The 242,019-nt window shown below is 48.7% G+C and overlaps 8 protein-coding genes across 15 annotated transcripts; 2 read left to right on the forward strand and 6 right to left on the reverse strand.

The window, feature by feature from the left end:
* Positions 1-4,427: 4,427 nt before the first annotated feature.
* LOC122367658 lies at positions 4,428-7,431 on the forward strand. The gene is made up of 4 exons (XM_043341013.1): positions 4,428-4,739; positions 5,195-5,461; positions 5,838-5,991; positions 6,282-7,431. Exons 1-4 carry the CDS (start codon positions 4,737-4,739, stop codon positions 7,331-7,333), a joined length of 1,476 nt encoding a protein of 491 aa, XP_043196948.1. The 5' UTR covers positions 4,428-4,736; the 3' UTR covers positions 7,334-7,431.
* A 2,042-nt stretch (positions 7,432-9,473) lies between these two features.
* Positions 9,474-30,153, reverse strand: LOC122367734. Its single transcript, XM_043341130.1, has 5 exons — positions 29,857-30,153; positions 18,734-18,851; positions 14,272-14,433; positions 12,020-12,124; positions 9,474-10,985 (listed from the first exon to the last, which is right to left on the reverse strand). Exons 1-5 carry the CDS (start codon positions 29,888-29,890, stop codon positions 10,592-10,594), a joined length of 813 nt encoding a protein of 270 aa, XP_043197065.1. The 5' UTR covers positions 29,891-30,153; the 3' UTR covers positions 9,474-10,591.
* A 2,108-nt stretch (positions 30,154-32,261) lies between these two features.
* On the forward strand, positions 32,262-143,828 carry LOC122367801 (plectin-like). Of its 3 annotated transcripts, XM_043341340.1 has the most exons (26): positions 32,262-32,786; positions 33,173-33,396; positions 33,709-33,837; positions 38,911-39,049; positions 48,272-48,385; positions 78,103-78,216; positions 83,786-83,932; positions 91,546-91,689; positions 92,744-92,806; positions 100,990-101,103; positions 101,497-101,652; positions 103,449-103,670; positions 105,503-105,595; positions 133,360-133,506; positions 135,611-136,365; positions 136,751-138,227; positions 138,408-138,709; positions 138,960-139,182; positions 139,431-139,529; positions 139,682-139,918; positions 140,128-140,204; positions 140,359-140,405; positions 141,035-141,555; positions 141,800-141,931; positions 142,315-142,590; positions 142,924-143,828. In XM_043341340.1, exons 1-26 carry the CDS (start codon positions 32,592-32,594, stop codon positions 143,143-143,145), a joined length of 6,369 nt encoding a protein of 2,122 aa, XP_043197275.1. In that variant the 5' UTR covers positions 32,262-32,591; the 3' UTR covers positions 143,146-143,828. The 3 variants fall into 3 exon arrangements, with proteins under 3 accessions (XP_043197275.1, XP_043197192.1, XP_043197361.1); XM_043341257.1 differs by lacking the exon at positions 140,359-140,405 and having other exon boundaries at positions 140,128-140,251; XM_043341426.1 differs by lacking the exons at positions 32,262-32,786; positions 33,173-33,396; positions 33,709-33,837; ... (1 more) ...; positions 48,272-48,385; positions 140,359-140,405 and adding an exon at positions 60,184-60,305 and having other exon boundaries at positions 140,128-140,251.
* Positions 143,829-162,119: 18,291 nt separating this feature from the next.
* LOC122367943 lies at positions 162,120-186,195 on the reverse strand. The gene is made up of 13 exons (XM_043341538.1): positions 185,960-186,195; positions 180,173-180,387; positions 179,597-179,709; positions 177,839-177,977; positions 177,508-177,689; positions 176,947-177,119; positions 174,271-176,778; positions 173,647-173,879; positions 173,052-173,261; positions 172,182-172,406; positions 171,030-171,607; positions 170,550-170,748; positions 162,120-169,668 (listed from the first exon to the last, which is right to left on the reverse strand). The coding sequence occupies exons 1-13, from the start codon at positions 186,009-186,011 to the stop codon at positions 162,481-162,483; spliced, it is 12,015 nt and encodes a 4,004-aa protein (XP_043197473.1). The 5' UTR covers positions 186,012-186,195; the 3' UTR covers positions 162,120-162,480.
* Positions 186,186-194,624, reverse strand: LOC122368024. Its single transcript, XM_043341658.1, has 5 exons — positions 194,425-194,624; positions 190,790-191,685; positions 189,650-190,487; positions 188,742-188,963; positions 186,186-188,396 (listed from the first exon to the last, which is right to left on the reverse strand). Exons 1-5 carry the CDS (start codon positions 194,437-194,439, stop codon positions 187,437-187,439), a joined length of 2,931 nt encoding a protein of 976 aa, XP_043197593.1. The 5' UTR covers positions 194,440-194,624; the 3' UTR covers positions 186,186-187,436.
* A 1,163-nt stretch (positions 194,625-195,787) lies between these two features.
* LOC122368096 lies at positions 195,788-203,085 on the reverse strand. Of its 4 annotated transcripts, none has more exons than XM_043341772.1 (5): positions 202,926-203,085; positions 199,221-199,702; positions 198,137-198,938; positions 197,548-197,772; positions 195,788-197,186 (listed from the first exon to the last, which is right to left on the reverse strand). In XM_043341772.1, the coding sequence occupies exons 1-5, from the start codon at positions 202,926-202,928 to the stop codon at positions 196,200-196,202; spliced, it is 2,499 nt and encodes an 832-aa protein (XP_043197707.1). In that variant the 5' UTR covers positions 202,929-203,085; the 3' UTR covers positions 195,788-196,199. The 4 variants fall into 4 exon arrangements, with proteins under 4 accessions (XP_043197707.1, XP_043197950.1, XP_043197869.1 ...); XM_043342015.1 differs by having other exon boundaries at positions 197,551-197,772; positions 199,217-199,702; positions 202,926-203,043; XM_043341934.1 differs by having other exon boundaries at positions 199,217-199,702; positions 202,926-203,043.
* A 296-nt stretch (positions 203,086-203,381) lies between these two features.
* Positions 203,382-216,927, reverse strand: LOC122368293. Of its 2 annotated transcripts, XM_043342139.1 has the most exons (17): positions 216,497-216,927; positions 215,572-215,930; positions 215,195-215,333; positions 214,674-214,867; positions 214,256-214,412; positions 213,922-214,067; positions 212,204-212,330; positions 211,515-211,705; positions 211,223-211,307; positions 210,697-210,819; positions 210,477-210,530; positions 210,126-210,179; positions 208,778-208,831; positions 208,134-208,466; positions 206,355-206,561; positions 204,353-204,483; positions 203,382-204,147 (listed from the first exon to the last, which is right to left on the reverse strand). In XM_043342139.1, exons 1-17 carry the CDS (start codon positions 216,528-216,530, stop codon positions 203,806-203,808), a joined length of 2,730 nt encoding a protein of 909 aa, XP_043198074.1. In that variant the 5' UTR covers positions 216,531-216,927; the 3' UTR covers positions 203,382-203,805. The 2 variants fall into 2 exon arrangements, with proteins under 2 accessions (XP_043198074.1, XP_043198153.1); XM_043342218.1 differs by lacking the exon at positions 210,477-210,530 and having other exon boundaries at positions 216,497-216,746.
* A 417-nt stretch (positions 216,928-217,344) lies between these two features.
* LOC122368398 (neprilysin-11-like) lies at positions 217,345-239,420 on the reverse strand. 2 transcript variants are annotated; one of them, XM_043342338.1, is made up of 4 exons: positions 239,356-239,420; positions 238,841-239,010; positions 222,592-222,632; positions 217,345-220,204 (listed from the first exon to the last, which is right to left on the reverse strand). In XM_043342338.1, the coding sequence occupies exons 2-4, from the start codon at positions 238,877-238,879 to the stop codon at positions 217,708-217,710; spliced, it is 2,577 nt and encodes an 858-aa protein (XP_043198273.1). In that variant the 5' UTR covers positions 238,880-239,010; positions 239,356-239,420; the 3' UTR covers positions 217,345-217,707. The 2 variants fall into 2 exon arrangements, with proteins under 2 accessions (XP_043198273.1, XP_043198353.1); XM_043342418.1 differs by lacking the exon at positions 222,592-222,632 and having other exon boundaries at positions 239,356-239,414.
* Positions 239,421-242,019: the final 2,599 nt, after the last annotated feature.

Below are 242,019 nucleotides of genomic sequence, written 5' to 3' on the forward strand. Positions count from 1 at the left end.
GTACGTACTTTTGGCATACGTACTTTATGCACTACGTACTTTTTCATACGTACTTTTGCGTACGAACATTTGCGTACGTACTTTTGACATACGTACTTTATGCACTACGTACTTTTGCATACGTACTTTTACGTACGAACATTTGCGTACGCACTTTTGGCATACGAACTTTAGCGCCTACGTATATTTGCGTACGAACATTTGCATACGTACTTTTGTCCTACGTACTTTAGCGATACGTACTTTAGTCCTAAAATCGTTATCCCCGGCCCGGCCGGCGCGTTGCGTCCAAAGCATACCGTGCTGCCACCTGGCGAGACTTTTCGGAACTCTTAGCGCGAACATCCCCATTCCCCATACATACTCAAAAATGTATACAGTATATTCTTTCGTATAGTGAAGATAAAAAGACGTGAAGATATCGTTGCGTGATAATGTTTTCGTTGAATTTTTGGCTTCATGATGCATTTCCACACGGCTCAAAATTCACCGCAAAATACCGTTTGCCTGAGACACTTTTACTATGGAACTTGAATGCTTGACTACGATGACTATGTATTTCCATTCTCGTACATAGAGTTTGGGATATCACTAATCAGCAATCATTCATATCAGAAAGTGTACACAAGCAAGCATGTCTTGACTCTGTCTTTCAAGGTCACGCGCGGTTGCGTGATGTTGATGCATGAAAACGGCGTTTGCCGCGAGAGTAATGAATGGCCCACTCCAATTTTTTCACAGATGGTTAGGAACATTGTGACGGACATAATATGTAAAAATTACCCGAATCGAAGGTGACGTGTTTTTTGCTATTTAAATTTTTCTGTTTTAATTCAAGGTCAAATGCATTTCAAGGTCACTTCAATTTCATTTTATAATTGAAAATCAAAGCCTTATCAATTCCCTACAAGACCCTGTTAATATCATTTTGATACCAGAAAAGGAACCAGAGTTATAGACATATAAAAAATTGATGTGTGGCATTTTTTGCTATATTCGATGACCTATATCTCAGCGATACTTTATCAAATTTCGAAAATATTATACGTAACTCAGTTTTGAACCATGCCCAGTCTGCCTACAAATTTTCAGAAAAATCGAAGGGGATGACGGATTTCGGTGTTTGATTTGACGTGGAATGCCCCTGAGTGAAACGAAATCGCCAAATGTTAACAATGCGGTGAAATCCGTTAGCACTCTATCTGTTGTCTTTTTGCGAATAACACCACATCCAAATTCAATTTTATTGCATAAAAGTTTAAACAGAAGCACAGAGTAGAACAGATACACGCGTCCTAGCATCCGCTGTTCATCCCAGCAGGTGCTCAACGCGAGCTCCGTGGGCCGTCACGCAGGCCTGCAGTTGCTTGGGGACAGCTCCGACTGCGCGGACCAGCAGTCTCTGGGACAACTGGTCCCAGCAGGCCGTCAGCCTCAGTCAGCCTTTCCTTTCCTTACAATAGCACGTGAATGAGCTACTTTTATTCATGAACCTTCAACAAGCGACATGGTCAGAACAGCAAACCGTCAATCACTGATTTGCGCATTATGTTCAAAACCGTTTCACTGAGTTTCGTGACACAAATTTTATAGGCATATGTCTATGGCAATATTTATAATAATAATTAAGTTCAATCAGCTTGGTTTCATAGAGAATTGAGCGCTCTTTCTAATGGTGTTTGCAATTTGTCAATAAAGTGAAAATTTTCTGACTTACATACATTTTAACCCGCGAGTTGCTGGGGGGGGGGGGGGAGGGGCGTTAAACGCCCCCACTTTTTTTGCCGGGCCATAGCATAAAAAACGGCGCGGCGCAGGCGCGCCAAATTTTGGGTACCTGTAGGGAATTGATTGAAGTTTATTGTGACAAAGTTTCAAAAAAATCAGTTCGAAAATTTTGAGATATCGAGGTTTTAGTGACGTCATGATTTCTGAGTTTTCGACCAAAAACGGCATATGTTCAAAAAATCATATAAAATCACAGAATTAATATACAGACATGCCGTAAACGCCATTAGACTGCCAATACCATGAGCAATCAAATGGCTATCCTCGATTATTGATTATTGCTCCGCATTTTCCGAAATCTTGAACTGAATCTTGGCAATTTCTCGTGACTTCTTCACAACCATGATACATGCATTTCTTAAATTGAACTTTTTGAGCCAAACTAGTACACATGTGAGAAAAGGAATGTCACCATCGTGTTCTACGCTCCAAATTACCCATAAAACATGTGTCACAGGCTGCGAATATCAGTTTTGATTTTCGGGGATATGTGCCTACCCGGTTGACCTGACCTTGACCCTGACCTATGCTTGACTGACCCCTACATGGAGCTGACACTCTTGTAGGCCTTATATTATGGATTGTGCACCGTTTTGACAGAGTTTATGACGAGAGGCGCCCATTGCGAAGTCCTGAAGTCCATGCTACTGAAAACCCGATTTCCGGTGTTTGACCTGACCTTGACCTGACCTGTGACCTCAAAATTCAACTTTGAAGTACTCATCTGAAGCGTCTCGTCGCGCTCTTTCGTTTGCCGCCTCGTGCGTTTCGCTGCGCCTATTGGTTCTCGAGTTATCGACGGGGGGCGTTTAACGCCCACCCCCCCCCCCCCCCCAGCAAACGGTGGGTGGCGAAATACCCCAGCAACTGCCGGGTTAAGTTAGGGGTTCCATTTTTTTTTGGATCACCCTGTATATATTTATGAATTATGAATGAATGAATGAATGAATTGAATGAATGAATAATGAATAATGAATTAATTAATTATGAATTATGAATTAATAAAATATATTTATGAATATATTTATAATTATTTATGAATTAATTAATTACTTAATAAATATATTTCTATGAATTATCAATAAGGCTCTACAATATAGGCTCTTCTTCCCCCTAGTAGAAAGATATAGGTAAGACATACATAGGATTCCTCATGGCTCACTCGTGGAAATCGGATAGGTATCTTTTCCTCGCGTGTTCCACAAAAAGCTCGCTCCTTCGTCGCTCGATTTTTCAGTAACCCGCTTGGAAAAGATATCCTCATCTTCCACTCGGATCCATGACGAGTCCTCTATATCTTTCCATGTAAAACTTTATTCTTAATTAATTTAATATGATATTCAAAGGTATTCATCTAGACAAAAACAGAACTAGAGTAATTTGTTTTTAATTCATAGGCTTCATACACAAACAACCATTAACCCGCGCTCCGTTGGGGCTGCCGAGCAACGCACCCTGTTGGGGGGGGGGGCAATTTGCCCCCCCCCCCTAAGATCTCGAGAACCACACAACATAGCGACAAGCAGCAAACGGTGTTGGATAGCCCCAACGGGAAACTACCTTGTGACCCAATTTTATTGACCTAGGTCAAACCAATGACGTCACAGGTCAGGTCAAATGGCGAATTTTTACCGTTTACAGGCATTTCAAGAAATGCGTTATAAAATCGAGTAAAATGCATTTCATTGAAATTCCCCCCCCCCCCAACGGGGCGAAGTGGTTTGGTTATTGGTGCATCATCACTTCAACGCTTGATTTTTGGCTATGAACCCTCGAGACTTTATCTCTGCATCTCAGAGGAATGCAAAGATAACAATTTGTATCCCTGCATGAAAAGTGCAATATAGAAATATATCTGCACTGTAGACCCAATGGCAAACAAACATCTTATAGAAAGATAAAAATTTGTTATCTTAGCATCCCTCTGAGATGCAAAGCTAAAGCCTCGATGTTTCAAGCGTTTCAAGCAAAAATCAAGCGTTCATGTGATATGATGCGTCAATAATCGAGCCATTTTTATTGGTTGTTTGTATATGAAACTTATGAATTCAAACAACTCTAAATCTATTTTTCCATAGATGAATACATTTAAATATAGCATTTAAGTGATTAAGAATAAACCTCAACATAGAAAGATACAGGATTCTTCATGGCTTACTCGTAGAAGATCAGATATCTTTTCCTCCCGTGAAACAATAATACCTCAAAGATATCCTTATCTTCCACTCGGAGCCATAAAAAATCCTCCATATTTTCTACACGGAACCATGAAGAATCCTCTGCATCTCAAACTGGGGCGAAAAGGTGAAAGTGATCGCACCAATCCTGTCGGGTTTAGTCTGCACGCACATCTCATAGCTGCTGGCTCCTCGTTGCTGGTTTTGTCCAACATATTTGCACGTAGTTGGTACAAATGTCTGACCGAATTTGAACGCAACCTTCACTTTTTACATTTACATTACCTCTGCCGTTTAAGTGCCAACAGTGAATGCCCGTCCACAATTTATGTTCTCAGCGTAGTGTCAGCGTCCCCCCGGTGGCTAACTTTCAAGAGAATATCATGGATTGAATTCACCGACTCATGAGTCCTTCACCTATGTATACCAGGCTGCGGACTTTGGTATCTTTGCATATGTCTCATCCTGTCAACACGCGGAGCAAGACGCCGAATGTGTTCATACGCGCCGACGGCAGGGGCTCACGCCGCCTCAGTGAGCAAACGTTGACGTGTCAATGTCAGACGGCTGCGTCTGCCGTCCCCATACAGTCAATAGGGCGTGCTAACAGGAGCCGTGCCGCGGGGCCGGAGCCCTTCTACAAATACACAGGATTCATTCGCAGCGGGGTATAAAACGACGCAGCGGAATACATCATGGACAATCACTGCTCAAGGGTTGTGTGGTGCCAGCGCTGTACGAAGAGCGCTTTGTGAAACAGACGCCTGTAATATGGTAAGTGAACGCCGCACCTGGTATACCTATAACCATACCGCTCCATGTCCTACAACCATAGACCCATAGAGATCTTATGCACAAGATCTTATATCTAAGAACTATGTAAGATCTTATATCCAAGATCTATATAAGAGCTTATATATAAGATATCTATCCTATAACCATCCTATGCCAATTACCACAGACTACTCTGTAATACAGTCATACATGTTGTATCTTTATGGGCCTAAAACCGTCTCTTCTGGTATGTGGTTGCAAAAATTAGGTTTTTATCCTTTAAAGATACCCATTTTAGTAAATATTCTACGAACTGCTAGAAGGTTTCCGAAGATAATGGGAAAAGACGATTTTGTTAACCAATTCTCTACAAATGTTGATTGGGGTTGATCCTGTCTAGTATTTGCGACGAAAAAAATGAGCTCTATTTGTCTCACTACTGTTCTGTGCGGCAGCTGCTGCGGTGCGTGCTGCCGCTGCTGACGGCTGCTGCAGCTGCTGGTCAGCAGCTGGACTCCCAGCCGGCCGCTGTGCCGCTGTCCAGCGCGCCGGACCCGGCCGCCGCCTCGCTACGTCTGGCCGACGGCTGGGAGGGCGTACTGGCCCGTCAGCTCGACCCCGCCTTCTCCTGCCAGGGCCGCCGCTACGGCTACTTCGCCGACGTGTTCAACGACTGCCAGCTCTTCCATGTCTGCATGCCGGTGGTGGACAGCGAGGGGAACGTAAGCGATGAAGGGAACCGTCACCTATTGTCAGTGACGCTGCCGATTGGTTTGGAGACGTTAGCTGAACTAAGTTATGTTCCTCGTCACTCTATTTTTATTTTATTTAACAACTATAATTTTGTCTTTTCGTATGGGGGTCGTCATTTCAATACCGGTAAATTAGCTGAAACGACACCACTACCTAAAGATAAAAACATTTCTATATACATAGGTAATGATTTTCATACTATGCAGATCGAGTGTAAAATCTCCACTAAAATCACTCTATCGTCTGTTTCAGGGAGCGCACTGATCTGGCTCCCAATGTATGCAATGACTGCATTAATGCACTACCATTATCGCACTATTAGCCGATTTGTATTATTCTCGGCAGACGTTGGTGGCGCAGTACAGCTTCTTCTGCGGCAACCAGACCATGTTCGACCAGGCCAGTTTGACCTGCACCCACCCGGACAGCGCTGTCGCCTGCCAGGAGGCTGAGGCCTTCTACGAAATCTCCAATGACGAGTTCTTCAAAACGGATGAAGGTATGCTGTGTCCCTTCGCATGTGCAACAGCTGCAGTCAGTACCTTTTGAATATGGCAGTTCAAATCAGGCGATTATTTGAACTGTTTGAACTCATGTTACGTCTTTATATAAAGCGGTATGTTTCTATGCATAATGGTTCGATGGGGCCTTTAACCAATTTATTCCACGGCAATTGATCATGTTAAATTTGTTCAATAACAGCAATATTTAACATTATATAACATTGTATACGAAGGATCATGAGGTACGAAATGTTACCATGACTTGCACTGTTTTTTTCTTCTTCAGGTAGCAGCGGCGGCTCGGGCTCCGGATTCTCTGGTGGCGCTGGCTCCGGGGGGTCCGGATCCGGGTTCGGCGGAGTCGGTGCCTCTGCCAGCGTTGTCCGACCTCAGGTCGTGGCACCCGGTCCAGAGAGGCCTCTGCTGGGGGCCACCAGAGCCCCTCTAGATGAGGAGGGCAACCCCATCTCAGACCCTGAATCTACACGCAGAACTGATGGTCTCCTTGGAGCAACAAGAGCCCCTCTAGATGAGGAGGGTAACCCCATCCTGAAATCAGAGGCTACTCCCAGAACTGATGGTCTCCTGGGGGCTACACGAGCCCCTCTAGATGAGGAGGGTAACCCCATCCTGAAACCAGAGGCTACTCCCAGAACTGATGGTCTCTTGGGGGCTACACGAGCCCCTCTAGATGAGGAGGGTAACCCCATCCTGAAACCAGAGGCTACTCCCAGAACTGATGGTCTCTTGGGGGCTACACGAGCCCCTCTAGATGAGGAGGGTAACCCCATCCTGAAACTAGAGGCTATCCCCAGAACTGATGGTCTATTGGGGGCTACACGAGCCCCTCTAGATGAGGAGGGTAACCCCATCCTGAAACTAGAGGCTGCCCCCAGAACTGATGGTCTATTGGGGGCTACACGAGCCCCTCTAGATAAGGAGGGTAACCCCATCCTGGAACCAGAGGCTACTCCCAGAACTGATGGTCTATTGGGGGCTACACGAGCCCCTCTAGATGAGGAGGGTAACCCTATCCTGAAACCAGAGGCTACTCCTAGAACTGATGGTCTCCTTGGAGCCACCAGAGCCCCTCTAGATGAGGAGGGTAATCCCATCCTGAAACCAGAGGCTACTCCCAGAACTGATGGTCTATTGGGGGCCACACGAGCCCCTCTAGATGAGGAGGGTAACCCCATCCTGAAACCAGAGGCTACTCCCAGAACTGATGGTCTATTGGGGGCCACACGAGCCCCTCTAGATGAGGAGGGTAACCCCATCCTGAAACCAGAGGCTACTCCCGGAACGGATGGTCTCAGAGGCACTGCTAAAGAAGAGTGAATCGAATTTTGCTATATGCGTTTTCCGAAGATTTTTTTTTATATTTTAATTCCATTGTAATTTATTAGTCCTTCGCTTAATATACATGTATGCGTTTACTTCTGTGTTATTTGAGCGATATTGACATTGTTTCTGTGAAGTACTGGAACTTAGCGCTAGAAGACTGCTGCTCAGGTCGGATGTAAACTATCATGGAACCACTTTTAATTTTCAGAGGCATACACTCGTGACTGTGGGAACTGCAACTGCTGCTATTTCCCGATGTGTAGACTGTCTTATTTGTCCAAAATGGTATAGCTAATTAAAGCAAACATATTTATTAGAATCTTTATTGTCCTTAGAGGAAATGCGCTGTAGAAATACGAAAGGGTCCTTTCGCTGGTACTATATTCATCACTGTTATTTAATCACCTAACATTGATAATAACTTATGGAACTATTTGAATATATCAACATTTTAGGCTAAAAGAGTTCAGCAATCTATTACTTCTGGTAAGAGTTATACTGCTGTCTGCTTCGACCTGCCACGTGGTACGATTTTACTGGTCTTTGATCTGTTTTTTGATGTTGTAAGTCATTAGTCTACAAAGGCAAAATTAGTTTATGTACTGAATCAAGTAAGGCGCTTTTTTCCAGCGTTTATTTTTCCTCGTTCACTCCGACTGCAGTGTGCTCAGTGCTCTAATCCATGAATGATGAACATGCTTCATGCTCGCAACGAAATAATCACGGATTAATACTGATATATGGCCACACATATCACAGAGGCTTGCTGGTCTGACGTTTCAATGTCGTTACCGTGAGATTCGTTCCCACTTCCCGCAGATCCGTTCAGTGTTTGAAGCGGGTCACAACCGGCTTAGGGCCAGTGGATCAGCAGTAGGTTCCACGTCTGACTATCTTTTCTACCATACCGGCGACGTGGTGTCGGGTATCAGCGCTGCAGCACAGTGCTCGTTTTTACGTCATGTGTGCTCCCCTGCGGCTCTGAAAAAGCCACAGCTGCTCAAAATCCACGGCCAGCAATTTATTACAATGATTGACTTCTTTTGAGGTATGGTAACAGTCTGTTTTCATGTATGCCAGCCAGTAGTTCTTCTCGGACGCGATAATGGAGTACGGCATCATAGAAAAAATATGGTTGATCAAGATTTAGCTAAAATGTATACAAAAATACTTTTAGGTGTCTTGGCTTGCTAGGAAATTCCTTGCGACTAATTTGTTGCCATTGGGGAGCCGGGAGGGAGATTAGAGTTGGAAATTGAAATACCGTGCAGCTTGTCAATCGTCAGCACTGCCGTATGAAATAAACCAGCTGTTTTGAAATAAGCGGAGACGGGTAGCCTCTAGCAGCGTAAAAAATCATCTAACACCCGCCGCTGTCACACGAGTCGTCGGAGCCGGTTTCAGTTGCGCCACCCTTTCCTCCCTCGCTGCTCTCCGGACTTCCTTGGTCGGCGCTCGCGGCACTAGAGATGAGCGTTGCGCGTTACCACATCGCCGCTCAGTTAACCCCCCCCCCCCCCGGGGGCGGTGGTGAGCCTCGTCTAGGGCCCGCGGCGGGTGGTGCAATGTGCAATACTGCAAACACGCGGGCTGAGGCCTGAGAGGATGGTCCGTTGCGGGCGGGGCGCAGCGGACGCGAGCTAACAGAGGAGGTTCAGATTGCAGCGTGACTTTTTTATATCGCACTTACCTACATTCATATTGCTTAAAGTGCATGATGTAGGTAACTACTGCCCGAGCACAACAGGATGCTGGGTTATTTGCGCGCTATTGTGGCGTTCGGCGTCTATTCTGTAGGCACACTGCTCTCATATTATGTTTTTAGTGGCTGTCAGTGTCGTAAATAAACATAGGTCACATGTTAGGCGGTTACCAGCAATCAGCATGCAATCCATATTTTGTCAAACCAGCAAGTCACACTCGGTCATCGTCCTTGTTACTAGAACCTTGAGGCATCAAAGACCAAAGAAAGAAAATCATATCACGCACTCACCTCACATCAGACATCAGCTAATCAACTATATACCTAATATAGCATTTCGCTAGGAGCGTTTAGAAAGCGATTACATTCGGCGTCCGATTACCTACGTGTAGTTCGCTTTCCGATACCAGCCACGGAATGCCTGGATAAACCTTGTTCATGTGTAGCATTGTATTTGATATTGACATAGACATGAGCATAGACCTCTAACCTCGGTATACAGATGTATGTGACATGAGGTTTGCAGCGATAACATGAAGCGTTATGACACGCACGAAGTACATACACACAGACAAGATTGGTGGTTATGGGGTCGATCATATGCTCCGATTCGGTATCATTTCGGTTAGCATTTGTGTAAAGTGCTCTGCAAATTCTGGATGTTTTAGGTATATTCTTCCATGTAAAGACACACATCGATTTCATTAGTTTTTTCTTCTTTTGGATTGCGGTGCTGCTAAAAAGTAAACAAATTGTCCAAATAGCAAACGTGACGACATGAAAGAACACATGATCATGCAGTTCAATAAGACACACAATAACGGTGTACAATCACATACAAAAACTCATGTGCTCATATAATGCGCTCCTTGACACAGCACACAATCCTCAGCAGTCAGCATATCATTATCCAAGCACCCACAGAACCATCACTTTTGAACACGCACTGTTGGTAACTAAGTAGTGGAAGTCTCAACCATTGAAAGGATCAACCGAATGGGCTTCCATGTGGTAACTGTACAACCACTTCACGTGGCAACTGGACAACATTCCCTGTGGTAACTAGACCAACTATTTCAGGTGGTAACTGGACAAACTGTCGGTAAATGGACTGGACGGTAACATTAATCTAAATCTACAAGCTTCTGAGTACAGTTGTGATGGCTGCTGTCAGCGTCACAAGGTCACATACGATATCCTGAATCTTTCGACTTTCGATGGATACCTTTGCTAACCCAATAGCTGCCTTTTTCCGGAAACACGAATGAAATTTGATTGTCTGCTCTGTAAAATGTGTTGATTGGGCCCTTCCTAATATTTCATTTTTTCAAATATCTTGAGGTCGGAAGCACGCCCTTAGTGATTCCAAAAAAAACTCATTTCTCCTGGCGAAACGTCTTATGCTTAAAACGCTTAAAACAGACTCGGGAGTCCTCTTGATCACGACTAACCACCGCCTGAATGCTTCGAGGTGGTTATTTGACATCCCCTATTACACCCGCGATACTCAAGAGGCACGACAAACCAAACCACTGCCCTTCTCTCTGACCTCACAGACTCGGCAGTCCGATCCTCAGGTCGAGCAGGCCCGCCCCATCTGTGTTGAGCGCGCCACTACCGGCCGAGTTTTCCAGCTCGGTCAGCGGAACTTCCACGGTCTCCCGCCCTCCTGCTGTCTGGGCATCAACCCCAGACTGCAGCGCGTCCACCGGAACACCTCCTGTGACCCCGATGAGGACCACCTGGCCGTCGTCAGTCGGCGGGCTCACTTCTTGCACGGGAACCGGAGGCGAGGCGCCGGCGTTGAAGCCGACGTCGCGGAAGAACTGCGAGTTGCTGGACTCGTAGAACTGTCGGGCGCCGGAGCACGCCGACCGGTCCAGGGACTCGTGGACGCACGTCAGCAGCTGCTGGTCAAACTCGGTGCCCACGTTGCAGAAGAAGCTGTCGTCAAAAGAGTGGGAGGGGTGCTGGTTAGGGCTTGGTGAGGGGTGGGTTGGCTGGGTCATATCAATGAGGCCAAAAGTGGTTAGTTTAACAAATCGTTTTTATCTAACAACATGCAAGCAAACTGCACTCTTGTCTCGCCTCTGCAAAGACATGTTCACTGGTACCAAACCTGTCCGGTTGCAGACACATGCTGCGAGTAATACGATTATCCTGCTCATCCCCACTGCTGTTCTCTACAAACTCGTCTTGCAACTGGTTTCTGGGTCATCAGATGTATCCCGTGGCATAATCACGTCGCGGGGACATATCTCACCGTTCACATAAGCCGATGCGACCAAATGCTGCAACTTGTGCTTACCCCCCCCCCCCCCCCACATGACTCGGCTACCATAAACTGGGTTGCATGAATTAGTTGTTTGAATGACCGCATAGTGTTAGCAGTCTGTCATGTGAATTTGGATGTGTTACCTTACTAAATACTTTGTTCTGATCAGCTTATTTCCCCTTGTCACATCTGACAGATTTAGCACACCTTAGATTTAACTCTGACTTCTTGTTAGTCGTTTACGGCGCTTCACTAACTTGCAGGCTCTGTTTGGTCGTTGTTTCACATTCGAAAGGCATGCTTGAACGCCTTCACTGACCTGAACTGACTGGTCTAAGTGCTCTGTCACCGAAATGTTTGGTGGGTCTTAGTACAGGTCTGGGTGCCTGCTCACCTGAATTGGTTGGCCTGAGTGCCCTGAGTACCCTGAGTACCCTCCCACATCTACACTGGCTGGTGTGAGTGTCATCATAAACCTAAACTGGTTGGGAGTGCCCTGAGCGCCCTGCGTGCTCTCACTCACCTAACTGGCTGGTCTGAGTATCCTGAGAGCCTTGAGTGGCCTCGCTCACCTGGTCTGAGTGCCCTGCGTGCCCCGAGTGTCCTCACTCACCTGGTCTGACTGTCCTGACTGCCCTGAGTGCTCTCACTCACCTAACTGGTTGGTCTGAGTGCCCTGTGTGCCCCGAGTGGCCTCACTCACCTGAACTGGTTGGTCTGAGTGCCGCTCCGGCCCGGATCACAGACGTGGTACACCCGACAGTCGTTGCTGGAGTCGGCGTAGTAGCCATACGGGAGGCCCTCGCAGCTGTAAAGTGAACAGGGTGGCAAATGGAGTTAAATAAAAAATAAAACAATCGGACTAAGTACCTATAAATATAACTAGCTTTTATAACTAACTTTTTATAACTTTTTAAATTCTAGGATATCAATTTTATCAGATTAGTATAAATGCAATTGGTCATGGCCCAGTTATGCTTTTAAAAGGCTCATCCATGTTGCGTTTCAAAATCATTACCCGATTAATTCCAGTCTTTCTGGCGTTGATCTGAAATATTTTCGAGAACATTTTGGATGTGATCGTTTTTCGACGCAGCGTTATTTATTGCTGCTTCGTTTTTCTGTCTTCGAAACATATTATTTTAAATGAAAAATATAATAGCAATTTCGTTGTCAGCAGTTCTAGCATTCAGTTGAGCTCTGAGATCCATGGTGTCTGACCCGTTTTAGATCAAGTTAGTTATGCAACGGTATTATAGGCATTTTTGAGATAATTAGATGGCAGCATCAGCTGAATAACTGACTTGTTCTTATTGGATCTGGTATGGTGCAATTAACGAACGAGTGATAAAGGAACAGCATTTACACATTTCACTGTTCAAACACATCAACTCCTGGACAGGTCAAGTTCAGACAAGGAGCATCTTGTGCTCTGCGTGTTATAAAATGGGCTGACGGACAGCGGTGGCGGTGTGCGAGTTTCGTCCTCCGTTAGGCGTCCTCGGCCTATAGCTGGAACACGTTGCCCAACTCGTAATCCGGCTACAGTCTGGAGTGTCGGCCCGGGCCGCACCGTGTCACCGCTCGTCTGAGCCGCCACTCGTCATCAGTCCGGTGTCTAAAGGTCTGTGAAGTTTTTAAAAACACACGTATCATCGCTGGTGAGAAATGGTTTGTCAAACGTCCCTGTACATATGTTGTCGTTGAATAGTCGTCTGTCTGGACAGCGTAACCTGCCTGGTAGTCGATGAATACAAAGTCAACGGAGGTCATATATTATGTTTGCTCCTGCAGCAACATATACTCCAACTGATCCTACCGATCATGCATGCTTCCAATCTTTGCAACGATCTGTCAAAATAACGTTTTGGCAGTCTTTTTATTTCAATGTCTTTTTGCTGCTGGAAAGGATGGGTTCTATGAAATGCGGAGGACTTGTCTCACATATTTTTGTTGTAAATTCTCAACTGGGTGCGGGCGCTTGTTCATCAGGGGGCATTAGTGATATCACTGTAAAGTAATGCAAAATCTAAATGCCCATGGTATACGCAGAAGACCATGAAACTCTACATGAAATTTACAGAGGATAATCGTATAGCCAGCCAAAATTACATGAGTGAATGTGTGCCAGAAAAACAATAACAGCCATGTGATTTTTGGTCCTCAAAATAAAATTGTTTTTTTATGGAAAAAGGCGATGCCTCCGGATTAGTCATTCTACAACGGGTAACGGCAAAAGTGTGCTGAACAAAAGGAATATGTAATTATGTTAAGTAATTTACTAGGTGGCGGAGAAAACTAACAACAGATGTCATTCAGAAACTAATGCTTATTCCATTAAAACACAGTCGGGACTCAATCAATGCTAAAGCTCTCTCTCTCTCTCTCTCTCTCTCTCTCTCTCTCTCTCTCTCTCTCTCTCTCTCTCTCTCTCTCTCTCTCTCTCTCTCTCTCTCTCTCTCTCTCTCTCTCTCTCTCTCTCTCTCTCTCTCTCTCTCTCTCTCTCTCTCTCTCTCTCTCTCTCTCTCTCTCTCTCTCTCTCTCTCTCTCTCTCTCTCTCTCTCTCTCTCTCTCTCTCTCTCTCTCTCTCTCTCTTTCACTCTTCCACTCTCTCTCTCCCTCCCTCTTTCTCTTCCTAAGTGATCAAAGCCGGACGAGATGTGAGAAGCATCGTTACAAACCATTCATGATTCCTGGATACACTATCTTCCTTATACCTAATACCGACCAATGTGAGCTAGCTGGCCACGTTTTGACGTTTAACCTACGACCTACACACATCATTAACGTCTACATGTACATCCTCAGGCTCCATCACGTTCCAGTATGCACTTAAACGAAAACGAAAACGCCACTAATAAAACGGCACACTCGTCTGCCAATTTTCCTACTGACCCGACCTTGTTGCTGACCTTGTGACCCCGTCTGACCCGAATAGGTGACCTCGCCGCTGACCTGAAGCTCTCATCGATCCTGCCGAGCAGCTCGGTGGCTCCGGATGACAGTCCGAGTGGTTCGTTTGACGATCCGGCGGTGGGAACCCTGGGTGCCGCCGGGTTACTGCTCCGCACCAGGCCGCTGTCAACAGCCGCTGACGGGTTCTCCTGCTTGAACCGTCTGTGGGGAGAGCCATAGGTCAGAGAGCGAGAGCGAGAGAGAGGGGGCAGAGAAAGAGAGAGAGAGAGAGAGAGAGAGAGAGAGAGAGAGAGAGAGAGAGAGAGAGAGAGAGAGAGAGAGAGAGAGGTTGACAGGAAGAGAGAGACATGCAAACGCACAGTCAGACATGTGCACGGATAAAAAATGAATCTGAGATCTGATCCCAGGATCCTGATCTCGTATCCAATGGGATGAGACATCCGAATCTAGAGATCTGGTAAAATCTTTCGTATGTTTTGTCGACATAGATATGTTTAACCCTCGCCGGACCTATTGGTTTTCTACATACGCGCCGACCGAGGGGGGTGGGGGTATATGACACCCCCCCTCGCCATTTCGCCCGTAATGAAAATAGAGCGTCGCGTAAGCAAGGGCGTGTGCGCCGTTCAGTGATGCAACGATTGGTACCCGATGATTTTAAGGTCTCGAGCCGCGATTTTGACGGCATCGTGTTTGCCTTGCTCAGGCGCGTCGAATGGTATATTTTTTTGGATGAGGTCAACTTTAGGCGCTGACCTCGGGTCACGGTCAGGTCAGAGCCCCTCAGGTCACGAACTTGGTCGAAGAAGAAGAAGTCGCATATCATCCGATTTGGCAGGTCTTCCCGAGTCCATTGATGGCTTTCCCGACTCGCCCTGATTTAATGAGGCCCTGATTTAACATTGTCAAGAGATAGGGCACGACATCAACCAACGACCGTGTTTTAACCCTCGCCGGCCGAGGGGGGGGGGGGCGGGTGCCGCCCCCCATAGGGTTTTTTCGCGATAGCTCCGAATGCGCTGGCGATAGAGAGCTGAAACTTGGCATACCTGACCTTTGATCCAAGCCGCATCTTTTGACACCAATCGCATTTTTGGGTCAGGTCAGGTCACTGACCTATGACGTCATAAGTGAACCTCTGCACGGTATTCAGATGTCGCAACTTCGCAACGCCCTCACTGCCAGAGGAGATGTCAGAGGGAAATGAAACTTGCAGGATCTAGTATCCATTATGAGTCTCACAACTTGTATATCTCGGATTTTTCCTAAAGGTCATATGAGGTCAGGTCATTTTCGTGACCTCACCATTATAAGTCAATGGGGAAAAATGAAAACTGCTATTCTGGCGCCGGGAACGATCTCCAACTATCTCAAGCACACAGAATCGTGATTTGATGCACTCCTTGCAAGGTTAGATGCGTCACTTTTGCAATGTTGACCTTGCGTGACGTCATGTATGACGTCATCAAGGTCATATTAGTTTTTCGTCAATAACTCCCGATCAAATTGAGCTAGCGAGTCGAGAAAGCCACCAATGGACTCAGGAAGACCTGCCGAATCGAATGATATGCAACATGACCTCTTTCGACCAACTTCGTGACCTGGGGGTGCTGACCTGACCTTGACCTGAGGTCAACACCCCAAGTTGACCTGACCCGAACAAAAAATATATCATTCGATGCGCCTGAGCGAGGCGAACACGATGCTGCCAAAATCGCGGCTCTGCGGCCGTTTTTTGCGAAGTTATTCACCAAAAACGGAACCGTACCCTGGGGCACTTGACCTGACCTCAGAGGTCACCGGTTGACCTAGGACCTTAAAATCGGGTACCAATCTCTGCGTCTCGTAACGGCGCACACGCTCGTTTTTTTTTCCGCGACGCGCTAGCTCCACCAGGGGCGCAACGGCGAGGGGGGGGGGGTCGTACCCGCCCCCCCCCCCCTCGGCCGGCGCGTATGTAGAAAACCAATAGGTCCGGCGAGGGTTAAATGACAGATGTCAATAAGCCGATCATATGTCATTTGGCAACTGACTGCTGTCAAACTCTGACGGCTGACTTGACATACGACATACGACTACAGTAAGTAAGCGAGCAAAACCTCCTGATAACGTAACTTGTTGGATGCTTGGCTAGGGGACATGAAAAATGATCCTATGGACTACTTGGGTCCATAGGATCTGGGTACTCGTAGTCCATAGGATCATTTTTTATATTCCCTAGCCAAGCATCCAACAAGTTATGTTATCAGAAGGTCTTGCTCGCTTACTTACTGGCTCTCAGTGACATGTAAACAAACGGAAACAAACATGGTTGACAAATAAGCATTTGATGTATGAGCTTAGTTTTAGGTATCCTCAACCACCCATTCTTCGGGATTCTTCGAAAACTTTTTGCCGCAATCTATTTCCACGGAAGTTAAAGAAACTACGAGTTGTGCTTGACAATGGATATCCATTGTCATTCCAAGCATTCTAGCGTCCAGCAATGCAGAGCTTGTCAAACGTCTGTTTGAAGCTCACTCTGAGGTCCTTTGTGATTCATAAACCGCACAACTCGTCCCATTCATTCCTCCGACTGCCTTACTCTATGTAAAGAGCACATCGTTTCGCTACTTCCTATCTTCCGAGCACGTCAATCAGGTCAATGATATTGTTTTTGAGCTGTCTCACTACACAACTGTAATACGGCCACGACTAATGACATTCTCAGCATGTAGCGACGATATGTTAGCCGTCGCCTGCTGACTGGGATACTGACTAAGTGACTAGTAATTCCTCAATCCTCATGCACAGACACATCGCGCGTGTGTCACTCACTGCTAGTGCTAGTTGACAAGTACCCGTTAAAGTGTGGCACTCATAAGCGGAATGCAGGGTTTGCAGACCTGCCGCGGAATGCAGTACGTGCAAGTGGAAGGCGTGGGCCAAAACAGACCGTTCCACACTCGCTGTTTGTTCGCCACAGAGCCGTGGTGATGACTGTCGCTGACAACACACTAGCGAGGGGTGAGCGGCAGAGACCGGACATGGCTTCAAGCGGAAGGACTCTCATCGGTTCGGGAAAGTCAAGCAGCCTTTTTATGGAGGCTGATGAATGTTCACATATCTTTTTTTCCATATCGAGCAGCTATTTTTTCACAATACTCAATCGGTTGTTCATTATTCCACAGCTTGGGTTGCACACAGCAATCCACACCGGCGCGTTGTTGTCCCAAAATGACTGGTAATCGACGAAGCCTTTTTCCGGCTCGTCGCTCTGGCTCCGACCCACACCATTTCACTGCATGGTCCAATCACCACGGCCCTTGCCCTAATGGACGAAAAAACAATCAGCGCGTGAGGTCACTACACAGTGTTCGTGCTCCACTCAGCAACGTGATAGCAGCCGATGTCTTATCCATCAGTGAATTTATCATTAATGTATGTGACTGGCGCGGCACATTGCTTCCCCAGAGGAACGCCAATCATCCATGGAGGAAGTGGCGACTCACTGCTCGCTAGATTTTTATCACCGGTTGTTTCGCCATGGAGACGTTCTCGCCGTCGTTGAACATCTTCCCGTGTGGTGGGATCTATTTGCCACAATCGGTTGCGCAAGACAACACGCAAACTGATGCTGCAACAGGCAGCGGAATCGCACATCTCTGACAACTTTCGCGCAGGGGATAAGACATCAGAGGCGTAACCGCAACCAGGAATGCTGCCCAATCAGCTGACTGCACGCGGCAAACGTGGCGCGTCTGTTCGTCACGTCACCTTCCTCTCATGACGTCATTTAGTCACTGTGTCATCTGTGGCCCTTCCCGGCGCACTCTGAATGTGTGAGCTGGTAGCTGATTACACATCGAAGTAAGACAAACAAAAACACGGCTTCTGCCCTCGGCCGGCAGTCGGCTGCGGTCGAAGAGGACGAGCGACGCGTCAGGTTCTTACACGGCTACCTGACGAAAGTAGCAGGTGAAGAAGGCTGAGACGAGCGCTGGTGACGGGGGGAAAGGGAAGCCGTGGGATCGATTGGTGACAGGGGAGCGGGTGGAGATAGATGGGCTGTCGCCGTTCAGTGCGGCTGGATAGGGAAGTCAGGTTTGGGAAAGATGGATTTTTGCAAGTGATGTGAGTGTCAGAGCGTGTCCTTGTCGCTTAGATTCAACGATTTGTCGGGATCGCGAACGACCCGCATGAAACTGTAACCGTCTATTGAGGAATACTAGAAATGCAGACCATTTGGGTCAGATGCTAGGAAGATGTGGAAGAGGAGTCGTTGAAATGCAGATAATCTGGCTCGCAGCCTAGGAAACAATGGAAACCATGCACTTTCAACCATTCAATAAAATTTTACGTTTGTTTAAGTCGGCTACCTGCGAGTAGAGTTAAAAGAATATTTTTATTTGTGCAATAACTCCTCATAGAGCGTAGTGCGAACTTTCCTCAAGCAATGAATTGTTGTTTTCCCTCGGTTCTAAACAGACATTTTACCTTCCACACTATCCAGAGGACTTACCTTTTGAACTGGTCGAACGTTTCTCCCGGCTGGAGCTCCCCGACCACGAAGAAGTTCTGGTCCACCACGCTGGTGCCCACCAGCTGTAGCTGGGCGTGTGCCGTGGCGAGCACAGCCGCTGCAACACCGGACACACATGGTCACACGTGGTCTTACACTGCGGCCTGCGCCGACCGCAGAGCCGCCCCTGTCCCATATCCCTCGGCTGATACCATGGGGCATCCGGATTGATGGTAGGTCAGAGGTGGGCTGCTTTCAGGATGTTTGGTGTTGAAATGACATAAGAACGGAGACTGACCGGGATTATAATGTCAGCATCCCTGCTACATATTGACAGCGACAGTCTTGGCGGCAGCTATTAGTCAAAATGCCTAGTTATAAGTACAGCCACACATTCTGTTCCCCATACCAAAATGAAAGCGGGAGTCAGGCCTATTTGGCTCATCTGAGAGAAGCCTAGCGCACGAATTTCTAAGACATTTCGTTTTTTAACCATTAAACAAGTACCTAACAACCAACAGCAAGCAAACATCTATCATATTGTTGCAATGTGACTGAAAGAAAGCCGGTTAGATTATTTCATCTATGAGTGGGAATTCCAATCGGTCGTTCAGGTTTTAGTGGTTTAGTGATTGCAATAAATAGCAATGGTTTGCTAATGTGCTCTTCCACCGTTTTAGCAATCTATACTACTATTTGAACAGGATCCGTCTGTTTGTTTGTTTGTTTGTCCGCCACGCCGTGTAGTGGGTTCAATTTAGCCGGCCTACAGGGCAGACGGTATATCGTAGGGGGTTGAAATTTGCACACCTTCTAGGTGACAGAGCGGGTCAGCGCCTTTTCTGGGTTTCGGCTCGCTGGGGTGCACGGTTCGCGCGTGGGGCGCGCTGGAAGAACGCCAATGAAATTTTGATCGGTTCGTAGATCTTCATTGAGAGCCGGGGTCGACAAACTTTGTGAACTAAATGCATGCCGATCGGTGGCGGGTGCCTCGCATTGGCGGATGGGCAGGTTTTAATTTGAATGAAAAGTGGCGAAAAAATGTGTTGATTGTCGCTTAATGGGTACAGTTTGTGATAGGAATTTACAAATGCACCGCGTTTGCCGCAATGCGTCACATTGGTCACAAGGCGCCATTTTTGCCGCAGCTCGCACAGTTTTGTCAAATATGACCCGATAAGGGTACAATTTAATGCCAAGATGCATGCTCAATCGCCGGGTGAAAATGCGCCGCGTTTGTCGCAATGCGCCACATATGCCACAAAGCGCCATTTCCGACAAATTCGATTAAGCGTAATGGAATGGCACGAATAGGGGCAGGGCTGGGAACACTTAAAGTCTGATATTTTAGTACTGATTGGATCCAATTATTCTGTGACCTGACATGACCCAGCGGTGTTGGTAGGGGTAGGGGTAGGGGTAGGGGTAGGGGTAGGGGTAGGGGTAGGGGTAGTGGTAGGAGTGGTAGTAGGGGTAGGGGTAGTGGTAGGGATAGTAGTAGTGGTAGGGGTAGTAGTAGGGGTAGTAGTAGGGGTAGTGGTATGGGAAGTGGTAGGGGTAGGAGTATGGGTGGTAGTAGTGGTAGGGGTAGATGTAGTGGTAGGGGTAGGGGTAGGGGTAGTGGTAGTGGTAGGGGTAGTGGTAGGGGTAGTGGTAGGGGTAGTGGTAGTGGTAGGGGTAGTGGTAGGGGTAGTGGTAGGGGTAGTGGTAGAGGTAGGGGTAGTGGTAGTGGTAGGGGTAGGGGTAGTGGTGGAGGCAAAAGTAGAACAGTGGCCCGGGCTGATCCCATCGGACGAGAGGTGACCTATGTGACCTGGCCTGACCCAAAGTGACCGAAGCTGACACCTTTGACCCGTCTTGACCCTGTATCACCCAAATTTCATCCAACAAGGCCCCCAGAACAGCTCTTTTTTAATTCTCTTCACATTTCCGTCTATATCTATGCTTCTAGACGACACATCGATTTGAAACGAACACCATTCGAAAGCAAATTGGCTGGTGCCGCAATTTTTTTCCTACCACGCAGCAAAGCAAGTGGCGCAGCCGCTTGTCTAACTTACTATTCAAACAGAATCCGTCTGTGAGTCTGTGAGTCTGTGTGTCCGCACATCGTGTAGTGGGTTCAATTAACCTCGCCTACAAGGCAGACGGTATGTCGTAGGAAGTTGAAAGTTGCACACCTTATAGGTGACAGAGCGGGTCAGCGCCTTTTCTAGGTTTCGGCTCGCTGGGGTGCACGGTTCGCGCGTGGGGCGCGCTGGAAGAACGCCAATGAAATTTTGATCGGTTCGTAGATCTTCATTGAGAGCCGGGGTCGACAAACTTTGTGGACTAAATGCATGCCGATCGGTGGCGGGTGCCTCGCATTGGCGGATGGGCAAGTTTTTAATTTGAATGAAAAGTGGCGAGATAATGTATAGATTATAAAAATGCACCGTGAAAGGTGACCAAGTATAAAAATGCACCGTGTTTGCCGCAATGCGTCACATTGGTGACAAGGCGTCATTTTTGCCGCAAATCGCACAGTTTTGTCAAATATGGTCCGATAAGGGTACAATTTGTTGCCAGGATACATGCTCAGCCAACAGGTTCAGATGCGCCGCGTTTGTCGCAATGCGCCACATATGCCACAAAGCGCCATTTCCGACAAATACGATTAAGCGTAATGGAATGGCACGAATAGGGGCAGGGCTGGGAACACTTTAAGTCTGATATTTAAGTACTGATTGGATCCAATTATTCTGTGACCTGACATGACCCGGCGGTGTTGGTAGGGGGGTAGGGGTAGGGGTAGGGGTAGGGGTAGGGGTAGTGGTAGGGGTAGGGGTAGGGGTAGTAGTAGGGGTAGTAGTAGGGGTAGTGGTAGGGGTAGTGGTAGTGGTAGTGGTAGATGTAGTGGTAGGGGTAGGGGTAGGGGTAGTAGTAGGGGTAGTGGTAGGGGTAGTGGTAGGGGTAGTGGTAGAGGTAGGAGTAGTGGTAGGGGTAGGGGTAGGGGTAGTGGTGGAGGCAAAAGTAGAACAGTGGCCCGGGCTGATCCGATCGGACGAGAGGCGACCTATGTGACCTGGCCTGACCTAAAGTGACCGGGGCTGACCCCTTTGGCCCATCTTGACCCCGTATCAGCGAAATTTCATCCAACAAAGCCCCCAGAACAGCTCTTTTTTCTCTTCACATTTCCGTCCATATCTACAGGGTGTCCGGAAAGTCCTGGCGCTTTTCAACATTGTTAAGATAAATGCCTTTGGTCCATAGATACTCAACAATAGAACGAAACAATGACCAGGAACACCAAGCCACATCCTTCTGCTAAGTGCCCATTCATTGTAACCACCGTCTGTGCCGACGACGGCCTCGACGCAAGGGCGGAAACGCCTGCGGGTTTTGACGGTGCAGGACATTTCCTGTCCTCCCATGCTGTCATGATGCGAGTGTTCAGGGACTCCAGGCTGGGATGAGAGGTGGCCTAGAGCTTATTCTGCAAAACGCGTAGCATGCCTTAGTCGAGCGGGTTAAGGCTGGGATAATAAGGTGGCCTAATCTCATTTCACCACGGTGATCTGGTCCGCCGAGCTCCTCTGTCAGTTTCGTTTGGACGGCAGCGGCGTTGTTGGGGGGCGCTCCGTGCTGTTGAAGTGCGACATGACCCTTAGGGCAAGTCGCCTTGATTGTCGTGTCCAGGAACCCCTCGTGGACCAGCCTATCAGTCATTTATTTGACCTTGACGAAGATGATGGGACATTTGTGTCCATCAGACCCAAGATTTTCTTCGATTGCCGCTGAAATGCTGGTTCAGTCTCAGCAGCTTTGGCATACCGTGGTTGTAGCTGAGTGAGAATATTTTCTAAGACATTTCCGATCTGGAGTGCACCTTTGCCTGCTCAACCGTTCGCCGGGAAACGCCGCATCGCGTTGCAACTCGCGCCTCGTTCAAGCCGCACCGGGCCCCCGCGCGCGGGCTCTCAGCGACAAGGCGCATCTTCGCCCATATACCTAGCACTGAAAACGGTTTCAAGGTCATATTTACGCGACCCCTAGCTGAGCGGTGAACGAGGGGTCATATCTGCGGTGATTGGTTGAAAGTCCAATAATCACAGCGCGCGTTAGACGACGTCCAAAAGAGGCGCCAGAACTTTCCGGACACCCTGTATGCTTCTAGCCAACATATCGATTTGAAACGAACACCATTCGAAAGCAAATTGGCTGGTGCCGCAATTTTCTCCTACCACGCAGCAAAGCAAGTGGCGCAGCCGCTTGTCTATATTACTATTTGAACAGGATCCATCTGTCTGTTTGTTTGTCCGCCACGCCGTGTAGTGGGTTCAATTTAGCCGGCCTACAGGGCAGACGGTATATCGTAGGGGGTTGAAAGTTGCACACCTTCTAGGTGACAGAGCGGGTCAGCGCCTTTTCTAGGTTTCGGCTCGCTGGGGTGCACGGTTCGCGCGTGGGGCGCGCCGGAAGAACGCCAATGAAATTTTGATCGGTTCTTATATCTTCATTGAGAGCCGGGGTCGACAAACTTTGCGGACTAAATGCATGCCGATCGGCGGCGAGTGCCTCGCATTGGCGGATCGGCAAGTTATTAATTTGAATGAAAAGTGGCGAGAGATTGTGTAGATTTTCGTTGAATGGCAACAGTTTGTGATAGGATTTTACAAATGCACCGCGTTTGCCGCAAGGCGTCACATTGGCCACAGGGCGTCATTTTTGCCGCAAATCGCACAGTTTTGTCAAATATGGTCTGATAAGAGTACAATTTGGTGCCAGGATGCATGCTCAATCGCCGGGTGAAAATGCGCCGCGTTTGTCGCAATGCGCCACATTTGTCACAAAGCACCATTTCCGACAAAATCGAGTAAGGGCAATGGAATGGCACGAATTATTCTGTGATCTGACATGACCCAGCGGTGTTGGTAGGGGTAGGGGTAGGGGTAGGGGTAGTGGTAGGGGTAGTGTAGTGGTAGGGGTAGGGGTAGGGGTAGGGGTAGGGGTAGGAGTAGTAGTAGGGGTAGGGGTAGTGGTAGGAGTAGTAGTAGGGGTAGTAGTAGGGGTAGGGTAGTGGTAGGGGTAGTGGTAGGGGTAGGAGTATGGGTAGTAGTAGTGGTAGGGGTAGGGGTAGTAGTAGGGGTAGTGGTAGGGGTAGGGGTAGTGGTAGGGGTAGTGGTAGGGGTAGGGGTAGGGGTAGTGGTAGGGGTAGTGGTAGTGGTAGGGGTAGTGGTGGAGGCAAAAGCAGAACAGTGGCCCGGGCTGATCCCAGCGGACGAGAGGTGACCATGTGACCTGGCCTGACCCAAAGCGACCGGGGCTAACCCCTTTGACCCGTCTTGACCCCGTATCACCCAAATTTCATCTAACAACGCCCTCAGAACAGTTCTTTTTTAAATTCTCTTCACATTTCCGTCCATATCTATGCTTCTAGACAACGCATCGACATGAATCAAACACCATTCGAAAGCAAACTGACTGGTGCCGCAATTTTCTCCTACCACGCAGCAAAGCAAGTGGCGCAGCCGCTTGTCTAACTTACTATTCCAACAGAATCCGTCTGTCTGTGAGTCTGTGTGTCCGCACATCGTGTAGTGGGTTCAATTTGTTACGGCTACAGGGCAGATGGTACGACGTAGGGGGCTGAAATTTGCACACCTTATAGGTGACAGAACGGGTCAGCGCCTTTTCTAGGTTTCGACTCGATGGGGTGCACGGTTGGCACGTGGGGCGCGCTGGAAGAACGCCAATGAAATTTTGATCGGTTCGTAGATCTTCATTGAGAGCCGGGGTCGACAAACTTTGTGAGCTAAATGCATGCCGATCGGTGGCGGGTGCCTCGCATTGGCGGATGGGCAAGTTTTTAATTTGAATAAAAAGTGGCGAGAGAATGTGTAGATTTTCGTTGAATGGCAACAGTTTGTGATAGGAATTTACAAATGCACCGCGTTTGTCGCATTGCGTCACATTTGTCCCAAGGCTCCATCTTCGTCGCAAATCGCACAGTTTTGTCAAATATAGTCCGATATGGGTACAATTTGGTGCCAAGATACATGCTCAATCGCCGGGTGAAAATGCGCCGCGTTTGTCGCAATGCGCCACATATGCCACAAAACACCATTTCCGACAAATACGATTAAGCGTAATGGAATGGCACGAATAGGGGCAGGGCTGGGAACACTTTAAGTCTGATATTTTAGTACTGATTGGATCCAATTATTCTGTGATCTGACATGACCCAGCGGTGTTGGTAGGGGTAGGGGTAGGGGTAGGGGTAGGGGTAGGGGTAGGGGTAGGGGTAGGGGTAGGGGTAGTGGTAGGAGTAGTAGTAGGAGTAGGGGTAGTAGTAGGGGTAGTGGTAGGGGTAGTGGTAGGGGTAGTGTAGTGGTAGGGGTAGGGATAGTGGTAGGAGTAGTAGTAGGGGTAGGGGTAGTAGTAGGGGTAGTAGTAAGGGTAGTGGTAGGGGTAGTGGTAGGGGTAGTGGTAGGGGTAGTGGTAGGGGTAGGAGTATGGGTAGTAGTAGTGGTAGGGGTAGGGGTAGGGGTAGTGGTAGGAGTAGTGGTAGGGGTAGTGGTAGGGGTAGTGGTAGGGGTAGGGGTAGTGGTAGGGGTAGTGGTGGAGGCAAAAGTAGACCAGTGGCCCGGGCTGATCCCATCGGACGAGAGGTGACCTATGTGACCTGGCCTGACCCAAAGTGACCGGGACTGACCCCTTTGACCCGTATTGACCCCGTATCACCCAAATTGCATCCAACAACGCCCTCAGAACAGTTATTTTTTACATGCTCTTCACATTTCCGTCCATATCTACGCTTCTAGACAACGCATCGACATGAATCAAACACCATTCGAAAGCAAACTGACTGGTGCCGCAATTTTCTCCTACCACGCAGCAAAGCAAGTGGCGCAGCCGCTTGTCTAACTTACTATTCAAACAGAATCCGTCTGTCTGTGAGTCTGTGTGTCCGCACATCGTGTAGTGGGTTCAATTTGTTACGCCTACAGGGCAGACGGTATGCCGTAAGAGGTTGAAATTTGCACACCTTATAGGTGACAGAGCGGGTCAGCGCCTTTTCTAGGTTCCGACTCGCTGGGGTGCACGGTTCGGGCGTGGGGCGCGCTGGAAGAACGCCAATGAAATTTTGATCGGTTCGTAGATCTTCATTGAGAGCCGGGGTCGACAAACTTTGTGAGCTAAATGCATGCCGATCGGTGACGGGTGCCTCGCATTGGCGGATGGGCAAGTTTTAATTTGAATAAATGGTGGCGAGAGAATGTGTTGATTTTCATTCAATGGGAACAATTTGTGATACGATTATACAAATGCACCGCGTTTGCCGCTATGCGCCACATATGTCCGAAGGCTTCATTTACGTCGCAAATTGCACAACTTTGTCAAATATGGTCCGATATGGGTGCAATTTGGTGCAAAGATACATGCTCATTCACCGGGTGAAAATGCACCGCGTTTGCCGTGACACGCCACATTTGTCACAAAGCGCCATTTCCGACAAAATCGATTAAGGGTAATGGAATGGCACGAATAGGAGCGGGGCTAGAAGATGTTTTAAATTCTGATTTTTTAAAAACATTTATTGGATCCAATTAGTATGTGACCTGACATGACCCAGTGGAAGGTAGTGGGAGTGGTAGGGGTAGTGGTAGTGGTAGGAGGTAGGGGTAGTGCTAGGGGTAGGGGTAGGGGTAGGGGTAGTGGTAGGAGTAGTAGTAGGGGTAGGGGTAGGGGTAGTGGTAGGAGTAGTAGTAGGGGTAGTGGTAGGGGTAGTAGTAGTGGTAGGGGTAGTAGTAGGGGTAGTAGTAGGGGTAGTAGTAGGGGTAGTAGTAGGGGTAGTGGTAGGGGTAGTGGTAGGGGTAGGAGTATGGGTAGAAGTAGTGGTAGGGGTAGGGGTAGTGGTAGTGGTAGTGGTAGAGGTAGTGGTAGTGGTAGTGGTAGTGGTAGGGGTAGTGGTAGGGGTAGGGGTAGTGGTGGAGGCAAAAGCAGAACAGTGGCCCGGGCTGATCCCAGCGGACGAGAGGTGACCTATGTGACTTGGCCTGACCCAAAGTACCGGGGCTGACCCCTTTGACCCGTCTTGACCCCGTATCACCCAAATTTCATCCAAAAACGCCCTCAGAACAGTTCTTTTTTAAATTCTCTTCACATTTCCGTCCATATCTATGCTTCTAGACGACACATCGACATGAATCAAACACCATTCGAAAGCAAATTGGCTGGTGCCGCAATTTTTTCCTATCACGCAGCAAAGCAAGTGGCGCAGCCGCTTGTCTATATTACTATTTGAGGAGGGCGTAGTTTCTGTCTATTACGAAGGTCGCGACATGGTGCTACGTAGCGCGGGTTACAGATCACACCGTTGCACCTACCGCGCTGAAATTTGCGCAAGTTATAGAACAAGGATGGACAACGTGCCTTTGAGCGGTCTCGGCTCGATCGGATCGATAGCGAGCGCGTGGCGCGTGCCCAAAAAGTGCAAATTCGCGTCATAGACTTTACATGTATAAATCGGCTGGCAAAAACGGGCGAAAATGGCTAAATTTGCCCGACACGGGTCCGTTCCCCGTGCAATATCTCGGTAGCCGTGCGCCCGATCGGCACGGGGAAAACAGCATCGTGTAGAGAATCGAACGGGCAATCGAATAGTGTGCGGTGCAGGGGTGGCACGCGCCACGTGCAAGTGTGAGGGCAATTTCATTTCAAAAAGTGCCATTTCAAACGGATTTTGGATTTTATTTTATTTTCCCTTGACCATCAGACTGAGAGAGTTGAAACAAAGTCAATTGCCAAGAGAAATGTACCGCCTCTCATGGAAAAATTGTGGACAGCTAATTGATCAAAAACAATGTGGAAAAATCGCTGAATTAAAATGGTATTTGTCCATAATGTGCCACTAAAAAGATACACGGGATTTGCTGCTTAACCTGATACGCTTGACAATTGAAAATGCTATCATTAGAAAGAGCATTCAATTCTCTCCAAGATCCAATCATCACGTTTGCATGACAAGCAACAGTATTCTTAAAAATATAAATGTTTTAAACCTCTGCAAAACGATTTTTAGCGAAAATTATCTACGCCTTTCATTTGTCTTAAAACTACGCACCTCAATTATAAAGCACATTTGACAGATTTTGAAGTAAAAAGCATGCTTATCAGACACGGGCACCTCGATGCGATGGATATTCTTTCCAAACTAAATCATTTAGCCATCAAAAAGCAATCGACCGAAATGGATAGATAACCAAACCGACACAAGAACAACCAAACATCCGTCAATCGAAAATACCCCTTTTCGCGTTGCGGAGCACGCGGGTCACCCTAGTTAGTAGCCATTTTAACGTTGAGTTATCAGGCGAAGGCACATAACTTGACCGAATCTAACTATTTACAGCGAGTGTCTTCATGACCTGACTTTATTTTAACGTTTTATTTAATCGAGTATGATTTCTGATAATATGACAAATAGGGAATAGCTATTACTTATTAGCAACTTAGTTATTGGCAACTAAGCTGAAAACTACTGAGGGTTAGCTAAGAATCTAATTTGACGAAGTCGTACAAAAAGTGACCAAATATGTGCCCGATGACCGTCATGAAGACGGCGTATTTATTTGCAGCACACACGAGCTAAAGCCAAAATAACTGAAGCTGTAATTACTGAATAAATGCATCAGTTGACGTTCAAAGAGTCTGTTTGAAGTCATGTACTCTAAATAAAATGATTATTTTTCCTTTTAATAACCATTGTGAATATGTTCATTGCTCATCAACGTGCAACATTTCATCGGTGACAATTCGTCCTCAAAGCGTGTCAGATCCATGCACAATGGCCATTTTGGCCGCTTTCGTTACTGGTTAGCATTTATCCATATCATCTCCTAAACACTTTGAATAGTGCTAAAGTAGCATGCTTCAATCTAATGCAAACCCTTCCAAGCATTGATATTTTCACTGCATGCTTCTCACTGAAAAGAACACTCCGGAGCTACATAGCTGCCGCAGTTGCTGGTACGAAGCTGTCAGCTGCTGCTCTCCACTGGAGCTGCAATTCGAAGACGATCCATTATGATAAGTAGCATTAGTAGCATGCAAAGGCCATCGATGACTCACAAGAGATATACTTCCCGCCACATTCAAGGTCTGGATTGACTAAAATCTTTAAATACTGAGGCAGTGAAAAGTCAATCGAAATGATATTTTCATTCTTTTGTCAGATACTGGAAATAAAGCCTGTCTCGTAGCTTAGTTGGTAGAGCATTGGACTCCCGGTAGTGAGAGCCCGGGTTCGAGACGCTCCGGCGCTCGATATTTGAGACTCCTGACGGGGATGGTCTGCGGTTGGTGGGAGCAGAGCAGCCGCAGCCGGTAGAAGTCAGTTGAGTGGGACAGGCCGTGTCCGGCTTTGAAGGGCAGTTTAACTTTGGCATCTAAATTCTCCCGTTACCCAGAATTGCGCCATCGGACGGTAGGGGTCGGGGTCTATGCAACAAGCTCTGCTTAGCGTGGGCTCCGCCTCTGTCAATCCGTCCATTCAAACATTCGAGCTAAATTTATAAGGAAAAAAGATACATCTGCCGTAGCTGATCGATGTCAAAATAAATAAATTGTCGAGTTTGCCAAAAAAGAAGTGATTTTTATGTTTTAAGTTACGAAGAAAGAAGTCTAGAAGTTATGCGCATCGTAAGAAATAGAAGAATTACAGGCTGAAAGGCAAATTATAAAAGACGAAAATGGTACAACCTACAAATATTTGTCCTGTATGGTCTAATGGGCAAATGTTGGCATGCATTTACCTACAGTGCCATCAACAGTTATTAGTTATTCATACAGTTTTTATTGACCATTCAATACCATTAATTTGTGTGTGATTATCCAACTATGCCGGCCATGTAATAGTTATTTGAGTTTGTTGCAAATATAATTATTTCATTTGATTGTTTTGAATGACCTCCTTACAAATTTCATCCAAAACAAACAATGTATGGATGTAAAAAGTTTCATTTTGTTAGCAGGTCATTCAAAACAATCAAATAACTGAAACGCCTTACAGTCAACAAGCAGTCACCGATATACCTTATCTCGTTATAAGGGACTCAGTAATACTCGTCTTCGGACCTCACCTGTCAGACAGATCCAGCAGACGAGTCGCTCCATGGCAGCGATCACAGAGTGCACCGTTCGACGCGAATGGCACGAGAGCACTGACGCGCTGACCTCTTCACACTGGAGGTCACTGATGACCGACGTTCACTTTAGCGGCGTGACCCTGACGGCTGGCTTACCGAGTCGACCGGGCGGGCGGCGGTGACGGGTAACCGTGCAGTGAGGCACCGGGGAGGCGCCGAGATAGAATCGCCGCAGGGCAGGAGGGACGATGTCCTCATGGGGTTGCAGGCTGTCATGTCCGTTGAGTGTGCAGAGTGGAGCGCAACTGGTTCGCAAGTCTACTTCGGTGGGGTGTCACAATGTTATTGACAGTGTCGGTGACATGTAGGGGAAGTTGGGGCAATGCCGGAGTTGGGGCAAAGCCGAAATTCGAGATATTTCTAAAACCGTACGACATGGATGCCACGTCTCAGTGATGCTCTGAAGCTTAAGTGACTACAATTATCGCATGTTTGTTACGAGCCGTCATTTGGAATACTTCGGCTGTGAGGGCGCCAAAAGCGTTTTCAAGGTACGTTTCCCTTGTACTACGTGCGCCTTTGAAGCTGCATTTCTTACTCATTATGCTACCGTTTGTCTGGCCAATTCGGTCAAGTAATCTTCAGCATGTCCTTGCATAAGTGTGCTGCCTATTTGAAATTCATACAGCACTTTTAAAAGTTATGGGCCTGCAAATGAAAGTATGGCTGGCTGGGGTAATGCCGAAAACGTGCAATTACGCACGTTAAAGCACGCTACGTGGACTTTACTGCTGAAGAATAGCAACGCGTATTTTTAGTCAAACAAATTACACTTTCAGCCGGCACAACGGCCTGCTACCTATAAGGTATGATTTACCTGGCATTTTCTTATTATATCACACAATTATAACTTCCAGTGTGCACCAAACGTCCTCAAGCTCTTAAAACGCGTGTCAGCTTTGATGAATTTTGGATAAAGTTTGAGATAAATTGGCAAAACATCAATGTCGGCATTCCTCGTAGATCATTTATTCCATTTTCGGCTTTCCCCGCAGTCCGGGGCAACGCCGAAAAAGTAAGTTCTTTGATATTTTTAGTTTTTGCGCTTAACGGTATGCGAATTCATCAAATGCGCCTGGTATGTTTGAAAGACAAAAGACTGGCCTCTCGAATGACGCCAACAAGAATAGCTTATGTTGTCTACCTTGCGTGCTACGGGCGTCAGAAAAAAAGTATTCGGCGTTCCCCCAACTTCCCCTATGTCATTGAGCGGTGTCTTCAATGTGGGGATTTTCGAGTTGTGAAATCAGCTGCAGTGGTGCTGAGCCGGTGCGGGTGAATTGCTATCTGTGTTGAGGGCGTGTTTCCATTGTCCATGACTCGAGCGACAATGAGTTGTTTATAAATGACAGGTGGTACTGAATATTTAGAGGATGTGACCTAAAAAGCCTAAGACGGTGGATCTGGTTGCAGAGCATTCACCGGTGAAAGTATTATGGTAATAGGCGCTTGGATCTCATGCTGTCCTATCTATACAAAGTGTATTGGAGCAATTTGCTTTTATCATTGGCATATCACATACACGTAAACAGTCCACATTGTCATTGGTAGAAGGATTTGAAATATTCACCGAACCGACGTCGCTCTCAGATGAGACGATGAATTCACAAACATTGTCGATAATCATCTGTATTATCATTACCAAAGCACAATGATGTATGACAGTTCGTCCAACAAAGGATGTCAATTGCATATCAAACACACAAGGAAGGCTCTTATATGCGTTGCAAATCGCGATTGTACTGCAATCCTCACACAGAATATTATACATCTGACTGAGACTCGTTGCAATTCGAATATCGCTCACTCTTATTGTGCGTTGCATTGGCTACTCTCGTCTCTAAGCAGAACATACCTATTCCAAAAATAAGAAAAATAACCATTCATCCATCTAAGTTTACTCTGATGTTCAAGTGTTTATTATTATACGTTCATTTTGAGATTATGCGATTATAGGAAGTGCAGTGCAGATCAGTCATATTGCTGCACCAATACAATTATATCTATCCCTCAATCCTGCAATGGAAATCCAGTTGTGCGACCTCTAGCCCTAATCCTTACTCGTGCAACAGCAGATGCCTCCTTTCTGTCCCACTCTCCCTCTTGTTCTTATCTGTCACAGTATTCTGCCTGTTCTGCACATACGTACCGTATCTAACGCTCTCTGTTCTCCCACGCTTCCTAGCTCCACAATAATCCCAGCCTCACGCGCTAGGGAAGTGCACCTCTGGATTTCGTTTTTGCGCGATACCTCTCGTAAAGGTGGCTGCATCTGTTTATAATTCTGCTGCAACGGCGGCCGGCTGGCATATTTATGGCTGTGCCTCACATGGCCCGGCATCCAACGGCCTACCGTTGGCACCCGTTCCAGTTCCATAAACAGTGCACGCCCGCCAGGCCCGCGCGGCGCCGCCGGGACCGCAGGCTGCGGCGGTGCAAACCGCCACGAGCGGAGGGCACATCAGCGCAGGGTGTCTGGCTCACTCGCCAGTGGCCAGAGGCGCACTCAGCCCCCCGGTCTGGCCAGCTTCCGCCCTCTGCCCTCCGCAGGAACGAGATGATGAGAAAACGGAGCTGCACCGTAAGCCCGCGCGTCGACTCTGCAGCTGCTGCGCTCACGCACTCTGCACCTGCGCAGATCTGTGCAAAGCGCTCACTCCGACGATCCGATGGTCGGATTTAGCTGTCGGCTCCCCCCTGCGCCCCTCCCCCTCTCCTGCCGACGCGCCTGCGGCCGACGCCCCGAGCAGCCGCCCGCCGCCCGTGGGGGCGCCGCCGGCAGCGCGCGCCAGTCGAGCGTCGGCATCGTCGCCGGACGGGGAGGGTGGAGGGACCGGCAAAGTCGGCCGACGCCGCTCACTCAGGTGGGTGTGGCCCTCCGGCGCTGCCGACGGTGCAGGTGCCGCGTGCGGGCCGAGCGCGACGTCTAGCGTCCCCGGACTTCCCCGTCGCGTTGGGCGTCTTTGTCCGCTAATTTTGGCGCCGGCTGTGGTGGTCCCGTCGCGAACAACGCACAGCCCGCGTGGCCACCACCGACGGCGACAAATGTTTGCGCTGGAGCGACGTGAGTGGCGCGGTGTCGCGTGCCAGTGCCGGCGCCGCGCGGCGCTACGCCGGACCCATCTGTCAGAGTTGTCGGTCGCGACTGTCCGGCCCGCCGCGTCTGTCTCGTCGGCGGCGACTGACTGCGACGTTCGCTCCGCCGGCGTCGGGTGCGTCGGTGATCTCTGACGATCCCGCTGTGTTTCAGCTCCCGGCTGATGTGACGACGACTCAACGACGACCTGACGACCCCGACCGCCTCCGACCGACCATGAGCGCCCCCGGCAGTGACCCCAGTGACCCGAGCGGATCGGCGGCCGCCCGGCCCGACCGCAGGTCACTCAAGGCCCGCACCTCCGACCTCAGCTCCGCAGAGGCAGCCGCCCTCGAGCGAGAGCGATGGATGAGACGTATCCAAAAAGTGAAGGAGAGGTGAGTCCGAGTGTTTTTATCCGTCCGATCCACAGCCAGCTTGTACGGCCCATGAATATTATCTGTTCTTATCCCACAGCCGCATCTTCATCGATGATTGGCTCACTTTCCGTTTGATTTTCGAGGCGAACACTTTCACAATGACTTTTTCAAGAGGCAGCCTTATCGCCTCAACATTCAACAGGACCCCCATAAAAACACACTCATTTTGATTATATTTTCCGGACGTCGCGTGACAGTAAACCAAACTGTGACGGTGGATCGTGCTACCGTGACAGCGAGCAATGACCGTGATCACGACTGTTCCTTCAGGAACGAGGCGGAGCACCAGCGGACACTGCGGGACCAGCGAGAGCAGCTCATTCGACTCCACGATGTGCAGCTGCGGCGCATGCGCCGTGACCACGAGGATGACCTGCGCCGGGTCAGGATGGAAGCCAGGTGGGTCACCGCCCCAGGCGGCGTGGGCGGCGGAAGCGTCTTTGGCGGCGTCCTGTGATGTTTTATTCGTGTATAAACGGTGCCTGACATGGCGGGCAGGTGCACGCGGGACTCGGGGAGGGGAGGGAGGTAATTTGTCCTTCCGGTCTGCCGACTGATCCTGGCTGAGAGTAATGGTGGACGGAGTCTGCCAGAGCTTAGACCAATTCGTCTTTGAGGTTGGCATGGTTAATACGGGCACTGAAATGACTGACGAATAGTTGGGTAAATGTGATTAAATATATCGATGGTTTTTTCAAAGTGGAGAGAGTCTTCGTCTCTGTTCCACGTCCCAAATTTCAAGGTCTGTCTATCTGGCTGGTTTGGCTTCTTGTTTACTTTTTCGACCTGCTACGTAGTAGTACGGTTTGTTTGGTCTTGGCCCGGTAACTGTTTGGTTTTGTAGCTCTGTATTCAGGTCAGTCGTCCAAGGAATCGATGCATCGGTGTTTGGACGAGTTTTGGATGCAAATTAAAGTAGCGTCACTTTTGCTATACTTTATGGACAGTTCAGCACTCTTTTCATTGTAAAATACTCTTCTCACGTAAGACCCCGACTTTGTAATTTGCCTGGGTCTGGCACGCCGCTAAATTAAGATCTAGCCACGTTTATAACTTTTCAGGAAACGAAAATAAATCATTGAGATGACCGCGCCCGTCTTCAGGTGTTTATTTTGATTGGCTCCCAAATCTTCCGACATCTGGAGCTTTGATTCGGACTTCCGGGTTCTCATCTCTGTGTACCAAACTTGTCACGATTCACGTCAGCAGAGAGCATTAATAGCAGTATTTCTTTCCTTATGGTGAACAGAGCCTTCTTTAGGCCGCCATGTAAACTGCAACACAAAGGCGCCCGTCTTGGCGCCGCTCCAAGCCCCGGGAAGCGGCTATATCTGAACCAGGTGCCAACTCCGCGGGGAACAACTTTGCTGCCCTGCAGGGCCGCAGCTTTCCCAAACCAAATGAAACGCACTGCAACCAATGACTATCACGACCTTTCCTAACATAAAAATCGCAGCTTGTCACCTGTCAGTACACCTGTCAACTATCAAAGCACCACTGTCACCTCCCATACAACCAGCACAGTCAGGACCATTGACATCTGGGTCTGTGTCGGCGCTAAGTTGCCAAACGTACATCTGTCACATGGATGTCACGCGGCTGTCAGCCGAGGTGAAGGGCCAGGAGTCAACGCCCTTCGCTGATGAGACCGGTCACAGGGGGATGGACGAAGGCGCTCACGAATATACCTGAGAGAGTCTTGAGAGCCGGGCGCTCGGGAAACTGGCCGATGCAGATCACTGCGGGAACGAAGCACGGAGATGGAAGACACAACCCCTCGGATAGGAGAACGTATGTGCTAAGGGAAGCTGAGAGGGACGTTAAGGGGAGGGTTGGAGAATGCATGAGCACCACTGGAATACCGTACAAAAGGTGAGAAGGGCCTGGTTAGAAGGACCTGGTTAGAATAGGAAAGGACATCATGGTTCCTTAGGTCGAGAGCTCCCCAGGTCGTAAGGGATAAGTGCGCCTATGGGACGGACGGACAAATGCGTCCTGGGAGCGAATATGAGGGAGGTGCTCCGAGACCGAATATGAGGGAGCCCTGGGACGGAATATGAGGGCGCCCAGAGACGGAATATGAGGGCGCCCTAGGACGGAATATGAGGGGCGCGCTCCGAGACGGAATATGGGGGCGCCCTGGGACGGGATATGAGGGCGCCCAGAATCTGATGGACGAGGGTGCGCACTGCGTGCCGTCGGATGCCAGAGCGCGTGTTTTGATTGGATGATTGCCGAGAAAATAGCTGCTGGAGGACGGCTGCGGACGGCTGGGTGAGGACAAGGACGGATTGTAGCGCCAGAGGGTGCTAATGGAAACAAACGGAACGGGGAATAACATGCTAAATGTGGCAGAACCGCCCAGAAATTATTCGATTAATACAAACATCTTGATTCATTGCAAGCCACAGATGAGAAAGACGAATCAAGATAGCTAGCAAGCTTGATCCAATTACATCAAAATGAATAAGCACGAGACAAAAAGAAGCAGACGTTAGAGCTGATGAAAAGAGCACTAGTGAGCAGCGGCAACGCAGGTGCTTCCAACAACAGTTTGTTGCAATCCGCTCTGTTTAATGCAGCGGACTAGGCACTGGGCGGTCAGAACCCTGGTCAAGCTCCAACCATGCAGTGGCACGCTCATAATATCAGAGTCCGTGTCACGGCTAGGATTGACAGCGGCGCTGAGTGCTGAGTCTGGAATGTTTCTGAGATGACCCCACACCGTATGACTCATTATGTGACTCATAATTTTCCCCTATGTCGTGGGGAGCCAGGACTGACAAAGTGACAAGTGACTCGCAACAGGTTACAACAGTTGACAAGCATATAGACAGCATAATCAAGTTATCTGGGGAGGCTTGCACCATTCAGATGTTGAAAAAACTGTTTGCTTTTTTAGACTGCCAAAAGTAAAATGATACTTATTTGAGTGGCCTTTTTCACGGGCCCACGGGGCTTTTTCGTGCATATCCGAGCAAGAAATTCGTAACATTTTCTGAACCCAAACGTAGCTGTCCAGTCTGAGTGAGTGTCCACTTGCATTAGGTAGCGGCTTCACTACAAGCACTGAACTAATAAACAGACTAATTTGAGTTTGAATTTGGGCGCCAAGTGCTGGTGGCGGTTGTGAGATAAATAAAGTGTGGTCTGGTCTGTTGGCGTGTAGCGAGGAACCGATGGGAAGAGTGCCAGAGCCAAGCACATTCAATAACTGAAAAACTTAATCCTAGCATTGCTTGCCTCGCCGCGCGTTATAGTTAGTAAATCCGTTTCAAACGCAAGTTTATACGGTTTCAACGTGATAGCTCATGACCCGCATGGACGCGCCAACGTCAGTTGCCATGCATTTGAACAGCGCACGCCCCTCGGCTCTATAACATGACCCAGCACACCATACGAGATCATGTTCTGATTCCACTGCCCAGTCTCGGGTGTCAGATTCAAACTGACTCAGACGGGCTCGAAATTCGAGCCGTCACTAGAGCTAGCTAGCCCTTCTAATTAGCCACGTGTCGTATCGCCATCTCTCACAAGGTCAAGTGTCCCGATGCGTGTGAACAATTCGCGGCGTGATGTGTCTGCAAGCACAGAGAAATGATGAGCTGAGCGGAACAGCCAAACACATCCTCCCCAGGACACATTCAAGCTGCGCGCAGCTCCGTTCGCCGCTCCAGCCGTTAGCCTGGTTGCAGATGCTATTTCAAACGGTCGCTCTCACAGGATCGTCACCTTGTGCAGAGCAGTGGACCGTATAGAGACGGGGAGGGTCAGAGGGCAGAGGGCGAGGCGAGATGACAAGGAAGAGGGGTGCGGGGAGAGGTGGATTACGATCTGCAGCTCGCGCGTCAGTTGATTGTTTATGTAGCGCGCCGAAGGCGGAGCAGTTGACGGATGGATTGCACGGACTGCACAGTGAGAAGGGGAAGGAGGGATAAAGGGAGAGAGGGAGACGAGACGAGAGAGAAGCGACAGAAGAGTGGCCTGATGACGATAGCAGCGGTGATGATGGTAGTGGTGAGGACATGCTGATGATGGCACAATGATAGCGGCAGGCCTGTGACGCCATTGTTGTTGATGTGCGTTGTTTATGCCTTGCTTGATGGCGGAGCCATAGAACGATGCATTTATTTTGCCGCACAATGCACATCCGCACTGACACCACTAAAATGGGCGGCGGTCATCACAAAAGATAATAGAGCAAGTCATTTTTTCGTGCTCTTCCATTGGTCTCAAACATACCTATGAAACCAGCATTGAATGCGTATGCAGATGCACCATGCTTTATCTAAAATGAATGTAATACCTTTTTGTTTGCTTGCCCAGCAAGCTAGCTTAGCGCACGGCACATACGAGTTCTGCTTCTAGCCACACATGGTTGTAGTTCCATAGGCCTAGTCTACCATGCATGTCGGGGGTTTACCTTTCCCAATAAGCGGTCCTTACCTCAGCAATAAATGAGATAAACGCCCGTCTTCATGAGAGAGGCTTGGCACGATGATGGCATATTGTGTCGTGGCTCTCCCTTATCAATAATCAATTTCATCTCATGGACCAAGTCATTACCTTAACAACCACGACTTGCCGGCATGCACCAGCGTACTATGTTCAGAAAGAATGCAGTTCAAATGCTCGTATATCGGGGGTGATCTGGCGTGACGTATGGCTATATGGGTGTTTGTTCAGCACATTGGACCAAGGCTACTCATGAATTTAATCCGAACATCAAATAAGCATCACAAGAAACAATAATAATTATTGGATGCAACTAGTTATGTAAATTAAACCAGATGCACAGCACTCTTCAAGTCTTCACCTGTCTAGCAAGAGAAAACAGAGCTCGACGGGTGTGATTCAATGTCGTACAGATCTAATTATTTCCATATTTATACCATGGCATCATCAGTGCCATTTCGACATTGCGGCCACACGATTCAAGGATTCAAATATTCACCCCTCTTGTACCACTCCCTATTCTAGCTAACCTCAGCACCCCTGTGTACTCCTGTTTGATTTGGTGGCCCTGACTCACGGGGCTCCTTGCGAGTCACTTGCTTGTAACTGCCATAAATGTTTACCGCTCGAGCACTGGATAGTTTCGAAACTGGTGCTCTGACCGTCGCGTTCCTTTTACTCATTGGCATACGATGTGACCGTGCCCTGGTACAGATGGAGCAAATCAATGTCATGATAAAGGACTATTGCACCGCTGCTTTAATCAATTCGCATCAATGATACATTAGCCGAGTTGTTTGGTTCTTACATATTGCTAAACAAACGCTTTGCGTTGCTTTTGTCGGTTATCGGGCTTCGAATCTCATGTCGCAAGTTTTGCTGTAACAGGTACTCAGTCTTTTATTCCTATGTAAGTTTTGACGTCAGTTGCAACTCGCCCAGATATTATTCAGTGCGTGCTACCAAACAGCCTCATTACCTTATCACCTCACTGACGAGCTGCTGCTGACCTGGCAGGTCCAGCGTGGACCAGCTGCGCGCGCAGCTGGCGGACCTGCAGCGGCTGACCTGCCATCGCAGTGGAGAGCTCGCCCAGCCGACCTCCGAGCTGGTGCAGCTCCGGAGCGATAAACAACGGCTGGAGCGGCAGCTGCAGGTCGGAGAGGGAGAGGAAGAGGGAGAGGGAGAGGGAGAGGGAGAGGGAGAGGGAGAGGGAGAGGGAGAGGGAGAGGGAGGGGGAGGGGGAGAGGGAGAGGGAGGGGGAGGGAGAGGGGGAGGGAGAGGGGGAGGGGGAGGGAGAGGGGGAGGGAGAGGGAGAGGGAGAGGGAGAGGGAGAGGGAGGGGGAGGGAAGGGGGAGAGGGAGAGGGAGGGAGGGGAGAGTGATAGGGAGAGGGAGAGGGAGGGGGCCGAGAGGGCCGAGTGGGAGAGGGAAGGTAGGGGAGGGGGAGAGGGGAGGGGAGAGGAGAGGAGAGGAGAGGAGAGGAGAGGAGAGGAGAGGAGAGGAGAGGAGAGGAGAGGAGAGGAGAGGAGAGGAGAGGATAGGAGAGGAGAGGAGAGGAGGGGAGGGGAGGGGATGTGAGGGGAGGGGAGGGGAGGGGATGTGAGGGGAGAGGGAGAGGGAAAGGGAGAGGGAGAGGGAGAGGGAGAGGGAGAGGGAGAGGGCCGAGTAGGGAGGGAGAGGGAGAGGGAGTGGATGGGGAGGGGAGGGGAGGGAAGGGAAGGGGAGGGGAGGGGAGGGGAGGGGAGGGAGGGGAGGGGGAGGGAGGGAGAAGGACATTTCTGGCTGCAGCATTAAGTGAGAAAGCAGACGGATTATTGACCATTCCATGTATCTACCAAAATGCTGGGCGATTTTGTATCAATGGACGTTACGTATGTACTTTCATACCTATGACGTAGTAAGAAAGACCACGACTTATGTTTACCTATCCCAATATTGTACATTCAATGCTCAACGTACAATGCACCAACGACTCTATGAGTCATGAACATTCGTCCGCTAATTTGCACCAGCCCTGCACGGGTTATCTGAAGTCATCTCGTTGGAGCACGGGCACCCGATCCCGTCGGCCCTGAACCATCCTTGCACCTTGCTGAGCAGGGGAACCCTCGGTGGACCATAATGTGTTCCTCGTAACTGACTTTGATCTAATCGGTCAGTCGTGTAGGGGTGATCAGACAGGCTCGCAGCGTTGCTGATCTGGTTCGCTCTCCAAAGAAATCAGACATGTATATAGTTAGGTATCGTGTATTATGTGCGCTATCAGAAAAAAAGCTGCAGCCGGCGCTGATTGTTGATGCAATGTATGTTGCTACTCACCATTTGCACTGCTCCATATTCATTTGAGAATTTAAGACTTTTATTAATTAATTTAAAGATAATGTTAAGGTTGTCATTTTTTTACGCAACCTTCTCACGTTCGATTGTTACAATAAATAATTTATCTTAACTTGACTGTCCATCGATGATGGCCAAAGAATACAAAACGCAAATAGTTACATAGCATGGGAATGGTTTAATTCTTGCTCTGCTACTCCCTGTCTGTGGTGATTTCTTTTTAACAGAGTTTAGAAGTTGAACTTGAACGTTCATTGTGACAATTATGACTAGATAAGTGAAACTTTTTTAAATATAAAGGTACTGTATTATAGAAAGCCTTCGCAAACGCGTTTCGATTATATCATCTTCAGTGCTAGCTTCCCATAATACAAAAAGAAAATGGTACAAAAGTTCACAACATATCGCAAATACACACGCTGCAATTTTTTCTCACAATATCACGGGTAGAATGTTTTTATATACTTCTGGAATGCAAGACCGCAAATCGCCCCTCCTAAGGTGTAAAAGCCCCCCTTATGGTTCGTACATGGCACACTTTGAATTAATGCCGACTCAAGAATTTTTCTGTGCGATCTCTTCAGACCTGATTTCACCGCACTGGCTTTATCCCACTTAGGTAGGTGACCCTCTGTTTCGGCATGTAACGTAATTGAGTTAGACAAATTATGATTTATCAAATCACGCTTGTGTTCAGTTACTCTGGTTTTAAGCCCTCTGTAAGTTTCACCGATATATACTTTTGGGCAGCCCCCACAAGGAATTTGGTAGACTACGCTGTTCGCCCTTCGCTGTCCTTCAGTTCCTCCCTTAATCATGTCACCTATTTTTGTTCCAGATTTTTCTATCAGCCTAACACCTGCTTGATTTAACCCTTTTGCTAAGGATTGCACTTGTTCAGAGTGTGGCACAACAATGACTCGTTTGCTTTTCTGTTGTCTTTCTTCATTTTGGTTCCTTGTATTTGCTTGTTCTTTCTTCTTTCTTATGCGTTTGGCACTGTTCTTGCATCTAATGAGAAAAGCTCTTGGGTATTTGAGCCGTTCAAATACCTCGAAAATGTGTTTGATCTCATCTGCGATGTACTCTTCGCTGCAAATACGGTATGCGCGCAGGAAAAAGCCAATGACGACCCCTGACTTTGTTCTCATGCTATGTGCAGAATAAAAATGAATATAATCCTCCTTACTTGTTGGCTTTCTATAGACCGCAAACTTTACACTAACATCTTCCCTGATAATCTTAACGTCTAAGAAGTTAAGTGTTTGGTCTCTTTCTTCTTCTAGTGTAAATTGAATGCTCCCATGTACTTGATTCAGCTCTTGTACCTTCACGTTTAGATCCATTTCCTCTGGCGCAATGACCAAAATGTCATCCACATAACGATACCATTTTGTATCATTTCCCATCACCTTGCTGAATTCCTCCTCCTCTAACATTTCCATAAATAGGCACGCAGCAACCATGCGCTGAGAGGTGAGCCCATGGCAAGCCCCTCGTTTTGTGCATATTCTTCTTTGTTGAAGATGAACGGATGAAAGTTGAGGCAGAGCTTTACTAAAGACAGATAATCCTCTTTTGGTAATGGTAATGAATCTTCAGTTAGGCCGTTGCGCTTTTTCAATCGCCTTTATAGCGCCGTCGATAGGGACGTTTGTAAATAGCGCCTTGACGTCAAAGCTCGCTAGTTTTTTCCCGTTAAATTGCGTTTGTTTTAACCGCTCAATGAGGTCCCCTGAATTCCTTAAGTGAGCGTCACTTAAGCTTCCCAGAGTCATTGTCAACGGTTTGGCTAGTATCTTAGCTAACCTATGGGGCGCACTTGCAATGCCTGACGTAATAGGGCGCATCGGTATGCCCTGTTTGTGAATCTTTGGGAGCCCTCTCATTTTAGGTGGCAAAGGATCTTGTTCCAATGTGTAAAGTAGTTGTTTCTTGGTTTAAAGTTCATATGGTTTAAAGTTCGACTCGGGCAAAGACCAAGTATCATTAGTTGAACACGTTGCTAAAAATTACAAAAATAACGATACTAATGTTGACAAGGGCTTTGTTCAGGGAGTAGTGACATGTTGCAAGATTTTGGCTGACAAAGAGAACAGCAGCCTACCAAGAAGATATCATGAGGCACTAGATTCACTAGCCAAGGACGATTCTATTATCATTACTTCAGCAGACAAAGGTGGGGGTATCATCGTCATGGACAAGAATGATTACTTAGAGAAAATGAATGAACTTTTGAAGGATAAGGTATATGAAAAGAAAAAGACAGGTTATGCAAAAGCTGAAGGAGAAAAATTCAATAAAGAGGCTCGAAAAATTCTTAAAAAGTCTGAACAAGGAAAACAACTACTTTACACATTGGAACAAGATCCTTTGCCACCTAAAATGAGAGGGCTCCCAAAGATTCACAAACAGGGCATACCGCAGAGGTCGATAAAATCTCTGACCATCTGACCCTAGTCAGAGAAAAATAAGCGAGCGAAAATCATATAAAGAAGAAAATATCATGGAAGAAATTCTAAGATTAGCAAAGCCAGCATTGTTACATCCATACACCTATGTCATCGACTAACAACAGCACGAGTAACAATTTAGTGATGACAGTTTTCTACAATTTCTCCACTTTCTCCCTAGTCAGACCTGGTCTGATCCGGTCAGAAGCAGCTCTGTGCCTATAAGGTCGGTTTCCCTACCAATTCATAACCAAATATCGCTCTTATTGGCAGTCGGAGAAAGTGGTGTTTTTGTCGACCGCTTTGTTTTCTTCAGCTGCCAAACGCTTGAGACAAGAGAAAAATAGTTGAGATTTATCAATAATAGTCGCTAATTCTTGCGATGTTTATTGCGAATCTGAAGGAATTTCTTCAAATACAAGGAAAAGTCTCAATAACGGGAAATAGCCACCTTAGCGGCAAAGACGCTAAGGCAGGGGTCGGCAACCTCTTTTTGGATGGGGGCCTTATATGTGATTTGGAAGCAACCGGCGGGCCGGAGCATGGTCACAATTTGTTACAATCACGCGCAGGAGCAACGGACCGGAACACAATGTTAGTTACTGATGCCAGCCGCGGGCCGGATCCGGCCCGCGGGCCGTAGGTTGCCGACCCCTGCTAAGGGCCCGACAGCGACGCGCGGTGAGGGAGGGAGGGAGTGGGTAGGGGGACTAGGAAAAAGGGGAGATGAGACGCGGGGCAGGAGGGCAGGAGGCCGGCGCTGGCTGCGGGGAGGGTAGGGGTTGGGGGGGGGGACTCGCAGGAGCAAAAGACACCCGGGTTTCAGTCGGCAGAGGACTGCGTGCGCGTATTGTATTGTATTGTATTTTACATCATTGGCACTTATCTGTGGCGAACAGTCGGCGATACCTTGGCAACAAGTCGGCGCACGCAGCGATATGTAGCCGCCGACTCGGCGACTGTTTGGTGATTATATTCGTTTATCACAAGTTCGGAGAACGGCCACGAAATTTTCATTTTTCATGAAAAATTTGTGGCGGTCGTGACGAGCCGTAAAAGTCGCGCGGTGGACACCGAATGGTCTGCGAAATGCCAAGACCGGGGAAGAAAGATCCCGAATCGGTCCGCGACATAGGATGACCTGCATAGTCGTGCACATTCGTGTACCAAAATTTGGCAGTGTAACAAGAGCTTATGACTGCCGTATACCAGTGTTTTGGGTTGCGTGGATAGGTATCCAAATTCATCATTTCTCACAATCGCGAAGAAAAGCCTGGAGAAAATTGGCAGGTAGTCGGAGGAACTCCATGAATTTTGTCGACCTCTGGCATACCGATGCGCCCTATTACGTCAGGCATTGCAAGTGCGCCCCATAGGTTAGCTAAGATACTAGCCAAACCGTTGACAATGACTCTGGGAAGCTTAAGTGACGCTCACTTAAGGAATTCAGGGGACCTCATTGAGCGGTTAAAACAAACGCAATTTAACGGGAAAAAACTAGCGAGCTTTGACGTCAAGGCGCTATTTACAAACGTCCCTATCGACGGCGCTATAAAGGCGATTGAAAAAGCGCTGAACGGCCTAACTGAAGATTCATTACCATTACCAAAAGAGGATTATCTGTCTTTAGTAAAGCTCTGCCTCAACTTTCATCCGTTCATCTTCAACAAAGAAGAATATGCACAAAACGAGGGGCTTGCCATGGGCTCACCTCTCAGCGCAGTTGCTGCGTGCCTATTTATGGAAATGTTAGAGGAGGAGGAATTCAGCAAGGTGATGGGAAATGATACAAAATGGTATCGTTATGTGGATGACATTTTGGTCATTGCGCCAGAGGAAATGGATCTAAACGTGAAGCTACAAGAGCTGAATCAAGTACATGGGAGCATTCAATTTACACTAGAAGAAGAAAGAGACCAAACACTTAACTTCTTAGACGTTAAGATTATCAGGGAAGATGTTAGTGTAAAGTTTGCGGTCTATAGAAAGCCAACAAGTAAGGAGGATTATATTCATTTTTATTCTGCACATAGCATGAGAACAAAGTCAGGGGTCGTCATTGGCTTTTTCCTGCGCGCATACCGTATTTGCAGCGAAGAGTACATCGCAGATGAGATCAAACACATTTTCGAGGTATTTGAACGGCTCAAATACCCAAGAGCTTTTCTCATTAGATGCAAGAACAGTGCCAAACGCATAAGAAAGAAGAAAGAACAAGCAAATACAAGGAACCAAAATGAAGAAAGACAACAGAAAAGCAAACGAGTCATTGTTGTGCCACACTCTGAACAAGTGCAATCCTTAGCAAAAGGGTTAAATCAAGCAGGTGTTAGGCTGATAGAAAAATCTGGAACAAAAATAGGTGACATGATTAAGGGAGGAACTGAAGGACAGCGAAGGGCGAACAGCGTAGTCTACCAAATTCCTTGTGGGGGCTGCCCAAAAGTATATATCGGTGAAACTTACAGAGGGCTTAAAACCAGAGTAACTGAACACAAGCGTGATTTGATAAATCATAATTTGTCTAACTCAATTACGTTACATGCCGAAACAGAGGGTCACCTACCTAAGTGGGATAAAGCCAGTGCGGTGAAATCAGGTCTGAAGAGATCGCACAGAAAAATTCTTGAGTCGGCATTAATTCAAAGTGTGCCATGTACGAACCATAAGGGGGGTTTTTACACCTTAGGAGGGGCGATTTGCGGTCTTGCATTCCAGAAGTATATAAAAACATTCTACCCGTGATATTGTGAGAAAAAATTGCAGCGTGTGTATTTGCGATATGTTGTGAACTTTTGTACCATTTTCTTTTTGTATTATGGGAAGCTAGCACTGAAGATGATATAATCGAAACGCGTTTGCGAAGGCTTTCTATAATACAGTACCTTTATATTTAAAAAAGTTTCACTTATCTAGTCATAAGAGTTTAGAAGCTCGGGGCTTGCGGGTGTGTGATGTGCGTCTTCATAATGTCGACATGTTCTCACGTCACGCTGACCTTTTTATATCATGATGGGTGTCCAGTAGTTCAAGGCCAACAGCTAATGCATCCTTGCCCCCTTTTTGTGCGTTGAGATATTCGAACACCGCGTCATTAGTCTCTTTGTCACATTTCAGGCACAGTTAACTGTTGTTATTGAAGTCGTTATCTCTAGCTTCATGGCCTATAAAACAGTTACGATAATGGAAGCTTGAATGACAATGAGCATTTGCGTGACATTACGAACATGTTTCATCGGTTTTGGTTGTTACAAAAACTTTGAAGCTGCTTACAGAAAAAAATATTGGATCTCGTTCGCATGCCTCTTAATATGTCTTGCAGTAACCACAAAGACTGTCATACTCGATGCAGTGGCTTTCTCTCTTGGCGTGTCGCGTCGAGTATTGGGCATCCCGTTGATTTCTTCACCTGGCTGAGCTTCCTGACGACACCAGGATGTGACTGGCCGATGCCAAAGCCGCTGATACTACGTGTACATACGTACCCCTATGTCGCCACCCTCGGCTTCCCTCCCCTTCGCGTGACCACAGCCGGGGAGGCGGGGCCGATCCCGTGGGAGGCTCTGATCCAGGCAGCGTAAAGTGGGAGATTGCGGGGTTACCTCCCTGGCTCAGCGGGGTCAGCACAGGGTCACGGGGTCAAATAGGAAGAGTGCAGAAACGTGACTCATTTGTGCAGGCTCACGCGAAACTCGCGGAGCCCTAGAAACTTAATAGGATTGAGGTCAGACTGGGACATTAAGTTCGTTCTGATTATCCATGGTTGTCATAACGGTGTAAAAAATACTGCGTCCATAAATATTATTTCAGTCGCGCAATAGCAAAAAATGTTCCTACTTTATGAATAACTATATTCAAAGCAGGAGTTGACTGTTTAGCTTTTTTAAGGATTCGTTGGTACATACCTTGAAAATGTCATTAATCATGTGCTTTGCTGATTCTGCACTTCAGAATTGTCATTATTCATCTACGCAAGAAAACAACTTTTCGTCACGTTGGCATAATTTGACGTAGTGAGTGATGGATTGGAAATTACGTAGATGATAAATAGTTCAAAATGTGCATCGACATTTCATACCTTAACCCGCGCGGGGCTGGGGTCTCCAGCCGAACGCGCGGGGCTGGGGGGGGGGGGGTAAATTTTACCCCCCCCCCCCTGTTATCTCCCGAACTAATGGTCCGATTTGGAAAATTCAAACGCCAATCGAAAGATCTCATCACGAACAACTAAAAACATGTACTTAATTTTAAGTTTGAGGTCAAGGTCAAGGTCAGGTCAAGGGTACAAATTGCAAGTTCCTACAGTATCGGCCTTGCACCGTAGTTGCCGAAGAATGGAGTCATGGACTGAGACTGATCGCCCAAAACGTGTTCTTAGGCTACCAAGACAATATTCGTTGCATACAATATCATTCAGAGGTCAAGGTCAAGGTCAGGTCAGGTCAGGTCAGGTCACCAAAAACAAAATATAGAAAAGGGCATGTGCGACACATGTTTTATGGGTCATTTTACTCATAGAATTCAATAGGCACACTCAATAAGTGATATGGACCACCTTTGGATGAATTTCAGGTCGAGGTCAGGTCAAGGTCAGGTCAAGTGAGGTCAAATTTTGAAGTTGGTTGTTAAGGCCTAAAAAGGTGTCTATCTGATGCAGTTTTTCACGGTGAATCGAATGGTGCTACTTTTGTCTCCGTACGAGGTCTAGAACTTCCAAAAAAGTCATTTCTCAAAATTTTTGTGTGTCGTGACGTCATACAATTTTGAATAACTCCCACATTTTTGAACCGATTCTTCTAAAACTTGGTATGTAGGTGCACATAGACCACTTCTCTGACATATATTCCGGTTTTTTCGGTACACTCAAAATTTTGGATTTTATAGCGATTTTCCCAAAAAAGTCAGTTTTTTGAAAAAATTTGGGCCAAAATCCAAAATTTTCAAAAAACCGAGATAGCCATTTGATAGACAAAGTAAAATTACGTATATCCTTTTTTGTTACGTCTTGATTCCTTTAAAAATGAAGATGTTACCGGCGTTTGAACTTTTGCCGTTTTTGAGGCGAAAATGGCGAACATGACGTCACTAAAACGTCAATTTCTCAAAAATTTTCCGACGAATTTCGCTCAAATTTTCAGGGAACGTGTCAAATTGATGTAAGAAAGGGTACTGAAAGTTTGGCGGCGCTGCGCGCCGCCGTTTTTGAGATATTGCAAAAATTCGCGAGGGGGGGTAAAATTTACCCCCCCCCCCAGCCCCGCGCGGGTTAAAGTACTTATTTTGCTGTGTCCTCGCTACTATAAAGCAGAAGTCCCCATTTCTGTCAAGTTTTAACAACGGCCTAGAGGAATGTAAATTCATCAGTAATCGGTCAGCCTTCTGGAACAAAGTAAGACGAATCCCTTCTTTACACATTTTGATTAGTAATTGCACAGTTTTGCCCTTTTCTGTGCTGTTGTTTGAAATGAAATTTTCTCTACACTGTTACTGTAGAAGTAGGCACTATGCGCAATGCGCATTGCGTATCCTGCCGTTCCTTGATTTTGTTACTTGGGTGTACTTAAATTCTCATTGTTTTGTTTACAGGCGGTTGTTGAGAGCGGTCGCAGAGACGGCGACTTTGATCGCAAGACAGACGACAACTACGAAAACGAACCACGAAAAAACGAAAAACACAATAAAAATAATACAGCCGAAACGGTAAGTGGCCGGACCAGGGCCGGATTGAAAATCCAGTCTTACAGCTTTCACTGCAGATTAGTTCATTTTGTTGACACTTCCATCCGATCCCACTTCCCAGTGAAAGTCAATAAATGCACTAAGCTGCCAACCCGAGTAGAATTTCAATTGATCAACAAGCCGGTTTTTAGGCACAATCTCCGCCAGGATTAATTGCCTGGAAATATGGTGACAAACTCGTTTAATGACTCAACTCATGCGTTGATTTGCAACTAACGTCAAATGACAGCCCACAAAGCGTCAATCGTGTTCAATAGCGATTTTACAGTTTCAACCAGGATTCCTAACTTATCTTTTCTAATGGCCCGTCCAATCCTGCGAGCATTCAAGGGAGGCGAAGGGTAGTGGGTTTAGGGAGGGAGGGGAGGGTTTGGATCTCCAGACAGGAAATGCCAACAACGCCCGACGTTTGGCACGAGACTTGTGATTGCATGCAAGGATTGCACGTATCTCAAATGACATTTACCTTTATCATGGTTATTAAGTGACGCGATCACCACACACCAGCCACTGGGCCGAAGCAAGCGTATTACGACATGCATAAATCGTTACTTTCATCAATTAGCTCGCTTAGCTCGGTATCCCTTTTCGGTGAGGAGCTGACTGCTTCGGTTATGACTAGGCTCTGTCCCTCTTCAATAATGCAAGCTTTGCATGCGCTTATTACCACTAACCCCTGGATCACTGTCTCCTTCTCACTATTTTCTTTGGGAATGGTGTAGCGGCCAGTCAAGCTACATTTAGTCTTGACTTCTTTGCCTCTTCTTATGACAATTTACTAACTTGCCAAGTATTGTATTAAGCCTTGTTTTTGTTTGCTTTCCTTTTTCTTAGCAGGGAGTGTCGCGACTTGCATCATATTTTTGTCTTGGGAGGTATTAACGTAAGGTTCTGTTGTCGCGTGGGTCAGTGGGTGGGCACTCCTGGTCGTCTGATCTAAGGCGGCGGCTTAGAAAAAAAAATAAGTCATTAATCATGTCACTCTCGGTAGAAATTACTCAAATTAACCCGCGCCCTGCTGGGGGGTGTTTGAACACCCCCCCCCTTGTGGTTTTTTGCGAAGCGCCGCCGTTTTTGGTACACCTTATCATACATCAATTCTACACATGTTGTGAAAATTTCAGACCAAGGTCATTCAAGGTCAGGTCACCAGGTCACTTGAAGTGACCTCACCTCATAAAATGTTTCAATGTCTGTCATAGCTACACCGAGTGACCGATCGCTTTGAAACTTTCAGCGATTGCTAAGAGCAATAGCATGTACAAATTGTATATCTCAGAATTTTGATATCCATGACCTAAGGTCAGGTCAATTTTGCGACCTCCCCATTATAAGTCAATGGGAGAAAATTGAAATGCGCCTCTTTTGGACGAAAAGCATTATATACACTCCCAAACACTGAATTACAAGTGGTTTAGACACACTGAACATGAAAATGGTGTCCGTGACCCCTGTTTATGCCCTGAGGTCATCTTAGGTCACGAATGGTATCTGACAGTTTTTCGCAAATAACTTTTGATAGAGGCATGCTAGAGCGATGAAAACGCCTTATATGTGTTCAGCTCGACGATACGGATCGACTGATATGCAACATGACCCTTTCCGGTCAGGTTGGGTCATCACCTTGACCTGAGGTCAAATTTTCAAGTTGATCTTTCAAGGTCAAGTTATAGTTCATTCGATGCGTCTTGACGAGAGGAACACGATGCCGGTTAAAGTAAGCTCGTACAAGGCTTGGGTCAAAAGTTATTGCAGAAAAACTGTTTCCGAAAAAATCGGCTATTTTTGCAGTTTTTGCCCCCTGCAGGCAAAACCGTTGACGTTAGGTCAAATCTGAGAGAATTCCCCAGAAAGGGCGTTAATAGGGCTATCGAATGCGCTTTTCCGTGGCGCTGTAGCTCTATTGGTTCCCGAGTTATGCGTTGGCTCCTTGGAAATTGTCGACATTCGACCTGGAAATCGGCGAAATTTTGCCTTCAATGACCTCTGGTGACCTGACCTTTGACCTGACCAAAAAATTGACCGAAGTGATTTCCTCATTGTTTTTGACGCTCTTTCGAACGCCGCCTTCCGCGTATCGCTACGTGGCCCAGGAGCCGAGTTAGAAGGGCCCATGGACTGTATGGACAATGGACATGGACTGTAAACATACAGTCCATGTTCAAACACCCCCCCCCCCAGCAGGGCGTGGAAATCCAGGACCCCCAGCCGGGCGCGGGTTAAAACAAAATATAGGCATCGAATCAAATCGTCAATCGTCATCACGTCCAAATATGCCTTTATGAACCACATTTAGCAGGGGTTACCGTCCTTCAGTCGTCGATCTTCCAGTCCTCTCAAAAGGCGTTGGCACGGCGCCTGAGGCGTCGGCTGCGGCGCCGCGCCGGTCCGCCGCTCCAGTCGCCGGCTTGTTTACATTGGCCGTGCTGATGACGTCACCTATGAGACTCGCCGCCCCGTCACTGCTGGCTCCCCTCCCCTCCCCCTACACCAACCCCCTCGCGCCACGAGAAACATACAGTCCATTGGCATCGGCTGCCGAGCTAATGGAAATGCGATAATTTGAGTAGCAATTTGTCGTGTCATAGAAGTTAAAGTGACATTTAATTCCAGAATGAATTAGATTTTATTAAAATTAACACAGTGTGTTCTTGATATTTTGAGTCACTTCTTCCACGAATGATTTTTGTTTTGTTGGGTTAGGCCCTTTCGGTCGACAAGACCATTGCAGAGCCGGAAGGATGATAGGAATTAGGGGGAGACATTGGTCTGGGCAGGCATCCTAGAGAGTCGCCGGGGCTGAGCCCGTCCATAGGACAGGCCGACCAGCCCCCCAAGTACTCTCTGCACCCGGCTACGGGGTGCAGCTCCCTCGGGAGCAGCGGTGCCGCTCCAAGGGAGCAGCCCGCATGAGATAAAGATGCCTGTCCAGCCCGGAAGGGGGTTGTGGCGTGGAGGAGAAGGATTTCAGTATCCTGAGGATAGAAGCACGGATAGGTGTCCACGAATGACTCAAAAACAAACGTTTGTAGGTCTGGTTGAAGGTCTTTGTAGGTCTCAAAACCTCTGGCTACATGACACTGCTACAGGCTACTGTTAATCATTGCTGCACTGGGATGGTAGCGAGCAGCCTTACGCTGCAGCGTCCAGGTGGCGCTCGCTGCGCCATACAGATGTCGCTAGTATGCAGGAGCTCAGTGCCACAGCAGCTGAAGGTCGAATCAATCAGCAGCGTGTCCGTGAGAGCTGTCGAAGAGCGCACTAGAAAAATCAGTCCTTGCTATCCTCAGGACAAACCCATCCGCATTCCGCCTCACGCCTCCCCTTCCGGTGGTGAGAGAATACCCACACCAGGGCCACTTCCTCTCCGGGATGGCCGTTTGAGCGGCAGGGTGGGCTGTCCCACTCCCATCGGGACATGCCCCTCCCACCCACCGGGACAGTCTCTGCCCCGCAGTGCACCGTTGGTGGTCCGCACATTCAAATGTCTACATCTTATCCTATAGAGTCTGATATGAGTGAGATGGCTGATATGCGAGTAATCTCCTACGAAGAAAACAAGCAAAACAAAAACAAAAATGCTACCGATTTTATGCATAAATCAATACCTTTTTCTCTCTCCAAGCAGTTTCATACCTACTTATACATATTTCGGATAGTTCGGATTATAACTTTCTCATCTGGTTGAGTGGCCGGTTTTGTGCGCCTCGTACCTGTCTCGACTATGACAGAGCCTAGCAATTTATGATATTGCTATAATAGCTCTTTCGTGAATGTCTTCCAACTTATTGCAAGCGACTCATAAATAAGTAGGTATATTTCGACTTGTATGTTTCCGTGCTCTATAGATCATGGAAATCCGTCGCACAGACAAATCGTCGTAAGGCACCACACAATTCACATCAGGCACTCATTCACGATCACGAGAACAGTGTCCACCAAGCTGCGATCAGTTGCGACCAGAGATATGCACTACGGTCTACGGCACTAAACTATGAAGAAGCATGTTCCCAGTTCCACATTCTCATCATGACTCACTGGCTAGCGAAACAGACCTTCCCTCAAATCGACCAGGGACTGGAATCGAGCGGGTTTTGGTATGAAAAAGCGAGAGTTTTCTCTCTTTTTTTTTGCGAAGGAATGTTGGACAGAAGCACTGGCGGATCCAGACTTGCGTTTTTTTTTTGGGGGGGGGGCCAACTCCTGCAAGTAACCAAACCTAGGGTACCCCCAAATCCTGTTTTCTCATCGGATTTAGGCCACTTATTTTTTCGTCACAGCCCTGAAACGATATTTTTTTAAACTAAAAATAAAAAAAAATAGAAATGGTAGCCCACCCAACCCGAGCCTAAATATTACTTTGAAAACACTTCAAATTGCTTTTGTCGACCAATTAGCCCGCTCCGGGTCGGTGCGTGGCGCAGCCTTCGCGGGCTGGGAGGTGTCGGTTGGACCCCCTGCCGTTCGGCCCCTGATTAAGCTAGAGCTCGCGGAAAAAAAAAACAGGCGTGTTGCCCGTTAGTGACGAGACGAAGCCGATGATACCCGATTTTAAGGTCCTTGGTCATTGGTTGACCTTCCAGGGCGGTGTTTCACGGTCGTGCTGACAGCCGCTGACAGCGCATTCCGCGAGCTAAGGTCAGCCTTCGGTAGTGTTGTGGGTATAGGCTTGTTGATGTCTCCATTGAAACCAAAAGTGCCATCAGCGCTGGCAGCGGCTGGCAGCGTGCCGTGAAACACCGCCCAGGTCAGGTCACAGACCCAAAAGACGGGAAAATCAGGACCTGTCAGAACCTCCTAAAGTGAGGCTGTAATACGTTTTTTTTTGTGCTGATCACAAATTTCATGTTAGTTTGGATCATAGATAATGTCTTCATGCGTTTAGACCATGTCGGGGCAGGTCAGGTCAGATCAACCAGTAGGAGTACTTATGGGCGTCCGTATAGCAGGTGTCCACTACCACTGGCAGCTACGTAACATGATACGAAGGCATCAAAACTACTTCGTAAATGTTCAAATGGCTGCAAAATGCTAAATTCAAAATCAGCTAAACGAAACTATCCTAGAAGCATGTTAAACTCGGAAAAGTGCACCGAGGTCATCAAAGGTCAATGACCTGACTTGACCGTAAGGTGACATTGGCATCCGCCCTAATGCGTGGGAGCAACATCATATCACATGTTTGAGCGTTTTAAACCACAAAAAGACTATAAAAGCGCGGATAATGTGAGCCGACATACGCCGAATCGCTATTCCGGCCAAACATGGCCTCCAACATGGCCAAACAGTCTCGAGAAATAGGCCACAAGTCAAAGTTCACTTGGGTCAGGGTCATGAAATTTTCAGACTTTGTCACCATGAGGGTACTAAAGTTTCGTCGCGATCGGCTTCATGATACCTTACAAGTTACACGATAACGTCGATCGAGAGTTAAAGCATGGATGAAGGAGAACCAGGGGATGAAGGTTCTTTCATCCATGGTTAAAGTGTGCAATAAGAACTTCTTGGGTGAAGACAAGACCAACACTTTTATCAAGCTCACAGATTTTTAATGATACGGTATTTTCTCTCTACCTACTACGCCCTTCTCACATTCATTTTTCTTAAGTGTTTTTGGGGACAAAAAATATATGTTGTTCCCCTTTCAGGCTTGGGGGCATGACCCCGTGGCCCCCCTGGATCCACTAGGCCGAAACTAACTAGGTTGTTTTCAAACGGTCTGATATTTCAGGTCATAGTTTGCAAACGGCCGGTGTTTTCAGGTAATTTCATATGGCCTGACTGGGCCAGGCCGTTTGCAAACGGACCGAATTTTCATACGGCCTGTAACATATATTCAGATTTCGACATCTGTCGTAGCATCAAATGCTGATGTGGCGCACTCAAAAGCCGGAATTGGTCCTTGGATGCCGTAAGGACCCTTTTAACCCGCGCCCTGCTGGGGGTCCTGGATTTCCACGCCCTGCTGGGGGGGGGGGTGTTTGAACACCCCCTTGTAACTCGGCTCCTGGGCCACGTAGCGATACGCGGAAGGCGGCGTTCGAAAGAGCGTCAAAAATAATGACGAAATCACTTCGGTCAATTTTTTGGTCAGGTCAAAGGTCAGGTCACCAGAGGTCATTGAAGGCAAAATTTCGCCGATTCCCAGGTCGAATGTCGAAAATTTCCAAGAAGCCAACGCATAACTCGGGAACCAATAGAGCTACAGCGCCGCGGAAAAGCGCATTCGATAGCCCTATTAACACCCTTTCTGAGTAATTCTCTCAGATTTGACCTAACGTCAACGGTTTTGCCTGCAGGGGGCAAAAACTGCAAAAATAGCCGATTTTTTCGAAAACAGTTTTTCTGCAATAACTTTTGACCCAAGCCTTGTACGAGCTTACTTTTACCGGCATCGTGTTCCTCTCGTCAAGACGCATCGAATGAACTATGACTTGACCTTGAAAGGTCAACTTGAAAATTTGACCTCAAGTCAAGGTCATGACCTGACCGGAAAGGGTCATGTTGCATATCAGTCGATCCGTATCGTCGAGCTGAACACATCTAAGGCGTTTTCAGCGCTCTAGCATGCCTCTATCAAAAGTTATTTGCGAAAAACTGTTAGATACCATTCGTGACCTAAGATGACCTCAGGGCATAAACAAGGGTCACGGACACCATTTTCAAGTTCAGTGTGTCTAAACCACTTGTAATTCGGTGTTTGGGAGTGTTTATAATGTCTTTCATCCAAAAGAGGCGCATTTCAATTTTCTCCCATTGACTTATAATGGGGAGGTCGCAAAATTGACCTGACCTTAGGTCATCGATATCAAAATTCTGAGATATACATTTTGTACATGCTATTGCTCTTAGCAATCGCTGAAAGTTTCAAAGCGATCGGTCACTCGGTGTAGCTATGACAGACATTGAAAGTTTTTATGAGGTGAGGTCACTTCAAGTGACCTGGTGACCTGACCTTGAATGACCTTGGTCTGAAATTTTCACAACATGTGTAGAATTGATGTATGATAAGGTGTACCAAAAACGGCGGCGCTCCGCGCCGCCGTTTTTGAGATATTCGCGAAAAACCACAAGGGGGGGGGGGGGTGTTCAAACACCCCCCCCCCAGCAGGGCGCGGGTTAAGAAATAAGTGACCCGACTGACCCTTAGAGATTGGCCTGAGCTGTGACCGAAATAAGTCTTTTACCGTTTCGCAGGAAGGGACAAAAAGGTCCCTCATATGCTTCTTGTACAATTACGAAACAAAACAAGTTTTTTTTTTCAACGAAAACTCAGTGAGTTTTCCTAAAAAATTTATTGCGCATATTCCGTGAATGAAAAGTTGCCGGGTCATGTCAGGTCAGGCTGCCACAGCAAGTTTGTTAACTTGACAGCTCAATCGATATTTATGCAATAAGACCTTCTCGGGTGACGATAAGACATGACAACACTTTATGAAGGAAGCTAGTAAACCCGGTAGTTTCTCCATAGGCGCGGGAACCGGGGGGAGGGGGCAGTGGTGGCAGCTTGCCCCCCCCCCCCCCAACTCTGGGGCCGTGCGGGCGGTGCCCCCACAACTTTCAGACAGAATACCGCTCCTTTTTGCAAATGTTTTTTTTTTTAAGCCAAGGGATGAAAAATAAGTGGCCTAAAACCGGCGAGAAAACTATATTTGGGGGATCCTAGGTTGATCTCTATCATGGTGTGACCTCCCCCCCCCCCCGTCTAAAAGTAGTTCCCGCGCCCCTGGGTTTCTCTACGCTATTGAATCACGCTGCTGATTCTAGTAAGTATCTACTACACAACCTTCTCACATTAATTTTTCTTCGAGCGTTTTGGGGGCCAAAAGATATGTTGGCCCCCTCTTTCAGGCTTTTTGGGCCCATGGCCCCGGTGGCCCCCTTGAATCCGCCAGTGGGGGCGGTGCCCCCACAACTTTCAAACGGAATACCGTCCTTTTTTGCAACTGTTTCTTTTTTTGTTGAAAAAGCCAAGGGATGAAAAATAAGTGGCCTAAAACCGGTGAGAAAACTAGATTTGGGGGGACCCTAGGTTGATCTCTATTATGGTGTGCTCCCCCAGTCTGAAAGTAGTTCCCGCGCCCCTGACTTTCTCTACGCTATTGAATCACGCTGCTGATTCTAGTAGGTATCTACTACGCAACCTTCTCACATTAATTTTTCTCCAAGCGTTTTGGGGGGGGGCCAAAAGATATGTTGGCCCCCCTTTCAGGCTTTTGGGGGGGCCATGGCCCCGGTGGCCCCCCCCCCCCCCTGGATCCGCCAGTGGACAGAAGACATCACACCTCTGTTGAGAAGCGTGCACACAGTGCACCGAATTGTTTGTGGCGCGGTACAGTAGAAATATACAGAGGCTTTTAACAACCTTGGTCATAGGATCGTCTTGACGTGCAAGTTTTGTTGGTTTTTGGACTTATGGCCTCGGCGGTAGGCGAGTCATTTCAAGCGCCTGAAATTGGCCGTTTTCACCACGGCCATCTGGTACACATTTGGCGCATATCAGGTGCAGATTTGGTGCAGATTTGGACGATTTGGTCAAATTAGGTTTATTTTGTTTCGAAAAAGTTATCAGTTTGGGTTGCACAGATGCTTTTACGAGTGTACCTCATTTTTCAAACTATCATACCTTATTTTCGATTAACGCACTGAAATGAAATCATGATTTGAGGATATTTGTTGCAAGAGAGATTTGGTGCAGATTTGGTCAAATTAGGTACATTCGCCATATAGCCCGTCGTGAAAACGGCTATTATTTTCGATTAAAACACTGAAATAAAATCATGATTTGAGGATATTTGTTGCAAGAGAGATTTGGTGCAGATTTGGTCAAATAAGGTACATTCGCCATATATCCCGTCGTAAAAACGGCTATCATCCCGGCAGTTGCTGGGGTATTTCGCCACCCACCGTTTGCTGGGGGGGGGGGGGGGGGGCGTTAAACGCCCCCAGCCGATAACTCGAGAACCAATAGGCGCAGCGAAACGCACGAGGCGGCAAACGAAAGAACGCGACGAGACGCTTCAGATGAGTACTTAAAAGTTGAATTTTGAGGTCACAAGTCAGGTCAAGGTCAGGTCAAACACCTGAAATCGGGCTTTCAGTAGCATGGACTTCAGGACTTCGCAATGGGCGCCTCTCGTCATAAACTCTGTCAAAACGGTGCACAATCCACCATATAAGGCCTACAAGAGTGTCAGCTCCATGCAGGGGTCAGTCAAGCATAGGTCAGGGTCAAGGTCAGGTCAACCGGGCAGGCACATATCCCCGAAAATAAAAACTGATATTCGCAGCCTGTGACACATGTTTTATGGGTAATTTGGGGCGTAGAACACGATGGTGACATTCATTGTATCATATGTGTACGTATTTGGCTAAAAAAGTTCAATTTAAGAAATCCATGCATCATGGTCGTGAAGTAGTCACGAGAAATTGCCAAGATTCAGTTCAAGATTTTGGAAAATTCGGAACAATAATCAATAATCAAAGATAGCCATTTGATTGTTCATGGTATTGGCAGTCTAATGGCGTTTACGGCATGTCTGTATGTCTATTCTGTGATTTTATATGATTTTTTGAACATATGCCGTTTTTGGTCGAAAACTCAGAAATCATGACGTCACTAAAACCTCGATATCTCAAAAATTTTCCGACCGATTTTTTAAAACTTTGTCACAATAAACTTCAATCAATTCCCTACAGGTACCCAAAATTTGGCGCGCCGCAGGCGCGCCGTTTTTATGCTATGGCCCGGCGAAAAAAGTGGGGGCGTTTAACGCCCCCCCCCCCAGCAACTCGCGGGTTATCGATCTGTGTCTAATTTCGATCAAAACCATATCAGCATTATGCTAGACATTATTCCGATCAATCCACGATTATTCATTTAATGTTTGTTTCTCTCAGTAGGCAAACTAGGCATCATGTGTCTTTCGCGTGGAGACTGCATCCGTTTTGGTGTTAGAAGCATACTAATTACTGGTAGACTGTGCCGCATGGCACGAAAGTACTGCGGCACAGCCTAACGAACGTCTTTGCTCGAACATCAAGTTGTACCCTTTGCCCTCAATAATAAATGATTTTATGGCTATAATAATCTATATGGTTTCAAATTGAAGCTGTTAAGCTATAAGCCCAGCTTGAATCATGTAATGGCATGAAAACTAGAGCGAAAAACAGTGGTGCAGCCAACTAATATGCGTACATTCATCCTGATTGGAAGCTTCTGGACAATACCTTCATATCGTAAAACATTGTGTTGTGTTTTATCATGTGTTTTAGCTCAGTTTCTGTTTGGGCTGGCTTTCATTAATTTCTTTTCTAACGTCATAAGTCAGTGCCTACGTATGTACTCGTATGTACATTGCACAATTTTCATGTAACGCTCGGGTTGCATCAAGTGCATCATTTAGCCATATTGTGGACCCCTTCCCAGCTATGCATGGTACTATGAGTATGGGATGACATTACCAAACATAAGTAGCAGATCACAGCCGGGAAGTTTTCACTAGCCGACCACGGCCAACTCATACTGCACCGATTACTCACTCAGAAAACCACAAAACCACACAACAAAACCAACGGAACCACGCGCGGTCGCGCAGTTTCTCCGCGACTCCCACCCAAACTTTTTCTCGGATGTGGAGACCCACTCAGAGTGTCTTCTCCCACCTAGCCGGGTGGCGAGCGTGGCGAATTTTGTCGGCAAATGTGCGACTTCCGGCCAACTGTAGGATGAACTCTGACCCCATCCGAGGAAGGTTCTCAAAGAGAGAAGGCACGAGAGAATCATCGTCACGGCCAGTCGACAAGTGACGCACTTCTGGCGTCATTATTGTCCCCCTGCGTCATTAGTGTCCCCCCTGCGTCATCATACGTCTCCGGTGTGCCGGGGTGGATGGAGCGACCGTGACCCGGACAGGGTGTGCGAATCTGCGCCGGAAGAGGATCGTCTTCCGCGGAGCGACCCACGGACCCAGGCAATCGCCGGCGGATGTTACGTGTGGGCGACCTTGGCGGGATGGCGTGTAATTGAGATGCCAGCTATTAGGATAAGTGCGCTCGGTGGGCACGCTGGTGGTCGTTGAAATTGGGCTGATGGGCTAATTGTGTGTGACCTATGGGTTAATAAATCGGTGCGCGATCGGTAATCACCGTACAAATACACGACGGGACAAAAAATGAGGAAGTGGCGCCATGAAAAAATAACAATTGGGTCAACGACGTTTTTAGAGGGCATTCGGGGTTTATCTTCACGCCTGTGGAGAAAAAAAGAGCATTTCTGGCCAAGGCAACTTTAGCCAAAAAGAAACTTTCTGTTAATTTTCCAGCCTAAAATTCGCGTTAGACAAAGAGGGCGCTTACGGATTTAAGTTCACAAACGATGCAAAATGCGAGTTTGATTATGGCGCTTAGGTGCCTACTTTCGTTTGATTGTTTTGCCAATAAGTGCAACAAATGATTTTTAGAACTGGATGAAGATTGAAGTCTAGACAGCAAGCACTTGTGCTGGGAGTCATTTATAATAATAATCTTATCTGCCGGCTGCTGCTGAGGTTTTTCACTGTTCGGCGGCCTGCACGGCACCAGACGGACCTCGGCATTTATGTGACCACAGCGCCCTCTGCTCAGCCCAGTCTCTAGTTCCGGCTCTGGCCGCTAGATGTCCGGCCGGCGGCCCGCCCTCAGCGTTTGACTCGTGCCCCACTGAGGCGTTCGGCGGTGACCCGTTGGATCTCTCCCCGCGCGTGGAGGGCAGCCAGTGGCCGGTGCGGAAGGGTCGCGGTCGGTTCGGTGGCGCGCTATGCTGCGGTGCGGTGGGGAGACGGCGAGCGTGCACGTGGGATAGGTGACAGGAGATAGGAGGGAGCCGGTGAACCGAACCCAGGTCAGTCCAGCGGGAGAGGAGGTGGTGGGTGGGAATCCGGTGAAGGATGGACTTGTCTTTTTTAGACTGGTGTTGTTGTTTTTTGTTTTTATGCCAATTGCTTTGGACCGCGAACATTGTCCTAAACATTTCTGGAGAATCAATATGAAGCATATGAAATCGTGCGACCACTAATCAATTCCAAAATAACAAATTTGATAAATAATTTATTTGTTATGGCACACATGAGGTATAAGCTGATATTTGTTGAGTATCCATGACAGGTTGGATGATGATGTAAATAATAAACCAAATTATTACAAATGCATCCAAATATATTCAAAAAGACACACAAAGCTTTCGGTTCATGGAACCTTGATCACTGTGCAAATGAGTATGAGTATCACTGTGCAAATGAGATACTCATTTGCACAGTGATCAAGGTTCCATGAACCGAAAGCTTTGTGTGTCTTTTTGAATATATTTGAAATTTGAATGCATTTGTAATAATTTGGTTTATTATTTACATCATAATCTTGCGGTCCCTGAATCGAGGTCAGTAGTGCCAAATACTCACCAATCAATAAGTGATTGAAGCTTTGCGTGATATCCCTGTACTACAATCTCCCATGGCCATGCTCGTTGCTCGTTCACGATAGCCCAACCAGAGACTGGATGAGTAAAGTCTAGCCTGGCACGGAGTCTATATGCGTGCATTTGCAAGCGCATTGCCTGAAAACTGGGTTTACGAGTAGGTAGTTACTAGTTGTGCTATATGTGACAAATATTACCCTTTTGCCTACTTCCTTCTGAGCTAGTTAAGTGTGCTAATGTTCTCAAAAGTAGATCGCCCACCTCCACCTGGCAGTACCAGTGCACATACTCACTGCACACTCGGCTCAAATTGCATGTGCACGTGCAAGACGCATCAAACATCAAACAGAGATGATTAACGATCTCGTCTCATCACCGCGATCTGATCGCTCTGTAACAAACTGCCTCTTTTCCCGGCTCCGGTATCGGCGAGCTGCTCACAACGGGTGGTCACCGGGGCACCTCACCGTGTGTTACCGATCCACCCTCTGTAGGTGGTCAGTCGGTGGTGTTCTATTGATTCAGCGCCCCGTGACCCGGTTAGATCCGCTCAGGGATTCCTGAAGAAGGACTAAAAAACAACACGGGCCGATGGGGTTTAGGGAAGGGAAATTATAGGCCCACGTGCTGTCAATTATTTAGAATCTAAGTGATTGCCTGGTGTTTAGTTCTGAGCACCTCATTATTAGAACGCGGCTAGATGTTTTTTTTTTTCTTAGGAATGGTTAACTGTTGTAACTCTTGTTAGCCCTTTTGCCTGGTGTAAGGTGTTTTACAAAACCGTACCATTTATATAGTTCCAGCGTTTTTGGCATTTGCACGTATAATCGGGCCCTTTACAACGCAAATGGCATAAATAATAATGCAAATATATCAATATTGATATTACTGTTCATTGCTCTGGTAAAGATTAACAAAAAGACGTATAGACATGTTAGTGTGGAGAGCAAATAGATATTATAGGATTAAATTGGACTTACTCCACAAGAGAATCGTTTTCGTTCGGAGCTTTCGACATGTATTACATGTCCTCTTCAGCGAAGGTCGGTAAGAAGGTGCGATTCGATTCGACCCGAACGTTTTATTTTCGCCCCGATTACCGACCTTCGCTGAAGAGGACATGTAATACATGTCGAAAGCTCCGACCGAAAACGATTCTCTTGTGGAGTAAGTCCAATTTAATCCTATAATAAAAAGACGTATATTGAGGCACAGAGCAGCATATTTTAATAAATCCAACCGGTTTCAAAGACCTCTCGTCTTCGTCATCAGGGATTGAAATATACAGAAAGGAGAAAGGTTACATATTTAAGCGCTGAAGAGAATGTTACAAGTTACATATTTACGCTTAAATATGTAACCTTTCAGCGCTTTTTCTCTTCAGCGCTTAAATAGGTAACCTTTCTCCTTTCTGTATATTTCAATCCCTGATGACGAAGACGAGAGGTCTTTGAAACCGGTTGGATTTATTAAAATATGCTGCTCTGTGCCTCAATATACGTCTTTTTGTCAAATATATCAACTTCTTCAACCTTTAACTATTCGAGAAAAAAAAACCGTAAGTTTATGCAAAGAAACGCCAAGAAGTGATATTTGCATCCCATATGTGCTATATGTAGGTCTAGATTACAAAACCACGATAAATAACTAGAGCTATATGAATGCATTTCGATCGATGCCAACGCCCAACTCATTTCAAAACAAGCTTATCATGCTAGTAAAAGTTCACTGTATGGCCTTATCTCATGTGTATGCAAAATCGTTGCGATCTAGGTACCGCTCCCCTTTGCATAGTGAATGCTTGATTGCAACCTTGCAAATAGCACGACAAATGTAATGGCAGTTAGGCAACGACGGTGACCCAGTGTAGCTTGGCACGATTAGAGGGACGAGTATTGCGAATAAAGCTCTGCTGGCATCTGATAATTTTAAGTTGTTTCTGTAAGGATATTGTTGTTAAGAAGTGAATGCACTTCAGAATAGGTCTTTACAACATCGGTTTCTCTCAAAAGTCTAGTTCCTTTTTAAGTTTTATTTTAGAACCAATCTTCTTGAACCCGGCCGGGCCCGGGGGGTAATCCCAACCACCGCAGCCCGGGGGGGGCGTTTTACGCCCCCCCCTGTCTAACTCCGTAAATAAGGGAGCTACGGAAACAAAAGCGATACCAAACGAAAGGTCCTTACGAGACAATTCTAAAGCACCTAACATTGTTTTACCTCAGGTCAATTTTCAAGGTCAGAGGTCAAGGTCAAAGGCAAAAACCGGCAAATGTGTAGTGATCTCAATTCTCAAAGTAAGCCTTCTAGAGGACGGCAGACTGCATCAAACCGGCAAAATTGGGTGTCAAACGAAAGAAAAGAATCTGAGGATTCCTAAACTGTGCTCAAAATCAAAGGTCAAGGTCAAGGTCACGCTCAAAATTGACCTCAAACTTGGCACTTTTTCGCACATCTTGCGTGCTAACTTCCAAGATGTTTTGAAGTGTTTTGAAGCTTATCAGTTCCCTATTTGTGGTTCATCTTACGATACAAGGCTGCTCAAAGGTCAAGGTCACAGAAGAGTATCCCTGCTAGAGGCTATTTCACTAATTCAAGTTAGTAATAATAAATTAGACAATTTTGCCATCCGGAAGCTCTAAATGAAGGCTTAGAGGAAAATAAATGCCAGATTCGTGATCAGCGGGTACAAATCCATCATAAACGACCTTTCATGTGTCAAGGTCAACCAGAGGTCATTCGAGGTCACATGAGGCCAACATAAAACGTGACCTTTTCCGAACAAAATATATATCATTCGACGCGGCTTGACAAGGCGAATGCGTTGGTACCACTGCCGTAGCTCTAGGACCATTTTTGTCGAAGTTATTTTCCAAAAAGTAAAACCACATTTCGGGGTCGTTGACCTGACCTCTGACCTCAGGTCACCAAAACTTTTTTTATTTTTGCCTAGATCAAACGCTACACAACCGTGCTCGTAATTTGTCTTTACCTCTAAAACTATTTTTAGCAGCTATTTGAAGTTTGCGTCTGTGACGCCGAAGTTTGCCGTGCAGGGGTCTAGAAAAATTGACCTTGTGACGTCATCAAGGGGGCTAGGTCCAAATTCTTTACACCAGAAGATGTCAAATTGATGGGAGAAAAGGTACTGAAAGTTTCGCTTTCCTATCCCTAAGCGTTCGGGAGCTATCACAAATATTCGCCAGGGGGGGGGGCGAAAAACGCCCCCCCCCCGGGCCCGCGAGGGTTAATCTTTAGGATTATTTAGAGGAGGAAAATGAAAGAAAAACCATATAGCTCATGCAATTTCAAGCTTGAAGCTGGAGGATTTTTATGTGATAACTGTCATTCGTCAACAACCTCGCTACAACCACCTCGCTCCAACCACCTCTTACTGTTGTGGCCTGCAGGATTTACTCTGCACTGTTTTACATATCTACCTCGATGCACAGACGAGTGCGTTTCCCGTTACTTAGTAGCGCTAAAAGTAGCTCGCTTTATGCATCCTAACCACAACCGCGAACGCCAAATAGTGAGAACCACCCGTGAGTGCGCAGCCCTGGCTCACGGCCGACTGTCTTCGTTTGACCATTATCCGGTCAGCATGTGGTCTGGCTGGCCATCGCGTCTCATCATCCGCTACCACTGCAGTGGCGGTCGGAGCCCTCAGGGACCTGCTGAAGGCTCGCAGGTCTCACCTTTCCGCCGCCACGCCCCCGGCCGTAAAAAGGTTACAGGCGCGGTCGGCGCAGGTGTTTGAACCCGGCGCCCGGCCGTACAAACACCAAATGACGCTTAATTGGTGGAAAACCGCCGACATGGCGGGCCCGTTTGTTTTTGCTTCCTGACTCCAATTATTTGGGCGCCGCAGGGTTCGACAGCACGTTTTATGAGAGTTAAACGATAGCTATGAGGCCAAATCAACAGCTCTGTGGTTTAGCTGGGCACGTCTCCTTAAACGTTTTGAAACGGAGATGAGATGAGTTGGCGTGCTTGGGATATTAAATGCCGCATCGTAGTAAAAGAAGCCGCATTGCATAAGTTATTACCCACACACTGTTCACCTTTATGTGAATCTCATCGTGAAGAACTTCCGTTGAACACACGAATGCACCCACATCTCTGCTCGAGATTGACACCATAAAAGTGCCGGCGGAGTAACTGTATTGAGCGAAGCATTGAAGGCCATTGGTCGTTTGACGTCATCATCTTCTCCTGTTCTGTGCCAAATTGTCGATTTGCAACTCCGGTACACGCGAGCTTCATTTGGGTCGGATGGTTTTGGTAGTTGGAAAATGTACCGGCTCAGTGTCAAAGCTCATCCCGCTAGGTCAATCGCTTCTTACTGTGCAGAATCGCTGTGTCCGCACCAAAGACGGTCGCGGCTGATGGAAATTGGCTGGGGAGCAAGACACGAGACGCTCGGATAGTGCTTTTTGGATTACAGGATCAGAATGAACACGGGCAAAAGGTCACCGCTTGTAATGAAATGTAGGAGGCTGTAAGGTAGATTGATATGCATTGTACATTTTCTCTTAAGGATAATGAGATTCTTATTTGCTTTGCTTGTATGTAAGGACTGTCTAAAGCCACTTTTATTTAAGATAACCACCAGGGCTGTCTGAAGGAAGGGATGAGGCCTATATTGCAAGGAAATTTCAAAATCCAGCAAAATGTATGTTTAAACTGTATATGAAGGTGTTGGAGTAAATAATCAGTTGTTTTGTATGACCACTGTGACTATCAGACGGTAACCCTTGTATGTATTGTATTGTATGTATTTACGATCATGGGCGATCCACACATGGCGTGGCGATTACTGCCCTTGAAATAAGCCCTTTCTTTATCTACATCACCTCAATCTTATCATTCCTCGCCACTTGTTCTCATATCTTGCACAACATCCGCTATCAACATGCTGTGCTGCTTAGAGTCGCACCGTCTATACTGAGTGCATTAAAGGCCCTCTCACACTACCGCAAAACCGGTCAATGTCAAGGTACTGTTTGAAACCCCACACCGCACTATATTCACGAGGCCAGCGACACCCTCGCGATTAGCACAAATCCTGGCCTTGTGCAATAGTGCACCACAAGCTGAGTTGGGACAGGAGCAATTAATATATGTCCTGGCCTACCGTCGCCATGATACTCCCTCTCTCTATCCCACAACACTGCTCTCTCCTCTCTCCTTCTCTGCACTGCAACCCTAAACCCAGTTCGTACTCGCTCACTTCACCTTCACTATAGACTGGCCTTGATTACGGCATCTGCCATGCCATCGGATCTACTCCTCCCCTCCATCCCTCTCTCTCCCTCCAGCCCCCTCTGGGCGGCTCCTGACACCACTCTGCCCCCCCCCTCACTGAAGCGCCGCCACCCTGACCTCGTCATTGCGGGGTCACCGTGACGTCCCCCCTCGTCTGCGTCGCGTCGCAGGTTAAAGGTCAACGAGCCGTGGTTGGTCTAATGAATGGCGACAAGGCCCCCGAATGGCTCACTCGTGGCTTATCATATAGATATGATAGGGGTGGCGGCGAATGTTTGATGGCGCAGCGTGGAGAGCGAAAGGGATGGAGTTGGGTAGAGCGCTGGGATAGGTTGTTTAGGACGGATACGTTTCAGATCAGCTTATTGCATAGACTGAGAATACTTGGACTTGGAAGGCTGAAGGCAATTTTCAACTAAGCATCTCTGATCTCATTAAGCAGTTCTCTTGCTCAATTAAACAAATAAAGCGGCTTTTGTAACCGTTCTACCTTTTAATCATTTCTGGTCATCGTCTGCCTCTTCCACTTTTTGCTTTAACCGTTTATCATTCCGTTTTGAAAGATGGCCGGTACTTAGCAGACAGAATTGTGATAAATCCACTCGCTTTGCAAGTTACCACTTTCTGTTTTAATCCGATGACTCTAATCCCTGGCTCAGTGAGACAGGGGTCATCGCACCAGTTACAGCAATATTACCAGAAAATCATCCTCGATGCCTTGCAGATGACGTTCACGGACAAGCAGAACAGTTGCTCGCCCCGTGTCCCCTCCTGTCCGCCTTTTCAGCTCAGTCTCGGTTTAAATGTCCCATAACGGTGTCCCAGTCAAACTAGATTGGATCGGTGGCGTCAAGAATGTGACACAGGCCACGTCAGAAATGTGTGACCGTGGACTTATGGGAATCAGCACCAGTTGTTAGAGTTCCCGTAAGAATCGCTACGTGAGGTGCTTATGTGAACCACCGCCGCGGCTCCTGCTTTTCAATAATGCCATAGACATGAGCTGGGACAATGAGATCCAAACCAGAGCGGTCCCGTCTCAGAAAAATGCTCTGCCGTGCGAGATACGAGAGTGAGTATGTGGGGCATCTCGTGTCGCTGACCTGGTCGTCGGCAGATGTGGCGCACCTGTGCGCTGCGTTCGCCGCGCTGGCCTCGTCACGCGCGCCGCATTCGTATCACAATCACGGGGGCTATGTGTCGGCCATAAACACCTCTGCCGGGCCGCCGGCCGCGTTACGGAGATCGTTCGGACCCCGCGCAGTAATGGAGAGCCGTGTTGTGGTCGCGTCGGCCAGTCGTCTCGGCTGTCAGACCGTGTTCTCGCATGGTCTCCGCATGAGTGACAGCCGTGCAGAGCACACGTATTGGATCAGTCTGGAGTCGAACATCACCTCAGAGTTTGACCCGCGTCTGAAGGCGAAAACGTTAATCTCCAGACAGGTTGAGAGTTTGAGACGGACAGGCCGCAGCCCGCCCACCGCGCGGTCCGTGACGGGTCGGGTGGACGTGTGACGGGCCAGCCGGCGCCGTGACAGGTCAGATGACAGTGTGACAGGTCAGATGACGGTGTGACAGGTCGGCCCTCCCCCGGCTGTCAGCGGCGCCGGGCCGTGACAGGTGGGCCCGCCGTGTGCCGTGAAAGTGGCCGCCTCGGCTGGTCACCACAGGTAGTTACGCGTGTCACACCAGCTGGTGTCCAAACGACGCGAGCGCGCTGTCTGCGATGACGAAAATAGGGCTGGCTTCCTCCTCCGTCGCGGTCGGGAGCTCTACTTCTCAGGCGCGGAGAGAAGGCGGTCTTCGATCACTTCCGATTCGGTTTCGTGTGCTCTGACCTGATCTCATTCAGGCATGATTGGCTGGTGTATTTCATTCACTTTTCAAATCAGTGGCATTTCGATTTCGTCCTATTCCCTTAATTAAAGACCTCGGCTCGGGTCATATGCTGACATTCCTGGAATGTTTATGTCTCATGTAGCTTACTTCTCCGTGTTTAAATCACCGTGCTCACGGATTAGTCATGCGTTATTTTCTTAGCTCTCCGCCTACTTTATCACCATTCCATCTTCTCTGGCTTGCCCTCCCATGGGTCCACCTTTCACCCCTTCAGAAAAGAGGCGATGTCGCTCAATGCGTGCGTGAAATATCTCCCCATATATCCCGGCTCCTAACATCCATGAAAGGCGAACGCAGCTCCAACGCACTCCCATTGAGGCAAAGTGGCGTAAGCACCGCCACACCTCACCTAGGCGCCGTCTCACCCGCTGCCAGCCGAGAGGCGCCCTCCGCCCTCTTAGCACCTCCCTCGGCCTCCCGCGTCGCTCCCCGACTTGCCTCCCGCTCCTGACGCCCTCGGCAGCCGGGCCAGTTACGGCGATTGTGTCGATTGTGGCACTTGCCCTGCTTGTTGTGTCTAACCGTGGCGCTATCCCGGCCCCGAAACGACATATTTGTGTGACTTCTGCGACCCGACGCGACTTTCTCTCACGGAGAGGTGCCATTGAAGAGAGGAGCCCGAGGCGGCGAGGCCCATTCGTCCCTGATCAAACGATTGAACGGGGCTCTGTGGGGTGGTATGTCATCGCCCCATTCACTCTATAGAAGAGAGGGCGAGGCTTTGAACAAACACCTGCTATTGTCCATTTACTGCGAGAGGATAAATGACCAACCCCAAACTGTTGACCAAGCGAAAACTGACGAAGAATCCACACTCATTACGCACAGCGACTGAGCACATTCGGTGACCGATCTGTGACAAATATTCCCTTCAACCCTCTCCGGTCAGCGACCGGGACCACCCCAGCTAGCCGCACGTGAGTCCCGGTGATGGCGCCGGCCGGTCTGGTGACCGGTCGAGACAACTCGGGTCGCTATGCGGTCAGGAAATGGGTCACTGTCGCACGACGGCGCCGCCACATTCCTGTTTGACCGGTAGCCCGGACAGCGCGAGCGACTTTATGACTGTCGGGTGGCCGAGCTCGCTTCTCGGTTGCTGCGTTAGAGCAAAACCGGTCAGCTTGGTGGGGAGCTGCGGCGACCGGGGGAGGTGACGCTGACGGTGGCACTGTTACTGACGTTGAGGAATACAGAAACGGACAGGAGAGAGGCAGCGCGGCCAGCCGAGCGTGTCTATTACGGTCCATTGTGACGGGCTCGTAGTACCCACCGGCGCCGTTTGACTTTCAAATGAGCGTCACACTGAAATCGCCGCCTGTTTGAAGAGGAAATGATGCGAGTGTGTCGGCGTGGGACTCAAACTGACCACTCCACACCTTTTTAGAGAAGATGACTGGGGTAATCTCGACGGCGCAATAGGGAGGTTCTCTCTCTCTGGCGTGACCTCACCGACCTCCCCGGTCAAAGATGGCCTCATGAACGGTGTGTTGTCAGAAGTCACTAATTTGTTGGTACTGGGAAGTTCTTAGGGAGACGTTACAGCTAGCGGAGACGGCTTTGAGTCGCTGCTGACGTCAGGTGTGTCCTCGGTCTCTGTGGTCGACGGTTTCTTGCTATAACGTAGGCTTACTAACCATGAAAAACGTCATCTTTCGGCAGCTACTTATTGGCTTTTCCACGGCCTCAGTCTCTCACAGCATAGCGCCACAATATAACGCCACAGTGCAGCGCCACCTTACCGTGAAGTTGTCTCCGCCATCCATCCCGCCCCAAATTCTTATCCCCACCGCCAGGCCACCCTGCGGTGCCGCGGCGAGAAAATAACGCAATTATCTCGCACGAAGTGGACCACAAGCAGGTCTGCGCCTCCGCCGGTCTGCGTGTTATCTGAGCTCCCTCTTGACTGGTCCCGCGAAGTCATCCGGTAGTGCCCCGGGGTCTGTCGGTCGCTACCGCCGCCCCATTCGTACTCGCTGGAATCCTTGCGGTTGACTGGCCTGGTATGCCGTGTCATTCCTCCTTTTTGTTACGCCCGCGACTTGCTGCGTGCTTCTGGAGACGCGTTCGACCGCGACCACCTCACCGCCGCCACCGCCGCCGCCGGTCGGCTAGTCGGGATGGTTTCAGACGTCAAAGGAACGCGTCGTTTTTACGAGCGGCCCAGAGCTCGGCGGCGTGTTTGCGCCAGCGGCGGCGGTGGTGGCGGCGGCGGCAGGGATGATCCACGCTGTCGACCGGAAGGGTCAACACTCGGCGCGCAGGTATGTCGAGCCTCGCCGCCCTGCAGCCGCCGCATCCAGCCGAGTTCACGCACATCAGCACGCATTAGCATAGCGCGATCGGGCACCCCGCTGAGCGGGAGGAGCTGGGTGGAGCAAAACGGCTCAGATTGACCCGGCGCGGCCGATCGGCGGCGGGGGTCGGCGTCTGGCGCGGGTTTGACGGGATTGGCGAGGCGGGCTGCCTTACGCTCCGTCGGGGGCGGTGCTGAGCTAATTCGTTTCGGCAGGGCGGCGGTCGGTGGGGGAGGGGCGCCGGTGTCTTATGATCCGTAGGGGAGCCGCACGGATCCGCCCGGATCCATCGGCCCGCCCCGGATCCGGGAGTCGGGGCCGCCCGCTGCCTGCCCGACCGCCAGTCATGCGCCGCGATTGTTGGACGCGTGCTCCGGTGTGCAAGGTGATCCGAGTCACGCCGCTTATCCGACCGCCGCTCACGACGGCAATAAATCGGAGAGCCATTCAGCGCCGTGCCGCATCGTGCCATCTACAGACGATCAGCGCTTGTTCCACACTTGGTGAACACGTCTGGGCGGAGCGGCCCCGCCTCGGCGCCACGAAATCCCACGACAAATCGCACCGAGCGCCGACGTCACCGCTACGGGTTCCGCTCGAGTGTCTGGTGCTGGTCCATCTGTGACTCCATCGGGGTCCGAACACGGCGTTCTGGCGTTTTTCTCAGACTGAGTGACGCCCGAAACCGACTCGGACCAGCCGCGAACACTGATGCGACCATGTATCATGACGGTGGACGCGGCGCTGAACGCGGACGTGACGATTCCCCGTCCAGTCACGGTTTCGGCGACACGGCACCGTTATAACCCGCTCGGCGTCACCGATCGTGTGCCGGCGCCGGCGCGGCGGCGTCTGTCATGCAGCGCTCTGCAGTGCGCCGAATAGCAATCAGCCTGCCGTCGACCGGCCTCCGGGGAAGGCAGGGAGAGCGGCTGAGCCCACACTAAATGTGTCAGCAGAGGCTCGGAGGAGAGGGCTATGTGGCGCCGCGCTGACCGTCACGGGTGTGCTGAACGGTCCCCGAACGGAGTGGGTATCCTCTGACCAATGACCGACGTGACCTGACCGACCCGAGCGACTGACCGACCGGCCGACCGGTTCGCGCCGGCAGCATCAGGGTCATTGCAGGGCTGGGGCCGGTGGTCCGGTTCGAAAATGTCCCTGGCAGTTAGGGGGCACGGTTCAGACCGGTACGGAACTGTATGGTCCACCCGACAGGTCCGGCACACCCTCTGAAGGCCAGGGAGGAGGGTCGGTGAGGGGGAGCAAAGGGATGCCAGCAGAGGAGGAGAACCAGCGGGGAGTCCATGGAAAGGCTGCTGTCGAGGCCACCGAGCGGTGTCTGGTTTTCAAACGGTGATCAGCGCCAGGTGAAGAGGAAAGTGCTCATTGTTGCACGAGGCCATGTGCCATTGTTCAGGCGCCCCGGAGATAAAACTCAGCAAATAATGAGCTTTGATAGAAACAAAAGCGGATTATCGTGAAAGTTTAAACTTACCCAATATTAAAGGGACACTCCCACCTTAACATTAGTTTTGAGTTGAGATAGCCAAATTGGTGGCCATGGTCTGCAAATACCGGTTTGGGCACTCACAACATCGACAAATGCTTTGATTCGGAGATATGGAATTTCAAACTTGCAGTTTTCGGATTCTAAGGGGCTAGTGCATTGGTATGCCCCCTTAGAATTTGTGACGTCAGCGGAGATCTAACGATTTTTAAATCTTTTACTAAAACGTTTGGTAGCACGCGGTGGTATATGCTGCTTTGCGCGCAACAAATGCCGCACTTTCAAATAAAGTCGCTAGGAACAGTGGAGATCCCAAAAAGTAAACAAAAGTAAAAGTCTAATATCTTGAAAACCGATGAATATTTTTCGATGAAATTTGGTAGATATTCGTTTTCGCTCTTTCTGAACCGAGCGACATCACTTTCGTGCCAATTCATTAACTTTTTTGTAGGTGGGAGGGCCCCTTTAAATGCAGTTCGACATCAGTATATTTGATGGAATGAAAATTTAGACTTAGATCGCGTGATAATCCTTTTATTTATATATGTTTTGTTAATTCACTATGATGAAACTTCTCAATAAAAAAAACACTTTTTGTATGATGAGCTGATATATACCGAAACTTTTTCTGCTTTTCATATGCTAAAATTTCCAGCTGCACTCACGCATAAGGCAATTTTTATTCAAAACACATCAAGTGTAAGGTGTTTACTATTATTTCTCAAAGCTCCATCTGCGAAGTATTCGGCAGATCCACAGGCCACGTCTTATTCTCGATCTCGTATTTACCGTGCTGGAAATCCTGTGTATCCGCTCCTGTTTGCTCCACCAGAGGCGCAGATTAGCTCGACCAGTGCTATAAACCGGCGGCTTTTCGCCCATTTCAGGCCGACATGAGTCGTAAATTCCAGCCAGTAATCGCCGGTTCGCTCGACTTTGAGCAGGATCATTAACTAGGATTTTTTACTCTGCCAAAACCAAACCGGTAGGCATTGCGGGGTTTCTTGCGATGATCAGAAGTTATACGGACAACGCTTCGTGAAACAAGGATAGGCGTATTGCATAGAAAGTCCAGTTTTCTGGCATAAATTTTGCCGTGACAAGCATTCTTCTGGACCCGTGGGAATTCAACGGAGATTCACCCAGTGAAAAGTTCCCAAGCCAGTCTGTTATGTCACCGAGAAAGCTGTATGCGCACGAACTTGAAGCACGAGCATTGGACAGCCGTCAGTATCAGCCCAAAAGAATCCCCCGGATTCCCACCACAATGGATCTTCCTCTCTCTCCTCCCGCTGTCTTCCATGCTCCATATCCATCGGCCTGTGCTCACGCCGCCGTCTTTTTACCAGCTCTCCGGTTACGGTCGGGCTCTGTAATCGATTCCATCTCCGGCCGGCATCGGGCCATTGGCTGGCCGGCTCGTGTCCGATCGGGCGCCGCACCGCGACCCCCGCGGGCTCTGCGGGCGACCCACTGCAGCGCGCGGCTCTGACCCACTTTGACCGCCGGCCGACCGGCCTAGACCGGCGCTCAGCGGCCGCCCCGTGCCGGATCCAGTGCGGCAATACACCGCGCTGATGTTCACCTGGCCGCCAGCGCTTCTGTGCGTGTGCGAGAGGCACAGCGAGGGAGCGCGAACATCCGTGCATCTGCTCCAATCCCACATAGGCACACGTGAACCCACTCATACGTGCTATAGATGTGCCCAGTGCGCTGCAATGTAGTCACCTGACGGTCAGGCTGTAACCCTCGGACTACGCACATTCCCGGCAAACACGTCTCCCGCACGTGACTTCTGTTGTGCCCGCGTCGCGGCGGCGCGGCGGCGGCGGTGCGGCGGTGCGGTTGACAGGCAGTGACTCACGGGGCCAGACAGGTGTGTTTACGCCGTGTGCCACACCGCCGGACCGTGACCGAATCAGACGACAGAGTCGGACGCTAGAGTCGGATAGACTCTTACTCGGGCGCGTGGCGAGTTAGATGACAGTATAGGCAGCAGACTAGTGATGTCAATTTCAGAAATTTTGGAAACCAATACCAAACCGATACCGACCAAAACCACTGAGAGTATACCAAAACCGAACCGATTTTCAGAAACAGGGGGAAATACAGACTAGATACCGAAATCAGGGAATTATCAAACAAATGCTTCAAACTTTCTCAAGACATATGATAAGCCTTGAAAGGTACCTAATACTTTGAAATAAGGTAACAAAAACAAATCAGGCAATCTCTTAATCATTTGCATTGCCAAAAAAACATTCATAACTTATTTTGTAACTATTAACAAATATTCAGGTCAGTTATTTTACTGGAATGTGGATTCAAGTCAACTGCATGAGGTGTTAGGAAAATAACTTGAACCCTGAACCTTGTCCATGCCTGAACCATCAAACCTTCTTTCAATTCAAGTCATTCATTTCGAGTCCGGTCAAGACTAGAGCACTTCACGGATAGGCTTTTTAGGATCCGGCCCGGCCCATATCCGGCAAGTCATATCCAGATCCGCCCATTATCCCCCTTTCTTTGAATATCAGAATCCGGCCCACCCATGGCCCGTATTGCAGCCAAACTTCCAAAAAATATCCGTAATAATCCGTTTCACCAATAACTGGTTTCACCCAAAACTGGACTAACAAATTCAATCTAAGGGACCAGACAGCCATACAAGTCTTGTGACAAGTGAGTGTCATAAAATGATGCCTATTACTTTAATCAAACCTCTGCTGCCGCTTAACACATTAGGCTAATTTTTAACTTCAATGTTGAATGTTAAAATTTTGATCCGTTTTGATCCGGGTTCAACCTTCAGTTCCCAAATCCGGCCCGCCCATATCCGTTCTTTTTTAACAAATTTAGAATCCAATCCTATCCGGTCCGCGGATTTATCCGTGGATAACGGATTTATCCGGCCCATGAAGTGCTCTAGTCAAGACAGGGTTAAGTGTGTATCATGATCCAAAAGTGGTGACCCAATTGACAATGATGGGCTACACCTTGGGCTGGCTACACCATTAATGTAAACAAAGCCCATGATACCTACAGTTAAACCCAAGTAGCATGGTGATTGGTGACGATACTGACGCAGCCAATTTTTCTTCATAAACAAATGTGTAACACAACAAAACTTGATAAATAATTACTTACGAGACACACTGATAGATAGCAGACACCACTGTAATGATATCGCGATGAAATCTAAGTAAAATGTCCATAATTTTACGGAAGCATTGACACACGTCACGTGTCATCTCTTCCATAATGGCGGCCTTACAGGCGGCGGCCATTTGCATTAATGATTAAACTGTATAAAATAAAGTTTTTCTTTTCTTTTTTGCTTAAGTCCACTAAAATCAAAATTCCTTGTATAAATTTTGACATCTTAAAATTAATTCAAGAAAGTTGTAGGCCTCTTTTGCTGAAAAATGAAGTACCAGAAAAACAGAGTTGTTCAATTATTTTCAATTAGTTTTTGAGCTATATCGGTTCCTCAACCTGGCGCAGCTGCGACATTGAAATGTTTTTAGATGTGTTCAGTTTTGAAACTGCTGTGTGCGAGTCAAGCCAAAAGCCAATTATATTTTATAATTGCTCATGATTAAATTGCTAGCGATCTGTATCTGTTGAGAGAGCAGGAAAGAGAACACTAATTGAAGAAAATAAATTATCCACAGGATCATGACAGCATCGCTTACTACAAGGCTTTTTGAAGTTGAGCGAAGTTGAAGATTTGTGGGGTGATGCGGGTGATGATGAAGTGACAAATGCTGCCTTAAATATTAGATGATAATGGTGAAGCTAGTGCTGTATTAAACAGGGTTTTGGATAATGTAATTGCATTGCAGTAAAATGGAGAGGAAGACAAGGTCAAGATCAATCACAGACTCCTCAAAACAAGTCAAATTTGTTGCTAATAAATGCTTTGGAAATTTTGAGAAAGGTAGTTTAAGCATGTTTTCCAGCATACAGTGAGTTCAACATTAATTCATGTTTATGTCTTGCACATTGGCTTTCTTTGTAGGATAATTATCCTCATGGTATTGGAATTTGCTAACACTGATAAGTTGCCATTTAACATTGGTAGACTGATGTATTTGATATTACAGTTGATGTGTTTGCCCATTTGTTAGGACATCATGCATTTGGGAGAAATGTGTCATGATTGCCATTTTTCTTCATCCAGTGTCATTTAGCAAAATCAAATTTGAGTTCAGAAGGTTTATCAAAAATGCTTTCAAATATTTTATGACAGTAGTTGATTTTCATGATACCGACAAAATACCAAATGCTTTTGGTATATAATACCGAATACCGAATCGGTATTGGTTCGGTATCGGTATACCGAAATTTTGGTAACCGATTGACACCACTACAGCAGACTGAGTCAAGGAAGAGCCGGGCGATGGACTTACAATACAGTATCGACAATGACTCAGACGACAGAGTCAGGCATCAGAGTCGAGTAGCGAGTCCGACGGTAGAGTCGAGCATTGGAGTCAGATGGAGAGTGAGTTGGCGAGTCAGACGGCAGAGCCGCTCGTTAGAGTCGGTTGGCGACTCGGCCGCCAATTTAACCAAACGACGCGGGTAGGGTGAGGGGTGAGTCACAGTCTGGTTGACGGTGACCAACGCTGGCCTTCTTGCTGTTGCTGCGATATTCTGGGTTCAAAAGTCACGCTACCTAGCATACCAAGTTGGTTTGAGTTCGGCCATCGTAGTACCGGAAAAGCTGTCTTAAGACACCGTGACGGCGAATGCGGAAATGACGTGACGTGACGTCTGGTAGCGTGACGTGACGTTACAACGCTGTGACGTGACGTTGACGGCCTGGCAGCCACAGCGTGGTGGAGTGATAACCCTCTACTGATAGCAAAGTTCACCGTCTTTTTATTCTAAAAGTAGAATGACAAGTTCCGTCGGTGTGGTTATTCTGCACTTCATGTAATTGACCCGGATTTGTGTCAAAACGATTAAACTCAGATTTGTTTTTCAATAGAAAAACACAATTCTAAAGAATAGTGTTTTAACTATTGACAACAAACCTTCGGTTACGTTCTCAACATTGACAATATTTTGAACTATAAAACTCCTTCGTTCTCACCCCAGTCTTCATCAGTGCTCAGAGATCCCTCTCTCAGCTTTGATCAGTTCTCGCGTAAAACTAACCAAGGCGGTGCGCCACTTTTGAGCTCGTCCACGGCACACGCGGTGCGCTCATTTGTTACAATCGTGTTCTTTCAATGCATGAATTTCCAGTAAAGCCCCACGACATGTAATAGATTTCTCCGTGTGAGGGTGTTTCTCCTCGCCTCCATAGCGGCTGTGCTGTGCGGCCGGACGATAGCTAATGAAGGGGCCGCCTCAGCCGGGTCCGGTCCGGCACGGTTTATGGTCGCTTGAATATGCAGCTCTCCAGCTGGTGATTAGGGGAATCTGCCGCTTTTACTCGAGGGATGGTTTCCGAGAGACGGACGATGTGCAACTGGCTCTTGCAATCTGTTGAACAATTTACCGGTACATGCTGCATAATCATTCCAATTTATTTTAGCTGATGTAATTCATCGGTACATTTTATCGTAAACATGGTTTCAAAGTCACTTTCCCGAAGTCTTTGTACCTGAATTCTGTACTCGGCATTAATTTTTCGTCGTGAGCGTTTTCTAGACCTTACATATCACCTCATTCTTTTTTCGCGCGTTTTAATATCGTTATGCTCTGTTCCCATGGCGATCACAATCAAGATCACTTGACCTTTTTATCTGAGTGCAATTAGCAGTGGGAGATTGTCGAGGCGTGACTTTTCCACCGCGGCCCCTAATGAGAGAATCGCGTGGTGTTAGTGCCCTGTGCTGGAGACCGGGTCACCGGCACAGGACACTAACACCATCCGTCACAAGACACTAACACCACCCGACCGCCGCGCTCCACGGCGTGACGAGGTGTCACGTTCAGTCGCGAGGAACTACCACACGTCCTCTCTGGAGGTCACCCTGTCCCCTTCCTCACTTCACAGCACACCCTCCGCGGGTGTTTTCGTGTTGTGGCGCCGCTCATTGTTTCTGTGCCTGTTCCACCGCTCTATAACTCAGTCGAGTCACCCCGTGACCGACTGCCTCAGGGTCGGGGGACGCGCACCCCCTTCCCCATTCTTCACCATCGACCTAGCGTTGATGTCGTGTCCCCGACGCGGCCCATCTCGTCGGCCACTCCCCGGTCGGCAGAGCCCGACTGACTGTTGTTTTCCGTGTGTCCCCAGGTGCAGAGAGCAGGCCCGGCGCAGCGTGAGGCGCTCCTGGAGCGGCAGGTGCGTGATCTACAGTCGGCCGTCAAGGCGCTGCTCACGGCCCGCTCCCGAAAACGACGACGACTGGTGAGTGGTGCTGGGTGACGACTGACGTTTGTCACGCCCGGGTGACGTTTGTGGCGCGCGGGAGACGTTTGTGACCAAGGGAGGTGGTTAGATTCGGGGAGAGATGTTAACTATGGATCTTTTTGAACAGTTATGAGAAAAAGTGGTTGGATGGTACGCATGATATTATAGTCACGTCCACCGATATCTACGTTAGAGTATGAGTATCTACTATAGTAGCGCACTAAAAGCAAAGCGGCGCATAGAGACAATAGCGGTGCCTTAGCGACAGAAGCGGCGTGACCTCCGGCGGCGGCTAGGACGGCACGGTGGAGACAGGTCAGCGAGGTCATCCCACCAAACAACAGGCCGCTGTCACGAGCGGCGCCCCGCGCTGTCCGCCGCCCGTCCCCTGCGACCCCATCAGTACTTCTTGTGCCTGATGGGAGATTAATTGTGGAGAAATTAAAGCTCGTCCCCTTGACCTTGTGCCAGATGCAGTCGACGCCGTCTTTGGAGGATGCACAGGGCAAAAACGGGGAAGCGGCAGGACGTGCCGTACCCCATTCTCGGTCGGAGGATTAGATTAGTCTTATGGTGTGTAAAAATACAGCATGTGATAAACCTGGCGCTATGAAGGTCACCACCACATTCCAAAGCGGGGGGACGAATAGTTACTGTTACTACGCACCGGTTCATCAAAGACACCGCACAGTGTGTTGTGTAACACAATCAGGGAGGGGTCCGAAAACAAAGACACGCCAGTATGGACCCAGGATTCTCGTTCCGACAAACATGAAGTAATCAGGCCCGTGGGTGGGCTTGTCGACCCACCTCCCGGGTGCCGCACATTATCATACGAATCGCGGCCGCGGACAAGCGCGCTCATCGAAAACGGCCACTCTAATTGGCGCTTGAGTTCGAACTGCAGACAAAGCGGCCACTCCATCACAGGTCGATCGTGGCCACAATGCAGACTGCCGGCACCGTTAGCGCTTCAATGGCCGATCTGGAGCGCCCCGCCGTCACTGAACGCTGCGCGGCAGTGACGAGGGTCGCGGAAGAGGCGTCGGTGGTCGCGACGATGGCGCCGGGGGTGGCATGGTGACGGTGACGATGACGATGACGATGACGATGACGATGGCCGTAGCGGCGGAGGAGGTGGGTGGGAGCGGTGCAGACCTCGGCAGGTGGAGCTGGCACGACTCAGTGAGAAGTGGTCCATGAACACCCTTGGGCGGGCTCGCTCTGTACTGCTCAGCACGGTAGCTTCACGCACGGAGGCGTTGCTGACTCCAGATGGCAGAATGAGGCTTCAGAACGCCATAGCTCCAGATGGCAAAATGGGGCGTCAGAATAGCATAGCACGCCACCACAATGGTCTCCGATTCACCACGGTCTCCTCTGCTCTGCAATTTTCTCTCCCGCGGCCTCCTACTCGGCGGCTAGCAGTATGTACCACAGATGGTATGCATCTCACTCTGGCCTCTATTTTCTCGCCCGACAGCCTCTTCGTTTAGCCGTCTATCTGTGGATCTGGCCCAGCGGTGGGCCGGTGTGTTGAAATGGGGGCAGAGGACGCGCGGGGGCGGATGGGTTACCGGACCCCGCATACTACGCAATCACCTGGGTAAATGGATGCCGGGTCCGGTCGGTGTGACTTCAGTTCGTGCCAGGAGACACTGAGGAGGAGGCTGCATCGCTGGCAGTAAAAAGATTCCCCACCCGTCCGCAAGAGCCTGCATTGCGACAGACACTTTGTATGCAAATGCATCATTTCGACCCGGGCTTTATAGAAAACGGGTCAACTGGTGGATTTGTCTGTGGCCTCCCAACCAATCATCCTAAAGCGATTGTTGATTGGGATTTTCTGTTGAGACGCGGCGCTGTGACCCGCGGGGTCGGCCTTTCGTTCACGGAGCCCGTCACTTGTATCGCCAGTCGCCGCCTCTCGGAGGTTTACCGGGCCGTTTGTTAGCACCGGAACCATGGCGGCGAGCGGCCGCCTTTCAACGCCACGCCACTATTCACCACAAGGTGTGGAAAGGTTGCCGAGGTCAGGCCGCCACGCGCCCTGCGACCTGAGCTCGCGCCGGCTCGCTGCGACTCGCTCCGACCGGCCCTAACCCACGCTTGAAACACTGGCCATCGGCGCCAAATCTCACATTGTCCCGTCTTCTGGCCGACTCTGACCACACGATTGGGAAATGACCGCCACGTCGTCGCCGAGACCACACAGGCTTATCCATCAAACATCCGAATCGGGAGTGTGCGGGCCGCCGCGCCGGCTCAGCTGGGGAGGTGGGCGCGGCGGAACGCGTGTTTTCGTTTCGCAAGTGCGACAACCCTCGGGCGCGTGAGGGCGTCGCCGAGAAGCCGGGGTCACCTCTCTCCTGTCCCATGGCGGCAACCCACCGGGATGCCGACACCCACTTTGGACCCACTCTCCTCGCCTGTCCACCCACCTGTCCACCGCGCGTGGCGACGCTCCGCAATTCCACGCCACGCTATCGCCTCGCTTCGTCGACCTGTCCCCGGCGCATCCTGAAAGTATCGGTCTGTTATGTCAGGCGGCACGGCACGCCTTCTCGCTGTCCGTGACTGTTCGTGAATACCGTGACCGGTTACGGCTGGTCACGAAAATGTAAGGCTGACTACCACAGTATGACAGATCCATGGCGCACTTATTTCTCAGAGCCGGCAGCGGGCCGATCGTTACTTGCCGATCTCCACGGGTGAAATCAGTGATCAGCTGCCCTTAGCTCCCGGCGTACCTCGATGGTAATTGATGGCACGAGTAATTGGCTACAAGTGGCTTTACGGCCGTTCCAGCTGCCGCGCGACCCGCCGCGCCGAGTCGAAATGGAGTTGGAGATGCACCCCGGCGGCCTCGGCTGCCACCCATTGTTTGCGGGCTCTGAGCTGCAGACGATGAACAGGAGAGTCATCTGTCGTACTCGCCGGCGCTGAGTCCGGTGATTAATTTGACCAGGTATGCAACTTGCAAGCCACACTCTCCCGATGGCTCGTGCTGACCGAGATAGCGCACAAAGGGCTTTCATGACACGCCACCCGCAGAGGACTTTCAGACCTTTGGACGGCGCACACACAAGTGTGACCATACGCCAGCTTTGGTTGTAAAATGCTCCCACGTTTTACTCCTAGAAACTCGCTCTTTTGGCGTGGCGTGGCGTAGCGGCGCGACCAAGCGTTCCGCCGCGCACTTCACTGATTAGTCATAGCTCGCGCGCGGTCCGTCGCCAGTCTGTCCGCTTTCTCCGCGCGCGGCCGATGCTCGGGGCAGTGCGGAACCGTGCAGCGGAACGGTCGCACCCCGGGGGCGAGGCATATAGTATGTTCCGGAGGGTTTATGAGCCCCGTGTCCGAGTGGCTGGGTGTCGATCGGGTAACGATAGGGGCATTCCACGTCAAATCGAACAAAAATCGGCTGTTTTGCACCTTACCATCAGCGATTTCATTATAAATTTGTGAGCGAGTTCCTGTGTGGCCCCGGACATTATATTGATGTTTTTTGCACATTCTGACCACAGGTCTTCTAAATATAGGGCATCAAATTTTTACAAAATGTTGCATCTTTATATTTTTGAACGACCATAACTTTGGTTGTACTTGTTTGATTTGAATGAAATAACCCTTACTGTTTAGGTAATTTCTTAAGCATTTGTTTAGAATTGCACCTACTTAAATATATGACCTTGAAATTTGCTTAACTCTGTTCTTAAGCACAAATATCGAAATAGCAAAAAACACGTCACCTTCGATTTGGCTCATTTTCATATATTTTATTGCCTACCATATTCTTAACAACCTGTGAAAAAATTAGAGTGGGCCATTCATAAGTTTTGAAGAAAATTGCACATATGCAAACATATGTTAGCACGCGCAGTGGAGGAGGAAGAGCGAATTTCGCCCACCCCTCCTGTTTTTCTCCAATATCTCATAAGATTAATGCGAAATTAATTATGGCTACCTGTCAAGAATTGAATTGGACATCTCATCGTGCAAGCAATAAGAAAATCGGTTCACAACTGTTCTAGTAATAGCGGTGTAAAGTGAACATCCTGTCGCCGCAGCGACGCGGCGACTCGGCAGCCGGCGCCGACCGCTACGCGCCGCCTGAATTGTAGACTGTGCCGGGACGGAACGGAGCGGTTCCGTCTTTACATCGCGCTCCTTACCGCTGATTACGTTCGATTCGCGTCCAATTTTGTGAGAAGACTAAGAAATGTACAGGCAATCTTATGGTGAAAGAATTTTGAAAATCGGTTGGTAAACAATTGAAATATGAACGTATAAACAGAAAATTGTGATTGCTGCATTTCCCGCATCGGCCGAGCCCGCCTTGCAGCCGGCGACATGTTACTCTTAGCAGGCCTTTAACTGCCATATTTATTATTGGATTAACTAGAAATTCCCCATACATACTATAAAATGTATGTTCTTTCGTATAGTGAAGATCAAAAGACGTGAAGTAATCGTTGCGTGATAATGTTTTCGTTGAATTTACTTCATGATGCATTTCCACACGGCTCAAAATTCACCGCAAAATACCGTTTGCCTGAGACACTTTTACTATGGAACGTGAATGGTTGACTACGATGACTATGCATTTCCATTCTCGCAGAGTTTAGGATATCACTAATCAGCAATCATTCATTTCAGAAAGTGTACACAAGCAAGCATGTCTTGACTCTGTCTTTCAAGGTCACGCGCTGTTGCGTGATGTTGATGCATGAAAACGGCGTTTGCCGCGAAAGTTATGAATGGCCCACTCCAATTTTTTCACAGAATGTTAGGAACATTGTAACGGACATAATATGTAAAAATTAGCCAAATCGAAGGTGACGTGTTTTTTGCTATTTAAATTTTACTGTTTTAATTCAAGGTCAAAAGCATTTCAAGGTCACTTCAAATTAATTTTATAATTAAAAATCAAAGCCTTATCAATTGCCTATAAGACCCTGTTAATATCATTTTGATACCAGAAAAGGAACCAGAGTTATAGCCATTTAAAAAATTGATGTGTGGCATTTTTCGCTATATTCGATGACCTATATCTCAGCGATACGTTATCAAATTTCGAAAATATTATACGTAACTCAGTTTTGAACCATGCCCAGTCTGCCTACAAAGTTTCAGAAAAATCGAAGGGGATGACGGATTTCGGTGTTTGATTTGACGTGGAATGCCCCGATAGGCACGGCGCGATGTCCGGAGCGATGGCGTCGAACAAGGGTGGTCAGACGGGCACACAAGGAAACGCTGGTTATTGATGGAGCCGGCCTGTTATCAGACAAGACAATAGCCGTTGTCCTTACACGAACATTTGAATAGTACAGGCTGTATGGTGTAGTTGCATCTTATCTTGTGCACCGTTTTGATGTTCTTTGTTCTTATTTTGTTTCAATACTCGTTTAGTGATAACAAAATTGGGAAAATCCTTTCCGGGTTCCCGTAAAAGTAAAACTAACGTTACGCTCGGCATTTCCGTTAGGTACCTCTTTCAACTTTTTATCTTGAAGTGCTTCAGCCATTTACGGCTTTCTAATTCGATTGATGTTTTTCACAGGAGAAGAAAATCAGAAAAATGGAGGCCGAGCAGAAGCCGTCGCGACTGCGCGCCAAACGCAGTGTGGCTCGTCTCCTCCAGACCAGATCTCGGGACTCCAAGACTGCGGAGAAACCCGCGTCTCCTGCCGGCGAAACTCACCGAACGGTAAGAACGTGGGAGCTTCCATGCAACGACCGTTCGACGCATCACGACGGGCGCTCACGGTTTCCCCGAGCGTCAATTCGCGAGTCGGCTGCCTGCCTCTCAGGCCTTTTCACGATCGTAACGGAACGCGTGGGGGCATTTGTGGTCACAATTTCCACTTGGGGAAGCTGCGCTAGGGCAAATTATTTCATTTCTCATACGCATGGTTATGTCCAGCTGGGAGAGTGCTGAATATTTGGCATGAAACGTCCAGTGGCGTATCGCGTGATGTAATCACTGCAAAGTTACCACGCAAATTTCACTCTCGGGCAATTCAAACCCTTTCCATAGCAGCCGTGCCGCTAAATCGGACCACTTATCCGCTCGCTCTGTGTTATCACACACGCATGCAGATAATTATCGGCCAATTAGCTCGCTAATGACGGCTACACGGCGCTAGGAGCGCGAGCGAGCGTCGGGGCGGTCTGCTCCCATGACCTCACGGCGGGTGCGATACGGGACGAGCCTCCGCGACCCTGGTCTGTGCGAAAACCGTCCAAACCGCAAACACTTCCGGGCCATTATTGTTGTATTGTTACCGGACATCGTGAGCGATGCGCTGATTGTTCTGCGCCCTGGCTCGCACAGACAGGGAAGACGCATAATGCCCGCGCTCGGCCGGGCATGCCAGCTATGCTGATGGCTGGCTGCCAGGAACGCCGAACGGGTTGTGGGCTGTGCGCTACTGGAATGTGGCGAGTTTGAGCTATCTGTAACGGGGACCACCGGCTGGAACTTATGAGGTCTGCGATGCGAGTAGATATCCCTACAAACCGGAAGGAGACAGTTAATTTGCTTGATTATGTTTAATTTGGTAGGTATCGTGCTAGTATGCCATGGAACTTTACAGTCACCACAGCTTTTGCGATGGTTTATAGATTGTATCATGAATACGAGTAGTTTTCACCTAGTAGTGATGGACAGATTACGGCGTAAAGCCGATTACCATGCTATCAAATTATTTACATATGTTGTGAAGTTCTCTACAGTATCATTCAAAATTCGAGTTATCATGAGGACGGAAGCAAAGTCAAACGTTTCCATTCAGCGTTCTCATAAGAACAAAGGGACACACTTGTTGCGGTCGGCGCGCTATTCGGGTTAGCTGAGCCACTCACTCGAACACCGTGAATGGAACGTGCGAACCCATTCCGCCAAAGACCGTCACCACGGCCGACGGCGGCTTCGCTTTGACCGTGAGAAGCCCCACATCTTCCACAAAGGCATGTCCGTCCGTCGACTATAGTGGTTTCTCAAAGCGACAAAGGATTTCACCTCGCATCTGGACGAGACTCGCACATTTCCGTTTGTCACAGGTCTAAAAGATCTGCGTAACTCACCCTGTCGACCCTGAGAGGAACATCACACTGAGTCACCCACTTGTCCAGCTCAACCTGAGCGTGTTAGTCACTGATCCTCGCTTGGATTGTGACGACATTCACCAACATTCTCCGCGCCCAAGACGGCACCTGGCAACACACGACAAACTGGGGAAACACATGGACGACAAATGGGCGCCACGAGTGGGAAGTGAGTGGCAAGCGAATGTACGTCGGTGGGAACTGCTGCCCCGCTGCTGGCGACAAGTAGGGCGCGCCATGGATCGTCGCGCGCCGCCGTCACCGCCGCTGGCGACGGGTCCACGCCTGCGCCGATGCCCGCGGCTGGGACATCGGGCCAGTGTGTCGGTGGGTCGGACCGCCGCGGCGACGGTGGGCTCCTGTTCGAGTGGCCAGTCGGAACGAGTGGTGTGTGTGGTAGGGTGAGCAGCGGTGGGTGCTGACTGGAGGAGTGTCGGATGTGAGAGGAAGCGTGTTTTGTTGGTGTGGGTGCCAGGAGAGTGTCATGGGAGTGCTCTTCACGTCGGAGGTGACTCGGTGAGTGTCCGGTGGAGTGTTGAGGGAGTTCTGAGTGGCGGGATGAGTGGAGCGAGAGGCGCCGTCGCTGGAGATTTGAGTGAACGGATACAACCTATCGTCCCGAGCGAGCGTGGCTAGCGATCAGGGGCTGTGACATGGAAGTAGCCAGTTAAGGATTTTCTTGTATTAGTCGATGGTCGCCTTGTGCCAAGGATCCTTTTTCTCAAAAAGCAGGTCCATTATGGCAGAATAACAGATAAGTCATTTTATATGAAATCAGTTTTTCACGCTTTTCTTTACCGTCCCGGTTTTCTGCATAAATTTCTCACATAATTTTAATTGTCGTGACATGAAATGATTAAAAGATAACATAGGCGTTAGTCAACAGGTATGCCAAATTTATTGCATCATATGTAAGCTCACGGTATTGCCTCGTCATCGTCTATCGGTGTATCCCGTTACGTGATTGACTATCCCTCGATCATCAATCGCGTTCGCAAAGAAGCCGCTGTTCGCACATTGTTCTGCGACTTTCTCTTCCACCTGCATCGAAAGGTGATACGCCAAATGATGTATGCAGCTACTCATACCAGCTACTCATATCTCCCTCTTCAATACTTGTCAGTATTACTGACAGTATCATCCGCAGAATCGCCCTTACTATCACTCACTGCTTCTGTCCATGATTCCTCATCAACGAAGAGCACCGTTTGGCGTTCGTGACTATGTCCGAGACGTGACGGTGGGTGCGTCACGTCACGCTAGCATGGACGGGTCTCATGTCCCGTCACGCTGTGACGCCTGAGAGCTCCGCAAAAGACGCCGTTAGATCCGTCATTGGTCGCGGGAGATGCTCCCGGTCCATAGATCTTCTTGGTGTCGTCATCAATTGTTCCGTCACGGATAGTCACGTCGATAGAGATGGACAATGGACGGCGTTACGTGGGAGGGGAAACTTCGGTCACTCGGGGGGAAACATTTCACATCTGTATACAATAAACAGAAACTCCGTTCCGTTCCATGGTCTTCAATCTTCAGAATTGTCATTTACAAGCGATGGTCATTGGGTGACGGTCATGTGATTTTCTTTGCATCTTGAATATGATAAGATGCTGTTTTATCAGACCTTGCTTTGCCGCCCGTTACTGGGGCCCGCCAACTGCGCCGTGACTAGGTTCGTGAGACCTGACGTGGCACTCACAGACGTGAGCTGACGTCATGACTGAAAGGGTGCGTTGGGAGAATGTGTTGCAGCGCAACCGGCAACCGCTACAGCAAGTCGTGACCCTTCATATTAGGAGGCGGCCGGTATCAAACCAAGGGTCAAAGGTCTGCTCCCACACCCAGCGTAAAGTCAGTCTGGAATAGCTCTGATTGAGGGTTCAAATGACGTCAATGGTAGTCATAAATAAAGCGTTCACCTTTGACGTTGCACCTTTGAGAATGCATTACCACAAATTGAATTCATTTCATTTAGGCTCTCAAAGTGTTACTCGATCCGGCATGAATTACACTAAAACACGGGTGAAGAAACGAAGCCATATACTCGTATGTAGTTCCATAAGTTATTTAGGGAATGTGGACGCGCTCAGACAATGTTTTTTAACCAGATTTCTCCACCGCTCTCCGTAATAACCACCACCCTGACCCGGTACTAGACTGCTCCTAGTCCCCGGACGCACCCCATCTGTTTGCCCCCGCTAACTGCTGTCCCAGCAGACAGTCCCATCTGTCCCCTGCTCCCCTCGGGGACAGGCAATGGCCTAAAGGGGAAAGAGTAGCATCCGCTCCCGAATACCGGTGCTAGGTGGTCAGTGTGGTCAGAACTCAGAATATGTAGCTGTCTAGAAAGATGTGGGTAATTGTTTGAATCGGCCCTAAAGCATGGTCTGTGTTTATTTGCGATATTCGGTTGTCGTTGGTATACGAGGGCTTGTGAACATTTGCGACTATTCGGCTCGCTTTTCTCCACTCCAGCAGCTATGCTGATATCCAAATCAGCATGTTGAAATAATGACTTGTATTTCAGAGTGCGTTGGTAACGCAAGACAGAGACAGGCCTAGAGAAGAAAACTGATGAAGCTAAATATTTTCATATAATGATCGTCACCCTGAGTTGTGGGGAGTTCCGAGTTAGAACAGAGGATCAACTGACAAGGACGAAGTGAAACCTGCGCTAGCCTGCCACCGCAGTGCGCGCTCCTGCAAGATGTAGTAATGCATTACTGTGGTAGTCGGTCAGATGTCCGAATCAAATCGACTGAGTCCATCATGTGTCTCTACTGTACGATTGCTGTCACTTTGACAAACTTTCTTCCGGGTAACGGCGAAATATTCCCATCCCTCCCATTTGTACTAAACCGAAAATAATTACTCCGTTTAGTAAACCAGCATTTCTTCACATCATATAACTGACGTGCGTCCTTAAACCACGATCATCATCATTAATACGAGTGAGATCGGGCCAGTTCCGGTCGGTCGCGTCACTGGAAACTTACCGGACGCAGAACCTGCTTCTTCACCGCGATTCCTGCGGTCTCTGCCGTCACGTGCCTCCGTCGCGGACTGAACCCGACCTGTTTCATTGTCCGGATCACAGCGGGGTGTGACTGAGGTTCGCAGCAGATACCGAGTGATAACGCAGAACCGCTCCCAGCCACGCAAAGCTAGCCAGTGACCTGTGGTTCACTTTGTTGAAACAACGGGACGATGTTTGTCGGGGGTTAGATGCTGTTCGGCTGAGAATCTGAGCTCTGCGTAGTCCAGACGACCACCAGTGAGTCTTAGCGATCTAGCCTTCTGTCTGACTCGTCTGGATGCCGATGTGTGTGGCGCGCCTCCACGCCCCGGCGGCGGCTCGAGGAATTCCGAGTCGGCCCACCCGTCCTGGGAGAATGAATGGCTCGTCAGTCACGTGGCCAGGTATACGACCGGAACTGGCCTCCGTCCGTCCGACGGCACGGACTGTCAGCGTGGGGCCGGTCACAGTGGACGGACTTAGGGACTCGTGGAAGGACTGAGGAGATATGTTCAGAACCTGAAGGATCGATTGCCTGTGAGTCACCCATGTCATCATGGGTGGTCACTGGTCAGGGACTCAGGCGAATGCTCCTTTGTCTTTGACAACGAGGACCCTCGTCGTGATAGGGCGGCATGGTCATTTGGCGGCAGCCCTTTTAGCGCGTGTGTTCTTCCACCCCTATCGGTGAATCATCGACGCCCTCCAGCCATAGAGCTTGCGATATGACGTGTATGTATAAGCTTATCTGACAAGACAGCCATGCATAACATTCACTGTAAAAAAATGTCACGAGCCAATTCTATGACAAGGAGTGGGTTACACGGTCGTCCATTGTACCTTGCTGTTATATATAGGGACATTATCAGCCTGAGAGTTGTTAGTTAAAGAGTGGCCTCGTGAAACAATTGGTTACAAACGGTAACCTAATAACTTAAATGCTTCCCTAACACCCCTTCCTGCTTATCAACAGATTTCGCGCTGTGTCGGAAAACTACGCATAGTCTCATAAGTAAATCCGCCAGAAGCTTGTTGCATGCTAGTTACATGCGTGTTTCATTATCGTGTCATATCATTATTATGTCGGCTAATGAGGCAACGCCCTGCACGTGCTTTAAATATAATCCTGCGCACACGCCACCTAGTCGGAAACTCATCATCGGACTAGTCCTGGTAGGGTTTTCGTGTTGCCGAATGAGGCGAAACGACTTTGATTCGGTAGTGCCTCATAAATTCCTGCTACGGTGAGCAGCGACGAGTCTGAGACTGCTTCTAAAACGCGTCCTTCACTTCCGGCGCGGGGCCGTCATTTCCGGCCGCCATTGTTCAGTTCTGCGGCTGCCGGCGGTTGGTGCGGTTGTGTTGTGGCACGGTGCGTTGTGAAGTTCTCGGACTGGGATATTTCGAAGGTACGTTATATTGTATGATATTTACGTAGCAATGGGCGACATTTTATTTATTTTGTAATATTCTGAACACATGTTGCGTCATAGAATTCATCCCTTGACCGTTGTGGGCCACTGTTTGGTTTGAATTCCGACTATTGGAAGACGGACTTTCTTTCAGGTGCTGTCTAGCCTTTTTTCCAAATGTGTAAGCTACACATATTGCCTCACATTGGTTTATCTTATACAAAAGTCAGTTGATGTAGATAATGAAGCCATCCTCACTGATATTTTAAAATCAGCAGTTAATTTTCTTTTCTGTTTGCAGAGCTGCTTAAAGTTGTGGGAGACTGAGGCATGAAGGTATACCGGAAGCCAGCGATATTTCTGTTGGTAAGCCTCGCCCAGAAAAAATACTTGCTTGAATCTGCGAAGTATGGCAAATATTTGATGGACTGCACAGTGCACAATGTACCTGACATGGCAGGATCAACTTGCTCACTCGCCTGTTGTAAGTGCCGTTGCGTCAGAGCCCGTGGAAGTGCCCGATCGTGTCTCATGCAACCGTATTATTTTGTGAATGTTATTGGTGGTGACTCGAATCAGCTTTTGCACCACTCCACTATGATATTGTAATATGTATATTTTAGATATTTTGTATCGTATGCTAATAAGTAATAAACGTTATTTTTGTGTATGTTTTTTTTTTGTAACGTGGCTGGCACGCTGTCGTGGCTGTCGGAGGGGCGGCTGGGGAGAAGGGGGGGGGGGTGACGCAATTGAGCTAGTATTACTACTGGGCAGCAATAGCAGGCGCTAGCTGGTTGGGTTACCAGGCGAGTCCTGCTAAGGAGCCTGATCGGCGTACCGATCTGCTGGTTTTGCCCTCGTTTTCAAACGAGGTACCGAATAACGAAACGAGGGGCTGACAAGGGGGTGCTCGGTTTATGAGGCGTGGGCTTGTCAGTTACTAACGGAACAAGCTTGTACCCTCTTACTAGCTAAATATGAGGCGATTTTTACACGTCGCTGCATGCTCATTTTTGCGCCAGCGGTTTTCCTACAAGGGGCTTGTAAGATTTTTTTACAGTGTTTGTCTCTTTTTTGGCTTAATCTGCTATCGGCGGCGTCTGTGTGTGAAGACTGTAGAAATCCGGAAGTAAGTAGCCGCTGCTCGAAGCGACTGTGGTAGCTCATGCGGCGCCGCCACTGTGGCATGACGAGCCTACATCTCGGATAGGCAGAGCCGGTCCTGCTTTTTACGCCAGCGGTGGCCGGGAAAGCCAGTCTCAATCGATGGAGAACTATCACGCGATGAACGATTCTAGTCGTTTGATGTTGACTGGCTATTTCGGGCATTTTACCGAAGCATGCAATCATTGCGATGATGTCTGCAATGAAAGTTGTGACTTAGAAACATTTGATAAGCAATGCTAAGTGCACCCAGTGCACCATCTGACCAACAACTTTTTATACACCCTCTTGTGATTCGATCGCTTGAAAAGGATCAACTTAACGACAGTTTCGCTCCATGATTTATATCGCTGGTTTTCCGTAACATCCAAATAAGAAATCCATCTTATGCCTTTAATGCAATACATATACTTATATATATTTAAAGATTATATTTTTAAATTTTTAATTTTAAATAAAAATTTAAAGATTATATATTTTATATTTTATATATTTCAATATTTAAAGATTTTACATTTAACAATTTATACATATAAGCACTAAACCTACAATAAACATTTGACCATAACACAATACACGCTGAGGTTTACAATTCCAACTTATCCTGCGGTGTTTCAGAAGCCGGCTGTGGCCCGCACGCCGCCGTCGGTGAAGCGTCGTAAGGCGTCGGGTCCGACGTCCGACTCTGCCGAGGTGATTCAGCTCAAACGAAAGGTCGAGGAGCTGCAAAAATGCATCGAGCAGCTGCGCGAAACGACACAGGTGAGGGTCGGCGACTGCTGACGGTGGGTCCGGGTCTATAGGTGGCTGGCTGCATTCTTTGTTCCAACTCACTGTACAAGAGAACATTGATTGCAGCCGACAGTTATAAATGTTTTCGTCGCTTTGCTTTTGTTTTCAAGCTCTTGGTTTTAAATCATTGTTCTTGTATCCAGATACAAGTAAAAGATATAAATAATTTGTGAAAATTAATGTGGCATGTAACATTTAGGATTTTATTTTATCAGAGTATTCTCCAGTCCTAGCTTATCCCTTTGTCCTTATCTTATTTAAGCTCGTCCAAAAATAGGCCGTTCGTTCTGAGCCACCGCGCCGTGCGGTGTGTCCCGGAATTTCCTGGCCCAATAACAATCGATCTGTGCCATGTTTGCAGTCTGTCTGTGGCCCGGCCCAGTCGCGAATTGACACATCACTGTTTGGCTTCGCCCAGCCTGGGAGTGGTTCCGAGTGCACTCGATAATCGAACGAAGCGCCGGGACATTTCCCACAGTCATCCTCGTTTTCGGCCCATCCCAAAGATGTTTTCGTTTTCCGACCGCTATAAGTTCTCTTATTTGTTACGATAAGTGCTGAAATAGCAATGTGATCTAAACTAAACAGGATTACACAGCTAGTTGGTTGCCATGTTATGCCAACAATTCAGCAACATTGATCTTCTGTTGAATCAATCATCGTTGTATGTCCCTTCGCATTATCAGCGCAGGCCTTTCCAATCTACCCGCGAGACGCGTCATGGTCGCATATTTGTACGCCATGGATTCCACATCAGCACCAAGCCATGACCCCGATTGTTGCCTTATCAGGCCTTGCCATGCCAAGCCAACCGCCAACAGGTGTGCAGACCCCACCCCCTCCCGTGCACACCGACTATCGCCGCAACACCGGTGCCGCGCCGCTGCGTCGGTCGCGACGTTGTGCCGCCGGCATCGATGGTCGTCGGTGCAGTGTCGACCCTGCCGCCGCTGACGGTAGCGCCGCCCCTGTGGGGCTCCGATATACAGACAAAGTGCTGACGCCGACGTGGGTTCGTTTTCAGATTAGAGCCAATCGACTGGGGACGCTGCACAGCCCACGGCCACATCGACTTCTGCAGGGAAAGGTCAGTAACGACTTCCTGGAAGTTCTATTCTGCCGTGCCGAGATGCTTCCCTTGACCCTCTTCTCTCTCTCTCTCTCTCTCTCTCTCTCTCTCTCTCTCTCTCTCTCTCTCTCTCTCTCTCTCTCTCTCTCTCTCTCTCTCTCTCTCTCTCTCTCTCTCTCTCTCTCTCTCTCTCTCTCTCTCTCTCTCTCTCTCTCTCTCTCTCTCTCTCTCTCTCTCTCTCTCTCTCTTTCCCTCTCTCCTCTCTCCTCTCTCTCTCTTTCCCTCTCTCCTCTCCTCTCTCTCTCTCTCTCTTTCTTTCTTTCTTCCTCTCCTTCCCTCCCTCCCTCCCTCCATCCTCTCTCTCTCCCTCTTCCCCTCTCTCTTCTCTCTCTCTCTCTCTCTCTCTCTCTCTCTCTCTCTCTCTCTCTCTCTCTCTCTCTCTCTCTCTCTCTCTCTCTCTCTCCGGTTTTTTGGATGTGTCATAAATCATTGCAGTTGCAGATTCAAGTCGGAAACCTGGGCAGTAAGCACTGAGCAACAGCGGATGATGCATGGAACTTCCCCAGTGCTATGCAACATTGTCGCCAGATGTGTTTGATAGTTCTCAAATCTCATTGCATGATTCATGCCTTTATTTTTATCTCTTGCAGGAGATTAACAGGAGAAACAACTCAACATGCTTGCCACAATACCGTATAATTTACTTATTACATGTGTTCTTTTCTATCTTATTTGCGCTTTTTGAGAGAGCACAAGAAACGTATCATGACCAATGACCATGTCCTTGTGAAACATAACAGTTACATATGTACAAAATTTCACCACTATGCATTATTCACTCCAAACCGCATCATTTAATCCATACCCACATCGGCCATCTCCGGCCCTATCTATTCACCCATCGCCGGTTTTCCAAACCCGCCCAAAATCTGCCGAGTAATCGGTGCCGGCCGCTCTGGGTCTGAAGTTAACGACCCACCGTAGCCCAGTAAGGGAGCACCCGGGGCGCCGATTAACTGACCCGCCCGAGACGACCGCCCTCCGGAGCCGGCAGCTTCCGATGCTCCACTTCGATTAGCAGCGCGCCGCATTACGGCTCGGCGGGGTTCGCGACGGATTAACCGGGCAGAGATGGCGAGGAGGTTTCTGTATGTGTCTGTTTGAGACCAAACTGTATCAGCCTGATGCATGCATACCATGCCACACGTGAGTGGACGCGTTCCCGCTGGGAACTTCGACACCGACCCTAGAAACTCAGAATATTTCTTATTTACCCGTTATCTTCGTTCCTAACTTGGCTATCGGCGTATTCCATCTTATTCCTACTTGGCTTGCCCTTAAGGTTCGCCCAGAGGCTGATCCACTAACCTCCACCCCCACCACGCCTCCAACATGTTCGGCCCACGTCTCTGTTAGGCTTAGCCCCGCGTGTCCACTCCACTAAGCTCAGCTCAGCAGTCCCCAGCCTCGGCCTCGCAACTCCGCCAATATCGACCTCACGTGTCGCTCAGAGCTCGCATGTTCGATTAATCGACCGGTGGCTGGCGGTACGAACTCTGCCTTATTGCTCTGCTCACGGCGGGTGTCCCAGCCTCTCCCTGTCGAGTATCGCCTCCCCCTGTCGAGTATCGCCTCCCACTGTCGAGTATCGCCTCCCCCTGTCGAGTATCGCCTCCCCCTCCCCCTGTCGAGTATCGCCTCCCACTGTCGAGTATCGCCTCCCCCTGTCGAGTATCGCCTCCCCCTGTCGAGTATCGCCTCCCCCTGTCGAGTATCGCCTCCCCTGTCGAGTATCGCCTCCCCCTCCCCCTGTCGAGTATCGCCTTCCCCCTGGCGAGTATCGCCTCCCTTGTCCCTGTGTCCACCGTGTCGGCCTGGCCCAAATCGTGATCACTCGACCGGTAATGGTGCCAGGAGGTGACCGGTGGCCTGCTCCGGCCGGCCCCGACCAGTAACCTAGACAGCCGAGGCGAGACATGGCAGGGCAAGACAAGACATGAGGCAACCGGCTTTGAGATTGCTAACTCAAGAGAGCGGAGAGCGAGACAGATCTCAAAAGGGAAATCGATGAGATGAGAGACATTGCCGGATTAGCACCTCTCAGCTCGTCTACAGGCGCCTGTCATGGAGAGAGGACCCCTGTAGGTGTCATGAGCGTTTCTCGCGCGCCGCTTCGGTCGGGTTCGATACTCCACCTGACCGTCCCGCATGACTTGCAATCGAGTCACTTTCGCCAGTGCCGTGTCTCGAGCCGGTTTATACGCACGAAACAATGGCCTCGGTGTTGGAGCCGGAGCGTATCTTCAACTACGGTAGTTTCAGTCCGGTGCGCTCCAATAGTCCACTCACTAAAGAGTGGACTATCTACTTACTACTATAGAGTACTAGAGTGGAGTCTGTACTACTTTGCATGCGGCTGTTCAATGTGCACCAGCTCTGTTCACTATCGCTGCCTTCGACGGTAACTTTTGCAGTGGACAAACAGAAGACACGGGCTGCTGGAACAAATTGGCGATAAGTCTGATTGCCAAATTTTCCTTTCGATAAGCCTTGCAAAATTTCGTGACCACCGAATTGCAGTTCCAGATAAATATGTTTGGATCCATACAGAAATATGAACGCGCTTTTGATTATTTTTGACTCACTGTTTGGGTGCATAATCTGACCTTTTGTTGTACCCATGTGTACCCCGGCCTCGGGACCGCGCCCGACGCCACGCCCTCTGGCCCTGTCTCGTGACCGCCATCAGTGCGGTTCGTGTCTGTAGCGGCCGGCCAGCTCGTCATGAACGGCCCAGCTCATTACCTAATGTCGGCCTGACCGAGCCGCGGTCGTCTGGTATCGATCTGGCAGCTCGCAGGGTCGCCACAGGTGGTGGCTCGCTGTCGGGAATGGAGGAGGGGACAGGGGGGGCACAGTCACCTGTTTTGACTCGCCGCCTGAGGTCGACTGAGTGCTGCGCCGCATCACAGACAGATTAACCGTTTTTGTGACGATGCCGAGCGGGGATCAGAGTCTATGTGCCAAGGTCCGGCGTGACGGAAGGGTTAATGGTCCCGAAAAACGGCCGACCCAGTGATGAAACCCCGTCAGCAGTGCTTTCCGTCGTCCCACGCGGGATCATTCGAAGATGATGGGCCATTGTGACGTCTTCTCGCGCGGATGAGGTCTCCTCGGGGCAAATTTGCCCGACAGAGCCCTCCCAGGCGCCGCTCGCGAGGGAGGGGATTGTTTCGCGACGTCCTCCGTCACTTTCTGTGTCGTTCCCGGCGGTTGCGTTACAAAACGTGACAATGGGTGGGGTCGGGCGTGGGAGGTGACGGTTCGGTCGTGGTTCGAGGCTCGTACCGCTGCTGCTGAGTCGATGGCGGAGTCAGTGGTGACCGTGGCAGTGCGAGCTACCCAGGGGCGTGGTGCGCGGTATGTATTCCATCGATCGCGTGCCCCCGTCTCTGTGTACGGTCTGAACGGTTGCCCGTGACCTGAATTCGTTTGATCGATTCAGCCGTAGCTAATGCACCTGAGGACGGTGTTTGCTTACGTGTCACACAAGCTGGAAGAGCCTGGACGACAACTTCACATGGTAAAGGGGAGAAACTTTGCGTGTTACCTGGCGATGAGAATACAGTGGGAGGAAGACGACGTGGTCTCACGCAGGAAACCGAGGCTGTTAGAGAGGACGGTCCGATCCGGCTTTCGTTCCACGGAATGGGCTGTTCTTTTTCCGCCCACGCGCGGCCTATCACGGTACTCGGGAAGGAGGGTTTGCTGGTGTTCGTCCTCTGGGCTTGAAACTCTGAGCTCTTTGAGGTCAGATGGACACAGCACTCACGATTTTTGCCGTGCAGCTTTTATTTTATGACTTTTTGCCCTTACCCTCAGTTTTTGCGTGGATGATTTATCTAATTAGTTTTGGTGGTTAAGCGGATAATCATTAGTTATGCATATGCCTAGTCATTTTTATTCATTGATAATGGCATCGGTATTCTGGTATGCTAAAAATCGAACCACCTGGCATGCCCACGATCACTTTCTTTCCAATTGCTAAACCCAGCCCTCCACCCCATTACCTCACGTAGCCTCTCCACTCAACCCTATTCAGCCTCCCTCTCTCGAACCGATTCCCTTTGTCCGATGACGTCATCCATCGCGCCACCCGGCGTGACAGTAGCACGCATCGATGAAGCAGTCTCCTCACCGCCCAATGAAGTATCACGCCATTTAACCCGGCAGTTGCTGGGGTATTTCGCCACCCACCGTTTGCTGGGGGGGGGGGGCGTTAAACGCCCCCAGCCGATAACTCGAGAACCAATAGGCGCAGCGAAACGCACGAGGCGGCAAACGAAAGAGCGCGACGAGACGCTTCAGATGAGTACTTTAAAGTTGAATTTTGAGGTCACAGGTCGGGTCAAGGTCAGGTCAAACACCTGAAATCGAGCTTTCAGTAGCATGGACTTCAGGGCTTCGCAATGGGCGCCTCTCGTCATAAACGTTGTCAAAACGGTGCACAATCCATCATATAAGACCTACAAGAGTGTCAGCTCCATGAAGGGGTCAGTCAAGCATAGGTCAGGGTCAAGGTCAGGTCAACCGGGTAGGCACATATCCCCGAAAATCAAAACTGATATTCGCAGCTTGCGACACATGTTTTATGGGTAATTTGGGGCGTAGAACCCGATGGTGACATTCATTTTATCGTATGTGTACGTGTTTGGCTCAAAAAGTTCAATTTAAGAAATGTATGTATCATGGTCGTGAAGTAGTCGCGAGAAATTGCCAAGATTCAGTTCATGATTTTGGAAAATGCAGAACGATAATCAATAATCGAAGATAGCCATTTGAATGTCCATGGTATTGGCAGTCTAATGGCGTTTACGGCATGTCTGTATGTCTATTCTGTGATTTTATATGATTTTTTGAACATATGCCGTTTTTGGTCGAAAACTCAGAAATCATGACGTCACTAAAACCTCGATATCTCAAAAATTTTCCGACCGATTTTTTTTGAAACTTTGTCACAATAAACTTCAATCAATTCCCTACAGGTACCCAAATTTTGGCGCGCCTGCGGCGCGCCATTTTTATGCTATGGCCCGGCGAAAAAAGTGGGGGCGTTTAACGCCCCCCCCCAGCAACTCGCGGGTTAACGAGTCGACTCCCGCTCCGCCCCCTTTCGCCGGTTAGTGTGTCAGCAAGCGCTAAACATTGCGTCGTTGTGTGTCAAACACTGTGTCACGGCGTGTCAGGCATTGTGTCATGACGTGTCGGACAGTGTCAGTGTCATGCAGGGGCGGGGCCGGTGCGGTGGGCGTGACGGTGTCTGCGCGGACCGCGGCACACTGACCATTTCGTGACCAGTGGTCGGAGTGGTGGCCGTGAACGGGACGAGATAAAGTGAGAGGAAACACCGGGTCTGCTGCACCGACCTGCAGTGGACCGTGAAAGACAGAGAGAGGAAGGGAGCTCTGACCTGGTCACGGGGCTCATGTGACCCATGGTGACTGATGTTCGTAGCTAATGATGCTGGAAGACCAAACCCCGATTGCCGAATGTTTCATTGACCCTGCATGGACACTGAAGAATGGCGGTGATCAGTGACGCCTTATTCGAACGAGTCGATCTTATGTAGGGTCTAGGTTAATTCCTGATGACCATCCACGTCACTGGTCACCGTGTATGGTCGCCGCTTACGTATACTGACTGATGCCGACTTCTGCTGACCGTTCGCATCCTGCCGGCGCGGTGCCGGGCGGTGCTGACCGCTGCTGACCGATTGACCGCTGACGAGGTTCACTGGTCAGCTCGTGGCCGCCCGGTGAGACGATAGCCGCCGTCGCGTGGGAGTGCTAGCCGTGGTCCGCCCTGCCCGACCGGCCGGCCGGAGCCGACGGGGCTAGTTTATGCATGAATCGGTGACTGTAGCAACGGTGGTCGGCCGTGTGGCCCACTTCTTGGCCGTTCAGTTTATAGCGCGGTGTCGGCGGTGGCCGGTTGCCGCCCCGTTCAGCCCCATTGGGCTACCATTGGTAGCCGGCGGTATACCTATGTGGCGGAATGGTGACGGGCTGGGCCACCGTGCCATGAATAAGGTTACTTAAACCGTCAACGGGACTAAGAAATAGTCAGGAGGTCCATGTGACTTGAGGTCTGGCATGGAGTAACTTCACTCTTGCAGGCTGGACTGGGAAACAGCCTGCGGTCGATTGGCCTTAGGTCTGATAAGCGATGTTAAAAGAAGCAGTATCCTTGGAACATTTGTCCAGTTATGAATATCTCATGTTTGCGGTCGCCGTATGTCAGAGTCGGTTCACCGCGGCTTGTTGACAGAGGCTCAGACCTTCCTGTCGGCTGACTCAGCGGGATGTGTCGCTCGGACGTCATGTCCTGCAGTGGCCTGTGCAACACGATCTCGGTTCCCTGTCTGAGGAGCTCACGGTCGCCAAGAGAGCCAGGCGCGGCGGATGCCTTTGAACGCTCCAACGATTTGTAATACATCAGACATTAAAGCGAATGCGAGCCGTCGTAAGCCACCGCGCCCGACTTTGGGACAGAAAGCTGCTGTCTCAGTGTTAAGTCGCCTGTGGTGTTGAGGTGTGGTGTTTCTCTGGTCATCTACATGAAGGGACGTGTAAGCTGGTCTGTTTTGGGAACGGTGACTAAGTGAACGGTACAGGAGTCAATGGCCTCTCAAAGAATCGTACCACGCTTCGAGAGCCGGATATAAGTATGACGTTGTGCATAACAACATGCAGCAGCTTCAGGTTAGTACGTTCAGAGCGGCTGGCGACGAACGCAGCCATTCATGTGCCGCTAAAAGCCGTTTTCTCGACGGGCTATCTGGCGAGTGCACCTTATTTGACCAAATCTGCACTAAATCTCTTTTACAATCTCTTTTAAATCTAAATCTCTTTTATCTTCGTACCATGAATTTATTTCAGTATTTTAATCGAAAATAATGTCTGATAATTTAAAAAATGAGAAACCCATATAAGCATCTGTGCAGCCCAATCTGATAACTTTCAAGAAACACTACACTGCACCTAATGTGACCAAATCTGCACCTAATCTGCAATAAATGTGTACCAGATGGCCGTCGTGAGGCTGATGTGGATTTTGCTTGAACGTTGATAGCCCCAACTGACTGACGTGACTGATCAGCGTGAATTGATCACTGATCATCAGTGTCGTATTGATGATTTGATCAGCTGTCCAACTCACTGAGTCCGGACGGTCGATGGTTGACCGGAAATGACAAAATGGCATCACGCGATCGGCAGATTCTGCGGTATTTTCGGAGCAGTCGCTGTCCTAGTCACCAAAGCAGGCGAAAGTGTCCAAGAGGGGGTTTGCAACTGGATGCTTGCCCCGTTGATAAATACGCGAAGTTTGATAACAATGCAACGTTTTTTATCGTTTTCAGGACATCGAAACAATAAAATACGTGATACGTCTTTATCTATTGGATGATCATTGCTCAATCTATTTTTACTTTTCTTGTAAAAACCTTGGAGTTCTGGGTATCTTGAAAGATAAGACCTCGTTATACTGTATACACATTGCACATATGCACATGCATTAGCTCATATGCCTATTGGCTGCTTTGTCATTCCCAAGTCATAGACGTCAGTATCAGCAGCTGCTCTCCATGGTTCTCCCATGCTACTTCATCGGCAGTAATACTAACTTCTACGGTGCGATGCGCTATCAAAGTCCCTATTGATGTTATATCATCGAGGTTTTCCCATCTTTTCTGTGTCAAGGTTCGGATGCCAAGCTCAGTGCATTTCATTGTGGCATTACTGTTTCTTCAGAAAACATCAGAGCCGACCTCGAAGAGGGATTTCGGAAACGTCAGATTTAAACCAACACTCCCACAGTTATCATAAGTCTCTGCACTGGAGTACGGATCAATTCAGGCCTAATCGATTTCGACACGTGACCTTCGAACAAATACAATGGAAGCCCAATCACCAGCCATTTTGCAATAGCTCCTCTATCAGCTCTTAGTTTGATCGAGTGCAGGCCTTAGTACCTACAGTGTTTATTGACTGGGACAAATGGTTTGAAGGTCGGATGCGGTTATTCATCTTCCTCACTTACTGTTAGATTTATCCCCACACGAATTACTCGTAGGTACCCTAAGGAGTCGGAAATGATTGCCACTCGTCAAAACCTGACCTAACATCACCTCTCATTCACAGATGAGTGAACTGCCAACGCTCAGGGAGGATGAGAGGCTCGATTCTCTGGAGGAAACGACTGCGGATGAGCAAAGTTCCGACATCTCCGACATCAAGCCCTCCGACCTGGCACAGGTAAGTTCTCGGCTGCTCGAACGATTATCACGATGCCTGTGCAACTGCGTGCGGTAACTGACGGTCATTGTTAGATGCAGATTGTCTGAAGCTGGGCAGTGCATGCGTTTAAACAAGTCCGCTTTTAGACCCCTGTATCCGAGGGCTCCTTCCGTGCCTGCCGAGCCCAGCAGCTGGATTACCACAGCCCAGCTCTAATGAGCATGCCGACACTATTCGATTCGCCGCCCGTCGCCGCTCATTAAGCCATAAATCAGCTGATCGGACGTTAATGCCTGATTGATCACGCGGATTCCGTTCGATTTTCGTGATTCGATCTCGCGCTCAGCGTGACGCGGATGCCTCTGTTCGGTGGACTGGGTTCTGACGCTGCCTCTGTGTGCGCTGCGGCAGCTCAGCCGCGAGGAGCTGCGACAGCTCTGCTGCGAGCTGCAGAGAGCTCACCATCAGCTGCGCCAGGCGCACGAGCTGATGGTAGCCAAGGTGCGCGAGACGGGACGGTCCGGCCGCGCCAGGTCACGCGTCGAGAACGAACTGCTCGCGTCTCAGGTGAGTCCCGTGCCTGCGTCCCTCGGAATCCGGCAGTCACTCGGGCTGGGTCAAAAGCCCCGGCCCGTCCCGCCCCACCCGGACCCGTCTGGATGACCTGTGTGACCCGGCCCTAACGAGCTGTTTTCAGGGTAATGAGCTGAGCGCTGTGACTGGGTGTGTGTTCCAGACTGTCCCGCGGACCCTGCGGATGGTTCCAGAAACTGACTGAATAGGATGGTCTCGTGCGGTGTCTGTGGGGGAGCCGGCGATGGAGTGATCCCGTAATAGAGCGAGTTGACGCCTCATCAGCGAGCTTTCAGGCGGTGATTGATTATGCCGCTATTCTTAGACACGTCATCTGCGGAACATGCATAAAGCACCGTGTCTGGGTTTCAGGGAATGCAAATCTACCTGTCGAAGAGGCATTGTCTATGTTCTTTTTGATATTGTCGTATTCAATAATGGGCTTGTCACTTTAACAATGAACTTCGTGATGTCATCATTAAGCCCTGTCCTTAAATGCGTCCAGGCTCGATCTTTGCATCTTTGCGACTCATTCAAATGTGCCCACGGCGTCCCATCACAAAAGCGTTGATTTATCTCTCGTGTGTGTGAGAAAAACACATGTCTCGCCTCTCGCCCCCGCCAGTCATTTAACGTCCAAACGAAGGTGAGGGTCACAACATCAAAAACATACCCTCGACCCCGAGGTATGACAGGGAAGGAGGCTGTTACGAGCGCTGGCATTACAGCTGAACATGACACAGCGCAAGTGAACCTGGTGCCCTTCGCGTCACTATCGTCAGCATCAGGGTGTGCCGCTGGTAATCTCCATTGTCCCTTTGGATGACCTATGTCTCTGAGAGTAAGAGTAAAACGCTTTCTCACAGGAGTCAGTGGATATGGGATTCTGGGATAGCAGACAGGAGACCATCGACTCGTCCTCACATTCACCACTTTCGGTCCCAGAAGTAAATGCAGCTTCCCCGGGTGGTAGTCAATTATAGATCATCGCTCCCAGGCAGACGGACGCGACAAATGCTGTGTTTTAATTAAAATTTTAGAGCTATATAGCCACCATGCTATGACAGAGGAGTGAGGCTATACGTGTGAGCTGATTATTGCACTTATTTGTCATGCTTTGTCGCTCAACCATGATATGATTCTTCATGCTTTCAAGAGCCGTGAAAACGATAAAGTGAACGTTACCTGGCCGCCCGATTCGTATGCATGCTGTGCCAAGATCATCCGCTTGGATTCTGACGGGAGCTGCATTTGATGAGATTAGGTTAAACCCAAATATCCAATGCCATTTTTACTTTCTCTTCGCTTATGCCGTTGCCGCGATTGTATCTCATTATTGTGTTGTGTCAACATTTGAAAAGTGCAGTGGCTAATAATCAATCGTCTATTATTAACTCTTGTTGTTCAGCGAGGTAAAGCGACGCCATTCACTGCTGAATTGCTCTTACACTTCGGTACATTGAACATCAATGGCAACCTTGTTTGTATACAGTGTTGCTAAGAGATGATTGTTAAAGCATTACTTGTGTATGCTTTCCTTTTTGAACTATGCCCTAAACAAACATCAAATAACATTTGGGTTCGGATTGACAGTGGTAAAGAGATTGAAGGAAGGACCAGTATATTCTGGACCAGGGCCAGTATCTGACTGAACAGTGACTAATTTAAGACGAACAACATCTGACTGAAATATTTTTTCATTCATGTTACCAATTTGAGGTCGGGATAACTGACTGACTGGTGCCTGATTTGATAGCCTACCGGTCTGACTGATTTGTGCCTGATTTTAGTCACTGGTGCGTGACCTGGAGGCCGCCCTGGCCACTAAGGGCGTCGACCCGTCCGCGCTGCAGGAGAAAAGCGTCCTTACGGCTCAGAACCTGTGTCTAACGCAGAAGCTGCGTGACCTCCGTGCCCGGGAGGTCAAGGTCAAGAACGAACTGCAGGAGCTTCGCGACCTCAACGAACTGATGGAGTTTCGAATTCTCGAGCTGGAGGGATGTCAAGAAAAGGTGAGACAGGACCACGCGCCGTCTTCCGCTTTGTAGAATAATGAGGCAGGTTTTAGCTCAGACATACAAATGAGACGGCATACAGGTTAATTGTTGCAACCATGCACATTTCGCCATTTTTCTGGCATGGCGAGGGAACGAAATGGACGTTTTCTCATGCTTCATTGCGCCAAGCGTGCGAACCCCTGTCGGCGCACTCATATGTAACGCTGGTTTAACGGCTCATTTATGCGTCCAGAGAAGGAACAAATGCATAATTAGTTGCTCATTTTCTGCTTCATTTCACACGAAACTGTTCTTACGCGACAGAGGCGTTGCATAAGTTTGTAATGCTAACGATGGTGAGCTGGTGAAAGGACCGAGTACCTACAGCCTTGAACCTTTTTGATTGTGGTAACAGTAAGCTCAGTATAAGTGTTTCAGTATCTCATTTGTGATGTCGATTCGCTGGTACTTTAGCTTACATCTGTATGCCTATAGGTAGGTATGTGACAGTTTACCAAACTGCTCCTATCCCTTCACTATCACTAGTTTCATCTCAGCTGTGTGCTCCTAATGATTCAGACATGCATCATAGTCCGACAAGAGGAACTTCACGCTTTCGTCCAAGGTGCTCACTCACTGGTAATCGGCAGATTGGGAGAGGAAACGAGAAAGATCGTGACCTCTCGGGGCATCATTACCGTCGTCTCATGTTTAAACAGGTCTGTCTTGGCTTGTTACGCAGCAGAAGAACACCAAAACAGACTAGAGTACACAGAAAATAGGGCGATGCATCCTACGCGTAGATTTATCACCGTAACACACATTCTGTGTGAAAACACATTTGTATCGTACCTACTTGTATTTCCCCTCCGTGAGGTATCACTAGGGCCATCTATCGGCCGCTGCGCGAACTACGGCGCCTGCGCTGAGGTCAATGGAAAACCAGTTTTGCCGCTGCAATGGGGGCAGTGTGACGACCCAGCCGTATTGGCCGTGGCCGAACCGGGTGCGCCCCGGTGCCGGCGGCAGTCGCGCCGTTAGTTAGCCACCGTTTGTCGCGGGCGCGCCGGGATTGTATGCTAATACCGGGCTCCTCTGTCCGGTACGACGGCGCTCAGTGTCGCGCCGGCCGTGCTCGTGCCGTGCTCGCGCCGTGCTCGTGCCGTACCGTTCGCCGTATTGGGCTGTGGGGGCGTAGTGGGTCGACTGGGCCGTCCCAGGTCAGCTGTGTCAGTCTCGGACTGTGGAGTCTGATCCAGGTGGGTGGTAGGAGAACAGGGCCTCACGGGTAGCCTACGTTGAGTTATGACGAGGCCCGAGAGCCTCGGTATTTGGAAGGTTTGGAAAAGAGGCTGTTTTACAAGTGTCTTTGTTGCAATAGTTTGCATTTTATGGCAACCTTACATGCGTAGAACCATTTGATCAACATGAAAATCTATTGTGCCGGTCGTCGAGTTATTTGTACATAAATCATGATCATGATTTAACCAACATCGAGAAGCATTTGACACTTGACAGAACGCATTATCCCTAGCTCACTTTGAATTCCACCGTGCACTATTGCCCATGTGCCCCTTATTTTTTAGGCTGATGAGTTTTGGTCCTATACAGGCTACAAGTTGGACCATCAGAGCACTTTATCTTACACTCGTGTCAGCTGCTCATAGTGCAGAAGCATGGTTATACCCTGGTGCCTCTTTTCTACAGCCCACTGCCCAGCTCCGCAAATCTCACAACTGTGTACCCGGCCTTCCCACAGTCGCCGGTGTCCAGTCATGACCCCATAGTTTTTTGTCTTGCTTGCTTACTTGTTGCTCGTCTCTCACCCATGTGATCCCTGTTCACAGTCTGGAGACCGGTCATCGCCAGTGCCCACTCTGGACCAGACTAGGACAGACTCATCACAACAACAGGACGAGACGGCACCAGCCAGCAGCCAGGTCAGTCCCGCCGGGTCGATTTAGAGGCTGTAATTGGTTGTGTTCATTTATCCGATCATCTGTCCATAGAACTCTGCACCCTAAGGTATAAAAAGGTCTTTCCTGTCCCAGCGCAGCCAAGAAGCAATTCCGTTCGTCGAAGTGCTTCTTTTTACACCTAGCAGTTTCCCTGACACGTGTTTTCCTGGCTTTGTTTCCTTTTTTTATTCAGTTAGTATATTGGTGACAGTGAAAACATTGGGGGACTATACTCTGATGAGTGATTGAGTAGGCTTGCATATCCGTTATGCTAGCGCCCTTGAAAGTGCAGACAACAGTACGGCATGGCTGTTGTGGTTTGGGCTGTAGCATAGGGTTCCCAGTCTATCTTGTGGCGCCACCTGGCTCAGAGCACCTGTTCCTGGCGCCCTCTGTCGTCGAAAGGCAGCGATGTTCGTACGCGCCCTACATCAGCGCCACCTGTCGTGTGGGCTTATGTTGACGAAAGGCCTCAGCGCCATCTGCCTTACTTATAGCAGCCGCCCTCTCATGGGAAATAGTGTTGTCATTTGCGGAGAGGAGATGTGCTGTATCGTAAATCCACATAGAAAGTGAACCACCCTGTTTTTTCATCGACAAATTCATCACATTCTCAATCATTTGTTTGATGTTGGCTGATTGACTTTCGTTGGACGTTGGCTGTCGTCATTGCCATCGCATGTGATAGACAATGCGTGAGCTGACTCATGGGTCGAAAATGATCTGGTCCGTAGCCAAATCAAAAGACACCAAGCACCTAGCCGGTGTAACCATAGCAAGTCCGTGTTCCACACGAACTTCACAACACTGTTGGGTTATCGGTTTTGCGCAACACTCAACAATCCAGCCTGTTTATCAAACATTGTTAAACATAGAGTCATCGTTACAGTTTTAACGCTCCTGAACCCCTTCATCCATCCAGGTCGGCCACTTTAGGATGTCAGATGTGAACTCTCGTAGTGGATTCTGAATGATTTCACTAATGGGCATTTCTCAATTTAAGCATTACCTACCCTCTAATGACCTAGTATTCGACTACATATTTTCCCAGCTTAATTCTTAAACTCCCGCCCATTGTCGGGTACATACATAAAACAATTTTCATTGGCTCAAGTTACTCCATTTTAGGAATACCTTCGTTACGGGATAAATGTTCGGTAAGCTCATTGACGTGCTGTGTGGTCACTGGTCATTTGACACGTCTGTTATTTCCTCTGCATTGTTTTCCTCCGAGGCGTTATGAAAAACCGTCTTTGTCTGTCGGGAGATGGAAACACAGTTCTCATAAAAGGTGACAGTTTTAATGCTAAATATGCAACAATTCGAACTCGTTATTGAATAAACACATGAATAACGCCTATCAGACTGCTTATGGGTTATGTGTGTTGACCGGTGACGTTTTCAACTTCAATAAAAATGTGAAATTCGAGGAGTATTTGGAAGTCAGAAAATCTTTTTGGGAGTGCTGGCCTCCCCTTCGGCCCATACCAACTCTCTGGAAGTGCGCCAAAGATTCTACGCATTGTCGGACAGCTATCTAAAGCTGTATACAGAACACAGATGCCTTTACCATTAGCATTCCAATTATCTCCCGATAATCTGATCTCAGTTGATATTTACCATCTCGTCTTTCCAAAGCTCCGAACTCGGCTAAATGTTTACATGACGGCACCCGGTAGCCACTTTTAACCCGCGCCCCGCTGGGCTATTCAGCCATACGCGCCCTGCTGGGGGGGGGGGGGGGGCAGATTCTGCCCCCCCCCCCTGTCTAACTTCCGAACCGATGGTCGTAGAAAGACGGGGAAAACGGCAATCGAAAGCTCTCAACAAGGCGGATCTAAAGAGCCCAAATTTTTTTGCTTAAGTAGGTCACAGGTCAGGTCAAGGTCAGGTCAAGGGTACAAAATGCAAGTTTCTACAGTATCGGCCTTGCACCGTAGTTGCCGAAGAATGGACTGAGACTGATTGCCCAAAACGTGTTCTTAGACTACCAAGGCAATATTCGTTGCATGCAATGTCATTCAAAGGTCAAGGTCAAGGTCAGGTCAGGTCAGGTCAGGTCACCAAAAACAAAATATAGAAAAGGGCATGTGCGACACATGTTTTATGGGTCATTTTACTCATAGAATTCAATAGGCACACTCAATAAGTGATATGGACCACCTCTGGATGAATTTCAGGTCAAGGTCAGGTCAAGGTCAGGTCAAGTGAGGTCAAATTTTGAAGTTGGTTGTTAAGGCCTAAAAAGGTGTCTATCCGATGCAGTTTTTCACGGCGAATCGAATGGTGCTATTTTTGTTTCCGTACGAGGTCTAGAACTTCCAAAAAAATCATTTTTCAAAATTTGTGTGTGTCGTGACGTCATAAAATTTTGAATAACTCCCACATCTTTGAACCGATTCTTCTAAAAATTGGTATGTAGGTGCACATAGACTACTTCTCTGACATATATTCCGGTTTTTTCGATACACCCAAAATTTTGGATTTTATCATTATGTTCCCCAAAAAATCAGTTTTTGAAAAAATTTGGGCCACAATCCAAAATTTTCAAAAAACCGAGATAGCCATTTGATAGACAAAGTAGAATCACGTATAACCTTTTTTGTTACGTCTTGATTCCTTTAAAAATGAAGATGTTAGCGGCGTTTGAAATTTTGCCGTTTTTGAGGCGAAAATGGCGAACATGACGTCACAAAAACGTCAATTTCTCAAAAATTTCCCGACGGATTTCGCTCAAATTTTCAGGGAACGTGTCAAAGTGATGTATGATAAGGTACTGAAAGTTTGACGTCGCTGGCGTAACGCGTTCAGAAGTTATTGGCGAAAAACGGGAGGGGGGCAGATTCTGCCCCCCCCCCCAGCGGGGCGCGGGTTAACCACCGCTTCAAATAATCCATCATCGCTGATCTCTTTCTCGTTAGCACAGCCCATGGCCACGGCTATTGGCTCTTGTGTATCCTGGTCAAGGCCCATGGTCGGCCAGCTCTCATTAAACGTAATCAAACTCGACACTTACACGTCTATCAAGCGCGAAAACCATCGCAATCATCTCTCGACGCACGGAAGGCCGTCTTCGAGTTTTACTAACCAAGCAGTGACTCTTCCAAAGCACTATCGTTGAGGTCTCTCCATGGACAGTCCTTTGCCCCTCCGTTCAGTGTCCACTGCACCACCCGTCACATCTTATGTCCGTCCAGGCCGTACCTACTGGGACAGAGGTACGGCTATGGTCTGGGTGTGGCTGACCTCGTTAGTGGTGAGTGTTTTGCTGCGGCGCCAGCCCTCCCACATGGGCGGTGAGGTGACCCGTCGCGTGACGGCAGCTCTCTGACTCGCCATTTCACACCGTCCGAGCTTTGGCCAGACAGTCTCAGGGTCTGCAGTCTGGATTATCATCGCATGGAAAAGCTAGACTGCCCTCGGACTCTATAAGACGTGTTTGTTTCTGTATTATATCTTCTGCGGGTCAACTTTCTTCGCAATTACACGCCCTCCATTTTGCGGGTTAGGCACGGCCGCACCCGTCGCCTATTGTTTTGAATTCCGCACCTCTGCGAAGGCGGACGGTTGTGGGTCAGCTCGTGACGGGTCTTCTCCGACCCAGCTACGGCAGCACGTCGGCCGCGCTACGACCTCCCGCGGCCGTGCCGCGTTCTGCAGACACATTAATCGGCCGCTTCCCCGGATCGGCCGACGCCTGCGGGTGTCGCCTGCTCGGCTGCGTTCCGACCCCGCCTGGTGGAGATAGCTGCAACATTGCAGCAGTGCAATGGTGCAGGTCCGGCTGCATGAGCAGAGGTGATCGTTAGAGCGGCACTGGATTCTTCAGAGTCTCGACTCACGCAGTGGGCTGACTCGGTGGAACCCAAGGCCCGCCGTGCTGGCTAGTGGCTAGCCCCCTGTGGTTCCGCCCCTGACCTGGGCGGCTATGCGGGGCTGATAAAGACCCTAGTGACGTCATTGTGTTGTCATTAGACACCAGTGACGTCATCAAGTCAGGCGGGAGACCGTTTTGAAACTCCTGTAAGTGACTCTGACCCTCTGTGAGAGACCCACAAGGTCGGGAACGGGGTCGCGTTTGTTGGTCGTCCGCCGGCGCGCATATTGCCGGTCGTTTATGGTTACAAATGGGCCATCTTGCGACATGGGACCCATGAATGGGACTGTGGGCTGCTGGCTCAGCTCAGGTCGTGACCGACCACGCTAGAAATGCTCGCCATCTATGGCAATTGGGGCGATGTTTGGACCGTGGAACTCGGCTCTCAGCTCTAATTATAAGGAGCTCTTGTAGTGACCTGTTTAGCTCGATGGCCTTGCTAGAATCGCAGACTCGAAAGGACAGCCTGCTGCTTTAGTTTGATGACGACTCACGTGATTTGGTTGTCAGCGGTGACTAAAGCGAAAGTGCTACTGCTCTACCGTGACCTCAAGGGCGTTCCTTGGGCCGACCTCTCGTGACCTCACTGACCTCAGTGGTCAGGGCGCGCGAGGTCTGTGGTTCGGTGTGACCTGAACTGACCCCGAGTGTCGCTAGAGAGAAAAGCACTGTAACACGGTAAGGCGTGTCTGTTCGGAGCTAATTTATGGCTTCACGGTCTGGAGACTAAGGACTTAGTCTTAAGAGCTTGTGAAAACAAGCTCTTAACCCGCGCCCCAGTGGCGGTCTCAGCCAACTTCGCCCTAGTGAGGGGGGGCATATGTTACCACCCACCTCTAACTCAAAAACTAAGAGGGCTAGAAAGACGCAGTAAAAAGCAGTCGATAGCTCTCAATGCGTACGTTTGAAAGTATTTCGGCCATTTTTCACCTTAGAGCAATATTGGGGTCACCAGAGGTCATCAAAGGTCAAAATTTGCCAATTGTCATTATATTTTTCAGAAAACATGCCGCTATCTCAGGAACTATGGTAGCTAGAAAAACGCACGGAACAGCAAACGATAGCTTTTGAACTCTTCTTTTGAAAAGGTCATTATCAATATTGACCTCAGGTCAACGGTTTAGCTTCCAGAGGGCAAAAACTCCAAAAATAGCTGTTTTTACGAAAAGTGTTTTTCGACAATAACTTTCGACTCCAAAAAGCCACGACATTTCTATTGCCAGAATCGTGTTCCCCTCGCCGAGACGCGTCGAATGAACTATAATTTGACCTTGAAAGGTCAACTTGAAAATTTGACCTCAGGTCAAGGTCATGACCTGACCGGAAAAGGTCATGTTGCATATCAGTCGATGCGTCTCAACAAGACAAACACAATGAGACCATCCCCAGCGTTCTATCTCTTTCCAATCGCGAGTTATTGGCAAAAAACTGTTTGTAGCCTCAAGTGACCTCGGATGACCTGTCTAGAGGCTATCAGCAAAAATGACACCTTGGTCATCACGAGTGGACTAAATCATTGTGATTCTGAAATATTTGGACTGTTCCGATGCGTACACACGGATCTAGAGGCATTTTCATTTTTCTTCATTGACTTGTAATGGAAAGGTCACGCCAATGAGCTGACCTTAGGTCACGGATATAAAAAATCCGAGATATACAAATTGTAGGCGCCCATAACAGCATGCAATCCACCAAGTTTGAAACCTTTCTGACAAACACTGCAGGCTGGACATGATTGCAAACTTTTTTAGGCTTGGTCAGTTAACTTGACCTGGTGACCTGACCTGACATGACCTGGGGTCAAAAATTTCATACATTGTCCAAAATTGATGATGTACCAAAAGCTACCTCAAGCGGCGCGGCGCTACGCGCCGCGGTTTTTTATTCACACGCAAAAAACGCGACAGGGTGGTAACATATGCCCCCCCCCCCCCCCACTGGGGCGAAGGTTAAGACTCTCCGTTTTGTCGCTGAGGGTCTTCCCTCGCCCTGGAACAGCTTCACGGTCTTGGTCAGTCAGTGTTGGTTCGAACAGGCTCGCAGGGTCGATAATACCTTATTTTAGCTTTAATCCCTCCGCAGACCGTACTTTGGAGATTTTGCCAATGCATATTTTGAAACAGTGGTCAAAATTGTACCGTTTTGGGCACAAACATAACTGTTTATTGTCTTAAAATGCATGCTCATATAGAGACGGTAAAATTAGTAATTAAGTATTAACCAGCATAAATCATGCGAAATTTTACAGAGTAAGCATCGCTCCTTGACAAATTAAGTCTGACAAAAGTGCTCCGAATCCCGAGATTCACTCACTCGCCATGTATTTGCATTTTGGCGTCCCAGTTTATCAGCACCCGATCCCCTCCGCTGTCCCTCGGCCGGGGCTGGGGCGGGTGCCGGGCTGAGCCGATGGGCGTACTTTCTCCGGCCGCCCGGCCGCCCGGCCGCCCGCTGCTGGCGCCGGCTGGCTAGGGAGGGCAGCGTGAGCGGTGGCACCATACGCGGCTCGCGGCCGGTCAGAGCACCAGTGAAGCGAGCAGTGCCGGTGACGGAGGTGACGGGCAGTCGCTTGGAGCTGGGTGCTCAGATAGACTGTGATCGGACAGGGTTTGTGTTGGTTCGAGGTGTGAGGGTGAGGTGTTAAGAGTGAGTGGAAATGTTGGTAACCGTGTGATACTGAAGATATCACCATGAGGAATTTCTTGTACGGCGTTTTTGGAGGAAAGAAGGAGAAGGTAGGTCTGATTGAAGAGCTAGTGATGAATTTTCGCTGTTGTTAGCCGATCATTTCCAACCGTGTCAGAGGAGCTGATTGGTGTTACGTGCGGCGGTGACGTGTTGCTGAAATGGGAAGCTCGACTTGCGAGCGATAGTGAAAGGGTGTTTGTAATCGCTGGCCAATTACTGTTTCCCGTCAGTGACGAGAAGTGCGTGACCACCATATTCGTCACGCAATGGCAGGCAAACGCACGGCAGCGGGCTAGACGTCAGCTCGTCTAGCTGGCTCTTCCGAATTATTGCCGATGCGTAATAATGACCAATTTTTTGTACCTATTGTATCTGAATAGCTATGTTGTATAGATACATCTTTCGGTAGTTCATAACGCATATTCGCTTTAAAGATCCATTTAACAAATAGCCAGATAAGTGGTGTTATAAGTCTTAACCACAAATAATTAAATTTGCGATGGTGAACATGGTAAAATTGTGTTATCGCCGGCAATTAAGCGAATTATGTAAATGTGACAAACCATCACTTTCTCATGGATTATTTATGGACTCCGATAACGCATGGATCTGGAACAGCGCTCCGGTTCCGATCCTTCACAACCTCAGACCACATCGTACGCTGACCTTCCATGACCCCGCCTGACCCTTATCATCCCGTCTTTTCGGCACATCTCCAACGTCCTACCAACTGTGACTTACCCATAGAACTCTGGTTTTGCCCTGTGACTGAGCCACAAACACACTGGACTGTTGACTGATAACGCGCCCGACGGATCCGCAATTGTCCGGGTCAGTGGCGGCGCAAGCCCCTCGTGACCGGTTAGGCACTCTGTCATGGCCAGGTGGGAGTCGAGGTACCCCAAGGAGTTATCACCAAGCTTAATTTGCCCCTAATTTGGCCAGCAGAGCAGGCGTGGCGCTCCCTCTCCCGGTGCCGTCAGCCACTCGCGCTTCTCGTAGAACTCCGGGTTGAATCTCCGCTTGGTTTCCCATACTGCATACAACAAGGAAGGGGTAGAACGCCTTTTTAGGCAAGGCAGATCTTCACTCCCAGCTTCAAATGGGAAAAATCATGCACAACCACAATCATACCACCACTACCACCATACCCATCACCACCATCACCACCATCACCATCACCACTACTACCACCACCACCACCACATCTCATGCTTCAGCACCACCACTACCACCATCTGCATTCAAAGGAAAGACCTTTCCCAGGTGTCTTTTTAAGTGCATCAAGTGTCAAACTTTAAATAAGGTCATTGCCCATAATTTAAAGCCCATTTCCAACCCATATTAAAAACAACAGGAAGTACATTTTCATATAGCAAAGGTGTGTAGTGTACAATCTACAAGAGCACAAATAGTATGCATGGTGCTAATTCATAAATAGTATAAACTCATAAATAGTATAAAGCAGTACCAACTGCAAAAATCATGTACAAATTAAGGATACAAGCTTCAAGATAGCCACATTTAGGTACTGGTCCTAGCAAAGATGTACCTAATTAGCTATATGGGCTGCAAGCACCAATCTAATCCAATGCAATCATATGTACATTTTATGACAAATGCAAATGGAACCATCATCTCAGCATGATGCTGAATCAGAGAAAGGTTCAGTTGGCATGGTAAAGATTGCACTTTGCAGTGCAATATTAAAAGCCAAATTTAAAAAACAGCCCATACAGCCAAACACTGACCATGAAACAACAACGTGATTCGTTTTCAAGCATAAACACTGGATTCACCTTTCTATGTTTTTTTCCAACATTAAACATTGAGTGTGTTAATATGGTCTATTAGGTAGGTACATTGAAAATCATTAGATATGGACCATCTTGAACTGATACATGTACAGTTCCTGGAAAGTGGAATATCCCACTTGTGCCTTGTCAACAACATTCAATTAAAGTTTGATGACTAGATTTCACTTCCTGCACACCCATTCTAATCATGGGTGAAGCAGAACAATTATTATAAATGACTATCAAAATCAGCACATCAGCTTCAGCATATCCACAAAAAACAGCCTAGACATGTTCCATGCATTTCACTCTGACACCAGTCTACATAATTCAGGATAGCATAACTAGTCAAGTCATAGGTAACTGAATGATTTCCACATTCCACAAATCACTCAAAACAACCAAACAAGTAATTAGCAAAATGAAACAAATGACACCAATTTTGATTCAAGTACATTCATCAAAATACACTATTAAAACAGCCAATGCAGCAATTCAGCACAACAATTTAAATCAAAATTAAACAACACAACAAGAGGTGAAACTGAAATGTCAAATGAATATGTATGCCTCGTCTGTCAATGCAGTTTCAGTTTAATACAAATTTGAAGTATACAAAATATGATACCCTCACTATAAAATTAAAACCTTTGGGAGGAGGGCCATGACCCCAATGGACCACTAGGATCCACCTAGATCCACCTGTGATTCCGCATTGCTATTTTTGTGATGCCATTGTGTTTTTAATTTGCAATGTATGCCTTTTTTTGTTCAATAGATCAGCCACAGTCAAGGGAAGGTATGGTGAATGAATACTCTGGTGTCTTGACCACTCCACTTACCTGAGCTTCCCACTTAAGATCTGGTTTCGGCCGCCCATCCTGAACAATTTTCACCTTCTCAACATACCTAGCTTCTACTAGCAAAACTATTCCTTAGCAGCTCATCAACGATGCTTGGGCCAGACATGTCTTCCTTTCATTTAAAAGTACCTATTAAAATGTTGAAACCAACATGAAACAAACATGCTAGGACAGGAACAACCACAAGTAAAATAACATAGCAATCCCACCAACTATCACGTGGCATAAACAGATCGCACAACAAAAACGTTCAGAAACGAGACGATGCCAGTCTAACCGCCAAGAACTAGCCAAATTTCTTGGCAGGTCTTGTTCGAATCTTGTCCTTTCTCAATGATAATCGCCAAGAAAGGCAGGTTAGGCGTGCCTGATAGCCCAACATTTCTGGAGTTGCCAGCCCATGTAAATTGAATGCAGGAATCTGGACATGAGGCAGCTAAATTATTGCACACTAGGCTGCATTAAAATTTTAGCGAATAATACGTGCATGAGTTGAATGTTGGGCTTAGTAGGGTAACTATATGTTATCAAACCACTAAAATCATTGGGGAAAAAATATTTTTAATTTAAAAAACAAAACAAAAAAGCAGAAATCTAACCCAGAAAATTCTGGTTAGGCACTGCCTGAGTTGCCTTAATGGGCGAACCGCCACTGGTCCGGGTATAATCGCTCGGCTAAGTCGACGGAGGGACATTCCTGCACGTCTGTGGCGCGTACCTGGTCGTCACGTTCCCATGCACGGTCGCCCTCTGTGCGCGCCGGTGACGGCCGTTAGCATTCAATAGGCCACTGATCATGGCGATTGACGGGTACGGCTGCGTTCAAACGGCCGCCGTTGGTCCAGGACTGCGTTCAAATCTGATATCGTCAGCGGTGGTTTCCAGTAGAGCGTCCAAGGAGCTTATCGTTCTTGTGGATTAGTGGTGAGGATAGGAAATCTTTTTACTTCTATAGTCACGTTGTCGTGGAGTATACACCTTGTGTACCGATTATGCCTGAAATGAAGCCATTCTCATAGGAATTGCATGCCATTTCCCTTATCAAAGTCAGTTTCGAGAACTTTTAAGAAGGTTTATGTTTCAGAGACTTGCATATGACTATCCAAAAACAAACTATGTCATTCATTCAGAACTGCAATCCCCACCTGCTCAAGGGATCACCTAAGGCACCGCCCGGAATGACCGTGCAAGCCTGGAGCACCATTCATGAGATTATCATAAATAAACAGCGCGGCAAACATGACGGACAGTTTCGCTATGACGGTTTGGCCTCGCCCTAGCCTTCTAACGGGCCATTCATTGTAATGCAGAGAAGGATGGAGGGTCGTGTTTGCTGTGTGAGAGGACAGCAGAGACGTTAGGCGTCACAAGCCCTCGGAATTTCAGAGACACTTGGGAAACGTTGCAGCTGTTGTGTCGGTTGATAAATGGGTACTTTGCGGCTGCTTTCTTAACAAAGGATTGTCTTTAGCCTTTGTGGCATCGGACTTGCTTGAGGCTCAACGTGTAATTGAACAACTGCAGACATTAAATGTCGTCATAATCGCACTGTGTTGCGGTAAGGCATTAAACTCACAAGGCAAGTTCCTCAATGTTTCCAATTAAAATGCCTGTTATCAGGTGAGCTTTCCTTACCTCGTCGAGGAAACGACTAGAAATGTGGCCATCATCGGAAATCGTTCGCATTTATATTCTTCTAAAAGTAAGCCTGCTTCACTCGACCTTATTAAAATGTGCATGCGTCATGGGTGGCCATGACTTGCGACAGCCCTGCCTTGTTCGGAGCCTCCTCACAGACATACTGTCCGCTGTTCTATCCAGTCTTCCCGCTAAACAATGCTCCTGCACAGTCACCAATTTAACCCGGGCCAAGGTCATGGCTCTGCGGCCGCCGCCTTGGTGTGGGTGGGATGACCGCGGGTGACCTGGCTTCTGTAGGTCTGCCGAGGTCACCCCACCTGTGTAGGTCGTGGGTAGTCGGGCGAGCTCTCCCATCGCCACCCAACCGCTGCCTCTCGCGCCACTCCCCTGCCGTGTCGGTGGCTGATGTCTCTTCACAGAAGTCAGGTTTCTCCCGCTCTCTACGTGTCAATCTTTTCCCGCTCTCTAGTCTACATGTCAATCAGTCGAGCTTTGCCGACTCTCCAGCCTCCACCGGTTTGTCTGCAGGGCGAGCTGAGCTTCGACAGCTGCAGATAGGTCATCGCCGGCCTGTTCCGGTAGCCCAAGTGAAAGGGACTTGGATCACGAAACGATTGCGATGGGACTTCCAATGTGCCACCGCCCTTGTATCCGCCTCCGTTCCGACTACGGGCGGCTATAGACATCCCGACTATAGGCTTAGGTAGGCGCTTTACTCGACTAGCCTATCTAACCGATATCTCTCGTGGACTAAAACCGCACGCAGCTCCCGCCGACCGAAGTCGGACGTGGCTGGACTCGTGAGGCGCTCTTCCCAGCCCGGTCAGAGGTGACCAGTACTGCGCTGCGGGTCTGTGCATCGACCTCGGCCACTGCAGGTCCCAGAGCCGGTTCGCTGTGACCTGGCCCTTATACGGAGGGACGGCGCATGAGCGGGTGGCGAGCTGGCCGGGCCGGGGTGAACCGGTCAGCTGACGGAGTGAATAGTCAGCTGACGGAGTGAATAGTCAGCTGACGGAGTGAATAGTCAGCTGAGAGAACGCTGTGTCAATTTACCTGTGCTCAGCCACGATCCATCCGTCCCGATGTAGTGACCTCGCTGACCCTCGAATCACTTCCGGCTCAATGTGCAATTGAATCGAACGTGAAAACAAGCCATGTAGCTGTGACTCATCTCGTCTCAGGTCCGTGACGTATCGCCAGAGACCGACGGGGCGGCGCCGGGGCCACCTGATTGCCCTGACTCACAGCCGCGAAATTCCGGTGTCCGGTGGGGCTCGCGCCGTGCTGCTGTCTATCCGGCATCTGCGTGGGGACCTTCGCACCAAGGCCAGCTCGGTGGCGGCGGTGATCGGTTGGGCACGCCCTGCCGCCTCCAGCTGCGAGCTCCAGCCACAGACAGGAACACAATGACGCCCTGTGGTCAGTTCTGCTCTGCTGCCTTCAACCGGCACGGGCCGCGTGTCGGCTCTGGTCACGGACTGAACGCCTCGCTTGGAGCGTGGGTTAGTCGTCATTGAACGGCCAGCTTCCGTGTTTCTATTGATTTGGAGAATCACTCTGAATGAAATCGTGTCAGAATATTCTCATGAGATCGCCGTTTTTTTATGTAGGAATAACGTCCGAAAATTACCTCATGAAAGCATCACGCAATAGCGGTGTGGGAACGGTGATGCTTTCATGAGTTGGCTCGTTTCTGTGAGTTTCCATGTGGGGCCTGGGCTCCTACCGCCGCGGGCGGCATGCGTCGACGCGTCTGTTCACAGCCAGGTACCCGGTGATTGATGACAGAAAGGTGTTGTCGACGCCGGCGGGGCGGCGGGGCGCCGTTTTCGGCCGTTCCAGAGTCATTAGGAGATACCCGCGTGACACGCGGAGGACGTTAACGTGGGCGTGAGTGTCGGAGCTCAGGTGCTAAACCAGCTGATAAGCTGCGGACTAATTGAACTTTCACACGGGTGTCGTTTCATTTTAAATTTTACCGAGATCTGGTTGTTTCGAGGGTGAACTAATGCTGTAATGGATTCCGTCAAATGCTCACACGGGGTTGCACGTTGATGTGAGGAACACAATGACATTTGTCGCGGACCTGCATTGTAAGAAAACAAATCCCAATACAGCTGAGATCGGGTGTGACGCTTATTGTTAACGGTACTATGTTTTCTTTGGCTGATCCCCACGTAAGTTTTACATTGTTCTAAAATATTTTTGATGGTGCAAATAGGTATATTGACCTATTCAGGTCTATTAGATTTTTATGCCTGCAGTCTGAGAATTCGTTCCCACTATATTATCAGCTCCTCTAATGTGCTTTTTGTCATGCCTTGAACACTGAGTTCGGTCCTTTACTGTAGTCAGTTTATGATCGTTCTTGCGGTGTCACCGAAGTAGAAAATGGGATGACTTCACAAGTAAAAACCCACTCTGGAATGGCACCCGAGGTCACCTCCTGCCTACCGGGAACACCTGTGAATTGGTGCGCAGTGAATGACAGGTGTTCCTCAACAACCGAAATCTGTGCTCCCATAACCGAACCCCTGTTCCTCCTTTATCGAAGCCTGTGTTCCTCTATAAACGACTCTTGTGTTACCCATAAACGAGCCCTGTGTTCCCCATAACTGAACCCCCATGCTCCTCCCTAACCGCCCCCCTTGTTTCATGAGCCCCGTTGGTGTCTTGCACAGTGTGCGCAATGCGCATATGGTTCGATGGCGTGATCAGCCCGCGTCAGACCCGTGAGCAACGCCGGTTCCGTGCGGACACCCACGATGTCGTGGTGATCAGACTGAAAGCAGGAAACAGCTTTCATGCAGCGTCTGGGCTTAACGACGCACGAGGGCGGGGCACGATTGGGCGATGACCTGTGACCTGCATTTGCATATTTTCTGTCGCTTTCTTCGGGATACCGCATCCAGAAGCAGTTGGCGCATCCGTTCAGGCTTGTTGAGTATGGCCGAAATCAGAGCCTGTGTGTAATTATGTCACATTCTAGTATAAGGTGGTCTAGTACTAGAGATCTGACAGCTGTCTCCTCCCTGGTTAGGGCTTATCTTGACGGCCACTGTTCTTTCAAATGCCTGCCTCGCCACCTCTGCTGACACTCCTCCTTCAGCTTTCCATCTATGTAAATTTCTGACCCTCTCACAATGCCCAGCCTCACCTGGCCGCCCTCCCGGCCCTCCTGATTCCCCTTGTTCCACCTGAAGCTCCCTGGCCTTCCTTATAGTCATTTTGAGACGCTCGGCCCTCCTGACACTCCTGACACACCTGGGCCTTCCTGACACTCCCGGGCCCTCCTCCCTGTCCCCGTCCCGGCCGAGTGCGTTTCGGTTCCGCTCCGTTCCGACCGAAGCGGTCGCCGGGAGTGCCGTGTTTTTGCCTCCTCCGTCCGTCCGGGCCGTCCGGGAGGAGTGTTTACTGCCCGACCGGGTCGGCGCCGGTGAGCGATCTCCACATAGCGGCGATTGTATCGTTCCGCGCTGCCGACCGACCTCCCGTGACCTGCGGTGACCTGGATCGTTCAGCTAGCGGTCTATAGAGGATTTTTGGAGCGGTCATTCATATGGAAACTAGGTATGGAGGCTGAGCGCTGCTGGAGATGAGACAAGACAAGTCCCGGCACACTTTGACCTGTGACCATCACAGACCTGCATTTCACATACGAGATCACATACGAGCTCTTGGTTGGTTTATCCGCGCAAACATTTCGATGTGGATGAAATGACATCGTTGGAAATAGTTTCATAGACTGAGCAGGCACGGCGCCACGTTCCACTGAGTCAACACTGCTCACGCACTGAGCTGCTCAACACCGTGACCTGAGCTGCTCTGAAGACGCCGGGACCAGCCCGGTTCTTCAGGAAGTTTTGGTTATCTAACGGTACGGGCCTCCGGTGGAAGTGCTCCGGCAGTAACTCTGACCATAGTACGGTATCCAATGGCCAGGAGATGGTGCGCGATTACCCGGCAGATGAAGTACGGCGATTGAGGTGATGACGCTGTTAATATGCATGCCACGGCTGCCCCGGTATCCGCCCAATGTTGAGCTGTTTGTCACCCACAGCCGGGAGGGCAATGGCTTGGCGCGGGACCCGGAAATGTGAACAGTACCGGGACTCGCGTCATTCATGACATTCAGCGGGCCGATTTACGGGACTGGCCTCAAAGTGCGGAGGACAGATAACCGGAAAGTGGGAGACATAATGGCTGAATGCTGGACTTCTGCGCCATTAGCATGGCTTTTGTCGCCGAGTAATTGACAGAGACGAAAATGGGCTGGTAGTTGGGACTGCAGGAGTGAATTATTGCATTTTTAATTGATTCTTCTCACTCTTTTTGCCATGCGTTTGCAGAAAACTATGAAGCATATTTGTTTACAATGATCTATCTCTCCACTGTCTTTCGCTTACGTCAATACAGTGCCAGATTTGGCCTGGACCCTTCGAAAAAGCTGGCTGCACGGTATCACAAAGGGTAGTGGGTACTTGTTCATTTAGGAATTTAGGTCGCGCCGCCTTGGTTAATAAAGAACATTCATCAGCTAGCTGTTCATGAGGAAGTAAACGGGACGCCACCCTTCAGGCAGGTATGCGCGAAAATCAGTAAAATAGGACAACCGCACTAAAAACACATGCAATTAAACATATGGCCTAATGGTTATTTACCTTGACACTAACAGCCGTACGGAGACACACAAATTTGCCTACCATATGTCATGCTCAGACCAAACACGGTCCTATCACTCATTCTGAAGACATTTGACGTCGATTGGCTGTCCGGCCTATCACATATTGGGGTAATTTTCCAATTTAGTCGTCCCGTTCCCACGCGCCGCCTAAGTAAGGCCGTTAGGGCCGGCAGGCCCGGGGCGTCCGGACGCACGCCTCCCGGCCCACAAGGTTCTTTGCGTCTGTTGTCCTCTGTTCGCCTGCCCCGTCAAGGTCAGGTGTGGGAGGACTGATTGTGGTGACTCTGAAATCAGAGACGGTCGATCTGTCGGACCAATTATTATCCGGATACGAATATGGCGTTGGTGTTTCAGTGATACCACGCAGGCTGGGGGCACGTCGGTGATCGGATCATATCGATTGTGTTTACGTTTTGGATGCGAATGGATATGAATGTCTGAATTCAATCGGTTAGGACGCCTGCTGTGAGATTTAATACAGATCAGCGGGATGAACAATTTGAAGAGGAGCGGATAATCATCAGCAAACTCGAAGCAGTGATTGACGCGCTCTGAAACTCTTCAGGAAGATACCTAACATGAGAGGAACAGACTTTATTCTTATTCCCAGTTTTTACAGCCTATCGCAAGAATGTTGCAAAAAAAATCCAGCCCAAGAGAGTGCTGTGCTTCCATATCGCTACGTTATTACTGAACATCATGACAGGTGCATTGGCTCACGATGTTCCTGAATTTTGATCGTGGATCACGATGAACTGATCGCGGGGGTCACCGGGAACTGATCGCGGGGTCACAGGGAACGGCCGACTTCCGCTCATACCTCCTCGCCCCTGTTCCGCCGCGGCCAGCTGGCGAAACTCTGCTTGGTTGAGAGGCTGCCGGCCGGCGTGCTTGGGGCGCGGCTCTCCCAGCCGCTTGTCCCCATTCCTGAACTGAACGGTAGAGTGGAGCCGGATCTACCGGAGCCGGTGAGCCCGCCTCTGCGCAGTGCAGTGAGGCACGGGAGAGGCCCACAGGGGTGAGACGGGTCGGGGCACGGCGCAGTGGGCCGACATGTTGCATGGGTCTCATGTCGCGTGCACCGGCGGGTCGGTGATGGCTGTCCTGATGAGTCCGTAACAGGAGGCCAGCTTCATAAATATCGCAATGGGACAGGATCACGTCGGTATCTTTGTATTGAAAAGTGACAGAGTGGGTGCTCTGAGCCCGTTTTAGCGCGATCGCGGTGGGCTGAACGTGACTAATAAGGTGCTGATAGAAAACCACCTACAGAGATGTCGAAACATTAGTTTGTTTACTGACAATCTGCCGTAAAAGAACCTTAGGCGCTGTTTGGCAAGAGCCGCATGCCGGTTCTGAGTTGCTTCAATGGCATCCAAGGGCGGCGGCAGCATAAGGGCTTTAGTAGCTGGATAATCTATTGTGCGGGTTTCGCCTGGGAAATATTTTGCCATCGCGGCGCTTGTTGGCTTATTGCACATCGTTAGGATTACGAGCAATGTCTGGGAAACTCGGGAGATTTATGTACCCATATATCTCGGCTATTTAGTGAAGTGTCATGGGTCTTTTGTAACTCGCTCCTCGATATACCTTATTATCCTATACGCTTAGCCCCACACGGGCTTTTTTGTAACAAACAATATTCTAAAGTCTATTTTATATTGGGTAAATGTTTTATGTAGCTGAATCTCGACTAGCAGTGGGAAACTGGGTACCTTCATGCACAGCAGCTCCAAGGTGAAGACTCGACCCTGTCTGTTCTAAATTCCGCTTTTGCAAGTCTATCCTGTCAGCAAGCTGTGCAGTGTGTATCTGGATCCTTCTACATTCGGAGTGAGAAATGGTAACTAGCCAGCGGAGCAGCGATGTAATGTGACGTACGGCCTTGAATGACGAGATCTAGCGAACCAAATCTAGCTTCAACAGATAGTGCGTCCATCGGAGGAGCTCCTTATTTGGTGGTAGCCTTCTCTCGGTCGTCGCAGTCTCCCCTCTCGGGCCCGTGTCTGTCCTAGTTAGATAGGTAATGGCCCTGTTTATTCCAGCGCACCCTCCTTCCAACTGTAACCCATTTACCTTTTGACATCGCAATCTCCATATCGGAGGTATACGCCTCTCCTTACCAATCACTGGGACCCTCGGTCTTGGACTATCTTCCCATCGGAGAGTGGGGTGAAAAGGTAGAAGTGCGCGCTGATGTATCTATCTGTCCGCGCACGACGCGGGACACTGATCAGGTTTGATGGCGTCTGTCTCGGGGCAGCGTGCAGAAAGGCAAGCCCCCCATGCTGCTGCCTCTCTTCCTTTCCGTCTTGGGTATATGAGGGAAAACTAACTATACATGATATAGCTATGATGAATTAGCTCCAGCGACTGTGATGCGTCAGAAATTAGAGTGGCGCAACAGCGAAATGACTTGAACGGTACCGTGATAACGAAGAGTGACGCGATGAATTAGCGACACGGTGTTACGGTGATGGAATGATGCAGCGATTCCCCGAGCAACTGGAAAGCGATTCAGAAGAACACAGTCTCGCCACCTAGTCCATTGACTGCGCTCCGCCAACGGCGGGGAACTGACGTGACCGAAGAACTGACGTGACTGACGTGTATAGAGCGATCGCTGGGTAAACAGCTGTTGCTCGGGGCGGTGACCGTGACGGCGGCTCACGCCTGGCCGACTCGTGTGACGTGACGGCTCGTGACGCTCGTGACGGTACGCGGCTGAGCGCGCGGGCTGTTGTGGGGACCGGAACACCGGCCGGAGTGGCGCCGGTTAGAGTCGGGGAGAGACAGTGCCGAGCGGGGTTTGGGTGACAGCAGAGGCTGAGAGAGAGAGAGAGAGAGAGAGAGAGAGAGAGAGAGAGAGAGAGAGAGAGAGAGAGAGAGAGAGAGAGAGAGAGAGAGAGAGAGAGAGAGAGAGAGAGAGAGAGAGAGCTGAGAGGAGATTTACCGACGTGCTGAAGCGGTGTTGGAAGATGTGGTGACGAGCGTTGTTGGAGCTGTTATTGGTGAAGGTGTGAATATTGATAACCTGACGTTGTTTGAGAGAAGTGAAACGTGGAACGCTCCCATAAACAAGGTTTGAAGAAGTCAGAGTGAAGTAAGCTGTGAACAGTGAAGTAAGCTGTGAACGTGATCAAGAGTCAGTGACTCTTTGACCAACGACAACATTGAAACACAACACTGGGAAAGTCACATAACCCCTGGCCACCAAACAGTCAATTTATGCGCGCCCTGACAGGGGTCGACTCATGTAACGCCGTCCGAAACCCGCTCGGCCTGTGACCGGCGCCACGGGCTGTCTGGCCAATTTGCATACCGGCCCACCCCCGCCGACACACCCTCTGTTTTCCCCACTCCAACCCATTCCGCCGTGTGCCCGACTGACCCCGGCTCGGCGCCGTGCGTGCGCTGCGTGAGGCCGGTCTCTCACGAGAGCTCTCGCGCGGCGGCGGCGGCGGCCGGCGCGGCGCGGCGGCGCGGTGGTTCGGTTCGGTTCGGTTCGGTTCGCTGGCTTCGCCGGCAGCCAGCCAGTGAGAGTGGCGGCGCGCAGCGGTGCGCCGGAGCTCAGTCGCACGGGCTGAGTCCGGTGGGAGTTTACCGAGAGCCGCCGTGGTGCGAGGTCCAGCCGCGGGCCGGGTGACGCCGGACCATGGGACGATGAAGGAGTGACGATGAAGTGATTGTGAAGTAGAAGCGGGAGTGAAAGGTGTGACAATCAAGGATTGGCGAAGACTACCTGACTGTGATACTTCTCTGGTGTTTGTGACTGCAGGATTCCTGATTTTTTAGCCATTATCGAGGCTTCATTGTTCAATCTAGGTGGGAAGAGCCTAGTGAGACTGACGCGCTAAAACTTTTACACAAGCCTACGTGTGATCTGTGAGTTTGGACTGCTTCGCGTTTGCGGCGAGTTTGAAGAAAATGGCTGCGTAGCATCCCATTGATAAATGAATCTACAAGAAAAGGTCATGTCTGGAAGTGTGATATTCAAGATCCAGCCGGAAACATGGCTTCACAATCTGGATCTCACACTAGAAATTCGTCTGCTACAATGGGCGACGTTTGAAGTCGTAAGTAAACACTTTCAGTCCTTTTTTAAGATATATTATCATGTCCTACTATTAAGTGTCCTTTGCATGCAGTCTCAGTTCAGAGATCATTTTCTCGGTAATTTCTATTATCTTCCCGTAGTGAAACTGATTTCAGTCGTGCCGGCCCCGCCTGTGAGTGACTGGAGCGAGATGACGTCAATGCCTGTTGAATGAGTCACCTGCGTGGCTCACCGCTCCCTCCCCGTGCTCTCGCCGTGCTCGGCACCGTTTCACACACGGGAGGGGCGCCACGGGGCTCGCTTTAGTGCATGCAGGCCACCCTTCATAGGAGGTCCTATCCTTTACAGGAGTTAGTGGGAGTACAACAAACACGAGAACACGATCGATATATGGAGTGAGGTGCGCAATTATAAAACTTATAGACGATGTGCATAACTAACTCAATGTAGGTTTGACGACTCTATAATACGACCTACAACAGACACGCTACATTCATTTCACGTGACATGCACTGGCGACAAGACGTCGTGCGAGTTCTAGATGACTGCATCCGGCACGATTCTTTCAGTAGCAGTGGCCTTGGTCTAAATTAGTCTGTCTCTCAAGGTTCTTGATAAGGCTTTCCAGCTGTTTGTAATAAAGGTTATCCATGATCTAACATGCTTCGGTGCACACAGCATGACATTGTTAACCTCGGCGAATATTGACGTAATCTCACTGATAACTTTAGACAGGTATAGCTTATTAATAGTCCACTGATATTTCGCAAAAAAAGAAAACATTAAGTTACGCCATCAATTTGTGCCAAGTCAAACGGTCCATCCGTTTTTATTCACACCTCGTTTGGGCCTGTTTCAAAAATCCTGTTCCAATCATATTCCGTGTAAGCTGCTTTACGTCTGAGTCATATATTCTCAGACCCCGTCCAGATTACAATAGCACGACTCGTCTCCTCTCGAATCGAGCCCACCTCGCCGTAGATAGCGGTCGAGTAAAGCGATTAGCCAATGAAGCAAAACCGGTGTGTCCGCGATATTCAGTGTGGCGTGACACGACCTGGAGGAGAGAAGGGCCTCGATGCGGAGGATGTAGGCTCAGTGCCTGCAGAGTACTGATATATGGCCTCGGTGCGAGATGGGACTCAGTGAACCGTGTCCTCCGGTGAGGCTGCTTAGGTCACGCTTCTTCGAGCATGGCCTCGGATGAGGTGAATGGTACTTTTTAGGGGTTTGGTGTGAGTTAACCCTATTAGTGGCAGGGGGGCTTGTTTTCATCCACCCCTCAGGTTTTTCGGGAATATCTCCGAAACCGCTGAAGCTACGATGCTGAAATTTCTGACTTTTCCTAAAACTAAATTGGGCACATTCCCTGAAAATTTCAAGTTCATAACTTTACCAGGGGCGGCTCCAGAGCACTGGGAATTGGGGGTCCTATTCGTGAAGCGAGTCATTTGGGCGAAGATCACGATGCTGATGTATTATAACTGTACGCACCAGTTTTACGAACAGTGAATGAAAGGTATCATGTGATAACATATACAAAGTTATTGTGCATCCTCTTTTGACACGTTTTTGCTATAATAGGCGGATCCAGGCGTCCAAAAAGGGGGGGTTATGTTTTACCTCCCAACATAGGTGCCCTGACACCGCCTATGCATGACCAATACAATTGTAGTCGTTCTCTCATAAGAAAATTGTAACATAACAAGACCATTACCACCCTTTTTAGAAACAGTACCCAACAAAAACCTTATTTACTATACTTTTTGTGTACCCCAATCTCAATGATCTGTATCCGCCTATGATTTTTGAAAATGCATATTTTTAGGATTCATGTGAATTCCTGGTTCATTCTCTATCGATCGGCAAAAGTTGCGTTAAGATTGGTTCAGAAACCGGGCCGTGATAAACAGTCTAAAATGTATCTGCAATTTGCCCGTTTTTGCCCCCCTCTACCCCCTATAGACATTTTACAATTTTTATTTTTTAGAAATGTAGATCACGTTGAGCGAAATCGAATGCCGTTTGAATTTTGAAAATCGGCCCGTTAGATCTCGAGATATCAAGGGGGGTCGTAAACAGCCCCCCCCCCCTGCCACTAATAGGGGTAGCCAGGAGCCTGCCACTAATAGGGTTAACGCTTACATGGTAAACTTTTTGTCCACTCGCAACACGCTTCCAAAACTTTGTGTATCTCACATGGAAGCAATAATCTAGGTGTCTAAGTGCTCTCGCAGTTATGACGCCTCTATACTCGTACGTAGCTCTTCCCCAATCAGTTGCAAGCCACTGGTGTCCGCTCTGAAGGTAACCACTGACCACTGACCACTGGCCACCGGAAACCGGCCATGCAGTCACGGAATAATCACCTCCTCTACCGTGGGAACGCCACGGGAGGCGACCGCCACTTTCCCGGGAGTGGCCGTCGCCGTCACCGCCGCGCCGTCCCGCCGCCGTCGGCTCTCCAAACCCTCGCCATAGGCGGCTGCGCGGAAACAACGTGGGAGCGACGGTGATTTTAGGCGAGACCGGTGGTCAGCGGTGTCCGTGAGCCCGCACTGTGGTCTCAGATGGTCTGCGATGGTCCCTAGTGGTCCACTGTGGTCTGCGATGGTCCAGGATGGTTGCCGTGGGTTGGCGTTGTATTGGACGTTTCTAAATTCTGTGGAAGCCTTAGAAGCTGCATCATAAGCCCAGTGATGCGCTGTAAACTGTGGCAAGATGCACGACGTCGTGATCGGACATATGGCAGTTATTTGGTGATCCACCGCCGTCGTTTATAATGGCGGTCTCTGGTTACCTGTGATGGGCTACCGCGGCTCGGGGTAACGGATACGTTTCCACAAAACCCGTCACCAGCTGTGGTCAATCCCATACGAACCGCAATGTCTGCGCTGTCCGTTCTGCCATCCGCACAGCCGTTCGTGCCGTTACCCGTACCATCGTCTGTATCACCATCCGTAAGGCTATCCGTATGGCTATCCGTAGTGCTGTCCGTATCGCCCTTCGCACAGCCACCCGTATCTCCGTGTCAGTAATGCCGTCCGTGCTGCCAGTGCCGTCATCCGTACTGCTATGGCCATCCGTACGCCAGTCCATACTCCGCAGTCCTTACACCGCAATAGACAGTCAAGTGCCGTTCTCACTATTATTAATCGGCCGCACCGTTAGCCATATTCAGGATGGGCCGACGGACGGCCTGGCGGCGACGAATTGTCCGCGGCCCTCGGACAGGATGGGAAATTAATGCACCGTACGCCTGCGGAATACACTCAGCGGGCCGGCGTATTCTACGCACTCCCCGCGGCGCAGTGGCCGACAGAGGTGTGCGAGAGGGAGTGAGTTTCTGACTGACCTGGCTCTTCCTGACTAATCTGACCCCGAATATGTAGCGCATGTGCTATGATACTGATGCATCTCATGTATAAGCTGCTTTATCTGTCCCGTTCCTTTGTGATCCTTGCAGATCATCATCACACACCGGGTGACCTGGTGTGATTTTCCTAACGAAATGACCGTAACCTCACACACCCAGCCTGCCTGGCGTGACCTGACCCTGTTTGTCGAATATCAGACGGGCTATCTGAGATTGCATCCGCATTCACGTCACGCCACCGGCCACCGTTGGCCTCACAGCCTAGAAACGGTCCGGTCGAGGCACTCTGACAGCTCCGGCGTCCAGAGACGTGCAGCGCCGCACCCCGGGCAGCGGGCTGTCGTTAACCGTCTTCACTGGCCGGTGGTAGTGCCATCAGTTATCACTCCGATCTCTGGGGTATCAAAGCAAGGGAACTGTGCCGGCGTCGGGATGGTTTGCCGTCGGGAAAATGATCGTTTATGCGTTGTTTTATGAGGAAGTCGGTCACACATGTCTGGGGTTAATTTCGAGAGGTGTAATTAACCAGAACTAGAAGTTAGTAGTTATTTTTATGGTTGCCTTCTAACGTTTTAATCCTCGATTTCATTGTGAAGTGAAGGTTTGATTGCGTATTTTCACACCGGTAGGTACCAATTATTACGTCTAGTGCTGTCACCACCAAGTGAATGCTTGCCCCTCGATTAGTTGCCCTGTCTCTTCAAATCATTTCTGGATGGCTGGATTTATAAAATCACCGAGCGATCGAATATTACCAGTAAAACGCCTTTTGGGCGAAGAACGAGCGAGCGAGATAGTGAGCCCTGCACGTGCGGAAGGGCGAGAGGGTGCTTCCAACGGGCTTGCGCAAAGCACCCTTCTAACCGGTCGCTAGCGGTGTGCCAAATTTGAACGCAATCGGCCCAGCCGTTCCTGAGATCTGGAAGCGGCATTCTGCACGTGCGCACGTGCAAACGGGGTCCAAAATGACTTTTGCACGGCACCCTACTAACTGGTCCCCAACCGTGTACCAAATTTGAGCGCAATCGGCCCAGCCGTTCTCGAGATCTGGAAACGCCCCCTGCACGTGCGCACGTGCAGTAGCACCCTAACCGCAACACATGGGAATGCATTGCCTGGTGGGTGCCTACCTGTATGCCAAGTTTCAGCGAAATCGCCCCAGTAATTACCGAGTTACTGAAATGGGAACAAATTTGGCACCTCTTATTGTTGTATTTTGCACGTGCACTGGGGGTGACCCACATGCATCGAGAGTATCCTATTTTGGGTAGAAGGGATGCTGCTACCCTACAAAAATTACCGCAAGTCAATAGCCCAAGCGGCTGCTGAGATATGAGGCTCTCAAAATCACTACTTTTGCAAAACAGCTTGAACACCCTTGACTTTTCACGTGGCACGTGCCACGACCGTCACTGAGATGTATCAAAAGTAGTCAATTACGGGGTAGAAGGGATGGGGCTACCCAACAAAAAAGACCGCAGGCCAATCGGTCCAGCGGTTGCTGAGATATAAGCCTCTCAAAAACGTTACAGGCCGGGCCGGGCCGGGCCGGGCCGGGCCGCTCATACTGAGATTTTTCCGTTATATTGAAAAGACTCACTTCGCTCGCTGCGCTCGCTCGCTCGTAACAACCATTCATCACCTTCTTACAACTCGTTATTATGAGCTCAACAGTCCTCGAACATGCCTGAAACCAGCAGCCATTTATCATCGACATCCGTTCAATAATCATGTCATTTGTACTGATTTCCTAAGCCTCCAAAGCTGTCAGGTTTGACACTCCGCAGACAGCGGCTCTGAGGTGAGACGTGCGGCTTTGTTTCTGATCACCCCGTGCTGCTGGAAGGCAAAGACGAGAAAGTGTGCTCGTTCTGCCGTGATTGAGGTGTCTGCCGACGCTCGGCACGGCTGCGCGCTGCACCGTGACGACTGCAGACGAAACTTTCCGACTCCCTTGCCCTCCCGCGGGCCCACACAGCCCACCCACCGTAACAGCAGCTCAGGATGTCTCCTTCGGTCGGAGCGGAGGGCAGTCAGGCTGCACGCTCAAACGGTGGGGAAACCTGTCCGAGATTTCTAACGCTGTTCCCCGATGGAAAACACCGCATAAAACTATCACTCGTGTACCCGCGTTCACGGGTTATGAAGCTCGGAATCTCCCGGCGTTTCACGGAGGCTGTGCTGTTTTTGTTGTGCTCTGCCGCTCTCATCCCTCCCGGCCCGGTTGGGGCTCACGGGCCGTGACCGAGTAACCGGATTGGTTCCGTTGTGTTCTTCTCGCCTCATTACGGGCCCGGCATCTTCACCGTTACCTTCAGCGGGCGCCAATCACTTCCTCTGTCACCCTCCAGGCGCGGCTGAACCTGCACTGTTCCTCCCCTCCCGCCCCCCGCCGTTCGTGTGACCACCTTTTGTTTGCCGGCTGTCTGCCTCATCTGCGAACTCCGACCGGGTTTACAAAGTGACGTCTGTTGTACCGTTTTCCGGAACTAAATGCTAATGCAGCGTGTGCGGGTGGTAAACAAATGTTACGGACTGTAAGTGTAGCTGGGTCAATGAATTTTAAAGTTGAACCCTAAATGAATTCGAGGCGAATAGTTTAAGGACGCCATTTAATTGCGTCCCAGAAAAGCTATTTCTGGCACCTAAAAGCTGACTCGCCCCAAAATTGGTCCTCAGCACCTATTTGGTGGATACCAGCACCAATCATGGAAAATGACCTTAATTAGCTGTTTCTGGCACCTATTCATCGGTACGCCTTACTCTTTTTTCTGAATCTGGCACCTAAATGCTGAGCGTAGCACCAATCTAGGAGAAAAATGAACTACTGGCTGGTAGAATCATGTTGTTCTGGTATAATGACCCATGGAGTCTAGCCTAAAGGTTGCCAGTGCAGCTACACTCTAAGACAGCCCCGTAGTGATCTCAGCATTGTATATGACGTTTAAGTAAGCAAATAATATTAATTTGTTTGAAAAAACAATGTCATTTAAATATTTAAAAGTATTTATTTGTAATGCTTAAAGAGAAACATTTTTGTGAGTAATTGTCTCGATTTTGACCATTAAAACGGGTATTGTATTTTTTGACGTCATCAAATAGCTCCAAAAAAGAAATGTAATGTTTTCATTCCGTTCAAGGCCGCTGAAGAAACGCGGGATCTTGCGTGGGACATTGTCCGTTGCTTGCCGCGCAGAGTTGTGCCGTGGTTGTGCCTTTTTCATCCGTTTCTTACGTATGGCATATGTGTGCATGAAGCTTTGATTTTGTTTTTGGTTATTGTGTGGCCGATCAGTCAAACGCTCCTGTAGAAGCCGGATGCTGCGTTTGATCGAGATGGAGTCAGACGATGATTGCAGAAAGCTAATAATATTGAAAAGAGGGCCGGTTGCGTGGCATGTCTGTTCAGAGTTGACATTTTGCTTTACTCCAGTTTATGACCTGAGAGCCTGGCTGGAAGTGACGGATCCAAACTTTTCACGTTAAAATGGCTGAGGGTGCAATAATCTCTAAGACATAGCGGGCTGGTATAGGAGCGTCTTGCTATGCTGCACCATAGCTGGCTAGTGATTCTCTTTTGGCTAGAAATGGCATTAATCATTATCTCCACTGGCGAAAATGGCACTTGACATCTCCGAATGCAACGTTCATGTTGTTAGGATACATAAAATCAGGAAGATTACGCGAATTAGGTAGGCAAACGTGGAATAAAATAGGTGCTGGATGTTTTGGTTTTGGTGCTGAATCAGCAAACAGCAAATACGGAGTTCAACTAGACGATCTGGCAACTTTAGGCTGTGTGGAAGCAATTAGGTGCCAGATTCAGATATTAGGGTCGAATAAGCATTTTGGGGCTGATCAGCAATTAGGTGCCAGAAACAGCTTTTTAGGGACCAGAAACAAATATTCCCCATAGTTTAATGTTACTAACAAATGAAACAAATAAAACGGCCATTTTCTTTTACTTTGTCTCTCTCTCAATCCATTTCGTCTCTTCGTATCAGACATTGCAGGCTACAGCCCTGCGGTTGGTCTGAAGTACGACTGGGCCCGGGGCCGAGTGCCCACCCACGCACCACCCTCACCCAGTGCCATCCATCACTGCCGTGCCACTTCCGAGTCCCTTGTCTCTCGTGTCTCCCGTGCGTCTCCTGGTCTCTCTTGTCTCCTGTGAGACCCGCGCCGTGACTGTCGGCCGCTCCCACAACATCGTCATCTCCCGTCGCGCCTTTGTTCAGACCTTGTTTCTGCCCAGGCTCCCGTGGACGGTTGTTTAGTCCGTTGTGGTCTCTAGCTTGTCATTTCTGTGTCGCTTTCTCGTGGTTTATATTCACACATGCGAATTTATGGATCGTATTCTTGTGATCGATCTCTGTCGCTTGTGTCTGAATATTTCATTCGTCTTTATCTCCATATCTGAATGTCGTTCAGACTGTAGCCTTCGACTTCAGTCTCATTGAATTCTGGTGTCGGTTTTGAGATGCTCTCGACAATGACGTAAGCTTCGCCAGAAACCAAGACCCACACATCTGTCGTCGAGCCTTCACAATCCTTAATGTGCACCAATCGGTCATTCGGTTGAACGATTTGCCCTGCTCCAGTAAACTATACCTCAGGCTGGACGAGTATGTTTGCCCCCATATTTTACCCGGCCATTTTATCACCGTCCCCTCACCTCCCTGACTCATCTCCCCCGATCGGCATCTGGCGCCTGATGGGCGGCCCTCTGACCCCTCCCCTCTCTCCCCTCTGTCTGCGCAGACGCTGGAGGCGGCTGGAGAGGATCGTCGGCACAGTGTGGCGCCGGCGGCCATCGAGGCCGCCCCCGCCCCCGCCCCCGCCCCCGCCCAGCCGCCGGCAGAACACCAGCTAGCTGCCCTCGGAGAGGAGCGCCATCACTGGCAGGAGGTGAGAGAACCGGTAGTGGTCTGTGGGGCTAAATGGGGTGTGCGTGCGTGTGTGGTGGTATGGGAGGGGAGTGTCGGTGCCTGCGCGGCCCATCACGGCGCTTCGTGACGGGTGTGTTACCGTCGTGACCCGCCCGTGACCGTGCGTGGTTGGTGCGTTACCGTTCGTGGTGTATCCGTGACCAGCGTGTGACCTGACGGCGTGACCCGTGCGTGGCTGGAGTAGCGGTATTACGACAGGTCACCCTGTAACCCTCCGTCCGAGACATGTTGAGAGCGCAGCCACCGCCCGCTCCCATATCGACCGGGGCGCCGCCGGGCCGGGTCGCGGGCCGCCCCGCCGTCCCCGCTCCGCTGGTTATAGCCTGAGGCCGCCCCTGCAGCCGTGACGGCCGTGTTGCAGAAACGCCATGATCTGTGAGCGCCCTGCAGATCGTTTCGCGTTCGCGGAGCAGTTGCGGTTGCCGCGGGGCTGGCCGGGCGGGCCGGCGGCGGGCCGGCGCGGCGACCTTGCGCGGTCATATTGATCAGGCGCTGTGGACTCCAGCCGTGGGGACGGGACGGGGCCAGCTCAGCTGTCCGTCCAGACTGCCCCGTGTGCCCACTGCCCAGCCGTGCTCACTGACACCGGCCCACACAGAAACCGCGAGCCCCGCGAGCCGTGCGCGGCGACCCCCAAGTGTGCCACGCGAGGTTTTTGCGCCGTCTTTTACGCCGAGCAAACAAAGGCCATTGCAATGGAGGCGTTGTGATAGGCTGGCCCGTGCAAAAAGCTGACGCGCTAGAGAGGTGTTTGGGCACGGAGGGCTTATGGTGAGTTCAGTAGCCGCGCTGTTTGGGCTTAAGCTGAGAGCGGGCGTGCAGTGCAGCTCAGAAGCTTGTTTGTATGAATGGGATCAATGACAGAAGCTCGGCACCCTGTTTATTTTCAATGAACTGGTTTGTTACTTAGCTTTCTAACCGGACGGGCAACTCGAGAATCTTTGTTTTGTTTATGGTGATCTGCATACCTCGTGTCATTTCTTTGTCGAGTGATTGACTGATCGCCTTCGTAACGGATAAGGATTTGTCGAACGTGTTCTACGAAATTAGTGCTCTCTTTGTATACGACATTTTAGCTTACTGTTTTGTAAATATTGGTGATGAGGTGTCGAGTGTCATTGCTTCTTTACCATTGCTCGTGATTCACACATCACCAAACGCCGGGATGCCGGCGTATGGCTCATCAGCTCTGCTCGCCACGGCTAGGCGTGAATCACGCGTCTCGTTCAATGTCCCAAGCTAACCGCAGAGCGAGCCTCTCTGGCTCCACTCGGGTCGAACACTGCTGCTGGGACGACCCCACGGAGAGACTGTGGTGCAATCGGATACCATGTATATCCAATGTGGCTCTCTGGACGTCGCTTCACGTCCCGTCGCCAGGCAATGCACCCATCCACAGCGCATCAGTGCGCTTGACGAAACAGAACAGCGTCTATTTTCATCGGTCCGCTGGACAAATGCGCGTCTGGGCATTACACATGCATGCCTGCATACGTCTAACTACGCCCGACTGTGCCGACGAGCTGCATATTGCGTCATGTGTACGGGATAATCGTTTGGTTGCGAGTTTTACCTCGCGGTTAGGAACTGCTCATAGAAGGGATGTGAGCCAATGGCGTGGGAAACGAGCCAGGTCACAGAGGCGGGGTGGATGTGTCGGTCGGTCGTGCCCTCGAGCTAGGTGTGGCTGCCATTTGCTGGTGGAGCTTTCGTTTTGCTCGTACATTTTCCCTGACCCGGGTGGCTAGACGCGTTCGATGTGCGGTTCAAAAGCTATTACAATTAGAAAGTGACGTTTCACTGGTGGTTAATGGCGTAGTCAGCATTCAGTTGTTGGTGCGGTGAAGTAAATGCATAGCAAGCAAAGAAATTCACACGATATTTCTGTTAAAAAAGCAGTGAAGGTGCTTTGCTTATCATTTGACATTGCACTCTTGCAAGACGTAGCTTACGGAATGTTGCACGTGATGTTAGCAGAGCAAAGCACAAAATCAAGTCACACAATTCATTCATAGTGGCAATCTCAATGCAAATGTTACAATACGTTTCCCTCTCTTTCTCAGAAAATCGCCGAGCTTCAGAACACCATCCTACAGCTGGAGGCCGCTTTGGAGGAGGCCGGCAGCCACCACCTATCACCGAGCACCGACGCCAAGCCTCCGACCTCACCTCCGCCGCCTGCGCTGACCGAGGCGGCGTCACCACCGCCTCCGCTGACCTCAGGTCACCAGCGGCAGCCGTCTGGTCACTCCGAGTCCGAGCTGTCCGACTACCACAGCGACTCTAACGACGGCCAGTCGGCGCGCCGCAGCCCTGCCAGCAGTAGTGGAGGCTCGTGTCTGTGCGGCGGCCGGCTGTCGCGACCGCTTGCCTCGCCTGACCACCCGCCGCTCCAGGAGAGCGGCATCTTCGACGTCGATGTCGACGAGAAGGCCGTCCAGACCGAGATCCAGGAGAGCGAGGTGTCGATGCGAGAGCTGATTGACCTGACCAGCGAGATCGCGCGTCTGACCAGCGTCCAAGAGCAGCTGGAGAAGTCCCCGCTGCCGATAGCAGCACGAATTCGACATGCCGACTCGGAACAGTCGGAGGAGGCGAGTGAACTAGTGACTGAGGTGAGCGAGGTGCCTGTTCCGGAGCCGAGGACAGTGAGTGTATGTGCGGAGGTGCAGACGGAGTACGTGCATGACCAGCTCCTCTGTGACTATAAGGACATGTGTGAGCGCTATGAGAAGGTAAAAAAGACGTGCGACGCCGTGCAGGATGAGAAAAATGAGCTGGAAGAGGCGGAGAATGACGCCAGACTCATGGTCCAAAGGTGGGTGCTCACAGGTGGCGCTGAGTGTTCACTTGCTGGCTGCTGCACGCGTTCAGGTTTAATTTAAAGGTCTTATTACAAATATTTTAAGTCGCCTCTTTTTGGTCATTGCGTGTGATAATAATTAATATCCGACAATTTATTGAAACGAGGCCCATTGCAGTTAATGTATTTATCCAGCACAAGGTTGTCCAGCCGTTTACGCTTATTGACGAATTCAGTGCCATTAATTTAGTTATTACGTTACAACTTGTGACGCTGTGAATCGATTATTTAAATCGTAACATAGGGTTAATGAGATTGATTTTACTAACCTTGTTCCATGCTTCAGCGTTTTGTAATTGTTGATGGTAATGTCATTCTTGAAACATGTTATACTTCACAGATTGGAGATGAAAATCTTCGCCTCTAACGAGGTGGAAAAGATGCTGAGCTCGGACCTGGCGGACGAACAGGAGCGGTGTCGACAGCTGCAGCGACAGCTGAACAGCGTCAAACTGAAGCACCAGGCCGACCTGAAGGCGCGCCAGGCGCAGGCCGCCGAGCTGCCGGCCCAGATGACGGAGCGTGTGCAGCAACTGGAGCGGGAGGTGGAGGCGCTGACACAGCGGCTGCAGGAGGCGGCGCAGCGTGCGCCCGCCGAGGACCGCGAGCAGCAGACGGAGGCGGTGGACGGCGCCTGGCAGACGTGGCGCGCCGCGGACGGCTCCACCAGCGACACGCTGTCCTCGGGAGACGCGGCGGCGTCCGCCAGCGACACCTCGCTGCCGCCACCCACTCCCGGCAGCGTTACCAACACCGAGTCTCTCACCCGCCGGCTCGACCAGGCCTGGAGCTTCAACGACAGCGGCGTCGGCGACGAGCTGTCCCGGGCCTCGGCGACCGAGAGCGAAGCGACGCCATCTGCTGCGAGCGCGGCGACACCTGCCGCACGGCCGGCCAAGCGCCCCAGGACGGAGGCGGAAGAGGAGGCGGAGGAGGCGGATGTGTCCTCAGCCACCCTGTCCTCCGATGTCACAATGTGCACCGAGTGCACCAAGCGGCTGGGAGAAGTCGAGTCGATGGAGTCGCCGAAGAACTCGATGGACTCGAACCTGTCCGAGAGGGAGAGCTACTACTCTGAGTGTATCCAGGAGCTGGAGACGCAGAAGGCGGAGCTGCGGAAGCGCTGGGAGGAGGAGAAGACGTCCATGCTGAAGCAGGTCGAGGAGACGTGTCAGGAGAGCTGTGAACTGAAGCAGAAGATGGAGGAGATTCTCCGGGACGGCGAGTCAGCCAAGGAGTCCCTCTCGAAGAAGGTAGCGCAGCTGAAACTGGAGCTCCGAGAACAGGCCAAGAGCTCGGAGAAGGACCGTAACGAGCTTATTCAGTCACACACCATGAAGGCGCAGTCGCTGCAGGAGCAGCAGGTTCTGCTAAAGCGGAGGATGCGCGCGGCGGAGGACGTCATCAACGCCTTGAAGGTGGAGTTCGACCTGTGCCAGGTGGACTCCGGTCGGGACTCGCCGGATCCGTGTTACACGCTGGTGCTGGACCGCGTCCGGCATCTGCATCAGAGCCAGAAGGACCTCGCCAGCCAGGTTCACGAGCTCGAGAAGAAGGAGGGGGCCTACCGCGAGACCTTGCAAGAGGCTGACAAGATCATGCACAATGTGGAGATCCGGTATCAGAAGAAGATCGAAGAACTCGAGGATCAACTGCGGGAGGACAAGAACAAGATCACCCTGATGGAGGAGACGGAAGCTAAGCTGAAGCAGGCGCTGAAGAGCGTCAGCAACGGCAAACACGACAAGGACCGGGTCACCGAGCTCCTGGACAAGTTGATCGAGACCGAGAACGAAGATCTCAAACTCAAAGAGAAGGTAAGCGTGGCTATTGTTTTCTTCTTGTTATTCATCTTCGTCTACGAATCTAGCATCCGTCTGGTTTTTTTCAACTATTAAAATTGTCTTAAACGTTTGCTCACTTGAAGAGCTTCTGAAAGTCGACTGTCCCTCCAGCACCCCGCTCGTTCTAACCATTGACATCTCTCCTCCTGCTAGGTGTACCGCCTGGAGCGTCGTGAGCGCGAGCTGAGCATCCGTCTGCGGGAGGAGGAGCGCGCCGCCGAGGGTCTGCGTCACGAGCTGCGGGACCAGGAGGAGCTGCTGCGGGAGCTGGATACGGCGCGGCGCGACCTGTCGGCCGCCACCGAGCAGCTGGCGGTGCTGCCGGCGCTGCGCCAGCGCGCTGCCGAGCTGCAGCAGAGCGAGGAGTTCCTGCGCGGCCGGATCGAGGAGCTGGAACAGGCCGAGCTGACCCTGCAGGAGACGCTGCGCAACACCAGGAACGCACAGGCGCACAAGTCAGTATGAAATATGAATCATATGCCAACTTATACATATGTTATCCTTAGTTGCACATTCTATGTTCCCACGTCATGTACTCAGCGCCCTGTTACTGTCTTTCTGATTATTTAGCTGAATGACGACACTATGTGCTAGCGATCCCCTCTTGGCAGTTTCTCCTAGTGATTACCCCCTTTTGAATCCCCATCAGTAGAACGCAGAACGCCAACCATTTTCTCCTTACCAACCCTTTATGTGTTCCCACAGGGAGCGTCGCTCTGCGGAGCAGGTGTCCTCCCTCCAGCAGGACGTGGAGTCGCTCCAGGCCAGCATTCAGGAGCTACAGCTGGCCGCTGCTGACAGCGGCGAGGAGCGCTCCAAGCTGCGCCGGGAGCTGCAGGAGGCCCGTCGGCAGCTGCAGGACGTGCACCGCGACCTGGAGACCACCAGCGGCACGGCCAACGAGACAGAGACCCAGTTCAGGAACGAGGTGAGGGCGATGAGCTCTGTATTGCTAGGGAGACCGTTAAATGGAACATCTATTAATCAATAATTGTATTTATATTTATAATTATATGTTTACCTTGAAGGCTTAGAATAATGAACTTTTACGGACGAGACATCAGTGACCTAACGATTCTCTCATTTAACGATTCTCTCATTTAACCTCATCAAAGTCTTTTCTTGGACATCTAATGTCCGGATCTTCTGACTAATATTCGTCTTTTTCGCCTTCAGGTATGCAAGCTCAGGAACCAGCTGTCTCTGGTCAACAGCCAGCTGAACGATAACGACTCGTACTCGTGCCAGCTTCGGGACCAACTGGAGAAGACTCAGGTACGTGCCGACATCCTGCATGCAAAGAAAAAGGAATTACGCCATAAATCACACATTCGATGATAATTTGCTATTGAGAAAGCATGTAAAGACGTCGAACATTCCTTCAATTACTCTGTTTAACTCTGATTCCTCCCCCCCCCCCCCCTCAGAGCGAGAACGCGGACCTGCGCGCCGCGCTGGACGGCTGCAAGAGCCGCTCGGAGCAGGACGTGCTGCAGCTGAACCTGGAGATCAGCAGGAGGGAGGAGGAGATTAACGCCCTCTCCGAACAGCTGGCCGAGCTGGACAAGACGCAGCTGACCGGCGAGCTCGACCTGCTGGCCGAGCAGGAGAACACGCTCGTCAAACTGCTGGCGCTCGCCAAACAGAGCAACGAGAAAATCCAGGTAGGCGTGCTGGGAGGGATTTGGTAGAGGGCTATGATGGCTTTTTGTCCATGCGGTTACTTTGCTACCTGCAACGCTGTTTGTTTGTCGTTCTCAAAAAAAGAGAAACAGTTGCTGCTTTAGCTGGTTGGTAAATCCAGCTGGCCTCATTCGTTAATTAACTCGTGTTGCTGGGGAATGCGGTTTAACAGTTTTAAATTTGTTTTCAGAACTGCGATCAATGCACGAGCGAGGTGGACGGTGCGCTCCGCTCGGTTATTCAGGAGCTGGAGCAGCTCACCCTGCTGCTGAGTGGCAGTCAGGGCGACCAGTCGCTGCAGTCGCAGCTTAGAGGTAAGGAGATACCGCAGGGGTGAGCGGCAGTCAGGGCGATCAGTCACTATTCACTACAGTCGCAGCTCAGAGGTAGAGAGACAGGGGACACACCGGGGGAAGAAGTAGCTGAGCGGCAGTCAGGGCGACCAGTCACTGCAGAGCCAGCTCAGAGGTAGGGAGATGCCGCAGGGGAATGGGTACGGAGCGGCAGTCAGGGCGACCAGTCGCTTCAGTCGCAGCTCAGAGGTAAGTAGATGAGGGGCACACCGGGGGGAGGGAAAGTAGCTGAGCGGCAGCCAGGGCGACCAGTCGCTGCAGTCGCAGCTCAGAGGTAAGTAGATGAGGGACACACCGGGGGAGGGAAAGTATAGCTGAGCGGCAGTCAGGGCGACCAGTCGCTGCAGTCGCACCTCAGAGGTAGGAAGACAGGGGACACATTGGAGGGAGGGGGGGGGGGGGGTGAGTTACTGAGCGGCGGTCAGGGCGACCAGTCGCTGCAGTCGCAGCTCAGGGGTACGGGAAACTTCTCCGATACCTCAGGGGGCGCTACTTGCGGCGATCAGTCAAGCAGTTGTAGCTGCTCAGTTGACATCGACACTTGAAGAGGGCGCTACTGGTGATCTGATTACAGGCCTAGGGCTTTATAATGATACATCGAGTACAATCACGTACATCATGAATTCAATAGAAAAAATAACGCTTAATTGTTACAACGTGTTATTGTTCACGTTGTGTGTGACTACTGACGGTTCGCCCTAGTTGCATCTTTTACACATCTTCCACCTTCTCGCTCTTCCGCAGACGCCGAGAACCTGGCCTCAGCCGCGGCGGCGCTGTCCTCCGAGCCTTCCCAGCCACCCCGTCCGGAGCTGCTGGACTCGGCCATCCAGACGGCCGACCTGCCGGAGGGCGCGTGCTGCGCAGAGCTGCGCCGGGAGCTGGTCGCTAAGGAGGAGGAGCTGAGCCTGGTGGACAGCCAAGGCTCCTACCTGCAGGCCGAGCTGGAGCAGCGCGACCGCGAGACGCGCCAGCTGCGCTCGCGGCTCGGCGAGACGGACGCGCTGCTCGAGCACCAGCGGCTGCAGCACGGCCGGCTGAGCGAGCTGCTGGCGCAGACGCAGTTCGCGCGCGACGAGGCGGCTGCGCGCGCTGACGGCAAGGACGCGCTGCTGGGGGCGGTGCTGCGCCACCTGCGCGCCGTGCTGGAGGCGCATCAAGCGGCGGCGCTAGTGCGAGGACTGAGGGAGTCGGCCGAGCAGGAGTCGGACCGACAGGACCTGGACAGGGAGATGGTGTGTCAGATCCTGCAGCAGATCGTCACGGTAAGAGGGCGAACTGCGGGGACAGCCAGGATTCCCAGTAAGAACGGGCCAAGCTGCATTGTGAAATTCGATTTAAGATTGCAGTGGTGAAGTTAATACCTACATAAAGTTTTCCTTCATTTCGTTTCCCAGTCATTGCGGTAAGTAACAGCTAAATAACGGCCTTTATAGCTGACTTATTATAACTCAACCCCGCAGATTGCAACCTTCCTGTTAACCCATGTTTCGTCTCCACACACGTCAGGTGATGAGGGAGCGTGTTCTGAGGAGCCGCTCCAGCAGAACCTCGTCCCCGGAGCAGGCGGGAGCCGGATCCAGGATCCCGCGGCCCGTCCCCAGGAGCAGGGAGAGCACGCCACCCAACTCGCCCAGAAAGGTCAGTGTCAAGGTCACGCTCGAGGTCATACGTGCACCGGGTGGGGTCGTAAGGGTCGACTGGTACGGCCGTCAGTGTCGATATAAGGGTCAAAGGAATGCACATTGGGTGGATTATATTTGATAATTAGAGGCATCTGTTGGCTATCAACTGGCATGTTTAGGTCTGTCTGGAGCCCTCAAAGAAATCGGAAATTCCCATTTCGCTGATGTGTTTAACCGGTTTCATCATGTCGACATGCCAGACGTCTGGCTTCCATGCTACTGTCGCTCATGTGCGATGTCCATTCATAAATATTGACGCTTGTTATCGGCACGTACGGGCGACTGGCACGTTCTGATGTCCACCCCGTTTAACCCTCCTCTCTCTCCGTGCATCCTCAGGAGCTGCCGCGGACCAAGGCGCCGGTCCCGCGCTGCCTACAGCCCAAGCGCGGAGCACGTCAGGTCCCGCCCGTTGGCGTAGCCAGGCCGTACCGGAGCACGGCCGAGGCGCGGGAGCGGGTCTCACACCCGCACCCACGGTCGATGGCGCACAAGACTGCACCTCCGCCGGCCCTGCCGCCGCCGGAGAATTTTCAGATTATCCGGGCGGTGGGCGGCGACAGCCTGCTCATCTACTGGAGTCCGTCCGATGACCAGCGCATCTCCGGATACGAGGTAAGACGCCGAAACATAGAGGAGGAGATGGATGCGTAAATGGGGTGCACGATGCTACAAAACGTGTATTTTTCAAGGAAGTTTGGATCAGTGGAAATGTTACCACTGAAGGATTCATAAAGATCGTCGTCTTGACCGAGATATTTGTAGTCATTAAAGTGACTTATTTATTAATAGTTGCTAAAAAAAAACTAATTTGAAAGATTCACGATGCGTTAGGATATCCTCTAATTCATGTTTTCGCTTTTGCACCCTCTCTCCCGTTAAATGTTACGACTAATAGAACGGCATAAAAGCTGCATTACGCTGATTTTGTCGTTGTTTTGTCGGCAGATTTTCGTCAACAACCGGCTACAGCAGGTGATCCGGAACCCGCAGCGGACCAAGGCGCTGCTGCCCTCGCTGCGACTGGCCTCCCAGCTGCAGCTGGCTATCCGCGCCGTCGGCCCGATGGACTCGTTCTCTGCTCTCTCGTGGGCCGAGTACCGCCCCGGCCAGCTGACAGGCAGTCGACACCACCGGGGCCCGCCGGCCTCCCACCCAGTCACAACGTGAACCCGAGCGGCGGCGAACAGAGTCGCTGCTTCTCACCATGGTCACGGGGTCGCCGATGGACCCGGCGTCAAGAGGACCAAGTTGTTTCTAGCGGGGTGTCATAAAGCCGATAATGTCTTGGAGAAGCTGAATGGGATCGTATTTAAATGCTACGAACTATGAGTCAGGCTGGACTTCATAAGTCGTGTACTGAACCGTGATCAGATTCCATCGCCGAAAGCTTCTCGAGCTCTACTCACGACGGCCTCCGTTGGCCCTTCATCGATGACAAGACTGCCCTTGAATGACCGTGACGCGTCACAATGCGTCACATTCGTGACGGTTACCACTGCAACAAGAGCTGCGTGATGTGGCCTTGCCCTCTCCCGTGCCGCGAACTGCTGCGTATTTAACGTGACCAGCTGTGTTTGGCGGGATCTCTGGTCGTCCCGATAGCAGAGCGCCCTAGTATTACCAGAGGCCGACGTGTTTGCATGTGTAGCGACCCATGATTGACCTGTTGTTGTGTGCTGACTAATGCCGATGACCGCCGCGCTGCCACAGAGGGGCACCTTAGTTGGGCTGGTTTCCGCCGCACTGGCGCGCCCAAGCCGGGCCCAGAGGGGCGGCCGGCCACGCGCCAGACACTGTATTGGACCGTGCATAAATAAACAATACGTACCGCTCGTGGTGTAGCCTGTTAACGCGTGTTTATGAGGAGAGGCCGACGAGGAATCCGGAGGCGAGATCAGCGGGTGGGGTGGTGATCGTTCTTGAGAATCTCGGGGGGGGGGGGGGACAGAGAGAACAGATTCCAATGCACCAACGAACTAGAATGGAATGCAGAGTGTAACCCGTTCTTGACTGAGCCTTCAGACTAGAGGTTGCAAAATGGGGACCCGAGGACCCGGTCCATAGGACCCATATGGGTCCAGACCGGTTCCGGGAAAATTTTCTGACGGGTCCAACCGGGTCCTACCATAAACTATACATCTTGCACACTACACATTATTGCAAAATATGAAGTGAATGTTTCTTTGCACACCGTAGCTCATGAGTATTCCAAGTGGGAAATAGGCTGTTTTACATTATGCAACTAATGATACCTACAAGTAGTTTGTATTAATTGACTTTTGGGGAACGGGTCCAACTGGTTCCGATTCCAACTAAGACCGGATCCGACTGGTTCCAGAAATGTCCAACCGGGTCTGGTTCGAGTCTGGCTCCCAAAATTTTTATCTTTTGCTTTTGCCACCTCTGTTTCAGACAGATATCCGAGTGTGGGGGAGGGGTCAACCCGCGCTCCGCTAGGGGATGTGTAACACCCCCCCCCCCCCCCCAGCAGGGCACGGGTAACCGGTAAAGTGTTGAACTCAGGCCAAGCAAGGTCAGGTCAAATTTCGTCCAAGTCATGACATGATGCTACGGAGGTCCTCTCACTTATCATTCGATTCGGCAGCTCATTCCGAGTACGTTGGTGTCTTCTTCGACTCTCACAATTTGAAGGCGAATTATTGGTTAAAACCCAAATAACCTCATGTGAAATCACTGACAGCTTATATGATGTTACTCAAGGATGACATAACACAAAAAGGCATATGTACAACCATGTTAACCCGCGCCGGGCCGGGGGGTGTTTGAACACCCCCCCCCTGTGTTTTTTCGCAGATATCTCAAAAACGGCGGCGCTCCGCGCTACCGTTTTTGGCACACCTGTTTATGCATCTTTTCTACATATGTTGTGAAAATTTCAGACCCAGCGCTCTCAAGGTCAGGTCACCAGGTCACGTCAAGTGACCTCATCTCAGAAAAAGTTGCAATCCTCGTCATAGCTATACCGACTGAACGATCACCTTGACACTTTCAGCGATTGATAAGAGTAACAGTATGTACAAAATGTTCTTCTCGAAATTTTGATATCGGTGACCTAAGGTCAGGTCAATTTTGCGACCTCTCCATTATAAGTCAATGGGAGGAAATTGAAATGCGCCTATTTTGGACGAAATGATGTTCAAAACCCTCTCAAACATCTGTTCATTGGTAAACAAGACGCACTGAATCGGAAAAAAATGCACCTGTGACCCCTCTGTGTGCCTCTGAGGTCATCTCAGATCATTAACGGTCACCAGCAGTTTTTTTGCTATAACTTTTGATAAGGACGTGCTAAAGCGATGAAATCACGTCCGATGTATTCAGCTCGACGATACGGATCGACTGATATGCAACATGACCCTTTTCGGTCAGGTCATGACCTAGACCTGAGGTCAAATTTTCAAAATGACATTTCAAGCTCAACAAATAGCTCATTCGACGCGTCTAGACGAGAGGAACATGATGCTGCCAAAAGTAATGTCGTGGCACTCTTGAGTCAAAAGTTATTGCCGAAAAACAGTTTTCGTGAAAAATGCTATTTTTAGTGTTTGCCCTCTGGAGGCTAAAGTCGTTGACCTAGGTCAAATCTGAGGACAATATCCAGAAAGATCTGTAAAAGGGCTATCGAATGCGCTTTTCTGCGGCGCTGTAGCTCTATTGGTTCCCGAGTTAGCCGTTGGCAGTTTCCAAAATTGTTGAAATGGACTACATTTGACCTTTGATGACCTCTGGCGACCTGGCCTTTGACCTGACCAAAAAAATGACCGCAGTGCTTCCGTCATTATTTTTGACGCTCTTTCGAATGCCGCTTACCGCGTGTCGCTACAAGGCCCAGGAGCTGAGTTAGACGGGGGAGGGTGTTCAGACACCCTCCCCCGTCCCGACGCCCTTCCCTCGGCCCGGCGCGGAAGTCGCGGAGTACCGGACAGGCGCGGGTTAACAGTGCATGAATCAGGTTTGAAGCGCGTGAGGTAGCAAAAAAGATCATCTTTGACAGGGATCAGTAGATAATATTCGCGACCTTCTCCTCCCCGTCCTTAACCCGCGCCCTGCTGGGGGGGGGGTGTTTGAACACCCCCCTTGTGGTTTTTCGCAAATATCTCGGTACACCTTATCACACATCAATTCTACACATGTTGTAAAAATTTCAGACCAAGGTCATTCAAGGTCAGGTCACCAGGTCACTTGAAGTGACCTCACCTCATAAAAAGTTTCAATCTCTGTCATAGCTACACCGAGTGACCGATCGCTTTGAACCTTTCAGCGATTGCTAAGAGCAATAGCATGTACAAAATGTATATCTCAGAATTTTGATATCGATGACCTAAGGTCAGGTCAATTTTGCGACCTACCCATCATAGGTAAGTCAAAGGGAGAAAATTGAAATGCGCCTCTTTTTACGAAAGACATTATAAACACTCCCAAACACTGAAATACAAGTGGTTTAGACACACTGAACATGAAAATGGTGTCCGTGACTCCTGTTTATGCCCTGAGGTCATCTTAGGTCACGAATGGTATCTAACAGTTTTTTCGCAAATAACTTTTGATAGAGACATGCTAGAGCGATGAAAACGCCTTAGATGTGTTCAGCTCGACGATACGGATCGACCGATATGCAGCATGACCCTTTCCGGTCAGGTCATGACCTTGACCTGAGGTCAAATTTTCAAGTTGACCTTTCAAGGTCAAGTTATAGTTTATTCGATGCGTCTTGACGAGAGGAACACGATCCCGGTAAAACTAAGCTCGTACAAGGCTTGGGTCAAAAGTTATTGCAGAAAAACTGTTTCCGAAAAAAAATCGGCTATTTTTGCAGTTTTTGCCCCCTACAGGCAAAACCGTTGACGTTAAGTCAAATCTGAGAAAATTATTCAGAAAGGGCGTTAATAGGGCTATCGAATGCGCTTTTCCGCGGCGCTGTAGATCAATTGGTTCCCGAGTTATTGCGTTGGCTGGAAATTGTCACCATTCGACCTGGAAATCGGCGAAATTTTGCCTTCAATGACCTCTGGTGACCTGACCTTTGACCTGACCAAAAAATTGACCGAAGTGATTTCCTCATTATTTTTTACGTTCTTTCGAACGCCGCCTTCCGCGTATCGCTACGTGGCCCAGGAGCCGAGTTAGAAGGGGAGTGTTCAAACACCCCCCCCCCCCCCCAGCAGGGCATGGAAATCCAGGACCCCCAGCCGGGCGCGGGTGCCAGTGTCGCTGGCCGATCATGACGTCATAGGTCAGCATGACCCCAACTTGACCCGATTGTGCTCCTCCCAGATTATGCGGCAGTATCGCTCAGTTCATTTGAGGCCTTAACTTCGTCTGTATATTTCACATGGTTCCCATGATACCAGTCCCGGCCAGTTTTGAACCGGAGTTTAACCCGCGCCCCGCTGGGCTATTCAGCCATACGCGCCCTGCTGGGGGGGGGGGCAGATTCTGCCCCCCCCCGTCTAACTTTGGAAGCGATGGTCGTAGAAAGACGGGGAAAACGGCAATCGAAAGCTCTCAACAAGGCGGATCTTAACCCGCGAGTTGCTGGGGGGGGGGCGTTAAACGCCCCCACTTTTTTCGCCGGGCCATAGCATAAAAACGGCGCGCCGCAGGCGCGCCAAATTCTGGGCACCTGTAGGAAATTGATTGAAGTTTATTGTGACAAAGTTTCAAAAAATCGGTCGGAAAATTTTTGAGATATCGAGGTTTTAGTGACGTCATGATTTCTGAGTTTTCGACCAAAAACGGCATATGTTCAAAAAATCATATAAAATCACAGAATAGACATATAGACATGCCGTAAACGCCATTAGACTGCCAATACCATGGAGAATTAAATGGCTATCTTCGATTATTGATTATCGTTCCGTATTTTCCAAAATCTTCAACTGAATCTTGGCAATTTCTCGTGACTTCTTCACGACCATGATGCATGAATTTCTTAAATTGAACTTTTTTAGCCAAACACGTACACATATGATAAAATGAATGTCACCATCGTGTTCTACGCCCCAAATTACCCATAAAACATGTGTCACAGGCTGCGAATATCAGTTTTTATTTTCGGGGATATGTGCCTGCCCGGTTGACCTGGCCTTGACCCTGACCTATGCTTGACTGACCCCTGCATGGAGCTGACACTCTTGTAGGCCTTATATGATGGATTGTGCACCGTTTTGACAGAGTTTATGACGAGAGGCGCTCATTGCGAAGTCCTGAAGTCCATGCTACTGAAAGCCCGATTTCAGGTGTTTGACCTGACCTTGACCTGACCTGTGACCTCAAAATTCAACTTTAAAGTACTCATCTGAAGCGTCTCGTCGCGTTCTTTCGTTTGCCGCCTCGTGCGTTTCGCTGCGCCTATTGGTTCTCGAGTTATCGGCTGGGGGCGTTTAACGCCCCCCCCCCCCCCCAGCAAACGGTGGGTGGCGAAATACCCCAGCAACTGCCGGGTTAAGAAACCAAATTTGCTTGCTTAAGTAGGTCAGAGGTCAGGTCAAGGTCAGGTCAAGGGCACAAAATGCAAGCTTCTACAGTATCGGCCTTGCACCGTAGTTGCCGAAGAATGGACTGAGACTGATTGCCCAAAACGTGTTCTTAGACTACCAAGGCAATATTCGTTGCATACAATGTCATTCAAAGGTCAAGGTCAAGGTCAGGTCAGGTCAGGTCAGGTCACCAAAAACAAAATATAGAAAAGAGCATGTGCGACACATGTTTTATGGGTCATTTTACTCATAGAATTCAATAGGCACACTCAATAAGTGATATGGACCACCTCTGGATGAATTTCAGGTCGAGGTCAGGTCAAGGTCAGGTCAAGTGAGGTCAAATTTTGAAGTTGGTTGTTAAGGCCTAAAAAGGTGTCTATCTGATGCAGTTTTTCACGGCAAATCAAATGGTGCTATTTTTGTTTCCGTACGAGGTCTAGAACTTTCAAAAATAATATTTCAAAATTTTGTGTGTCGTGACGTCATACAATTTTGAATAACTCCCACATTTTTGAACAGATTCTTCTAAAAATTGGTATGTAGATGCACATAGACCACTTCTCTGACATATATTCCGTTTTTTATACACTCAAAATTTTGGATTTTATAATTATTTTCCCAAAAAGTCAGTTTTTTGAAGAAAAAAAAATGGGCCAAAATCCAAAATTAAAAAAACAGATAGACATTTGATACACAAAGTAGAATCACGTTATAAAATTTTTGTTACGTCTTGATTCCTTTAAAAATGAAGATGTTAGCGGCGTTTGAAATTTTGCAGTTTTGGAGGCGAAAATGGCGAACATGACGTCACTAAAACGTCAATTTCTCAAAAAAATGTCCGACGGATTTCGCTCAAATTTTCAGGGAACGTGTCAAATTGATGTATGATAAGGTACCGAAAGTTTGACGTCGCTGGCGTAACGCGTTTAGAAGTTATTGGCGAAAAACGGGAGGGGCGGCAGATTCTAAGCCTCTATTCATGTGTCATTGGTGGAACTAATCCGTGGAAAATTTTCATAAATATCCCCGTCGTATTTTTGTTTCAAAATCAATAAAACATGACTTTAATAAGAAAACGGTAGCTTTTACTTCCGTTCGAAAAATTGTATAGCATGTAGAATTCAGGCTGTAGACAAATTTTGACGTTATGGTCCCATTGCTTAGGATGATCAGCGTTTTCAAGTGTAATTTCGTGTAATTCCGTATAACCGTAACGACTTTAAAGACAATTTTTTTCAGAATGGCAATGCGGGGTAATGTGGCCAGTGCTGGTGATGCAGCTTTGACGGTGCTCTCAGTATCGCTATGCTCGGATGGTCGACTTGATAAGGTCGTGGTGCCGAGATGGTTGGGTAAATAGCCGTCGGCGGTGGCATTGCGGCACAGTCTGCCTCCTACCTAGGAGCTCATCAAGACATTGCGCAATGCAACACGACGAAGATGCTAGGGATCTGCTCAAACCTTGAACTGATAGTCACATCTCGAGCTCGCAAACACTTTCGACAACTTGTTTGCAGACATCGGAAGGTTACGAGATGTGAGAGAGTTGAGTTATATCATTGATTGCTAGAATTTTTAATTGAAATTAGTCGATTACTTTTTTACTCAGAATAAAAATTTAACGTTTTTCCCAAACAATGAGCAGTGCCCTCTAACTATTCAGTATTCACTCAAAACAAGTTTCTTTGTAAAAATATTGTTATCACAAATAAAATGCAAACGTTTGATTCAGCTGTGCATGCAAAGGAAGCTTATTTTCAGTTGTGCAGGAAAATGCTGAAATAAGACCTGAGTCAAAATCATTCGAATAAAGTCCGGCACCGAGTCAGCCTTCAGCTGTGCATGCAAAGGAAGCTTATTTTCAGTTGTGCAGGAAAATGCTGAAATAAGACCTGAGTCAAAATCATTCGAATAAAGTCCGGCACCGAGTCAGCCTAAAAATGCGTATAGGACACATGTCGTTGTTGCCTATGAAGCTGACTCGCCTGAATAAAATCAAGGCCTTAAATAAACACCGGCCAAATTGCCCCACCCCACCGGTCAATAACCTTGCTAGCGGGGCAATTTGGCTGCTTTGCAGACCTTTGTAAATCGTCAAAATTCAAGTATAAGTAGTTGCTCTATCATTTTCAGTTTCCTGTACAAGAAAGCAAAATGAATGCTACACCTGCCAGCGTTGAGAGAGTGCAGAAATATGCCACCAATTTCGAGCTACAAAGCTTCCTAAAAAAGCGGCCAAATTACCCCATCCTCCCCTAGAGAAAAACACAAATTAGGTACATACTGCATTGATTATTATTAATACTGCTGAAGACATGCACGATAATCAGAACAGTGGTTCACAAATCACAACTGTGGATACAACGATAAGGTGATTGAATGCAGGATACGAGTAAAATTGGTGCCATGGAATTAGCTATGATACAATATAGAGTGCACCCTCATCAGCGATGTTGGCTCAAACAACACATTTATCAAGGCAAACAAGATCACCAAGAATTTTCGTCCTTACGAATAGGATGTCATTTACTTAATTACGCGAAGATATGACAGTGGACCCAATAAAAAGTAATCAGCATATACGATATTCATATCACAAATTGAAATACAGTGACAATCCTGATTATTGTGGGTGCTAACTAATGAGTCACATCGCATTGCAATATGGCATCCAACCCTGAAGTACGAAGCATCACACAGTTCAATGCACACATATGCATGCTAACAAGTATAAACAGTGCATGTCCTGCCACTGACCATCATCGTGACACAGCATATCCGTGACTGGCCAGTCTTCACGAATTTCCAATAAACACCAGACACATACCGATGTGCGCCAGTCCTCATTAGACATAAACACCTCAGACCACGGACAGGCGCCGTACCAGGGTGTCATGGCATGACACTGCAATGATTAGGCGGTGAATATGTCTGTCTCATTCGAGTCCAGCGTTGTTTGGTAGTCTTGGAGCCATGAGAGATCGTCATTGGTATTGTCGCTGAAGTCAGGCTCGAAATCCACCAGAAGCGCCTGAAAAACGAATGTTTATGAGCGCATGAGTGTCCTGAGTTCCCCGGAACCACGCCCGGAACATTGCGATTGTCATTTTACCTGGCATTGCAGGCATAGCATTTGTGAATGACCCATTGTATTGTAAGTTTATTTTGATTCGAATTCATTCGTAACTACACATTTCAGACAGAAAGAAGCAGACGTTTAGCTTTTAAAGAAGCGTACAGAAAATCAAATCACATCTGAATAGCAAAACAGACAAATCTTTGCCGAGCTTTTTCTTAAATTGCTTCGGAAAAAAATATTTTCTTACTTTTTGCTCTAATTTTGCATCACCATATGGACTGGGTTTCTCCCTAGCCCGTGCTCACCTTGAGTGGTGCAGAGATGCAAGTGCGACACTCGAGCTTGCCGACGCCGTCCCGGTCGGCGAAGCAGTCGCACTCCTGGCAGGGGCTGGGGTCGGCAGCCTCTGCCACCACCTCTCCCACCAGGTGACGCAGTGGCTTCCCCCACCTGCCGGCGTCGAACACCGTGCCGTTCGTCTCGATCGCCAGCGGTGAGCAGAGGTCCTTCGGCGGCCGCACGTGCGGGTGAAGGAGCTCGCTGCCCGCCTGCCGTCTGCTGTGGAGGTCCTTGTAGGTGTACGCGAGGCGGTTGCCCAGCGCGACGACCTTCGAGTCGGGCTGTTGTGATGCCTTGTTCATGTGGAAGTTAGTATCAGCGACGATGTGCAGAGTAACATCCATCAGATTTAGCACTTTGAGTGTGAACGGGAACTCTTCCTCAATGTAAGGACATGACGAACAAGAGAAGAGCACGATATGCTTGCTAACGCCCCCGCGGAACGGCAAGCGACAGCCTTCACGAATCGCTTCGAAGACGCCCGAGTCATCATTCGGTTCAACATCGTTGTCATCTTCGGTAACAGCACTGGCAACACGATGGAGCGCTTGTCCAGCAGCGCGGCTGTTGCCCCAGATTTCTCCCTTGATCGTCTCGATGTGCGGACGACGGTAGATGTCGTCGCCACCGTACCCGATGATGGCGAAGCGGTTCTGTGTGATGCCACGTCGTCTCAGGTAGTCGTTGATCGCCCACGTTGTCTGGCGGAAGCCCCTCTCTCGCTGACAGGTGCGACGCTCGACAATGATCACGACGTCGGCATAGCGGGGAGCGTTGAAGCGATATAGCGTCGTTTCGGCCGCATGCAGGACGTTGCCGTCCTCGAGTTCACAGCGCACACACTGCGGAGGCATCCAGATGTCGACACCATGCGTGGCGCACTCGGCAACGTACGCCGCCGCCGCTGTGCATACCAGGAGATAGCGAGCTGGTGAGTTGTAGTGCGCCTCCAGATCATTGAGACACATTTGCATGAAGGGTTTCGTGTTGACTATACCATAGCATGGACGCAATGCCGAGACGGGGTTGGAGAACAGCGCGCCGCACGCCGCCTTGGCACGAGGGTCGTCTCCACCGCTCGCAGCGCTAATGGCGAAGTTCCTCGCGCGACAATACTGTCGGTCCCCTCGGACTTCCCACTTGCGAGCAAAACTATCGATACGTGTGTAAAGCTTTCCGCTAGGTCCTGAGAAGTCGTCAGCAGGCTCATTGTTGTAAGTTCCCAAGAGACCACCTGTTCGACCGTGGAAGACACCAGAAAGCTGAACCGTGCACACATCGAATGCGACGTTGCACTCAACGCGACTGTGACCAAGATCAAGAACGGTGCGACTGCCAACGCGGGAAACAACGGTATTCCCAAGCCGGAAAGGGAGTTCTACGCGGCGATCGTCTAGGAACAGAGAGCGCCCTTGCACGAGGTGCAGGCTGTGATTTCCGTGGAAGACGGAGAGCGAGCGACGCTCGGCGCGACCTCCCGACACGCCATAGTGCACCACCAGTGCAAAACTCTGGTGCTTCAGGTCTGCAGCGAGGAGGTAGCTGCAGCTGCCAGCGAACTCGTAAAACCGGTCGTCGAACGTGATGTAATGCTGCGTTCCGGCGAAAAGTGCACGGGCATCGTAAGGAGGTAGCCATTCTTGCGCCGAGAACAGTGGGGATACGCGATTAATATAGTCCAAGAGTTCGTAGTAGAAGTATACGATGTCGAGTCCAAGACGATTGGTTTCAGTGGTTTCGTTCTGACCAAACATTGGCAGTTCATTGAAGCTGTTCCACTTGACGGGGAGAGGAATATTGGTCTGCAGGAACCCATCTCCTGGGAAGAACTTTACATATGCGTTGTCGGTGATGTTTAGGCCGCTTCCTTGTCCTGTCACGTTTCTGTTCTCTGACATTGAGTTCACTATCCAGATTGCAGCTTTCCGTATTTGATTGCCTTCCTCCCAGTAATGCCAGGCCCACGATGTTTCGCTATAAACTCGACGCAGCCAGTCGATCAGGATCCTCACGGGCGGAATGTCGTCAGGAATCTGAGACAAGAAGTTATAAACTGCAATCCAGGCCTCTCGAAAGAAGGCCCGATTGTACTTCACAAACGAAGTAGCGCTTTCGTACGTGAGAAACACTGCATGTTTGGCGGCCGACGCAACCTTTCCCACAAATTCCATGCCAGGCAATGAGCTGAACCACACAGGTGTGGAAACTTCAACGCTGTTTATATTGAAGATGTCCAAGAGCTGGCTCTTGAAAACGCCCATCATCTCGTACAGCGATCCTGTAACAAACACAATAACGATTAGTCAATGCTAATGTGCAACGAATATGCTAAAGAAGCAAGGAAGAAGTTGTGGCATAGTCAAAGCATTTGTACGCATTGCACAATACATTTGATGGTATTGTGGAAAAGGCTGAGAAGCAAAGGCAGCTTAAATATTGCCAATTGTGTGCAATGTTTGATTGAATAAAGTCAAATCATCAAACTACATATGTAAAAGTGTCCTCGTGTGTGCAATAATATACATGAGTATGTAGCTACGTCGATTCTCAAATAAAAAAGTAACAAATCGCAATTATTCCATAAGTGTAATGACGCACCTTTCACCCGATCCAGTAGCTCGCTGAAGGCGTCGGCCACCACTCTGAAGGCCTCTGAGACCTGTCTGACTACCCAGGAGCCGCCTGCACCGGCGCCACGCAGCAGGGGTGAGGCGGCCCAGCGGAGGGCGGCCAGCACGCGCGAGCCGGTATCCTTGGCGGCCGTCCACAGTGAGGACGCCACTGAGGTGACTGATGACCAGACGATGTCCACCAGCTCCTGCGTGGTGTTCACCAGCAGCCAGACGGCCTCGCCAACCTCGAAGCCCTGACGAAGGCAAGTGTGCTTTTCACATTTGTGTGTTTCATTTAAAACACAAAAACATAGGTATCGCGATTCTAGGCCAATATGCTGCAAAAGCAGCCAATGCAACAATTGCAAGAAATATACGACTTCAGAACAATTACTCATTCATTTATGCAAAGGCAAGACATCACTTACCACAGCTCGCATGGCGTCAAGTTCCTCATTGACATAATCCTTGACCGCAGAGGAAAACAGTCGCACCGCTCTAAGAAGTAGTTTGTAGCCACGCTGAACATCTTTGACGATGCCGTCAAGAGCGGCTCTAACCGCACCAAAGGCTTTCTGGGTACTGGCCGTTGTCAAGCTCCTGTAAACATGAGGCCGAATGTTTAGCACGAACCTAACCGCATGTAGAATATCTATGAACGTTGCGTGCTGTAGGTACAAACATTCCTGTGACTGTTGGAAAAGGACCGCAGCAATGACATGAAGTGCATAATGTGATCAGACCCCTGGTAGTTACTGCTGGCGGTAAGTGTTTATTTGGTCAGCGTTCCCCACAATGTAGATTGCAAAGCGCATTTAATGTTTGCAGCTCTACATTTGAGGACTATGGTTCTGGGTTTTTCAATGGCGTATGCATACTCGATAGACGGAAGTGGCATACAAATTACAGATCGCAAAAGAATATACCATAACATAACAAATGAAAACTATTTTTAAAGCCGTATTTAACAAACTACAGGAGCAGTAGGTAATAGATATTTAAGAAAAAGTGTTAACTCACAGGACATCTTTGCCGCGCTGGAGGTAGGTCCGGATGATGCCGTAGATGGTTCGCATGAAGAGGTCATCGCGCTGGTAGCGCGCACGCCACTCGTCCCTAACGAGTCGGAAGTCGGCGGCGACAGCGTCGAACTCTGCGCGGGTGTACTCGACAACCGTCTGCCACTGGCGGTTGATGACCGGCTGGATGAAGCGCTCCTTGCGCGCCGCCTCGTCCTGCACAAAGTGCGTCATGTCCGCCAGCCAGGACTGGACGTCGGCGGAGAGGGCGGTGAGTCGCGCCACGGCGCGCCGCTTCACGTCGATGGCGATCTGCCAGCGCCACTGGACCACCGCGCTCAGCAGCTGCGACGAGTTCAGGCGCACGCTGACACTGGCATCGTCCACGTGCATGCCGTACAAGTTCCTCGTGGCCTGCAGAGACACGAGACGGGCTGTGGGCATCCCGGCGTACAGCGACAGCTTCCGGTCCTTCTCGTACGTGGCGTCGACACGCAACTCTAGAGGTTTGCTAGGCGTGCGAGTCTGGAGGCGTATTTCTATTGGCCTGCGGGTGCCGTCAAAGTCTGACATGACGCGGACGACGTGCAGACCTGCGACGGGAACTTGGTGGGTTCCTCGTACCGAGACATCGTGCAGACGAGTGACGAGGTGCGCCAGCGCTTCCCGCCGCGGCTTGTCCCAAAGGGCGCTGATGCTGAAAGCCTCGTCTTCAGAGAGCTTGTTGCGGTATGCGAAAGACATGTTCTGAGCGAGAAGCAGGGCACTTTGGACGGTGGATGAGTGCATCGTCATGTTGAGTCCAGAAACATCCTGGCTGCTTTTCAGTAAGAACTCAAACGCAGACTCCGTTTCAGTGGACCTGTTTGACAGCGAAGCATCTACGATCAAATTATAAGCCGGGTCTTCTGTATAGCGCAGTATCGATAAGGTCTTCATGGAGTGGCTGACCGGAAAGACTTCGACAGAGCTGTCCAGGACCACATTGTGATCCAAGGCTGAGTGTGACAGACCCATCGAGATATTGTATCTCAGGCTCTGCCAACTCTCCCATATGCTGTTGGACCGCAGCTCTGCGAACGCACTCATGGTCTTATCCGGAGATCTAACCGCATCCCACTGTAATGTTAGGTCGCTTCTACTTAAATCAACTCTCCGCTGATGTCTTCCCGTCAAAGCGATCACTCTTGTTGGGATTTTAACAACACCTTGTATGATGTAGTATGCCTGGGTGATTTGTGAAGAGTCACGGAAGCTCATTTCATAGCCTATTCCTGAGCCGCCATCTATCTGGAATAGCAAGGAATTGTACAGCTTTGTAGATGTCTTTCCAAGAGAGGCTTCCAGCGATAGCTTCCGTTTGAAAAACACAGTTTCCAGACGCATCATTCTTTCTGAAGGTAGTGAAGTTGACACGAAATCGACTCCAACTTTGTTCAGCTCACGATCTTCGAGATTCCATATTCCAAGTAAACGGATCGTTGTGTTCATTTCACTTTCGTAGAACCATTCCAACGACACAGGCTGCCAGGGATTCTCGACAATGATAGTAAAGTCTGTTAGAACTCCTTGGCCCTCAACGCTGATCATTGACAGGTCATTTAAATCGAAGGTCAAGCCTGCACGGATGAATTCAGGAGAATTGCCACTGAAGACCGAGAGGTGAGCGCTTTGGACGCCTTCGTGAGACGTTTCTAGTGTATCAGAAATGATGTAGTTTTGTCGATATTGTGATAAAACCAGACTGTTTTTGATAAAGTTACCACCAACGACACCTCCAATGGTCAAATGGGCATCAACCGAAGACACAAAGGCTGCGTCCACCATGGCTGAAACTTCATAGCTTCCGACGCGACCCAAAACTTTTCCTTCGTAAGAGAGCTGTGCAATATCCACGAGGTTGGTGACATCAACTTGAAAGCCTGAAAATTGTTCGAATGGAGTGCGCAGTGAAGCACGCGCGATAATGTTGAATCCATCCAAGAAATAATCCACGTGCGTACCAATAACCTTATCTAAGTATCTAATTTCAGCTTGCACACCTTTTCTCGTTCCATTTTCTAGGCGACCGACAATTCCAAATTCACCATAACTCGCAAACGGTGTCTTCATGTTGAAGCTAAGCGTTCGTAGCTCGGGGAAGTTCTTCAGTGTTCCCAATATGTGTATCTCTTCCGAGCCATATTCCACTTTACCTGTGATCGTCGTATATTTATCTGTTGAGAGCAATACTGAACGGGGAACATATTTCACGATTGGCTCTTCGGCGACCATGCGAAGTTCCCACTTATCTCTCCATTGAAGCACGACTTCAGATGCGGCTTCTGCTTTGGGAAATTTAAGCTTACACGCCACTTGACCAACGACACCTTGCAAAGTTTCCGTGGCGAGGAAGAAGACGACGTCGTCCTGGTCTCCATGAAGGTAAATTCGAGCTGGTTCCGTGGTAAGGCGAGCGAACTCCCTTGGCAATGCTCCCTCAAGTTGTAGATTTTGGCCACCTACTAGAGGCGTGGTTAAATTGCCATGAAGATGGTATTGTGTTCTTGAGCTGCCAGGTACCAGAGCGATGTTTATCTCATAGTGAGATATGACTTCAAGAGAAGATGTTAGTCTAGTTGACATACGGAAGCCGTCTTGAGTTTCCATGTAGTTTGTAAGGTGGACTGATACCGGCCAAACAGTTGAGTGGAAACCAATGATGTTCTTAAGATGCATTTTGCTTTTCATAGCATATTGACAAATGAACGATGTTTCGTGATTCCCTGATAGAATCGAACCGTTTGCCATAAGGCTAGTGTTTGAGGATGCGTCCAAAGATGCTAAAATCTTCACGTTGCTAGCTGGAAGTCGAGGGGAGCCGACATCTACCTGCAACTTGTATGGCACTTCCATGTTCATAAAGGCGTTTAGTGTGCTTGCTTCCTCAAACGCCTTCATGGTGGCTGACACAGTCCTTTCGGACGATGTCCCGTTTGTATCTAGAGTCAAGGAGACATCATCCAATCCAAAGAGCGGAGTGTCCAGCCCGGCGAAGACGGTCGTTCTTGTATCCCGTTGCCAGATCTGGGCACCTGCAGTGTGGTGCATGTCTCCGTAGACCAATCTAGCGTTTCCAGTTTCCAGCACCGTGCTGGTCACATGAACCATGGACCCAGCAACGGGGGCGATCGGAAGAACTGGTGACTGCAGTCCGAAGTCGAGACGAGTTATGCCTTCGCTTGTGTCATCCAGAGAACCGTGTGATTCATGAACAGTATCATCGACACCAATCGAAACCTTGAATGACTTTTGTGTGTTGCTTATTTCGACCTCCAAATCCGGTAACATCGTTCCGATTGTTGACGCTTTTACCATATTCGCTTCTTCCGCAAAGTCATACTCGCCGTTCAGAACATTGAGCCCATCGCTGGTGAGGACAGCGTCCACGCTTGCCGACGACCAGTCTTCGCGTCCGCGGCGCACGCAGCCCCGCACCCCTCGCTCCGCCGTGGGCAGGCTGATGTCGAACTGCCCCGAGACACGATCGTCTTCCACCGCGTATGAGAACACCATACTCCTGCGCTGGCCGTCGCCGCCGTTGGTCGTCACCTTCATGGCGATGGTGGCGAGCGACTCGAGGTCGATGGCGACCTGGACGCGCTGCGGCGGGCCGGCGCCGAACGTCTGCATCTGCGCCTGGAGGTGGCGCAGTCCGATCACATAGCGGCCGCGGTACTTGAAGGGCCCGGCGGCCACCAGGAAGTGCAGCGTGCGCCAATCCGGATGGAAGACCTGCACGGAGGCCGAGCGGCCGTCCAGCCGCGCCAGGAAGTCCATCGGTCGCCACTCGTCACTCAGCAAGCGGCCGTAGAAGTTGCGGCTGCCCAGACCGATGTCCAGCTCCAGCAGGTCAGGCTCCGTGCTGCAACATGCAGGGTTTCGTCACCTTTGGTAGGAGCTTTGAACTCGTAACTGACATCTGAACTGATTGAGAGGGAAGGATAAGCTTCAAGCAATACCAATTGATTTAAATATTTGGTACCACTACGTTTGTCCTTTGAACTAGCCTAAACGCAGTACCTAATCAAACACAAATAGTTAGGGGAGAGTGGGGTAAGATGCCCAGGGTGGGAAAGACGCCCCACCCCCTCTAGCGGCGAAACAAAGAATCGAACCTGGAAATTAATGTTCTTAGCGTAAAGCGGAAGCCTGCCTTGTTAACTGCACAAAAAATTTGCGAGGCTCAGTTGGGCAACGGCTGGCTGGTGATTGCATGTTTTTTATTTGCTGCTTTCAAAAAATATTTTGGTGTCAAAACATTGTAAATATCAAAGAAGGTAGATAATTTTTGCGTCCCTTGCTATAGTCGTGATAATTAACATGCGTGTACAGTGTCCCAAACAGTTTGTTTCAGGGTGTAGTTTTATGGCTAACAAATTGTACTAATTTAATGTTACCTCGGTACCTTGGGGTAAGATGCCCCCTGTCCTGATGGGGAAAGACGCCCCCCCCCCTAAATCCGTAGGCTGTCCTTCAAGCAGCCCGTCAAATCATTTATTACATACCTGTGATGAGAGACAAAATCCGATCTGGGACTATTGAGAGTCCAGTACGGTCGGGTGCTCCCCATGCCGGTCTCTCGGCCCACACAGCGACTTTTTGGGCGGCATCTGACTCTGAGAGCCCTTACGACGGCCTCTGTGGGACACATTATTGGCTCCAGGGCCCCTCACGACATCCTTTGAGGGCTCCCACGTTGGCTCCACGGGCCGCGCTGGCATCTGAGGTCCCCACGATGGGCTCGAGGGCCCTCAAGCATCATGAAGACCTATAAGGGCCCCACAGTGGTCTCCGAACGCCACCACGGAGGCTTGTTTGGCCGGGCTGGACTATGATGGCCCTAACGATGACCTCTGAAGCCCCTTACGACTACTTTTAAGGGCCCTTACGATGACGTTTGGTGTCTACTGCTGGCCCGAAGGGACTACTGATTCGTTCAGGCGCTTCACGTGCCCATTTATGTCACTTACATATAGTGCAGGGGGCATCTTACCCAACGCCAGGGGGCGTCTTTCCCACCCTGTGGGGTAAGATGCCCCCTTTCACTTCTTCAGGAAAATGCTTAATAGCAAAAATAAGTTATCATATTTCAAGCACGAAAGTGTGATATTTTTGGAGAAAAATGATATCGGCTTCCGTTGAAACTACAAGTTTTTGCTTTCCGATCGTCATTTTCGAATATATATGGCATAGTAAAACCCTGGGCATCTTTCCACACTCTCCCCTACCACAACGAAAACGTTCCAAATAAATTACCAAACAAGTTTTGGTTCTGCTATTTGTACACTACGTGCAACTGGAACGTTCTTTTTATTTGTTAATTTAAGGCAATCCAGCCTATTTTAAGAGCAAGCATGTCCATTGCCCATCCCAGGTATACATGCACTCAGTTACGTTACCCGTTGAAGCATTGCATGTTAAAAAAAATCACTTACCTTTTTAGATGATTCAGTTCTCAGCTGAAGGAGTGTCGCAGATCTCTTAACAGGTAGTGGTCCCGCTCTGTTTTTAGCTTTCTTCTGTGATGCATACTTTGCATAGTCTTGTGTTTCAGATCCAAACGAAGTATACGTATTTTTGATTGTGATACCAGTTACTAATATCTTAGCACCGGAGTTCTATAGCCTTGTTAGCACCGGTCGCGTGTGTTTGGGAGCGTTTGTAATTGTGATTTACGTGCTCTCTGAGTAAGACCTGGCCTTTACCTATGAGTCATTAAAGGAAAAATATTTAGAGCGTTTTTGTTTGCAACAATATTTGTTTGCAAGTCTTCTTAAAACACTGTTTTCTGGCGGCTGCTCCGCAGACGGTTGCACCTCAAATAAAAAAGTGAGCCCAGCTGATGGGCCAACATTTTTAGAGGTTGACGTTGTATTTACGCCATTTCTAGTGATCAATTAGTGCTCGATCAATTCACTTCGCATGTATGAGAAAGGTTTGTGCAAAAGTGACTTGCAGACTGAGCTACTATAACCTAATTGCAACAATTAATAATGTCAATTAATATCAATTGATATCTATCAATTAATAATGGTCTCAGCTCATCGCCTGCCTACTATCCCCAATTTGAGAGGTTTTGACTCTGACTCGGAATAATGCCGCCTCCTGAATGGTGTGTTATTTATCCGTGACAGATTGGATAATGATCTAAGGAACAAACCAATTAAACAAATTACTTATCTTCAAAAGCACACAAAGCTTTCGGTTCAAAGAACCTTGATCTGTGTGCAGTGCGATCACTGAACTTGACCTGGTATAGTGACATTAATTTGTGTAATTGGTTTATTATTGATAGCATTATCCCATGGTGTGTTATATTGTGTCTCGTGTTTTTCTCGGCTCTGAAGTACGCTGCATCATTTCTCAGCGCCATCTTCTTTGCTGGCACCTTTTAGTCGCTAGTTCAGTGGAGTCATGTGAAGTAACGTGCAGATCCTATTCTTTCACGTGCAAGCCTAGGTTATTGGTTGCAACCGCTTTCGAATCGTGGCATTTCTGTGGGAGAGTCTGAGTGGCTCGATATGTGCGATCAGAAAATAAACAGTCGTAAGACCCGTCACATTTTATTTTATCACGCAATCATAGCACCATCGATACCATAGCAAAACAAGCAAATGCGCTAAAGCCACCAGCGAGAAACAAATTAAGGTACGTACTTGTAGTCCACGACTCAAACAGGAATGCCGCGATTCGTAAAGCTCATAGAGCATATTCGTAAATGCAACATCTACATCCGCCCATTTTAGATCTTCCGATCAAACAACAAGCAACAAAACAAACCAATCGCGACCCTACAGCTACCTAGGTTATTGGTCACATCAGTCGCAAATGTAGCCCATGGCTAATAATGACAAAAAAAGATCAAAAGCGTAGCTGCAACCCGTTAAAGGCACCCAAGCATTCACAGCCTAATGACTATGAGCCAACAGTGGCAGGTCTATATGGTAGGGTGTCTCCAGCTCCAATTCGTACTTCATCCCGGAGGCGTCGCGTAGGATGTGTGTCCAGAACGTCAGGCCGTACTCCTGGTGTTTCACGGTGACCCCGGCCTGCAGGTCCGTCTTGTTGGGTACACTGCCGTTCGTCAGCTGCAGCGACGCCTCAGACCGCTTGGTCTGCGGCGACTCGAAGGCGACTCGGATCACTCTGCTGAAAGGCGAGTCCACCGACGTGTAGGCGACAGCAATGCTGAAGCGCTTCCACTTTTCGATTGGAGTCTGCACGTCAACGGTCAGCTGCATGTTGTTGAGCGCGGTCGCCTTGACCGTGATCTCGCCGCCGGCAGACAAGCCATTGGCGACTGAAGTCACCAGACCGTGAACCGAATAGTGGCGAGCGTCACGATCGATCTTGGCGCCGCCTTCTACGCGGTAGCTGTTGCCCGACGGCCCCTCAATGAGGAGGTCGACGGCGTAGGGCCGAGCGTTGCCGGTGACGTGCACCGTTACGCCGTTGCGTTGATAGTGAGCCAGGAGGTCGACGCTGCGATCGCGGTTCAGTGTGCCGCGTACCTCGAGTTCGAGCGTCTTGAGCGCGGCGTAAGGCGTGATAACGCTGATCTCGGCCCCGTACTGGCCGGCCTCTCCAGCGAACCAGGACACGTCCGCGGCCAGCTTCCTCGGACCGGCCTGCACACTCAGCTCCGCCCGGTTGCTGTGCAGCGAGACGTCGCTGTTGAGCACGATCTTCTTGTAAGCACCCTTCAGTGGAGTGGTCAGCACTGCGTTGGCAGTGCGACGACCGTGATCGTCGCGGTCCACGTTGTAGGTAAGGCCCACCTTTTTGCCATTTCGGATTCCCTCGAACTTCCCTGCCAGCGACTGTTTCGGGGTACCCAGGTTGTTGATATTGACATTGGCAGTAAACGATAGTTCAACCGGCCTTGTGATTAGCGAGCTGACAGTAATGCTGGTCTGAGAGCTGACCGTTTTCAGCTTGCCCTTTGCCTTCTTTGTTGACACCGTCGATGTGGCGTCCAGTCGGAAGTGCTTGCCTCCCCGCGAGTAGTCTACATTCAGTCCGTATTGTTTTCCCGGTGTGTACTGATAGCCGCCACTGAGGCTGACGTCTTCAAATCCAGCAATCGGGGTTGTGAGCCTGAAGGTACTGCTACCTGATCCCTGGCCTCTTGTTATATCTCCGATGATTTGGGCAGTTTTTCTGCCTCGCTTGTATTCAATATTAACTGTAGATTTTCCAGATGATCTTTGAACCGTGGCTTTGACGTCTACTTCACCCAGATCTAATGCAGTGGTATCCAGGCCTATCTGGAACACGGACCCAGCACTTGTCTTTGTTCTCTGATATTTCACGCCCAGACGGTGCCTGTCGATTCTTGGTGACAAATCATTGTTATCGTTTAGCTCCAGAAGTGTTGTGACGGTTGTTTCCGCCTGTGATTTCTTGAATGCAAGTTCAGCTTTTCCTTCAACTGGCTTATCTACTCTCACTTTCACATTCACTCCATCATTGAAATCATATGAAACTTCTGCCAGTGCATCACTGATCGTACTTCGTCTAGATACCTTGATGCCTGGGAAAGACACTTCAAGAACGTAATTGCCAGCCTTCTCGCGTCGAGAACCGGTCAATTTGGAAATATAAGTTCTTCCATCTACAGAAAGCTCAGACTGGATCCTTCGATTAGGCTGAACGAAGCTCCAGTTCGTAGTGAACCTTACATCTTTGTTTCCCGTTCGTCCTCCAGAAGGCTTATCCACTTGAACCTCGACCGTTCCTGATTTGGCATAATTGCCTAGGTTGACATTGACTGTGATAGATACTTGCTCTGGGCCACTGCCATATGTGATGGTAAGAGTTCTTTCGCCTTGGATTTCGCCCACCTCTGTGGATGATGATCCGACAATCCGCAACGCTTTGATCCTCTGGCCGTCAAACGATATGTTGAGCTTCCGCATGCCTCTTTGCTTCTCCCTGTTGACGACTAGTTTGTATGGCTTACCATCTACGGTGATTGTTGCCGTTGCGTCGATCTCGGGGAAGTTGGTCAGATTTACCGAAGCGTCGAGTTCGATGTTCCTCGTGTACGGTTGCGAAGTGACCGAAAAGCTGGCCTTTACGTTCCGGTGATATGCGGAGCTAACCTCATCTGTAGAGAATCCAAACTTGCCGTTGACGTTGGGCGAGTTGTAAGTAGCGTCGACAGAGAGGCTTGTCAGACGGTCCTGGCGGCGCTGCACGCTGTACGACCAATCGAGTTCGCGCTTCCCAAATGTGGAAGACTCGACTTTAAGAGAGCCGCTTCGCCCGTCTCGTCCTTTGGTCATCTTGTGGGCGATGGATAGTGACCGGCCGTCAGCCAGGGTTGCAGTGGCAGTAACATCTTCACTGGAGTCTGTGATGTAAGCGTTGTAGACAATGTCAATTGAAGGCATTTGACGCAGTGACGTGGTGAGTTTGATGTTTCCAGATGGTCTTCCCAGAGACGCCGTCAGTGTCATGTACTTGTTTCCTGCCGTAATACCAGCGTTCACTGTGCGTGGCGTGACGCTATGATCGTAGCCGACATTGGCGCTCAGTTGACCGATTTCTAGAGGCGTGTTCACATTCACCTTCAAGGAGACTTTCTTACCTCCAGGACCTGTCATGCTTCCCTCTCCAGATATTGCAAACTTTCTGTTGTTTCGTTCATAGGAAGCGCGATATGACATTGCTGCAAAGTTACTGATGTCGAAAGCCCGATGCACCTTGAGTGATCGAATAGACTCAATTGGAGAAGAAAGAATCAGGGAAGTCTCATCTGTGGCTTCAGTCCATGTCCTTGATGTCTCGATGCTCCATGCTCTGGAATTACGCATTGCATTGAATTTCATGTTTCTTTCATTCTTGCGATTGTTGTAGGTTAACGACATTCGCATATCTTCGAACCCTTCATACGGCGTGGAGATTTCAATATTGCCTTCTCCGGATTTCATGGAAAATATGTAAGCGTACTTGACGGCAATTTCACGATTTTCACGTTTCAGTGACATTTCCGCCGATACCTTCCCGTCAGCTTGGGTTGCTCTATTAGCACTTGCTCTAATCCTCTGAAATCCCTTGAAAGGGGTTTTGAGGCTGATGTCGATACCGCCATTCGTGAACGTAAGGTCCCCGTTTATTTTCTTTTTCTTTCCACCAGCGGCATACGTTAACAGCAGTCTGTTTTTCTTTCCTGTTATCACTTTTATTCTTGCATTCACTTTTTCAAAGCCTTTGATCGGAAGCTTCGACACCAGCTTCCCAACGCCTCCCTTTTTGCTCAGCGCGTAAAATCCTGACAGTTCGATTTTCTGCTTCTTCGACCTCGACGTAAGCCTAAACGCCTTTTTGCGCTTCGCCAAGTTGACACTTCCAGAAAGGCCCACATCTTCAAAGTCCTCCCAATCAGATTTGAAGCTCAGCTCAATACCCATGGTTGTCTTCACCAGGGAAGTGCGCAGTTCTCCGGAACTTCGTTTTCCGTCTGTATTCATTTCCAAGTAGATCCCGATGCCATCAGAGAACGATTGTTTTCTCAAGTCTATCTCAACCGCGTGCAACCCGTGAATGGGTGTGTTCAGCCTTAATTTGATGTTCTCCTTGCCGTCTCTTTCATACAGCACGTACAGCCGATGCCGGTCTTCATTGATGTGGGCATCGTATCCTATTTCGCGCTTCACTCGGTTATTCACGTATTTACCGCCGACTCCTAAGGATTCGAAGCCTTGGAATGGGGTCACGGCGTTTAATGACACTGTGCTTCCGTCGTATGTTCCTCGAATAGCAAACGTTTGTTTCCGGCCGTTTCTTTCGGAGCTGATTTCCATGTGTTTCTCAGCGTTCTTGATGTTATACGCGGCCGAATAATTGGCAGATTGCCAGGTTTTGAACGGCGTGAGGATAGCTACATATCCGTTGGCGGAACCACTCTCCACAGATCCACTCGTAGACACCGTAAAGTGGTCTTCGTTTTTCGATATGGTAATTGAGGCAGTTTTTGTAGCGCTTTCAATGTCATAGGTTGCGTTTATACCAATTGTTTGCATCCACTGAATCGGTGTGCTCATTTGAATGGTAATTGAAGACGAAGGCCACCCAAGCTGACCGTGAACATCAGCTCTCACCTGGTTTTGGCCGTGCTCAATGACGAGCTGTGCCTGGTATCGAGTTTGTCTGGTGTGTATGACGCTTGCAACGCTTTTCACGGTTATTTCTTCAAGGCCAACAAACGGGGTGCTAAGAGAGGCATCCAGCGTGACTTCTCTGCATGGCTTATGCATAGGATCTCTTGGATCAGACACAAGCGAAGTCCTCCGGCACCGCTCTCGTTCAGCAATGCTCAGTTTTGCGTCGCCGACAATGGTTTTCTTCGTTGAATCCTTCTCTGCCACCAGCTTGAAGTAAGGAGAGTTATTTCGCAGCCGATATTCACCAGAGAGAAGGACGTGGCGATTGGCTGTAAAAGGAGTATTTATTTCAAACACTGCCTTTCCCTCCCCTTCTTTCACGTTGATTGCGAGATCCGCTTCAATGGCTTGGTTGTTTTTGACGAGCTCAAATGATAGTTTTGGACCATTTGGAAGTGACGTGGACCTGCTAGCGACAGAAAGTGTTTCATAGTCGACAAAGGGAGATTCAACCTTGATCGTCAAATAGCTGGATGTCGATGCAAGCTGCGCCCTCCCCTCAACAGAAAAAGTGTTCCCGTTATCTCGCAGTTGCATGTCGAGGCGTTTCTCGGAGCCCTGGATGTCATACGTGGCGGTCACGGTTGTGTCCCTTGCTCCGAACACGAGTCCGCTGTTGTGATAATTTGCCCGAAATGATGAAGAAGCTATTGTGATGTCAGCAGACGCTTCGAATTTCAATGTTCCTCGGAAGTTTCCAGTCTTTGAGATAAGCATTTTGATATGTGGTCTCGCCAAGTTGTACGAAAACTCGAGCGAGCCATCGCCAATGGCTTCAAAGGCTGTCTGGACCTTCAGATGAACACTAGATTTGGGGACCGAGAGCTCATATGAACCGGTTACAAGGGCTTTCCTCAAGCGATTTTGATGAAGTTGGATGGTGAATGGACTGTCTTCCTGTTTGACGAAGCTGAAAGTCAGAAGCTCAAAAGATTGGTAGGGTGTGGTAAGTTCTGCGGCATACTTCAGTGCGCCAGGCTTACTTTTATCAGACAAAACTGCTGTCGAAACTCTTTCTTCGTGAGAGAAGCGCAGCTGGATTTCCTTGGACGCTACAGTATATGTCAATGATTGCTGGGTGAAGCCTGGTAGCGGTGTTTTGATGATAACGCCACCGTCATTCATGCCGAAGCTGCTATTGAACGACACTTTTCTGCGGTTGTGGGACAGCTCCCAATTCAGCACAAATCTGTTGGAGAGAATACAGTTCATGTTCAGTGTCGCTGAACCGAGGAAATTTGAAGGAGTCGAGAGCTTAATCGAAGACGAAACCTCGAACGCTTCACGACGTAACTCAAAGTCCGCTGACAGGTCGTATTTGCTAGCTCCATGCATCAGTTTAGCGGCGACAAACTTCTTGTTGTCTCGGAAGTTGTGACTGACTTTCACCAAAATGACCTCTGTGAATGGTGACTCAATTGTAAGATGCGATTCAGCAGCCGAAGACAGGCGAGCAATGCTTCCATATATGTTGACAGTCTTACCGGGGGCATAAAGCACGGTAACTGAAGGCGACCATGCCTCCGGCTGCGAAGACACCGTGAGGGAGAGGTGCCGCTCAGGCTGCCCGAACCACTGCGTGGTTGCTGATGCTTTGTAGTCTCCGTCTCGAGAAACATCGTCCACTAGTTTTAGTTGAGCCGTTTTACCATCCCATATGGTCTTGAACGTTGCTTGTCTTGAGGAGCTATTCAGATCGAGACTGATGAATTGCTGGATTCGAGAAAACCACCCGGCATTGCTAACGACGCTGCGCTTGAATGTCCAGGATCTCCAGCCGAAGAACTGGCCCACGTCGTCGACGACAATATGTTTATCTTCCTTCTGAAGATCCAGGTGTGTGCTTATGTCCACTACGGCATCAGAAATGTTGAGCGTTCCTGTATGTGATATTGTCGCAGACTCCCAACCAAGGAATGGTGATGTCAGTTTCCCGGTTCCCTTTACCGAGTAGGATGAGCTGTTACCTGCGCGCTGCTCGATCGCCCAGACAGACGATAGTTCGATCTTTACTGACTGGTTGTCACGAGACACTTCCCAGTTATTCCAAACAGTTTTCTTCGCGACGTCAGCGTGAAAAGCATTCTTCAGAAAGTATCTGCGTTTAGGGTTCGGAAGCACCATGGTAAGGGCGTACTCTTTTCCTCTATCTTGGAATGATTTCGTAACACCACTGAGTTCGGACTTGTTCTCTTTCCAGGTGGTTGTGACGTTAAACCTTTTAGCATCGTCGGCGAGGTGGTAGCTCAGCGACGCACCAAAGGCAGGGCATTCAGAACATTTGAAGTCAAAGTCTCCAGCATATTGTCCCGAGTTGTCATAGACGCTATTGAGATGTGTTTTGAAGAGTTCTTCGGTCCTGTTTCTCATAACTCGAATCGAGCTCAGCAACTTTCCTCCATTTTTCATAAGATTCATTTGCGCTTCCAGGAGTTTCATATTTTTGAATGGTGTCTTGAAGGTGACCTGTGAGTCTATTTCCACATGTTCTGTAACGTTATACGTGCACTGGACATTCATGGAAAGCTGGTTGGTTTTGTCGCTAGTCCACTCGACTATCGTATCTGAAACTAGCCTCGCATCTCTCAGTGTCAGTCCAAAGCCCACTTTCCCATTGCTGACACGATCCACGGGCAGTGCGAAGTCGACAGCTGTGTTGATCTTGAAAACGTCTTGTTGGTGCACTTTTTCAAAAACTACACCAAGCGCAATCACCTCATCGTTCTTTGAGGCTGAGAAACGTCCAGTGATGTCGTTGGCTTCTTGAAGGTAAAAACAGATAAGTTGACTCCGCTCCCAGCCAGCGAACGGCGTTTTGAGGTTTAGCTCCACCATCAGGGTATTGCCCGCGTTTTGACGCAGCCCGTTGAAGTCCAAGACCAGTCGTCCGCCCAGCACCACTTCTCTGTCTTCCACGCGACCAGTCACCTGTGAAGAAAACGATCAGCCGTCAGGCAATTGCTTGAATGCAATACCAAAACGGCGTTTCGTTTGTGTCTTGTATTGAGAGGGCGATTAACTCCACAATACACTTGTCTCAGCACTGTTATCTAATGTCGGAAATAAGGAGATGGAATTTGTATAGACAGAAACACTGACGCAAGCAAATGAGTTAAGTGCTACACGCATAACGAAGCGATTTATTTGACATGAATGCTATGAATGGCTGCCAACCCGTCAGCTACAAAGCACTGTAATGTGTATTTGTGGCAGGGTAGGAAGTGGAAAGTAGGAAATCTCCATGAAAGATGAAAGATAGCGCTGTTTTGAGGCTCATGATTGAAAATATAAATGTGATTTAAAACATATGCCTCATGCTAAAGTTTATTTACAAAATGGTCAGAAGAATTAAACAATAGTTTCGCGCACAGTGCATCATCAGGTCTGGTGATGCGCTATGTGCGAAACTGTTGTTTAATTCTTTTGGCCATTTTGTAAATATACGTTAGCGTGAGGCTTAGGTTTTTAATCACATTTATAATATCCATGAAAGGGTACCAGCTCAAGAAAACCAAGAACCAAGGAATGGAGAAAGATGCCTCAAGTAACAAGAGCCCCAACAATTAGGAATTAAGCAATTTCTTAGCCAGGATTTGACTCATTCTGTATCATGGGGCCCCAATTCACCTCCCCATAGGCCAGAACGTCCCATCACTCAATGCGTCACCGCCACGGCACATGTTTTAAGTTGCAAACAATTTAAAGACCACCGACCCATGTTTCGCTAAACCTTTGACCTCGAGGAAAATTTCAAATGCCAATGCCGAACAGTTCAGCGCCCAGCCAGTGCATCAGTCATCGAATCTCACCTGAAAATTGAGAAGGCTTTTCTCGGTTGTAGTATCGGGCCTGTTGATGAACTGCAGCATCATTGATGAGTATCCGGGGAAGGGAGTCTCCACCTCAATGGTGGCTCCGAGTCGACCGGCTTCGTCGAAGCTCACAGTGCCTTTTGCCGAGATGATCTCTTCAGGAGACAGCTGGAGCACCGCCATCACGCCATTCGCCCTGAAACATACCGGTAGTTTGGTTGCAACAATACATGAACGTGCCTAAGGGGTTGTAATCATGGCTAAACTTGATAAGAAGCTATTGCTAAAAGCATGACCAATCACTTTCAAAAATATAAGAACTTTAAGGCAGCTAAGTAGGTACTGCCGAGTGCCGAAATATCAATCATATGCTACTTTAGGGTACCTCCTTCCGTTAATCAATGATGAACAAGATGCGGGTGCACTCTTAGAGACGATTTAGTTATCATTTCCCCAAAATGATCCTACAACACTTACCTCAGCTCGGCCAGAAGTTTGATGTCGTGTCCCGGATATTGAAGCCTGGTATCGACTTGGCGGTTTGTAAGTTTAAAGTCGGCGATGACTTTTTGCGAGTCGTCGACGTCCTTGTTCCAGAAGAGCTCAAAGTTTCCGGTGAACAGTGTCATGTCTTCATTCAGCAAGCTTTCCGGTCCCCGCCCTGACCACCGCAGGTCGTTCAGGGTGGCCGCGGCCATGATCCGCCTACCGACGTGGAGGTCGGCGGTGACCTTTGACCTGCCGCCGCCGCTCCTGGCCGTCAGGGTGACCGAGTACTGTCTCCCGGGCAGGTGGACGCGCAGCTCCACCGTCTGTAGGCCGACAAAGCGGTACTCGGCGCTGGCCAGGTAGGTGCGCGCTCCATGGCTCAGCTCGGCACTGGCCAGGTAGCGTCCCTGGGAGCTGAGCGCCAGCCGGCCGCCGAGGCGCGTGGTCGGGTAGGCCGGCAGGTGCAGGGTCACCTCAGCCGTGTGCTCGCCGGCAGAGAGCTCCACAAACCGGGACACCAGGCTGATGGTCTTGTTGACGGCCGCGCTGGTACGCGAGGCGATAAACTGCGGAAATGTGGGCTTCGTTAATTTTGTGGCGAGGGGTGGACTCAATATAAAAAAATAAGCAACAATAGCTCCTCGAAAGGATATATCACATAAATATGGTCTAGAATATGACGACATTATGCCATTTGAGGTAAACATTCAGTTTGTCCCTGTTTGAGTCACAAGCATATTCTTTGACTCCACTTGACACGACAAATGCATATGCACGAACATACTGACAGACATACAAACAGACTGACTGACAGACAGAACAGACCATTGACCTATTAAGATACAGTATAGGTCAATGGAACAGACACAGCCCGAACACATTTTTCACCACAAGTTTAATTTTAGCCACGGGCCTTCGATGTTTATCTACTGTCTAAACGAGTGGTTCGTCCAGAGCAAAACAATGTTTAATGCGGAACAAATATTTATAGCATGAATGCATTTCGATTATTAAATCGTCATCGTCATGATCATCATGCTGATGACGATTTAGTAATCGAAACGCGTTCATGCTACCTATATTTTTCCGTGTTTTACTACATGTCTCCATCAATACCTATACAAAGCAATGTTGACTTGCCTTCAAGTAATAGCTGCTGGTATAATCATTGCGTGAATATTCCACACTACGCTGGAAGCCGGCGCTCAGAGAATAGCTGGAGTTCATTAGTGTGGCAAATGCGTTGATGCCGTAATCCAGGTCATACGACTCTGACAAGTAGTCAACAACCAGTCCACCTTGGGCAGATTTATCTTCTTGCAGCTGGGCCAAGGCAGTCATCTCTAGTCTTCCTTTTTTGCTTGTCTGTAAAATAAACGTAAGATACAATGTTTTGTGTTCTTTTGCGAAATTAAAAATGCGTGGGTAGTAAATTCTAGGAAACGCAACAATATAGGTATGTTACATCACAAACAAAACCTTACTTATTCTACTCAAGTAAAAACATCAGATTGTATTGATTTGTAAGAATATTGAAACATCAAATTGTATTGAAGCTTTCTTGCATAATCAACAAATAAAACGCGTTAAATATATACCTACAGTGATATCACCATATTCACACTGCATCCCTAATGCCCGTGCGCTCAGCCCCCGTTCACGAGCTCCAGAATTCCTTTACCGTGACGTCACCACGGCGGCAGAATCTCCATTACCCATAGGCATGCATGCAAATTTCATCATTTTTCGGGCGAGTTGGAGAAAAGATCAAGGCTTATATGTCATCAAAAGATGTACCAATGTAACAATGAATTCGCCTCATTACGATAAATGGGACTGAAACTAAAAAAGTAGGACCATATCGAGCCAAAAGCTGCAACTCAAATGACCCATTCATTTGAATGTGAAGGATTTCCTCTGATTACGTCACCACGGCGCCTTTATTTCCCTAGTGAACCAACCTGAGTAGTAAAGGAATCTTGCGTGCGCTAGCCAATCCTGGCAACTCACATCGAATTTCAGGGCCACTTTGAAGTCGACGTCCAGGTGTTCTGCCCTGAAGCCGACCTGGCCGGTGCGCCTGCCGTTTCGGTCGGACAGCTCCCCACTAAGTTGGTAGTCATGCTGGTCGTGATGCAGCCCCAGAAGTCCTTCCAGTCCGTACTTTGTCCGGCTCAGGTACAGCGTGACGTCCGAGTCCAATACCGGGAGCGCAGAAAACTGGCCGGGAGGGGTGACAATGGTGATTGATGATGATGGTTGTGATGTTGATGGTGATGATCGTGATGATGGTAATGGTGGATCAGTGACTTCGATAGGGTACACCAGCAATGACTTCAGTTTCTGTGATTATTTTTGTTGCAAGGATAAAAGAGGATTTTCAATTCAACATAATCAGAAAAGCAAATGTTTTGGATGTTTTCAAGCGTGAAAACCGTTTTACAAAAAGTAAATGCCAAAACACAGTGATGCTTTATACAGGGTAGTGTACGTGTATTTGAAAACATACAGCAACTTCTCTTCAAATAATTAATTCCTCCTATCATTTGTATCATCAAAATGACACCCATTACCTGAACCCAAGGTGAAAAGTAGACATACTAACCTTTGTAGTCATGGTAGCATTGTAAACAGATCCAAATCCATCCACTTGCTGCCACATTTTGGTGTTGACCGTGATGGTATGCTGTGGACCGTCGAAAATTGTGTACTTGGTGTTGGTTCTGAATTCCAACTCATTGCCCACGTATCGGAAGGCTCCAATCAGCGAGCCCTTTAGCATGTAGGAGTCCATTGACGTCGCAAGCATGTAGGTTCCGTCCGTCTCGTCGACAGTTCCTGTGAAATGGTGAGAAGTCGCCAGAGGTAAGATTCTTTCACAGTTCGTGGACTTCTAACTCGACTGCCAAGTCCTCTACTGAATATCATTTTGAAATTTGTTGCAATGCATGGTCACAAGTACATAATTATCTAACAAAAGACAAGTGTAAGAAGACAAAACATTTCTTTTGGTGCAATGAAGCTATAATGCATACATCGCCAATTCATGTTTCACACTAGTCCCCATTCTATTCCCAAGATAAGTTTTATTTGATAAAGGAAGCCTCGCAGCTTACCACTAGCTCAATTGCACCCTATGCTTTGATCCTACCCTTTCAGAAAGTTACAACCCACTCAACCCAGGCTAATGTTGAGTGCTTATTTCCCATTATAAACAATACCTACTCACCACTCAGCATGACTGGAGTCTCGAACAGATCTGAGATGACCAGGTCGATGGCGTACTTGTGCTTGTCCTTGTTCATGTTCAGATTTCCGCTGAGACTGAAGACGGGTCCGGACGGGCCGCGGATGGCCAGCTGCGGACGGTAGCGCAGCGCCGCCGCGTACTCGTCCTTCGTCAAGCTGCCCTTGATGTTGACCATCTCGCGGTCATCCAGCCGAATCAGGACGTTGGCGTGCTTCTCTGCGCCGGTGAGATGAAGACCGCCGCTGAGCTCCAGCGACTTGATCGGAGTGTTGAGGCTGATGTGGAAGGCCTTCTGAGGAGCGTCGATCATGTAGCGGAGACTCACGCGACGATTTTGACGTCCACCTGGTGTGTCGAATGTTAGAGAGGACTGTCGCACGTCGTTCTGCTTACTGTGGGTGTACTCCAGTGTAAACGCCTCGATGGAGCGGTCGGTTTTCTCCATTGATAAACTCGCTTTGACGGGTGACATCAATAGGAGCAATGGCCTGTTGTGAGTTGTCTCTTGAGATGAGAGATAGCTCATTTCGAAACAGGCTTTGACGCCGAGTGGAGATCCAATATATGTGTCTGTACAGGCACCATACTCGTTCAGTTCAAAGCTATTTAGTTTATTGGTCAGTAACGCTTCTTCGTTGCGATACACACGGTGAAATTCAGTTTCCACGTCGAAAATCTCAACTTTGTCCCTCGGCATATTCAACTTCACGGATGCTACCTTGCCGGAATCGATTACCAAGTGACCATCCAGGACCGTCGATGTATGCATGTTCGCCCTCATTTTCAGTCCTGTCCTGGCGACGTGTGCATCCACGCCCATGCCACTCACGATCTCCACAGCCGCCGAGGGCTTGACATAGCCCTCCACGTTTATCTTGTTCCATCCCTCAAAGTTGAACGAACCTCCCGTTTTCACCATTACCGATGCCGAGCCGATAGCGTGTAAAGTGAGTGGGAACCCGACCAAAGTGGGAATGGTATAGCTGGAATCTAGGAATTGGTAGTTTTCAGACCAATCTCTTTCTTGACCAAGCTCCTTGAAAAAGCTGAGTGGATCGTCTCCTTTTAGTGAGCGAATGAGGTCTGCCATGTTGTCATAATTCGCAAAGTGCAGCTCGTTGCCGAACATTTTCGCATACGTAGATGCTCTGAAGGTGTCAGCATTCGGATTTGCTTGGTTGTAAGCACTTGAGAGTCTGTTGATATCGCTGGCGCTATCGCTTCCTGTAATGGTGTTTATAACTTTTTGCAGCGCTGCATGAGGATATGAACCATCTTTGGCAAAGAGCCTCTCGATGTGTTGCTCCAAACCCTCAACGCGAGCTCCGACTTCCACTAGGTTGATGGAATCCCCAAACAGATCTACTGTCAGATTCAACATGCCAGATCTTGGAATGTAGGAGTCAGGAGAAAAGATGACGTTACCTTCTACAGTGCCGCCAGCATTGAGGGACTCGAAGAACAGCGTTTTCTCGTAATAGCGCGAGAACTTCCTCGCGTCGGTGTTGAACTTCTTTGCGAGATCCGCATTGTAGAGAAGTGACTTGATGTAGCCCTTTCCTGGATCGTTACTTTCTTGCAAGTTGGTGATGTGAGTCCAAATGAAACTGCCTACCTGATTCAATGTTTCCTTCTGCAAGAGCTCGAGTAGCTTGTCAACAACTTCTTGATTGGGACATTGTGTGATAGCCAGGTATGCGGCGATGCGAACCTCGGTGTTTTCCCTTTGGTTGGCAAGTGTACTCATCAGCTCACTTCCTGCAATCTCTTCACAGCTCATCCTCCGGTATGCTCTGATGGCTGCAAGGCGCACCTCAACATCAGCACTGTTCTGGTAGCATGATCTCAAAACGGCACTCCCTTTAACCATCAGGCCCGCATTGCCAAGCGCCTTCAGAGCCGCAAGAACCTTCACGCGAGCCTCCGGGGTATCAGCACTGCAGTCGTTTCCCAAAAGATTCTCGATATTTTCAACCACCTGAGCCACAGCTTGATGCCGCTTACAGTCTTCGTCTCGTTTGCAGAGGTGGTGCACCAGCGCTGTGACACCGAGAAGTGTTTGTGTGCGGACATCTCTGGAGGCTACAAGAGGTTCCAGCGCCTCTACCATATCCAGGCGAGGCTCCTGCACAAGTGCAAGCGAGGTCATCCAGCGATCCGACTGCTCGCTGGTGACGCTCCCCTCCAGTATCATGGTCCTCATCACCTCCATTCCCGCCGCGGTGCCCAGCATCGGTAGTGCGTTCAGCATGAACGCACGCTGTCTCCCCGTTCTGTCAGTCATAAGCGCAAAGAGGTTGTCTGCGTCCACCTGCCGTAGGGTCGCCACCAGCTGGGCGAAGAGTCGGGGCATTTCGGGTCGCACGTCTTCGGTCGCCACCCGGTCCAACTCTGCCACCAGACGCTGGGCATCACCGACACGATCCTGAGCAGTCAGAGTCGGCGAGGAGTGGTCGAACATGATGTTCCCGCGCGATGTCAGCGCTCCTGGAAAAAAAGAGATTATTACCGAACGTAAGGAGCAGCTAGCATAGTCAGAGAGCATCACGTACTTGTCTTCATCCTCACTACAGGCGTGCAAAGGTAAGGCAAGTGCTTGTATTTCAGAGTCTACACTAGAAGTTATTTTGTAGGACATTTCGGTGAAATCCTCACCTTCCCCTCGGGAACTTTGTGTCGGCATCACGTGGGTCTCGACAAGACTCAGCGAGACGAGTGAGCGGGCGCCTCCCGAGTTTCTGGAGAACGGCTGGAACAGGTGGTCTTCAGTGCAGAAAACGGAACGGATCCTTCCATCTTGCACTGTTTGCCAGCACTGCTGTGTGCTCCTGTTGGACAGAACAGGAGCGATGAGAGAGGAAGACTTTTACGTCAAGCTGGTAAAGAAAGTTGCGCATTTTATGCTCTCAATATGTTGTTAGATCAGATAAACTTTACTCACCAAGTCTTGTGCGTTGTGTAATTACTGCGTACTGTCCTTGTAAAATTGTTTCTTTGAGGAATGTAGGTGCCACTGGGTGCCACCATCAAGCTCACAAGAGAAGTGTGGAAACTGTTGAAAAGGCTTTCCAACATGGTGTCCAATGTCCAGGGTTATTTACGAACTATTAACCACATAAGCTACGTTTTCACTACATAGTAACGCCCAAAGTCACTTTTCAAAGCGCTATTGATGCGTCACATTATTCATCGATCACTAAGGCAAGATGATCTTACTCGAGGAGAGGCAGCGATTGAACCTTTGAAGCCGAATGGTACGGCGTCGTCTGGAGTGAGGAGAGGAGGCGACCCCTCTCTCTACAGGTGCGCAGGTCTTTTGACTTCATGATCTTCGTAGTACCGTTGTCCTCGGATGGAAGCACAGTATAGTCGGTGGAGCAGTAGCCGGAAACGTCCATCTGTGGGGAATAGCCAACTATTAAGCTTAAGGAATGGGGCTAAGATTTGCTATGTCTATTGATGACTTTTATCCAGTCCTCAGACTTCTGGGTTCCCCGAAAGATATTGCAAAGCGAGACTGAATAATACTGCGACTCAGCGTCCTTACCTCGTATTTTTCACTTTCATCCCTGTCGAATGATTCCATGTTGTTGACGATAGCAGAGAGGAGGCCTCGTTTGAAGTTGAGCGCCCACACCGATTCAGTCTGTGTGGCACACAACTCTTCGACTCGGCCATCCTGGTAGCTGGAGAAAAAAAACGTCGGTCATTACCGTCAGCTGCTGCAAAAAATAAATGTGGTCTCAGATTTACGTAGTCATGACTGATCTCAGCTCACATTCATTCAGCTAAGTTTCGATGCCCAAGGTTTTCATGACATCCATTGTTCTGTATGTTATAAGCTCCATATGAGCATGGTAAAGCTTTCTGGGGATCGCCCCGCTTACGGAAAAGCATGTCTGGCGAACAATACGCCTGCATCTGATGGGCTGCATGACTGGACAGGTGCCCGGCATGGAATCAGTGAGCGTGGGCCCATGTGAAGGACGCTCTCGGCGTACTAGCCTGTCGCGAACCGGCTGCAAAGCTGCATGATATCATAACGTTTCTGTCGCCACCGGACTCCCAGTGAAGACAGCCTCGTTGAGGGCATGCCAGAAGCCATCATTTAGCGTTAATCTTACGCCAACTATAATTAGTTATCAAATACACTCGGGATTATGATTCATGGCCAAAGGTGTTATGCTTCCTTGAGCAATGAATTCCATAACATCTACACCGTTAGTAAGAAGAACTGGCTAATAAAACAGTTTGGAAACCTAGCAACTAGCTGAAGCCAAACGAAGAGGCGCTTTTGTTGTACTGAGACAATAAAAACACTCAGTCCGTATTGAAATGAGGCTGGGTTGAGCCGGAGTCATATAACCTTGGTTGAGCCTAGGGGTGAGCCAGCAGTCCCTAGATGATGTCCACGTCACACATGATGACGCCTTAGTTATGGTTTAGCGCACAAACATGGGATATATATTTGTCTTTGGTCCAGATCTACACAATGCCATGCGGCATTTTTCTGCGAGCTGCGTGCTTGAAACTACTCATGCTTTGAGTCACCAGTTTCTCACGCTGTCACGTAATAATGCCCCCGTGAAGGTGTTAAGCAATCGGAGTCCATCTTAAGACCTCATCGTGTAGTTGAGACGATTGTACACACAGCTTTTATCCGTTTATAAGTAACTGAATGCATTGAATAAGAGGAAGGTCACCACAATAGAATATTTTACGGGCATGGCGTGTATTGAGGAAACTTCTTGTGTTTGCGGCTTTGATGCACCGTTCGTTTGTTTTCGGTCCACCGTGACAACAGCAGTGATGAAGTGTTACATAATGCTCGGGCAGCTAGCTGTAGTGTCCTCAGCGATGGCGTCGTCCAGTCACGTATTATATACTTGCTAAGGCGTAAAATAAATGAGAAAATGCACAGCAGGAGCTTTCAGTCTAATACAAATGGACAATTTACGGCCATGTTTTCATGCTAGCATTATCCAATAGACAAAGTTATAGAAATCAAGGCAACATTGTTTTACAAAAAAAAAAATTATAAAAACACAAACCTGCGTATAGATTATACTTAGAAACATAAGGACATATTGTCGATCAAATAAAAATAAAAATTAGAACGTTGGATGAATAAATGAGAGCTAGTAGGAATGAATAAAGTCGTTAGAATTTTCACCTTTACGTGCGGCTATGCCATAGCCAGGTACCTTTGCACACATCAGTCTCTCTGCCATTGTTTTTCAATGGCGAGGTCGAGCAGCTTTCGATCATTGGGCCTATGGGTTATGCCTGCTACTCCGGAGCTTACCTGAAGGAGAGGGGATGCCTCTCGAGCTCCCGTTTGAAGGTGTCCATCCCATCGACAGACGATCTTGTCTCGACGTCCCTAGGATCTGACTCCTTCAGGGTGACATCTCGGAGCTGAAAGGACAGAAATGCGGTGATGGTTTGTATGTAGAGGACAAAGCAAACGCCGACATGCTGGTCATTTCGGTGGTATTGTACTTTACACGATCTATTGAAAAACGTTGAAAAGTGTTTTGTCATTTACAGCGCTTTCCCTTACCACATCATCATTTTGTCCTTCCTCTATTAGTTCCTCATTTCATTTTCTTTCAGTCAACGCGAGTCTTTGCTAGCTTACAGTACGAATAACAATCGTCAACATCATCTATGCATGAAGAACGTCATTTTTTAACGGTTTCATTCCGGTCTAACCGAAACGGTACCTCCCCAATTTACTGCATTCTGGAGGAAAATGCGCTGCAAGAGCTGTCCATTCTTCGGACTAAGCATAGATTTCATAAATCTATGTTATATGTTATAAATATATAATTGTTATAAGAAGCATATGCCTCTAGCCCCTTTGCTTTCCACCACTAACCCAGAGTGTGAAGTCACAGGCGGAGTTGGCGACGATCTCGGCGCGCGCCGTGACCTCCAGACTGGAGACCTCGTCCGAGGCGGCCGGCAGGTCGGTGCGGATGGTACTGCGGAAGTTGTAGTGGTACGTCTGTCCGGGCGAGTAGGCGAACTTGCTGGACTGGGCCGTCAGACAGTAAGCCGCGCACCTGTGCTCGGTCCGCTGGCCGGACGGGCCTGCCGGTTTGGGAGGGAGAGACAGAGTCTGATCAGAGACCTGCGGGCTTCGGAAAGGCAGGTTAGAGACCTTTGAATGTGGCATTGTCACTATGCACCGCCTAAGTAACTGTCCAGACGCTCCTGAGGTGCTGTACTGCCGAGTGTCAGCTCGCACCCCACTGGGGTATTTTCTGCAACGCGCCTCACTGGGAGGGGGCTATTTATAGCCCCCCTCCCTAACTCCGAAACTGCTGGGCCGATTGTCAAAACTCAAACGGCTCGGATAGGCCTGAATTAACCCGCGCCCCGCTGGGGGGCGCAGAATCTGCCCCCTCCCGTTTTTCGACAATAACTTCTAAACGCGTTACGCCAGCGACGTCAAACTTTCAGCACCTTATTATACATCAATGTGACACGTTCTCTGAAAATTTGAGCGAAATAGGTCGGCAAATTTTTGAGAAATTGACGTTTTAGTGACGTTATGTTCGCCATTTTCGCCTCAAAAACGGCAAAATTTCAAACGCCGCTAACATCTTTATTTTCAAAGGAATCAAGACGTAACAAAAAGGTGATACGTGATTCTACTTTTTCTATCAAATAGCCATCTCGGTTTTTGAAAATTTTGGATTTTGGCCCAATTTTTTCTTAAAAAAACTGACTTTTGGGGGAAAATAATTATAAAATCCAAAATTTTGAGTGTATCGAAAAAACGGCACATATGTCAGAGAAGTGGTCTATGTGCACCTACATAGCCATTTTTAGAAGAATCGGTTCAAAAATGTGGGAGTTATATAAAATTTTATGATGTCACGACACACAAAATTTTTGAAAAAAAAAATGATTTTTTGGAAGTTCTAGACCTCGTACGGAAACAAAAATAGCACCATTTGATTCGCCGTGAAAAACTGCATCAGATAGACACCTTTTTAGGCCTTAACAACCAACTTCAAAATTTGACCTCACTTGACCTGACCTTGACCTGACCTCGACCTGAAATTCATCCAGAGGTGGTCCATATCACTTATTGAGTGTGCTTATTGAATTCTATGAGTAAAATGACCCATGAAGATTGTGTCGCACATGCCCTTTTCTATATTTTGTTTTTGGTGATCTGACCTGACCTGACCTGACCTTGACCTTGACCTTTGAATGACATTGTATGCAACGAATATTGTCTTGGTAGTCTAAGAACACGTTTTGGGCAATCAGCCTCAGTCCATTCTTCGGCAACTACGGTGCAAGGCCGATACTGTAGAAACTTGCATTTTGTACCCTTGACCTGACCTTGACCTGACCTCTGACCTACTTAAGCAAAAAACTTTGGGCTCTTAAGATCCGCCTTGTTGAGAGCTTTCGATTGCCGTTTTTCCCGTCTTTCTACGACCATTGGTTCGGAAGTTAGACAGGGGGGCAGAATCTGCCCCCCCCCCCTCCCAGCAGGGCGCGTATGGCAGAATAGCCCAGCGGGGCGCGGGTTAAATGTCGAGCGAACCTTAATTTTATGACCTCGAAGTCACCGATGATGTCACAGGCCAGGTCAAAATAAGAATTATCAACGTTTTAGCTTGCTAATTATTTGGACTGGCCGCCGGCGAAGAAGTCAGATCAGGCTCATTTTCGGTTTACACACTCGATAATATATGCCTATGTAAGTTACCCTGAGAGAACCGAACTTGTAATTTAGATTTTTCAGGTCAAGGCCATGTCATCCTAGGTCACGGAAATTTATATAATACATCAGTCATGTGACACATGCTTATGGTCCATTCAGGGCATAGATTTCGAAATCGGTGTCCTTTGTGTCATTTAAGGCTATTTTCGGCTGAATATAGTTGATGTCAATTCACTTTCAGGTCAAAAAGGTCAAATTTTAATGCTGAACTTTTCACTAAGATATGTATCTATCAGATGCAGTTTGAGCTCTGGAACATGACAATCCTATTTATTTCGGTGTGCAATGTCAAACACGTACCGTAAAATTGATTTGAAAGTTTGATAATGATGAGAATTTCTACTACAAAACGTATAACTTACATATCTTTGAAGATATCGGGCTAAAACGTCCTAGAGTATTTGATCGGCATGCTTTCTACCACATATTTCTTATTGTTTCAAAATTTCAAGAACTTACAGGAAAAAAATCAAAAACATAATTTTTGATTTTTGAATTTTTTCAACATATCAAAAATTTTGAAAATGCGAGATAACATTTAATAGCCCTGAGTATTTTGAGTCCTGTCATGCAAAGAAATTTGATCTAGCTTAAAAACTAAGCTCTTGAGAGGGATTTCCGTAGTTCAATGTTTCGCATCCAAATCGGTCGAACATGACGTCAACCTGACGTCATTTCCGGCTGATCTATGGTAGCTAAGAAATTTTTGTTTTAACACAAGATGGAAAATTGATGGCGCTGAAGGTACTTAAAGTTTGATGTTGATGCGTCCAGCGGTTAAAAAGACATTATAAAAAAACGACAGGGTGCTAAAAATAGCTCCCGTGGGGCGCTGATTTACGCGGCCCCATGTGTCCTCTCGCCATGCACGCGCCAGTGAGAGCGGACAGACTGAGCTACCACGAGTGCGGACTGAATCTGCCAAACGCAGTTTTGTTTACCGTGCGGCGAAATCTCTGAATGCTGCGACTCTGATGTATCTGGAGTTCACTTCAATTCAGTACGGCCATTTTCACTGTGTAACATATATCACCTTTTATCATACGACATGCATTGATGTGTTTCGTCATAACTTTTGTAATGACGAAGACGCCATATCATCCATGTCATGGAGGGTCACAGTATCTATCTGCAACGCATTTATGAGTTCATGGAAGTGAAAATCTTTATTAAGTGTATTGCTTTCACTTTTATTTGTCAACATCCATCAAAAATTAAAAGCTTTTGAAATGGATTTAGATGTTTGTATGACACGTTATCAGCCCCTGTCTGGTAGGTATTTTGTGCCCTGTTTAGTCCTTTTAAAATACATTTCTGAGCGTCCATTGCCTAATTTGACTTTCAGATGTCATTCTAGCTTACGATGCATTTTTCGTACATGTTTCGCAATTCGCATGCCTAAGTTCAGTACAAGGCCCCTTTTAGGGGTCCTTGTACTGCTCCAAAGGCCCCCAAGGCCCCCTTTTTGCCCCCCCCCCTCCCAGCGGGGCGCGGGTTAAAACCTGCGCCCCGCTGGGCGGCAAAATCTGCCCCCTCCCTTTTTCGCCAATAACTTCTAAAGTATTTACGCCAGCAACAACAAACTTTCAGTAGCTTATCATACATCAATTTAACACGTTTCCTGAAAATCTGAGCGAAATCCGTCGCAAATTTGTTGAGAAAATGACGTTTGAGTGACGTCATGTTACGCCATTTTCGCTTCAAAAACTGCAAAACTTCAAACGCCGCTAACATCTTCATTCTTAAAGCAATCAAGACATAACATAAAAGGTTACACGTGATACTAATTTGTCTATCAAATGGCTCTCTCGGATCTGTGAAAATTCTGGATTTTGGTCCATTTAAAAAAACTGATTTTTTGGGATAGGTAATCATAAAATTTAAAATTTTGAGCTTTTAAAAAGAAAAAAAACGGATTATGTGTTAGAGAAGTGGTCTATGTGCACCTACATATCAATTTTTAGAAAATTCGATTAAAAATTGTGGGAGTTATATAAGCTTGTATGACGTCACGACACACAAATCTTTCGAAAAATGATTTCTTTTGGAAGTTCTAAACCTCGTACGGAAACAAAATTAGCACCATTCGATTTGCCGTGAAAACCTGCATCAGATAGACACTTTTTACGTCTTAAAGGGACCCTCCCACCTTCAAAAAAGTTAATGAATTGGCATGAAAGTGATGTCGCTCGGTTCAGAAAGAGCAAAAACGAATATCTACCAAATTTCATCGAAAAATATTCACCGGTTTTCAAGATATTAGACTTTTACTTTTGTGTAATTTTTGGGATCTCCGCTTTTCCTAGCGACTTTATTTGAAAGTGCGGCATTTGTTGCGCGCTAAGCAGCATATACCACCGCGTGCTACAAAACGTTTTAGTCAAACATTTCAAAATCGTTAGATATCTGCGCTGACGTCACACATTCAGAGGGGTATTCCTATGCATTAGCCCCTCTGAATCAAAATGCTGCAATTTTGAAATTCAATATATCCGATTTAAGGCATTTCTCGATGTTGTAAGTGCCGAAACCGGTAATTGTGAGCCAGGGACCCCATTTTGGCTATCTCAACTCAAATCTAATGTTAAGGTGGGAGGGTCCCTTTAACAATCAACTTCAAAATTTGACCTCCCTCGACCTGATCTTGACCTGGCCTCGACCTGAAATTCATCCAGATGTGGTCCATATCACTACCTAATTGAGTGTGCCCATTGAATTTTATGAATAAAATGACACATAAAACATGTGTCACACACGTCCTTTTCTATTTTTTGTTTTTGGTGTCCTGACCTGACCTTGACCTTGACATTTGCATGACATTGTATGCAACGAATCTTGTCTTGGTAGCCTAAGAACACGTTTTAGGCAATCAGTCTCAGTCCATTCTTCGGAAACTACATACGGTGCCAGGCCGATACTGTAGAAACTTGCATTTTATACCCTTGACCTGACCTTGACCTGACCTCTGAGCAGCAAAAAAACGGCACTTAAGATCCGCCTCGTTGAGAGCCTTCGATTGCCGTTTTCCCCGTGTTAGCTCTCCGTGTTCCTGTTTTATGAGTCATGCGCTGATTTGTCAAAAATTGCCGAAATAGGCGAAATGTGACCTTCGATGACCTCTGACGACTTGACTACTGACCTGACCTAACCATTGACCGAAATACCTTGATCTCCGAACGCTGCTTCCCGCGTGTCGCCCGGAAGCTGAGTTAAAACTAAGCGGTGTTCGAACATCTCCCGTCACGGCGCGGTTGGCGCCGAGCACTGGACCCGGCACCAGCTAATAGCAAAACATAACTCATTTAACGTGCCCTATTAAGATAAAAAAGGAAGATGCTTGTCAACCTGCAATATAAAAGGTCTTCAAAATGAAAATTATCGGCACCGCTCAGCAGCTAAGCTGTTTAAGCGAAGTGCCCTGAACGTGGGTACCTACCGGTCATTTTACTAAGCTCTAGTCTAGTCAGTTAGCGATCGGATTTTGGACAATTTCGCTTGAATTTTTTACGATTATCGAAAATTGTAAGGGGCATCTCATATAGAAGACCAACTCACCAACAGGTAGGTGCACGTAGAGAAAAGTCAAAAACAGCTCGCTAGGTGTAAGAATGATGTTTGTACGAAAACAAATTTCACCGTGCATTGCTAGAATTTTACGTTTCATCGTGTCGGTTTTCAAAAGCAATGAAATGGAAAGTTTTGATATTTTTCCACTGGTCAGTTCTTGCGATGCCTTATGACTAAGATCACTCTGTTATATTTTTTCACTTGTATCGGCTACTGCACAGGTGGTGTGATCACTTTATCCCCACCGTCCTATTCATGCCGTTCTGCACCATGCCACTCCAATGCCTCCCACCGTTGACTCGACGTCTTCTGGGGACATCTCTAGCCTCCCCGTAAATCCTTAATCCTTACCTGCCAGTGCTCCCGCCGCGAGCAGCACAGCCACCACTGCGCAGTGCCGCATGGTGCTGCCCAGTGTCACGATTCACTCACGGCACCTGCGCTCAGCGGCGCCACCGATACCCGGCTGCTCCGCTCCCCAGAGGCGGCTCCGTTGCTCCGCACTGCTCTCCCGATCGGAGGGGTCGCTGCAGGTCCCTCAGCCACCCGAGCGCTCCCGCACCCCGTCTTGCCCGGCCGCAGCGGGCCGACTGACAACACCCAGCAGCCGACAACGTGTTTACCTCCAGTGCCAGAACCCAGGCGAAGTTCACAGCCGTCACGCGACAGTACGAGTTCCAGGCCCGAGCGAGACGGTAGCAGACGACGACTGGATGCTTCCTCGTAGTGTAAGCCCGGTATGAGTTCAGCTAGTGTTCTGCCTGTAATTCTTACAATGCAATGACATTATATTTGTTCTGTTCGTGACATGATAAATCATGATGAACATCGCTCTTTGCTAAGCGGCTCAGCACGTCTTTTTAAAGAAAAGCAAACAAAAGTAGGATTCGCAAAGGCATATACCTTCCCCAATGATGTCCTTCAGCGTGCAAGACGACATTGCAGCGCACTATAACCCAGTGTTCAGTGATTTCTTTCGACCAGCTGTCTGGTGCCCCATCGAACAATCCCTTCTGAGCTATCACGACAGAGTTAACCTATGGCCACTTCGAAACACCACACAAATTCAATTTTCCCAATCAATACAGTAAAGCTAGCTTATGTTTCCGTGCGTTGAGTTATATTGGCACGAACATCTACGAATACGTGTTAGCGGTAGTTCGATAAAAAAAGAGTCTTGGAGCCTAAATGCCACTGTTCCACTAACAGGCTGAAACACTGATGAAAATTTGAACTTGTAGTCACATGCATGGATCGAACATGAACATTGAGCAGCCATGGCGTGATAGCATTACAAGAACCTTCACGCTGAATCAATAAAATAGATGCTAAAACTATGTGTAATGAACCTATTACACGACACGCTACATTCTGTTCTTCAGGCCACACTGCATGCAAGGTTAAGTCCACGCGATAAAACATCGGTAAGAAAACAGTAAAATGACACATCACATAAAAACGCGCCACAAAAACACAACCACATGTCTAACAAACAAAGCGATTCAATCGGCTAATTCAATGGCGAAGCTAAGCAAGCAAATGACAAGAACTGCTTGGCTCGAATTCACTGCCACTGGCTAACGGAGGCGGTAGATGCTGCCGTTAAACTCCCAAGCAGATGTCATCGTTTCAAACTCTACGTCTCACTCAGTCTTGACCATCGCCGGACCTTCAGACGCTACCTGCTGCAGCCCAGCTCGATCGTCTACGCCAGACGGTCTACATCACACTATCTTCCCTCTCAGTCCTCCTCAGGCCTTCAGGAGAAGGGCCTTCAAGGGCGCCATCCATCTCTTTTCTCCTCGTCCGGACGTGAGGACGTCTCCCGTCAGAAGGACCTTCGGCGGCGCAGTCGGGAGGAGAGACGCCAAGGTGTCACTCCAGAGACGCCGTCTCGGTGTGTGGTCGTGGTGGGCGCCATCTTGGTATGACCCCAGTGGAACACCCACCTGTCCGCCTGCGACATCTGGTCCCAGTGGTGCATGACACGCGGACCGATAGCGCACAGCGACGTCAGAGGAAAGTGGCCCGTGGATCGGGCGTTGCGCGTGAAAAATATCGCCTGCCACGCCTCCAGACGCGACACGAGGTCCTCGAAGCAAATGACTGGCGAGTCATTGCGCTGCTCGAAGTCGGTCGAGCCGTGCCACTCGTTCGTGGCAGAGGTCAGGTGTCGGTGCACCCACAGGAGGTCGTTCCATTCGCTGGTACGATCTGCCGTCCACATCGCGCGCACAGGCTCCAAGGAGGTACATGCTTTGGACTCCTCCACTGCCGGTGTCGACTGCTTTGAAAACATCTCTGTTTCTGCGAGCGAGTTTGAACCTTTCGCCTCCCGTGACCGATGGTGACCTGCACCCTGTTGCGACCTCCTCCCAGTCTTCGGCCTCGCGCCTCCAGAAGCGAGGCTCAGCTCCGCCCGCACGTTGTGTCCGCTCACCACCCAGTCGTACATGAAGCCGAACAGGTGGTGCAGGATGTCCATCACGGCGTACTTGTTGGTCAGCGGAGTCTGCGTGGAGTGCGCGTGCGCGTGCCAGCCGTTGATGAACATCAGGAGCAGGAGGTGCATGAGCAGACACTGGTGCCACACGGCGTCACATCGGTAAGGTGCCCGCGGCCGGGGCTCGCAGGCGAAGAACGACGTCATGTGAGCGGCAAACAGCTCGTTATCCATCAGGTGGTGCTCCAGGGTGCCGAGCAGGTACGGCACGGCCTCCTCCTTGTCCTTCTCCCCGCTGATCGGTCGCCTCGTGTGCTCACCGGCGCCGATGTTGCAGATCAGGTGCTGCAAGAAGAAGGTCATCAGTCTGCAGCCGTGGAGAAATGAATTTGCGGACGCATAACTAAATTGCCTCATTTTTTAGTGATGTGGCTAAAACTATTATCAAAAGCTCTATGCCATCTCACATTTTGTGCGCAATATTCTGATTAATTGTGACAATTGGAAGCAAATTTAAAATCGTTTAACTATAATGATATAAATGGTTCGATAAAAATATATGACTGAAACAAATAAAATTATAAAATGGTCGCAAGCCTGAATCAATATTCAGCGACGTTAACTAGGAGCCAAACTCCACGCCACGTTTCTTTTAGCTCTCTTATTCAGTGGGTAGCGTTAGGTACTGACCGTTTGCAGGTGACGGCCTCCAGGCACGGGGTAGCCGATCCACACCTGCTCCTGATCACTCCTGGAGTAGTTCCTCAGGAGCACCACCTCCCGTATCCCGGGCAGCGGCTGCATGTAGACCCCCGAGAACGGCTCCTCCGGCACGGGGAAGCTGTGCTTCTCCGGATCGACCAGCCGGTAAACTTGAGGGCCCACGGAGCCAATGAAATATGCTCCTCGTGTCTGGAAACAGCGGTAAAAGTAGCTGATAATTAGGTAGCTACACCTTGAGAATATCTAAAATGATACGATTTATTATTAATTTCATTTTCAAAATGTGCTGCTTTCTTGATCCAAATCAACTCGTAATTCAAACACCAAACATTAAAAAATACGCGATTAATTCAAAATCCATAGATAATTCATAAATCCAACATGGCCTGAAATGTTAAAAGTTCATGTCTTAATTAAAACGACATACAAGATGCGACAACAATGAAGCGTTCATTTCTGAAATAATGATATAAGTGTTACATGAAGATCGGTAACAGCTAAAACGTTTTGTGGACGTATTTGCTCAACTTAAACGGGTGCTACCCTTTCCTACCCGTGTGCATGTGTGAAATGAGTAATGCTTAATTTACACGTTGAGATCATAAAAAGTAAAGAGCAAGCATGTTTAAAACCGGACGCGTACTTTCACCTGTTTATGAATGGCCTTGTATGACACGTCAGTGACGGAATCTAATGTTTCGCCGTCAGTGCATTTACATAGAGGGCACAAAATGAAACGAAGAACCTTAGCACGAACTGCGTCAGATCTCAGGCACGTTGCCGGTAACGTTTACAAGGGTTACTTGAGCAAAAATAAAATCCAAGCATCACGGCAACACAGCACGAAAGCGCTGCATGCACAGCGGACAACTCACGTGGAAGTACTCCGCCATGGTGAGGGTCGCTCCGCCCACCGCGACGAAGAACCTGCGCTTCATCGGCACGTCGGCCAGCAGGCGGTTCAGCAGCTCGGGGGACGGCGTGGGCACGTTGCCACTCATGTAGGTGTCGTCCACCGCCGTATGGGCGGTCATCCGGAGCACGCAGTAGCCCACCTTGAGCACTGTGACGAGCACGAAGGTGTTCAGACTGCCGTTCGAGATCGTCTCTCGCATTTTTCCCTCGGGAACTGTCGGATGTGGGCAGTAGCAGCCCAGTGGGTATGTCTGTAGAGTGTAGACCCACAGGCTCTTGGCCATGAGAGACGGCATGCATTGAAAGGCGGTCTGCGTGGCGCCATCGACAAACTCTTCGACGTCTTGGTCATCGTGCTTCAGACGAAAGGCGCGGGTCAGCTGAAGAAAACGCTTGGGTCCCATCAGCCGAGCCATGAGAGGGTTTCGAACCAGCAGCTCGTCTGTGATGACCTCCCTGTTGTAGGCTATAGACGTGGCGACCAGGTTGGCAAAGAAGAAGCGGAACATCTCCTTCCAGTTTGTGTCGCGCCAGCCGGCGAGCACTGCCTCAGAGGCGCCGCGACCACGAGCGAAGGCGTTGGTGGCTTCGGCGATCTGTTTGAAGATGTTGCTGTCCAACAGCAGCTTCAGCGACACCTGAATCGGGTTCTGGAAGCGCACGGTACGACTGATGGACTTGAAACCGACCCCGCCCGTGTGGTGGATGCCGATTGGAATCGGCTGGTCCGCACATCCATCTGATGGACTTCCTTTGGCTTCACCATTCTGCATGCCGCGGTGTCCATTAAGCTCACAACTGGAAAGCAGCACAGAAAAAGTGATCTTAGTGAAGTTATCCATGCATGGACAATTAAAACTAATCGGTTGTAGTTCCTTGACTCTGAAATATGTATATTGGCAGGAAATAAAACGCACTAACCAATAAACTGGTTTGTTTCGATTAACTACCCCAAGGTGGAAATCCTTCATTTTAATCAGCAAGCTGTTTCGTAATGCTCGGAGTAGAACAGTGAAGAGGTGGTTGACCTCCTACCTCTGACTACGTTGAAAACAGACCTCTTTTTACGAAGGCATAATTTTCATATTTTTACGACTTACCATGTATAGTTGAACATCCAGCTCTTCTCTCCGACGTAGACCACGTCCATCGTATCGTCACCATCCAGGTGATCGATCTCCGGCAGGGACGTCACCTTGTCTACCCGCGGCTCCTCCGGAGGTTTCTCGGCGAGCAGCAGCTTTGTCAGACTGTCAGCCGATCCCGCCAGCTCGGTCCAGTTGGCTAGTCCGGGCCGCGAGGCTGTCGGTCGATCCACAAACCAGTGCAGAGCCTGAGGACCCACCGGAGTCGGCGGCTTCACCGGCATCAGGAGGGACTCGTACGCCAGAGCGCCCAAGGTGGCCGCGCTGGGACCAGGTGGAGCGGATGCCATCGACTTGGCAGCTGACGCGAGATGGGTGAAGAGTGAGTTTGTGCTGTGACTCGCGGTCGTGGTGGAACACCGATGGTTCTTAGAAGGCGGGACTGAAAGCAGGAGTGGTACGGCATGTGGTTTGGGATCGGTCGAAGTTGAGGCAATCCCAGGGTTTGAAGCTGCTATTTGCGGCTTAGTCTTAGGTGCAGTAGATGTCTCGCTCTGTGGTGCAGGTTCCGGCTTATCCAGAGAGTCATCTTCCTGCGTGGGAGCCTCTGAGCCTGCGCAGGTCTCTGATGACACGGTGGTTGCCTCTGGCTTCACCGCGGCGCCCACTTGAAGGTGTTGTGGAAGCGTAGGTACCCTAAGGAGCTCGAGGGATACGATCAGCTCGTCCGGAACTTGTGGTGAAGCCGGATGACATGGGCACTCTCCGGATGTGCAGTTGGAGACGGAGACTGCTGGAGGATCTGGAAGTGGGTTCACCAAGGGAGTAGTGCTGGCAGGCGGGGAGAGTCTTCGAGATGCTCGTGCTTCTTTTCGTCGACGATGTATGGATTGCTGCCTGATCGCTTGGATCTGAAACGCATACATTTGCGGTCAGCATCACGAACACAAGAGTGGTTGAACTCCCAGATTTCATCGCAAGTCGTGGCGGTGGCGGCAATCTTATTGGTGGCTTAGCGGGCTAGAAAGGTTTTACTCTAGAAACACCTATAGAAATTAACTGCGCCCGCTCTAAGGTCAAAGGCAAAGGACTGCATGCTTGTGTTTTGAAATTTCAACCCAGGTAGAGCTTGCAAGATGTTTCCTGTCTTTTTTGTTTGTTTAAAAACTAACCCTAAATTTTTCGCGATCATGTTTTAGATCCTGCCCCGTTGCCCGAAACACTGACCTTTAATTGCCAATTTAATCATTTTTGATGGGAAGGCAAAGGCTTAGTCCTCGTCCCTAAGCGACAGTCAGTAGACTATTACGCAATACGCATTCTACACGTCCTCCTCCCTTTTTGTTGGTCTAGCGAGGGTGGTGAAGCACCACCCGTGTCCTGGAGCGGGTGCAGGTGCCGAGCACCGTCCCGGTGCGGGATAATAAAGGCGTCGCAAAATTGACCAGACATTAGATCACCAATTTAAAAGGCCGGGAACAGGGAAACTTTTAAACCAATCGTAACTGGAGATAGCCTGGTGTCCTGACCTTGAGCGACCTGGATTATTTGTTTTACCTACATCTGCAGAAAACAGTCACCATTTTTACTTAAATTGGTAGCGCTACGCCCCACCACTTTGGAAATATTTTTGCTTCCGTCCAATTTCTGCAATGGACGGTAATTATTGTCACAAAGTCGGTTCTAAGTAAAACCATGTTCAGCGATCCAAACGAAAGAGACAACTCAAAAGTGACGTAGAAAAATCAATGAGCAATTCGAGGACGATCGCGTTTATTTATTTTTGAGATATCATGAAAAGTGACGAAACCCTCCCCTCTCCCACTCAGTCAATGGCACTTTCAGCTGCAAAGCTTTACATATTGTCGTCTCTGACCTTAGCTTATCCGCTTTCATAAGCTGCAGTTCAATGCCCGGAAGATTATAGTTCGTTTTTTCTAAGTTCTACCCTCACTGTAAACGTCTCTTTGAACACAGCACGAAAATTGGTAGCTGAATTACTGAGAAAACTCGTTGGCGTTCAATGGTTTCGCAGACGATCAATTGTATCAAAATTATTTCTACCTGGCTGCTTTTTCCCAGACTCGCAGTTCGGTATTTGCAACCCCACAAGGATCGAGGACTTGTCAGGAACTGAACTAATAATAAATCGTACGGCGTTTAACGTAACAGTATATCTTGAATGAAAAGCAATATCAAATTATTATCTGTATTCAATGTAATACATTGAATGCAGATAAGAATTTGATATTGTTTTTCATTAAAGTGAACATTTGTCAAAATGAACAATATACAAGTATATCTTGAGTATATCATCGGTGTTAGAAACTTATTTTGAAAATATTTGTCCATATCTCCAATGCAAAGTGCGCTAACCAGTTTTCCCAGTAATTCAGCTAGCAATTCTCGTGCTGTTTCCAAAAAGATGTTTACAGTGAGGATCGAACTTAAAAAAAACGAACTATAGTGTAAACTAGGGTGACCCGCGTGCTCCGCAACGCGAAAAGGGATATTTTCGATCGGCGGGTGTTCGGTTGTTCTTGTGTCGGTTGGGTTATCTATCCATTTCGGTCGATTGTTTTTTGACGGCTAAACGTTTTGGTTTGTGGAAAAAATATCCACCGCATCGAGGTGCCCGTGTCTGATAAGCATGCTTTCCACTTCAGAATCTGTCAAATGTGCTTTATAATTGAGGTGCGTAGTTTTAAGACAAATGAAAGGCGTAGATAATTTTCGCTAAAAATCGTTTTGCAGAGGTTTAAAACATTTATATTTTTAAGAATACTGTTGCTTGTCATGCAAACGTGATGATTGGATCTTGGAGAGAATTGAATGCTCTTTCTAATGATAGCATTTTCAATTGTCAAGCGTATCAGGTTAAGCAGCAAATCCCGTGTATCTTTTTAGTGGCACATTATGGACAAATACCATTTTAATTCAGCGATTTTTTCCACATTGTTTTTGATCAATTAGCTGTCCACAATTTTTCCATGAGAGGCGGTACATTTCTCTTGGCAATTGACGTTGTTTCAACTCTCTCAGTCTGATGGTCACGGGAAAATAAAATAAAATCCAAAATCCGTTTAAAATGGCACTTTTTGAAATGAAATTGCCCTCACACTTGCACGTGGCGCGTGCCACCCCTGCACCGCACACTATTCGATTGCCCGTTCGATTCTCTACACGATGCTGTTTTCCCCGTGCCGATCGGGCGCACGGCTACCGAGATATTGCACGGGGAACGGACCCGTGTCGGGCAAATTTAGCCATTTTCGCCCGTTTTTGCCAGCCGATTTATACATGTCAAGTCTATGACGCGAATTTGCACTTTTTGGGCACGCGCCACGCGCTCGCTATCGATCCGATCGAGCCGAGACCGCTCAAAGGCACGTTGTCCATCCTTGTTCTATAACTTGCGCAAATTTCAGCGCGGTAGGTGCAACGGTGTGATCTGTAACCCGCGCTACGTAGCACCATGTCGCGACCTTCGTAATAGACAGAAACTACGCCCTCCTCAAATAGTAATATAGATAATACAAACATGGTGACAAGTTCACTAATATTTACAACGCTTGCTAATATTAACAACATTCACTAATATTTCCAAGAGTTACCAATGTAGACAAAATGCTCCTCAGGCAGGCACTTACCCTAGAAGATGACATTGCAGCCAGCGGCCATTGGCGCAGTCCGGCGCGTCCGCCCGCGACCGTCCGTCACTCGCGAATGAGCGACCCGCTGGCCTGACCTTGACCCCGCCCCAGGCAATGAGAGGGTAGGGAGGGTCACGGCCACGGGGGAAGGGGCGCCGCGGCGGCCGAGCAGCTGCGCCAGCCGGCCGGGTGAGAATGAGCGGAGGGAAAGAGAAGAAAGGAAGGAAGAAAGTGTAGTCAATGTGGAAATGGAGAAAAAGAAGGGAATGGTCAAAATAAAAAGGTGAAGAGGGAAATATGTTTGAAGTTTAGTGAGACAGATAAATATAATTTGCAACCATCTCAAAATGCTTTCTCTTATCCCCTCTCTCTCTCTCTTTCTCTTTCTCTCGCTCTCGCTCTCCCTCTCTCTTCGTAAGAATACATATGTATTTGCTTAAGAATATAGAGAGAAATAATTATTTTTTAGTCTTGCTTTCTGGTTAAAACGATCCATCCGCAACTAGTGCTATATATAAATAGGTACGTTCTGTTAGGCAATCCATTATGGTAATGAAATATGCAAATAATATATTTCAAGCTATGCAGGCGAAAAGCACCGCAAAATTCCAAAACAATCGTGTTATTAGTCCTCGAGTTATCGTCAATAGTCGGTAGCCGACTGGGAGTGTTGAACTGAACCCCTTCCCTCTTCCCCGTCAGTAGTAAATGGCGGCTATTGAAAATGACCTATTTTCGTTGCAATCCCTATAAATATATTTTTTTATTATACCCAAATGCGGCAGCAATTCGTCCTTTCCTTGTTTTCCCGTTTTGTAAGTACCGCCAAAATATCTTATCAGCCATCGTCGGCGAGATTACACGAGCCAATATATGTTCTGACAACCAGGCTCCCGCATGGAGCGTGCTCACTTCTTGAAGCTCAACGCAATCGATTTAAAATGGAATAGGGGCGCGCTTATCCGTGCAGAGACGATGGTAGTGAGCAAAAAGAGTGGATTTAATGATTTCGATCAGATCATTACGGATCACCCGTCAAGCTAGCAAAATATATTTCAAGGCTTTTTATATCACATCGCACATGTCCATAGCAAATAGCAATGTAAGAGCAAGAATTTTTATCCAGACCTGGAAACTACAGTAGCCGTATCTTTTCTCTTTTCGCATGGACGTAAAGAATGGAAGATAAAATCATTTCCGCTGAATGCTCGTTTGGTGAACTTTGCTTATTACGAAACGTAAAGCATGCATTGTAATCAAATGAAGTAAAACGGTCAAAACAAGTCGAACCTCATTTTCCTATCAAGCCACACAGGCTTCGCTAGCCTCATTCATTCAAAAATAAAAATGCAAACATAGCTGATGTTCTCCTTCAAATGTATGCAGCTCTTTGTTACACACAAAACACAGGGCATGCACAGTATGAGTACCGTATTTGCAGACATACTGTGCTTTTAAAAGATTGTCACATCGTAAACGAGCGAAATACGTGCATACGTTGCAATACGTGCGAAAAAAGTGCATCATTGAATACAATACTATCACATTGTCGGGACTTGTAAAAAATTGATACAAGGTTGAGGATATACTCCGCACAAAGCTATGCACAACATTTTGCGTACCGTGGTACAGATGCGAACATTTTCCAAAAATTGTACGCGTCACTTGTCTGCCACATTTGACAGCAAAGCTCCATTTTCCCGTGTACACCAGCAGTCAAACATACGCCACCTGATACAAGAGACACCAAATGACACGGGCCCTGCTGGAGCTCACAGAGACTTCCTTCGCCTGTGGTGACGCCACGGCCTGTCGTCACTGGCAGTGGCGGGCGCCAGCTTCAGACCGCCCCAGTAGAAGATCTCCTGCACGCCGCTCGGCCTTCGCACCGGCGGCCTCTTCCCCAACGCGACAGCATCCGGGGTGAGCAGCGGGTAGCTCTTCAGGTCATCGAGGACTGCGTGCTGCAGCGTCGGGGCAGCAGAGCCGTTCTGACCACCGCGCGACCACTCGGAACCGTGCCAGTCTCTGAGCGGCTCGCCGAGCTTCGGCCTCTGCAGTGGCTCCATCATCAGGAACCACTTCAGCACGATGGTCGACCACGTCACCGCCCGGCTTGATGTCTTCGGGACGAGGCCCAGATTGGGGGCGAGGTTGTTTGACCCAAACTCGGCACTCGAGTCCAGATGCATAGGAATCCTCAGGTCCTCTTCATGCACGATCATTTGCTCAAGACCGGCGTCGATGTCCAGCATGTCCTCGTTGAAGTCGTCCAGTGCTCGTTCCACACTGACCTCCATCGGCCTTCCGTAAACGATGCGGAACTTGAGCTTCCCCCTGACAAGCAGCAGCTCCCACTCCTCGACCATACCGTCGCAGGGTCGGAGCGGTGGCTCGCAGAGCAGATTGTGCCTGCTGATCACCCAGTCGTACATGAAGCCGAACAGGTGGTGGTAGATGTCGTCCGCCGCGTCGGCCCGGTACAGGGGGTTCTGACTCGCGATGGCGTGCGCGTACCAGCCGTTCATGAAGCCCATGTTTAGGAGGTGCATGGTGACGCGCTGATGCCACAGCATGCTGCCAGTGTTGGCGCCACTGACGTTCTCGAAGGAGATGTGCTGGAAGCCCGCTTCGTTGGCGAGAGACACGGCCTCCATTGCGCGCAGACTATGGGGCACGCTGACACCGATCTCGTCTTTCTTCGGACCAGGCACGTAGAGAGTGGAGTGCTCGCCACCGCCAATGTTACATAGCAGGTGCTGGAATGGTAACAAACGATATGAGCTGCAACGAACGCCTGTAACAACATTGATATCACATCGATAAGGTATGAGATGTAGGCGTTGCATCTTTTGTAAAAGCCATCTATGCTATGGGGTCTGACTTTCCAAGTGCCAGAGAAAATTTTCATAAGCGAGCATGTTGCAGATTGCAGTGCCTACCTGTCTACAAACACCTAAGCAATCAACATCATTTGTAATCATGCTGGAATCATGCATTTGCAATCATGCACTAGAAAATATCAACTAACACATCGTGTTTACCTGATCACACTCTTTTCTTCCGCACCACAAACATCAACCTGCGTCAAAAATCAAGCCTTGACCCAAGGCCTCTTACCACCTGCTGGAAGCCGCTTTTCTTCGAGACCGCGAAGCCGATCCACGTCAGTCTCGACGTCAGTCGCGTCACGTCGCGAAGAAGGATCACCTCTCGTATGCCAGGGTACGGCTCCAGATAGAGGCCGACACTCGGCAGCTCAGGTGTGGGGATGCTGGCCTTCTGTGGGTTCAGAAGGCGGTACGCCTGCCGGCCCACAGAGCCCACAAAGTACGCTCCACGCAGCTGAAAGACGAGCATTGCGTCACGGGTTACATACTAAAGGGCTCCGTTGTGTTGGCATGCTAGCAAAGGAAATGGTGATCCCATCAGCCTGGATATGTAGCTATCACCGCACGTTATGCCGTATGAAGGCACATAACTATGAGGCATTAGATCAAAAAGCGCTCTTGTAGCGCGACCAGGAAAATCAATGAACTTTTTAGGCTACTAAAAATCGTTACATTAGTGAAAGTTTGCATTCACTGGCTCACATGCCTTCACATAGGCATTGTTACGTCTAACTAATCTGGTTTATTATGATGATGCATCGACAAGTATCGGGGCAATGTTCAAGAAGGTGTCTCCCGACAGGTTCTGATCTACTCACATGGAAGAACTTTGCCATCTCCAGAGTGGCACCTCCGACGCAGGTGAAGTATTTGCCTCTGATGGTGATTCCCTCCAGCAGCCTCTCCAGCAGCGGGATGGAGATGGAGGGTCGGTTGCCGCTCTGCTCAGAGTCACTGGCCCTCCGATGGAAGATCACCCGAAGCACGTACCGACCCGCCTTCAGCACGGTGAGCCTGCACTCTGCGTCCAAGAACTCCTTGCTGTCGCTACACCAGAGTGGCAGCTGGTAGGTGTGGATGATCAGCACCGGCGTCACTCCGGACAGCAAGCGCTCAAAGTTAGCGCAAAGGGTCTTCGATGCAAAGTGGAGGAACTCGTCTGGAGTCTGGTCGTCTCGCTTCAGCCGCCAGGCGAGAGTCAGCTGATGAAAGCGCTTCGGGGTGAACATCTTCGCCAGCAAGGGGTTCCTGAACAGAGGCGCCTCGCGGAGGTTTTCTACCCTCCTCTTGATGGTGGCGATGAGGTGATTGGCGAAGAAGAAGCGGAACATCTCCCGCCAGCTGGTGTCACGCCAGCCGGCCAGCAGTGGGTCCGCGGCGCCGCGCCCGTACGCGAACACGTTGGTGGCGAAGGCGATCTTGTGGAACGTGAGTCTGTTGATCAGCATCAGCGACAGGTCCATGGGTGTCGGCACCCTGGCGGAGGGCCTCAGGAACTCCGGGCCCATGGCGTCGACGTCGAATATGTTGAACGGCAGCGGCCGGTCGGCCGGGCCGGGCTCGGGGGGTGAGGCACTCACCGGGCCCGTGAGTGCCGGTCCGTAGGTCATCAGGTCCATACTGGAACAGAAGGGAAACGCCGACGCATATCACAGAGAAGCTAACCATCATGGTGACAAAGCAGATAATCTTCGAAGGGTGATGCTGTTCGTGGACGAGTGGACAATGATTACCGAAGAAAAACTACTTTGAACATAGGTGTAATGAATCTCAACTGAGCACAGGTGTCGACTATGTGCTCTTATCAACAACAGCTTACTGTCATATAAACTCAATAATTAAAACTGCTTAGCTCACAGCAACATATCTAATTCCATCTGTCCAGTTCCATGACTCACTCACACTGACAGCGTCGCCGGCAGGCCCTGGCCGATGGAGAGCCACTTGATGGGATCATCGCCGTCCAGCGGGTTGAGACGACTCAGCGGGTAGGGCGGAGGAAGCAGGGACTCGGCCGCCCGTGGAAGGGCCAGTCTGAAGGCGTTCTCTGCGCCGGCCAGCGCCAGCTGTGACCAGTCGGCCAGGCCGGGCCGGGCCGAGCTCGGATGGTCCACACACCACTGTACGGGACGGCACACCGGCGGACGGCGGCCGGGGTTCGCCCGCGGCGGCGGAGGAGGCGGCGGAGACTGCCGCGCCGGCGGCGACGGGGGCGGTGTGGGCAGCGGGGATGGCGGAGGAGGCGAGGGCGGTGACGGCGGCCGGAAGGCGGCTGGGGAGACCGCCCGCGCAGCAGGCGCAGGCGGGGCAGGCAGGGGCTCCCTCAGCGGCGGCCCCCGCCGTCTCGGCTGCCGGTTTGAGTTGGCTTTCCTGCGGCGCTCCGGCTGAAAAAAAAAACAGATTTATCTGATATGCATCATGGGTATTTACCAATGAATTTTATCCTCCGCACTACCTATTCATCATCTGAGCTGATGGTACCTTAGCATGTCTGAAAAAGGTGGGTAATGCCTTTCATTCACAAACAAATACTGGAATATTATTTACAGCCAAAACTTGCAGTTCTACTCGTAAACGTTAGCCTTAAAAGTTCACATTAAGTCGCAAGCGCACTTTCGATACAGTTTTTCAGCCATTTTCTCTCACATCGATATATTTGTGTCACTTAAGGCCGCTAAAAAACAGTAAAGGAAAAATGAATGCATGGGATACCTATGTTTACTTGTCTTGTGTACCGTAAGGTGGGGCTATTTGAGACGGGATTTACCTACAGTTTTTGGGTTCTCCCTTTAAAATGGTACATATTTCTTTTTACGAGCGAGCGAGCGCAGCGAGCGAGCGAGTTCATACTGAATTAAGGGAAAATTCTGAGTATGAGCGGCCGGCCGGCCGGCCGTGGGGACGCTCTTCAAAAGCTCTTCTTAATATCTTAGGAACGGGACACCCGATGGACAAGCGGTCTTCTTTATTGAATGTCACTTGGACGTAAAAGTTCTGTGGTGTGATGGCCACCATGCGTTCTTGCCAACCACCGCACGTGGCGCGTGGTAAAGTTGGACATTTTTTAACACGCGCACCGGCGGGGGGGCGGATATCCGCCCCCCCCCCACTGAGGTTTTTCGCGGATAGCGGGAAGCGCCGCGAAATTTGGTACGACTATTCTCCCATCAATTTTACACATGGTGTGCAAGTTTGAACCTCCTAACTTTTAAGGTCAGGTCACCAGGTCACTTTGAATGACCCAACCTCAAGTCACTTTTTTGCAACTTTGTCACCGTGCCAGAGCTACAGTAGATTTCGGAGGCCTTTAAAAGTCGCAGGATGTCATTAGGGCATTAGTAGCTACAATTTGTATATCTCGGAATTTTGATATCGGTGACCTAAGGTCAGGTCAATTTCGCGACCTCCCCATTATAAGTCAATGGGGGAAAAATCAACTCCCTGTTTTTACCACAAAAACGGGTCGGAATGGCCCCATATACCCTACATGACTTCATATACGATCAACCTTCACTACCTTGAGGTCTGTTTTGCTATTGGGCAGTTGTAAGGTCATGTGACGTCATCAAAGGTCACCAAAGTTTTTTTGCCAATAACTCCGTACAGAAACAAGATACAGCCGCGCGGATGGTCTCATTGTGTTCAGCTCGTCAAGACGCATCGACTGATATACATGATGACCTCGAGGTCACGTGACCTGAGGTAAACCTTTGACCTTGACCTTTCGAGGTCAACATATATCATTCGATGCGGATTGACGAGAGGATCACGATGATGCCCTTAGTTTGTTCCTATCTTGACTAATTCGAAAGTTATTCGAGAAAAACTCTCTCCATATCTAGCGCCGCCATTTTGACTTTTTCGACCCCTGTGACGTCATCTTTGACCTGACCTGAAAATGACCTTAGTAAAAATTGTAGACCTTGTACGTGCATATCCGATGCCGTTTACCGCTTGTCGCTATCTTGCTTCGTTCTCGAGATCATCGAGGTCATCCGCCCCCCCCCCCGTCGGTGCGAAGTTGGCGCAGACCCCCGTCGGTGCGCGGGTTAAGAACCCCCAAAATTGCAACCTCAATAACGGCACAACGGTTGGGCCGATTCAATTGAAACTCGGTACACAGTTAGGTCTCCATCAGATAATTCATCTGCATGTGTTAAGCTTGGGGTGCTACAGCACGTGCGCACGTGTAGGGAGCGCTCCCAGATCTCGAGAACGGCTAGGCCGATTGCGCTCAAATTTGGTACACGGCTGGGGACTAGTTAGTAGGGTGCCGTGCAAAAGTCAGTTTGGACCCCGCTTGCACGTGCGCACGTGCAGAATGCCGCTTCCAGATCTCAGGAGCGGCTGGGCCGATTGCGTTCAAATTTGGCACACCGCTAGCGACTGGTTAGAATGAGAAGGGTGCTTTGCACACGATAGGCGTTATCACAAGTGTATTCGCGGCCATTGGGGCGACGTAAGAAAAGAAGAAAACAACTGGCCCCAAGAACTTTAAATTATCAGTTAGCATGCATCTTTTCCTTGATCTGTAGAGAATTTACCATTAATTGCTAGAGAAAATTGCATTTAAAATCTTCCATCTATGTTTTTTTTCATCGTTTGCACAATATGTTCTTTTATTAAGCTAAAAACACTAATTAGAAATAGTTCCCGCATCATCAAGAACAATAGGGAAGGCTTGAAGTGAATACAATAATCTAAACGGTGTTGTAATCTATGTGAAAACACTTCTAAAATTGCCTGTAGAAATATTGAAGGCAAAAGTTCAACTTTTTCACAAGACTGATGTCTATAAACCTATTCAACGTGTGACAACTCAGCCGGTATTTCGTCGTCTACAGCCCAGCTTTCCCTAGTGACCGATAGAGGCGCTGCTATCGATGTCCGCCCGTGCCGCCTAACGAAGCCCGTTGGAAGTACCCTCTCGCCCTTGCGCAGTGCAGGGCTCACTATCTCGCTCGCTCGTTCTTCGCCCAAAAGGCGTTTTACTGGTAACATCTTGCACGAATGTAGCTCTCTGTGACTTCTTCCAGATAGGCGCATTTTGGTGCAGCTAGTAATAATAATGAAAGCTATTTTAGTTGAAGTCTATCTCAAATATCTCAAATCCCCAAAGAAATGGAAGAAAATCGATCACGTTAGATATCTTTTTTAACGCCATGTTGATAGAATTTTGTCACTTTATGTTATTGCTGCCATAATATGATGTGGACCTGAACTTTAAAAATGGCAGGATGATTATCAAGGGCTATTTAAAAGTCAACGACTGTGAAATTTTCAAATTAAGTTGTTATATATAACTCTGGTGATATATTTTTACTTACTGTTTATCAAAAAACGAAAGCCCAGAACAAAGCCTTTTTCTAGCAACGGCGGGTCAATGTGCCGTGACAATAAGATAAGCGAAAGAGCATTTAGGTGCACCTCTTTTGCACAAAAAAAAAACTTGAACTCTCGTCTCACATTCAGGATAAAATAGGAAGCATTTCAAACTGCATAGAAAACAAACGTGTAAATCACTGATTGGCTTGAGCCGATGAATTACGTTCTACGGGTAAGTAAGTAATCGTTGTTGCCTAAATATCATCGTGCATCTCTACTCACCATCACCACGCCTGCAGAGCGCAGAGCCGCTTCCTCGCCAGCTCCCACCGACCTCGCGCGACGCTACCCGACGACCCACTGGCCGGTGCAGACTGACCCTGACCTCGCCCCGGGGCATGGCCGGTCACAGGCGCGGCGACACTGCTGACAGCCCACTCACGGAGGCGGCCGGTAGCGTAACTTACAGAGACCTCTGACAGATGGCAGCACCGCGATACCGTGCGCTGAAGGAATACTTGGACGCATCATTACCAGGGCTCTATTCACGACGAGCTGTTCACGACCGTTCACGTTGAAGTGACTGTTCGTTTATGCGGTTGGGTGACCTGTCCCACCTGTAGTCTGTCCCATCCTATGCGACGGCGTTTATCGCGCTGGAGCACCTATTGATCAAATCAATATCTCGCCTTGCTCTCCCATCCAACGACACCAAAGAGTCATGCTTTATTTTTCTTAAATAGTTGTATATTTTCAAAAAAAATATCATACCGATAAGCACACATCGCAGAAGACTATAAATCGTCCCACGAGGCATTTACAGTTTTCATTCGCGTTTGCAATACCGAACTGGCTGCTATCCTACAAAATTTATACGATAACGCTTCATTGTTCGGTGCGCATCTTGTGACTAAAACAGTTCAGCAAACAGCAAAAGTGGTGTAGCATTTCAATTCACACCTTACGTCGTGCCCATTTCATCCCATTGAAACATTGAAACATTGAAACTTTGGGACCATGCGTTTTGATAATTTTGATGACTTCTACAATAATCGACAGTTTTGCTTCTCGATCAGTAACCTAAAATGTTGGAAGGCACCAGCGATAAAACGTAGTATTTTCTCCCAGCGGATTTGTCGGCGTATTTTTCCGTCTTTCGTGCTTATTTCGTCCCTGGTTTGTTTCCACTCAGCCCCTGACTTGCTGGCGGCACTTTCCTCGGCGGTATCGGAGGCAGCACTCCCGCGTCCCGTGCGCTGACCTCCGGGGCCGCGCTGGGGTGCTGGCTCGGCGCGCCCGGTCTCCTGCCGCCTGTGGTCGAGCCCTCTCGACTGCCGAGTGGCGACGGACTCGGTCGGGACGCTGTGAAAATGTCGTCCTCAGCGGCGCTGGGCGACTCGTCTGGAGGCGGAGCCGTATCTGTCTCGGCAGCCGGGCCTGCCAGCACTGTGGCCAGAGCCAGAGACGTGCCCGCCTTGGCAATTTCCACCACCCTGCGGAACTCCTGTGAAACAAAGACAAGGTAACTTTAAAGCACATGCCCATGTCTATCATATCGTTTGAATGCTCTGACATACTCTTACTACCTATTAAGTGTCGTTTGTATGCGTATGTATTGTCTATACTTATACGTTGTCAAAACATACAGCAAAGCTAGAAATGCCAGGATTAGTGACGATAAATGCGGGATGACAAGCCCTGGAACTCACCTTGTCCAGTGGCGCTGCGTATGACTTGAACGTTGGAGACAAGAGTGTCCCATAGTACCTGGTTGATTCTCGGTTCCCAGAAGATTGTCTGTCTCGTCGGTCCAACGCTGATGGTTGTGATTTTTTCCTGTCTGGTAACAAAGTGCATATTAAAATGCCATTTTTCGTACTTTCTGAGTACTTACAATTTCGAACAGAAATTACTACAAAACAATTATTCGTTTTCCTCATACAGCATGAAGATCATTTAAAATTGTAGTTGTGTAATTAACCGTTTTCACGATGGGCTATCCGGTGAATGCACCTACTTTGACCAAATCTGCACCTTATCCCGCGCCCTGCTGGGGGTCCTGGATTTCCACGCCCTGCTGGGGGGGTGTTTGAACACCCCCCCCCCCCTTGTAACTCGGCTCCTGGGCCACGTAGCGATACGCGGAAGGCGGCGTTCGAAAGAGCGTCAAAAATAATGACGAAATCACTTCGGTCAATTTTTTGGTCAGGTCAAAGGTCAGGTCACCAGAGGTCATTGAAGGCAAAATTTCGCCGATTTCCAGGTCGAATGTCGAAAATTTCCAAGAAGCCAACGCATAACTCGGGAACCAATAGAGCTACAGCGCCGCGGAAAAGCGCATTCGATAGCCCTATTAACGCCCTTTCTGATTAATTCTCTCAGATTTGACCTAACGTCAACGGTTTTGCCTGCAGGGGGCAAAAAACTGCAAAAATAGCCGATTTTTTCGAAAACAGTTTTTCTGCAATAACTTTTGACCCAAGCCTTGTACGAGCTTACTTTTACCGGCATCGTGTTCCTCTCGTCAAGACGCATCGAATGAACTATAACTTGACCTTGAAAGGTCAACTTGAAAATTTGACCTCAGGTCAAGGTCATGACCTGACCGGAAAGGGTCATGTTGCATATCAGTCGATCCGTATCGTCGAGCTGAACACACCTAAGGCGTTTTCATCGCTCTAGCATGCCTCTATCAAAAGTTATTTGCGAAAAACTGATAGATACCATTCGTGACCTAAGATGACCTCAGGGCATAAACAAGGGTCACGGACACCATTTTCAAGTTCAGTGTGTCTAAACCACTTGTAATTCGGTGTTTGGGAGTGTTTATAATGTCTTTCATCCAAAAGAGGCGCATTTCAATTTTCTCCCATTGACTTATAATGGGGAGGTCGCAAAATTGACCTGACCTTAGGTCATCGATATCAAAATTCTGAGATATACATTTTGTACATGCTATTGCTCTTAGCAATCGCTGAAAGTTTCAAACTGATCGGTCACTCGGTGTAGCTATGACAGACATTGAAAGTTTTTATGAGGTGAGGTCACTTCAAGTGACCTGGTGACCTGACCTTGAATGACCTTGGTCTGAAATTTTCACAACATGTGTAGAATTGATGTATAAAAAAAACACATCCGTTTTTTTATACATCACAAAAACGGCGGCGCTCCGCGCCGCCGTTTTTGAGATATTCGCGAAAAACCACAAGGGGGGTGTTCAAATACCCCCCCCCCAGCAGGGCGCGGGTTATCTCTTTTACAGCAAATATCTTCATTTTATGAATTTATTTCAGTCTTTTAATCGATGATATTCTCTGATAATATGACAAAGAAAGAATATAAACAATTAGGTCAACCCTAGCTGATAGCTTCTAAGAGATACACTGAACCTAATTTGATCAAATCTGCGCCTAATCGGCACCAAATGGCAAATGTGCACCAAATGTGTACCAGATGGCCGTCGTGAAAACGGCTATTATGTGGCCAAATTAGTTGGGTATTGATTAGGTTAGGTATTTCTCAAAATGTTCTTGGGATCGAAATACTTATTCAGTTATTTGGTTAATTTTCATGTTGTTTCTCCAGGGTTGCGTGTTTGATATCCAATGTGTCAGTAATGTTCTTTGCGCATTCGGCACGTCCACAATAAACAACTACATTTATGCATCGAAACATCTTGTAACCACTAAAGGCGTTCAAAAGCGACCTTACTCTTAAACCGGGAGAAGAATCCGCTCGTCTCGACTTTGGCTCCCATTTTCGGGCGGCTGTCGTCCTGGAGGAACTGCAGGAAGCTGCTGCGGTGCGTCCAGGACTCGATGACCGCCTTCAGCTCGTCGCGTGTGTACACACAGTTGTTGTAGTCAGCCAGCAGGTCTCTCAGGTCATCCTCGGTCGTGCGCAGCTGACGAGGACGCCCTGCGAGACGAACACAGCAGCTCTGGGCTCTGAAGGCGTACGACTAGGTGAGGTAAACGTTTATGAGAGCAGCAGTTTACGGTAGCCCGGTGACCCACGGGCTACCGTACTTAATTACATGAGAAAATTTGTTATCGGCCTTATTACAGTTATACGGGGACTGAATGTAGCCCACATGATTTAGCCGGCTATTCATTAACCTTCGCCCCAGTGGGGGGGGGGGGGGCATATGTTACCACCCTGTCGCGTTTTTTTATTGCGTGTGAATAAAAACCGCGGCGCGTAGCTTGGCATACCTTTTTGCACATCAATTTTGGACAATGTGTGAAATTTTTGACCCCAGGTCATGTCAGGTCAGGTCACCAGGTCAAGTTAACTGACTAAGCCTAAAATACGTTTGCAATCATGTCCAGCCTGCAGTGTTTGTCAGAAAGGTTTTAAACTTGGTGGATTGCATGATGTTATGGGCGCCTACAATTTGTATATCTCGGATTTTTTATATCCGTGACCTAAGGTCAGGTCAGTAGCGTGACCTTTTCATTACAAGTCAATGGAGAAAAATGAAAATGCCTCTAGATCCGTGTGTACTCATAGGAACAGTCCAAATAATTCAGAATCACAATGATTTCGACCACCCGTGATGACCAACGTGTCATTTTTGCTGATAGCCTCTAGAAAGGTCATCCGAGGTCATTTGAGGCTACAAACAGATTTTTGCCAATAACTCGCGATTGGAAAGAGATAGGACGGTGGGGATGGTCTCCTTGTGTTTGTCTTGTTGAGACGCATCGACTGATGTGCAACATGACCTTTTCCGGTCAAGTCATGACCTTGACCTGAGGTCAAATTTGGAAGTTGACCTTTCAAGGTCAAATTATAGTTCATTCGACGCGTCTCGGCGAGAGGAACACGATTCTGGCAATAGAAATGTCGTGGCTTTTTTTTTAGTCAAAAGTTATTGTCGAAAAACACTTTTCGTAAAAACAGCTATTTTGGAGTTTTTGCCCTCTGGAGGCTAAACCGTTAACCTGAGGTCAATTTTGATTATGACCTTATCGCAAGAAGAGTTCAAAAGCTATCGATTGTTTTTCCATGCGTTTTTCTAGCTATCATAACTCCTGAGATAAATGCATGTTTTCTGAAAAATATTATGACATTTGGCAAATTTTGACCTTTGATGGCCTCTAGTGACCCCAATATTGCTCTAAGATGAAAAATGACTGAAATATTTTCAAACGTACGCATTGAGAGCTATCGACTGCTTTTTACCGCGTTTTTCTAGCCCTCTTCGTTTTTGAGTTAGAGGTGGGTGGTAACATATGCCCCCCCCCCCCCCACTAGGGCGAAGTTGGCTGAGACCGCCACTGATCTTGTGCATATGTACTTTTCGTTGCGAGTTTGAAATTGTCTCAAATATTTTGTTATCGTTTGTGCTAGATACTCCTCAGGGTTAGTCGTAGAGTGAGCTTATATGGCTATGACAATTGTGATGCCTATTAGTTAGCTCGACGCTTCCAAGTAGGTATACGTTTGTTTAGTCCTAAGGTCTGCTGTATCAGATTAAAAACGCACTGGTAACTAGCCGGTATGCACCGGGAGGCAGCGTCTGTCTGGCCGGCTGCTCCGGTGCCGCCGCCGCCCCTCTCGGCCGCACTGTGATGGGCCTCGCGGCGTCCGGGGCCTCCTGACACTCCTCGGCGCTGCGGTAAGCACTGGATTCCTCCGAGGAGGCTGTGCGCAGTGACGAGCCAGACGTCCTCGCCGAGGGCTGCTCGCTGCTCGGCAGGTTCACCTGCCGGGCGAGCTCCTCCGACAGCGTGAGGTCCCTCCGGTGGGACGGAGCGACCTGCGGTTTGACCCGAGGGGGTGGGGGAGGAGGGACATCCGGCTGCCCGCAGATCACGTCTGAAACAGTCAGCAAGTTGTCAAGTCAGATGTTTTTCACTGTGGTCTCATGAGTGCTATAAAACACGTGAAAATGTGCTTCCTGCTAATTTTAGCATGTATTTTTGCATGCATTTTGCTAATATTAGCATGTATGTTGCATGTATTTTGCTAATTTTAGCATGTATTTTTAATGAATTTAGCCATTTTAGCATTACACAGCTTTATGGGAACCTCCCTTTGGCATCTGGTGCAAAGTCAATGAATGGATCGTCATCGGTATTGAGTGCACTTCTTTGGATCTACGTGTTCGCTGTTAACGCAACACTTGCCTTCTATGTTCATCGTAAAGCATGGCCCACTCGTTAACAGGTCTTGATGAACTTCTGCAAAACAATGCAAAACACCGTTAACTTGTTAACCATGGGTCACTGATGTATGTACAAATGAGAGTCAACCCCCACCGAGTTAACATTGTTTTTTTTACATACGCGCCGGCAGAGAAGATAGTGCAACCCCCCTCCTGGCCGTTTCGCCCCTGATGGAGCTAGAGCGTCACGGAAAAAATGAGCGCCTGTGCGCCGTTACAAGACGCAACGACTGATACCCGATTTTAGGGTCTCAGACCAATCGGTAACCTCTGAGGTCAGGTCAAGTGGGGCAAGGTACGGGTTCGGTTTTTGATAAATAACAATTCGCAAAAAAACGGGCGCAGCGCCGTGAGTGACATTTGCCAGTCTCTCAGGCGTGTCGAATGGTATGCTTTGTGTTCGGGTACTTGAGGTTAACTTAAGGTGTTTATCTCGGGTCAAGGTCAGGTCAGAGCCCACAGGTCACAAAAAGTCAAAGGGGGGGGGGCATATTGCATATCATTCGATTTGGCAGGTCTTCCAGAGTCCATTGGTGGCTTTTCCAACTCGTTAGCTCAATTTGATCGGAAGTTATTGACGAAAAACTCTAATGGGTCTTATGGGTCTTATAGATGCGGTTGACGTCATAGGCACGCAAGTTCAGCAATGTAAAAGCAAAGCATCGGACCTCGCAAGAAGTGCATGAAATCACGATTTCGTGTGCTTGAGATAGTTTGAGATTGTTCCCGGCGCCAAAATAGCAGGTTTCTCTCATTGACTTATAATGGTGAGGTCACGTGATCCGCCTGACGTCACGCGACCTTTAAGAAAAATCCGAAAGATACAAGTTGTTGTTCATCGGTAGATTTGGTAGATATTCCTTTTTGCTCTTTCTGAACCACGGTACATAACTTTTACCTATGCCAATTCATTAATTCAAAACATTCATTTAATTCATTACTCAACAATTCATTTAAATTAAATAGCGCAAGGGCACTGAAAGTTTCGTCGCGATCGGCCGCTTTATACGCGAGTTATTCGCGAAAAAACCGAGGGGGTCCGTTCGACCCCCCCCCCCATACGGGCGAGGGTTAATTGACCTAACCTGAGCTGACCTGACCTAGCCCAAATACAAGTGAAAACTTCATGTGTGATCAAAACTAGCATGAAATTCGTGATCAGCAACCCGAAAAAATATCTACTCTACTCTAGCAGGTCCAGATTTCCCCGACTTTTGGGTCATTGACCTGACCTTGAAGGTAAGCTGTAAAACGCCGCACACAGGCGAGAATAAAAAACCTATCGATCTCTCCTTCTCTCCATGTTTTACCTTCTTTATGCATTGAAAGATACGGCCCACTTGGCAAGATGTCCAGGTCAGTTTCTGCAATGTAGAAAGTTTATAGAATTACTGCATCTTCTCGGTCAAATTGGTTACCCTGGGTTACTGCAAAAGATGAGTTGCATAATATTGTTCACATAAGGTAGCAGAATCACAATTTTATACGACCACATCATTGCAAAAAAATAAGTACGATATGATAGTCAAAAGAAGTGTTACACACAAACATACAAATTACGATACGATGGTGAAAGTTTGCTACAAGAAATTTCACCTTCGAAAGATATTTACTGACTGCATACAATTCCAATGAAATAAATCTAACTGTTGGATTATTACCTAGACCTTCCTTGTGCATGGTCAAGTAGGATCCACTTCTCGCTGTGTCCAAATCTGAAAAGGAAAATAATTGTTACGGGAGGGAAGTTGATTCAAAAGTGAGTGATGCAATAGTACACATTGCATAAGATGCAGTGAAATGACTTTGAATATTTTAACAAGGAGTGTTGAGTATGGAGTATGATAGTATCATTAAATATGCCAGCAGGATCGCACTAACCTTGCGTGATCCACTTTGCCAGGGCGTCGTTGCGAACCTCAGCATATTGAGGTGATGAAGGGCTGCTGGGATGGTGAAACACTGACCACTCTTCTTTGGCGAGTATGTCAGGCTGCATCCACTCTGAAATCCCATTCAAATCGTCATTTTTAGAATTTAATTGATCTACTTGAGTTATTCGTCTAATGCCGAATAGCTTTGTTACAATTCAATTACCGGGATTGTCCATTCATAAACATAATATCAATTCTGTCTCTCATACATGAAATAACTCATCGACAAATTGTTAAACCGGTCAGGATGACTATCTTCAGCAAACAGCAGCTTATGATTGGCTAAAAAATTATGTATTGGAAATTTTTCTTAGGTTTCCCGACGAGCTTTGTGTGGCGATAACACAAAGCATCTTACATCGTACGAGTATGCATCTCAACGAATATGTGTGCATTGAAAGTCAATCATCACATAGAGGATTACAGGAATCAGCATGACCAAAGTCCTCACAAATTTTTGCAGTATCACTCACCATCTAGACTACGATGGACGTCGTTCGGCACATTTTGCCAGGTTCTATTCACTCTGGGGATGAGTTTTGAAAGACCGTTGAGTTCCTGAAAATGAACGACTACTGTGACATTTATATGTCAAGTAGACAGCTTAGTCAACATCGAGGTCTTGCCATGAGCTCTGTAACTGTATGGTCCTTATTTATTTTCTCCCAGTTGTCTCGCCCAGCCCTACCCTCGTTGACCAGAATATCCCATCCCAAGTGAATGCGCTCTTCGCACGTACAGCGTCCCGGTGATGCGTGCACTGACCGTGGCGTATTTCAGCTGCTGTGCCAGCTGCTGGTGGTCGGCTGCAGCTGCCAGCTCTGACGGCAGCTGCCCGGCCTCGTTACGGGTCATGAGGGCCCTCTCGCCGCCGGGACTATCCACCAGTCGACTGGCGAGCTGGGACAGACCGTGGGCCGCCGCCAGGTGCAACAAGGTCGGGTACCGGCCGCCGCCTGAGTACCCATTGGGGTGTCAATGCACACTAATCGTCGCGACGGGGGAACTGCCACCTGAGTACCCACTGGGGTGTCAATGTACACCAATCGTCGCGACGGGGTACGCCGCCGCCTGAGTGTACGGACTTGGGTGTCGATGTGCACCAATCGTCTCGGTGGGGTAACAGTGTCGTCTAAGTAAGGATTTAGTTTAGTTAGGTGTCAATATACACCGATCATCGCAACAACGAACCCGCTTCAGCCTGAATTTGCCCATGATGGTGTCCAAACACACGATGCACCAATCACTTCAGTAAGGTAACGGTCCGGGGCCCTGCCTGGGTGTCAAATGGGGTGTCAAAATGCACCGATCATTCCAAGCTGACAGGTTTCTGCCTCGATGCCGATTGTGCTTTTATTCATTACCAGGCAGATCGGGATGTTCGGTTTGTATTGAGAGCACTTCCTTTCGAAAAAAAAACGTTTGAGCTGAATTGATAATTTGCTAATCCTCACGTGTCTCGATGCCCTGAAGGTCGCTGGATATTCGGAGCTGGCCGATGTCTGTCGGACAGTTTTCCTCGAACTTCTCCGCTAAGACAGAGTCCAGCTCTGCCGTTGACGCTGAGTCGATACCAAGAGTCTAAAACGTACGCAAACCAAAATGTGATGAAACATCAGGAACGTTTCCTCTTACCAAACAATGAATATAGGTCATAGCACCAGCTGAAGAGTTTTTAGACGATTATACTCTGAATTATCTTAATAGGAATAAGTACAAGAGTGCAGTAGTATAACCCGCGCGGGGCTGGGGTCTCCAGCCGAACGCGCGGGGCTGGGGTAAATTTTACCCCCCTGTTATCTCCCGAACTAATGGTCCGATTTGGAAAATTCAAACGCCAATCGAAAGATCTCATCACGAACAACTAAAAACATGTACTTAATTTTAAGTTTGAGGTCAAGTTCAAGGTCAGGTCAAGGGTACAAATTGCAAGTTCCTACAGTATCGGCCTTGCACCGTAGTTGCCGAAGAATGGAGTCATGGACTGAGACTGATCGCCCAAAACGTGTTCTTAGGCTACCAAGACAATATTCGTTGCATACAATATCATTCAGAGGTCAAGGTCAAGGTCAGGTCAGGTCAGGTCAGGTCATCAAAAACAAAATATAGAAAAGGGCATGTGCGACACATGTTTTATGGGTCATTTTACTCATAGAATTCAATAGGCACACTCAATAAGTGACATGGACCACCTCTGGATGAATTTCAGGTCGAGGTCAGGTCAAGGTCAGGTCAAGTGAGGTCAAATTTTGAAGTTGGTTGTTAAGGCCTAAAAAGGTGTCTATCTGATGCAGTTTTTCACGGCGAATCGAATGGTGCTACTTTTGCTTCCGTACGAGGTCTAGAACTTCCAAAAAAGTCATTTTTCAAAAATTTGTGTGTCGTGACGTCATACAATTTTGAATAACTCCCACATTTTTGAACCGATTCTTCTAAAACTTTGTATGTAGGTGCACATAGACCACTTCTCTGACATATATTCCGGTTTTTTCGATACACTCAAAATTTTGGATTTTATAGCTATTTTCCCGAAAAAGTCAGTTTTTTGGAAAAAATTTGGGCCAAAATCCAAAATTTTCAAAAAACCGAGATAGCCATTTGATAGACAAAGTAAAATTACGTATATCCTTTTTTGTTACGTCTTGATTCCTTTAAAAATGAAGATGTTAGCGGCGTTTGAACTTTTGCCGTTTTTGAGGCGAAAATGGCGAACATGACGTCACTAAAACGTCAATTTCTCAAAAATTTTCCGACGGATTTCGCTCAAATTTTCAGGGAACGTGTCAAATTAATGTAAGAAAAGGTACTGAAAGTTTGGCGGCGCTGCGCGCCGCCGTTTTTGAGATATTGCAAAAATTCGCGAGGGGGGTAAAATTTACCCCCCCAGCCCCGCGCGGGATAACAAAACTTCGGTTTATCATTATTTGTGTTGCACCCGATGTTTTTTTCTTGTCATGAATGACGTGTGAATGAGCTAGAGTGTGTGAGGGAGAGGTGCCATGAAATAAGCTAAATAGCTTTTGCACCGATCCCAGATTGCCTTATGTCTATTTATGCGAAAATATTCAATAAAATCGAGCAAACAACAACAACGGCATACGGAGGTAGGTCATGAAGTCGTTGCATAATGAACTTAGTTTTGAGCTAAAAGACCGTTGCATGGACGGCGAACCTGGCACATGAACTCGATTGGCGACGTCAGCGTGCTGAGGAATGTGCCCAATGTCTCCAGTCGCGGGGGAGAGCGGACCGGCTGTACACCCCAGGAGTCGTCCCCGAGCACAAGCTCCACGCTCGTCTGGTCCGGGAACTCGCCGGCTGAAAGGTATCCGCGGGTTAAAGGTCAGCAAGATGAAATTCAGTGGCATACGCTACGCCCAGCTAGCTAGATAATATATGGCCGTCCCCGGTCCTATTCCATTTTTACATAGCTTCATTTCCAATTTACACCAGCATCAAAATGTCTAGGGAGAAAAGATAAATATGGTGCCATCTGAGCAGCTTACCTGGCACGTATATGAAGGCCGTGAAGGGGTTCTTCAGGTAAGCGTTGTACAGCTGCTGCTGTGGCATGCCATCCAGCACGCCACGCAGCCACACAGATAGCTTCTCGTCTTCCAAGGTCACCGGGTCACTCATTAGCAGATACAGAATGAGGTAACTCTGAAATATTAAACGGAATTTTGTGTGCAAATTTTTCTATACGGCACTGCTTGCAGTGTTCAAAAGGTAGCAATGAATTCTTGCTCGGCAAAAATGTGTATTTACGTTGTCAAGAGCTGCTTTCAGTTTCATACCTCACAAGACACAAACTTATAAACACATAAAACTCATAACAAAGATATTATCCATTCATTGTTATGAAAGTGCGAGCATATCGCTATTTTTCAGAGCCGCCATTGCACACAGTGTGCGCTAACTCACTCTGTCATCGCAGTACGCCGTGGAGACGGTGAATCTCTCCTCGTGCACCTCATCGTCACTGTTCTCGGCCTCCTCGGGACGGCAGCTGACCGAACCCCCCAGCATGCCGTGAACAAACGCCACGAACTCCGCAATGCACTGGCGGTCCTTGTCACGGAGGGCGAGCTTCCTCCACATCGGAAATGACCGGAGTCCTGTCGTGGAGCATATTGGTGCATTAGCGCAGCGAGAGAGACTGTATGGACTGTATGGTGTGGTTCTCGTGCGTATATTGGCTGAGCTGAGTTGCTGAATATTATTGTTTTGTGCTAAAGCGTTCAAATTAACGGTAAAATACAAGCCTTAAGATTGCAAATAATCGCAGGTATTCACTACAAACGTAAAAAAAACGATTAGCAGGCAAAATAAAACACATGAGCATCAAGAACTCGGTACGGGATTGAAACGTAAATAAAAGCAGAAAGTGATCTTCAAATAACTTTCTACAAGTACCAAGCACCTCCGGGCTGGTTCGGAGCTACCTTCTATCTGTTCGGCGACCACTTGTTGTTCGGTGACTCCAAGGAGCAGAGCCAGCGTTCGGTTCATGTCCAGGACTTGGTCCAGGTGCACCTCACGATCAATGATGAACGATAGGAAAGCAGGGCTCACGATCACTACCTGAAAATGGATGAGATTTACAGCATACGTAAAGTTAGGTTGTGAAGTCAGGCCGCCCACATCCACATATTTTCAGGTGAAATGGTGTAAATTAGCTCCAAATTAACATTGTGTTAAATGTAGGTACGTATGAACACCTTTTTCTGGTTTATTTTGATGTACCGCTTAGATTTGGGCAAGGCATGATAAAACGATTGGCTAAGCGCTGCAGCCACACCTCGCATGAATCCAGTGTTACCTGCAGCTCGGCCTCGGCGATTCTCGGGGTGACGCAGGCGGCGATGTCACGCTCCACCTGCGTCAGTCGACAGTTGAAGATCGTCAGCCGCGCTCCTCCGCTGCTGACGCCGCTGGTGCTGACACCACTGTTGGTGTCGCTCTGGTGTCTGCTCGGACTACCCCTGGCGCCACCGCTGGAGTGCCTACCGAGACTCGATCTGGTGCTGCCGGTGGTGCTGGCCGTGGTGATGTCCCTGGCGCTGCCGCTGGTGACGCTGGTGACACACTGGTGCTGAAGAACCCGACGCAGGTGGCGCTCCCAGGGCTCGCCGTCACAGGCGTACAGCAGGCACACCCGCGCTGAGCCCGCAGCGTCGTCTGTGGCTCACACGAACATGACAATAGGCAGGTTGGCATTGATGTGATGCAATGCATGGTTGACTTTTGCAGGACGAGTGCAAATCTTGATAACTAGGAGTGATAAATGGCAGTTGGTACCTAAATGGTATCTTGTTTTGATGACTGAACTTACAACTTTATAAGTTGCTAGGTATAATTTAGAAGTTTATGCTATAACATGAAGACAGCTGAGAGGGTTGAAAGGAAAAAAAAATATATCACAGAGTCAGAATTGGTGTATAGTGGTCGAAAACGTTTCCACTTATATGACAGAGAGTTGAAAAAGGAAATTATAGAGCAGACATGCGGTTCCGCCTTATATAGCTACGGCTTTGCGATATCAATACAGATAAAGGGGCGTTTTACGCCCCCCCCCCCCCCTCCAGCGTAGCAATGCAAGGTCTTACAGGCATAACCAGTGTTAGCAGCTCCTGTCTTCTCACCCATCAAACACACACACACATAAATGTCTAGAGCTTTATCATCGTTTCACCATTTCTCACCTAATCAACATCGTTTTAAATCTGATCCTCGATATTTCTCACCTTCTTCGAACGACGGGCTGCGGCTCCAGGCCATTTTGTGCCACTTTATTTCCGATTATTCACATTTATCGACGGTCCCTCGACCCGCACTGCTCTATCTCAGCTGAGCTCTGTCCTCCCCACTCACTCTACCTCCTCACACTCCAACACTACCTCCAGCACGAAAGCGTTGCATACACCCCTGGAAAGCGCTGGGCTCTCTGAGCGCTGTCCAGCCTAGCGCATCGCCCGCCTGCCACTATCATGTGCGAATGTGCGACACACAGCGGAAGAACTCATCCGGGCGGCGGCGACCACGGGGGGCCCGACAGCACAGGAAGACGAGCGCGATAGCTGGCCTCCCTCCCCTGACCATGACGTGTTCTCGTGACCCTTGTAAGGTCAACTCCTTCCAAGAAAACGGGACATGGTTGTAAGCTCGGATAGAGATATTGCTGACATATGACACCGCTCAATCACACAAAATGTGTCGTTTTTTTTTACAGCGATGACATGCTTTGCATTTAAACGATGCTTTGAGACGAGATTATGTGTGATCGTAATGCAATATTTTTATCCCAATGATAGGTACGCATCATTCCTTATGCTTGTTTTGTGGCTTCCTCGAGATATTTTCTTTCTTCGTATACCAGAGATGGATCATTGAGTGCAGCTGCCCCTGATCTTAAAACCACTGATTTGGAAAATGGCCTGATGCATGACAATATAAGTCAGTGATGACATATTAGGTATAATCAACAGCTTCTGCAAGAAGTGGGTACTATGTTACACCGATTTTCAGACCGATCAGTTTGTGAGATGTTTGCAGAAAGCTCAAAAATCATGGATCCGATATAAAATGCAATTGATCCCGAGCCTTCATTTCATGTATTTCTAGCGACAATATCACACACGATGGGCAAAGCAGAGAACCAGCAGAGAATACCGGCATTATCCCTCATCATACCCACATTGTCCGACTGGGTACTATTCTCGTAAGAGGCTTGTATCAAACGCTCATGTTGCATGGCAAAGCCGCGTACCATACGACACGATTACAGTCGAAATTGCACAAGTGTAATACTGATCCATTAGGAACCAGACAAAATGCACAGTACGATAACGCACAAATTCGACAAGATATTGAATCAGTGTCATTTCAATTTCGAGAAGCTAAATTCTGGCACAAAAACTATCAACAAACTGTACAAGATCTGCACGTAGGCCCTGCATCAGAACAGGGAGCATAGGCCCATGGCATGTTCGGGCGGCACTGGACCTTTGCACTGGTATGTCTCGCGAAAGGTGGGGTCACTCAGAAAGAGATGATTGAGAAGCTCGGGCTCCTTGGGCATGATGATAACCCTGCTGTTGCCAGAGATGTCAGCTGGAAGGACGAGCAGAGGAAGGCCGTTGGTGCAGCGCGTGTGTGTGAACGACAGGTAAAAAGCCTTTTCGGGGGTGGTGTGGTGCATCCCGGGCAGGATGAATGTCTGTCCTTGATTTCTGAGACGGTCAAACAAGCGGTAGGAACTGTGGTACGCGACGAAGCAACTGATCGCAGCGATAGTATCAGCTGACAAGTTTGATGAGATGTTGCGGGGATGTGCGAATAATGTCAGTATACTATCCGTTTTCGGTGTTGAAGTGTTTCGCAGCGCCGTTTCAATGCAAAGTGCGAACTTTCGGAAGCGCTGCTGCGTCTCGTGGTCCCAAAGGTACGTCAGATCCGGCGAGACTGGACTCAGTACGAAGTTGTCGGCTAGAGTGTTGTACACCAGAGATCCGAGCGTGGCCGCGTTCAAGTAGTCCGGGACGTCCGGGTGGTACCACGGAATCTGGAGGGATCCGAACGGCACAGTCAGCGTGGTGGATCTCGGGTCGTAGGTCATGCCGAGGTCATCCACTCTCCTCCGGACTTGGAACCCACCACTGATCTTCCCAGGCTTGTTGAAAGCATACAGATTGCGCAAGTTATCGAAGAACTTTAGTTTGCGGAACTGGAGGGGCGCATAGAACTCATCGAGTCCGTTAAGGGTCTGCTTTAAATTGTCCAAAGCGAAGTCCACGTGGACTTTTTCCAACACCTTCAGTGACTCTGTCCGCGACTCGTCAGTCATCCAGCCAAAGTTGTCGCCAAAGACTACCAGCGCCTGTTTCAGGAGATGATCCCGAACATGTTGTACTCTGTCTTCTCCGATATGCGAGGCCATGAGGATCCCATGGAGAGCGGGCATCATATGGCTTCCCAACAGCTTGGTACACTGCACTTCCCTTGAATCTACCACCTCTCGGCCTCGAGTGCTCCTGTCCAGCTCTTCACCGAGCGTCGAGTACACGGGTCCCAGAGCCACCAGGTAGCGTCTGATCACCGGCCACATGAGAAAGTGGTGAAGCCGCTTGATGCGGGTGTCGTCGATGATGCGACTCACGCCTGCCATGTACGCGCGACCCGGTATCCTGAAGCTCACCGAATCGGGCACGACACCGACGCCGAACATGGCGTCTAGCAGACGTCTCCACTTCACCTGAGGCACCATAGCCATCAGCTCAGGCATTGTAACAAGGGTGTACGCGTGTTCCGCCGTCAGAGCAAAGAACCCCCGCTTAGGAGTGATGGCCAGAACAGCCTCTTGCACGGCTACGATGTCCTCTGTCATCTCTTCGATGCAGGTGTTGTTACAGTCACGAGCCAGTGGATGGATTCTGTCCTTTGTGTCCAGCTCTAGTTGTCTCAGAACCTCGCCGATCAGATGACGGGTTTGGTTGTCCACTCGCGGCAGTGGCGGCTCCTGAAGTCGAGTGCTAATGCTCAGGGTGAGATCCAGTTTCGCCGGTACATGCAGGTCAACCACACTCAGCTCAGGTCGCCAGACGATGGCTTCGAAGAACGCGTCGAGCAAATGCACTGCACTGGCGTTGATGAGAACGTCATTGAAGTTCCACGAGTAGGAGCTCCACGTCCCGAAAAGGTCGAGGCCACCGAACTGCTGCAGCATGTGCACCAAGTCGGGTACATTGTTGAGACTGTACTGATAGGCTCGCATACAAGTGGAGAAGAAGAGACGCGCCTTACTGATGGCAGAAGAGCTGTTGTAGTACTGATCGTCCCGCAAAAGTCGCAGTACTTGACGGCGGTTTTTCATTCGAAGCAGGTCAGCAGTGTTGAACTCTGCACCCGTTGGACTTGGGTGCACCTCTTTGAAGCGGCCACACGCGAACTCGAAGAAGTTTTCGCAGGGGTCGACAGAATCATTGATGAATGTTATCGTTTCGGCGGCCTGCAGCACACATCCAGGCTTCTCACAGGTTAGGGGCTTCGCGTGAGCTTCGGCAGAGGCAAGGGCCTCGACGCGCTCTGCTCCAGTGCCTCCCCGATCTCTGGTCACCAGGACGGCGATCTGGATCACAATCAAGGCGACCAGTCCAAAGGAGAGCAGGTGTCGCACCGGAACCTGGTCAATGTGGAGAGCTCGGCTCAACATTCTCCAGCGCGTCACTAGTCGATTACCGTCCGGTGGAAGGAGACGAAAATCTGCACCCAGAACGCTCGGATCATCACTCCCATGGTCGCTGGCTGTGTCGTGCGCCGCCTGGTCGCTACTTGCAGAACTACGAGCCGGCGCAGGAGCGACTTCTGCGGCAGCTGCTGTAGGGCTGGCTGGCGAGGACAGGTTGCCAAGCTGCTGTTCCACCGACTCCTTGCTCGTGGTAGCGGTCATGTCGATTCTGAAAGAAAATGCTCTCGTCAGCGCCTCGTAACACCTAAATTATTCCGCGCCAGAGTGGTGGCCATCGTAGCACATCAATATGGGAGATGGGGAAGTTACGCACGACTTTCTCAGAATAATGAAGTCCGTCCAAGAAAAGCCTAATTTCTCCGAACAACTTGTTATGGAGGTTGCAAAATTATCCTGGCCGATAGAACATCCGAAAGGAAAATATTCGAGATATGTATTTATTCATCCTGTAACCCTTATCAATCACTACATGTTTCGAAGCAGCTGTTCAGAAAATAAAGAGGGAGAGTGAAAATGCCCCTACTCCTGTGTGGGTCAAATGCAATGCCTTACATTGCCCTAATGGTTTACTTTCACAGGCCCTCCACATTACAGCTTCATCAAACCGACAACCGCTGATCTGTGACCTTGGTGACCTGAGATCATCGGTCCGGACTGCCTACACCGAGGACATCTGAACAGCGTTACGGACCCGCCGAAGCGCCACCTGGAGCAGGATTCAGACGGTCGACCGATGGGCGATAAATGCTATTGGCAACACGTTCATGGTGGAGCCAGACAGCATGACCCTGTTCCACGGCCGTTGCCAACACGCTGCCAGCACACGTGTCAAATTGGGTTTCCATGGAGACATCAACAAACTCGTATCCCCAACATTACCATACCACTATCTGTGACATCAGCTCGCGAAATGCGCTGGCAGCGTGTTGCTAGCGGCCGTGAAACAGGGCTTATGTCAAATGAATGATAAAGAGAGGGAGGGAAGAGAGGGAGGGAGGGAGGGACGGAGAGACAGACACTGTGAGATATTGTGATGAGAGATAAAGAGGCAGAGAGAGAGAGAGAGAGAGAGAGAGAGAGAGAGAGAGAGAGAGAGAGAGAGAGAGAGAGAGAGAGAGAGAGAGAGAGAGAGAGAGAGAGAGAGAGAGAGAGAAACATGAGTGAGAGAGAGAGAAAAAAAATGAGAGCGAGAGAGAAAAAGAGAGAGATATGTATGGAGAGAGAAAATTAGTGAAAAAAAAATGAGAGTGAATGAGTAATGAGGGAAGGAGGAAGGGTTATAGAGTGACAGTGATGAGGGTAAAAGGTAGAGTGAGAGAGAGAGAGAGAGAGGGAGAGGGAGAGGGAGAGAGAGAGAGAGAGAGAGAGAGAGAGAGAGAGAGAGAGAGAGAGAGAGAAATGGAGACTAGAACTATACTAGACAAGTAGAGACAAAAATCGACTTAGATCGAGGCAAGACGAAGAAACGCAAGAGCAAGATACAAACACAGGCAAAGGCATATAGATAAACAGAAGCTGGGAGAGAAACAACACACGGAAGCAAAGAGAATGAGACAGGGACAGCCTGTAACTGAGTCCTTTGGGAGACAGAGAAAGAGACAGACAGAGACAGAGACAGAAACAGAAAGAGAAACAGAAACAGAGATGGGGACGGAGATGGGGACGGAGACGGAGACGGAGACGGAGACGGATACGGGAGCGGGGAGATGGAGACGGGAGACGGGGGACCTGAGACGGGAGACGGGGCCAGAAGACGGAGACAGCTAGACCGAGTCGGAACGAAGATGAGCATCGCACACAGCAAAAAAAAATGTGAATATCTCCGTGACTGAACGGATATGTGAAGTAAAACAAAAAATGAGAAGAGAATTATTGTAACGAGAACGCCTGATAGCTACTAATTTAAGGGCTAAGTGAAAAGTAAACTATCAGGTGCATGAACTATTTACTGATCATTATCATTTAATAAGCAAAAGAAAAAAGAGAAGAACCCGTCCCAAATGTCGCGCCACGTAACTATGCATATTGCGCGGACGACAGGCGCTTTTAGCCTTGCGACAGTTAACTTTAGGCGCCTACCACTGCTGTCTGCTGCCATCTAGGGACATTTAGGTGAACTAAGTTGTAGTGCGGTACAGTATAACTTCAGGCGCCTACCGCTGCTGCCATCTAGGGACATTTAGACGAACTAAGGTGTAGTGCGGTACAGTGTAACTTCAGGCGCCAACCACTGCTGCCATCTAGGGACATTTAGATGAACTAAGCTGTAGTGCGGCACAGTATAACTTCAGGCGCCAACCACTGCTGCCATCTAGGGACATTTAGATGAACTAAGCTGTAGAGCGGTACAGTATAACTTCAGGCGCCTACCACTGCTGCCCTCTAGGAACATTTAGATGAACTAAGCTGAAGTGCGGGCAGTGCGGCACAGTATAACTTCAGGCGCCTACCACTGCTGCCACCTAGGGACTGATGGGAGAACTAACAGCCCAAAGCGGATTGGGTTGGATGGTCGGGAGGCGACCGATAGTTGAGCGGCAGTTGTGCTGTTGTGTGGGAAAAAAACCTATTTGATTCGTTTGATCCGTTTCGTACCTGCAGAATGTTAGTAGTTGTTTACTAGTAGGGTCCTTGGCCTGAAATGGAATTTGAGAAAATGTTAGTGATAAACTTCCTATCGAATGCATTTAACAGTACTGTCATTACTTTTTAGGCCGGACGATTTCATGCTACATAGCACTCTATTCCGGAGGCATTTTATATTCGATTAGTGACTTTCTTGACTCGCTAGCTCAATTTGATCGGGAATTATTGGCGAAAAATGAGTCATTCATTGTCAACGCAAAAGTGAAACAGTGAAAATTGCAGGGGCCATGGAGTGCATGGAATCACGATTTTATGTGATTGAGATAGTGCTAATTGCTTTTGGCTCCAAAATAAAAAATTTGATAGCTTTCACTGACCTCATAACTTTCACTGTCCTGACCTCAGGTGACCATTGTGACAAAAAACAGCTATAGCTGTGGTGACTCTGGAGGTTAATATTTACTGGAGTCACCATAGCTATCTGGAGGTTAATATTTATTAAATCCTGTAGTTTCATCTTCATGCAAAGGGGTTCGCTGGCACTGATGGCGTTGCAAAGTAGCAGTATTTTAGGACAGTGTAGGGGCTCACTCATGAAGTCATAGGTGATAGGTCAGTGACCTTACCTGACCTGAAATTGCTTATCCGTCTCGAATGAAAAATAGGACATGCTAATTTTCAGTTGTCCCCCCGCTTTTTGAGCCACCGTGAAAAAAAAAAACGTCAGGGGATGGCACCACTCGATGCGATGCCTCGGCTGGGAAAGGTCAAGATCTGAATGCGACAAAAATTGTCAGGGGCATTCAGGATTACTCTGGCGTTAGAAATTCAATCAGATCCTTTATTTTGCTTTTACTTATTATAATTATGCTCATGAGCACGCTTACATCCAATATATCCGATGCGCTTTTTGTAGCACAACTTCTCTAAATAAGAAAAGTTATTCATTAACTTTTTTACGCCTCATTGCCCTGATTTTTGTTAACGATCGTGCACATTTCAGATTTATAAAGAATAAAGAGTAAAGAAGCAAGCATGTGAATAGGCACGGCATACAAATCACCATACACTATGAGCTATATACAGGGATGTTCACGAAAAACTGACACATTTTAAAACGACTTTGTGAGCATGTGAGAGCTCACGGAGACTTGACTTGCATGCCATTCGAAAGCCTGTTGAAAAAAGTTTTGTATCTGCATAGCTCCTTTAGTTAGCATCACATGAGCTTCCAAATAAATAAGAAAGCGTTAAAATGGGGAAATTTGACTTGGCGACAAAACTTAACGGAAAAACAATGAAGCTCTCGCGGCTGCCATCTGCCACCACGACTGAACCAGTCTACGAATTCGTCTAAAATTTGACATATTAATGTTTGGATGGATTATGTTTTATACTATTGGCATATTGTGGGCAAATTCCTAAGGAATGCCAAAATTGGCAGACTTGGAAGTGCTGATGTCAGAAACCATGGCCGCATGCTGACAGTCACTGTAGAGTGGTACCGTGCCATCTTTTAACAGCTTCTGTTAGCTACTGTAGCGGAAATGGGTCGACGTCTACACCATTTGGTGGTTCTGGCACGTCAGGGCCACCCTACGTACAGTAACGGCGATCATCGGTCTCACACGAGAACAGGGGGGAGGGGGCACTTGTCTCGCGCATCACCTCTCACCCATAGCCGGCCATTTCGCTCTACCTCAACTCCGTGGACTATTCCTGTGGGGTCACGTGAGTGACATGATCTGTAGCAGCGGCCCAAAGGACATCAAACCTCCCGACGAGTGCAGTGAGAGGTGTTGCAATTCTCCAGGCACGTGCCCAAAAACGGGGAATAATTTCCTGTTTCGGGCTGAGTCGTGCACTGCCTTGGTGCACTGCTCCAAAAACTCGTCATCTGCAAAATACGCTGTAACTTCTTAGAAACGAAAATGACATGATCCCAAAATATGTCAATACAAACTTAGAAGTCCACTCTATTTGCCCATAGCATGATCACCGTTCTGAGGGCAAGTGTTTTCTCGTAATTCGGAAATAAAATGTGTTAGTTTTTCGTGAACATCCCTGTATGTACGAGTCATTTGTACCTATACAGTGAGATGTTTTCATGTCAAGATTTTACCCCAGCCACGCGCACAATAAAACACATGCAGAATAATAAGCACCACTCTAATACACGAATGCTGTATGTGGTTGCGAGCAATATTAAAAAATATTGCCTGATGTAAAGTCACTGAAGCCCGAGGGTCAAGACTGAAACATGGTTGATTGCCAGAAGTGTAGCCGAGGGCAATAATGCTTGTTGAAGCCTTCTTTCAAGGGCTACAGTGGCGTCACGTAGGGAAACATTTTCTTTATTGCCCTTACCCCACACAGTACTATTCTTTTGTTATATGGCCCATCCCAATAACTGTCGCTAAATATGTTGCCGATCCTGAGGCAAATTGAAAAAGGATTGGAACACGAGCGGTTCACTATTGCCAGTTGCCATGTATCAATAACAAAAATATGTAATCGCTAAAGAGGAACTTAAAGGTAGTGTGCCACCTTTCAAAGATTTCCTATTTTATTTTTCCTAGGATAAGAAGCTTCTGCTTTTTTCGCCTAAAAGTTTATCGGTTTTTCGATATGTTTAACAACTGTAGTGGGCTGACCTGCAAACAGGCGTCGGCAACAATCGCGAATGCGGCGCACATGTGACAACAAGCAAAGGTCATTATAGGGGCATTCCATGTCAACCGGGACAGCCAAAATCGGCCACCTCTGCGATTTTGTTCAAACTTGGTATACTTATTGGCTATTGGTTGAAACCTCTGAGGGTGAAAGGATTTTGTCATATGCCCTCGGGCTACAGAGATACAAGCCGCTTAACTTCTGCTTTTTTAGCAGAACTGGACGTGTATTGCAATCTTGAAAGATCTATAGCTTCTAGAGAACTTCATGGGCCGGATAAATCCGTTATCCACGGATAAATCCGCGGACCGGATAGGATTGGATTCTAAATTTGTTAAAAAAGAACGGATATGGGCGGGCCGGATTTGGGAATTGAAGGTTGAACCCGGATCAAAACGGATCAAAATTTTAACATTCAACATTGAAGTTAAAAATCAACCTAATGTGTTAAGCGGCAGCAGAGGTTTGATTAAAGTAATAGGCATCATTTTATGACACTCACTTGTCACAAGACTTGTCTTCAAGTGGATAATTTATGCAATGTATGCATGGTTTTTGGAACCATGATGGTCTATGATGAGATGTATGGCTGTCTGGTCCCTTAGATTGAATTTGTTAGTCCAGTTTTGGGTGAAACCAGTTATTGGTGAAACGGATCATTACGGATATTTTTTGGAAGTTTGGCTGCAAATATACGGGCCATGGGTGGGCCGGATTCTGATATTCAAAGAAAGGCGGATAATGGGCGGATCTGGATATGACTTGCCGGATATGGGCCGGGCCGGATCCTAAAAAGCCTATCCGTGAAGTGCTCTAATAGCTTCAACATTTTTGAAGCCATTAATTTCAAACAAACTGAACCGTGTACATAAGGAGTTATGCTAGTTAAATTTGGCAATTTTTACACTTTTTGTGATTTTGAATTTATTTTATTTTGATTTAATTTCTTAAAATCTAATTTGTGAAAAATGGGTACCCTTCGATTTTGCTCAAATTTAGATATTGTGTTCCACTACACGTAACGCACACGTGCTGAGAAAATTAGAGTGGGCCAACGATAACTTTGGATGATGGTTCTGCGACACCTGAGCGAACGTCATTTCAGCAAACGACATTTGAGCGAAACATTTTCAGCGATTATCAATTTAAGCGATTGGCTTTTTCAGCGATTGCCAAGTCGGCGAATTCAATCACAGCGATTATCAACTTTAGCGAGGACCAGAATCAGCGAAACCAGATTGAGCGAACATATGGTGGTCAGTGGGAGACCAGTTGAGCGATGCAGTTACAGCGAATAACCGGACGCGACGAAAGTCAATCATTTGCTACTTTTCGGAAATTATTGCACCTCTTTACGTATCATTTGAATTGTAGAAAGAAACATATGTACATCGGATGACAAACAAGGGGTGCATGGGAGGGGAAGGAGGCGGGCAAAATTTGAATTGAAAATGTGGAACGTGAGAGATAGGGCGACGGAAGGAATGCCAAGGATCAATAACAAACTATAGTTCGTTTTTTCTAAATTCGACCCTCACTGTAAACATCTTTTTGAACATAGCACGAGAATTGCTAGCTGAATTACTAAGAAAACTGGTTAGCGCACATTGTACTGCAGACATGAATAATATTTTCCAAATAAGTTTTAAAAACCGATGATATACCGTTCTGTTAAACGCCGTACGATCTATTGATCAGTTCAGTTATAATTTCTGACAAGATGTCTATCTCTGTGGGGTTGTATATAAAGGCGACTACGAGCTAGGAGTCTGGGAAATAAGAGCCAGGAAGAAATAATTTTCAGTAAAATTAATCGTCTGTAAAATCAATGTGCGCCAGCCAGTTTTCTAAGTAATTCAGCTAGCAATTCTCGTGCTATGTTCAAAGAGACGATTACAGTGAGGGTCGAACTTAAGAAAAACGAACTATAGAGAGATGGCACAGGGGAATCCAGTCTATGTTTCAGGGACCTCACCCAAATATCTGGAAATTCGTACGGTGCTTGGGGCAATAACAAATTTTACAACATGGGGAACTGATCCAACTTCAAGCGGGGCAATTTCGCGAAAAAAAGCACAAGCAATATTGATCTCTGAACAAACGTTTGGCCACCATTATTGACAAAGAGCAGGGTGGGTTAGGGGGGGGGGGGTGAAATTGAACCGTTGGAATTTTTGACAAATGTAGCATTAAAATTGGAGCTCAAGTAAATGCCTGACCTTTGAACTCGCGACATCCGCCATCCAGTACCGGATAACCATGAGAGATTCCGGAAACATTCGTACGCATACGCTCGCAAAAGAAAAAAATCCACCGTTACAGGACGATGAAATGTTTCGCTGAACTGACAGTCGCTCAAATTGTAGTCGACGAAATATATGTCGCTGAAACATAGCTTTCGCTAAAATTGATAATCGCTATATTTGATAATCGATGAACTTGATAATCGCTGAATTGCCATTCGCTGAAAATGGTTCGCTCAAATGACGTTCGCTCAAATGACACTCGCTAAAGTCGCTCGCACCGTTGGATGATATAGCAACAAGTAGTGCAACGTAGTACGGCCGATGGAAGGGGCGGATTTCGCCAACCCCACCTGTTTTTCGCCAATAACTCACGATACAATTATTATATTAACGTCAAAATTTCAGTATCTGTCCAGAATTGAATTGCAAATCCTCCCGTGTAAGAAATAGGTAAATCGGTCCTCAACTTTTCTAGTAATAGCGGTGTAAAGTCAAACATCTTGCCGGAGCGGCGCGGCGGCCGGCGCCAGCCGTTGCCGCCTGAATGGTAGACTGTGCCGGCACGGGACTGTTCCATCTTTGCACTGCGCTTCTTACCGCTGAGCTGATTATGATTGATTCGTATCAAATTTTGTGTGAAGGCTTAAAAATGTACACGCAATCTAATGGCCAACCAAATGAATATCGAAAATCAACTGGTAAAAATTGAATTATTAGGGTGCAAACACAATCTTTGACTGAAACGTTTCCCGCGTCGGCCGATCCCCGCCTCTGCCGGCGACATCTTACTTTTATCAGGCCACTAACTACCAAATTTATGGTTAGATTAACTAGAAATTCTCATAACATTACAAATGTCGTATAAAGGAAGAAATAGGAAAAAAAGTAACTCTTAGAGCTATGGGCGTATAAACGCAAAATAGTCACTATAGCAAATTTGATCACGTTTAACCTCATTTGATCTTGAAGATATTGATCTAGGGCCATGAAATTGGCACACGATAAAGTTCCCCACCGCCCACTTACAACTCAAATTCCGTTTTTTAAAATACCTTTTTTTGCTAAACCGGGCCTTTCTCCCCTATACGCTGGGAGAGTCAGGCGTATTTCTTTTTTGCAACCAAAGAGAGGCGCTGCCCGGAGAATGCCCAATGGCATCATTAAAAAAAAAAAACTGGCTTACATCTCAACGATGACCACCTATCTTCATGGCTTAGTAGTTAGTGTGCCGAGTGTACCCACCTCATAATATAAAGGTCGCTGCCTCGCAGCCGGTCAGCCTCAAGTGTTTTAACACGCATTCGATTTTTACGTAGCATCTGGCCAGCCGGCAAATGTCGTGAGGGCTAATGTTCGTATCTAAGTAGCATTTGGCCAGTCGGCAACTGCCGTGAGGGCTGTATATATTTACGCGTGTTAGATTAGGTCAGGTCACGCCGGGTCAGGTTAGGTTTGCTTTGGTTTGGGGTAGAAAGAATCATCTTCGGGTAGCGCCTCTCCTTGGTTGCTAAAACGAAACACGCGAGTGCCAGACATTACGAAGTCCAAAAGACAGTTACGTAGACGTCGGCCCATTCTCGATTTTTTTATATGATGTAGCTAATGTATAGGAGAATAAGATATGTAAAAATCAGCAAAATCGAAGGGTACCCATCTTTCAGAAAATCAAAATTTATTTTTTGAACTTTAATTAAGTACACTAATTAGTTAATTACGTCACTGTAGGGGAAGTTAAAGCACTTTTGAATTTCACTGATGTAAATACTGCAGCAGGCCCAGACAATATCCATCCCATGGTTCTTAAGATGTGTGCCCATGAGCTTTCATATCCCCTGCATGTGATATTTTCCCGATCATTGCGAGAGGGAAGGATTCCTGCACTTTGGAAGCAGTCCTTGGCAGTCCCTATATTTAAAAAAGGTACTCGCTACGAACCCCTAAATTATCGACCGGTCAGCATTACATCGGTACCGTGCAAGATCATGGAAAAGATTGTTGTTAAATGCTTGCGAGAGTACCTGGAAGCGAACTCCATTTTGTCCCACCACCAGTTCGGTTTTCGACCAGGACGATCAACCATGGAACAGTTGCTACTTGTTTATGATCATGTTGCGCACTGCATGGATAGCGGGGAGGTGGTCGATGTAATCCTGTTCGACTATAGTAAGGCCTTCGATGTTGTATGCCATGAAATACTGCTAAAGAAACTACAAAGCATTGGGATTGACGGCAAATTATTAGACTGGATTGGCTCGTTTCTCGTCGGGAGAACGATGCGCGTGTGTGTGAAAGGGATAACCAGCAGCGAGAGGCAAGTACTCAGTGGCGTTCCGCAGGGATCCGTGCTGGGCCCTTTGTTATTTTTGATATATATTAACTTTATTGGATCCAAACTCAACGGGACCTATAAGATATTTGCCGATGATCTTAAGCTATATGCGTGCGTTAGACATGTCTCCAGAGACTCTGCGACTGTGTTACCAGGCGTGGACGAAATGCAGCGCGACATTGATGTACTGTGCATAACATCAACGTCGTGGGGCCTGACCATCAACGGGGAAAAATGTGCGGTACTGAGATTTTCACGGAAGCGCCACAACACGCCACAACCGGGTTACCTCCTGAATGGCGCTCCGTTACCGGCCTGTGAAACCCACCGAGACCTTGGAGTTATTATCGACAACACCTTAAAGTTTCATGAACACATTTCATCTGTTGCCCACAAGGCAGCTGCTCTGTGCCAGAGCTTCCTTAGGGCAACTGTTTGTCGCAGTCCTGACTTTCTGCTTTTCTTCTACACTACCATTAGCGTCGCCACGGGGGGGGGGCAAGCGGGGCAGCTTGCCCCCCCCCCCCCCAACCTCGGACCGGGCACCCCCTGAGATCGATACAGATCCGATGAGATTTTGGAGTCGGGAAAAATGGGGGTACCTTTCTGAGAATGCCTGTGAGGTCAGACTCGTTCAAGCCAGAGTCGGACTCGCAGTCGCCAGCATCGTCAAGACGCCGACTCCAGACTCGGAAATGTCAATACTGTGATTCATTTCATGTTCCTACCCAGCCAGCAATTTTGCTCCGGGCCCAAGCAGGCTCAAGTGCGGATTGCCCGAGATTTCTAGTCGGGCTAAAGTCGGCTAGGGCTTGGGCTAAAGTCGGCGTATGACACAAATACGCCGACTAAAGCCCATGCTCCGCCGGAGGTATGCCCGCTCTGCGAGCTCCGGACAGCAGTAGTTAAGCCCTAGTTGAGCGACGATTGGCGTTAGCCCGATTTAAGCCCGAGCAATGAATCCATTTATAAAATGGAGATTACTCTGGGCCCGAGCGGGCTGAACTCCGGCAAGCCCACTCTGTGTGCCCTGTCTATCCCGACTTAAGCCATAGAAGTGAATGGGGTTTATACATTGCAAACTGCTGTGGCTTTGCTCGGGTTCGGCTCGAGTGATGGCTCCTGTTTTCTCAAGTCTCGACTTGACTTCATCTTGCTTTTGCTTCACACTGGATCAAGTAGCAAGGAGCAGCCAATGCACTTTCAGCAGGTTGTGTGGTTTCAATGCATATTTAAAATTGTTACGGTCACTCATATGCTCTGGTAACCGGTCATCGAGGCTCGAGCATTGCAAAAGGAAAGTAGTGGTTGACTTTGATTGAATGTATATTTCAAACGACTACAGACACGTCAAATGAAACACAAATACATGAAACAGTGGACTGCAAAATGCAGCAGTAATATGGCATGAGTCATGAAAAACGCCATCAAAACTATAAAACAATCACAAGGCCCGCTAGCCTCCCTCCCCGTTCATAATACTTGGTTTAACACTCAACTGAAAGCATAAAGTAAGGACAGCAAGTAATCGCTCATAAGACATAAAGCAATAAGCAAACAATCGTTTATAAGGAACTTCACTCCGTTGGAGGCGTCTGGCTCCTCCACACACACACATCTGCAGTAGGTGGTCGGCCAGCTTTCGGCGCAGTTTCCGTACCTATATGTAGGCATGCCTACTTAATTATAAGCAGGCAGTTTCCGCTAAACCACTTGGCGAGGGCGACTGCGGCGTCCACCCGGTCCTGGTTTGCATAACTATTCCATTCTTTTGGAACTATTTGCTCTAATGGTACGTACCTGAAAAAGAGATTAATTGGTTTAATTTACATTGCATGTTTGCTTGACAAATAATTTATTGTTGCATTAATACTGTAAAAGCACTTCTCATTGATCCGTATAGAATGTTCATTTGATTTTCAACGCGGACAGAGAATGAGCGTGCTCGGTGATAAGTAGATAAATATTTGTGTTTTGTATTTCATTTTCCTGGTTCAGAAGTGCTGGTATTTCACCCTAAAGGCACGCAATGCGGCTTTTCTGAGCGAGGGTATAAGTCGCCAGGCTGAACAGCTATTCAGCTTCATGTTTGATGGCGTCAAACTCAGTCAAAATCATGACGTTTACATACGATCAAGCGCACCATTCAATACACTTACCTACCGTAAAACTCCATGCCAGTCCACTTGATAAGAGCAGTGAGCACTATCCCTTCTTCGCGCTGTCACACGCGCCCAAACATCAACCACCAAATGCCCCAACACCGGTGTGTCGTTTCGTCGCACAGCGCACAGACTGTCACAAACGCTGCACATGATTGGCGCAGAACTGCGCATGCGCGAACAGCCGAACAAGTATGGCTAAGCTCCGGCTTTACTCCAGTTAGCCGAAGGACACAGCCAGCTTGATCAGCCCGCGCTCCGCCCAAGTTAAGCCTCTTTTGGATGCGCGGGCAGATGTCGGGCTGAGCTACTGCTATCCGCACGTGGGCATAGCTGCGGCATGCCCCAGCTCAGCCCTAGTAAAAAATACATTGGTTTTGATCAAAGTGGGCAAACCCAAGCTAAGCCCAAGCTGCCCGACGCCTGCCACAGTTCAGCCCAAGCGAATTGCTGGCTGGGTAGTTGGTTCTTTATTACATTTTATAGCTGATTTTCATAAGTTTTGAAGTGCTGATACAAAATTTGCGTTCAAAGCGTGACACTAAATCTTCGGGCCTTTTTCAACTCTCGTCAAATGTCTGCGACAGACTTAAGTACCGTTCAAGTGCCACAGGGCTCATGACTGCTTGCATTTCACACAGGCTCCGAAGGAGCTCCACTGAGCTCTAAGAAGCCTTCAGAGGGCCCAAACCGGCCTCTGAGAGTTCCACTGGTGTTCATATTCTCTGAGAGCCCATACAGGGGTCTTTGAGGACCTTACACATGCGTAGACCTCTGAAGGGCCACACGGATCTTTGAGGATAGGTACTTTCAAAAATTTATGAGAACCTTAGGCCTCTGATAGCTCAGCCGAGCTTTTGAGGCGAGAGATTTTGCTGAGCCCAAGCCGGCAGTTTAGGGGTCACGACTCAGGTGTGCCTCTGAGGGTCCCAGCACATGTTTCTTACGTCCCTATGTTGGGTCCTTAGGGATTCGACACAGACCTCCAGGGTTCACACTGCTATTTGAGGGCTCCCTGCTCACCCTGGGCCTGGTCTCTTAGTGCCCGCTGCCCAAACTGGCTTCTGAGGGTCCCACATTGGGCTCGGAAAGCCCTAAAGCACCACATACACGTAACTATTTGGGGTGACCAACGCCGATCTTCAGGATCCTAAGCAGGCTTCTGAGAGCCCACACTGACCCTGAGTGGCCTAAAATGGCCTGGAAGTCCCAAGCCTATCGCTAAAGGATCCCTTGCCGCTATGCCGTGCGAAATTTTGGTTCCGTTAAACATCTTTTCTTCGCGTTTGCAGCGCTTCCTTGCACACGAAAAACGAGAAACATTTTGTTCACACTCTCGTGTGAACAAAACACCTCTTCTCACTGGAGCAAAGATGAATTACCTACTTCCGATTCACACTTCAGACATTCACTCTCCGCCGAAAGCCCAACTTAGCTTCAATCGGCGGCTGGGATAAGCCCTATGCATTTCACGTAGAACCTCAGTCTGCATGCATGCGTGAATGAAGGTTTCAGCAAGGTGATTCGATTAAACTGAGCGTTTTTAACCTCTTTTCCTGGGTGATGATCATGAGCGACGAGCGTCTGCACAGGGGCTCTCTAGAGTGCGTCGGTAAGCGCAGCCATTGTGATTCTACCGATCGTTTTTTTTTTTGTTCAAAAATTTAAGAATTTGAATTTTCTGTAAAAAAAAAATGGCAAGTCATAGCTACAAGGAAAACCTTGTCACCATCGTATTCCTCGCACCATTGCGCGTTGAATGATACGTAAAATGAATGAGTAACGACTGGAGGAAGGCAATATTTAACGCAAAAGTTGATTTTGCCCCCCCAACCGAAAATCTCTGGCGACGCCTATGTACACTACACATGTAAGACCTGTCATAGAATACGCGTCATGCCTTTGGAACACCGGCTATGTGGACGACTTAAGAAAGCTAGAGCGTGTTCAAAGAAGGTGGACAAAGCAGGTGGAGGGACTTGGGGACTTGCCATACCCAGAGAGGCTGAAAAAATTGAACATGTTCTCGGTGAAAGGTCGCCTTTGTAGGGCAGACTTGATTCATTACTGGAAGATTTTCCACGGAAAAAGCCGCAATGTCCCGGAACATTTCTTTACACCATCTCCGAATGTCAGCACTCGAGGTCACAATTTGAAGCTACAGGTTCCTCGGGCAGCAACAGACGTACGCAAAAGATGTTTTTCACACCGCCAGGTGTTTTTATGGAACAGCCTCCCTGAGAGAGTGGTAATGGCCCCAAATCTCTCCACTTTCAAGCGACTCCTGGTCGAAACCGTTTCTGACGAGCTGTATGATTTTGTGTAAAACAACACATTTACATTGACAGTATGTTGGGATACACAGCCTGAATTGATGATGGACACAATGCAGACACACTTTTCCGGTTTGTAATCTTTATTACGGAGCGAGCGAAGCGAGCGGAGTCTTTCCTTAGATTAACGGAAATTTCTGAGTATGAGCGGCCGGCCGGCCGTGGGGACGCTCTTCAAAAGCTAATATCTTAGGAACGGGACATCCGATTGACAAGCGGTCTTCTTTACTGAATGTCACTTGGACGTAAAAGTTCTGCGGTGTGATGGCCACCATGCGTTCTTGCCAACCACCGCACGTGGCGCGTGGTAAAGTTGGACATTTTTTAAGAACCCCCAAAATTGCAACCTCAATAACGGCACAACGGTTGGGCCGATTGAATTGAAACTCGGTACACAGTTAGGTCTCCATCAGATGATTCATCTGCATGTGTTAAGGTTGGGGTGCTGCTGCACGTGCGCACGTGCAGGGGTCGTTTCCAGATCTCGAGAACGGCTGGACCGATGGCGCTCAAATTCGGTACACGGTTAGGGACCAGTTACTGTTAACGCCAGACCCCTTGAGACCCTAATTTTTCGCGATTACTTTTAAATGCGTGAAGGAATTTCAACCAAGCTCAGGACATGGCCGTTTCAAGACAGGCCGAAACTTTTACAATTTAGATATTTTATCGCCATTTCAATATTTCAGGCACTTGTCATTGACTCGTAATGTTAAATTTCGAGCAAGATTTTCATCCGGTGTGTAGAGGCTATCACCAGTCAGTCTGTGATACGTTATGACGTCACAGCTAAGCCCCGCCTTTGTGGTCTCGGCCTGCGGCGGTTTCGGGCCGGCGCGCGGTCACTCTCGCTGTGGCGGGGAGCGGGGACGGGCGACGGGCGAGCGGTGCCGAAAGCCGGCGGAGTTGTGCGTAGCGTCTTGGCTGACAGTGCCCAGAGAGCGACATGATGACTAAGGAGTCATAAATGCTCAATGCGCATTGCTTCTACAATGCTGATATGTTCGCTGATATTTTTTTTATAAGCTGCAAATGACGGGCAGATGGCATATAACTGACATAAGGTTATGAAATATTCACCTGTATGTAAAGCCTATGGCGTTGCAGATAATGCGATAATGGGATGTCGGATGTCACCAAGTAGCTGCCGATTTGTACATCGCTATGCAACCATCGAACAACGCAATAATAAGTTAATTGCCTGAGCTTCACATCATACGGCTCGCTCGTATTTCAAACAGATACCCTACATCGAAAATCGTATTTGTTAGGAATCGTTAACCCGCGCCCCGTAGGGGGGGGGCCGAAACGGCCCCCCCCCTGTCCTTTTCGGTCGATATCTCCTAAACCGCTTCAGATATCGCCACCAAACTTTCAGGACCCCTCCGGGCATCAATTTTACACATTGTGACCAAAAATTTTTCCAGAGGCTATGATAGGTTGGCCACAAATGACGTCAGAATGACGTCATGTTGTCATTTTCGACCGAAAAAAGACCTTCGCGAGAAGACCTGTCAGGCCTACAGCTTTGAAGATACAGAAAAATGATCAAGACATAAAAGGTGTAGAATTGACAGGGCTACAAAACTGCTATCTCGGATTTTTGAAATTTTTGAGTTTTGAACCCCAAAAATCAAAAAAACATTTTTTTGGATATATTAGCCAAAAAATCCAAAAAGTTTTTTGAGTTTCAAAAAAACCGGAATATATGTGATAGTACCTACCGTCTTCTATCTACATACCAAATTTCAGATCGATACCTCGTTTTTTGGCCAAGTTATAGCGAAAAAACTGTTCAAAATTGATGACGTCAAATTTTCAAACTCAATTTTTGGCAGTTCTAGACCTCGTAGAGCAAAACAAAGACCACCATTAGACTCCCCGTGACGAGCTGCATCGAATCGATACCCATTTTATGCAAAAATATCAACTTTGAAATTTGACCTTATTTGACCTGACCTTGACCTGACCTTCACCAAAACGTGACCTAGGCTGGCCCCAAAGGCTGCCTAACCCACATAATCGCATTTGTCATGTAAATGGACCATAAAACATGTATCACACGACACTTTCATATTGTGACCCCGGTGACCTGACCTCGCTGTGACCTGACCTGGTATCAGTGACCTCAGATAGCAAAGTATGTGTTTGACGAACAATGTACCATCGATGGTTTTCAATAAATTACCAATTAACTCGATTTCACAACACATTTCTTGAAATGCCTGTGAACGGTGAAAATCTGACCTTTGACCTGACCTGTGACGTCATCGGTTTGACCTAGGTCAATGAAATTTGGTCACAAGGTAGTTCCCGGGTGGGGCTATCGAACGCCGTTTGAATTTTGAAAATCGGCCGGTAACTTTCCGAGATCTTAGGGGGGGGGCCGAAACGGCCCCCCCCCCCTACGGGTGGTAGGGTCCGCCGGTAGCCCTACGGGGCGCGGGTTAACGTTTGTTCGAAGCACGACTGAGTAGTAGGTTGAGGAGTGATGGTCCTCTTGGTCCTATATAGAAGAGTCAACAAGAGCCTAACATTTACTTGACCGTCTGCTGCAATTGACTCATAGCACGTGAAGCGTCAGCGAAATTCATAGTCCTTCACAGATGGCAGGGGTGTCGTTTGTACAGAGGTCGCTGATGGGCACGGGTCAATGCCGCAGTCGTGGGCGGAGCCTAATGTCATATGACGTAGAAAGCCTCTATCCAGGATGGAAAAACAGTTAACATTACGAGTCAATGACAAGTGCCTGAAATATTGAAATGGCGATAAAATATCTAAATTGTAAAAGTTTCGGCCTGTCTTGAAACGGCCATGTCCTGAGCTTGGTTGAAATTCCTTCACGCATTTAAAAGCAATCGCGAAAAATTAGGGTCTCAAGGGGTCTGGCGTTAACAGTAGTAGGGTGCCGTGCACAAGTCAGTTGGGACCCATTTTGCACGTGCGCACGTGCAGGGTGCCGCTTCCAGATCTCGAGAACGGCTGGGCCGATTGTGCTCAAATTTGGCACATCGCTAGAGACCGGTTAGTAGGGTGCCGTGCACAAGTCAGTTGGAGGTACCACCTCGAAATTTCGCACGTGCAAGGCCCACCCTCTCGCTCGCTCCGTTAGTCGCCCCATAAGGCGTTATACTGGTATGTAGTTACTGCCAGGATTAGTTCTAGCATTGAAGAACTGGCGTGTCTTGTGCTTCCGGGTTCCTCTTCTCCCTCCCTGCACCCGTCCTGTAGGCTGGGAAGTGGAGGAACCCCACAAGGTGAGTAAACAAGGTGAGTAAACGTCAATATTGTTATCCTCAAATTAAAGCCTGATCTATTCCCTCCATTTCACACTTTGTCTCGTGGTGATATGTCTAAAGCTTCAATAGTTATGACGCTTTAAAGATGATAATGTGCCTTGCCTAAGTCAATGTTTGATGACGTGTATCTCGGAAACGTGACGTCATATCTTGACAAAAAAATGTCTCCTTTCTTTTCACATATAGATGAGTAGTTTCACCAAGTTTCGCAAAAATCGGAGGAGGTGAGGTTCAAAATGGTCATTTTTTGTCCCACTTGACGTGGAATGCCCCTATAGAGCTACGACGTACGGGAATGAGTTATCAGCTGTCTAATCGTAGACAACACAATGTCGAACTTAAACTGTAAGCCTGTATTGGTATTGTTTCCTTAATTTGGCTGTCGAACATTAATTTATGGTTTGAAATATTATTTTATGTAAAATAATTGATATGAAACAGCCGTCTCTTAAATTATGACCCCATTTCACCACACGAAAGTGGCAGAAATGACAATGATCAGCTGACGCATTTTTCTTGGCCGAAGTCAGAGCACGCGGCCCGACGCACGGACGCCGGTGAAAACAGGGCGCCGGAGGGCATATTAGTCACGTGACATTTGGAGATTCTCCCCCTCCGTGGGCCTTCTATATGCTAAACGTCACGTGTAAATTTCACGAACCTTGATCAAATCGCCCCAGGCGCCCTGTTTTCACCGTATAAGTAACTGCTGGTTGAAAACAGGGCGCCCCAGGCGCCCTGTTTTCACCGTCGTCCCGACGCACCGCCACCGCACCACAAAGTATGAGCAGCGTATTTGGAAATTCCGACCTCGACGAGCATCAGAAGCCACCTAACAGGCGTGTTCGAAACCTCAGGAGATGATGATGAACGGGTTTATCGAAACTTGATTGGATGAACCTATCGGTAATAGCGATTTTAGTGTGTGCATTTATTGTTCATAGTGGATTGAAATGTGGTTGGGGTACGACCGACAACCCGTCGGGGCGAATTTCGCAATGGGGTACTCAAAATTTGAAGAATTTAAGACGTTTCCATGAGTTTTGAAGATATGGATGAGTTCTAAAAATCCGGTTCTCCTTATCCGGGTCATTAACTCCATATGGTCCAGGAAAGCTGGCACACTACCTGTAAAGGTGAAAACCGCAGCTAACATGCTAAATTAACATATACCCAGCTTACATAGGAATCACGTAATAATAAATGAATGTCTCACCTTCAAATCCCATGCACTGCACCAGAGCCCCGTCAGCATCACTAGCCGGACCCCTCTCGCGCCACGGCGGCCGACAGACTGGGCGGCTCCCGGAGCGCGCGTGTGCCCCTGGGCGACAGGTCATCTAGCGGGGTAGGTCGAGTGGCAGGGGCGCACTCAGGCCGGCGAGGCTGGGGGTTATAATTAGTTAATGGCCGAATGGGGTCAGCCACCACCGTTTTTGAGCTATTAAGTCCGGGTCATCTAAGGTCAGGTCTGAGGTCACCAGATCAAGTTAAGTAACGATGTCTAAAAAACGTTTGAAATAGACAAACACAATTCTAACGAATAGTGTTTGTCTATTTTAAATATGATGTTAGAAAGAGTGTCACTACGGTGAGACAGACCAAACAGTGACCGAAACAGTCACTCTGCAGGACTGTGGTTGGAGCTGGTCCTCCACCGGCGCTGTGATTTGTACCGTCCGCGTCAGCCCGTGGCGTTAAAGAACCAATAACGACAAACAAACTACCTACCGTAAGCCCGGACAGCGTAGACGAGGGTGCGGGTGGATTGATCCTGTCCTGACGATAGAAAGGACGAACGGACGATCGTTGCTAGTTCTCAGGGTCGGGTGCCTTGGGCATTGATCTGAACTAGAGCTTCAATACGTGTCCGCAGGGGAGCAGCACTAAGCATCGAAGCGTCGCATGGATCGAGGTCCGTCTGCTGTAGGAAATTATATATCCGCCCATAGACCTTTGTATACCCATAGACCTCTGTATACACAGGTATGTATACAGGCTACAGAGGTCTATGCATAGGCCAATAAGCTTTGTGTACAGAGGGCTATGCTCCACCTGATAACAAATCAAACACAGCTTCTTTAGCACTTGGGTTTCATACCTAGGTACTCGGAAAACGGACACAGCCCTCACCGGAATCATACACTCTGGCTCGTGGCTCTCGAAATGGACACTTCTTAGCGCTTGCCATTCTAAGTACACTAGTTGAGCTTCGAGGAAGGGCTCTTTTCTGTTTGGATAAACATTAATTGATTTCAACTTGAAATGCCTGCAGAGCGCTACTTGGCAGTTGATGTTAGAAAAGGATTATTTACACTGTAAAAAATATTGACGAGCTATGTGTCAAAACAAGGGTCTCGAAACAGTCACCAGGTTGTCAATGCTTCCGGTACCTACCACTTGACTAGTTACCGCTTAGTTAGCTTACAGGCTGAGAACTATCCAGATCGTTATGATGCGGTATTGTAATGATACCCTAGGTGTACCTTTGTTTTGAAGTGCTGAATTAACTATCAAGGTTGTTTGACGTTTGTTTTCGCCTCAATCCGAAACGAGGAAGACCCTCATCAAATTATTAGGTGAAAGCCAGCCTCAGGATGATCAAAATACTAGGGGTAGTTTTGTCATAGTAATCTGTGAAGGGTGCGGAACAAGCCGTAGCAATGCACTCGTCACTAAACCAGCCTGAGATTATTCTTTTTGTTTTGTTGGGTTAGGCCCTTTCGGTCGACAAGACCATTGCAGAGCCGGAAGGATGATAGGAATTAGGGGGAGACATTGGTCTGGGCAGGCACCCTAGTGAGTCGCCGGGGCTGAGCCCGTCCAGAGGACAGGCCACTCAGCCCCAAGGCACTCACTGCACCCGGCTACGGGGTGCGCTCCCTCGGGAGCAGCGGTGCCGCTCCAAAGGAGCAGCCCGCATGAGATAAAGTTGCCTGTCCAGCCCGGAGGGGGGTTGCGGTGTGGAGGAGAAGGATTTCTGTTTCCTGAGGATAGAAGCACGGATAGGTGTGTGATTATTCGCCAGGTAGCTGCTGCGTTTCCCTACTTGCTGAATCATGTTTGCAACTTTCCATTTCCAGACACTTTTTACGGCAAATAAATTGTTGGGTTATTTGGAAGGTGAATGACAATTTTATTTCTATAAGTCAATACATTTGTATTTCCGATTGCCCTAAAACTTTTTTTTTAATCGTTTGCGGTAGGTTTTTATTGTTCGCAATAAAGTTGCGCACCTGTGAATCCTTCACTTAATGCGTTCCCGGCTTCCCGGCGCCAGTTCCGCCCGTTGCGCCGTGTGCCGTGTCGCGTTCGGTCGGGGGTGCGTGCGTCTGTGAAGTGCGAGTGTTTATCACTGGGCAAACCTGTATGGTTTCCATTTGTGCAGTATCTAGTTATGAAGAATCACTTGCCGATATATGACCTGCAGTGATCGACGTTCTGATTCAATAACTTGCCATAAGCCATTATTCTCAACTAAATCGCGCAGAGACGTTTGCAAAGTTGTCGGGGGGGGGGGGGGAACAAGAGCGATTTTAAATGAATTGCTCTCCATGCAGTGCAATAGGACTTAGGTTTAATTTTTCAAAAGTTGTGGAGCCGCCCTCGGTGTCCGGCCTGGCCAACTCTCTCAAGAACCGACAGCTAACGGAACACTGAACTTTCACTACGACGATTTCCGCCAAAGTTATGAAGAAAAGGCAAGTGCAAGAAGTACAAAACTTCTTTTGGTAATCAAAACTAGAGGTTTGGCAAATTCCAAACCCTAAGTCACTACAACTGTGGATATAAATAAGCTGGTTATTGACGGCCAAGCTCTGGCCAATCTGAGGTTCAGGCCTATCATCAAGTTCATGAGGCAGCTGCGGTTGGGCGGCTCACGGGCTCCACTGCATAGGCTCAGACAGGTACTCTACAAAATGTCTTCTGTGTTCTTAGGTTCAGATCTATCGATATGTGCATGCTTCTGATTCGATTGATAACTGTAAACGGGCGCTGGAAGTGAAAGGTTCGCTTGATATACGAAAGGTGCATTGCAAGAAAGCACATTATTTCAGAAATACACTTTCATTTTATCTTGAGCGTTTTTGCAATGGGCCGGATGAATTCGTCATCAAACCGGTAAGGGATTTCGTTTGAAGACCACCGATATTTAAGAATATGATGGTCTTCAAACGAATTCGCTGGCAAATTCGATGACTGGATTGGGCGGCGTAGGATATGCTGGTCATCTGACTATGGGTTGATTAGGGCCTAGTTGGGGGGTTCGTCGTGGGGTTCAAATGTATAGCAATACGTTAGTTTTGACCTAGTTTGAGCTTCATTCGTTAAGTAGGAACAAGACGATGCTTCTTTTGAACATCGTCACTAAACAAGCCGCCCTCGTTTTGACAT

Source organism: Amphibalanus amphitrite, unplaced genomic scaffold (genome assembly GCF_019059575.1).
Source record: "Amphibalanus amphitrite isolate SeventyFive unplaced genomic scaffold, NRLGWU_Aamphi_draft 000003F_arrow, whole genome shotgun sequence".
Taxonomy (NCBI): Eukaryota; Metazoa; Arthropoda; class Thecostraca; order Balanomorpha; family Balanidae; genus Amphibalanus; species Amphibalanus amphitrite.

What these genes read in the sequence shown, in the direction of transcription:
- LOC122368398 (XM_043342338.1), bottom strand. Translation starts at nt 238,879, where the DNA reads ATGCTGACGGGGCTCTGGTGCAGTGCATGGGATTTGAAG. An exon ending in GCAGTGCATGGGATTTGAAG is followed by an intron (nt 222,633 to 238,840) that starts GTGAGACATTCA and finishes ATTCCATTTCAG; the next exon opens with GCCAAGGACCCTACTAGTAA. An exon ending in CAACTACTAACATTCTGCAG is followed by an intron (nt 220,205 to 222,591) that starts GTACGAAACGGA and finishes ATTTTCTTTCAG; the next exon opens with AATCGACATGACCGCTACCA.
- LOC122367658 (XM_043341013.1), top strand. An exon ending in TGGTGGACAGCGAGGGGAAC is followed by an intron (nt 5,462 to 5,837) that starts GTAAGCGATGAA and finishes TATTCTCGGCAG; the next exon opens with ACGTTGGTGGCGCAGTACAG. An exon ending in GTTCTTCAAAACGGATGAAG is followed by an intron (nt 5,992 to 6,281) that starts GTATGCTGTGTC and finishes TTTCTTCTTCAG; the next exon opens with GTAGCAGCGGCGGCTCGGGC.
- LOC122367801 (XM_043341257.1), top strand. Translation starts at nt 32,592, where the DNA reads ATGGTCGGATTTAGCTGTCGGCTCCCCCCTGCGCCCCTCCCCCTCTCC. An exon ending in AGACCCAGTTCAGGAACGAG is followed by an intron (nt 139,183 to 139,430) that starts GTGAGGGCGATG and finishes TTTCGCCTTCAG; the next exon opens with GTATGCAAGCTCAGGAACCA. An exon ending in AGAGCAACGAGAAAATCCAG is followed by an intron (nt 139,919 to 140,127) that starts GTAGGCGTGCTG and finishes ATTTGTTTTCAG; the next exon opens with AACTGCGATCAATGCACGAG.
- LOC122368096 (XM_043341772.1), bottom strand. An exon ending in CTGCCGGCGACGCTGTCAGT is followed by an intron (nt 198,939 to 199,220) that starts GTGAGTGAGTCA and finishes CTTCTGTTCCAG; the next exon opens with TATGGACCTGATGACCTACG. An exon ending in AGATGGCAAAGTTCTTCCAT is followed by an intron (nt 197,773 to 198,136) that starts GTGAGTAGATCA and finishes CTCGTCTTTCAG; the next exon opens with CTGCGTGGAGCGTACTTTGT.
- LOC122367943 (XM_043341538.1), bottom strand. Translation starts at nt 186,011, where the DNA reads ATGCGGCACTGCGCAGTGGTGGCTGTGCTGCTCGCGGCGGGAGCACTG. An exon ending in ATGCTACCATGACTACAAAG is followed by an intron (nt 173,262 to 173,646) that starts GTTAGTATGTCT and finishes CCTCCCGGCCAG; the next exon opens with TTTTCTGCGCTCCCGGTATT. An exon ending in AAGTGGCCCTGAAATTCGAT is followed by an intron (nt 172,407 to 173,051) that starts GTGAGTTGCCAG and finishes TTTATTTTACAG; the next exon opens with ACAAGCAAAAAAGGAAGACT.
- LOC122367734 (XM_043341130.1), bottom strand. Translation starts at nt 29,890, where the DNA reads ATGGAGCGACTCGTCTGCTGGATCTGTCTGACAG. An exon ending in ACGTTCGACCAGTTCAAAAG is followed by an intron (nt 14,434 to 18,733) that starts GTAAGTCCTCTG and finishes CTCTCCCCACAG; the next exon opens with ACGGTTCAAGCAGGAGAACC. An exon ending in ACTCAGACCAACCAGTTCAG is followed by an intron (nt 10,986 to 12,019) that starts GTGAGTGAGGCC and finishes TTTTGACGACAG; the next exon opens with CTTCTTCTGCAACGTGGGCA.
- LOC122368024 (XM_043341658.1), bottom strand. An exon ending in CCATGGCGGAGTACTTCCAC is followed by an intron (nt 188,964 to 189,649) that starts GTGAGTTGTCCG and finishes CGCTGTTTCCAG; the next exon opens with ACACGAGGAGCATATTTCAT. An exon ending in GAGGCCGTCACCTGCAAACG is followed by an intron (nt 188,397 to 188,741) that starts GTCAGTACCTAA and finishes TTCTTCTTGCAG; the next exon opens with CACCTGATCTGCAACATCGG.
- LOC122368293 (XM_043342139.1), bottom strand. Translation starts at nt 216,530, where the DNA reads ATGGCCTGGAGCCGCAGCCCGTCGTTCGAAGAAG. An exon ending in CGGCGTACTGCGATGACAGA is followed by an intron (nt 214,413 to 214,673) that starts GTGAGTTAGCGC and finishes TTAATATTTCAG; the next exon opens with AGTTACCTCATTCTGTATCT. An exon ending in ATTCTTCTCCCGGTTTAAGA is followed by an intron (nt 204,484 to 206,354) that starts GTAAGGTCGCTT and finishes CTTTGTTACCAG; the next exon opens with ACAGGAAAAAATCACAACCA.